The 240,515-nt window shown below is 44.0% G+C and overlaps 13 protein-coding genes across 25 annotated transcripts; 4 read left to right on the top strand and 9 right to left on the bottom strand.

Moving 5' to 3' along the window:
* Window positions 1-21,125: 21,125 nt before the first annotated feature.
* On the bottom strand, window positions 21,126-51,011 carry GIPC1 (GIPC PDZ domain containing family member 1). Of its 3 annotated transcripts, XM_082212252.1 has the most exons (8): window positions 50,598-50,800; window positions 48,827-48,931; window positions 42,376-42,711; window positions 41,906-42,091; window positions 37,803-37,983; window positions 24,087-24,199; window positions 23,421-23,502; window positions 21,126-23,175 (listed from the first exon to the last, which is right to left on the bottom strand). In XM_082212252.1, the coding sequence occupies exons 3-8, from the start codon at window positions 42,658-42,660 to the stop codon at window positions 23,024-23,026; spliced, it is 999 nt and encodes a 332-aa protein (XP_082068378.1). In that variant the 5' UTR covers window positions 42,661-42,711; window positions 48,827-48,931; window positions 50,598-50,800; the 3' UTR covers window positions 21,126-23,023. The 3 variants fall into 3 exon arrangements, with proteins under 3 accessions (XP_082068378.1, XP_082068380.1, XP_082068379.1); XM_082212254.1 differs by lacking the exons at window positions 48,827-48,931; window positions 50,598-50,800 and adding an exon at window positions 50,891-51,011; XM_082212253.1 differs by lacking the exon at window positions 48,827-48,931 and having other exon boundaries at window positions 50,598-50,799.
* A 5,896-nt stretch (window positions 51,012-56,907) lies between these two features.
* On the bottom strand, window positions 56,908-60,996 carry DNAJB1 (DnaJ heat shock protein family (Hsp40) member B1). Its single transcript, XM_082212247.1, has 3 exons — window positions 60,624-60,996; window positions 58,192-58,760; window positions 56,908-57,536 (listed from the first exon to the last, which is right to left on the bottom strand). Exons 1-3 carry the CDS (start codon window positions 60,832-60,834, stop codon window positions 57,306-57,308), a joined length of 1,011 nt encoding a protein of 336 aa, XP_082068373.1. The 5' UTR covers window positions 60,835-60,996; the 3' UTR covers window positions 56,908-57,305.
* Window positions 60,997-79,200: 18,204 nt separating this feature from the next.
* On the top strand, window positions 79,201-109,395 carry TECR (trans-2,3-enoyl-CoA reductase). 2 transcript variants are annotated; one of them, XM_082212245.1, is made up of 13 exons: window positions 79,201-79,337; window positions 94,584-94,634; window positions 100,997-101,048; window positions 101,641-101,685; window positions 102,116-102,219; window positions 102,309-102,424; window positions 103,070-103,175; window positions 103,448-103,520; window positions 103,930-103,973; window positions 105,122-105,179; window positions 106,722-106,810; window positions 107,242-107,287; window positions 107,748-109,395. In XM_082212245.1, the coding sequence occupies exons 1-13, from the start codon at window positions 79,323-79,325 to the stop codon at window positions 107,873-107,875; spliced, it is 927 nt and encodes a 308-aa protein (XP_082068371.1). In that variant the 5' UTR covers window positions 79,201-79,322; the 3' UTR covers window positions 107,876-109,395. The 2 variants fall into 2 exon arrangements, with proteins under 2 accessions (XP_082068371.1, XP_082068370.1); XM_082212244.1 differs by lacking the exon at window positions 79,201-79,337 and having other exon boundaries at window positions 94,458-94,634.
* Window positions 109,396-111,202: 1,807 nt separating this feature from the next.
* NDUFB7 (NADH:ubiquinone oxidoreductase subunit B7) lies at window positions 111,203-114,198 on the bottom strand. Its single transcript, XM_082212273.1, has 3 exons — window positions 114,018-114,198; window positions 112,017-112,185; window positions 111,203-111,401 (listed from the first exon to the last, which is right to left on the bottom strand). Exons 1-3 carry the CDS (start codon window positions 114,130-114,132, stop codon window positions 111,296-111,298), a joined length of 390 nt encoding a protein of 129 aa, XP_082068399.1. The 5' UTR covers window positions 114,133-114,198; the 3' UTR covers window positions 111,203-111,295.
* A 24-nt stretch (window positions 114,199-114,222) lies between these two features.
* LOC309526324 (asialoglycoprotein receptor 2-like) lies at window positions 114,223-123,884 on the bottom strand (the record flags this gene model as incomplete). Its single annotated transcript, XM_082212246.1, has 8 exons — window positions 123,623-123,884; window positions 123,369-123,461; window positions 122,484-122,618; window positions 121,094-121,315; window positions 120,567-120,718; window positions 118,623-118,729; window positions 117,556-117,623; window positions 114,223-114,359 (listed from the first exon to the last, which is right to left on the bottom strand). Exons 1-8 carry the CDS (start codon window positions 123,726-123,728, stop codon window positions 114,223-114,225), a joined length of 1,020 nt encoding a protein of 339 aa, XP_082068372.1. The 5' UTR covers window positions 123,729-123,884.
* Window positions 123,885-131,867: 7,983 nt separating this feature from the next.
* On the top strand, window positions 131,868-149,676 carry LOC309527636 (C-type lectin domain family 4 member G-like). Its single transcript, XM_082214451.1, has 9 exons — window positions 131,868-132,019; window positions 137,147-137,269; window positions 138,965-139,027; window positions 140,343-140,396; window positions 141,421-141,483; window positions 142,162-142,251; window positions 144,436-144,587; window positions 146,837-146,943; window positions 147,498-149,676. The coding sequence occupies exons 1-9, from the start codon at window positions 131,929-131,931 to the stop codon at window positions 147,634-147,636; spliced, it is 882 nt and encodes a 293-aa protein (XP_082070577.1). The 5' UTR covers window positions 131,868-131,928; the 3' UTR covers window positions 147,637-149,676.
* An 8,231-nt stretch (window positions 149,677-157,907) lies between these two features.
* LOC309526334 (low affinity immunoglobulin epsilon Fc receptor-like) lies at window positions 157,908-176,122 on the top strand. Of its 5 annotated transcripts, XR_014216726.1 has the most exons (6): window positions 157,908-158,024; window positions 163,180-163,302; window positions 164,642-164,787; window positions 165,190-165,321; window positions 167,356-167,465; window positions 168,431-169,104. XR_014216726.1 is itself a non-coding variant. In XM_082212261.1 (5 exons), the coding sequence occupies exons 1-5, from the start codon at window positions 157,928-157,930 to the stop codon at window positions 168,609-168,611; spliced, it is 657 nt and encodes a 218-aa protein (XP_082068387.1). In that variant the 5' UTR covers window positions 157,908-157,927; the 3' UTR covers window positions 168,612-169,104. The 5 variants fall into 5 exon arrangements, 4 of the variants coding, with proteins under 4 accessions (XP_082068387.1, XP_082068388.1, XP_082068390.1 ...); XM_082212261.1 differs by lacking the exon at window positions 165,190-165,321; XM_082212262.1 differs by lacking the exons at window positions 165,190-165,321; window positions 168,431-169,104 and adding an exon at window positions 168,156-168,405.
* Window positions 169,194-170,506, bottom strand: OR10X1 (olfactory receptor family 10 subfamily X member 1). The gene has a single exon (XM_082212255.1). The coding sequence runs from the start codon at window positions 170,492-170,494 to the stop codon at window positions 169,553-169,555; it is 942 nt and encodes a 313-aa protein (XP_082068381.1). The 5' UTR covers window positions 170,495-170,506; the 3' UTR covers window positions 169,194-169,552.
* Window positions 176,123-183,095: 6,973 nt separating the features above from the next.
* LOC309526331 (brevican core protein-like) lies at window positions 183,096-188,179 on the bottom strand. The gene is made up of 7 exons (XM_082212257.1): window positions 187,439-188,179; window positions 186,768-186,884; window positions 186,029-186,154; window positions 184,864-184,941; window positions 184,618-184,763; window positions 184,356-184,465; window positions 183,096-184,073 (listed from the first exon to the last, which is right to left on the bottom strand). The coding sequence occupies exons 1-7, from the start codon at window positions 187,554-187,556 to the stop codon at window positions 183,905-183,907; spliced, it is 864 nt and encodes a 287-aa protein (XP_082068383.1). The 5' UTR covers window positions 187,557-188,179; the 3' UTR covers window positions 183,096-183,904.
* A 944-nt stretch (window positions 188,180-189,123) lies between these two features.
* LOC309526333 (asialoglycoprotein receptor 2-like) lies at window positions 189,124-197,655 on the bottom strand. 2 transcript variants are annotated; one of them, XM_082212259.1, is made up of 6 exons: window positions 196,398-197,650; window positions 194,522-194,635; window positions 193,535-193,660; window positions 191,770-191,915; window positions 191,233-191,342; window positions 189,124-189,828 (listed from the first exon to the last, which is right to left on the bottom strand). In XM_082212259.1, exons 1-6 carry the CDS (start codon window positions 196,498-196,500, stop codon window positions 189,639-189,641), a joined length of 789 nt encoding a protein of 262 aa, XP_082068385.1. In that variant the 5' UTR covers window positions 196,501-197,650; the 3' UTR covers window positions 189,124-189,638. The 2 variants fall into 2 exon arrangements, with proteins under 2 accessions (XP_082068385.1, XP_082068386.1); XM_082212260.1 differs by lacking the exon at window positions 194,522-194,635 and having other exon boundaries at window positions 196,398-197,655.
* A 706-nt stretch (window positions 197,656-198,361) lies between these two features.
* On the bottom strand, window positions 198,362-201,049 carry TRAPPC5 (trafficking protein particle complex subunit 5). 3 transcript variants are annotated; one of them, XM_082212266.1, is made up of 2 exons: window positions 200,895-201,049; window positions 198,362-200,026 (listed from the first exon to the last, which is right to left on the bottom strand). In XM_082212266.1, the coding sequence occupies exon 2, from the start codon at window positions 200,020-200,022 to the stop codon at window positions 199,456-199,458; it is 567 nt and encodes a 188-aa protein (XP_082068392.1). In that variant the 5' UTR covers window positions 200,023-200,026; window positions 200,895-201,049; the 3' UTR covers window positions 198,362-199,455. The 3 variants fall into 3 exon arrangements, with proteins under 3 accessions (XP_082068392.1, XP_082068394.1, XP_082068393.1); XM_082212268.1 differs by having other exon boundaries at window positions 200,899-201,015; XM_082212267.1 differs by having other exon boundaries at window positions 200,888-200,960.
* A 2,866-nt stretch (window positions 201,050-203,915) lies between these two features.
* Window positions 203,916-221,897, top strand: LOC309526335 (early activation antigen CD69-like). Its single transcript, XM_082212265.1, has 6 exons — window positions 203,916-204,073; window positions 212,077-212,187; window positions 213,746-213,880; window positions 215,135-215,268; window positions 218,468-218,553; window positions 220,788-221,897. The coding sequence occupies exons 1-6, from the start codon at window positions 204,055-204,057 to the stop codon at window positions 220,906-220,908; spliced, it is 606 nt and encodes a 201-aa protein (XP_082068391.1). The 5' UTR covers window positions 203,916-204,054; the 3' UTR covers window positions 220,909-221,897.
* Window positions 221,898-229,563: 7,666 nt separating this feature from the next.
* Window positions 229,564-239,913, bottom strand: LOC309526321 (G-protein coupled receptor 54-like). 3 transcript variants are annotated; one of them, XM_082212238.1, is made up of 6 exons: window positions 239,310-239,913; window positions 238,359-238,754; window positions 233,621-233,745; window positions 232,661-232,796; window positions 231,565-231,803; window positions 229,564-230,208 (listed from the first exon to the last, which is right to left on the bottom strand). In XM_082212238.1, exons 2-6 carry the CDS (start codon window positions 238,660-238,662, stop codon window positions 229,972-229,974), a joined length of 1,041 nt encoding a protein of 346 aa, XP_082068364.1. In that variant the 5' UTR covers window positions 238,663-238,754; window positions 239,310-239,913; the 3' UTR covers window positions 229,564-229,971. The 3 variants fall into 3 exon arrangements, with proteins under 3 accessions (XP_082068364.1, XP_082068362.1, XP_082068363.1); XM_082212236.1 differs by having other exon boundaries at window positions 229,564-230,337; window positions 239,310-239,909; XM_082212237.1 differs by lacking the exon at window positions 239,310-239,913 and adding an exon at window positions 239,002-239,287 and having other exon boundaries at window positions 229,564-230,337.
* Between the last annotated feature and the right edge of the window lie 602 nt (window positions 239,914-240,515).

The following is a 240,515-nucleotide window of genomic DNA, read 5'->3' as shown; positions in this document are numbered from 1 at the left end:
GTGTCCTCCTTTACAAAGGACAGTCCACTATTTGAAGGACAGAGGGCAGTCCTCTGTGAAATAGTGTCCTCTATTTGAAGTGCTCTCCAGTCCAAGAACCCTAGGAAGGGGGGGGGCACCAGGGGACTTGAAATTGCCCATCAAGCCCCTCAGACAGCAGATTAATCAGGCACACGGGTCTTCCTCACAGCCTTCCCCACTATGGTCAGATATATTGTGTTATATTTTATTTATAGCAATTATTTCTAAATTTGCATCTATACAAATTTTAGGCAAATCGCCACCTCTTTTCTCTTGTTTTCTGGTGATTTCTAAATGGCCACCCCTCATGCAGCACCTGAAAGCGGGAATGAGTAGGGTTGCTACAGCAAGGCTTGATGAAGTTATAGGGTAGTCAATTACAACTTTTTTAAAAAAAAGAATGGGTATGTCAAGATTAATCAATACCTTAAAAACAGAGAGAAAGTGAAAACAGCAAAAGGCGGAAGGATGGGCAACTAATGGTGAAATGGAACTGGAGGCAGCAGGGAATCACAGCCACTCCCATTATAAGATATTGATCTTCATGGAAACTCGGACAAACGGTGGTTAGGAAAGATTGTTCCATCCATTACATTCCAGAGTAAAGTTCTGTTTGTAGCAGCAGCACTCCCTGTTACAATCTTTAACTATCTGTTTCTTTGCACATTGTTGACCTGTGGTGGAACATGCTTTCAGAGATTTGCTTACGTAGGTACTTCCTCCTCTCAAGGTTATTGGGTTGTTCCTTGAGTTTCTGAGTAGAGCTATATTTGATTGCACACAATCAGCCGCTGAAGGGTGCATATTAAAAAAGAGAGAGAGAGGAAGAAACTGAACTTTCTTTATGCTGTTGCAAAGTAGCCAATTGCCTTAAAGGAGAATATCCATAGCCTGGGAGGCTTGCGGCCTTCTTGGCATGACAGTTTAAGTCCAGCAGGCCCCTGGCAAGGCCCCTTAGCCAGCTTAGCCCTCCAAGGCCCACGGCAAGTGTACCTAGCTGCCTCCCACCTCAGCATGGGCCTGTCCATGGCCTTTCTTTAAGGAAAGGAGAACTTCTGGCCTTCCACATATTGCTGGACTGGCTATAACCCCCTTAATCCCTGATCATTGGCTAGGTCTGTCCCCCAAGACCAGCTCTCCAAATAATAGTCAGGGCAAATGCATAGCTCCATCCTGAGGCAGATGTGAATACACAGAGCTTTTTCGCACACAGGATTTTTGGACTGAGCTATACATAGTTACTGAGGATCCAGAGCTTTATCAAACATACCACTGTTGAGTTGTTTTTTGTTCTATCTGCATAACATATATAGTTTTATACCAGGAGTAGAACCTGTGGCCTTCCAGATATTGCTGGACCCCAACTGCCATCAGTTCCAGCTGAGAAGACCATCAGCTCCTTATTCTTAATTTATACATTAGTTCTGAAAACTAATACTACTGAACAGACGTCATGCTCAACAGTGCAATTCTTTGCTCAAACTTTCATTTCCCCATAAACAGCCCTTCCTTTGTTTCCTTCCCAACTCCACAGCTTAATCCTCGCAGCTTCATTTAGTACATACTAGAAATGTTGATGTTTCCCTGTGGATTTCAAGAATTAATACATAGTTAATGTCTTTTCTGGCTGTGTTAGCAGCTTGATAGACAGCAGGTGAATTATGTACTGTTTGGAAGAGTGAAAATCACAGAAGGGTTTGAGACACCCCAGACAGGCTTCCTTATCACATTTGTGAAAGCAATGCCTAGCATGAAAGAGAATGTAAACATGCCAAGACACTCTTGGTAAGTCATGTGGTTCCATGTAATCTTTCTTAAATGTCTTATAAAAGGCTGCACTGGCTGCAGTTTGTCTTCATTCAGTGCGCCACTGCCAGATCTACCTGATTCCCTGTGCTGCTCTGTCCTAAGTGGCTCATCTAAGATATTTTAAAGACAGTTTTGTCAGTTGCAGCAAGGGCAGGAGCTGTAGCTCAGCAACAGAGCCCATGTGTTGCATGTAGAAGACCTCTGGATCAAGCCCCAGCATTCCCTGTTAAACAGACAAGGAAAGAGCTCTGCCAAGATCCCGGCGAGCTAGCACTAGGAGTAATAGCAGGACTCTGTGTAAGGCAACAGCTTTATATATATATCCATGCTATAGCTAACCTTCTACATCAGGAATGAGGAGCTGCCCAGTGAATCATCACTGACTTCACCTGCTCGTCTTTCGTTTCCCGTTCTAATAACAATTTATACATTCTGGAACTTACTTTGTTGTTATTCCCCAGTAATTCTCAAATTGCGAGGTTTGATATGGAAAAACCGATCCTTTTAATCTTCCTTAAATACTTCATTAATTTGAAAATATTGTAACCACTCTGTTATTTGTTGACCTAAGTCTTCAAACCTCTTTAATATAAGTTCACGGTCCTTTTCTGTTAATAAATCCTTATACTGTATGTCACCCAGCCCCCTCTCATGTTCTTTTCCCTCACTGATATCGCTTCAAGTGGGGAAAGCCACCATGTTTTTGTCTAGCACCTAAATTTGGAACAAGGGGTTGCTAATATCTTCTATGGGGAACCTATTAAAAAAATAGTTGTGACTTGCTTGAGAACCTCAGTGTCAGGGCAAAGTCCTGGACACTGGTATTTGGCAAGTAAATGTGTTTATGGAACCATGAGATTGGAAGGAAAAAAAAATATGACCACCCCCATGTAATCCACAATTCTGTGTACCAGAAGCAGAGAGCAGGTACATTGCAGAAAGATGCGTGCCGACCTTATAGTTTCGGATGGGGGCGGGGGAGAGTTTTAAGCAACGCAGGAATCTGCCTTACACTTAATAAAACTATTTATCCATCTATGTCACTATTGGCCACTTTGACTGGTAACAGCTCTGCAGGGACTCCAGCAAAGGGACTCCACATCACATGCTGTCTGCTCCTTCTAGCTGAAGATGCTAGGGATTGAACCTGGAACTTTCTTCTTGAAAACCATGTGTTCTGCCACTGAGCTTTGGTCCCTCTACAGTTTTGGCTAAGTTCCAGGCCATTTTAATCATCAAAATTGCAATGTGGTGCATTGCATGGTGAAGAGGATCCCTGAGGTCTTATCAGGCTCAGTCACAGACCTCCGGTGTGAGTTTAGGTGAGTTTCTTTCAATGCATCTTTTTCTCTCTCAACCATTACAAGGAATAATGGAATAATCCACACCATGGGGCCAGTTTTAGGTCCTTGTCCTGCCAACAAATTTTGTCATTTTCTATAGGAACTCAGGGTAAAGTGTCCGAAGCAGGGATACTCAGATATGTAGAGAAAGGGAAATAATACAGACTCCAAGAACAAGAAGCCAGTGTGGATTTCTGGAAACAGAGTGATAATCCTGGGAGTTGTGCAGCCACAGGATGAACCTCCTGTTCATTGCCTTTTTGCCAGGAAGAAGAAAGGAACACATTCAGAATTGTTATAACTCCATCACAAGAAGACCAATCTGGTGCAGTAGGCCCTGTTTCTTTCATATGAGTGAAGTAGCTTGCTTGCAGCCTGAATGACAGGGAAAGGAAGCAGTGTACAGGGTTTTTCCTTTGGAATGGATCCAAGGTTCTTCCTTCCTTCCCTCCCTCAAACATAACAGATGCCAGACGTGTCTGCCTGGGCAACAGCCAACCCCTGAGGCATGGGATCTATCAACAGGGTGGTGAAGGTTTATGGATCTCAACACAAAAGGCTGGCAGCCACCACAGTGTCCAAGCACCTTGCTCTTGAGCAGCCACTCTCTTGTCTAGTCCAGAGCTCCACAAGACCAGAAAAAGGTGGTCTCTCTTCAACAAAAAGAAAGGCACAGTATTTATAAACAATGGTTGAATACCTGAGCCCAGTGCTATTTTTCTAGAAAAAGAGGTGCCGGAATTCAGCATGAACACCTCCCTCGGTCTCTTAGAATGGCAATGGCCTCACCTGAGAGTCACAGAACTGAGTTGGGCAAGTTCCGGCTGAAAAAAAGCCCAGGCTGGACCACACAAAATCCTCTGTCAGATATGGGACATTATTGGCAAGGGTTATGAGTCATCCTTATGCACTTATTATGCACATTATTGGCAAGGGTTATGAGTCATCCTTGAAGCAGTAAGACTGGTACAAAAAACGGTGTCTGTAAATGACTGATGAGGTTGTGGTATGAATCTTCAGTAGTAATACCTCATAGGTGCATTTCATGGTATTTTGGCCAGAAATGTGTAGATTTCTGAAGGACCAGCATGATGGCTAAAATCCTAACCCAACATACCTGGGAGTAAGCCCTGTTGAATTCAATAGGACTGGCTTCTGAGAATACATGATTATGGTTGCTATCTAACCCCAGATACCATTTGTTTAAAACAAATGTGCTCCTTCACATTACTACTCTTTGTCTGTCCTTTTGATATTGTCAAAATTATGAGGACAATTGGGCCAGTCTGTTCCAATGGTCATGTTCACCACATCACATGGTTCTCTTATGGATTGTATGAAATGTATGTCATGCTTTGGTTACTTACCACTCAGCAATACGTACCTAGCACCTCAGCTGGTTGTCAAAATAGGCTTGATTCTGATGAAGGGCAGAATAGAGGATACACTGGAATTTACCTAATGTTAATAATGCAATATCCAACAAAGTTGCTGCACAAGCACAAGGACATCTGCCTGCACAATGAGACTTCTTCTCCTCTTCCTGCATGCTCCCCCAACACCCCTCACATATGTTCTGGGGTTCCCCAACCCTCTGGAGCAGATTTAGGGGGGGACAAGGAGAGAGGAAAGGGAGACCTATCAAACAGATGGAGAGCCTTGCAATATCAGGATAACTGCTGGATAAAACTGAAAGTTTATTTGAACCACAGTGAAAACAAATTTGCAATAAACTGAAATGAATGGGTGCCAAACTCATGCCTAATCTCCTAAATGCATTAGCCTGCATGCGCCAATTCCACTTCAGATCTTTCCATGCTAAGAAGGAAGTTCTGAAGGGGAGTTCTAAGCACATCAGGATGTGTGTGTGCCTAGTTCCTTTTGCAATCAGGAACTCTTGATAAGACAGAGTTCCTGATAATAGAATCTGAAGCCAGCGTGTGTGGAGATGTTGGGGTGTGCCCCCTCCCCATTTTTACCTGCATGTATCCTGGCGTGCTCTGGTCCACGGGGTCATGAAGAGTCAGACATGACTCAATGCCTAAACAACAACATCCTGACAAATACCGGCATCAGGCTTTTCCCGCTCAGCTAATCCTCAGTTGTCACCTTCAAAAAACACACACCCCAACGGTCATTCCACACCTGCTTCAACTTCCACTAACCTTAACATTCTATACTCCAAGCGATCCTCGCCCCTCCAAATACAAGAGCTAAGCCTGGGGGCAAACGGAGGCCTGTTTTTAATTTAACGTGATATTCTTGGGGAAAACACAGACAGGATTTGTGCTAAAAATAAACCTAGGAAACGTGTACGATAAAGGGTTGATTTGAAGGAAATGCACCACAAACCTTGGAATCATGATTCCTTGGAAGTGTATGGAAACACCAGTAGGGAAGTCTGCTGGAAAAACTAGTAGGAAGAACTGTGGGTCACAAGAGCTGTGGTAAGGGAATGGGAAAATATGTTCATCTTTCACTTGGAGAGGCTTTGGCATGGAATACTGCCACCCTCGTGAACCCTCACAAGTCAGGCTTTGTACTGGCTTAAACAAAACTGGCTTTATTGCAGTAGTTGTATATATAGTACATCAAAGGAAAATAAACAGAAATGCATTCTCTCAACCTAAGGTTTATGCTGTGTGGTGTCCTCTGGAGATTAGAGAACCAGGCTATATTGCTTATGAACAGAGGCACTTGCTCTCAGTGAACCAAGAAACCAAGAGCTAGAGAAGCTGCCAGTACAGCTAGCTTGCCTGTTACAAGAATCGTTAGTGCAAGTGGTCTAGTCTGCTCACAAGATGCCAGTTTTCTAACCCTGGAGGAGGAGGTTTGGTCTTTCAAGACTCCTCTCTGACCACATTACACTATTTGCTTGAGTAGACTGATCGTACAGTGATGTCTGCTCCATTTCAAAAATCCTATAGCCTAGAAACTCAAATTCTGTAATTTGACTGTAAACACAACAAACTACGCAGGGTGAGGACCAATGTAATGTAAGACTATCCAGCTGCTTCCTTCCAGCTTCACAACAGAACTCATCATCTGCATGAATTATGGCAGAACTGCTGATCATTGATCCATTGCCTGCAGAATGCACACACCAGAAGTGAGATGTAATGTAGACATGGAATCTGGCAAACACCACAACAGCTACCGCTGCTGAAGAGGTTTGCTACTGTTCAGTTGCTTAAAAGCAGATTGCCTCTTTGGGGCAGATGTTTCAATGCAAGATCTGGTGTGGTATATGTTGTTTCTCCACGCCCAGGTACGTAGCACCTATAATAATATGGCTTTGCCGCTGTCCAATCTCTGCCTTACACAAGCGTTTAGTGAGATCCAAATGCAGCGAGAGTGAAATGGCTTATGTTCATTCCCCTGCTTATTATATTTCCACACCTGCATATTTAACATTTTCATCTTTACCCCTGATGGGCTTGAAAATGCTGGCCTGGCCCAGACCTGTGCTATTCTACAGCTGCACTCTAGTGCACGCTTACTTAAGAATCTCATTGAACACAGTGGGATTTCTAAAGTGTGGCTATATTCCAAGACTTTATTCTATTTTATTGTATTTTTACTTCTGAGATTGGTGAAGACTATGTGGTTCAGATACCCACAAAGGTTTTAATTACTAATTAGTCAAATAAATGTTCCTGTTTACCTCGTTCTCTCCAAATTACCTCCTTCTATCATAAAAGTTTGTGCATGAATATATCCCAAGATGTAATTTTATAGCATTTTTATTCCTGTGACTGATGAAGACCATGTAGTTAAAATGGTCACAAAGGTTTTTAATAACTAATACAAGCTTGCGATTCCCCCGCTCTGTCCAAATTACCTCCTTCTATCATATGCGCTTAAGCTTATATGAGCTCTAAATATTTTGGAAGCATTTTGGGCCATTGAAATTAAGCTCTCTGAATAATAGTATTACCAATATTGTCCAGGCGTTTTGTTTGTGAGCAATGTCCTAATGCACAGGTGCTCTTCAGATGTTGTAGACTACAACTCCCATCAGTCCCACCCAGCATGGCCAGTGATCAAAGATGAAGGGAGTTGTAGTCCACACCATTTGGAGGACACAATGTCGGCTACTCCTGAGATATTCATTTGGTCTTGCAACATCTAGAGATACCTCAGCACAAGCCATATAGTCAGAATCTTTTGCAACGCAAGGAAATGGTGGTTCACCAATAAGCAAAAGGTCAGCTATAGATGGGGCTTCTGTGTTATGCTGAGCAAGTTCAAAGATTTGAGAACTGAGCAGAATCAGGAGTATCAGCTGGCAAAAGACAGTAACTCGGTTTGTATATTTTGTTTATAGACACCCCACAAGCAATCTGTACCTGGAAGCAGAAGTAGGCAAAAGGTGGCCATGCGCCAGATTAGATTCTGGGGTACCACCCTTCTCTGACTCCCTCCCTGCTTTCTTTTTTGTTCACATTCAATTTCACACCATCAGGTAAATCCATATAAATGCAGCCTGTTGGATTGCCAGCATGTTTTCCTCTCTGGGTAGAGCTAGGAAGCAGGAAATCCAAACAAAACACACACACACACACACACACACACACACACACACACACACAGAACATAATCCACTAGGGAGCTCTCTTGTGCAAGCTTTGTTGAAATGAGCAGCATCTATGCTAGAACTTTTTGGTTAGCTCCCATTGATTTCAGTGGTTCTTTCAGTCTGAGAGGACGTCTGGGTTGCTGTCTCCTGCCATTAAGAGAGTCCCAAATTCACCATTTGGAGACCATTGCCTCACCTTAACCTCCCGGCATGCCACATCAGTTGCCTGGGTATGTTAATTCAGAAGTAAATCCCACTGTGTTCAGCACGGCTTGTTCCTAGATAAGTGTGAATAAAATTGTAGCTATAGAATTCAGGAAAAAGAGTTAATTGGAAAAAATGTACGCAGTACATAAAATGGATCTAGGCTGGCTGCAGCCATAATTTTGTGGGGAGTGATAAACTGTGGAAGAATACAGCACAAGAGAACGAGAGAGAGGGAGAGAGAGAGAGAGGGAGAGATTATCTGGGGGAGTTCCAGCTAAGGCATACTCAGAATTAATAGACTTTTTAAAAGTTACATTGGCTATCACCCTCTGTATTTGTTAACAATAATCTGTTTTTCTGTATATTTATTCAATATAGATTCCTACCTTATAATCATTTGGTCTTCTATTTATTGTTTGGGGAACCCCCATTTAGGCACAATCTAGCTCAGGCATAGGCAGACTCGGCCCTCCAGATGTTTTGGGACTACAACTCCCATCATCCCTGACTGCTGCTAGGGATGATGGGAGTTGTAGTCCAAAAACATCTGGAGGGCCAAGTTTGCCTATGCTTAATCTAGTTGAAGTTAAAGCACTTAAGTTCCATTGATTTAATCACATGCTTAAATCTCTTCTACTGGGCTCATTCAGATTTTAACATGCTTACTTTTGTTTGGATTTACATCCTTAATTTGTAGGGGGTGCCATAGTACTTCCTTGAAGTTGGTGTAGGTATGCATACATATGTATGTTTGACAAGGAAGCTTTGGAATCTAGCCAAGTATTTCAGCATGGAAAAATAGAAGTCCTAAGTCAAAATTCCAGAATAACGCTTGAAATTGCAGGCAGAACAAATTTTTCTGCAGACAAAAGAAAGGATCATGAATGGAAGGAGAAAAGAATTGCTAATCAGTGGAGATGTAGCAAACTAAAGAATGTGTAATAAGATGTCAATGACAGATAAGTCTGTATATGATATGATAGGATGAAAAAAATTGTGTATAATGGATGTTTAAAAAGTGCAAAAAGAAAAAGAAATTACTGTCAGAACTGCTAGTGAGAAGGGTGCATGATTGACCTGACAACCAAACCACTACAGAGGCAGCAAGCGTGAATTCTGAAGTTACAGAAGCACATCCAACGTGGTTTCAACTGTAAAGAGTGAATGCTTGTGCCAAACCATATTTGGCATATCAGGACCTGATGTCTGCTAATATGCAGGAGCAATGATCATCTCTACAAACAAAACCAGGCACTGAGAGACTTCATATGTATGTGGATGTGGCGTGTGCTTGTACGTGGGTGGGAGGACCGTGCAGGGCATATGTTCTAAGCTCTTCCAGCAAATAACACAAAGTGGATTCCTTTACTAGGAAAATATGCTTTGTACTGGCCCCGCAAGCCTTTTTTGGGTTGTTTTCAATCACGTTGCTCTTTCTGAAGAAACAGTGCCTCCCTCTTCCGGAGAGCTCCCTTCTCTGCCTGAGAATTAGCACAGAACCAGACGTTCACAGGGCAACGAGAAAACGGGCCTGTTCTGTTACTGACACACATAAGGAGCCTGCTAAATAGCTCACAACAGTTGCATGTTTGGTATGTACAGAGGCAGACACGCACGTGAATGTAGACATCTCTCTGGTTGCTGCTGCAAAAGTAGGCAACTCTTTCTCTGCCTGAGGTGTTGTGCCTTTAGCAGCTCCTATGAAAATAAAATACAATAAAACAATTAGCAGGTGTGGTTTCCCCTTCATTAGCATAGCATGTCAGAACAATCTACCTCTGTTGGCTTTCTGTATAGAAGTTAAAGGCGCAGAGCCTCTGTCAAAGGTGGGCAAGGTGGCAATTAGAACTACAAGACTGGATTACTGAAATATGCTTCAGGTGCTGCTACCTTTGAAGATGGTTCAGAAACTTCAGCTAGTGCAAAATGCAGCTAATGGGGCCAGGAGATCTGAACGCGTGACACCCCAGCTGCTCACTGAGAGACTCCATATGAATTGCCCTGGCTATCACCGTGCTGGCTCAAGACATTTTGCTGCCTGATGTTAAGGACAAGATGGCACCCCAGCCCTATTCCATGTACAGACCCTAACTGGACTGCCAATCTAATCTTCTTTCAGCATGGTGATAGGACGGCTTCTCCGCACTGCACCTAAGAGCAACAGGCCAGCATAATAGAGGGCAGGCTGCAGGGCACACACAGATCTGTCCTTCAGTACCTCATTGGTGCTCTTCACTGCCCCAGCGGTGGCTGTCCCACTGCCTGTGGCACAGCAGGCCCTGGGCTAGCAGTCTTTTTTTATTTGGGCCTCTTAGGCCCTAAATCTGGCTACCTAAAGGACTGCTTGCACCCATATGACCGTGCCCGTAATTTGAGATCTTCATCCGAGTTCCTGCTTGTGTGACCCAGGTGAGACAATACGTAACAGGGATTTTTTGCTGGTGGCTTCATAGCTGCAGAACTCTCTTCCGATAAGCATTTCCTTGGCTCCTGCAGTCCTTGCATTCAAGAAAGCCTTTAAAACTTACATTTTCGCTGTTGCCGTTCCTTAAGAGAGTTTAACATGGTGCTCTAATTCGCACATCTTTTCGTCGATATTCACTCACTGCTTCTTCACATTCGGATGTTCTAAATGTCTCCTCTCTCTTTTGAGTTGTGAGGGCTTGGCCCTGAAAAGTGACTAAGAAATAGCATGAATAAATAAATACTGATTTTTAAGACAGCTCTATTCAAGAACAGAGCAGCAATGAAGGGCAGTATACAAATTTAATAAATAATAATTTTTGTTGCTGTCTTTATACCTTTAACTTGATATGCAGAGATGAAGCTGTTACCTTTTACCTGTCAATTCATCTCCTTGCTGAGGAATACTCTGCCTACTAGGCACCAGCATGTTGTGCCGTTGTTTGAAGGCATAGATGCCAAGCTAGTAAATTGGCCATCTTCTGTGGCATTTACAGCACATTGCACTATAGCCTCTAATGATCCTGCTCTTGAAGATCCCAGATGCTTCTGGTGTGACATGGCTGGATTCAGTGCAATGTTGGCTGGATCCTGCAGAGCTTCTCCAGCATTTTTAAGGGCTGCCGCACACAATATACTGCTGGACCTCATAGCCAGAAAGGAAATACATTTGGGCCTGTTGCCAGTAATTCCTGATGTATGATAATCAACAGCCCAGCCACTGGTGTCCTTAGCAGCCTTTTATGGATCAGGCCCCAGGACAATGGCTGGAAATATAACTGGTGACTGCTTCTGCACATACCATGAATAAATGAATTTTTGTGCCCTGTACCATCACGAGGATATGGAAAATATGTTGAACAAGGCAGCAAAATGCAGAATGTATATATATACACACATATATGTGATCACTTTCCTAGTCATAAAATAAAAATCTCTCACACTACATGAACTCAACCAATATCTTATCTTAAAATGAATGTGGGAACCAGCTCTTAACTTTGGGTGACTACTGATGACTGAAAATAGCTGTTTGTACATGCAGAAATTCCACCAAGAAAATCTGACACAATTGTCACTGAAGATTAGGTTTTGCTTTGCTTACCTTTGTAGACATAGCCTCAGCGGCATTCACTGCCATTACCTGGAACTGAGCAGAGGCCCGTGGCTCCCTTGTGATAAGATGCCTAATGCTAATGCTGAGCTAAGAAGATAACGCTTTTTTCAGGAAACAATGTCACATCTGTTCTTACTATTGATTTAGAACAAACTGGAAAATCCAGATGATTTCCAGCTAATTCAGGGTTCCCTGGAATCATGGGGAGGACAGCAAAAAAAAAAGAGCAAGCAAACAGTCTGGCTTCCTCCTGCACCTACGAGAGAAGCTTCATTTGCAAAATCGAGTAGGTAGAGATACTCACAGCAACACCCCAGCTTCTAATTTCTGCAGATGAAGCTACTGTTGAGGCACATGAGTTGAGGATGGTAAAAAGCTCTATTAGCAAGATCATCCCTGACCGCTTTGGAGGAAAATTCTATGCTCAAAAACACTGCAATGTCTACTGCTGGAATTCACCAGGGAGAATCTTATTCCTAAATTTATATTAAGTTCAACCAAGACCATTTTAGGCCATGCTTCAGTATTTATTTATTTTTTATTTTAATGCAAATTATATCCCACTCTTCCTCCCAAAGGAATACTGGAGGATGATGTCGAAGCATCAGCGTTGAGCTAAGATTCAGCTGCCAGGCCAGTCAGTTTCTGTGGAAGGTGAGTGGAATTGCCCTCTTCTTGCTTGCCTGAGGCCATCAAATGCCTTAGGCTAGTCCTAACACCATGGCCCTCTCTGAACAAGAACAGCTGACAAATTGCCAAAGGTCAAGGTCTGTCAAAAGAGCCAAGTCCATTCCAGCACCCATAGTGCAGATTTTCTTCCTACTTGGGATGGAAAAGTTGTTCTTTTTCTCTCTGGGACAGTCACTGAAGCGGAGCTGGGAATGCACTAGGAATTCACCCTGGAGACAGACATCTCCCTGTGCACTTATGGGGTGAGCGGGGGTCAGCTGCTGTAATGGGAAGCTGTTATTTCTGGTGCTACCCCTTTGTGCCAGAAACTTAAGGATGTGCTCACATTACCATTTACTGCAGCTCCAGTGTACTCCGCTGCTGGTTTTTAAAGGTGGGTTCATATGCCATTAGCCACAATCTGTATGTATTCTGAAGCTTTTAGAGAAATACTCTTCCTTGATGCGTTCTATCTCAACCCAATTTCCATAGGCTTTGAAAATGGAAACCACAGTTCCATTGTGGTGTGAACAGTTCGGGCAGCTTTTGCACATGTGCAGACGATGGCGCAAGTGCAAACAGAAGCCTCACTGGATTGGAGTTTGGCATGGTGGGGGCATTGAATCATCTGGTGAAGACATCTACCCCCCCTGCTCTGGTGTGAGAAGTAAGAAAGTGACATGGAAATGCAGCCAGGGTGGTGGTGGTGGTGGAATAACCTCACAAGCTGCTGATGTGAGCATAGCCTTTCTCTCTTCGGTCTGTAGTCATTCCCCACCCCAGGCCCTGAACCAAGCTACAGGTGTTCCCATATATTGTTATCTGACTCTAGTACAAGGCAGTGTGGGAGGATGTTGCAATGTTCCTCATCGAGGCTATAGGAGAGGCTTTATAAATCAGACGAATGGTTCAACGAGCCCAGAGCTGTCAGTCTTGATGAGGAACAGGTCTCGGAATCATTGAACCAAGCCATTGGGTTGTCTCTGGAGCAGATCTTTTAAGAAAGGTATGAAGGGGTGGGCAGAGCACATCCTTATCTTTCAGCTTTTCCTCTCCCGGTAGAAAGAACAGGCTGCTCCAAATGCCCGATTTCTAAAATTTATTTATGCATTTTAAAGACTCCCATGCTGTTTTGCAGGACAACCACCTCACAAAGCAGTATACAAACCATCAGATTAGTCAAAACAGTCAATGCAACCATAATAAAGTTTTAAAAACCTGGCAGGTGACCTATACGCTGCATCATTCTCCTGCCGTTTCTGCTCTGCCTGGCCTCAGCTGATGGAAGGCAGCACCTCACTGCTCTGGCTGTTTCCCTCTCGTGGCTTCTCTGTAATGATGCTAAACAGATCTAGGCAGGGCCAGCATCAGCCCACAACAGAGGAACACGAGCTGGGCTGTTGCTTGGAGCAGAGAGGCACCGCTAGATCTTTAAAAGACAAAGGGCACAGACCAATGACAAAAAAAAATTGCATGCCATTTGCAGGTGCTAATTTATACGTGCAGACACAATTTCCGGCTGCTTTTCATAGGGAAAGTCACTTTACGATACAGAAGGGGAAACTCATGATCAACCATTCCCAAAAGCCTGGATGGAAAGGCGTGCTTTGGCGTGTCACCAAAAACATGTACAATGTAGGTGCCAGATGCACATGTTGACCTTAGGATTAGTACTTATTGTATAATTATTATTGGTATTATGCTTGTTGATTCATTCTTGTCTTAATGCTTTCTCTCTCTTGTGTTTGACTGTTTATTTACGCTGTAAAGATTTCAAAATTCCTCTAATGTTTCAATGGGCAGGGGAACTTATATGTTTGGGGGAAGGGGCAAAGATGGGTAGGTGGGCTTTATTGAAGGTGTAAGGCTGGGAGTGGTATATTTTTATGTAATGGGAAATTTCTAACAGACTGTTAATAATACAAAAAACATGGAGGAGGGGGGAAAGGGACAGGCAATCTGGGGCTCAGGCCCCCTAGATCCCCTCCAAGAAACCCCCTGATTGAGAAGATGCAAACACAAAGAATGTCTGCTTGCTTGCCGGCTATAGAACAGCCTCTGAGTCCATGAATTGCAAAGAAATAGAATGGGATGAAAAGGATGGGCTTGAATGGAATGGGATCCTTATTCCCTCCCAACACACCCTTTTCACCCACCCTATCTCATTGCAACACAAAGTATTGAGCTCATAGGTGAGTTCTTTCTCTTTTATAGCATCCAAAGAGACTGGGGAAATTGATTCTCACCATTCACCTCTCAGCGTATTCCAATGTAAACTTTATAAAATATTTTTCTTTGAGAGGCGGGCAGGCTGCCACATTCTGTACTGGCTGCAGCTTACAGATGGCAGCCCCAGGCAGAGTTTGGCACAGTAGAAAAGTTCTGTAGCTTTTGCTCTTTGCTAGCCTTTGCTACAATTTTTCTTTTACGTTTGATAAACCAAGTAGCTGCTACTAAATCTGCCCCACGCTCTATCCTGCTCTCAAGAGCAATAGATGCAGAGCACTTGTGTTTGTGCAATGGTGCTCCATCGCTCTGCTGAGGTGTGTGTGTGTGTGTGTGTGTGTGTGTGTCCTTCAAGGAGATCTAAGAAACTGGTGGGCAAGCCAAAGCCACACCAAGTGGGAAGAGAAGAAAATTCCAATAGAGTCTTGGCTTTGGGAAGGTCAAGAGGTACGTAAACAAAGTTTGTTATAATCATTCCAGATTTGCATTCCTGACTTGCTGTAATTTATCACAATGCACAAAGCTGGTGCAACACCACCATGCATCATTTTACTTCACTTCTTCAGCAAGGGAGAATGAGAAACTGTATATCCTAAGAAATTTAGAGTTTTGAAAGCCAACAATGTTACTTTGCCAGCAGACCAGAGGGAAAGATTTGGAGGAGGGTAGGATTTATTGGGTTGAATGTTCTTTTTGTTCCTAGTAGAAGTCATGCTATGGTTTTCCCAGTAGTGATGTATGGAAGTGAGAGTGGACCATAAAGAAGGCTGATTGCTGAATAATTGATGCTTTTGAATTATGGTGCTGGAGGAGACTCTTGAGAGTCCCATGGACTGCAAGAAGATCCATTCTGAAGGAAATCAGCCCTGAGTGCTCACTGGAAGGACAGATCCTGAAGCTGAGGCTCCAATACTTTGGCCACCTCATGAGAAGAGAAGACACCCTGGAAAAGACCCTGATGCTGGGAAAGATTGAGGGCACAAGGAGAAGGGGACGACAGAGGACAAGATGGTTGGACAGTGTTCTCGAAGCTACGAACATGAGTTTGACCAAACTGCGGGAGGCAGTGGAAGACAGGAGTGCCTGGCGTGCTCTGGTCCATGGGGTCACGAAGAGTCGGACACGACTAAATGACTAAACAACAACAAAGAAGTCATACTGTGGGGTTCCAGTAAACCATGTAGCCATCATATTGTATTTGGCCAGAGGCCATATCTCAGAGTACATAAAGCATGGCAAGAGAGGCAGGTGGTGTTCTGTGTGTGAGATCCTGACATGCAGCTATTTCTGGCTACACACGAAAGTGGCACAATTGCATCATTCTGCTACTTCTCAAGTAGAGAATCAGATAACATATATGTGGTAGATCCTGAAAAGGGGGGGGGGGGAGTGTTAAAAGCCAGTCTATGCCAGAGACACAGATAGTGGTCCAAGTAGGTCTTGATATATAATTGTTTCTTGCGTCATTGACACATAGTCTAGTTTTACTAGCCATGAACTGCACAACAAGCTTGACTACAGAGAGGAAATTCTAACAAAATAGGGCCTCTTTAAGAGTCATCTGTTTTATCTTGCTATGGCTGGAACTGATTGCATTCAGAAAAAAAAAATATTGCTAAAAGCAATTGAACTGCATACCTACTGTCTTTTACTTGGAGGCCACAACTGTGAAGGCCCTTCTCCAAGCCATCAATGTTTTACCCCAGGGAAAACTGTTGTGCTGACCTTCAGTTGGCAGACGCCAATCACCATCAGCCCTAGCCAACTTAGCCACTGATCTTCACACCCTAGAGCAGGGGTCACTAACCTTTTTGGACCAGTGGGCACATTTTAAATTTTGAGAGCGTGCTGTGGGCTCCAGTCACAAAATGGCTACCATGGGGGGCAAGGCATAACACAATGTGTTGTAACACAATTAGAGCGAGTACAATCATTGCTCCTCCTTCCCCTGGACAAGCTCATACTTACCATGGGAAGCCAGATATAGGATGCCAATGGGGAAAGCTTAACTCTCACACAATTGACACAAATATCTGACCCAGTCTTCGGTACCGCTTGCTTTGGGGCATGCGTATTTTCCATTCATTTCTTCTCTTAATGTGTGTACTGTGGCAATTTGTCGTTGCTTTTGGGTAGCTGGGGATCTGTTTATCTTTAAGATCGAGGTGTGTATGTACTGTGTGATTTTCTGATCACATATATGTAACTTGGCTGCCTGAAGCACCATCTATATATTCTGCCTCCTTTATTTCATATAATAAAACAACATTTCTTTATTCCTCTGGGGTGAACTTATCAGGCATAAGGTTAAGAGCTGAAACATATATTCATAAATAGTCACATGTATTGATTCTGGCAAAATATCCCAAACCTATTGGGAATGTGTGATGGGGTACGGGGGAGTGGTGGGGGTGGATATGCATGCGGATTCAGGCTTACACCACATAACAAAATATGCACATCGCTTGGTAGGAAAAAATGAATGGCGAACTATGGCATTTCCAAGAAAATAAAACAGAAGCAGGGAAAGTGTGATAAAAGGGAACGGAAAACAGTAGTTCTTTAGGACCCTAGCGATTCCTATAGCTGGTGTCCAAGCAACTCACTTCACTGATCAGCTAAAAACACTGATAAGCAGGAGCAACTAGGCTGGCTCATTTTGTGTAAATCGCTTAGAAGCGTACCTGCACATTTTGCTTCATAACTTTCTTTTAAGTGTCTTGCTGCTTTACTCTTGAGTAAGGAGCTTTGAGGCATGCATGGTGGCCCAACCTATAGGTCAGTGTTTATGGTGGTTATGAAAGTGCTAGTGCTGCTTTTTAGCAAATGGCACAACCCACACTTCAGGCCAGAACACCCCCCTTAAGCCTTGCACAGAACCCTGCTCATGACAAACTGGTCACCTGAACCATTAATCATATCCACAGATTACCATCTGGCACATCACTGCCCACATTTCTGAGGCGGATTGAGGCATGGTGTTGGTCTCTGTCCGCAGAAAGGATTCACGAAGCCACTTTGCTCTTTGTAAAGCTGGCTGCGAGTTCACAGCAGATGTATAGGCTGGTTCTCCAACCAGCACTGCTGAGCATCTTGGAGCTCTCGACGTGCTGGTGGCTGAAGGTCTACCAAGGTATTACGTTGATGTTGACCAGCTCCTCAGAACACTGGGTGCTTTGACATGGAGACAAGTTTTTCTAGTTCATTGCAGGTTATGCTTATAAGGCAAGAACACAAGTGGAGCAGGTGAGTTATACCAGCCCTTTGAGTGCATGACAGGCTGGCGTGCTGCCACAAGCACTGTGTTTTGGGATACCTCTTTGTGTATCACCTACTGCAACGGATGTCTTGCCTGTGCTGCAAGTTTTCCAACTTTGCCAACACCCAGCTTCCTGCTATTTTTATAATACCCTGACACAGAGAGATCAAGCAGGAGCCAGCTACTCTGAAGGATGAAGGCTCGGGGCCACTTTTCCACATTTGGCAAGTAGTTTGAACTATAATTTGGTTGCTGCCTATTTGAGGGATCTTCAGGCCCACAGACAACATCTCTCCACTTGAGTGCATACCTAGGACTTGTGTGTACAGTTGTACCTCTTGTTACATCAGTCTTCCGGGTTTTACCCTGCGCGCATGTGCAGAAGTGCTCTGCGCATCTCGTGCATGCGCAGAAGCGGCACTCTAGTTGCGGACTTTTCAGGGTGCAAACGGCACCCTGGAACGGATCGAGTACATAACTAGAGGTACCACGGTACTGGGCCCTACAGACAGCAGGAGCCAAGGGAGATGTTGAGAATGGGAACCTGTTTAGCAGAACAGGGGGTGATCATAGTTAGACAGACCATTAACCAGTTCTGGGTAAAGAGGGAGGCTGCTAGCCAAGAGCATCTGTAGACCAGCTTCCTAGCACTACTGGACTGGAAAAAGCTGACTCTTATGGCTGGGTGAAGTGTCAAATTAGTTCTCATAAATCTTTGAATACTATGTGCTCTATCTGGCTGCTCATCAAATTTATCCAAATAAAAGGGTTTTTGTTTGCTTGCTTGCTTACAGCAGGAATGTGACTCAATTGCCAGACAACACCTTCCAAGCTAGCGTGTTGACTGCAAGGAAATATTTTCACTCGAGTGCTCCAAGAGCAAACCTCGGAGGTTAAATGAAAGGAACTTCTTCACACAATGCAGAATTACGGTAATCTGTGGAATTCATTCCCCCACAAAGCACTGCTGGCTGCTATCTCTTGATTGCTTTACAAAGGCCATGGTAGCTCCCCCACTTGAGTGCAAAGAAAGCCAAGGCTCTAGGGATGGGGAATCTGTGACCCCCCAGAAGCTGTAGGACTCCAACTTCCATCAGCCCAGCATAGCCAATGGCCAAGGATTATGAGAGATGTACTGTAGTCTAACAACATCTGGAGGGCCACAGGTCGCCTATCCCTTTGGAGTACCTCATGCTGAAAACACACAAAGGAAGGCTGTTGCCTCTATGTCCTCCTGGAATTTCCAAAGAAATCATGCTGGGACCAGACCAGATGGAGCTTTGTTCTCATCTACAAATCTTTTTCTTATATTCTTGAAAGGAAGCATGTGTCTTTTCTCCCTTCCCTATTCAAGTCAAAGGCTAAGTAGTCCCTGCTGCACCATTCCAACAGGATTGCCAAGCTGGTCTTAAAAAACTCCTCTAACAGCTGCAATGTTATAGTGGTCCCTGAAGACTCTCACACCATTTAGCAAGGCATTTGCACCCAATTCTCTCCCCCCTCTCCCCTCCTGCAGCATGTACAAAATTACCTCCCCCAAAGATATACGGGGAATAGGATTTTGCACTACTTCTGAGTGCTCGGTCCAGAGAAGTGTGTTTTTAATGCCAAGAAATAAAGTTGCTAGGTTGGACATCTGAAATAAGACATCCAAAAAGCCAGAACGACACACAGAGCAGGATTCAGATAATGAGTTCCACTAATGGAAGCCCACATAAGGGTTCCCACTAGCAGAGCAAGGCTCCCCCCCAAAAAAAATGACTCAGGGTGTGTGTGCACATGCACCAGGGGAAGCCACAGAACAGTGTGTGGGTGTAAGAGAGAGCAGACTACAAGTGCTTCTGGGGTGAGGTGGAGTGGAATGAGGAGAGTAGTTTCTCCAGGGCATCATCATCCTACATGGAGAATCAGCTGTTTACAAGGGTGGAGTCTTGGTTTTCTCTGGGAGACATCCTATTATTTCTTACTGTGCTCTTTAAAACAACTTTAAGGGATGGAACAGGTCCAAGTCCAACTACCAAAAGGTAAATAAAACACAGACGGCAATATACGTCATGCAGGCTTCAAAACAAGCATCATTCCAATTGCTTTTGTGTGGCACATTCAGCTCAATGCAGGCACTCCCAGGGGTCAATTGCACTAAAATGTCGGCAGCAGGGCTGCAGCTAAGGAATGGATGGGCAAGTAACTTTGCTCTCAGTATTTTAGGAGCAAACTTGGACCCTTAACACCATCGCAGCTAGAGGGCTCCCAGACACCCTGTATGGAACCAGTTTCATGATGCATGAAAATGCAGACCAGCTACTACAATGGCTTGCTGAATCCCTGTTTAGACCTGTATGGCCCAGCTAATTGTCTTGTGCATCCTGACAGGGGATGAACAAGTTGGCCTTCTTCCCCTCATTGTTTGTGCCTTGCCTCCCATGGGGGGAAGCCATCCCATTTCCCAGCCCCCAATCAGCCGGCAGGATGGCGTGTTTGTTCCTGCTTGTAGCTTCTCAGAAACATAGCCACAATAGTCCTACCCGATGCTCCTTCCAGCAGCGGAGACAGAAAGCTCAAGGTCCACCTTGTTGACTAAGCATGGCCTGGTACAGTGGCTGCAGCAAGAAGACTGGAAGACAAGACTGCCATAAGCATCACTGCGGCCCCTCAAAGGGTGGACATCTGACACATCCCTGCTAATTTGATTCTAAGGTCGGGGGAGAATTGGTATGTACCTGGGAAGGGGGGAGCAACTCCTTCCAGTACCACATGACCAGAGCATTCAAGGGCCTACACAGCTTACTAGGAGCTGTAGAATCTCAGAGTGCCCATTAAAATGAAATGGCTGGCTGCACACAGTACAGCATCTGGTTCCACTTCACACGCAGGGCCATTTCCAACCCAGCCCTCACCAACCCGTTTAATATTTGGACTGCTCCAAGCAGGGAGATTTAGAAATATTTGAGTCAAGGAAACACAAATATCACAGGGCAGAAATCGAACGACTTCTTTGAGATTATTTGCTCTCACTCCAGAGGCAGACCCCTAGCACACGAGACACATTATTTTTATGTTGTTGCTCTGACAGGGCTCAAGCATAGAGACACCCCCCCCAGGGAAAAAGTTGCACCTGGCCATGAAGTTAGAGTACTGCAGTTGTTTTACTGGGTATTTCTCTGGGTAGTTTCCTTTTTCCCAATGTGCCATCTGCAACCTCACTTCTCCCTTAGCAGCAACCAGAGAACCGTCTTGCTTACACAGATCTGCAACACCACCCTAACTGGCTGGGTCCCAACTCCTGCATCCTACCATTTCCTCCGCAGAGGAAGTTTTAATTTTTGTCCGTGTCGGCCAAGAGATGGGATAAGCCGGAACTCCACTTGTGGGCACTGTGCACCTCCCCTCCCCACAACACGCCCCTTAAGCACACATGCAGGCAAAAAGCAATTTAGTAATGTCAATATATTTTTATCTTAAAGATGCTTTACACATAGAATACAAAAATATGCCCAAGGAGAATGTGGTGCCTGGTCTACCCACAAGGCTTCCGGTGCCAGGGCACAGGAAGGCAAGGCTTGGCAGAAACCTCACCCACTCTGAGCATGAGGTGTGGGTCCCGAGGGCAACTAGGCTCCACATCCTACTTGGGGTTAGTGTCTTAAAGAGATACAGTAGGTGGACTGGGGCTGTGAGGTGTAATTGAAGAGGGAGGGGGCCTTCATGGCTCCTAGGGTGACCAGACAGTGCCTGAACTACAGTATTGGGATACAGTACAGGGAAGAGGCCCAACATTTGGGTGTGTGTGTGCGTGTGTGTAGTGTCAGTGAGAGAATATCAATAATTTAACAGAGGCAGCTTTTCAGGCATTATTAACTGGGCCACCCTGGGAGGTAGGTCAGTATGACAAAGTTGGACAGATTAGTCAAAGACAGATCTCGACAAGGACATGCCCAAACCCAGACCGCAAGGAGAACCTGCTGCTGTTGCTGCTTGTGGTTTTGCTGCCCTCTGGGAACATCCCCAGTGCCAAGCAGCACCACCCTGAGCAGAGGAGTTCCCCAGAACCAGTCCAGTAAGGGAATATTCCCAGCAGTAACTGGGATGGGGGAATGCCACTGGTGCGACAGGCTCAGCAATGGCTCATCACCAATGAGACACTTGGGACGACAACCTTTGTACTATCCACACAGTGTGAGTGACTGGGGGCAAGAAGCTCAGCTGCAGGTGGAGGGTGGTGGTTAAAGAGGAGGTGGGCCTTGAAACCACGCTTCGCTCTGGGGAAGTGGTTGGAGGCAGGACAAGCCAGATCCATTCAGGGGGAGAGGGAGTGGCTGGCTATACAGCCTTGTGTCTCTGCTGCCAGCTGTTCTCAGCCATGCCCAACCAAAGGAAGCTTGAGACTGCCGCTCAAAATGGATTCAAGTTCAACAGCTGACGATGGGGCCGGGAAGCAGAGGCAGGCTTTGTTAGGCAGGGTAGGAGCAGCAGCCGAAACTCAGCTGGAAGGACTGCCTAGCCACATGGAAGGAAAGGATCTCTCTAGGAAACAAGATTGGGGTCGGGGACTTTATTTCCTCCACCAGTTTTTTTTTAACCTTGTAATCTGATGCTCTCTGATTTCTGAGTGCCTCTCTTGCATATACTACCCAGAGCCAAGCTACGAGGATCAAGCAAGAGAGAACAGCTATGAAATGAGGTCCACCTGCAGCAAGAGAAGCAGCTTCCCAGTGCATATTGTACCAAAATGGATTGGAGCTGGACCAGCAGAGGATGTTCATGCTGGAAAAGAGGGATGCGTGTGTGTACCCTCTTAGCCTACCCAGAGCAGATATGCACAGTGAGGAGCTTTTGCCGCACCTGCCCACCCACCCACCCAAATGGTTGTGTCAGGGCTGTCCAAATCCATCCGAGCTCAGCCCAGCCTCATCCGTCGCCCGCTGTGAGATTCCCCCCAGACTAACTGCCTATCAGGATGCCTGCATATCCTCGTTCAAGGATAGGCCTGGAAACCAGCAAGGAGCAGCTGCAGCTCCCTGAGAACAGCAAACTGTATAAGCAGAGTGGCAGAAGCCAAGAACTGGCAGCAAGGGACTCCTAGCAGACTGTGTTCAGGTCTGAGGGAGCCTCCTGCACAAAGAGGTGGTCAGCAGCAGTGATTGTGGCCCCCATTCACATTACACTCCAGTCATTAATGCAGGTGACTTATTGCTTGAGGGCCTCTCCAGCCCCTAGGGAAAGGAGGCAGGTGTGGCCCAGCATCGAAGGGAGGGCACAGTGGTGTGCCAGGCCCACCAGTGGCCTGCCTAGTAGTCCTGCCTGCAGGGTCCAGCAGAGGGCGCAGAGTCCTAGTAGCGCCCAACCTTGGCGTCGCCAATCGCTCCCCAGACGTCGAAGACAAACTCGTCAGGGAAGGCAAAGTCCCCCAGCTGCTCGTCCAGGGACTCAGCAAATTCGTCAGGATTCCGTTTGTCCTTTCCCAGCTCCACCATGGTAGCAGCTATGCGGGGGAAGGAAAGAAAGCCAGAGGTGAGCATCTCCTCCACACCCCAAACAGCTCACAAGCCAACACAACAACTGAGACAGAGGCACGGGGAGAGCTTTACATTGGCTCCCATTCCGGCATTGGAAAGGTGTGCCAATCAAGGGGAGATGCCAGCATCTACAGGGAGGCTCCAGTCTCTTAACTAGTTTGCTTTGGGTGGTTTATTTCCAGATTAAAAGAGGAAAGTAGCAGCAACTCACCTAGCTCTGTGTCACGGATGCCCATGTAACTCTCCAAAAGATCATCAACCTTCTCAATGGCCTTTTCCTCAAATGCAGATGGCTGTGAAGAGGAAGAACACAACGACTGAAGCAGCGACAATGTCTGTTTTCCTCTCTATTAACTTGAGGGGTGGCAGCTGCGGCTTGGCTACAGCTACTAGCTGACAGGGCCAATGGGTCTAATGCAGAAGAAAATGGCTGCAATGTGGCTGAAGAATTTTGGTAGAGATTGGAGAGTGGGAGACTCTAGCGCTGGTTATCCGGGGACCACGTGTGGCTCCATGTCTTCAGAAGACACATGAAGGCTGTGAGGAAGAGTACCAACCGAGGGCTGCGTGTATCAGCTGGACTATCCCTCTTGCCACCAATACCATCATAACATCCCTTTACTTCTCTGGTCTGCACAATAACTTGAAGGAGAAGCAGGAAGAAGGAGATGAGAGAAACAGGAGAGATGGCTGCTCCTTCTCCCCCGTCCTCTAAAACCATGCCACAAGGAAGAGCTATGGGGCAGGGGAAAATATGCTGCTGGGCATCCAGAGGGGGGTGAATTTGTGGACACCTGCTCTAAACCAGTCTTGGAAAAAAGTAGAGCAGAGCTGCCCATCCTTCTGCTCTACATTTCTGGGCTTGCTGAACACACACCTGTTCCTCCACAGTGGCTGGTCCTTTGGCCCGAAGCCGCAGGGTGCCCCTTCCTGTGCCAAGCTGAGCGCTCCCGCTGTGTTTGCCTCCTGCAGACCGCTGACTGATCATATCTGGAACAGAGCAAGAAAAAAGCCTGGTGAGCTTTTTTGCAGAGTCTGCACACTGGTGGTCCCAGCTTAGAAACAATCCCAACAGAATGTTTTCCACACACAGTGACTGCATGAAAAAGAAGCATGAAAAAGAAACACACAGTTTTCAGCATGTTACTACTGACCCACATTTTAAGGCGGTTTGCAGTCACATGCCAAAAGCACAGAGGTGAAGGTCCATGCATGTACGGGAAGTTCACAGAGAAGTGCTTCAAGCTCAAAGTCAAAAGGCAAAAATATTTTCCACGACTACCACACACTGTGAAGCGGTCATGAAGCCGTCGGCATATCTAGAGAAGATCATTTCGCTCAAGTCCAATTCCAAGCAAGTGACACCCAGCCAGTATCAGTGACTGTTTGTCAAAGTACAAGAATGATACAACTTTAAAAAGCAATAGTTGGGTGAGGGCAATAATTCAAAAGGAGAACTCTAGGAAGAAACACATTTTAGTATGCCAAGTGCACAGAGAGATAAGCGGGATGTCAGTGGAACTGGGGAGGATATGATGTGTGGGGCAGAGATTGAGAAAGAAAGGGCAGAGATTGAGAGAGACATTCAAGAAATGGTGTAGGCAAGAGCAATGGTGAGGACAATCTTTCCACAGTGGAAGCTAACATGGGAGTGATGGTAAGCAGACCACTGTGAAACAAGCTTAGGAAATGCCATTCTACGTAGCTGAAGACTATATATATATATATATATGCTTTCGTAGACTATATATATATATATATATCCCCCCCCAAAACACATCAGGCCCATTTCCTTCTCACATCCCAATGCTCAAATAAAACAAAAAAGACATCTTCTCAGCAGCAGCTCCCATGCCTGCAGATGTCATATTTCCATAGCCCTTGCCAGAACTGCACCTTCTGAGTCTACGTGCCTCTCAAGGCACTGTTAAGTTCGCCGAAGAATCAATTAAAGCCCCTAGGGAGAGGGAATTAGTCCTGTTAGATCCATGGCTTGCCAAGAGGTCAACGCCTCTGCAGCACCGAGTTCCCAGATAGAGGAAAGGGGAAAGCGGAAGTGGAGGGGGGTAAAGTCTAGCACTGCAGGACAGTCTGAATTAGACATTCTTTCTAAAGGCAAGAATAGAAAGAGTGATGTTGGAAGAAGCCAGCTGTGTCAACACCAAGGGGGAGATGCGGGGCAAGAACAGGAGCAGGGGGAGCAAACTTACAAGAACTCTACCCCAACAAGGTAAAGGTAAAGGTAAAGGTACCCCTGCCCGAACGGGCCAGTCTTGACAGACTCTGGGGTTTGTGCGCCCATCTCACATCTATTGGCCGGGGGCCAGCGCTGTCCGGAGACACTTCCGGGTCACGTGGCCAGCGTGACAACGCTGCTCTGGCGAGCCAGAGCCGCACACGGAACGCCGTTTACCTTCCCGCTGGTAAGCGGTACCTATTTATCTACTTGCCCCCGGGGGTGCTTTCGAACTGCTAGGTTGGCAGGCGCTGGGACCGAGCAGCGGGAGCACACCCCGCCGCGGGGATTCGAACCGCCGACCTTTCGATCGGCAAGCCCTAGGCGCTGAGGCTTTAGCCCACAGCGCCACCCGTGTCCCTACCCCAACAAGGTAAGCATAATCAAAAACAAGATAGTGATAACAGAGCTATGTTGGGCAGAGGAGATGCAGAGGGCCATTTCACATGTAACAGAAGAGCAGTTAATTCAGGGTTTGTACCAGTGTGTCAAGTGGACCTTTCCACGCTTTCAGGTTATTGTTGAACATACTGCCTATGGCAGGGGCAGGGGACCTATAGCTTTCCAGAGGTTGATGGATTACAACTCTCACCGATCCCTATCCCTGACCACTGCTCACACTGGCCATGGCTGATGGGGATTGCAGGGCAGCAGCAGGCAGAGGGGCATAAATTCTACAAGTTCCTACGAGGAGATCTGTGAGCTCCTAATCCAAAATACAGACTATACTCTTCACATTATACCTGGAAACATGGAAAGGAAAACCGCAAGGCGGTCACCTGTCTTTCTCTCACACACCCTCAGCTCCAGTCCCTCAGCAGCCTGCAGTGGGCACTGTGGAAGAATTCAGCACTGCCTGAACTGATCATTCCATTGGCACAAACATCACAGCTGGCAAGTGGAATGAGTCCCTCCTCTCCTCCCCCTACAGACAGTTCTGGGGGGTTCTCCTGACCTCCTTCTCAAGCCAACTGAAGAGGCTATGCAAGGAGAAGAGAGGGGAAAGCCCCTCTGCGCAAGCCGAAGTCCTAGCACAGGGCTTCTGCTGATGGGACCTGCTAGGTGGCTCCCACCCTGTGCATCCAACCGCAGTACAAACAGGATGGGCATTTCTTTCCCCGCCAGTATTTTACCTCTGCCAAGGTTTTGTACAAATTCTACAAGCTTGAGAAAGCAGTCTTTGCTCACTTCCTCTGAACAGTGCATGAGGGTGGTGAAACCATCAGCCACAATGTCCTAATCTCCTTGCCGTTTCCCGACTTCTGCAATTGCTTTGGGCCCCTGTTGCCATCACTGGTTTGTGGTGGTTCATCGAGTACCTGATAAGGTTTGGCTGACTGAGCAGTTCTTTACACAGCTGCAACTATCTGGCCTGTTGCTGATCTGGATGCTTTCTTCCCTGATCTGGATGCTTTCTTCCTTCATACCGCTTGTAAACTTATTCTCTAACCTCCAAGCAGACTGTAGCCGTAGGAGCCTTTTCCTTAAATCAGCAACATTATCCAAAGCACTCTCGCCACTTACAAGCAGTAACAGGAAGGCCACTGCATATAGCAGGCCCTTTCTGTATAGTTTACAGTAGAAATGCATAAGATAATATTTTATCTCAGACACTTTGCATTTTTGCCTACAGAACATTGTGTTGAACTACATGAACAGAGGATCTATGGCAGATGTGTTAATCTGATGACATTAACACAGGGCACTTTATGGAGGGACATGGAAAGTATTGGTTCTTTAATGGAGCACTTAATAGGATTAGCCAACTAAACTGGCTGGGGAAAATAGGGAATTTTGTCCAAGACATCTGGAGGGCACTAGATTGGGGAAGGCTTTCATGAAATGGAAGTACCACTCTTTTTCACAACCAATTAATGGAAGGGCGATGAATGGTGCAAAAGAATACAGAACCGCAGCGATACCCTCCCAAACCCAGCATATGATCTGAGTCTATCAGCAGGAATGTAGTGCTTAGAAATGGAAAACTTCTGCCAAGCTATTTCCCCCCTGTATATTCTGGGGTATACACTGGCCTAGTTGAATCAGCTCAAAAGTCCACGCAGATTTCCTGCCCAAAGGAACTAAAAATCACTTCATATTAGTTCAAATCGTTGCTTAAAATCTCTGTCATAACAGAAGTGTGCAATGACACGGGGGCAGCTTTGAGAAAGGAATTAAAACAAGTGCTGAGGCTTTCAAATTTGCTTTGTTCTCTGAAGTCAGATGCCCAACACAACTAATTGGTGGGAGGCAGCCTCCAGTCCAGTGTGTGGTCCTGGAAAAGTAACTGGCAGGTTAAAGCCCTGGCTGGGAATGGAAGAACACAATATTCTAGGAATGTCGCTGGGATGAGGCATTGGCTTCCTTTGTCATGACGATTAGTCTGCCAGCTTATAAGGCAGATGCGCGCACGAGAGTGGTCACGTGCTTCTGCATAAGCATAATCAAGAAGAAATGGCCAAGCTTTGGGCAGCAGGGTGTGAGTGTCTCCCATTAATTTAATGAGGACTACATTCATGTTCCAGGCTAGAGCGGGTCTTTCCAACTGGGGGACAGGCTTCAACAGTCACTTCTATAGAAAACTTTAGTTAATTGCCAGAGGAGAAAGAAATGCTTTTGTTATTGACGTGAGAAGCCACTGCAACATATACTTTCAATGCAGTAACTCAGACACTTAACAGGTAAGAAACAGAGATTCCAAAAGAGGCAGTGAGAGGCAGCTCTGGAGCAATAGCTTAGCACCTCTTCTACATGCTCCTAGCTCTTCATTTATAAAGGAACAACTTAGGTTTTCAATAGTTCACTATAATTGCCTGCATTCATAATGAGAGATTGTGCAGTCATTCTTCTATCAGCCAGACAGGTAGAGGAATTCCTGATTTGGATGAGAGGCCAGGCCAGCATTCTATGGCAGCCTTCCCTAAACAGGTGCTCTCCATGTTTTGGACTACAATTCCCATAATCCCTGACCACTGGCCAGGGCTCATGCCATGGGAGCTGCAGCTCAAAACATACAGATGGCAGCAGGTTGGTCCATCTAGCTCAGACGTTTCCACACCATGAGCAAGGAGCCTTTTTAAGGTCAAAGGCTGTATAGCCAGCCTTTGGGTGATCTTGTGGGGCTGCATTCCAAAGCCAAGTGTTGGCAGAGCCAAAGCCAAACCTACTTTTGATCAGTCATACTCAGTCATGTAGATCTCCCTCCTGAGCCATCTCCACTCCATGCTTCTCTCTCTTCCCTTGTATAGATAAAAAGATCCAATTTGTGTTCATGGGACTTTTTCTTCCTAATGGCCACACAAGGGGGCAAATGCCATAAATGGGCAAGGCAGAATGAGCCATTCTTACCAACTCCTCAAATATCACACCCCCCTATGTGGTCACAAAGACTTTGCTGGAAACATCTGCATTGCAGGCTGCTGGTTCTTCACCATGATCTAGGCTGACTGAGAGGAGGTTCTCCAAGGCTGCAAACAAGGGTCCTTCCCAGCCCTCATTGGAGATGCCCAAGCATGCAAATCTTGTGGTCTACCACCAAACTGAGATCCTTCTCTAAAACTAGAGGAAGATTGCGCAGGCCAGTATTCTTCTCTTCAAGAAAGTAACTCCTCCCTTTTTGCCACATACATCAGCACGCTTCGTGCTCGTGTCACACTGACGTGATTCATCCGGTGCTTCAATACACTGCTCCCAAGGACCTGCCAGGTTGTTCCACAACACACACATGTGCTCCTTCCTTGTTTATGTGCACACAGTTGTGGTGTTGTCTGTAATTATAACCAGAGTTTTCTCCAGGGGCAGTTAAAGACATGTAACGCCAGATGGCTGATACGTATTTTCCTGAGGTGCCTCATCTCCAGCGGCCTTGGCTCCTCATGGCCACCCTAAGGTGGCGACAGCACTGGCAAGACAGATTAACAGTGCTTTTCTGAAACTACACTTCTTGATTGTATTGACAGACATGTTCACTGGGAATAGGCTCTACAGATCAATTGGCAAACTGCAAGAAGAGGAACCCAATACTCTGCCCCTGCCATCAGTGAAGTCAGCCTTCTCCTATGCCTTATCACATAATCCCAATGTCAGAGCTGCAAGGAGGCATGGTACAAATTGTACAATCTAGGCAACCACTCTCTAGTTAACAAGGACAGAGGAGCCCCATGTCCAGCAAGCTGGGGTTTGCAGAGTTCAGTAATCCAGAGAAAAACAACTGCCTGCTCACGACATCCTGGCACCATCCCCAGCAGCAGCTGCCTGGCTCCTCCAAGCCTCCAGCACACCCACCCTCAGATCCCTCCAGCATTCCACTATCCTCCAAGTGCAAATTAGCACATTATGGGTTGCGGCTGTGCCAGGTTTAAGATCAGAAAAGGCTGTAATCTTGGCGGCAGACTGCCCTTAGACATTGGGCTGAGCTCGAACATATGGCACAATTAAAGAGCCACGCGACAGACAATAGCTGGCAAGGCTAACCTTGAACACCAACTTTGAGAACCGACATGCTGCCTGTAGGAAAGACCAGGATGCAGACCTACCAATGGGACCTCTCTATATCCTGCCTCCCTGCGTTTTATGATGCTAGGGCGGACTTGCACAGGAGCTGTGGTCTCCAAACTGCCCCACTGGCTTTCACATGGGGACAGACATGAGAATGAGTTTTTCTCTGCTGCAGCAGCTCTTGCTTTGCATTCCCTTCCTGAGGAGTACACTTGGCCGCAGAGAAGAGGTGCTCTCAGTTAAGAAGCAAAGGGCAAAGGATTTACACAGACTGCTCTCCTATCCATAATTTACAAGCAACAGTTTCTAACACATACACACACAAAATAGGGAAAAACAACATTCACTCAGGTCCAATTCCACTGCTTCATGCAGCCAGCATGAGGTTATACACAGACCCTACATGGGCCTCCTCAACTGCTGAGAGTCTGCTTACAGCTCCCTACGGCGGAGCTGGGAATGCATAGACAGAAGCAGTACACATAAAATGCTCGGTTGTTCTATCTGGTCTGGCAGGGACATGTGTTTGGCCAGAAGCTGGGTACTATCCCCAGATGTTCCTGGCCCTGTTCTTTGTAGGTTTCCTGCCTCTGCCCTTTCAGCTCCATTGTGGGGACATTCCAAGGAATGATACAACCCTAACTGGGCGACAAAGCCTCATAGTATTCTTGGCTGGCCCCTGCCTTTAGACTTGGCTAGGTGTCCAGACGTCAACAACTTTTTCATCACCTTCATTCTGAAGAGCAAGGAGAGCCAGTGAAATAGCTAATCTGAAAGGGGTGGGGTGGGGACATACACACAGCAATTCAGAGGAGCCCATCAATGTAGACTGTGCATTAACCAGCCAGCTAAAATACCAATGAAAAGGAACAGAAAAGCAGTAGGACCAAAGTGCACACACAGAAAGAGGGCATGGAGAGAAAGTATTGATTTTCCAAGACTAAGGCTGTTCACCCTGAACCCCAATTTTATTCGCCTGGGGACAATTCTAGCAGTGCCCCCTCCATCATATCTCTGTTATAGCAGGAGGACTGCAGTCATTGGCCTTTACCAAAAAGACCAACTAGAAAGATAAAGAGCAAGGGAAGTGCTGCTCCAGGAGATTCTTTCATTGCTCCAACATAAAGGGTCAATGTCTAAACAAATATGTGATGTGAGATTGATGAAAGTGTTCAAGGATGGAACCTGGCAGTTAGCAGGCAATAGCTCAAATCGGTTTACGGCATGAGTGGAAAGAACACTTGTGGATTTCTGGGAAAGAGACCTCTGCTTCAGGGTGGGCCCATGAGGACCGTATAGTCCCACATATTGGTAAAGAAATGAAAAATTCCACAATGCAGACCAAGCCATAACCAAGGGTCCAGTTAACACATTCGACTGCATCAAGAATTGGCACCTGGATAATTTTTTTAATGGCCATTTTATTTTTACATCAAAATGCTAGTCAGTGGCCTGTTTATTTCTCTTACAACATTAAATTCAAAACAAGTAGATCCCAGAAGTATTAGGGGGAAAGTTATAAAGATGTCAGGATATGAAATTTTGCTGGAGCTTATTCATACTATTAGGCCATCTTGACAGTAACTTTGCTGCCGATTTATTATCTGCAGCAAAAATACTTTGGTGTTATTATTGTAAAATATATATTTTCCGGACATGTGGCTGGTTGTCAAAGAGTTTATGCCCTAACTCATACAGTTATGTGAAGGCAGCCAACAAAATGAGTTCAAATGGTAACTGATATCTCTCTCCGAAGAAGTATAGGTAGCAATGCTGTACTGAAGAAAAATTCCAAAATCCTTATTAAGGCAATACCTTTATTAGGCCAAGCAAAGTATCACAAGATAGCAGTCAAATTTTCTAGTTCTCCATAAACTCTTCATCTAAACGGTCAACAAAGCAAGAAAGAAGAGGAAAATAAAATGTCCCTGTCCTAAGGCAGACTGAGACGAGGGGCTAACAGACATTCAAATGAAGCTCTTTTAGGGACTATGCAAGTATCGGCTTGCACCAAGACTTACTGGGAAGAACTGGTTTGTTCGCTATGGTTCCAAGTTGTTGGAACCAAGTTGCTGTCTCACTGGCAAATCCCAAAAGCAAAAGCCCTGTTTCTGGAACCAATGAATCATTCCACAGCTCAGCTCTCCTAACCTGTGAAATACCTGTGCAGGTTAAAAAGCAACATTGGTTGCTTGCAAAATGATCCAGTGTCTAGGCAATAAATGGATCCCCATTTTGGGATGACTTGGTGGTTCCAAAAATTAACAGGAAAAATTGTTCTCCTGGAAAAGTGCTAATTCTGTTTCTCTCTTTCTCTGTGTTTCTTCTCCTCACCAGCCAGCTTAGCAAAGAACATCATTCACATCCAAGTGTTGCATGATGGGGACGAGGGAATCAGTGCGACCATTCCTGAAGCACTAACAAATATTAATCCAGCAGAGGAGATGAAAGTGAAGAACAAACACACACACACAACAGCCACAGCCAAAGAAAGAATAACTTGGAAAGTGGAAAATCATCCTTCCCAGAACTGTCTGGTGAGTCACTCAAGGAGGAAGAAACTTGCAGTGGCAGAGGCAGACTGAAATGATGGATAAGCTGTGCTGCAAACACAGCAGGGGTTGCAATGCATTTAGAAACTGGAACTGCTCGTGACTTATTCTGGGTAACACGAAGAAGCATTAAGCATAGCGGATGCACCGCAGACACAGAACTCCAAGGTGCGGTTATTACCCAGCAATGTGATCTTAGGCTCTCTTTGCTAAGTAGAACACTACAGGCGCAGGGAGGTTACTTAGTACCAGGATTCAAAGACATCCTGTATGGCAACCAGCCTAATGCACAAGCCACAGAGGAATATAATGACAGCACAAGGCTCTGACCAAAAGGGAGCTGGATCCTACCCAGAACACAGTTGTTAAGAGCAGGAGTCTTTGCCATGCAGGAGATAAAATGAAAAACTGAGCTTTGTGTATTCAACATGGAGCTTCCTGCCCATCTTCTCTCAAGGGTCAGGGAAGTCCAGCCCCAAGTTTTGTTCCACATACCTCTCACTTCCTCAGTTCTCCTCTGGGTCACTTATGACTACCCTGCTTCTCCCACCCCATCATGGATAACCTTCCCATCTTATACTGACTAAGTGCAGGATCCCTCCTCTTAGAGACCTAGCAAGGCTTCTGGATAGAGAAGGGAAACCCACCCCACTCTGCGCTCACTTGAGCCAACACTGAGAAAAATTGCTGCTCCATTCAGATACCAGTTCTGCTCTCCCAAAGCTAGCTATTCCACCTTACTAAATGGCAAGGGCCACCCTCTCTGCTTGCCTAGGAAGAGGATGTGTAAAAAGAGTTTCTTCCACCCAGCAGAGATTTGGCTGGTGTCACCCTGACCTCTGCTGGCGAGAGAAGACTGCAGGACCACAATTTCAAACGAGGATTTTCTCCCAATAGCGAAGTTACTTGTGTGCAGTATATATTTTGTTAATGCATGTGAGAGATTTTAAAGTAAATGTATATCCAGGTTTTGCCAGCACATTCCAAATCCCAGAACTGCACATGTGAAAACTCCGTCAACCACAATGTAAATTATATGGTGCAGGTGCTTAACAAAGCTCCTGTGCCACATTTGTGCAAGCTTGTTAGAAAACTGCAGCTATCCATTATTAGGAAGCTGCTATGCTCTGGTGACCAACTGCTTGACTCTATGTGGGGCAGCCCCTGAAGATGATCTGGAGGCTGCAGCTCATGTATAACGTGGCTCTTGGGTTGGTAAGTGTGGTAGCCTGATGGGACCATGGGGCTGTGTGTGAACTACCAGGTCTAACATACTAGCATTCAAAGCCCTAAACTGCTTGGGACCCAAGTACCTTTAAAAAAGCACTCTCAATTACCAACTATATTGAGACTACAATCGACAGTGTCACCAGTGGGGATTGGCAGAGACTCGTAATGGGGCCTTCTCAGTGGTGGTTCCTCATTTGTGGAATGCCCTCCCTAGGAAGGTGCATCTGCTTCCTTCATTATTAACTTTCAGGAGGAATTTTAGAAACGTTCCTTTTTACGCAGGCATTTTATGACTAAAAGTGTCAACTCTGAAATTATGAGCTGCGAGAGTAGGTGATTGTTTTAAACTATTTTTTAGAAACTCTTAACTGTATTGTTTAAGAGTTTGGAGTTTGGATTTGACATCCCGCTTTATCACTACCCGAAGGAGTCTCAAAGTGGCTAACAATCTCCTTTCCCTTCCTCCCCCACAACAAACACTCTGTGAGGTGAGTGAGGCTGAGAGACTTCAAAGAATTGTGACTAGCCCAAGGTCACCCAGCAGCTGCATGTGGAGGAGCGAAGACCCGAACCCAGTTCACCAGATTACGAGTCTATTGCTCTTAACCACTACACCACACCACCACTACCGACACATTTGCCACCCTGGGTTCCTTTGGGAGGGAGGTGAAGATATAAGCCTAATAAATAATAATATAGTTGGAAGAGATATTTGAAAACAGTAGTTGCTCAAGATAAGTAAAGATGAAAGGAGGCAAGTAATATGAAGCCCAAACTTACTCATTTTCTGAAGAACTTTACTGAAAAGTATCCCATCTTTTGTTTTGTTAATACAAAATCAGTGCAATTTATGTCTCAGCTGTGGCCTGAACCTTCACCATGCTCATGAAACCAATGTGCAAATTAGGTCAATTACTAGCAACTGCCTGGGCATAAGGCCACAGCTAATTTGAATAAGAGTCCTTTCTACAAAAATAGTATGTCCAGTCTGCTGAAGACTGTGCAAGGCTGGTGCTGTAGCACCAGCGACATCTGTTGGCTGCGCTACAGCACAACTGTCAACCAGTGCCATAAACTTATTTTCTTATCATTATCCTATTTCACGATATGAAATTTGGCTGGCATGCATGTCTCTGGGATGGGAAAGCCAAAATATATAAAAGTTTCATGAACCATGTCATTGGGAGAAATTTGTATAGAGTCTGGGAGAAATGTAAAAATTTGTTGGAAAGAAAAACACCCTTATGGTTATCGCCAACCAAAGCAATTACAATTAAGACAATAAATATGGATAGACAGTGGGGGTCCTTTTGAGACTTGTTGGACTTTTCAGGGAGAGAACCCAGATTGAAACCAATGGAAGAAGTAAAGAGCCAGGTTACTGATTGGGTTACAGTACAGTATCATCAAATAAGAAAAATGGCTTTTTGGACGAAAGCTCACAATTTGAAAGAGAGTTATTGCTGAATAAGGAAAAACTACTGTCTAAAATGTATAAATTATTATTGGAATGGGAAACAAAAGATGAGGTGGTTAAAGCGTCAATGACCCATTGGGCAATGGATATAGGGTACAATATAAAACTAAACCTCTGGGAGAAACTTGGAAGAATGATTTGAAATTTACTGCATGCTACACACTGAAAGAGAACTATATGAAAATGATCCATAGATGGTATTTAACTCTGAATAGATTGGGTAAGATGTATAATGCAAAATCTGATTTGTGTTGGAAATGTAAAGAAGTAGAGGGAACCTTTTTCCATATGTGATGGGCATGCAAAAAAGTTAAAAATATATTGGGAAATTATATATAATGAGATGAAAAAAATGTTCAAAACAACTCCCCCCCCCCCGAAACAGAAGCATTTCTCTTAGGAATTGTTCAGACAGAGGTTTGCAAGAGTCAGGAAAAAATTATTTTACCGTATATATGTAACAACAGTGGCTCGGATTTTGCTAGCCCAAAAATGGAAAGTGAGGGAGGTCCTTAGCAAGGAGGACTAGCAACTTATGATGATAGAATATGGAGTTAGCAGGTTTAATAAGTAGAATAAGGGAGCAAGAAGAACAGGTATTTAAAGAGGAGTGGAAATTTTTTGTCAAAGTATATTGAAAACAATTGTGCACAGTTGAAAACACTGACAGTATTAAAGTAAATTCAACAGTATAATATCTACTGAAATAATGTAAGATAGGAAAATAGAATTAGAGGCATAGATCAAAATATGCAGGAATGGTGGATAAGTTAAATGACCCTTGAAAGGAGAGAGAGGTCAATGAATGTATGGTATAATAAAAGATGTTTAATTTGAAATGCAAAATTTGAAAATTTAATAAATATATTAAATAAATAAACTTATTTTCTGGGCTGTGTACACTCACAGCACTTGAAAAATAATACTGCATGCACACAATTTAAATTCTGTGGCAAGAAAAATGGGCTGTATAAATAATGCAATCTTGCACAATGCATTCTGGATTTGATAGTCATTTGGAGTGGCAGGGGATGGGAAGGGGAGGAAGAGAGAAGAGGAGGAGGAGGCAGGGCATCAAAGACCTCTCCAGCTACTCAAAATCTTATTCTGCCACCTATCTTGATTTAGATTTCAGCAGGTGTGATCCACACATTATTGAGAATAGTCACCCATCCATAAGAAATAGAAAATTGCTTTTATCCCTTTTTTCTTTTAAAAAGGTCCTCAGGAAGTTGAAGACAGACATAGAGTACACCTTCAAAAATAGCACACACTGCAAGAGGGCAAACTTCCCTTAATTCTAAGCTCAGGTGAATCTGCTCCCAACTGAAACAGAGCCCATCCTCTTCTCTAATTCTTTGACACAAACAAACTGAATTTTGAATAGAAGAAAGGTTCTGTGTTTCCCTCAGCTAGTTTCATACACATCATGGAAACTTCTCTGTGTGTCTGTATTGGGTGCAAAACTTACAATTTTGTCTTGCATGTCATGAGCAAAATGTAAACCATGTTTTGCTCAAAGTTCAGTTTAGAAGCTAACAGGAAACCAGCCTGCTGCAAGCAGAGAATTCAAACACACCCTTTGTCAACCTTCTCCTATTACACCAGGTGGTTGCCAAGTATTAAAACACTTCTTCCTTAGAGGAAGAGTCTATAAACCTGCCTATAAAAGGTGCACAGAAACCAGAGGTTCTTTTTGATGAATTTTCTACTCTTAAACGTGTGCATCGTAGAAACTTAGATCCTGTTTCCTACTCCAATGTGTGAGTTCCTGAAGAAAGTGTTTGGAATGTATGCCACTGAAGGAATCATTGATTGCCACAGGGAAAGCCAAAAGACAAGTCTGTGTCATTAGCCAAAGTGTACAAATGTTATTCATGCTGTGCTCTTGAAAACGAAGTCAGATATACCCTTACTTTTGACTGGGAATCCGATATGGAAATTGGCTTTAAAGCTCCAGTACAAAGGTAATCAAATTCTTTTAAACTTGATGCAATACCGAGGGCAAAGCCAGATATTAGCTTGCACCTTCATTTTCTATGCCTAATCTGCACCTGCCACCTTATTGTAAAGTAAGACATCAACAGGTTAGCTGAAGTACCCTTGACATTTTGCTTGAGCACTGCATGCATGGAAGATTACATGCAACAGTCTGTGGGATGGTGATGCCCATGGCTGGTGTACAGAGGGTTGGTCAAGAGGGAATGTTGTGGCCCTTGAGCAAAAAAGATGTCCCGCCCCAGGTTATTATAACTGAGAGGAAGTCTAAGAAATTGCTGTCCTCAAGCAAGGGAAGGCACAGATTTCCCTCCAGCAATTATGGAGTCCCTAGTTTTACCTCCCCTTTAACTTGTGGATTGGCTTGTAATGGAAACATGCCCCCGGGACTAACTGAATCTCCTATCAGTAACCAGAAGGGCAGAGTCTAAAAGAGGGCAAAAGCCACCTCAATTACCTCTAGTTTTGTGAAAATAAAGTTCAGCTACGGTTGCTTTGAGAAACAGCAGGCTGCCAACTCCCCATTTATTGAATGATGTATTTTTATCTCTCCCCCCCCCCCCCATACTTCCCAGCAATTCAGAGTGTGCAGAATACACTTACCAAAGGCCTTCCGAGGCTCAGTAAGCTTCAGTGTGAAAGTGCGGCCTTTGGGCAGGTCCTTGAGCATTTTGGCGACCTCATAATGCCGGCAGCCGATAAGACTCTGTCCATTGATAGACTCGATCATGTCCCCCACATTGATGACTTGGATCCGGTCAATAACACTCCCTTCCTTGATTCTCTGCCAACAACAGATGGGAACAGTCAAGATGCAAATACAGACCCAACCATTTCCTGACACTTCCCACCTCAAGAAGACATTGTGTCCAGAAATCAAGTAACAAACTATACGGCAATAGAGGCAGGCTCTAATTCTAAGCTGAATGAGGTTCACCCATCCATTCTAGCTTCACAATCATACCTTTATGATGGACAACTGTCAGCATTTCTACAGGGAAGGAAGCAAGTTGGTGAGAGAAAGAGTGAAGCTCATAATAAAGCAAGCCAATGGAAGAATCATTTTCATTGATGTTTTTTTAACACCTGGTTATGACCAGACAACTAGTGTGCCAAGACCAATTCCTTGGTGAGTATTTTGCCACATGTATCATGTGCCTTTTAAGCATGTGGGGAAATCTCCACTGTCAGGCCTCCGAGTGGAGAAGACCATGTACCTCTGAGGAGTAAGAAGCCCAACTTTGTGTTCAGCATGTTTTAACTCCCCTGTCTCACGACCTTTCAGCCTTGGGATCCACCACAGCCCTAAACTATGTACATACAATGCTCACCCTGCTTCATTCTGCTCCAGTGCTGAACCTGCAGCTATTTTTCCTGAGGATTGTGACTCATAATTACACTTATATATTTAATTGACTCATGGTGGATGCAAACAGTAGCCTAACCAGTCTGGCATCCTGTTTCCAGCAGAAGCAATTGTCAAATACCTTGGAAGGAGGTATAACCCCACCTCACCAAGCAAAGTTATACTTCTGGAAGCACTTTAGAAAAAGGAATAGTGCTTCTGGATCACCAAATATCCCACACATCTAGTCCAAGGAATAAGAGCCTTCTTCACACAAACCTGCAAGTAATAAGCACCCTGAGTCTCTCTCTTCCCTGATCCATGGTTCCTAGACAGACTGCCTGTATTGCACTGCAACAGGGTGGAAGCATTCCTTTCCTTGCAGGTTTTGCCTTGCAAGAGTGGAGAATGCCCAGAACTACAAACCTAGTGTGAGACGTTGCCTGTGCATGTTTGTACTGCATGTGGAAGTGTGCAGCAGAATCACTCTGGATTAAGCATGGAGAGAGGTTACACGTGATTTATGATACAAGGAACCTATCAGGAAGTGTAGCCTCCTGAAGAGAAGTAGAAAAGGGGGAGGAGACCAGAACAAGGGAGAGTGTTGCTAAGGAGAACAGACTTTGACTGCTTCTGAAACTGAAGCAGGCCAGTACTGGCCTGGAGAGGTTCTGAATACTGTTTCACAGGGTATTTAGGTAATGGTGAACAAATTTCTGTTTTAAAGCTGCTTAAAGAACTGCAACAGCAAACCTTCACATTAAAAACAAACACTGCAGTGTTGTGCTGTTTTTAAAAGGGCAGGGACTCCCTCAGATCATCCTGTGATAATACACAGTCACTTCCTCCAGGACTGAGAAGCTGATGAACCCTGGGTGGAGACAGCAACTGTTTATTAACTACATAGCAGGTACTGTGGCAGCTCTGCTCAATGCCACGTGAATATTTCCTTCTCTATCCAAAGATACCAAACTGCCACTAGTCTTGCAGCTCCTTTACACCTCCTTGAGAAAGCACAGGTTGTGATGCTCCCAGGAAGTTCCAACCGCTCCAAGAGAAAACACCCATTTCAAGCAGAGCCACAACTTATTTTCCGCAAGAAAGTTGGAACAAGGCCATGTGGCAGGTGGTCTAAACTTATCTACTCCAGGAGAGAATGAGTGTTGCAATCTCATGCTCTTGCACATGCTCAGAACTGTGAAACTAGAGCAGGCTCCAGTATTTTCCAGAACGTAACTAGCTAATCCCTAGTTTATGAACCAACCGTATGAAGGGAACATAAGCAAGGGTACAAAGAGGATTGAGGCTCTTGCATCAGAGGTATAGTTCTGTTCCAAGCGTCTAGGAACATATAACCTGAAAAGTGGAATCCAATATTCCTGCAGAATCTGAGGAGTCACACACACACACACACAAACAGCAACAACACCACATGCACTTTTAAAGAAGGAAGAACAGAATAACTATTCTACTGGTAGTTAGAAAATGGAGTGGGGTTGGGTTAGTGTAGTCAGGTGGACAAGCTTCTGTATTCTGTAGTACTGGGGAAAATTTGTTGAATATTTGAAAAATATAGGTATGCAAGTAAGTTCATTTGTAGGATTAACTTAAAACAAGCAGTTAAAAATATTATTGGAAAAAACCAGAAGATTATCATAAAAATGGAATAAAGTAGAAAATGCAGTGTAAAAAACTAAAATTAAGAAACCACAAAAGTGTGTGTGGGGGGGAGAGAGTCAAATATGTAATTGTATTGGATGTATATATTTGTAGTGTGTCTGTTTGTAAATTTTTGAAAACTGAATTATTATTATTATTTTTAAGGTAACAGTGAACTAAGGTTTGCAAACCAAACCAAACCAAACCAAACCAAACCAAACCAAACCAAACCAACTATAGTTTCACCTAGCTCATGGTATGTTGGCAGTAAGTGAACTACTGTTAAGCCACTGAGCAGGATTCACGCATAATGCTAATCCATGCTTTTATAAACCATAAGCATTATGTGCTAGCTTGTCCACTATGTAAATAAGTACATTAATTCAGATAGATTGAATATATTTCCACATAGCAGAATTTATGGTTTCTTATCTTATTACTCAAATAATTTTAGCACAGACTTTAAAGAAAGTAAGAACACAAATGCTGGACAAGAGCAAAGATTTAGCTAGTACAACTTCTTTTCCAACTATCATAGTAATAAACCTCTGTTAGCTCCATCAACTGATATTCAAGGATACACTGCCTCAGTAACTGGAGGTTCCATTTTGCTATTGTGGCTATTAGACTTGGGTTGTCCTATCTCATTTTAAAGCCATCCAAGTCAGTGGCCATCAGCCTATCTTGTGACAGCAAACTGAATGAATGATCTGTATCATTTTCTTCTCTCACTTAAATCTACTTACAATTAATTTAACTGGGTGCCCCAAAGCATCTATAAAATAAATTCTTATCTGCTTCCTCAAACTTTTATATAACTAAAAATCTCTGTATCATATCCTTCTTAGGTAAAGGTACCCCTGACTGTTAGGTCCAGTCACGAATGACTCTGGGGTTGCGCGCTCATCTTGCTCTATAGGCCAAGGGAGCCGGCGTTTGTCTGCAGACAGCTTCCGGGTCATGTGGCCAGCATGATTAAGCCGCTTCTGGCAAACCAGAGCAGCGCACGGAAACGCCGTTTACCTTCCCGCCGGAGCGGTACCTATTTATCTACTTGCACTTTGATGTGCTTTCGAACTACTAGGTGGGCAGGAGCTGGGACTGAACAATGGGAGCTTACCCCGTCGCGGGGATTCGAACCACTGACCTTCTGATTGGCAAGCCCTAGGCTCTGTGGTCATCTTTTTTTCCTTAAAAACCCCCACCCCAAATGCTTAGCATTTCTAGACTACTTGGTTTATCAGGATTTTTCTGTTCAGACCCTAGAAGATAACCTGGTTATCATGTTTCATGTAGAAAAGGCCAGCAGGTGTGTTAGGGAGCCTTGTGCATTATACAATCACTTGGTACAGTAAAATAATAGATTCTCAGCCAGAGTGGGAAGGAAAAAAAGGTAATTGTTAGGAATGGGTGGGTTGGACTCCCTAGCTCCTGTAAGACACATTAGCTCCCAGAAAGGTTCAGACCAGGGAAGATTCGTAGCTCACAGTATGAGGATTAGGGTAAGCACTGGGCTTAGTGGCCTCTTGGGTAGAAACCTCGGAAAGATAAAATAGCCTCCCTGAAGCTGATAGATTAGAAAGAACAATGGAAGCAACACAGTGGACCAAACCAAAAACCAAAAACCACACCCACAAAATGGAAGCCCCAGCAGCAAGAATTCAGTAGGAGAGCAGCACAAGCTGAGCCTACCCAAAGATACCTTGATAAAAGCATAGCCAGCTCCGTTGTCTGTGATGGTCAGGCCCAGGGCTTCCTCAGATTTGAACACCTCAACCTCCTTCCTCTGGCCCTTTGTGTGGGCGAAGATGAAATCCTCTAGGCCAATCTGGCCACCCAACAGTTTTTCCATGTCCACTTTGTGGGTATTTAAGGTGCAGAACATCACCTAGATAATGGGAAAGGAGGCATGAGCACTTGACGTTACAGGCATCCTAACTGCTTTTAGAGAAAGTGCACCAGTGGGGTCTGCTCCTTCAGTTCTAGAGGTAAGAGACCTGGAAGCTTTTGGCCACAGACTTGCAGCATACGCTCCCAGATATTTACTTAAACACAGCCTCATGCAATCCAAACTGTGGTTGACCCTGGCACCTGCCCCACCCAAGCTGAGTTAGCCATGCCATCCCCAACACTAAATGGGCATTCCCAGGAAAACATGATGATTGCACCTACCTCGGCTGGTGAGATTTTAAAGGCCTCTGCAATTTTACTATACAGTTCTTTGACATTGGTAAAGCCCTCGATCCGGCCAGTGGGGCTTCCGTGGGCCAGCTGGGTGTGGAACACAAGTCGAGGGCGGAGACTGGCAGGGGGTGGGGGGAGGCCAGGCTGAAGTGCCCCGCCAACCACACCAACACTGCCTACCCCCAGCCCGCCCAGGCCACTGCGAATGGGCTCGGCTTCCTCATTCTCCACCAGCGGTGGGGCCTTCTTCCGTCGGCCTAGTCCAAGCGGCATGAGGGAGATGTGGCCAGTCAGCAGCGAGGGTCAGTCGCCCAAGGTATGGACCTAGAAATGGAGGGGGCACAAGGTGAAAAGAAGGAAATGGAAAAGGACAGGCAAGCCTCTAGAAAGATGCATTAACTTGAATTCTAGGGAGCACTTTTCCAACAAGGAGGAAAGGAAGCTGGACCAGAAACAGGTATAGAACTTAATATCACTAGACAACAGCAGTTCTCTATTTGTGCCATCAGGTCAGGTAGACTCAGTTTATAAGTAAAGTAGTCTTGCAAATAAGACCACAACAAAATATTACTGGCTTGCCTGCTCACACATATCTGTAGTAACCCCTTGTGGTAGACTGAAAAGAGTGAAGAGCAAGGAAGGAAACAAAGCTTTCCCCCATTTATAAGCATTTCAATATTCCTGCGCAGCAGAGAGTTGGACTAGAAGACCCTTTGGCTCCAGTCCAACTCTATGATTCTATGATTTCTCAGTTTGGCAAATGGCTTTGGGATATGTGTTTCTTGGGGACGTTTTGCCTTGTTGTGGAAACTAGGGTTTTATCCAGGCAATCTATGTATGTACGCAGATCCCAACCACATCATGGCTTTTGCACAGAAGCGCCACAAGTTCCAACTCAAAGGCATGAGACGGCAAACAACTACCATGGGAGTTCTGTATCCCACTGGCCGTCGCTTGGAAAAAAAGGGAAGGCTGTAGCTCAGTGGCAGAGCATCTGCTCTGTATGTGGAAGGACCCTAGTTCTATCACTGCTGTCTAAAGGCAGGGATGGGAAAGACTCGCAGCTTGAAGAAATTATTCTTCAACATCAACTTTGTTAAACTGGTCATGTTGTTTGGATGCCTGATTATTGTCTTCCAAAGCAACTACTCTATTCCCAACATAACAATGGAAAGTGAAATACCGGTGAACAACAAAAGAAGTTTAAAGACACTCTCAAGGCAAATCTTTAAAAATGTAGTATAAGCACTGATAACTGAGAAACACTGGCCTTGCGTTCCAATTAGAGAACAGCCTTTACCAAAGGTGTCATGGACTTTGAAGAAGCACAATCTCTGGACAAAAAGGAGAAACAAGCTAAGAGGAAGGCATGTTTGGGAAATTCTCACCATGATAAACTCCTGCCTGGAAACCTATATCCCCACTGTGGAAGGACGTGTGGATCCAGAATTGACCTCCACAGTCACTAACAGACTCACTGTTAAGACCGTGTTCATGGAAGACAATCTTACTTGGCTATGAGTGATCGCCAAAGAAGAAGAATTACTAGCATACTCCTAACATGTACAATTAACTCAGTCACAATGCAAGTTTTCAAAAAAAAAAAATGTATTGGAAATTTTCCAGTGGTTTTTCCTATGCAAATTTGCGTAGGGAAATTTCAGTTTGCATCAGGAAATTTTCCCTAGAAAATGATCTAATTAGCATGTTTGCTTAACTTGTATTTAATAAATGAAGCTACAAACTCTGATATTGCCAATCTTACCTAATATTTACTTGCAACTGACATCCATTAGTTGTCACAAATGAACTTATGAAATGGAAAATTTTCCACAGAGAAGCGTATCACAGGAAAGTTCTCCATTTTGCAAGATTTTCTGCCCCACATCTCAGTAAGTCACAGCTCAAGCTTTCTAGATATGTATGCCTATTCTGTTTGTGGTTGTCTGACTACAGGAACTCTATTTGGTGAGTGGACACACAAACAGGAAACAAAATGGGGAATATAGGAGCATGGATCTAGACTTTAATCCCTTTGCCATGTTATATCTGACTTTATCTCCTGACTTTTGAGTTTCACCTGAAGCAAGAGGTTTCTAGTCTTGCTTGCTGAAAGGCTTATAAGATCCTGAAATGTTGTGAAACACAGAAAGCCTATTGTTGAATTCAAGTTGGGAGGCTGCATCACAGAGACAAGATTTTGCTGTCTGCTGAAGAGAGAACATTCCAGTTGTTCGAAGTTACCAGTGACAGGCTGCACTGAGGCTATATATGAATTGGGTTTTTTGTTTTAACATTGAAACTGTAATTTAAAGATGCCTTGGTCAACCACTGCATATGTCGCTTACTCCAGAAAATGCTCACAGAGATGATGCACATTTTCTATTAACCAGGGAAAGGGGTTAATGAGTAGAAAATAAATCCCATTTTAGATAGATGATGTCGATGTTGCATCACCTGGATTTTATCACTCCATGATTGTCCAGAGGTGAATACTGGCCAAACACCTTTTAGCTGTTTGTTTATGCGTACTTGTTTAACTGCCTCCATAAACCAAAAGAGGTTTTTATCTATGAAATGGAATTGGGACATATTAATTATCTGCCATGAACTACTAAGGTTGTAGAGATCGGGCTCTGGGCAGCAGTCTAGTTGCACAGCCATTTGCTGCTGTTAAACCCCGACTCCCAGCAAAACACACTTGCAGCATGCAAGAGGGGAAGAGCACATCCTCAGAATGAAAGAAAATGAAGTAAAAGCAAACAGTGGGAGATTAAGCATTCTAACATTCACCACTTTTAAAAGGCAAGACAATGTTCCCATGTTGAAGCAGTACAGTATGGAGAAGCTCACCACTAAAATGTGTTTTTTTTTTAATCGAATAACAAGGCCATACAACAGTACAGGCCAGGTTTATTTAGAGGCGGGGCAAGAAGAGGGGTGTTGTCTCTCATCTTTCTCACCACAGGCTATATCCAACAGGCACCTGAAATGCTCGCATGATATTCCACACAGCAACTACAATGGCTGTGACAAGAAGAGCCCTGATAGATCAGACCAAAGACTGATCAAGTCCAACATACCATTTTCAACAGTGGCCAGCTAGATGCCTCTGGGAAACCCACAAACAGGATATGATGGTATGAGGGCACTAGCCCTCTTCTATGCTTGATTCTCAGCAACTTGTACTCAGAGGTATATTGCCTCTGATCCTGGAGGGTAATATACAGCAACCATGATTAATAGTCAATGATAACTCTGCCCTCCATGAATCTGTCTGATAAGCGTGCTGTAGAGATGGGGGGAAATGCTTCCCCCCCCATCAGATTGATGAACTTCTATGATGTCTCCTCCCCTTATGCATCTTTCTTCTAAATTAAAAGAAGCAAGCATTATATTCTTTCTCTGTAGTGGAGTTGCTTCAGCCCCCTGACCCCTTTGGTTGCCCTTTCCCTAAAAGTGACAGGATTTGATAGGTGAGCATGCTTTGCTCTCTTTCGGCTATGAAATGGGCATTTCAGAGCTGGATTCAGTACAAGAAGCCACTGTCAAATCTCAGGTCTGGGTTCATGTTCAGTACTGCTCATCGCTCCATAACACACAGGTACACATTTGTGTGGGTTACAAAGGTTTATAATGAATAATACAAGTACCCGATCTTTCTGTAGGAAGTTAACAACTAGTTGATACAAGAACAACCAATAGGTAAACACTATCAGATTAAGATTTAAATACAGTAAACCAAAGATTAGAAATAACTGGGAAGAAAAAGTCAAACTGTCAAGACTTTGGTTTAGAAATGTCTGTGTATTAACAGGAGGCAAATTATTGCTCCAAATTAAAAACTGCATAATGAAGACAAATCACATAACAAAGATACCCTAAAATAGCCTTTGGGTCCAACAACATGACTCTCTCCTAAAGGAAAAGGCCCTTGAGTAATACAGCAGGACACAAGATCCTAACCTTTCTGCTAATTTATGTGCATCTCCAAACCAGGCCCTGGGAGCGTGCAAGTGTTGGGACTGGCACAGCAGGAGCAAGCCTCTGACGCCTCTGTTCTGGGATCAGGGTGGAGCAGGCCTTTGCAAGTTGATTCAGAGCAGAGAAACAGGCTACAGGGTGTTCCCTAGAGGGTGGGACAGCAAGGGAACGCAGCCAAACCTGTGAGTGCTCCACACTGAAGAACAGCTAAAGCAAACTACAGGGCAAGGCATTCCACATTCTAAGCACAGCCTTCAGCATTGTCAGAACACTTCTGCCAACAACACTTCCCCTTCAAACACTGCCAAAAGTAACTATTTTCAAAGCAATATTATGTCTCCTTTTATGCTGCAAGTTCCACTGTGGTCTGGCTTGTCCCATCATTTTCAGCTCCCAGAGATCATTACACTATTCTGCACTTGCATCTGTCTCCCTTCACTTCTCTCCCAAAGTCTACCAGAGAACAAGATCTTATCCCTGTTTCAATATTACATTCATATCCCGTCTTTCCTCCAAGGGGTTCACTGAGATAAACATGGTCCCCTGTGCTAGAAAAAGGGGTGCTGGAACTCACCATGAAAACCTCCCTCATTCTCTTAGAATGGCAATGGCATCCACCTGAGAGGTGCCAGCCCAGAACCCACCTGAGAGGTGCCAGAACTGAGTTTCTCTGAGTTCTCCCTGAAAAAAGCCCTGGTACTCCTCCCTCCCTCCCTCCCTCCCTCCCTCTTTTATTCTCAGCGCCCATTTGAGGTATGTCAGGCTGCAAGATGATGATTTGCCCAAGTTAACCCAGTAAGCTTCACAGTTCAACGTTGATTTGAACGTGGGCCTCCCCCGTCTTCCTGATTCACAATATTCTCATTTCAAGCAATTATGAAAAATATAATCACACACTCCAGAGCATAAATCCACCAAGACTATAGGCATTTACAGGTCATGGAATTAGCTCTAAACAAGACTCCTCATGGGTGCTGAATTTTAATTTGTCTAGACAGCAGACATACAGGAGACAAAGTGCTGACAAGGCCCCATCTTGGCAGAAATGCAGAAGGCAAAAGGCTGAAAGCCCTAAAGCTATAATCTTTACCTATAAAACAAATCATTTGAAATACTAACACATCTAAACTTAAACTAGTGTGAAGCATCCTAAGGATTTCAAAATTTGAAGCACAATGTATAGTTTTGGGGAGGGCCAGATAACGTCAGAGATCTGCTCCATAAATCCTACTCAGGTTTTGTTGACATTCCATACTGAACTAGAGATTTCTCTGCAGCTGACTAGGATAGGCGTTAAAATGCTAAGCCTTGAATAACTGGAGGCCTCAAATGGATTTTTGTGGTAATGCCTCTGTATTAAGATAGGAATTATTTCACCTAGGCCTAAACAATCAAGAGGAGGCTTGCCAAACTTCCTCTTAAACTCTCCAGTGAAGATGGCCGTGAATTCACTAGCTAACTTAGCCTCCTATCTCTGCTGCTTTTACAGCTAAGGATTTGCTTTCTACGTTTTTTACAAAGCCTTCGTTTCCTGCTGTTAGAAACACTACTGGTTGACTTCCACCTGTTAATTGTTCGTTTTAACATCAAAATCCATGTGCCTGCACACCCTATAGCTTAAACATATTTATTTCTATCATCACCTATCCCCCAGGTTCTCCAGTGTGTTTACTTAGCTGGGGCAACCCAGGCAGATAGGTGGGGTACAAATTTCATCATCATCATCATCATCATCATCATCATCATCGGTATCCCCTTGAGTCCAAGAGGATTTTCTCCCATGTTAGGATTGCAGCTGAAGTATTTCCCTTTGAAGTGCGCCTCATTACCAGCAGCCTCACTAGCTGTTATTACCATCACTACTATTTACGGTAACCTTTTTTATTGTCTGTGTGAGACACTGCACTGACCTCACGTATAAAAGCTGCTCCTGCCCAGATGGCTTACTATGGAAGACTGGGAGGACAAAGATGAAGGGAGATAACAGGAAGAGAGTAGCAAAGGGCAGGTGGGAGAGGGTTGTATTTACTATTACTCCTGCATGTTAACAGGATCAAAATGAAGGCACAGTAGTATTTCAAATGACTTGGACAGAATACTTTGTGCATCACAGAAAATCCTTTACTATTCTTGCAACAGGCCACATTCAATTTGTGATCCACAATTACCATTGAATCCTTATCAGCAGAGCTAGAGCCTAGCTAGCCTACTTTTTCTAATACTATAAGTACATTATACCAGACAGTTGCTACATCCCACAGCAGGAAAGCATGTGAGCGACAGTGTTACTTCACCAACATCAACACAGAGGTGGGTGGGGAGACCTTTCAGCAATTTTGTTTTACTCTTCTGATGAATACTGTATTTGGAAAGGAAAGATGGTCAGAATCATCAGGGTTCCTCCCTGCTTCTGCTCCCTGGGTTAGGCAAGAGAAGATAACAAATGGCACCTCACCCTACAGTGGGCGCAGTTTCCTGCTTCAGGAACCAGTGACCTCTTGGCAGTAAGTGAAGGAAGGTCCCTAACATCAGGTGGGGAAGAGAGTGTGAACTGGCAGACCTGAGGAAAAGGGTGGGCTACATTATACACATTTGCATGAAAAGGCCAATTCATATCTCACCAGTAACTGAAATATACTGTATACTGAATGCATTATACAAAGTCACCAACATCCTGTTATTGGTACATATTATGCACATTCACCCACATTTACTCCTTTTTCACCATTATTCTACCTGCAAAATTTAAGATTTCAAAGAATTTGGAGCATTTTGCAAAATGTAGAAAGCCAGAGGAGAATCAGTGATTAGGCTTAAATGGTCAGCAGGAGGGGAACAGAACATGGTGGCCACAGGAGGGAATAAATGTGTATGGTGCTGTATTGTTAGATTTTGCACAACTCTGGCGACAGGTTATGCCTGCCAAGCACCTACCCACCCCTTCCTTGTTAAAATGGTAAGGGACGGTAATGGAACACACTGTGTGCATCCCTTTTGACCTAGATAAGGAGTAGTAAGCTTCTGAATGCCTCTAAAGAGTGAAATAGAAGCACTTGCCAGTTTTGCCAGTTGTTGAATAGCACCTAGGTTACAGAGCACAAATCTTTTTTCTCCAACTTCCTCAAACGTTAACACCCTCAACAGATTACCTATAGCAACAAAAGGACAAAAGTCCAACACCTTATACCACTGAGCCAATCATTAAAAGCATAGAGGAACACCTTCTAAATTCAGCAAAAGAGCCTTCAGTTAGGGAAGATGCAAGCCCATAATGCAGGAGAATGGCATATAGTACACAATTTAGGAGAAAGATCTGACAAAACTGCATTCCCCCCCCCCCAGCTTCTCAAGTCTCCTGAGAAAGCAGGGGTGCTGACCTCACTGGAGAGATGTTAAATGGACAGGAAAGCCAGTTTCCTCTGCTACTAGGCATTTGGGTGTTGCTACCGAGTTTCCCTCAATTCCTACACTACAATAAAAGGAAAACAGAAAAGTCAGTTTCGGTAGTGAAACTCAATCCTCCCCCATCAATGATAACAGAGACACCGACCCACACACTCTCCTAAGCCCACTTGGCATCAGGAACGGCAGGAACCATGGAACTCGGCACACTTTGAAACAGGTGGGTCTTTATCAGGCACTTGTTAAACCACCTTATTTTATATTCTCTGAACGTAGCAGGATAGTTCAAAAACTCCTCACCTAACTTAATAGTACAGAGCGGACGTACACGGACGTTTATTTAATCGCTTACCCCCTTTTACTAATGGAAGGGGAGCAGAGGGTCAGGGAAGAGAAACTCTCAGCATGTGCAGAACCCCCCCCCCCGAAATTCCAAGTCACAACACGCCCAGGGGCTCCATTCAGAGAACCCAGGAGTCCGGGCTGCCGCTCCAGCTGACAACTCCCCACAAGAGCAGGCTGTCTCAGGGGCAACGGCACTACTTTCCCTACGTGTTTTGTATCCAGGCAACCCCGGCGGGGCTTTTTGCATCTGCAAAAGGGCAGGAAGCTCCCTCCCGCCGGGTGGGGGTTGGGGGAAGAGCGCTGGATGCCAGGACTCCTGGGTTCCCCCTCACCCCTGAATCTCGCTTTCTCTTAGGAGCTGCCCCCACTTCTCTCCCCCCCCCCAGCTCCCTTCCCTCGCAGCGCAGCCAACACTCCTCTCCCCGGAGCCCCTCTCCTTAGGCAAGACACGTCCATTCCCTTCTCCTCCTCCTCCTTACCAGCGTCCCTTTCCTCGCCGGGCCCGTCCCTCAGCCAAACTACAACCCCGCGCAGCCAGGCCTGTCCCTCAGCAGGAGGCGGGACTTAGAAACCGCGCCTACTAGCCAATTGGAGCGCGCTTCGCCTCCTTCCTTGGCTAATCACAGGTTGCCCTCCCAAAGCAAGGAGAACATTCCGGGTCCTTCGTATCAAGTTCCACACAACCGCCGCCGCCGCCACCCCCAGCTTCGAGATGCAATGGAAGGGGTGGGATGGGGTTGCAGAGCAGAAACGCAGAGCGGGTGGAACATACCATCCTCGAAGTGGGGGGGGGGGAGCAGAGGATAGTAACCATCCAGGAAGGGCTTTGGGGATAACTGCCCGCGGCCCTGAACCCGCCCAAGCGCCCTCTCCTCCCCCCCCCCGCACCCGGCTCGCGTCCGCGTTCTCATTGCCTTCTAGTGGCCAATTCTGTCACTACAGCGCACTTGGAACCAATGGGAAGGCGGGAAGCCGGGCGCGGCCTGAGCCGGAGGCGAATTAGCTGCCCCGGGTGGAGGGAGGGGGGACTTGTCTGTGCCTGGCGCTTAGCAGCCGAGCGCCGGGGTGGGAAGGTGCGCTATTCCGACCACGCCTTTTCTCTAGGTTAGGGGCGGACCGGAGTTCACTACTTCGGCCTCGCCCCGGAACCTGTTGTGAATTCGAGGGGATCGAAACACATAAAGCCGGAGAACTCTGCGCTTTTCCTTCACGCGAAACCAGCCCCGCTCCTCGTCCCGCAAAAGCCTCTCGCTCCACTTTAGGCCGTAGGAGAGGCGGTTCTTGGAGGGCAGCGGTGGCGTCCAAGGCTCCGGGGGGGGGGAGGGGGAGAGAAAGACCCACATGTCACAGCCCACTGGTGACCGAGGGAGGGCGTCTTGCCCACTTTCAGAAACGGGGTGTCAACATTCGCTCACCACGACGCACGTCACACCCACTTTTTCCTTCACTGCGTCGAAGAGAATCTCCCAATTCTCGGTGATTTCGAAATCTGGATTAAAAATGCCATTGGAATCAATTGGGCGTGACAGAATTATCATAGGTTGGGGCGGCCCATTGTGAACATAATGGTGCTTGCCTTTGAGTAAGTATCGCGAGCGCCAGTCCTACCATTAGGCAAAGTGAGGCAGCAGGGAAGCTCAGCAAAGCACTCACAAATGCATAGGTCATATAATAATACCCTGTGTCATATAATCAGTGGTTTTTTCCTGGGGGGACACGGGTACACATACCCCTAAACATTTTGTGAATCTAAGTTCGGCTTCATTGAGGGGCAGTATTTCAATATGAGTAGGAAAATGAGAGTACCCCTCTCATTTTTTTAAAGAAAAAAATACTGCCTATAATATACAGCTGTGGCTGTTCCAGGGCTAACCCACCCACAAGTCAAGATGAGGCAACTGCCTCGGGTGGCAGGATCCACAGGGGCAGCAGATCCCACCTCTCTGTGTATAGGAAGTACTGCTGGTCTCCTCCCACCTTCGTTCCTGATATATATCTTCACTCTCCCTATCTTCCCTAGCAGGGACACACCATTTTGTGGTTCATCTTAGGTGTCAAAATGCCCTGGGCTAGCCCTGGGCTCTACCATAATACTTTGAATTTGCAGGGTGGGGCTATCTTTGGTTGGATGAGAAGACAGTTGTCATAGTAGTGTTGATTATGTTTCGCCTACATACTGCTGGGGGGGGGGATGTTGATTTAATCTCAGTTCTGTGCATGTTCAGTGATGCTGTACACCTTGAAATTAAGGGAGGGATTTGCTGGTTTATTTCAGGTAGCAAAATGTTTTGGGCTAGCCCTGATTATCCTGCTCTTCCTCCAAAGATGGCAATAGTCCACTCCTGTAGACTCCTAACATTTGTACCAGATAGGTTTGCTGTGAACTACCCAGCCATTATTGTGTGACATATCCAGGTGTCGCCTGTCCTGTTTTGCCACCTTGCATATGCTTCATGCACTGCCCACCCTCACTGAAGCCTCGCTTTCTGGGGTTGTGCAGGTGCAACTTCCAGGTTCAAATAACATCTTTCTAAAACCCAGAAACCGCCACAGCCACTTCTCTGAGAGCAGGGGCATGCATCTGCAGAGGCACCCTTTGGGTTCTACCACCTGAGGCAGCAGTCTCTCTGCATGGACAGGCCCAGCCCTGGCCATACCACCGATTATTAGCAGCCTAGGCCAGGAATGGAGAAGTTATGGCCCTGCAGATAGTATTGGACTGCAGCTCCCATCGTCCCTCCCATTTGGCTGTGCTGTGCTGTTTGCGACCAATAGAGTGGGACGGCAACATCTGGAGAGCCACGCATGAGCTAGGCACTAAGAATTAACGTACCAGGGAAAGAAGCTCAACCCAAGCCTGTGCTCCACTTGTTCTGTACTGCTTTTCTTCAGATAGAAAAAAATGAGATTCCTGGCCTACCGTCTGAACTGGTAAGAGTTCACTTTCCCTCCATACTCTGCATGTGTAGCATCAAGCCCCTGTCACTCTTCTTGGCTGCTATCTGGTTGAGCTTCCTAAAATTAATCTCTTGGAACTTGTTTGGCTCAAGCTCATATGGCTCACACATGCAGCAGACTGTATCGCTTCAGCTGTCAGATCACTTTGGAATGTGCTTCCTGCTCCCATATAAAATATTCAGCAAGTTAAAAACTAGCACAGCTTGTTGCTCTCTGTTATGCTGCTTTTCAACTTATAGAGAACTGAGAATTCTTCACATAGCAAAGAATTTAGAAATGTGATCCAGCACATACTTATCTACCCGCCTCTTCCTGCTGCACACATATTCGACTAGGCTCCTTTGGGACTTTTGGGAACAGGGAGCTAAATACTGAGTTTAAGCAAATGAAGAGATTTCTTAGAATGCAGAACAAAACCTTAAAATTTAAGCAAAGTTTACGGTAAGAATTCTTATTTGGATGAGGCTGGTGCAATAGCACATACCAGTTGGCAGTCAATACTTTGGAAGGTTTGCTTTTAGGGCTTTAGTTCTTAGCTTTTACTCCCTGTAGCTTAAATCGGCACTAGAAAAAAATCTGCGTTGACAGAATATAGGAAGCACGGCCATAAACAGTAGTGTATTAGGGTAGCGTTGTTGCCAATATATCCATGGTATGGAGAGGAAGAAGGAAAAAAACATCAAAATGAAGGCGGCAGCAGATACCTTAAAATTGTATTGAAAAGCCTCTTCATCTTTTTGCTGAACTTCTTGCAGGAATCCTATTGGACTACATGCATATAGTACCAATACTGTGTCTTGACCAGAATGCAGATACACCTCCTTAGACCTCACATGTATTATTTTACAATAAAATTTCACTCACTTTTCTGCTTGTATTTACAATAAAGGAAGATCCAAGCTTAGGTGATCCATTTTCATCCATCATATTTTGCTTCTTGGGTCCTCATACCTCACTAATTTTGTCTGCCTAATATTTAAAAAGTTAACCTAGATTCAAAAACCCAGCTATCGCATAATCATGGAAACCAATACTTTAAAAATCTGAAGTCCCCCCCCCCCCTTGTACTTAATGGCATTACAACTGTGTAAGATGCCTGTCTTTGGACAGCGACATCATGACAAAAATCCTACAAACTACTTAAGTGTTGGAAATATCATGAACTGTATAGTTCATGATTGCACATATATGTTACACTCACTGCTCCTGCATTAGGATATATGCATAGGAAGCTATAGTGAACGCCTGCTTAACCATTGAAATAGACATGTACTCAATCATCCTGTGTAAAAAACACACAGGTTGCAAGCCATTTGTCACACATGGGTTCTTTTCAAATGGACACAGTTGAAGCAGCTCCAACGCAGAAGAGGTTGAGACAGGCCCTGCCTGATCAATCTCCTTAGCTTAAGGTAAAGGTAAAGGGACCCCTGACCATTAGGTCCAGTAATGACCGACTCTGGAGTTGCAGTGCTCATCTCGCTTTATTGGCCGAGGGAACCGGCGTACAGCTTCCGGGTCATGTGGCCAGCATGATTAAGCCGCTTTTGGAGAACCAGAGCAGCGCACAGAAACGCCGTTTACCTTCCCGCCGGAGCGGTACCTATTTATCTACTTGCACTTTGACGTGCTTTCGAACTGCTAGGTTGGCAGGAGCAGGGACCGAGCAACGGGCGCTCACCCCGTTGCGGGGATTCAAACTGTTGACCTTCTGATTGGCAAAGTCCTAGGCTCTGTGGTTTAACCCACAGCGCCACCCACGTCCCTATGCCACCTATGCCAAATTGAAGAATATATGTTTCACAAAGAGCTAAGTAACTATAGAATCTGTAGTGTAGCCTGAATTCGTTTGCTATCTGTAGCAAAGTTAGGGGTGCATCCCGTATAGCTTCCAAAAATGAAAATTGTGATTCTATGCAATCATTTGTCACATTTACATGAGTTACATGCAAGCTGTTGCTTGAACCGTATTAGAGTGAGCAATAAAACAATCATATAAAAATATTTGTTCCCACCTTTTCTGATGTGAATCAAAGGATGCTGTAGCCAATGTGGCAGTTCTAGAGCACTGCACTGATGATAGAATATTCAGAAGTGTTTCATGTGATGCAGCTAAATGACGTCAGGTTTTATCTTCCCTGGAGAAGCTAAACTGGCTCTCTTCCTGTTCTTTTGCCAGCAGCTGAAGATCTTGTTCCAACAGGCTTTTGGGAATTGACTGCTTTTTTAAAAAGGGCTGGTGCAGCACTGTTTTTAATTATTGGTATGTTTTAAACCAATTTTATGTATGTGTATAGTTTTATGTCTATTAATGTTTGTTTTTTAATTATTTGTTTATATGTTTTTAAGTGATTTTTATCTCTAAGCTGCCTTGAGCCCCAAACAGGGGAAAATGCAGGGTATAAATATAATAACAGCTCAGGCACCGAAGGAAAAAATCCCATCAATTGGAGAACACTCCCACACATAGCTCTGTAACTGGCTTCTTTCCTCCTAAAGGTGACCAATTTCAGTTCCCTGGAGACCCAAACTAAAATAATATGCCCAGTAATCTTAAATCTCTTAATCTTATACTCGCACGATGGAAATGCTACTGGTGCATGCCCATAAGATCCCAACCCGCCACCTGAAGATGGATTCTCTAGCTTTTTCCTGTAGAAACTTACATTTGCCTATTAAGAAACAAGGTGCTCACAAGCTATTTTTGGCACATACACATTATGTACAAGAGACAGATAATTTTAGTTTGAGATAATGTATATGACCCATTTGGAATTCACGTCTATCAGACACACAGTGGGTACTGTACAGAACTTCTGACGTAACAGTGAGATTTTTTAGTGAACATGTAAAGACCATATGGCAACACAGAGGCCCTTCGGTTTACAATTGCTATTCATTAGACTAGTAGTGATCACGCAGAGGAATGAAGAAGCAATCTTGCTGAGGAAATTAAACAGGTTGCATTTCTAGAAGAAATGGGTAGCTTTGCCTGCAATAATCAGTTATTTTCCTTCCATTTAATCCCTCTTTAGGATCAGATAGCACAGTGGAATGCCTGTTCAGAGATTTTAGTGACAAGGATCCAGCAGAAGCTGTGGATTTATGTTGTAGCTAAAGAGCATTTCTTCATTGCTTGGAATGCATTCCATTTTAATTTTAAGCCCATAACTGTAAACTATTTAATATTAATTTGGTATTTTTCAAACCTAGAACATTGAAGAAAGAAGCTCAGTATGACAAGTTTCTTATTTCATGACCATGAACCAATAAACACTCACATCTAGGTTTGTTTACACTAGTTATATTTTTTAAAAAAATGTTTACAGGAGGCTATACATGTTCCTTTACTAGAAACAACACCTTTAAGAAAAATGACTAATGCTTTACTCTTTTCAGTTTCAATAGTTATCACCTATTGAAATACTTATTTATTAAAGAATGTCTTCAACTGAACATTTTACATCTTTTCTGCCAGTCCAATCAATCAACCCGGATCAAGTCTGACATATTAACAGTGTATGGCAAGAAGTCAAAGATTTCACTGAAAAAACCTGTAAACTTCTTACATGCTTTCCAGAAGTTATAAGGCAGCATCCTGCTTGCTTAACAGGGGAGGCCATACTCCACCAATTTACCTTCTGGAAAAGGGCAATTTATGGCCAAGTTTCAGGATGCCTTCCCTTCCAGGAGCTTCAACACATGGCACCATTTTAGAATGGCTTAGTAAGGGCACCCTTAAGAGCAACAAGCAAGTTAGAAAACTGAACATTAAAGGTACCCCCCTGGGAATGAGATAGTGCAGAATGCAATAAGACACAGTACAGCAAAAACAAGAGATTGGAGGTGTTTACTTCTGAAGTCCAGTTTAGATTGTAATCTCCTCCTTCCAATGGGAGGACCTATGTGACATGCCCAAGTAGGGTTAGCCAACTAAGCGAAGGCATGAATTATGATTGGTTGTCGTCTTCCACGTTCAATTAAAAGATGTTCTGCCAATTCCTTCTCTTGGGTAGCTGAGCATTGCTGTAAATGTTTTGAGCAAAGACAACCTGGGCCAAAAGTCACTGAGAAGTGCTATGTTCATCTTGCAAGAATGGATTTCCCGGAAATCTTTTAGCAACATGAAGTTAACTTCCCTACCCACTGCCAAAAGCGACTCTGAAATCCTGATTCCAGTTCCAATTCCTCTGCTTTGGAGGTACAGCAGTCCCGTTCTGCCTGTCTTATTAGATTGGCAAGATTTGTTCTAGGACACTTTTTGAAGACTGTGGAATTCTGTCTGGGAATCTTATATCAAACTCAATAATAAGATCCCCTCGTTGGCTTGGATTCTTGGGGAATGGAAGACCTTCTCCAGGAATTCTTCGCTTCATTCCAGGTTTAATGATGTCCTTGAATACCATTGGTATGTTCCTACCATCTAGTGTTGGTGTGTTCACAGTGCAGCCACACAGAGCCTAAACACAAACACAAGCCAGAGAGGTTAATACCTTTTTCTGTAAATAGTTCCCTCTTGTAATTCCCATTGAACCCAAGCATTTTTAGTGGGCCTATGACAACTGATGAGTTCATGAAGACAGGAGGAAATGCTGACAACTCTTGAGCTAAACATTGAAGCTACATATACAGTCAGCATCCCATAACATTTCACTGTGCCTGAAATCATGCTGCTGTTACCGTAACATGATCTGCTTCCTCAGTGCGCTCCCCATGAGGCTCTGATGAAGTATACTCTTAGTTTGCCCACAATATAGCAACACTTACTATAATCATGTGTAGTGATGTGTAGGAAATAGATTGGAACATTCTCAATTATTACCCATTTCAAAATCTAGTAATTTAGAAACTTCAGATGGAGTTCAATGTTGTGCTATCATGAACAAACCATCTGTGCAAGAATTACAGCTTGCCTGATGGAATGACCCCCCCCCACTTCCTCCCCACAAAGCTCTGGAGTTCTCTGAATGCCCCCCAAAGCCAATTTCAGAGGCAAGCCCCACTGTACAAATAGAAATCCCTGCATAGGACTTCTGCTGACAGGGCATGTTTGGTGAATCCAACCCTTTGTTCCCCACTTCATTAATCAGCAACAAGTCAGGAATTTCCACTTACCTCACGGAGGCTGATTTTGGCTGGATATACAATATCAGACCCATCTCTTCTAAAAATGTTATGTGGCTTGTCTTTTAAAACAAATACAATATCAGCTGGAATGTTGTTTGGTGTCTGGTCTCCTTCTTTGGGGAATGTAATCTTTGTTCCTTCTTTCCAGCCACGTTTGACTTCAATCGTTAGAATCTTATCTTCATTGCGTGTGCTTTTCCCATCTGGACTGAGACGTTTATGAGAAATTTTCATTTTCTTGGTGCATCCAGAGTAAATCTCCTCCAAGGATACTCTCAACTCATGAGTGATGGGTGGGTCTTGTTTCTTGCGTATATGTTCAGCACCCCCACGAGAACGGGAAAAGCCAATGTTACCAAAGTTCTGAAAGCTTGTGAAGGGGTCATCAACATCCATGTCTTCATCGCCATTCCTCTGGACAAAAAAGGTATCAAAAGGATTCCTCCCACCAAAGAATTCTGCAAACATGGCATGAGGATCTCCATGAAAGGTGTATGTGAATGAAGTGCCATTGGGACCTCCTCCTCCACTGCTGCTGGGACCACCTCCCTTTAGTCCTGAAATACATACAAGGACACACAAATTAATCTCTTTACTGAACTATGCTCTGTCATGATTTATATTAGGACTCCTAATCTTCAAAACTTCTTCCTCAGTGCCTCTTTTACTGTGAAACGAAAATTTACTAAACTCTGAGAACACCACTGAGTTTAATCAAATACTTCTAAGGAAGTCCTGTATCAAAAGGCCAAGCACGTGCTAGCAAAGAAATGCCAAATAAAGATTTTATCAGAACTGTTGCAGCCTTCTTTCTCTCCATTTTCTCAAGTGGAGTGTGTTGGGAACCCCACCATTCAGGAGTAGCTAATGCCGTGTCCTCCACCATGTTATAACTCCCATCACCTCTCAACGTTGGTTATGCTGGTTGGGGCTGATGTGTACTGCTATCCAACAATATCTGGAAGGCTCTACATTGGCTAACCTTCACACTTTGTAGAGATTATCAATAACTGAATCCATGCTGCTACACAAACACAGCACCACTTAGAATGCATTTCACCTTAGCCTTTATAAACAAATAGGTCTTTAACATGACATTAATAAATATTATTGGGAACACACCTACAAATCAAAACTAACATTGTAAAGAACAGGTTAGCATGAAGAGTATGCTAGAATCTTCTAGCAAGTACTAGAAGACTTTTTGTAGCAAAGGCTCCACCTATCTTAGAAAGCCTGTCATGCAGCCCAATTTATCCTGTCAATACATGTTACCAACAATGTTACAGGAAACTGCTAAGCATTTTACTATGAATGCAGGCAATAGTTAGTTCCTTCTAAAAAATAATAATCAAACAATTCAAAAAAAGCATACTAAGTTGCTGGAAAGCATGTACTCGGAACAAGTTTATTATTGAAAATATGTCAGATCCTCAGAAAAGCAATAGAGATAAATCCTACATAAAGTTGTTTTTTCACTTTCTTCCCTGCCTAAATGATTTCCACTTTGTTTCAAAGTAGGTTTCTCAAACAGGAAGAACCTGAAAGGTAATGGTGGATTTTTAAGGAGTGACCTTAATACTATATGAACAATTCAAAGATGGCAACTCATCTGGCTAGTTTCCAGGACGACAGAGTAAAATAACTTGTTCTTTCTTCTCACCTACTTTTCCCTCCCTTCACCTATCCTGGAAAACCAGTCCTGGTAGATTAGTTGCTGAACAGTCATTCCAAAAGCCACTCTACAGGGAAATGCTTCCTAACAGCGCTAAATGGCAGAGTTGATCAGTTATAAAAGCAGAGATTTTTAGAAGATGTTATCGCTCAAGGGTGGGGCAGGAGGGAGAGAGGGGGAAAGTTACGACGGGGGGGACGGGACACTATTTGACTTTACTCTCCGGTATCAAAGCAACTTCTGCGGGAGGAAAAAACGCTTAGCTTACGTAAGTGCAAAAAAATAATATTCTAATGATCTCGTCCCATTCAAGGACGCTGGCTCGACTGCCCTGTGCTTTTTGTTTACAGTATAAACTATATACACCACACAGTTTCAGCTTCAACTTTCCATTTGCTCCAACACATGAAAAACTGTCAGTTTGGCGTTAATTCTGACTCCATGACGCCTCAAAAAGCGGGGCTTATTTTGCATCCCGTCCTTTACAAGCAGATCCCCTCCACCTCCTCGCCCATTCTCTTCCCGCATATAAAAGAATACGTAATAAGACAACAGCTAAGAGGCGGTATATACAATACATAAGACACTCAGGAACCCGTTCTAGAGCAAACGGCTGCGAGCCCACTGCGGGACTTCGGAGCCGTGTGAAGGTGCAGGGGGACCGATTTCGCGCCGGTCCCGAGAGCCCCGCTTCTACCCTTTCCTCCCAAGCATCCTCTCCCTCCACGGCCCCCCAAGCACGCACCTTCCTCGCCGAACTTGTCGAAGATCTCGCGCTTCTTGGGGTCGCTCAGCACGTCGTACGCCTCGGCGATCTCTTTGAAGCGCTCCTCGGCGCCCGGGTCCTTGTTCTTGTCCGGGTGGTAGCGCAGCGCCTGCTTGCGATACGCCTTCTTAATGTCGTCCTCAGTCGCCCCGCGGGTCAGGCCCAAGATCCGGTAATAGTCCTTCCCCATCGCCAGTCGCCGAGTGCCCTCGCTCTCACAGCCACTGGCTCAATTAGCTCTCACCTCGCTCGGCTTCCCAGGCTATAGCTCGGCGGCAGCCGCTTCCCCCTCCCTATTTATACGGCGGGCGGAGGAATCTTCCAGAGCTTGCCACAACGTTCTCCGCCCCAAACCCGCCCACCCCTTCTGCCCTCGCCAATCGCGGCCCACAGCCCCTTACGCTCCACCAATGGCAACGGGGTTTGCGTCACACATGGTGGGGAAAGTAACGGTTGCCGAGATCTCGCCCCCCCCTCCCCGGCCCTAATTGCGGAGGTAAAGAGCATTCTCTACAACACCAACGGCTCTCATTCTCCAGAGTTCTGGATGCCGCGGCGGCCGCCCGCCGGGCGCGGACGAATCCGGCGAAGCTGCGGGATGCGCGTTGCCCGCGTCGGGATGAGAAGCTACGGGCCGTCCAATGAAAACAATCCTGCCGAGGCCCCGCCCTCGCTGGTGCGCCATCACCTGCGAGCAGAAACTCCGCCCACAAGCCACGCCCCCGTTTTGTTGTTATCTAAAGCAGCCAATCCGCAGAGGGCCCTCATAGAACTAATTCAGCGAGAGGGAACCTGTGGCCCTTTACAGATTGTCGGACGCCAGGGTTCTGCGTCCCTCGGTCATTGTAGGGCCATTGGTCAGGAATGAGGGCGGCTGTAATCCAAACACACCTAGATGCTGAAGTGAAGGTCCCTTAGGACCTGTAGCCCTGCAGATCCCTTTCTTAAGGTGTCTGGGGGCAGCGATGTTCGTCTTCCCATTTCACAGATTTTTCTAGCATTTTTTAAAGGACTCCAAGGCAAGCAGCGTGTGTGGCTCCTTTTCAGTGGCGTCACGCCATCCACTGAGAAGAGTGGTTATCATCCATCACTTCCCCGTCCGTTAATGTGTGGAAGTTTGTAATCTGCTCACATAGTCCAGATTGGACACCACTGGTCATCTGTTGTATTCTATGAGAAGTGAATATTGCTTCCTTCTGCCCTGATGGGTATGTGCCCTACTCCCTCGTCTCTTCTGTTCCAGACAAACATTTTTTTGAATTATTGGTTTTATTTAGTCTGCATTAATACCAGATTATTACACTCCTCTTAAACCTTGATTCAATAGAGGGTATGTCCGTCTCTTCTGCCAGCGGGGTTGGTGAGGTACCTAAGGATAATGCTAAGAGCTTCTCTAAAAACCTGTTCCCACATAATTCCAGCAGAGCTGTATTACTCTTGCTCCAGAGTTCAGGGCAACTGCTTTCCTTTCAAATACTAAGGGCAGACTACACCAATTCATCCCATTCTGTAAAAATAGCATGTTGTAATAGTTTCAAAACGGGGTTTCGAATGAACGGATCCCCTGCTATTTGTGGAGCAGTCATCCATTGTCCACTTAGAATCCCCCCCCCCCCGCAACCCCACATTTTAAAATAGTGTTGTGGTGTTACTTATTGCAAAAAGGAGTTGAAATTGACTAGCACTGACCTCAAACCAGTTCAGTGAACAGACAACAGATCTAAATCATTAGTATGTATTAGAATTCGAACAGGAGGAAAAAGGCAGGAGATTGCACCTCTTGTATTATGTTGTTAATAAGCAATTAAATAAAAAGGGACAAAAATGTAACTTTGACTTGTTGGCATATGTAATGCTTTCTTTGCTGGAACTTTTGAAGTAGCCACAACAATCAATAGGCATACTAAGTTGAAGCTTATTTATGGAATCAAAAGCACTAGTTAGGTCTACAAAGACTGTGAACACATTACTGGATGGCCCATGAACAGTTTTATTTATTGTTAGATTATAAAGAACAAATCTTCAGTCTATGGTGCATTAGTCTTTAAAAAATTCCAGTTATAAGTTTTAGAATTGTGAGTGTTGACTTTTAAAAAGATTTCCTGTTCTGTTCTAAAAGATGTATAAGATCATTTTTCTCCTACCAGTGTGCATTCCATGGCACACTGATACCATTGGACTTGAAGACAGGGAAAGGCATGATAAATTTAAGAGGCAGATTATCAGTTTCTGCTCTGTGTTCTATGGTTCAGTAAATAAGTTTTGTTCATAAAACAGAGGAAGATGGTATGTAATCCACAATACTGCTCCCCTGTGTATTTACTTAGAAGTCAATCTCACTATATTCAGTGGGGCTTACTACCCAGTAAGTGCATAGGATTGCACCCTAGTCTTGAACTTGCCTGCTCCTGAAACCCTTTGAACTCTTTCAGGCCCACGCCCTGACTTCATTCTGAATTAAGGTAGTTACAACAAAGACCAGACAGTAGATCATTATGTTAGGCATGCAGTAATTTTAAAGTGTTGTGTTAGCAATTCCCTACAATGTGAAATTCAGGAGATAATTGCAGGTTAGTGGTTGTTAGATAAATGCAAATTGAAATAACTTCTAACTGGAGAGTAACAGCCCTCATAAGCCTGATAAGAAAGCATTAGCATATGTTACCTCTGGGATGTTCTGCTTTCAGATAAGCATTCTCTCTAGAAGAAGTGGATGATTAAAATTTTGGTACTGAAGAACTCAGAATTTTGGAGAAAACATTCTTTTATGTGTGAGTGTGAATCACAAAAGCAGTTCCTCTATTTTCTTAGGAGCTGCTTTTCAACTTTTTTAAAATTAGTGTTCATAACCATCTTCATAATCAGGCACAGAACAAAACCAGATGCATTTGCAAGCAGCACTTCATAACCTGCCTGAAGCATGGGAGGTTATGCAAGATATACAACTCATTTAGCACTCAATTTAATGATAAGAACATCTGTCAAAAGCAGGGTGGGGAACCTCCATGGGGTTTTTAAAAAGCAGAGTCTTCTCTTAAACCTCCTCTAAATACATCCTTGGTGGCATGACCACAAGACGTAGGAAGTGTTAAGTTCTACCTTTTCCCATCAAAGAGGTCCCAGAGTATGGTTGACATCATGCTTGTTTATCATCACTTTAGATTGTTCCCAGGCTTTCCTGTTGTCCTGCCTCCTGTACAATGTATATATGTAGCTAATGAATAAGATCATACAAATATTAATAATTTCATTATTTTTAAATATCAAAGTGCAGATTTTATCTGCTGTTCTGCCCTTCAGTATTTCAAAGTTGGCTGTAGGCTTACAGTCTAAAACCAACATAAAGGCTAACACCCTTACTACACTGATAACATTTATTACCTGCTAAGAATATGCTAATGCTTACAAATGCTGATAATGATTTAATAGTTTTTTTAAACTATTAAACTATTGTTTATAAAGGAATTATAAGGGGAGACAGGTTGTCACAAATCCAGTAGCCTTGGTAAAGTGCTGATAATCTTATTAAAGCTAGAATGATTAAACACAGAAGCCACTTCAGGTGTGTTTCAACAGTGTTAACATACAAGGAGACCTGTGAAAATGAACCAAAAAAACCCACCATTGCCATTCTGGATCTCCTCCTTGAGTGGGAGCACTAACCTCTAAAGTAAGGAGCCTCTTGTATTTGTAGAGACTCCCTAAAGATCTGAAGTTTGGGGGGGGGAGGAAGAAAATTGGAAGAAAAACACCACACACACAATTTCCCATTCCCTGGGCCTTCTCATCTCTAACCCCATGCATTGTAGAGCACAGGGCTTAGACATGATAGTTAAATCTGACCTCCGTGTTCAGAGGCAGTATATTACTAAATACTAATTGTTAGGAAGAAAGAACAAGGAAGTCCTGTGAGTTTCCATAAGGCACCTTGAGCGGACATTGTGGGTAATAGGATGCTGAACTCGATGGGCTCTTGGTCTGACCCAGCAGGGCTTATGGCTTTATTTGTTCCTGTAGTTACAGCACTCAGATAAAATTTTGTTGCTTTTATTGTCTGGAAAGGCACTAAATAAGAGTGTGTGTGTGTGTGTGTGTACTAACCCAAGGCCAAAGAGAGAGACTCCCCACTGGAGCAGATGACCGAGATTGATTTCACAACAAAATAGCATAAAACTGTAAGGGACTAATATGAACGCATTGTAACTGGGGCTGAGGGTTAGTCATGGTTAAATACTCTTACACATCCAACCTCAAAGCTCCTGCCTCCAGTCAATTGGAAAGAGGAGGAGAGACCTCATGATGTACAGTATTTCAGTTTCACTTCTCCCAAATTACAAACAGGCACCTGATCTTCAGCAATCCAGACCAGTCTCTGTTGCTCTCCCTTGCACAGCAAGACCCGTAAATCCTAAATACACTGTTGGCTCTTGGACGAAACGGGAAAGGAAATGTATACCTTCTACTGTTATTCACCCCATCATTATTGACGATTAACCTCTTAAACATTTTGATGGCACATGTGACATAACAGGAAAGTCCAAAAGAAGCACCAGGCATCTTTTCAACTGATTGCGTGCTACAGCAAACATGAGAAGGAATTGTCAAGGAGAAAAATAAATGATTTTGTTAAAAAAAACAGCCAGAAGCCACAACAAAAATACCCACCCAGACGCTGAACAGAATAGGATGAGCTAAAAGATAAATAAGCATGAATTGAATGACATTCACGATGCATACTGGGCACTTTGCCTGACAGATATAAAGGAGAAGAAAAACAAATTGGAAATTCTGTAGAGCATCAGAGCATCCCAGGTTCTAATACCATTATTATTAGAACTGAGATCCTTTCCAAAAGGGCGAGGTTTAAAATATAGAAAGTGCATCGGATGTCAAGAGATCATCTATTAGTGTGAATCACAGCATGCAGCCAAGGAGGGAGAAGAGATGGAGAACTGGTGTTCATGGAGACATCTCAAGAAATATGTGCTAACTCTAAACCCAGGTACCTGAACCTGGAAAAGATAAGATAATAAAGTGTATAAACAGTTTGACTATCATCATCACTTAAGATTTCTATGGCATTTTGTTAGATAAAATTTAGATATAAAATAACTTTGCAAATGATTTTTATGTCCATTCAGGAGGAATATGACTGCTCTGTTGGATCCAGAAGGTACACATTTGTGTGCTAAATGGAAACTGCCAGTGTTTAGGATTGCTTGGAGATAATAGTTGTGGTAGGTTGGCTTGGTTTACTGGCCATTATTTCGCATGGCAACCATAAAAGTGCCCTGTTTATGTCACCAACTCTGGCTGCTGCCAGTATAAGGGAAAACAGTTTCTAACTAAAAGGTCTTCAGCATGATAGAAGGCTGAAAAAAGGAACACAGAGCAACTCCTGCACATGACAGGTGTCTTTAGAGTAGCGCTAGGGACCACAACATAGCATCATTTTACTTTTAAGCAATTAAAGGTAAGGATTCACATGTTAAGTTGGATTATGGGAACTCTGGAGTCTATCCAGTCTTCCATTGGTTTGCTTCCCATTTTCTCTTGGATATCACTCATAATTGCTTAAAAAGCTTCTCCAACTAAGTGCAGTTGGAGCAAGGATTGATGTGCAATGGAATGTTCTCCCACTGTCCTCCCAAATCTGATTTGGGGTTTTCCAAACCTTTCAGAGAAGATTTGGGAAGGGCATGCAGCATGCATGGGGGAAGAGAGGCGAGCAGAGTGGGAAACATTTTGTTGCCCAAGCATAAATCATTGCGTTGATGCAATAAGTTAGTTAGAAACCACATGGTGTCCAAAACATAAAATGTGTAAGCTCACAGCTGAATATTGGAATTAGTTTGTTGCATAAAAATGAAGGAGTTATTTCTGTTTTACTTTGTTTTTATTGCATCCCTAAATATACCGCATACAAATGTTGAGTGCGGTGATCTCCTAAGCGGCAGGCACTTCCAGATGGTCACTACTTTGGGGTGGGATTTAGTCACATGCCTGCAAATTCAAGTTGCAAAATTGTAATTCACTATAAGTTCTTGCAATAATGAAAGTGATGAGGAAATGCAGTGGAAATTGTGGAGCAACACTTGCTTTGCCTTAACATTGCCCTGCCAACCCACAAACAAATCAGAATGAATGCTCAATAATCAGGTTGTCTGGGAACGCCTAGTGTTATCAAAACAGTGTATTATTTTTCTGAGCGCTGCAATGGCCAGCTTCTTTGTTTCCTTACATCCTAGTGAACCTCAGTGTTGAATTACACTCCATGGTTTCTTTCCCTGCATCATCTTTTTTAATAACATGGAACACGTCGGTGTGTGTGTGTGTGTTTGCGTTTGCAGAGTGGGGGTAGAAAAGCAGCAGGAGAGGGGTTTGAAATGAACAATTAAATACTGTAGTTTATCTCTCCATTTCATCTCTTCTGTTCATTCACTTGTGACATTTCTGACCCTGTGATCAGTGTAGCATTAGCCAATTCAAATTGTGCAACCTCTGTTCTGAGTGAAGGACTGAATCAGTTGTTGAGACTTTCATTAAAGTATTTGCATGATTCCCATTAACAATGAAAAATGAAAACTTGTGTTTATTACCTAGCCTTGGGTATAGATTTTACTTGAAAAGGGGTTCTGAGTAGGCATAGGCACAGAGAATTGAACTGATCTTTCTGCTCACAGAATACAAGCTTTTAAAATATCACTAGGCTAGAAAAAGGAGGCTATTTTTAAAAACCAGTGAAATCCGGCAACAAACTAGGCATTTTGTGATTACAGTGATTTCACTACAACAAATATAGTAATTTTGCTAGGACTCTGAGATTCTGCAACCTCTGAGTCCTCTGAGAAGTTAAGAGAGAAGCCAGGAGTTAAAGGAAATGGTCACAACAATAGTCACAACTCATAACAAGTGTGATGATAAATAATGACAGGGATCTAACCCATGTCCATCCTGTGACCTGTTCACGTTGTCCTAAGAAGCTAGTATTAAGAAGAGATAAGGGCTAAACTACATGGGATGTTTTCGTGTTGTTGACTTTAAAAAGATAAATGGGCTGGGGGTGGCAACTGAGCTGAATCAGGACCCTTCATCCCTGCTCTGCTCCCGATTGAAATGGCCCATCATACCTACTGAAAGCTACCATTGGCGTCAGTAGGTGCTTTATTTCCATGCAGTGTAGTGTACATGGAATGGAAATCCAGTTGGGACCATGGTGGAGAGGAGACTACAGTGGTACCTCGGGATGTGAAAGGGATCCGTTCCGGAGCCCCGTTCCCATCCTGAACAAAATGTAAGACGCGTCTGCGTGTCTGCGCGTGCACGGGTCGTGTTTCATTGCTTCCATGCATTCGTGTGATGTCATTTTGACCGTCTGCGCATGCGCGAGCGGCGAAACCCAGAAGTAATGCGTTCCGTTACTTCCGGGTCGCGCCGAGCGCAACCCGAAAATACTTATCCTGAAGTGTATTTATCCCGAGGTATGGTAGGAGGAAGAAGAAAAAGACTTGCCCAATTTTTAAATTTTTAAGTAGGGTTTGAGAATAAGCCAGGATCTGAAACCATCTTGATTCTGGCTTGTTCTCCAGTAGTTTAAATATACTACGGTTCCCTGAGTTCAAACGTACCAAGGAACTGTGATTAGTTTAAAATTTTCCACTTTCCACTTTCTTTACAGGGAAAAAGGAGAGACAGGAAAAAGGAGGGGCGGTGTATGGGTTCAAGGCTTGTGGAAACTCCTTAACTAGCAGAATACCATGATTTCCAGGTACAGTGGTACCTCGAGTTACAAACATCTCAGGTTACAAACTCCGCTAACCTCAACTTGAGTTGAGAACTTTGCCCCAGGATGAGAATGGAAATCGTGTGCCAGCGGCGCAGTGGCAGCAAGAGGCCTCATTAGCAAAAGCATGCCTCTAGTTAAGAACAGTTTCAAGTTAAGAACGGACCTCCAGAACGAATTAAGTTCATAACTAGAGGTACCACTGTATGTGTGAAGCAGCTCCTATTCTAAGTGTGACTGGTTTTATTTATGTCACAGAAGATCTGACACAGCAGTAGCTCAAACATCAGGCAAAGGACATTGTCCTGGTACTATGTATGGCTCAAATCCTAATTTCAAGGGAGTTACTTTTACTACTCAATTCCTTGTCGGAATCTTGCATTAGGAAACCTTGTGCCCAGGGATGATGGGGAACATTTGGCCATCAAGTTGTTGCTGGACTACAACTCCCAACATCCCTGACTATGCTTGCTGGGACTGATGCCAGCTGGAGTCCAACAACATTTTGAGGACCGCAGGTTCCCCAGACCAGCCCTTCAACAAAATTTACACCAGAAAGCTATTGATAGGACTTTAAGAATACAGTCAAACCTCGGTTGTCAAACATTATCTGTTCCAGCAGTCCGTTTGGCTTCCAAAACGTTTGACAACCAAGGCACGACTTCTGATTGGTTGCAGGAGCTTCCTGCACTCAAGCCATGTCAGATGTTCAGCTTCCAAAAAACATTAGAAAGCGTTTACTTCCAAGGTATGACTGTACTTCCACTTTATTTATATTTTGGGGGGGGGGGAATCTCCTACATTTTCTCATTGCAAAGTCTTTGATCAGATCCTCAAAACTAATTTACGTAACACATCAGCTTCCATACTTAGTAGAGACAAGGCATCAGATCTGCCTTGTTGCATAGTTGTTCTGTTGGGATTTTTTAATATACTTCAACTAAGAGAATGAACACTCAGCTGACCAATGTGTGACCATTAATGTTAAAAATCCAGCAATGGGAAATATCTGTGGTGCCCCCCTTCCCTTGACACACTAAGCACATGTTTATTTTGTTTAATGGTTAATCCAGCCCTGGTTGCTGGTGCTGGGATTGGTCCAACCAAAGGGCTATGGCACAACTAGGGGGCAAAAAAGGAAGTGAGGAGGAGCACTGGGCTAAGCTGTAGCTCCCAGCCCACAGTACAGTGGTAACTCAGGTTACAGATGCTTCAGGTTACAGACGCTTCAGGTTACAGACTCCGCTAACCCAGAAATAGTACCTCGGGTTAAGAACTTTGCTTCAGGATGAGAACAGAAATCGTGCGGTGGCAGTAGCAGCAGCGGGAGGCCCCATTAGCTAAAGTGGTACCTCAGGTTAAGAACAGTTTCAGGTTAAGAACGGACCTCCAGAACGAATTAAGTTCTTAACCCAAGGTACCACTGTATTGACATGCACTGCTAGCATGTGTTGATGTCTGGATTGTTCTAAGTATGATTTTGCTTCTGGCTTTGGATTTCAAATTCCATTTTTAGGAATGTGTTCAGTTAATGGGACAGGGTTTGGGGGTTCTCTTTAGTTTTAGGAGGGAAGGAGGTTAAGTGTGTCAATGCGAAATCTTTGTTGTGTCTGTGCTGGGGTCTTAATTCGAGTCATTGCACTGCTAAACTTGTGCTGAGCTCTTTCAATTGATTTCCCCCCATCTAACCTTCGGTGAGTCCCTTGGCCTCTTTGTGAATCAGGTTTCCTCATACGTGAGCTGATGACTGCGGGAGAGCTGAGAGGAAGGATTAAAAGCGGAGTGTTTAAATACTGAAAACCTATTAGAGTGAGTCAGTTGGGTGTGGTGCTGGGAGTGACGCAGAGGAAAGCACACAAGGATTGTCCAGCTCACTAGGTTAGTAATTTAATTTAAAAACCAAGGCTGCATTGCATGTACAAACTTGCAATGTGCAGACTTGTTAGCAATACCTATACGTTAGGGCGTGTCAATTTGGGGGGTGAAACTTTTTTTTTTTTTTGCAAATTTGTTCCCTGAGGGGTCTTTAAAAAGTGGGGTTTTTGGGTGTGTGTCAGGAATCCAAATCTGTCATTATTTACATCTGGCTTAGTAAGACTATGTTTGATGAAAATACACATAAACTGCTTTTGGAAAACCAAATAATTTTAATTTTACCTACTGAAAATGGCAGGTAATGCTAAATAATAATAATACTGTTATTAGAAAAAACTGCTTCTTTGTCTCTTATGGGGTATCCAAGAGCCTGTATAGAGTCCTTATGTAGGTCTACTATCAGTAGGAGAAAATAAAAGAGGCCACTGAGAATATTGAGAAGCAAAGCAGCTAGTAAGCATGATCTTTATTAAACTGTTGCAACAGAGCCCCCCGCTTACCCCACACAAGGAGGGAGGAGAGGAAACCAGAACAATGGTGTCCAAGCTCTTATACATACAGACATTTGAAATTGCCTCCCCTGTAGCTCAAGACCACCCCTCAAAACCTCATACATACATCACAGAAAGATTTAGTGTGTTGCTTCTCTCCTGTCTGCCAGGATACGTATTTTTCGCTCTATAGGACGCACCATAGGACACACCTTGTTTTAGAGGGGAAGAACTAGGGAAAAAAATTTTTCCCCTCTCTGCGCAGTGCCCCTTTAGCGAAGCGGCAGGAGAAACGGAGCCCCTTCCATTTCTCCTCCCGCTTAACTGAAGGGGTGCTGTGCAGCTCTCCGTCTCCGACATTGCCTTCGCCTTCAGTGAAGGCAACCCGAAGCCTCAGGAGTGCGGCGGGAGTGCTCCCACTGCGCTTTGGAGGCTTCACATTGCTATCGCTGAAGCCAAGGAGCCTGCATTCGCTCCATAACACACACACACATTTCCCTGTAATTTTTGGAGGGGGAAATGTGTGTCTTATAGAGCGAAAAATACGGTACCTGATAATGCCTTATCTCAGGCATGTCCAACTCCTAAGAGACTGTGATCTACTCCCAGTATAAAAAACTGGCAGTGATTTACCCGTTGTCATTGGAGGGAAGAGGAGCATGTGTGGGGTGGGTGGATTGCCCAGAGTTGTTGAGCTTTTTGGGGGGACGATTGCACAGTTTTTTTTAGCTTTTCCCCTGCAACTTTTTGTACACGATAAGGATCCCGTGATCTACCAGGATCAGCCACAGGGATCTACTGGTAGATAACGATCTACTGGTTGGACATCCCTGCCTTATCTGATTGCCTTTTCTGGGTAGCCTGGTCATTCCTTTGAAATGGTAACTACTTAGTTCATGAATCTCTTACTCATATTAATAGTATGCTCAGCTTAACAGATACTTGCCAGACTGTATTTACAGGGAGGCCTAGGCCCCTACAGTCCAAAGACAATTGGAAAGCTTTTCCCATTTCCTTCCTCCTTGCAGAGAAATATTTGAGGTCAATTTGGGAAAGTAAAAATGGCTTCAGGATTATTCTCCTGTACTATTTCAGCCATGTGGTTTATATACTTATTTATGTGTTTGCCTTGTACATTTATGAACATTTATTTTATATATATATTAGACCTTAGAATTCCTATAAAATTAATAATATTATTATTAACATATAGCTCTGAATACTGGGCAATCATTTTTCATTATTTCTATCAATTTTTCACACATTTTACTTACCAAGCAAAACTAAATTATATTAATTTAACCAAAATATAGTTTGAATTCCCAAGTCATCTTACAACTTTATAGCACCCCTCATTTTGGGAATTCGAAAGTTGAAAAATTCAAAAAGCCCTAGTGGCCCGTGTCAGCTAATATTTTGGCATTCATGTGCTGCAACTAGTCGCAGGTCTCCAACCTAAAGTACTGTACATATTTAATTTTATATCAGTAGAGCCCTGGATAGGCAGGGCTGTCGGTGAACAGCAGGTGGAGCACTTCAACTAGTAGTAGTAACACTGATTATTCAATTTGGAGGTCTTGTAGAATCTCTTATCACCACCAGCAACTAGGACTTCCTTATGCTAGAAGTACCGTAGAAGTGTCAATGGTGGAGTTATAGGCATTACAAAATTAGGGCCCCCTGTGGCTGAGAGCCCCCCCCCAAGTTATTAGTATACATTGTTAACTGAGAGCACACATTTGCAACCTGACTACAAACAATGAATGGCCAGCAACTTAGTACAGTGTGTTTAATATGTGCAGTTTCAACTTTGTGCAGTTGAAGGCTGGCCAGTTCAAATTACACAAATTAAATGGAGAACTCTTTTTGTGCAGGGTTTTCCTGGTGTGGAAATAGTATTTAAGCTATCAGACTTGTTTAACTAGACTCTACGAGGCTCTTGCAAGATTTCGGACAGCCCCACCCACTAACTGGTACTGTACTGCATTTACAGTACAGAGAAATCATCATTTTAGGGGGACGATATGAAGTTTATAGGGAACCTTCCAGTGTGTAATGAATAGAATGGCGGTTGTCTTCCGTATCATGGTCTGCAAGATAACAGAGCTTTAATGACACTGTCGGTGTGAAGACAGATTTAGGTACCTCAGCAGCACTGGAGCTGATGTACAATAATGCAGTGGCCAGAGCTGGGATGAGGAACCTTTGGTCCTCCAGATGTTGCTGGACTAGAATGCCCATCATTCCTCATGAATGGCCATTCTGGTTAGGACTTGTGAGAGCTGAAGTCCAACAACTACTGGAGTGCCAAAAGCAGAGCCGACTCAGCTATTAGGTAGTCTGAGGCAGCTGCCTCAGGCAGCTGAAGCCCCCAAGGCAGCAGCCTCCACTGCCAATGCAGAAGCGGCACCAGTATTGGCTGAAATTATATAAAAAATGGCTCAATATCTTGTGGCGCGTACAAGATCTCATGCAGTTTTGGTGATATCTCTCCTTACGTTAGTGCCAATGCAAGCACTGCTTCTCTGCCAGTGGTAGAAGTGGTTGCGGAGGCAGTAGGTATGATGGCAACAGTGACAGAGCAGGGAAGGTGGCCCAAAGTTATCCTTGCTTGGGACTGGGAGAGCTGAGTTCAAATTCGAGCACAACTAAAAAAACCCCTCATTGGATGATGATCCTGGGCCACTCAACATTTCCTAGCATAAGTTGCTCATAGGGTTTTTGTAAGGAAAAAGTGGAATAACGTCCCATGTATGCCTCCCTGACTTCATCAGAGAAGGCTGGGATGCAAATGTGATTAATACGAAATGGAAGTTCATAGGGTAGCTGGTGTCTATAATGGAATTCCTGCTGCTTTGACCTCAAACAGAAGCTATGATAGTCTTCACTGCCTTTTGTTAGCTGCCTTTTATTGCAGAGAATGCTGCAATTTAGTAACAGACAAGAAACGGCTGAGTAGCGAATTGTGTAAAAACACAGTGGATTCCATTGATGAGCAAATGTGCTGGCATGTTTAGAGCCAACTTTCTGGTGGGTGTGCCAGGAGGAGATCCTAGGCAATGACTCATTAATATATTTTTAGCCTCATTTTGTGGGAGAATGTGGTAAGAAGGTAACATCCTTGGCAAATAATTAAATGCGTGATTCATTAAAAAGATTAAAGGGGTCACAAAAAAAACTATAAGTCTGCACCAAGCCTCTCAAGCTATTAAATGTCTGAACAGTACTATAAGTTGTGTGAAAGAAGCCTCTGGCCTTGGATGTCAATGAACCTATTCTCCCTCTCAAATTATTGTGTGTGTGTGTGTGTGTTTAGTTCAGGCAGGAGTGAATCCAGTTCTTAGCTACATGACGAACAAAGAGAAAGTATAAGTAATGCAGTGTGTACAGTTAATCACATCCACCTGTATTTTGCCAGATGCAGACATTGGGCAACAGTGTTAAATTCCATGGGTGAACACCCTTCTGCAGGCAAACTGCTGATCAGGCACAAACCAGTTTAAGGTTAGTATAGTATTACAAAAGGTTGTACAACAGAAGTGTCTTCTAGTCACTCAACATGTTCAGACAAAAGTGACACCAGAACATATTTTGCACATAGCTCAAGGCCTTGAAACTGGCAAAGGGGGAAATATTTCACAGCAGGAAAAAGGAATGAAAATTCTCCCAGGTCCTCCTATGCCTCTAAACCTTAAGGTGAGGTGGAAGACTTATTTGTTGAGCCATGAATTTGCATAATTTGCTCCACAATTAAGGTGAAGTGGACTGATAATATAGCTGTATATACATGTGGGTTGAAAACTCAGCGGCTGTAATAAATGACCACTAACAGATTTACAGCACAATCCTTTGCATGTTTACTTGGAAGTACATGTGAGAATATGAAGCTATTTTATATGGAATCAGACCGTGGAGAACATTTAGCCCAGTACAGTGGTACCTCAGGTTAAGAACTTAATTTGTTCTGGAGGTCCGTTCTTAACCTGAAACTGTTCTTAAGCTGAGGTACCACTTTAGCTAATGGGGCCTCCTGCTGCTGTTGCGCCGCCGCCGTGCAATTTCTGTTCTCATCCTGAAGCAAAGTTCTTAACCTGAGGTACTATTTCTGGGTTAGCGGAGTCTGTAACCTGAAGCATCTGTAACCTGAAGCATATGTAACCCGAGGTACCATTGTATTACTTACGGTAATAAGAAGCAATTGTTCAAGGTCTGCAGCCGAGATTGTTTCCAACATGTCACATCCACACCATACATTTAAAGCACGAGGCTTCCTGCAAAGAATCCTTCGAACTGTAGTTTGTTAAAGATGCTAGTTTTGTGAGGTGAAAACCCATGGTTATTTGAGGGAAGTCATGTGCTTTAAATATATGGTGTGAAAATGACGCTGTTCCATCACACAACATTTTAACTGGGAATGGCTTGGAAAAAACCTGGGGCAGGAGTCAGCTAAGTTGTTGTGTGCATGGAATGATACCTACCTGTGCAACAGGACTTTTCTCTCCTCTCCTCCACCCAAATCCCACAAATTTGTTCCCAAATAAAGGTTTTTGGGGTGCAGGGGGGAAATCTCATCATATAAGCAGATGTTGTTCCATACATGCTTACCCCACTTAGTGCTGCATTGAATTCCACCCCGGGACCTTCTGCATGCCTACATCTTCTGAGGTATAATTCTCACTAATTTATAGAGCAAGATCACCACTTTTGCCCACTTCAGTTGACTTTTGCCCTCAAAGCTCAAAAAGCCTTAGGAGTCTACTTGAACACAGACAAGGCCACGGTCACAGAGAGCCATAATGCAGGTGGGCAGGGGAGAAGAACAAGCGCAGGAGTCTTTGCGACAGCTAGTCACTTGGTGAAAGGGGCAAAAGGGACTCTCTTGTTTTAAATCCGGCTTGCCTGTTCAACTACCGTATTTTTCGCTCTATAAGACTCACCAGACCACAAGACGCACCTAGTTTTTGGAGGAGGAAAACAAGAAAGGAAAAAAAATTCTGAATCTCAAAAGCCGGAACAGCAAGAGGCAACATTTGCAGCTATGTGTATACTTCTTCACTGCTATCCTCTGGCTATCTAGGACTGCAACCATTTCTTCCAGAATTTGTCTGCCTGGGTGAGGTAAAGTTTCCACTGTCTGAGGAATATAGTGATTTTAAAGTGTCAGGGGGATATACGGGGGATGAATCCAGCCTTTTAAAGCCATTTGAGGATCTATAGCTCTTCATATCCCCTCCCAAGGCTGGAAATCTAGGCATAAGCATCTCTGTTTGCTACACGTTAGCTGAATTATTAATCTGAAGGAGATTCTTTTAATCAGTGCTTTTACCCCTAAAAAAAATGTTTAGGGGTACTCGCATTTTGACTCAAGAAAATCATCATTTTATAGTTCAAATTGGGAAAAATAAACACAATATATGGACAAAAGTACAAAGATTCACAAAATGTTTAGGGTATGTGTACCCCTGCATCCCCCCAGAAAAAAACCCACTGCTTTTAATTTGAAATGCTGTCCTAGAAATAATGACTTTTTCAGGGCAGGGGAGATTACAAATAGAAAAGTGAAGCCTCAGACAGTGTTGGCCTTTTAAGTTATTTCCTCCAATTATTCATTTGCTTGCACTGTTTTCCAGAGGCTATATTAATAGAACCTGTGCTTGAAATAGCCTTGCAGTATGCACAGTACATATGAAGGGCATTTGCTAAGGAAAGAGGATTAAGCAAAGGAGCTAAAATAAATGGGAGGCTCTTCCTCAACCACACAGAGACTTGAGATCTGTAATAATTTCCTTCTTCTCTTGTGTTGTACTTCTGTTGGCTTGTCTCAGCAACTTTATGAGACTATTAGGCTTCCTTCCCATATTTGTCTTCCTTGCCACTATCGACCATGTTGTATTTATGATGAAACTGTACTAGATAACTGCATCCTGCATTGTGAAAACAGAGGGCTCTTCCAGATGACCTGTTTATTGAGCATTCATTCTGGTTTCTTTGCAGGGGAATTAGATGAAGTTGGCTATTTAATGAGCATTTATTTTGGTTTGTTTGTACGGAGGTTAAATGTGCTGTGCTGTCCATGATTTTTAACGACAATGAAAAGGTCTCTGGGTCTGGTTTTTATTGGGTTTCAGTCCACATGGGAATTATATATAATGAGACTGAGGTTCAGACTGACAAATATGCTTTGGGACACGTATAAATGGACAATGTATTACCTTTGTCTTTCCTAGAAGTGTTGGGTTAAGCAGGAGCATAATGCTTGAAGACATTGAAAAAGATGAGGCTGGTAGGAGGGTTTACTTTTTTCCTCTGGATCTTTAGTCAGCAAACATATGAGACAGATTAGTCTGTTTATGGTTTGACAGGGCACTGCATTCTTCAGAGTAATTTGTTTAACATTGAGAAGACCAACCTTGATTCCTGTGAAGTATGTGCAGTGGAGGAGACTGCTGATCATGTGTTATTATGTCGCGGCCTGTGGTACAGGGATGAGAAGGAATTTCTTCTCTGCAAGTTGAATGGGATGTTGTGTTTTGAGCTGTAGGGATTGTACTTTGCAATAGAACTCTTTGAGGTTCAGTGCTGGCAATATTGTGGAAGCTTTTATGGTTTACCAGGATTTGTGGTGGACTGTAATTAAGTAGTAATGTTATATCCACTAGGTGGCAGTAGCAGGGCCCTTCGTTTCTGGCCTTGCTATGCCATTAAACTAGAGGAAACTACATTCCGTCTGACTGTTGTGGGATTAAGTTTCGAACCTATTATTATTAGAGATTAGAGAAAGACTGCACCAGTAGACTTTTATTGTCAGTTTCGGCCCAGTGGTCTTCTCGCAATATACTGCCTATAATGTTAGCCTGCCAATAATTTGTAGGCCATAAAGCAGGCATAGGCAAACTCCGGGCCTCCAGATGTTTTGGAACTACAATTCCCATCATCCCTAGCTAACAGGACCAGTGGCCAGGGATGATGGGAATTGTAGTCTCAAAACATCTGGAGGGCCGGAGTTTGCCTATGTCTGCCATAAAGGCATGCCATCCAACATTTTGCCAATGAAAATAGGGACTGCCTAAGGAAAAGTGAGGGACGTGGGTGGCACTGTGGGTTAAACCACAGAGCCTAGAACTTGCTGATCAGAAGGTCGGCGGTTCAAATCCCCGTGACGGGGTGAGCTCCTGTTGCTCGGTCCCAGCTCCTGCCAACCTAGCAGTTCGAAAGCACGTCAAAGTGCAAGTAGATAAATAGGTACCACTACTGGCGAGAAGGTAAACGGCATTTCTGTGTGCTGCTCTGGTTCACCAGAAGCGGCTTAGTCATGCTGGCCACATGACCCGGAAGCTGTACGCCGGTTCACTCGGCCAATAAAGTGAGATGAGCGCCGCAACCCCAGAGTCGGTCATGACTGGACCTAATGGTCAGGGGTCCCTTTACCTTTAAGGAAAAGTAGGAAATTCTGGGATCGAATCAGAAACCGGGATGGCTTGGAGCTGCTGCATAAAGGTATTTCTAATGAACACTTGCTTTCCTCCAGAGGGAGCAACAGCCAGAATGCTGGTTTGCTTCTCCCTCTTCCTCTCCTGCTCCGGAGGTAGGATCTTAACCAATGTACAGTGTTACCTCGGGTTAAGAACTTAATTCATTCCGGAGGTCCATTCTTAACCTGAAACTGTTCTTAACCCAAGGTACCACTTTAGCTAATGGGGCCTCCTGCTGCCGCCACGCCACCGCATGATTTCTGTTCTCATCCTGAAGCAAAGTTCTTAACCCAAGGTACTATTTCTGGGTTAGCCGAGTCTGTAACCTGAAGCGTATGTAACCTGAAGCGTCTGTAAGCTGGAGCGTCTGTAACCCGACGTACCACGGTATTCAGGTAACCAGAAAGGAAATTAAGACAAAACATCAGGAATAACTTTCTGGCAGAAGAGCAGTTTGACAGTGGAACAGGCTCTCTTGGAAGCTGGTGGACTCTCCTTCCTTGGGATTTTTTTAAGCAGAGGTTGGATGGCCATCTCGCATGTATTATGCAGTTGAGAGTCTTGCATTGCAAGGACTGGACTTGATAACCCTCAGGATCCCTTCCAACTTTACAATTCTATGATCCTATGATCTCCGAGTTCCACTGAGTTCAGCAAGGCTTACTCCTATGCAAGGCTTTCCGCGGCTCAGCCTATCACCTACAGCAGTACAGTAGTCGCAAAAGGGTTATTGTATTTCTATGGCCTATTGTGATTGGCTCATGTCTCACCCACCGCCCCCTCGTCGAATTTTATGACAGCTTCAGTAGCCTGCCACTCTTATCACCCTGCCCGTTGATTGGCTCGGTTGCTGTCACGCGCCACGTGTTTCCATAGGGACGCTTGGGGCGGGTATGTAGGCGGGTGGGGCCGTCCTATTCCCCTGATTGGTTGGGCACTTGAGCCCGAATCCCTGTGATTCGCCGTCCTGATCCTCGTGCCGCGCCCCTTTCAATGATGTTAGGGTGTCACGTGAAGAGAAAGGGTGCCAGGCTGTGGCAGCACCGAGTGCGGAGCCATGAAGTACTATGAGGTGAGGGGGGCGAGCGGAGGCCGGGGAGAGCGGCCGGGAGGGGGAAGCGGTGGCACTCCGGTGGCCGCCCTCTTGCCCCGTGGGAAATTCTGCCCCTTGCGCTCTGACCTGAGGGGAGGTTGGTGGGTACGACGCACGCGTGGGACTGTGGCTCGCGGGGGGCGCATGCGCGGGGATTTGTGCCCAGGGGCGCGCGAGTGAAGGCACGCGTGTGCGTACAGCGAATGGGTCCACAGTAGGATGGGCGCGCGTTGGCTATAGGAGAGCAGGAAGGGGATAAGCTTTCTCATTGAATCGGCTCCAGGGTAGGGCAGTCCTTTGGTGGCACGTACTTTGCACCATTTCTATGCAGGGCGTGCAGCCTTAAGCCTCTCAAACTGCTGCCGTGCCTAAGGGGGAGTTCTGTGATACCTGCAAGTTGGCATAGGACGCCAGCCTCAGTTGCTCCAGTTAAAATATATAAAGTACTGCCATTATTATTTATTATTTAGATGGGCTTTTTCGTGGGTGTTTCCTTGCATAGCGTGCTCTGTTGCAGTACTTAATGCTTTCACACTTGACATAATGACTTCCTGTCTCATTTTTCTTGTTCTTAAATATGAAGTGGCTAAGTGCTGCTGTTCAGAGATATTCCAAGCCATTGTTTCTCTTTGGTGAGATGTGTTTCGATAACCATACTGCCATTTGAATTTTAGATAAGTGGTGGTTTTCTGCACATATACTCTTACCATCTCAGGTTTTCTGCACATATGCTCTTACCATAATAATAAAAAATCCTCAGCTCCGAGATGTTCCAGGAAGAAGCTCAATGAGTGGTCGGAGAGGAAGGATGTTTAAAATGCAATAACCATCATTAGAAATCTTCCCCCATTCTTGAAATTGCAACATATGCCTCTTAGTATAGTGATGTATAAATTTTGTTTAGATCATTTCAGATAAAGATGCTTGTTTCACATGATACTGCTACTTTATTATGCTGTTCTTTGGCACACAATGTATTTTTGATTGCTCAAGAGAACCTGGTTCAACCCCATCTTATTCTCATTGTGCAAGTCTGCCTTGATGTGATAATGTTCTGGCTTGTCTAGCAGTATTATGGGTTGCAAAACTTCTTCACCTTCACAAGATTTTATTTAAATGGGTCTGGTGTACTGATGCAAGCATGGACTACTGTATAATAACTGAAACTTAATAAAGTCTCTTGAAAATGTGAACAGTGTAACTTGGTTTGCTAAGTGAGTGAATGTGCAAAGCACTTTTCTATCCATCAGTATGAATGTGGATCCTCCTGGCTGGCTTTTTTTTTCTTTTTAGACAGGTGTCTATGTGGGATTTACCAATAAGTCTGGCTTCTTTGTACTGCCACTGTGTGATTTCTAATAATCCTCTAGAGAGTGGAATGTGTATGGTGCAGTTTATGAGTTACTGTAGTCCATTGAACATCTCAGTTCAGGATTGCTCAAGGGCTTTTATGTTTCATCCTGAAAGTGGGAAGTATGTGCACCTGCAAGGTGCCTGAATAACTTGCTGCTTTTATATGTTAGGACTTACCCACACTTCCTCTTGTCCCACTGCTTTCCCCCAGGGAAAACCACTCTTTAGTTCTCAACTGGAGCAAACAGTAATTCAGTTTTTTCTGGATTGGTGTTTGCTCCATTTTAGAGCTAAAGAGCAGATTTTCTCTGGGAAAGGAGCATGGGAAGGGCAGAGATGCTCAGACCTGTGCCTAGAAAGTACTGGTCAAGAGGAAAACTGCTCGAACCTATGCTTTCTAAGCACAGGACAAGTGGAAGTGTGAACGAGCCCTTTAATCAATAAGTCTCTAATTTTGTAAGATAAATTGGAATATTCAGAAAGCTGTTCAAACAGAACTGGCACCTGGTAGTTAGAAATAGGACTTTCTGAGACAAATTTTAAACTATGCTTGATGCATGAATTTGAGGTATCTTCCATGGTGCTGATTGTTGTCTCTTCTTGGAGATTGGCTGTTGAGCAAGTGAGACCATAGGTCTGTTTCCAGCCAGAAAATTACTGTAGTTGTCTGTTTCCCAACATCCTTATCAGAAACACCTGCAATTCATGCTTCAGGCACTGTGTGTGGGATGCATTGAAGTTCTGCCCTTTGATCCTACATGCATTTGCACAGTGGTGTAATGTATTGAGACACCAGAAAAAAGAGTAAACTAACTTAGTTGTACTAAGAGCAGGGTTATGTTTTTTCTTTACTGCACTTAGTACTAATGGCTGAAAAGTTCTGCAGGTTCTGTTAGGAGGCCAACTAACTGTCCAGCATATAAACATATAATAATCACTTTGTGTATCTTCACTGTTCAACAATGTAAGCCCTCCTTGGGCATGAAATGTCCAGCCTGGAGCTGGGTAGAAAAAAACTGGCTTTGATTACAGTTTTCTGTTATTCAGAGATACATCAGATCAGTTGTCTATGTACTTTAATTTTGTACAGCATTAGCTAATGGAGTTACGAGTGGAGTTGAGCCAGTTCATGGAGGTAGAGGAGGGGAATTGTCAGCAGGGCTTTCGACTTGGTATGAGGGTCCCTTGTTAATCTGACGTGACCTGGAAGACATTTAGGCCCATGTACTTCATTGTTTTTACTGCTAGCAATCTGGTAACTGTGTCCTAGTGGTTTTCAAATTGCATTCTGGGAAATTCTGAGTTTCCTTGGACTCTTATGAGGTTATCAGTGAAAAGATCCATAGACGAGATTACCTGATATAAAGTTAACCAACCACAACTATTCTTCCCATACATCATGTAAACATGAAATAATACTGTGTTCGTAGGTTGTGCTTGTTTTGTGGTAATGGCAACATCCAACCAGCTTAGTGACCAAATGAACCAAGTGTATGCCAAGCAGAACCCTAGAACACACCTCAGAGTCCTTTGTAGCATATTGGAGTTCCATGGCCAATACGTAAGGGGTCCCTTGGCAGACATATCTGTATAGAAAGGCTTCCCAGAAGGTAGAAGATTTGAAGAGAATTAAAGTCTTGTCTGCAGAATAAGTTTGAAGTGGAGCATTTGTCGTTTTGTGTTTATATTGTTCTGAGACCATGATAACATGTCTGAGTTCCTGCCTAGGAGACAGTGCTTTCAGATTTTTTTAAAAAATCCAAACATGATGTAGAGACTTACATGATTTCTTTTTTAACCGTTCTAAGCATTTGTAACTTGAAAGTAACTGAAGCTTGTAAGGCAAGAGAGCAAATGTTCTGCTGCAATCTGGAGAATGACCTGAGCAGCTAAGTCTGTCTCTTCGCCATGAGGTCAGAGAAGCCTTTGCACCTGTTCTGTAAATGGATATATGCCTAGCAGTGCAGCACTTACTAAGATTGGCTATATGTACTGCCTGCCCAACCAGCTCAGCAGTTTATCAGATATACTGTATGGTGAATGGTCTTGTCTGGGAAGTGAGCAGGAGAATGTTTAATCTCATTCTAATATATTGATGTGGAATAGAGGAACACCCCTCCCCAGGACAAACTTGGGATATGTTTTTTTTTTCTAAATAGACAAATGGGCTCAGCCCTCCTGTCTCTAGTTAACAGCATGAACAGATCTAGTTACATCATGCAGGGGAGATAAGTTCAAGCATTTGTCTCTACATTATGATTCTATTCCTGCTGTCAGTATCAAGTTGAGCCTTTCATAATTAAAATATAAATCTGATTCAACCTGCTTTATCGAAAGGGAAGGCTTGCCTAGGGTGTTACACACCGCATTGAATAAGATATTATGTATGTTGTACATGACACCCGTTTGTTATCTTTTAAGAAAGTGGGATGGGGAGAGGATTCAAGGTCTGTTTCAGGCTGGAATATGTAGGAAGCTGTATGCTTGTCTCCTTAGACTTTGGGTCTAGGCAGTGTACTTGTGTATGCCTGGTATTAAATACATTGTCCAATTAACAACCGCTTGCATTTTTTCTAAGCCATCTTAACTACCACTGCTTAGTCTTCAGTTACAGCTCCTTAATATTTATGCAAAACTTTTTAAAAGCTGTCAATTCAGAGGCTGGAATCTTGATAAAGGATCTTTGTTGCACATGCAAAATAAATTCCGCCTACAATATTAAGGTAAAGAAGACCAAGAGCTGTTTGCATTGGAGGCAGCTGGGGATCCCCATACACAAGGTCCAGCCAAGGGCCTAGCTCTTGCTTTTTGATTAGCACAGGTTGGGTGGGACATTATGAGATTTGCAGGTAAACAGAGCTGGATTATTAGGCTGATGAGTGGGGATTAAGTGTCTCAGCTAACTGGAGCTACACACATCATGTACACTGCATAGGTCAGGATGGGGAAGCTGCTACCCTCCAGATGTTGGCTCTAACTTCCTTCAGTTGCAGGCAACTTGGTCAATGGCCAGGAATAATCAGTTATAGTCCTACAGCATCTAGAAAGTCACAGGTTCCAAATCCCTGATACAGGATGTTTTAAGTTAGGCTGTGACTAGAATACAAATAGACCTGCTTCTCAATGATCTAGAATTCCTATGTTAACAATTACAGCATATAACTAATCTGTGCTCAGCGATGCTGGGTATGTACTCTGGCTTAAGTCCCTTGCTGGACTTAGTACAACATTCTTTACAAGATTTCCAGCAATCAGAAAGCTTTAAGTAGTTCACCAGAAATGCGTAAGCAGATCATGGTGTGTAACTCCTGCCCATCCCACTGGATTGCTGTTTCTGATCCATTAGCTACCTATCTTCCTTCCTTTCAAGATGGTACCTTCCAACTCTATGATTCTATGTTCTTTACCAAGGACAACCCATCTTTTGGATATGTCTGACCAGCTTTGAAAACTTGGGAGAGGAGTTTCTACAGGTAACCTGTGCAACTTTTCCTTCCTTGGAGGTGGAAGGATAAGTTCTCTGAGTGGGTTGGTGAAGTTAGGAGCATACTTCGTTTGCATTTGAAAGATAACAATCCTACATCTTGCAGCAACCTGCAGATTCTTAGGATAGTGTTGGCAGCAATAATGGCATATTAATTCTGCATTTCAGTGGGTAGGTTAGCTTTTCCTCAGATTTCTGAGAGTCGAGGCACACTCTTTTTCTGAACTGAAATGGGTGGAAAACGTAACTCCTGCATCTGAAAAGATTGGATAGAAATGGGGTCAGCCCAGAATAGTGACTTGTACAGAGTTGCCACAACTGACCTCCTTTGAAGGCAGGTAATTCTAACATACATCCGTGTATCGGGTATGATGACATAATTAGATCACTTCTGGTCCAGTCAGCACAGAACTGCCCTCTGAAAAAGTGGTCAGAGGCTCATGAGAGCTTTGAATGACTTAATTGATTTCATTAGTTGTTCTTTCATCTGCGATGCAACATATGGTTTGATAATGACTAGTGTAAAGATCAAACTTTTAATGTACCACACTGGTTGGAGGTAGTATTTGATCCTGCACAGATCAGGGCAGAGATGGGTTGTGCTTGTTCAGTGTTTAGCAGACAGCAGGAGTGGGGAACTTTCGGCCCTCCAGATGTTGGTGAACAACAACTCCCATCAGCCCCAGCAAGCATTGTCAATTGCCATGGGTGATGGGAGTTGTGGTTTATCAACATCTGGAGGGCCAAAGGTTCCTCACCCCTGTAATGCAGGAAGGCTGGGAGACTTACACGCCACTTCAAGCTAACAGTTTGAACTCTGTTTATTGGGGCAGAGCTCCCTCCCCACCATACCTACTGCTGCTGCCACCAGCCCTGCCCACTCTGCCACTGTCATGAGCCCTGCTGGGCAGCAATGATTTCAGGCAAGATTGTGCCAATTTTGGGTGAGAACTCACTAAAATGGATGCGATCCTGCCCCAAATCAGTGCTGCTGGCAGAAGTGGCAGGGCAAGTGTATTCTGCTTCTTTAAAATGTAGGCATAAAAGGTAAAGGTAAAGGTACTCCTGCCCGTATGGGCCAGTCGTGTCCGACTCTGGGGTTGCGCGCCCATCTCGCTTAAGAGGCCAGGGCTGTCCGGAGACACTTCCGGGTCACGTGGCCAGCGTGATGAAGCTGCTCTGGCGACCCTGCACCAGCGCAGCACACGGAAACGCCGTTTACCTTCCCGCTATAAAGCGGTACCTATTTATCTACTTGCACTTAAGGGTGCTTTCGAACTGCTAGGTGGGCAGGAGCTGGGACCGAAAGACAGGAGCTCACCCCGCCGTGGGGATTCGAATCACCGACCATGCGATCGGCAAGTCCTAGGTGCTGAGGTTTTACCCACAGCGCCACCTGCGTCCCTAAAATGTAGGCATAGGGAACGCTTAAGACTGAAGTGTTAAGTGACCGTTAATCAAAACTTTTGGATGCTTTTGGAAGTACCACCTGGAGGCTTCCGTGGCTCTGCCTCAACCATTTTAGTATGGTTTTGTTTTCTGAGCCTGAAAACAGCAGCTGTTAGATATTTGAGCAGGAGTGCCCTCCTCTTAGGTGTTTGTGCAAGAGGTTTTAAAAGTAATGAGCCTGGCTTTCCCTGAGTGAGATCAAGAGCTTATTGAAGCATTGTCATTTTGGAATATGAATATGATATTATTTTATTTATTTATTTATTTATTTATTTATTTATTTATTCGCAGCCCATCTGGCTGAGCTTCCCCAGCCACTCTGGGCGGCTCCCAATCAAGTGCCAAAAGCAATGCAGCATTAAACATTAAAAACTTTCCCAAACAGGGCTGCCTTCAGTTGTCTTTTGATTAATGATGATAGTTTTGATTAAGGTTCACTTTACACTTCAGTCTTAAGAGTTACCTATGCCTACATTTTAAAGAAGCAGAATACAATTCAGTATGCTATGTTCCAGGTACATTGAATGGGTGTGAATCTCTGGGTCCTCAAAGGTTACCCTATTTGTGTAGAAGCTGGTACAGTGGAACCTCGGGTTACAAACACTTCGGGTTACAGACTCCGCTAACCCGGAAGTAGTACCTCGGGTTAAGAACTTTGCCCCAGAATGAGAACAGAAATCGTGCAGCGGCAGCGGGAGGTCCCATTAGCTAAAGTGGTACCTCAGGTTAAGAACTGACCTCCAGAATGAATTAAGTTCATAACCAGGGAGCACTGTACTTTGGAAGTGGTTGGCTTGCACAAGCTGCCATTTGTGTGTATTTTGCAACCTGTTGAGTTTGTTTAGGCATGTTGCAATACACTCAGTTTAAAAGAAAATTCAGGCTTACAATGCCTGAAGCAGTAGGATTAAATCTGGGAGGTCAGAATTGCCTCTTAGCACACATGTGTGGTTAGCACACATTTATTTTCTTCAGCTTCTTCTCCACTCTTCATCTTTTGAGTATTTAATGCTGTTTTATTCAGTACCTCTGTTTGATGTGTTTTGAGTTTTTGGCTGAAATATTTTGTATATGACATGCTCTGCAATGGGTGTTCTTAGTGTGTGATGGTAACTTAACACTGTAAGCCCAAGCAAGGGTGGCTTTTTACATCCACTTGAGGTCATTCCTTAGTCTATTTTAGCTGTTCAGGTTTTATGTGTACACCAGAGGGTGCTCTCAGCTTAGTGTTTTGAGTAGATGTGTGTTAGTTTTGATTTCCTTCCAGGGTTCTCCCTTTTTTTTCTTCAGTTGCTTAGCCTGGTATTCAGCAGCAGCAGCAGCAGCTCCGCTGCAGATGGATGCATTTACATAAACTAAAGAGACAATAGTCCTTAGGCTGTGGTCACTGTGCATTTAAAATGTCTGTCCCACTCTAGTTAATGTAGTTGGGACCTTTGCCAAGTCGGTCAGTGCAACTTTGGTTTGCTTTTTGTTTCATCAGAAATGAAATTGTGCCAGTTTTCTGCATCTGATGACAAAGCTACAAAATGTCTGGTCTAAATGACAGCATTCAGGCCTATGTGGATGTAGAGGTCACACCCATATCATACATGAATAGCCCAGTTGGTAGAACATGAGACTCTAATCTTGGGGTTGTGGGTTTGAGCCCCATATTGGGTGAAAGATTCTTGAATTGTAGAAGGTTGGACGTCTCTGATTCTGCGATTTAAAGCATATTTAAAGCACGTGCCTTCTCCCCCAAAAATCCTGGGGACTGAAGTTTAAGTGGGCTGGGAATTGTAGCTCTGTGAGGAGTAAACTACAGTTCCCAGGATTATTTGGGGGAAGCCATGTGCTTTACATTTATGGAGCAGGTGTCAGCCTAGATGCTGTGTGAATGTCTGCTGCTTCAGTATAGGAGCTGCTGCTGCTTTTATTATCGTCCAAGTCTTTGTCCTTTTGAAATGCAGGCAGAAATCTAAAACTTCACCATGAAGGCACTAGTTGGGCTGTGGCAATGCAAGAGCAGGATGCTGGACTATAGATGGTCCTTTTGTTTGATCCAAGAGGGCTCTTTGTGTTCTTAGGCTCATTTCAACTTGCAGCTACTTCTGTATATTCAACTCCTACATCTGCTTCTGTAATAATTCTAAAGCCAGAATTGTGTTGCAAATACCACCACCAGTTAAAACTTTGATCCTCATATGAACCATACTTCTTACTTAGTCTTTTTAAAACTTTAATTATAACTCATTCTAACCAGTGTGTCAAGAGTGGCTATATTACTAGAAGCACAGAGGGTACTGATTTCAATTTTGCTTAACATATAAAGCAAGTACAGTGCTGTGTTTTACATTAAGTCTAAAGCATTCGTTTCTCCCCTCGGTCCAATTTTCTCTCCTATTTGACTTCTGTCCCAGGCCATCCTGCTGTGACTGATAACCTAAATGAATGGCAGGCACCATCTCACTGCATCTCAGTGATGCACCCATCTGAAAGCTGTTAAATATTTCCTAGGCCTTCTTGGCTGTTTGCCCTGCAGCTTACAAGTCTTGAAACTGGGAGGCCACCACTACCTTATTTCCACATCTTCCATTAGTACTTGTCTGTATTGTCACATGTTGACTGCATTGTTAAGGGAGTTCCATACTTCTCCAGACCCTCTTTTCCTTACGGCTCCATTAATAGCAGAATTGTAGCAGTTTGGAATGCTTTCATTGTAAACCTGCCAAGCTGTCAAGATACTTAAATAGATAACTTCATAGGGGTTATTTTTGTAACTGGGTGCATTATAGGAGTAACACAATACTGACATGCCACTCAGGTGTGAAATGTGCATGTGTTGTCTTTTCATGGTGATCAGGAATTTTATGGCTGTATTTCCAGGATAAACTATCTGGGAGATCTGTAATGAGCCTGAAATAGTATCTGCTATATTTTTGGAAAGAGGTTTGCTGGTTTGTTCTCTGTATATTCAGACACCTCTTGAGAGATTATTCTTGAACATGGCACAAGGGTTTCCGAGTTGGGGCGGCGGTCTTCATCAGTGTTTGGATGCCAGGTGCCATTTTGAATCAAGCTGGCAGACCAAAAGATGACTTTGCATTGATGTCACCCAGTTTTTGGCGTGACAGATCCAAACTCACAAATTGCACTATCAATTTAAAAATCACAATCTTTTTTGGTTCCTAAAAATACCTGGGCAGCTCCGGGCACCCCCTGCTAGCAACAAATAAAACAATGAAATATAACAACTATGGGCAGTAATTTTGTATTCTTTGAAACTGAAGTAGACCATGTGGCAAAACTGTATCAATCATTTACCTTGTCTGGCATAAATATAGTGGTACCTCGGTTTCTGAACAGCCCTGTTTACGAACTATTTGGTTTACAAACTCCGCAAAACCAGAAGTAGTGTCCTGGTTTGCGAACTTTAGTCTAAGAACAGAAGCTGAACGGTGGAAGGGCACCGGCAGCGGGAGGCCTCATTAGGGAAAGTGTGCCTCGGTTTAAGAACGGTTTTGGTTTAAGAATGGACTTCTGGAACAGATTAAGTTTGTAAACCAAGGTACCACTGTACACCCATTTCTTGTGCCTTAGGAGTCATTAGAAGGGACAGAAACAGCAAGCAAACATTATGACACATATTGGAGTTGTTAATATTTTCAATCAGTGGGGATTAAGGGATGCAATTACCACATTTTTGCACTGTCTTCAGTTACACTTGAGGGTGGGAAGGGGGAAACCCCTTAATTTCCCTGCTCTGATTCGCTTCATGCTCAACTTGGGCAGCTGTGAATGCACATGTACAAGTATGAGAGAGATTTCATAGTAAGTAAGCTATGAGTTGACTGCCAGTTGCTCTACTTCATATTGCACCACAGCAAAATCATTGTTGCTGTGTGTCCAATGAAATGCAGAGCTGGAGATAGCTGCTGACCTTTCTGGGGTGATTTCATTTGCCATGGTCTCTCTACGCCCCTTGCCAGTGAATGTGGCAAGTAGGCTATTTTGCCATACATGGGTTCAATCCATTCCAGAGAGGGAGGTAATAGACAATTACAGTAATGCGTTAAATAGCTTTCAAGTTCTCTGTTACCTTGGGCAAACAGTGCCGCTATATAGCCTCCAAAAGTCATCTTTTAAACCTCTCTCCGTCCTGAAACTTAAAAGTCTATTACATGGCTGTGACTATTCGGGCTCAGAGATTAAGTTTGGTGATCTGTTAATATCTTAACCAGTTAATTCCTGGTGATTTTTCAGGCAAATATAATATGCCTTTTTTCTTGTGAGAAGACCCCCCCCCCCAAAAAAATATACTTTTCCTCATGCCGAGCTAGAGAACTCTTCAGCCCCAAACAGCCTCTATGGACAGATTTCACATAAGCTTGACAAGTTTGCACATTCAACCCATCCATGGAAGGGATGCTTTAAAGATTATCTTATGTTTTCTGGGATACACACTGATATGAATTAAGTACTAGCCTCTGAGCCACACACTGGGGAAATGCCCTCCCCTACATATGTTACACACCTGTTCATACATTCATTTTGCTTTCCACTGCATTCTTAATCTCAAGCAATTTATAAAGAATGATCTGAGAGGAGATTTCAGCAAACTCCATCCTTGTTTGCAAAGGCTCTTGCATAAAGCAGTAGTCTGTGGCATAAGCCAACCTGCTTTATACTAGCTGTTCAGATATTGCTTTCCATTGGCCCCCCCCCCAGTCCTTAGTTACTTACCAGGGCTTATTCATGTTGGTGGGGTTCTTCTTCCTTCTTTCCTGGTTTGATGGCAATCTGTTTGCTTCCCCATCAGTGGTATCTGGGAGGTCTGCAGTCCTGCTGCATTTGAAGGCTGCAGTGTGTTTCTTTGAAACTTTTCACCATTTCTTTGACATGCTGATTCTTCTCTGGAACGCTGCTTCTACTGTGAATAGCCCATCACGACACCGTGCATTCTCCCTGTGCAACTGATTGTTGTTCACAACAGCTTAATATGGTCAGCGTGATCTGTGTGCTGCTTCCCCTGAGAGAAATTCTTTGTTCTAGAAGCTCTGAGGCATGAGAGTGACCATTCCAGGCTCTGAGGCACAGTTCTATTAATACCTCTGTTTGGAACTGGCCCTTACTATCTGTTGAAAGTGCTGAACAGACTCCAAATTCTTGTTGTCCCACTCGAGACAGCTTCTAACTTCACAGAGGCCACAAACTTCTAAACTGAGTAGGAGGCTGGAGGGGATGGCACTTTTGAATCTATCTGTGGAGAATGTAACCTATGGAAAAGTCTACTGTGTGTTAGGTTTGTAGCTTATCTAGTCCAGAATCTGGCCACCATCAATGGCCTGTTCTGGAAGTATAGAATACCACAAGGCACTATTGGTGTATTTTGGTCCCTGGTTATCACCACTTCTAGCTAGTGTTAGAAATTCCCCGGGCACCAGACACATTTTGCATCTGGTATGGTTTCAGTTGCAACCATGTGGAGATCTTTGGATGCCAGGTTGGCAACTGACATCTCCACCCATCTGGCCCCTCCAGCTCTCTTAAGCAGGTAAGCAGAATAGCTTATTTATTTCATATATATCCCACCTTTTTCTCCAAGGAGTACATGGCCCATCCCCTCCTCAGTTAATCCCTACAACGGCCCTGTGACGTAGGTGAAGAAGTTGTGACTGGTGCAAGGTCACCCAGTGAGCTTCATGACTGAGTGGAAATTTGAACCCTGATCTCCCAGGTCCTAGTCTGACACTCTAACTACTATACCACACTGTCTTCCAATAGTACTTCTGCTATGGGGTAGCTATATAAATTAAGTTGGTAAATAAATATGGGGGAAACAAAATTTCACTTAGGGAAGGATCTGAAATATTTTCCTTGAAGCATGAATTTGTTTTATTCTGGTTTTACTGTTTTGTAAACCACTTTGAGATTTTTTGCTTTAAAATATAAAGCAGTATTGAAATGAATTGGAAAATAGTAATAATAGCAACAAATCTCACCAGGGAAAAAATGGTGCCTAGACAACCATTGTGGCAACCGCAACTTAGGTTTAAGGTGCCATTTGGTAATTAGCTTATATCTGAGTTTCTATCACTGCTTCTAGTCTGATGGGAAGCAATATTTTCATAACTAATTTGCAAAGGGGCCTATCATGCCATTGGGTCACAAATGTGCTTGAACCCACACAATGATACATTGGACACCAGCACACATGGGCTTTTGTGTTCTCTGTGTCTCTTAATGCTATTGCTTTGATAGCACAAAGGCTGGATAGCACAAAGGCTTGACCCAGACATTGGGGGGGGGGAATGTGAAACTGCATCCTAAGGCTCAGGAGCATCATCATCAGCTTTCAAATGACCACCTTGTTGAGCAGTCCAGTTGTGCACTTTTAATATTTGTGAGTAAAATATGATCTCTGCAGCCTGGTAACCTTCCTAAATTTTGGCTGCAAGAGCAAAGTGGTGAAAACAATATGGGGTAGCCAATATGGTATGCTGCAGAAGTGGGGATCCAGCAACAACCCCCATCAACTCAGCCAGCATAGCCAGCGGTCAGGGATGTTGGGAGTTGTAGCTCTCCTCAAGATCTGGAGAGCATTATGTTGGCTATTCCTGCTATAAGAAAACAGTCTGTTTAATTCACACTTACAGATTACAAGCCAGTTGTGTTCCAGGCTCAATTTAAGGATAGACTGAAATATGTTTATGTGCAATCTGATATGGCAGTTGAAGGAAATCAAAGCCTCTTAATTAACTTCTGGTTATGAAATGTATTATGACAATTCTTCCCAGAATTTAAACTGGGAGAGGATTTGCACTTCTTCATATTCAATAGATACTCTCTGTTCTCCGATATTGTTATGAGATAACTGCATCCTCTTGGGCATTGTGTGCCTGACAAAGGAATCACAGAGGGCCTGCCTTGCTATCTGCTATTTGTCCAAGAAGATCTGAGCATCATGGATAGACCTATCCTTCATGAACCTATCCCTTTTTTTAAAGGCACCTAGATTGGTGTCACTCACATCCCGTGGCAGGAAATTTTATAACTTAACAATGCATGTTGTAAAATGATACTCTCTTTTGTCTGTGCCTATCAGATTTGTTGAGTGAGACTGAATGTTTGTAATTTGACAGGAAGAAAACCCTTTCTAGCCACAGCATTCATTCCATCACAGCCATACTTTGCTGCCCATTCTCTAAACTTAAAAAATGCTCAAAACAATTTAACCTTAGCAGAAAAGCTCAGAATAATGTTGTCGAAGAGGGAGCTGAAAAAGTTGAATAATGTTGTAAACATACATGCTTTCAGACCCAGGAACCACTTTTAACCCAAACATGCATTTGGGGACCAGTTTCTTGATATGTTTGCATGATGGTAGTGCTCTTGTTGCACCCACCTTGAATCAGACCACAATCCACTAGTAGGCCTTGACCCACCAGTTGAAAACAAATGCTTCAGAGTCTTTTGTGCAATTCTATCTTCTTCCTTGGAAGTTTTTAAGCAGAGCCTGGATGGCCATTTGTCATGTAAGATCTAGTTGAGATTCCTACATTGCAGGAAGTTGGAGTAGATGACCTTTGAAGTCCCTTTCAGCTCTACAATTCTATGATTCTAACAGGTGCATATGTAATAATTTGGGTAAACTTATTTAAAACAGACTCATATTGAATAAGGGTTTTTTGAGGGGGACTCAGGAAATGATGCCTATTTGTGTTGTATTTAGTTAGTTAGTTCAATTCATGAGTCTCCTAGTAAAAAAATATTCTAGGTAACAGGTTTATATGCAGTCTCTTTGAAAAAAGATCTCACAAGGTGGCTTACAGGTAGTTATGGCAATTAACACAATGAACAGTGAAAATCAGCTATAATGTCAAAACTGAAAACTAATGAGAACAACACAGTTTAAAACTGAAGCAACAAGTCAGCAAATACATAAATCAGTTGTAAAAAAAATATTTTGGATTAAAAATAAGTTTTTTAAGTCATGCTTCAAAGAATACAACCAAGTTGTCCTGTTAGCACAAGGACTTCCACCTGTGCAGTGGGACTTCCTTTCCTCTCCCTGTGTGCCCTCCCAATCTCTCTTGGGGATCCTTCCAGAGCAGATTTGGAGTTGGGAGAGGAAGACTCATTGTACAGGTGGATGTCCTTGCAGGAACAGGACGACTTCGTTGGCTACAACCCTTGGAATCCCAGTAGTCTCACCCTTTACAATACAGGGGGTCAGAATGCTTGTTATGCATTTATAAACACGAAACATCACAAATTCCCAAAGATGACAACTCCTGCTAATTATTCTGAGGGGCAGGGCTCATATATGTTTCTAAAGTCAACTTGGACATGGATCATCTCTTAATAATTATTAGTGCTATAGTGGACTCCCTGTATAAATGAGATGAACTGAGTGGTGCAGTCTTTTTGGGGGGAGAGAGAGAGAGAGATGTTTTCAAAAACTTCCTGGTATGAGTTGACTGGTCAAAAGGCTGCTTGTGAGGAGTTATATGCTGGACTCAGTTTTATATTTAGCTGGGAATGGTAGCAGTTCAACTCCCAACACTTATCGGCTTACGCCTTGGAACGCATCCTGCAGAACAGACTAGAAGGGAACCCCTTCTAGTGTGTGCTGAGCTGGATCTTACTTGAAGGGCTGAGTCTGGAACTTTAGTCTTGACTTTTTTAAAAAATAAAAAGAATACTGGGCAATTAGCTCCTCTTGAGAAACAAGTTTGTTTGCTGACCAGGAGAAGGTCCACATGTAGCTAGGAGAGAAACCTGTGGTGGTGATTCCAGCTCTTGATTGTCCACGCCCCTGAGGATTTCCTGCTGTGTAAAGAGGCATGGACGGGACTTTGGTTCATGTTGAGGGGTGTCCACCCCTTCAAAGAAGTTTCAATGAAATAGGAGCCAAGCCACATAAGAAATCTAAAAGGGGTGTTCTTTTTTTTGAGGTGGAGATTCTGGATGCCAAGACCCGGGAAAAGCTGTGCTTCCTGGACAAGGTAAGGTCTCTCTAATTGCTCTCACTGAACTTTATAACTTGATAAATAACTGGGGAAGGCACTGGGATCTCAGGGGGTAAAGCAGGAGTTGCCCCCTTGTTTAATACTAAAATCTACCAAAGACCTGTATTGCCAGCTAGAGTGTAAATATATATTAAGACAGGAAAACTAACTGGCTGTCCTGTCTTTTGGATGACTTCTGATAACTGTGAGAGAGGCAGTAGTTAGCATTGATTTAGATATTTCTCAGAATTAATCCATTAAAATGTTTCCTCTCAACTACATATGCATCCAAAACAGAGATAAATGACTGCTGGCATTTCTTTCATTTGTCCACATTTCCCAGTGCATTGAAAAGTAGATGTCCTCTCTTTACTGCTAGAAAGAATGACTAGAAGTCCCCATTTCTACATCCCAATTTTAATATTTAACTAGCAGCAGCTAGACTGGTGACTGGGAGTGGCCACTGATACCATATAACACCAGTCCTGAGATATCTGCATTGACTCCTAGTACGTTTCCAAGCACAATTCAAAGTGTTGGTGCTGACCTTTAAAGCCCTAAACAGCCTCGGTCCTGTATACCTGAAGGAGCGTCTCCACCCCCATCATTCTGCCCGGACGCTGAGGTCCAGCGCCGAGGGCCTTCTGGCGGTTCCCTCATTGCGAGAAGCAAAGCTACAGGGAACCGGGCAGAGGGCTTTTAAAAGACATCTGAAGGCAGCCCTGTTTAGGGACGTTTTTAATGTTTGATGCTGTATTGTGTTTTTAATATCCAGTTGGAAGCCACCCAGAGTGGCTGGAGAAACCCAGCCAGATGGGCAGGGTATAAATAAATTATGATGATGATGATGAATGTGACATTTATCATTATTATAAATATGTGGTACTTCTGCATGACTTGTGGTCCTGTGGGGCATCCTTCCTCACCTTGAGTCCCCAGATGTTGTTGGGCTACAGCCTCCACCAAGCATGGCCAAAAGTCAGGGATGATGGCAGCTGGAGCCCAGCCACTTCTGGGGAGCACAGTTGTGGATGCTTCTCATGGAGGCCTTCAGTGTGACACCCATGGGTGCCCACCCCACCCCCAAATGAATTTTGCTCTCCCTGCTCTGGGAGGCATGTGAGTTATGCTCTTCCCAGCTCACCCAAAAAATGTGTGGTGGGGCTGTGAAGAATGCAGTGTATGTGGGGATGGGGGATACTGGAAGAATTGTTCCTGCAAGCCATCCTTCCGTGTAAATTGCTTTCCCCCTTGCCTGCCAAACAGCTACCTGGCAGTCAGGCTAGAGGGGAGCATCATTGTTATAGGACATGAGTGAGAGGCCCAGCCACCACCAGATCACACCTCTCCTGGCTTGGGTCACACCCACTGGCAAGTGGCCAAGTTGCCCGTCCATCCTCACATGTGGCCTGCTAGGACAAACGGTTGCCCACATTTGCTGCAAAGTACAAGATTCTTACTCTTATTCATAAGAATACCACCCTGCCCATCTGGGTGAGCTGCCCCAGCCGATTTGAGCGACTTCCAATACATATAAAAACAATATATAACAAGCTGGCTCCCAGTTTTCTCTGCAGCCATGAGGTATAGCTAGAAAGGCTTGAGCTGGATGTGTTAAGGATCCTTTAAGCCTGATCTGTTGTCAGATGTTTCTGTAGGGGGGTCTTAAAGAGTATTGCTAGCTGGCTGTTACTAAATGAGCTGGAGTTTTTCAGGAGGCCAGCAAGTGTGACACACACCACTGTACAAATGTTCGCGCCTTTAAATCCTCACTGACAGCAGCTGCAGGGAGGTTGATATCCGCTGTAGCTGGGAGAGGAGGGCCTTAAGCCTTCTCTTCATATCAGGCTGTTTATTTAAATAACTTTCCATTCTTACTATTGACACTTGGTATGTCACTGACTTGAGTTGCTAATGTTGCAGGAAGAAAGAACTTTGCTAGCTTGAACAGCTTTTGTCACTGCAGCTAAATGCTCCAATCTCACATGGTGTCAAAACCACTGAATGAGTTGGGGAAGTTAATTTTTGAGATAACAGGATCAAATATGTAAGTGGGTGTGCACACCTGTGCCATGTGCTAAATAAGTTGGCTGGCTAGGATGAACAAAAGCCAATGAGATTTCTTTTATTAAAATATAACATCATAACGAAATTTGTTTTCAACCAGATTAGTTTTACAAACATGTTTTGGAAGCTGGCAGAATCAACTGTTCTTTAGCATGCATGTGCATACATTTGTCAATAAGGCAAGATCTCTCTCATATGTGGTTGCTACTCATAGATGCCTTCACTTTGCTGATGAAATCAGTTTATAGATTTGCCCTGCATAAACCACAGTAGAGAGACTACAATGAGACCCCACCCATGTTTCCCTCTGACTCTGCTCTCTGCTTCTTTTGACCCCACGCATGGTCAGCATGAGGCCCCTGGCAGCTCACCCATGAGGGAATGTAACCCCAGGCAGGAAACAGGTTGCCCACCCCTGGTTAATGTGGCACCTAGCAGCAGCCATGACTACCCCCCTAAGTATTGCCTCATTTACCAATGGGTTTCAAGATGCAGCAGTTTGGGCTGCTTCTTGCTTTGATTGCTGAATGACAGGACTCCAGTGTTGGGTCTCCAGAAATCTCTGCTGCAGAATGCCTGCACCCATCTATTTGGGCCACATAATGTACTGTAAGAATCGACAGCAGAGCGGTCTGTTATGGCCATAGAGGCCTATAAAATGACCACTGGTGTGCTAAGTGTCTGTCATGCAAGAAGGATCATATTTGTGATGTGGTTGCATTGCTGACTTGTAAATTTCATTAGAACTGGCTCCAATTAATCCCATCCAAGCTCTTGGGTTGGCTGGCTTGTAGTCAGCCACACTGGCTGTAGCCTCCTGTCCTGCCATTCTCCAAACCAGTCTAAACAGCTACTGCTGTTAACCTTACTAGTGCTTTAACAGGTCAGTTTTCATAGCCCCTAGGGCATTTGTTAAGTTCTTGCATAGTTGTGCTGGCTCTGAGAATCGGCCTTGTAAGGCAGAAGAGAACCATACCTCCCCACTGGGAGTTGGACTTCAGCTGCCTTAGACACCCTACACCAGCACCTGCTTGGATTGGCTATGATGGTGGACACGCCCTTCTGAAATGTCATCATCTCCTCCTTCACCTCTCTCAATTCCTTGCATACTAGGAGGCTTTCTGCACAAGGAAGGGAAGAGGAACACTGTGTTTGTTTTGAGCTGAGTGTGAGATTCCTCCTGGGACAGAGGGAAAGAACACAAGGAAATTGCAGGGGTCTCTATACTGCCAACTGTAAGCTTATATGCACTTTGTTGCACATGTGGACTGGAATTTTGGGCTTATTATAAACAAAAGATTGTAAAAGCCATTCCTCGTTCATGTGTTCGGTGAATTTCTGCAACATAATTCTTACTGTGACATCTGGAGCTTTTGAATTTGGAAATACTCTCAGGACTAGGGCACTCGCTGAATCCTTGTGTCCCCTTTTGTAAAGACACAATGGGGTCAGTTTAGGGAACTGTAAGGCGGGAAGAGGTTTCATTCCCTGGTTTGATGCAAGCTCCACTTCTTAGTTCTAAGCCTTTGTAGAAATTCTCAGTGTGATTACATCCCTCTAGCTGAAGCTGCCTCATATCAGAAATGATGTCACAGGTGCTAGCCAATAAGCTGCTATCAAAGCTGCGTAACAAAGCTAAAGAAAAGGGGGCCTGGGGATGGCCACTAGGGGCACATCGGAAGATGGCTGACAATAACATCTCTCCGACCCACGCGAGGTAATTAAGAGGTTGTGATGGGAGTAAACAGCCTCCCAGCCCCCCCCAAGGGTGTGGGGGGGGGGACTGCCCTTGCCTGCTGTGCCCTATACCACCCCCGAATTTTGTGGGGGTGGGGGCACTAGGCAGAAAGCCCTTGTGTGGATTTCGGCGCTCCTGGACGCTGTCTCTGATCCGCACCCCTAGCTGCAGGAACTTCAAAAGAAACAATTAGGAGGAAGCTAATGCACATATTTCAAGGAAGAAGGGGGAGTAAAGACTGCTAACTGAAGAGATCTCTGATAAACAAGACGGGTCGGAGGAACAAGAGTAAGTCATGAGAAGACACACTAACGCTTGGTATGTTCGGCAACGGGACTGGATGGGGGAGGGGGAAAAAACTTGCATGTTCTAAGAAGACCGTGGAAAGCATAAGAGCTTTGGAATGACGCAGCGAAAAAGATCGTCGCCATCTTGGCAAGTTCCGTCGAAAAAATTATGTCTGGGAGGAGGAAATGTCTGTTTTCATATTGTGGGTGATCCTCCTCAGTGGGACTAAAATGCGACAGACTTGTGAGATTAATGATGGAAAGAGTGCTGTTATTTATGAAAGTGATGATATATGGAAACCATCTGGATATGATGACTGGATGAACGGAAAAATTCACACAGGATTATAATTGGTGTTTACTTGCTTAAGGAGATTATCAGAAGAGATCATAAAGAAAAAAAGAAAAATATACGAACAAGATGAGATGTGGAAACAGCAAGATAAGACTGGATAGAATTATGAACATTATTTGGACAGATTTGTGGATATTAACGCAGCAGCAAGAAGATGATCGGAATCCCCCTTTGGAACTTGAAATATGGGTCACCCCAACAAAAATTTAAAATTCGGCTTTGTAATTCGGAATTTATGTGATGCGATTTGATTTGATTGGTCGGTTAATAAAAATTATTTAAAAAAGAAAAAAAGAAAAGGGGGCCTGAAAGTGGCTGGAAAAGGCTTATCCTCTGTGCTTCACAGAAGGATGCAAAACAAGTGACAACACAAAGAGAGAAACACGTACACTCTGTATACATTTTATTAGACAGGATTGGCTTAGTCTGCCGATTGGGGAGCCCCCTCCTATGTCTGTCTCTGTGGCCACTTCTGTTACAGTGCTATCTTCTACTGCTCTGCTCTCCTCTCTGTGGACCTTCTTCACAAGGCAAGTGGCAGACCACCTCACAAGTCTCCGTAGACAATTAATATTGTTGGGGCAAAAGCAAGAGGAGGCGGCTCCCTAAGAAGTGACAGCCAGCAGTGAGAACAACCTGCTACAAAGAGAGTTCAGACTGTCTGAGTCCCAGCTCATGCTGCTTACTTAGACGTAACCCAAGACCTGAGCGTCGCTTCCCAGGTTGTGTTGCTTTTTGAAGCTTCTGGAGGTGCTGATCCATGCTTGGCAACTGCTCTGGAATCCTCATACATTTCTCTTGCTTTAATTTGAAAGCTGAGTTGGGTGCTCTCAAGCTCACACATCAGCTGTCTGAGGGACAGTCCAATGGCTTCTTCTTGCAACATCTCCATTGCTGGAAGAGGTGTGTGTGTGTGTGTGTGTGTGCGTGCGTGCGTGCGCTCACACATGTGTGCACAGATGTAGGACAGAGACAGCTCACTTTTACTTCCATTGTCAAGGTGATGTAAGGCTTCCAGTGGCTAGAAATATCATGTGGGAAAGCAGATTTGCTGGCAAAGAGAATGCAGACCTAGTCTTTTATGGCCAGAAATGGCTGTGTAATGACCAGGTTGCTGCTGTTGCCGCTTCTGTGAAGTGAGGGACTGAGATTCTGTTGAAACAGTTTTTTGAATTAAGGGTCTGGTGCTGCATGCAACACTTCTTGATTGACTCAGGTGTCCCTGGGTGGAAAGCTTCTCTCTTTCCTAGTGTGAGGTTGAGGGTTCAAAATTGCCAGGATGCAAACACCTCAAAAAGTCTGGGTGCAATTTTTCATGCCTGGTTGACACTCGAGGATTACTGAAATGTACGTGCTTTGAAGCCTTGAAGTATATGTTAAGGATAGGCAATATGTTAAGGAGTTTAACAATAAAGCGTAGTGTGTTTTGAAAACGGAGGTTTGGTACCAATATTTTTGTTGAAAACAGCAAATTAAACATGTATTTACATTTCTGTTAAAAATGTGATATTAACAATATGTCACTTATGTGAATTGCGTAGTAGTTCATGCTTATCAAAATAATAACTTAAAAGTGTTGCTGACACACCCCTCCTGGCGACTAGACATATTTTTGGCATCCACAACTCAGGACCCAGGAGCCGCTTGGCTCCTAGCTTTTCTATCCCTTTTCCATCTGTCTAACACTGGTGAGGTTGTACCCTGGAATCAAACCAGTTTCCTCAAGCATGTAAAACATAAGCTGTTCCACCCACTTAAGATGCAAGTATAGGACTGCTCTGCCTGAGGCTGTCTTCTCCTGGCCTTGTTCCCTGGGTAGAAGGTGCTTAGATAGATGGGCTTTATTCACTCTTTAATCATATACGATGTTGTGCTCTGGTTCCCTGATTTCCTTCCTCTGCTTTCTTTTCAGGTTGAGCCCAATGCCACCGTAATAGAGATAAAGAACCTCTTCACTAAGTCCCGTATGTATGGCGCATGTATCCTTGTGTAACTCCTCCCTGAACACACATATCAAAGCAGACCTTTTATTGGTTTTGCCCCTTGTCATTTCCTCACTCCTGCAGTAGGACTGGCCCTTGGAGGGAGGGAGTGTTGAAAGTGCTGAGCTGCTTGCTTCATGAGTAAAGCTTGCCTCCTGACACCCTCGTCATGCCATTTCAATAATATATCCCCAAAACTACTATTGTCATGCGTTTTCCCTGTAATTGAAAACAACTTTTGGAGGTTCTGATTCTGAACTTCCATTTTTATCTCTGTGGACTTTGGAGAAAGGAAGCTCTTTGCTTTTACCCACGTTGGCTTGTTTCTTGATTTGTTGTATTTCCGATGGTGCTGTAAGGCAGCTAAGCAACAGCAGCATACAAAATACAACAAAGTAGCAGTAAAAAATAGACTATTTTATTTTACCTGCTGCGGAAAATGGAGGAACTTTCTCCAGTCAGGAATAAGTCTCCTTTCTGAAACCCTGGGGAGGCAGGGCCAGTCAGTGTACATACACAGCGCTGAGCCAGATGAAGCAATGTGCAGCTTTCTTTCCCCTTTTTCTCTTTGCAGATCCTCAGTGGTATCCAGCCCGGCAGTCTCTGCGACTGGATCCCAGTAAGTTGGTATATTACAAAGCCTTCTGATATTTTTCATACCTCAATTTTGCAGGCAGATTGTCTTAGCTAGGAAGTTATGGGGGAAGGAAGTGGGGCTGGTAGACTATACTGATAAGAGTTACCGAGTCTTTGACCAGAGGATGCAACAGACACAGGAATTTCTGGCCTTGGGAATTCTTATGAGTGGCATACATGAAAGGCTATATAATTCTGCAAGAAGCTGTCATTTCTTGGACATCCAGATTCATGGGTTTGGTGAGGACATAATTAAAGCATCCATCATCCCCCTCCTTGGTCATGGCTTCCCCTCTCTGAATATTAGGCAGCCAGAGCTTCTCAGACATGTGACCAATGAAGTAGCCACTTCAGTTTGGTATCCCAGCCAAGGTGCCCATGGCAGCTGTATTGTGATTCCTCCTTTCTTTCAGAGGGGAAGTCCCTAAAGGATGAAGACATCCTGCAGAACTTGCCAGTGGGCACCACAGCAACGCTGTATTTTCGAGACCTGGGAGCACAAATCAGCTGGGTGACCGTAAGTGCGCCCTTCCCCACAACAACCACACGGCCTTCCCATGCCCTTGGTTTTTCTCCCCTTCCCTCATCCTGCCTTCTTCATTTTAGGTCTTCCTCACGGAGTATGCTGGGCCCCTGCTCATTTACTTGCTCTTCTATTTCCGGGTGCCCTTCATCTACGGCCATAAGTATGACTTCACCTCCAGCAAGTATTCTGTTGTACAGTAAGTACCTACAGGCCAAGGTACAAAGTACCTACAGGCCATTTTTCTGTGTGTTTAGCTTGTATTGGAATACTACGCACTAGTTTTGCTGTGATCTGAGCCCACACCAGGTCAATGAGTAGAATATGTGTCCCATCCCCCCATCCGCCTCCCTCTCACCCTGTCTCAAGAACAGGATACACAAAGGAACTCTTAATCCTTAAAATCTGTCCTAGATTCTCTGCACTATTGTCAGCATTTCTGGAAACAGGGTTTGAGCTGGCAGGAAATAAAAGGATTATCTGTGGCTGTTGGGTGTAGATGGAGCATTCCAGTGTTCCACAGCTTCCTTAAGTATTGGTTCTTCTGGCAGGATTTTAGTTCAATTTTTTTTAGGTCAGTTGACCCAACTTTGCTAGTTTAAACCATTTGCTGCAGCAAATTTAAGGAAGACTTCCACAAAGGTCTCCAAGTAATCCTTCTGATCAAGGAAGCCCAGAATGTGGAAGCTCAAAGCAGAATTGCAGGAGGACTTCAGAGAACTGGTTATAACTGTGTTCACTGGTCTTGCTCTTGAAATGGGGCAGAAGGGTCTTTTGCATTTCTCTACTAGATTTCACTGCTACAGTAGCCTCTTATTCTGCCTGCTCTGTTTCTCCTTTCCAGCCTGGCCTGCATCTGCCACTCTTTCCACTACGTCAAGCGCCTCTTGGAGACCCTCTTTGTCCATAGGTTCTCCCATGGGACAATGCCCTTACGTAACATCTTTAAGGTGAGTGGTGCTGGGAATGAGGCTAAAGGAGGAGGATCAGGAAGGGGCAAGCAGTAAGACAGCTGTGGAGGGCAACCCTCAGAATTCCTTACTGTGGTTTCCAAGAAGTAAACGGTATTAGGCATTTTCCTAGGAATGAGAGGACGGGGTCTGGCTTCCTCCTCTGCTTGAACCTTTCCCAGGCCGTGAAGTTGGCATATTCAGCACATCTCCATTTTGCTACAACTTCACTGGATAACTGTTTCTTAATGTGTTTGTTTCTTTCTCTCCAGAACTGTACTTACTATTGGGGTTTTGCTGCCTGGATGGCATACTACATCAATCACCCGTTGTATACTCCACCAGGTGAGCCAAAAAGCGAAAAGGAAGCTGGGGAGGAGATTTTGGTGGTTAGTGCTGGACAAGGATCCCTAATGGTTTTTAAAGCAGATGGATATTAATGGGGTTTATCTTTCTTGCCTTGTAATTTAGCAGAAGAATGTCTGGGAGGAAGTCTCAGGCTGTGTTCACACAACTCACTGTCAGCTCTTGGCATGGGAGATAATGTCCTGCAGACTCAGTTAGGTGCTAATTGGCCAACTTGACATATTAATAGGTGTATGATCATGACTGTATGTGACTCTTGTGTCCAGGAAATGCAAAAAGACTAGGGTGGTCGAGGTTCAAATTCCCCCCTCAGCTGTTAAATTCACCAGATGACCTTGAGCCAGTCACACTCTCTGCCCTAACATTTTCTGTTTTGTCATCCCTTCAGCATATGGACATGAACAAGTGAAACTGGCACTTATCATTTTTCTGGTAAGAACTTAAGGATGGAGTGTAATAGCCCCATGTGGAATTGAAGTAGATAAATATGTATGTGTTAGAAAATGGGGCAGGAGCCATGGGGCATGAGGCTAGAGGTGAACTTGGGGTGAAAGCTCAGTCACGCAGAGGCAAACGTGTAAAGTAGAGGAGATAATTTCTACAGAAACACAGCCGTGAAACAGTCAGGGCTTCCTATTTACGTTGTGAGACCAGGCCCTATACAGAGTGGGGATTTTCAGTGCTGAATAAGTGCTGGATTTTTCACGAACTGAAATGGTTCCCCCCACGTAACAGAAAGCTGGTGTTGCACTGTGGAGTCATGGGGGTAAAAAGAGCTTTGAGGGGTGTGTGGTGAGATTGGATCAGTAACTAGGTCAGAACTCTGCTGTATGGGTGAGGACTAAGATTGCCAGTGGTGACTGGAAAAAATGAGGTCTTGATAACTAGTGCCTGGGCTGATGAAGATAAAGACTAGTTCCTCATTTTCCTATGGGTGCTATTGTGTTTAAAACCAAGCTGCCACCTTCTGGTTGTTGATGTTAACACCGTCTACTCACACGGCACTTGCCAGAGAATGAGAGGGCAGGTTGCTTCCCCATGGGGCTTACAATCTAAAAATATCCACGAGGGGGAACAAAAAGAGGAAGGGAATGGAAATGGCGCCAGGATAAATGGGGAAGAGTGACTTCAGTTGCACATGCTTTAACTTAGTTACCCTCCAGTTGCCCTCCAGTTGTTTTGAACTACATCCCTGGGGCTGATGGGAGGTGTAGACCAAAACACCTGGAAGGCATCAGGCTAGCAGAGGCTGCAGTAGGAAATGGGTCTAGGGGGTTGTGCATCTTAATCCCGACTTCCTTGATTTGAGCACTTGCTTACTGGTGCACATTTCTAGGGCTCAGCTCTGGAAAATATGAAACAGTGGTACAAAAAAAAAAGTGGCTGTGCGTTTATGGAGGAAGAGGATATCTATCCTGCACTGAGGGAGCAGGATCCCTTCAAGCCGATTCCTAAGATTTTTGCAAAAATGTGTCCTCACAGGCAGAAATGTCACTTGTGATGGGGGGGGGGCAGGGACCTGTGAGAGGTCAGTGCTTGGTCTCTTCACATGCCTATGTTGAAACTGTTTCCTCTTGTAGTTCTGCCAGCTGGGAAACTTCTCAATTCATATTGCTCTACGGAACCTGCGCCCTGCTGGTGAGTACAGGGGAGCCTTTTGGAGTGCCTCCCTAGCTAGTATAGGTGCATGGCAAGGACCTACTATGGGTCTCTCTTAAGGCTGTTTGGCTGAAGGGACACGTACCGTAAGGTACCGGCAGCCCAGAGCTGGTGAAACCCTGTGCAATTGCTCTTCAACAAAGGGAAAGTATTGCTGAGATTTGAACAGTCCTGAAAACACTATGAACAGCGAACTTAGGGCCTGTGTAAATGTGCATGATTCATTTGTCCAACATTGGTGGGTTTTGCAGAGACTACACTGTGTTTTGAATAACCTTTGAGAAAAAGAGTTGAGCAGAAGGACATTGAGTTAAAGAGGTTAGGATAGATGCAGATAGGGGTGGAAGAGAGACGAAAGAAAATACTACTTTGCACAGTGCATAAGCTATGGAATTGGCTCCCTTAAGAGGCAGTGGTGGCTGCTGACTTAGATGCCCTTAGAAGAGGATTAGACAAATTCATGGAGGATAAGGTTATCGGCGGCTATGAACCCTGTAGGAACAGGATGCTGGACTAGATAGGCCACTGACTTGATCCCGCAGGGCTTTCCTTATGTTCCTGTGAGGAACAACCAAGAGGAGCAAGGAGTTATGTTGGTTAGAACCTTGCTTCTGTGCCTTTTTTAAAGTACAGTGGTACCTCTGGTTAAGAACTTAATTCGTTCTAGAGGTCCGTTCGTAACCTGAAACCGTTCTTAACCTGAGGTACCACTTTAGCTAATGGGGCCTCCCGCTGCTGCCAGCACGTGATTTCTGTTCTCATCCTGAGGTAAAGTTCTTAACCCGAGGTACTACTTCTGTGTTAGCAGAGTCTGTAACCCGAGGTGTTTGTAACCCAAAGTACCACTGTCCTCTCCTCTCTTCCTCCTTTCAATCTCATGCATGCATACACTTGCACATGTGCTCTCTCACTTTTGCTGGGGTTGTGGAGGCCACATATGTCTTTATGTAGCATCAATACTTTTTGGTATTCTGGATTCTGTGTGTCTCACACATATACACATAGTCCAACTGGGTTTTTGCTGCAGAAGATCTTAGACCAGAAACACCTTGACAGATCTTGTTAGTGACTGTATTTTTGTAAGCTTATTCTGTGGGCTTCAGACAGAACACAATGTCTGAGAGAGAGGTGCCAAATGAGGTTTATTTACATGCCGCTTGCCATAGGCGGGCTGTGCCAAAGCAGCTCTCAATTGAGTTGTAGTAGCTTGGTGTTCCTGGCTCAACTCTCTGTCTGGTGAAATGCAGAGTTGGATAAGCAGGACCCCATGCAGTGGTGTCTGCAGATGCCTCAAGCTAGGATGGAGCTGAGGATGGTGGCGGCGGTGGCAGTTTTTCTTGGAGCCGCCTGTGAGAAGGAAGCAGAATAATGTTCTTGCTGTGCAAGTTGGTTCCACCAAAAAGCTCCCTGCTATACTAGAGACAAAGTGCATTTAAGTACAGAAAATATTACCATTTAAAAGGGTGTATGGGTATATTGCTATCTTTATGAAATGAATCAAACTCTTAATTCTCCCCCTAGGTTCTAAAGCCAGGAAGATCCCATTTCCTACCAAGAACCCTTTCACATGGCTTTTCTTGCTTGTCTCCTGCCCTAATTACACCTACGAGGTGAGAACAGGATAGAACTCCACAGCAGATTAGAGCGTCTTGAATCTGGAAGGTGCCTCATGTGTCTTGTTCTGAACATGTTTTCACATGTATGGGCCTTTTCTGAAGTGTCTCCCCATTTGTGGAATGCTCTCCCCAGTGAGGTTCGGCTAGTGCCTTCATTATGCACCTTTAGGCACCAGGCGGAAACATTCTTCATCCAGGCCTTTGGCTGATTAACATTCTATACCATTGCTTTTTTTCTGGGGGGAAAGGTGGGGGAACTGAACACAAAATTTGTTTATTGTGGGCCCAGTCACTGTGCCCCCCCCAAGCCAAAAGGCTACTGGGTTGTTGTTTTTTAATTTAGGTTGTTGTGAAGGGTCAGTTGCGCTGAAGGGTCTTACCCACCTTGTGTGCCACAATCCTGAGCTGGTGTTCTTCTCTTCCAGGTGGGATCCTGGATTGGCTTTGCCATTATGACTCAGTGCCTTCCAGGTAAGTCCTAGTCTGCTCTGAACAAAGACGTCAGGTCTTAAATAATGGTTTGCAGGGGATAACAGTAGGGTTATGAATCAGGGTTGGTTGGTTGCCTGCAAGCCTCCCTCCAGTTCTTGGTCAGGGATGTGGAAATGTTTTTGGACTCCCATCAGCCCCAGCAGTCTTGGATGATGCATGCTCTGACCCTCCAGATGTTGCAGGCCTGCATGGTCCCATAACTGTTCTAGATAATGTAGTCCAAGACAGGTATTGCTGTCTCAAAAATCCTAGATTGTTGTAGAGTGGCTTGAAAGTCCAGCTTGAACGTACCCATGGGGCATGTTTGTTGCCTGTAATTTCCCATCAGCTTGAGTAGTTACTTATGCCAATGTGTGTTTACAGGCGTTTGGGGCATGGAAATTATAGAGATCTGTATAGATGCCTAATGACATGCAACTCTCTCTTCCCTTGTCAATAGTGGCTCTGTTTTCCTTGGTTGGATTCATCCAAATGACCATCTGGGCAAAGGGGAAACACCGAAGTTACCTAAAGGAGTTCCGGGATTACCCACCACTGCGTTCCCCCATTGTCCCTTTCCTGCTTTGAGCTGGAAGCCTCTGCCGCCTTTTGTCTGGGCCGATAGTTCTGTTTTTGTTTTTTACCTTGTGAGCGAGTGTTATTGGAGTCTAAAATGAGATTTTCTCTTGCTGTCTACACTGTAATCTGAGGGAAGCTGTAGGGATTTCCTTCCTTTTGTAAGTTACTGTCCCTCCCTACAGAATCTTTGACCATATCCCATTCCAAAGCCTTTCTGAGGCTGGGAGCAGCCTTCCCTACCAAGCGCCCATTAAGTCAAAAGCTACAGCGAAGGGAACGATCCAATTTTAAAGAGAACGAAGCAGTGACTGAGCCCTAAGTCTGCAGGAGCAGGTGCCGAAAGCTAAATGTAGGCAGCTGGAGCCTAAACTGAATACTTTTTGCTCCACATAGTACTTTAGGAGAGGTCTCCTCAGCTCTATGGTTCATCAATACAATTTAGGAGTTAAGTCTCCTAGCTCAGCTTTGTGCATTCTCCTTGACTAAGTGAGCCCTCAAGTGCCAAATACTGGCATAGCATAAATCTTCTGTGCTCTTTCTGGGATGCTTCCCCATTCTAAAAGCTAGTAGTACCTTTCTGAAGGGCATGAGACCGATACAGGTGAAGCTGTCTTCATCTCCAGGCTCTTGGTCAAAAAATAAATGCCAGTTCCTGGAGGCTGATAAGTATGCTCTGAGCAGCCAAATTGTGTTCTTCTCTTCCAATGCAGAGGATGTTAATTCTAGACACACAGGGCAGGTAGCAAGGTGCTATGGGGAAGTGTTTGCAGAAACTGCTGCTATGAAGCAAAGGGGACAGATCAGGTGTGACTGGGGAGCAGCTGTAGCACTTTAGTACCATCTACACTGCAAGCCAGCACCTCCTTCCTCACCCAATATGCTAAGCATGAACTGTTTAGGATGGTAGGTTTCATCTTGAATAGCTGGCAGAGCCTTGAAATGAGGCTATGAAAAACAAGGCTGCTATATATTTTGTTCTCAGTCATGCTACAATTTTTTCCTGGACTTTAGGCCCACTCCTGTTTCTTTTGTGTAAGTGGTATCAGAGCTGCTTTTGGAACCTTCTGCAAGGGAAAACTATACCTACAGCTGCACTGAAGTTATTTGGGGAGGGGGAATACTTCAATAGCTTGTAGCTATTTGTAGTCCCTAAAGAAGGAAGGAAAGGCTTTTAATTTTACTTTGGGGGAAATTCAACATTACAGAAATTTTGACAGCCTCCCTGAGAGGAACTTACTTCTCCTTTCCTGGTTAGTCTTAATGTTACTAAGGTTGCAATTCTACGTACGCTTATTTGGAAGCGAGCCCCATTCAACTCAGTGGAACTTACTTCCAAATGAACATGCCTAGGATCAGGTTGAAAGTTTGCAATAGTCTTAGTTTATGCTGCATGTGAGCAGTGACATACTGGAAACCTGCTAGGCTCCATGGCAGCTGTTAAAATGAGCCACTGACTTGTTATGGTCTGTTTCATATGGAACTATCTTCCTTCTTGGATTTACACAAATAAAACTAATCCATCCCCTGGACTGTAGTAGGTTTTTCTTTGTAGGGTGCCATGGAATTAAACACAGAAGGAATGGAACCTTGCGTCACCCGCTGGAGGGTTGTGTGCAAGGCAGCCTAGCAAAAAGGAAGAACAGAGCTTCAAATCATATTGGATTATCCTGCCACCAAAGGAGACAAGTTGTTTAAAATCAGAAGCTAACCTTGAAATGGCAACTGCACTCCTACAGCTTGCTAAAATTCAATATAGGTCAAAGGGTTGGAATTATAAATTAACCAATGGAATTTCTAGAAAGCGTATTCACCACTTGGGCATCACATTTAGTAGTTAAATAGTCACAGTTGGCTTGCCGAGTCAGGAAAAAAAATTAGCAATGTGATTTTGGAAGCTCACAAGCATATGGAGCATCCCTTCTTTCTTGCCTCTAGCATCTGTTAACAGGTACCGTTTCAGCAACTGTGGCCAACCAGTGTTCCTGGATCTTCCATGAACATATCTAATCCTTTTTTTAAAAAAAGGTTTCTCAGGCCACACACTAAACAGTATACATTTTGATTTAGTATTACTTTACTAAACATTAAACACTATTTGAGATTAAGGTGAAAATATGCAAGTATTTTCTCAAATTAGGGCAAAGTGCATTTTGTCTAGTGACACAAGGACACTAGAAACAGGATTTTATGAGAGAAACAAGTTTGTACTCTTTAAATTCTGAGCTACTTGGAAAAGAGTTGTATTTTGAAAGCTTATTACAATTTAGAACTCCCGAAGTGTTGTTACAGCAGCAACAACAAAAAAGTTGAGAACTTGTTCACAGTTCTGTTTGCTAAGTCTACACTAAGATACCAGAGGGCAAATGCTTCCTGCTGTAGATTCCTGCACTAAGCAGGTGGCATTGGAAGTGTGGCTTTTGGGGCAGTCATCTTTCTCATTTCCCCAGCTAGGGTGAGGGTCATGAGCTGCAGTTATAAGATGCCTGTGGTCCTACAGAAGTTTGCTGGACAACAGGTAGGAATTACTGGAGTCTGGCAACATTTGGAGGATTACAGATTTCCCACCTGCACTTCAGCTGAGCCAGAGGAAACTCTATCCACATTTCAACCAGAACCTATTATAGCCTGAACCATAACTTGGTGACTTCCAGTTGCCCTGGACCTCAACTCCCAGCAGACAGCATGGCAAATGGCTGGGGATAGTTGTAGTTCAAAACATTTGGAGTGCAGCAGCAGCTGGCTGGGGAAAGTTTGATACAGTATCGGTGCCACAAAGTCTGACTTCTCTAGGTTGGCCTGGGACCTACCAGCTCCTCCCAGGTGTAGGTAAATTCACACCCTGCCCCACAGATACTGGCTCCCTTTAATCCCTGCCCACCTCCTGTCACACTGGATGAGCAGTAGCTCTTTATGACTGTATGTAGAACAAGACACCTAAAAGACGTTGTCGTCATTACTAGGCAAAAATGAACCAAGGTTTATGCAGTGGAGACCTACCCCCCACAACTGCATTCAGGAAAAGAGTGAGAAGTGAAAACGGCTGTGTGCACAGTCAAGACTGGCAGCTAAAACACGTAATGGTTGGTATTTTGTCTTTGTCTGTCTGTCTCTCTGCGCTTTAATACAATACTAGTTAATACTTCCAGCAACCCACAAAAGGGACATTACCACCCCTTTCTTTAAAATAGCAACTACAGAAGAGACTTGAGGGGCAGGGGTGGGGATTTTTGATATAAGAGAGGCTTCTTGAAGGCTAAGAAGTCTTCATTAGCTCTAAATGTTCAACTGCTATCCATTTCATCTCAGGAACTGCACAGTGATTGTTTTAGACAGAACCACAGGATAATGTCTTTATTGTTTTCAACATAACAGACCTAGTGGAGTCTGCAAGCCTCTTGTTGAAGGAGCCAGGAGGCACACCAAAGGCAGCTAGGATGCTGATGCTGCCGCCGCCACTTTTGCCTTTTGTTCAATGCGCTTCTTCCGAGCCAGCAAGCGCCTCTCCCGTTCAAATTCTTTCATGCGCATGACATAGCTACAGGAAAGCACACAAGTGCAGGTCAGGTTAGAGCAACCGATACTCCCCCCCCCTCCCAAACCCATCCTCGCATTCTGTGGTTTCCAGGCCAAAAGATACTAGCTGGCTTGAATCCCTCATAAAAGTTTTCTCCCTCCCCACTTGAACATTCTTCTATTCTGCAGAGACATCTGTAGCATGCATATGGATATCTACCTAATGCACCTTTCCCCAAGTTGTCATCTGCTGATATGGGATCAGTGAGATACCCTACATTCTATTTAGCTTTCCTATCAGGAGAGAATACTGTCAAAAATATTTGCCAGTTTAGAAGTCTCTTGAACCTGGAAAGACTTGTATAAAGACTGCTGAGATGCTTTGAGTGAACTCAAAAAGCCAAATCAAAGCTCACTCAGCATTAAGGAAGAATAGTTAACAGATCGGTATATAAGAGTTCACCCTACCCACACCACTGAAGGGGTTGTGACACAATAACTTCCCCTGCCCATATGCTACCTGTTAGTCTTGCTAAATTCTTATGGTGGACAGAGAAAAAGTGATACAGGAGTGTTAGCAACAAGCTAACTTGGAAGGCTGATTTACAGGAAGAAGGGAGGCATAGCTCTGACTTACTCCAGGTGCTCACAGTAATCCCAGTCATGACGCTCGTGTTTGCACGCAAAGATATTTGGAAATTTGTCACGTTTGCACTTCGCCCACTTAAGGAAGTAGTGTGCACAATAGTCTCGCATGTCAAGAGGAAGCTGAGCTTCATTCATCTGCTGCTCTGTTGCTATCATCACTGCATGGGAAAATGGAAGGGGATAAAATGAACAGAAGTGAGGTCAGGATCCAGGCAGGGTCAACCTGATCAACTGTCATCAACTCGTTTGAAACCTCTGTAGTGGCTTATGGCCTTTGGAAACCTGATCTGCAAATTCGATTAGCTATTAAAGTTGATAGACCATTCCAGTATAAATCCAAGTGCTACATCCTCACAGTAATCATAGCTAGTCAACACCAGTGAAAGAATTCAGAGTTCCTGCCCTGCCCTTAGAGCTGTGCCTTAAATCTTATTTAAGCATATTTTAAACAAATGCATGCCCTTTCTGTAGAGACAACACAGTCACCCTCAAATCAGACATCTCAAGGACCAGGCGCAGCTCGCACACTAGCTCTAACTGTACGAATGCACTCTGGCCACTGCAGAAACCTGAACATCCGTGCTCGGGGCTGAGCTCAGGCGAAGTCCAAATTGCAAAGCTGTGACTTCAGAAGTGTTACCACATCCAATAAAGGCTGAATCCCTATTGCCTGGTCTGCCTTCTAACCGACCACGAGCACCTCTGCCTTGTTGGGATTAACTTTCAATTTGTTCACTTTCATCCAATCCATTACTAATGACAGATGGTGGTTTTGAACCAAAGAAGCTTCCCTGGATTTAGCTGAAAAGGAGAAATAGAGCTGAGTGTCATCAGCATGCTGCAGACACCAAACCCCGAAACTCTATAGACAAACTCTTCCAGCAGTTTCATATAATTGTTAAATAGCATGGGAGACAGAACAGAACCCAAGGGGCACCACAGGCCTGCAGCTAATGCGTGGAACTGAGGTCCCCCAACACCAACTTCTGGGTTCACCCCTCCAGGAATGAACAGTCCTATCCCAGCAAAGCGGCCCAGAAGGGTATTGGATCTAGCACACACGTGGTACCTCTCACATTTCTCACGTCCACATCCTCAGGAGGCTGCACAAAATGAAAAGTATCCATTAACACTGAACAAGCAGGGGCCAAAGTTATACCCACCGGGCCTGCTATCAACTATAGCATCCTAAGTCAGAACAGATCTAAGCAATTTCGTAAGCAAAGCACTAAGCAAAGCTTTTTTTTATTTTTTATTCCAGCAGGCAAACATGCCCCCTTCATTTTCATCCTCGCAACCACCCTGGAGGTAGGCACTAGCCCGGGATCATCCGGCGAGCTTCACAGCCACCTCTGGATTATTACTATATTTTACAGTTGTGCAACACCTTTCAACCCAAAGCATTTTTACATAATGCCCTGTAATGGATGTCTCTGTGAAAGTGTTCTCATGCAAGAGTGAAAAAAGGAAGGATTTAAACCAGGCATAGGCAAACTCCGGCCCTCCAGATGTTTGCGACTACAATTCCCATCATCCTTAGCTAACAGGACCAGTGGCCAGGGATGACGGGAATTGTAGTCCCAAACATCTGGAGGGCCGGAGTTTGCCTATGCCTGATTTAAACCATGGCAACGCGACAAACAGCTGCCCTTAAATAACACTGCCTCAAACGTGGCTCTCCGGCGATGCTGGCAGATAAGCAGAGAGAGCCCAGCTCGGGAAAGGGTGTCTGTGTCCAGCGTCACTCCGGATCTTCTGTCGCCCGAGGCGGTCGCCTCCCCTTGGCTCCTGGGCCGGCCCTCGCACCCCCACCCACCCCGGGAGAGAGAACCTACCTCGCAGTGCGGTGGCGAGGCCTGCCTGGGGGGCCAGGCTGGGCTTGAGGGCTGCGCCAGGCGAAGGCTCCGGGAAGAGGCGGAGCCAAGCGCTGGGTGACCTTCGTCTTCCCCGTCTCCTTCCCTCCCTCCCCGCTCAGCTCAGCTCGGCTCACCGCGTTCTTTGCGCTCCTCGGGGAAGCCGAAGTGGGGGTCGAAGGTGGGCATCTTGACCGGGTCCGGCTCCACCTCCGCGTCCCATAAATACCGCCGAGCCAGATGAGCCCCCATCTTGGCCGCCTCCAACCCGCCTCCTGAGGTTGCTCTTGCTATTTCCCGCCCCGCCTTTCCACCATTCCGGAAGCGGAAGTAAACCCCCTTTTAAAAAAGGCTTCCGGTAACAAATGCATGCCTCTGTCGCAGAGCTACGAAACGTTTAGAGAGAAGCATCGTCTCTGATGATGCCATTTCCTGGTTCCGCGTGAGGCGCCATTTTAAAATATTCCTGGGCAGCTGACCTGAAAAATAAATGGAGAAAAACCACACTTTTAAAACGTGGCTGTTGCTGGACACCAGCATGCTGTCCAGTGAATGAATGATGTACCACCAAAGAGGGCGGTTTTATTTCTCTTCTAAATTTATTTCTTGCTAGCGTGTGGAACTTTTTTTAAAAAATGGTTTTCCAACATCCGCCTCGCTATTGCAAATCCCAATGCAGAAAACGCCGCACATTACCGCCATATTGCAGGAATTACAAGCTGTGGCTTGGAGATAGGAGCCTCCCAAGTGACTATTGCAAACTGAGGGTTATGCGAAAGTCTAGTTTATAATGGAGTCCAGTGGTTACACTTCTACTGTAGATTGGGAATTGGGCTGAAGCTAGAATTTCAAGGCATGTGGTGCTGAGGTTTTTTCTTTTTTAATCTTTGTGGCAGACATAGTATGCCCCTCCCCCGTGTAAAATGGCGATCCCAAATAAAAAAATAACTGGAGACTTATATATATATATATGTCTAGTTTTTTTCTAGCTCTACAACCATTACAGTGGGAAGAGTAGCCAAAACGCATGCCTCTGCTTTTAACATTTTCAGCTGGGAGTATATTGTGCTGCAAAATGTGGAACTTAACACCTTAGATTTAAAAAAGTAGTTTTGGAACTGTAGTCATTTTAACATGTATTATAATTAACTCAGTGCAACACAGCAAACACCTCAGCAATGCCATCCATTACTTTTGTCCTCACACTGCAGTAGGGCTGGGAAAGTAGTAAACAATCCTGGAAGTGTAGTTCACTGTTATATTCCCAATGCAGGTTGAAGGATTTTGCTGATAAGAGTACAGTAGCATATAGCAGCTCTCCAATGTAGTCCAATGTTAACATTGTAGGACAGAGATGAGATTGGAATCCAGTTTGGATTTGGGGGGGGGATCCCCAGTGCCTCTCAATTTGCAGCAAAAGTAATTTTACTTTTAACGGGGGGGGGGGAGGGGGCAGACCTCCTCCCAGCAGGTCAATCACTCCATTGCATACTGATGCTTTGTGCTCCATTGCCTTGCATGCAGGCTGGCTGCATTTTTAAATGTTCAAATTTTTTTTAAAATGCATGAAGTAAGGCCCAAGTTAGAGTAGGGGCTTATGCCTTGGATGCTAACTTTTCTTTAATCTCCCTCAGCCACAATCTCTGTATACAGGAGCCCTGCTTGTTTACTCTTAGATAGTGCTACACTAGGAGTTACAGTACTGGCACGCTCAGTGTACTGAGACATTTCCTGATTCTCACAGGGTCCCCTCCCCCAGCTGAAATTTGACTTGAATGAATAGATTGAATCAGTAGGCTGAAGGGCTGAAAATTGATTTGAAGGAATCTGTTAGAATAGGTTGTTGAGTGTGCTTGGGTGCCTTGTGTACCCATCAGTCCAAATAGGTTGGTGATCCCTGTAAACAGTTCTAAAAAAGACTCCAAAAACCCAGATTTTCCCCACTGTGATTTTTAATTTTGACATCAAACTCTGAACATAATGCTCAAAATAAGTGAGACACTCCTAGATATAGGTTATATACGACATCAAAGACTTTAAGAAAGAGTTGATACCTCGGATTAGCATCACATCTGCTTCAGACATTGTTATAATGCTGCCAGTTATGCACTAGATTAAAATGACCACTAACATGTTCTTTGGATGACCTATTCTAATGTGTGCTAGAACAAACTCCTGGGACTATCTCCAGGTAGGTGCTTACTTGAGTGATCAATTGGGAGGAGTGCTTCAGCGAGGCTTTGTGGGTGGTTTTGCTATTTTTAGGAATAAGAATTTTGAGTGGAAAGTATTCCACAAATTTGCAGATTAACACAAATTGGATGGGATTTGTGGGGTACAAATTGAAAGATAAGGTTAGAGCCCAATGGCCCAGGAATAAAGTGGGAAAGCACTCACTTAGAAACTGTACTGTTGAAAAGGTCCTGAGGATTATAAACAATGATAAGGAATTCTACATACAATACCACTTTAACTCCATGGCTTCCCCCAAAGAATCCTGGGAACTGTAGTTTGTTAAGGGTGAAGAGATTAATTAGGAGTTTCCAGCAAGTTTAACAAACTACAGCTCCCATACTTCTCTGGGGAGTGGTAAATGAGTGCTATGGTGTGGATGTGACCACAAGAACTGCAATTGCTATTATACATTTAGTAAGTCCATCCCTGGTGCTTTTACCCATATGCTAGCAAGGTAGCAGGTAGGACCCTAAAAAGAACAATAGGTACAATAGGTAGAACAGGGAAAGCTATCTTCTCAGGAAGGGATGTTATAAAGCAGATTGAACAGTTTGTTTGTGAAAGACATAACTGCAGACTAAGCCTGTGTTCACACTCCCGTTTATGGTGCACTCACTGCATTTCCAGTGCTAAGTTACCGGTATTTATCTGTGTTCATATAACATTATCCAAGTGCTTATGTTTCCTGTACTTTCTTACCAGAGGAGGGATTCACCTAAGGGTCTTGTCCTTGCCCTGTGCAAGGACTTCCATGTATGCAGTGGGGTTTCCCCTCCTCTCCTTTTGTGCCCCTCTGATATTGGCTCTGGGAGTTGGGCGAACCCTCAGAACAGCACTCCAAACAGTGTGAAGCTGGTTTAGGAAACAATGCTTCAAACTGTAACAAAGTACAAGATACATATGCATGTTGGATAACATCGTGTTAAAATGGATATAAAACCCAGCACTGGAAATGAAGTGAGTGCCGCAGTAAATGGGATGGCGAACACATCCTAATGTGTTGTTTCTTAAATCAGCTTCATCCCAGTTGGATGCTTTTAGTCACTCCTAATTCATCTGCAGCCAAGATGGGAACACCTTTGCATAGTGTTAAGACAACCCTGCTGTGGAACACCCTAACTGAGGGCTTGCAACCATTTTCATTTGATAGGTTAGCCAAGAGTTCCATGTATTTGGACAATGGTTGGAGGTGGCTGTTGCCCAAAGACATCTAGACAACACATGCCACACTAATGATGGTCCCAAACATCCACAAAGCTTTGGTCATTTAGGGAATATCCAGCTATATTCAAGAGATGTGAACTCCTTGAAGCTTGTGTCAAGGATCCCATATAGAAAGATCTCCTTCTTCATTTTTATTTTATTTTTAGCAGTTGCAACCTGTTGGCTTCTCACAGACAAAGTGGACTTTTAAATTACAGTCAATGTCATTCCAATTACCCTCCTTATAAAGGACAGCACAATTTTCCACACCATCATTATTGTTGGGCTCTCCTTGCCTCCAGAACCTGTAACAGAGAAGCACAGTTAGTACAGAATTGTGAAATCACTGCAGAAGAGACTTGCTGAATTATGTGGATGCCTTCTACATTTGTAAGGAACCAAAGTTGGGGACCGCCTGATCACAAATCACACCTCGTTGTGCTCTGGAGAGCAAATATACTATACAAAGCTGGTCAAAAAGGGAGGGATGACATGGGAGAGTGAAAAAACAGAAGGAGGGGTAATGCCTCAAAGTGGCAGTGAATGATAACCATGTACAGTGGTACCTCGGGTTAAGAACTCAATTCGTTCTGGAGGTCCGTTCTTAACCTGAAACTGCAGCTCTTTCAGACTTCCTTTCGTGCCATATTTCAGCTTCACACTTGAAAGCTCTGTGTCTGAGCAGGGGGGAGGGGTGTCAGTCTCTGGGACAACCCACGTTTTACCTCTGAATTGGGGCAAATGGCAAACTGATAAAAACCTGATTGCCGTTTGCTCCAATTCAGCGGTAAAATGTGGGTTTCCTCAGGGAAAGCGCCAGAACAAAGAACAAACAAGCAAGACTTTTGGACCCAGAGCTTTATAGCCCAGACCTGTGCCTAGAAATACAGCACAAAAGTCTGGATGAGCCCTGTATCTAGGAAAGCAGCTAGAATAGTTGATTCAGCTGCTTGAGCAGCTCCACTAGATCAAGTCAAGGGATTGAATCCTATGGAAAGTTTCTTTCCTCTCCATCCTTCTGCCTCCCAGAAAAGCTGCTCCAGAGTAATAAACAATGTGGGATGTTGCTCTGGCCAGGGTTATGCAATCCTCTCTTCCCACAACAGCCCCCTGAGCTGCATTCTACATTGTTATTCCCCTGCCCCACACCCCATGAACCCCTTTGAGAAGCTTTCAGGGGCGCAGGAGGCTGCAGGGTAAAAGAGGAATGGCTATGTGGCTCCTGGGAATTCCTGACACCGTTCTGCCCCCTGCCTTTTCCCTGTAAGGGGTCCAGAAAGAAGAGCTAGGTATCATCCACATACCTTTCTGTTGGTGCGGTTCCATCAACCCACTGCCACGCTCCCTCGTTCACTGCATCACTTATGCCAATCCAGACCGAGGTGAGCTTTATTTTTGTAACCACAAAATTCTAGGAAGAAAAACATGTAGCACCTTCACAAATGCTGTAGCACATGAAATCCATAGTCTGCCTAGCTGCAATATGTTGCTGTGATAAAAATGCATTCAGGAGATTGGCCTGAATGATTGCTCAAGAATTCCGCCACCCCAATCCTGTCACTCGGTCATGGGTTCGAGACCCTCGTTGGGCGAAAAGATTCCTGTATTGCAGGGGGTTGGACTTGATGATCCTAGTGGTCCATTTCAAGTCTAAATTTCTATGATTCTATGCCTATACTTGCATATTCCTGTTTGTTCTAAGGATTGTCACTGATGGCCCAAGCGTCTCCTCCTCATGACCAGTTTACTGAGCATTCATGATTTGCTTGCACACAGCTTACATGGAGATTAGGCTATGTCTAGACTTTATTCAGGGGGACGCGGGTGGTGCTGTGGGCTAAAGCCTCAGCGCCTAGGGCTTGCCGATCGAAAGGTCGGTGGTTCGAATCCCCGCGGCGGGGTGCGCTCCCGCTGCTCGGTCCCAGCGCCTGCCCACCTAGCAGTTCGAAAGCACCCCCGGGGGCAAGTAGATAAATAGGTACCGCTTACCAGCGGGAAGGTAAACGGCGTTCCGTGTGCGGCTCTGGCTCGCCAGAGCAGCGTTGTCACGCTGGCCACGTGACCCGGAAGTGTCTCCGGACAGCGCTGGCCCCCGGCCAATAGATGTGAGATGGGCGCACAAACCCCAGAGTCTGTCAAGACTGGCCCGTTCGGGCAGGGGTACCTTTACCTTTACCTAGACTTTATTCAGCATTTATTCTGGTTTCTAGGGCCTACACATTCTCTTTGAGAACTACAAAAGCCTGTTTTTTCTTGCACTAGGGTAGATTTGTTGCACTAGGGTGACAAAGGACTTTAATCAACCTTAATGGTGCACACCTAAATTTCTGGTGTATACTTGAATCTCTCCCACAAAATAGGGATCATCTGGAGGCACCCTGAATGGCTGGCCTTTTGCCTCCATTTCTGCTCCCTGCAGAGGATGATGCTATCAATTTGTGGGTGGGTAGGGGAGAGAAACATCTATGTGGCCTTAGGCTACTTGGAGGGAAGGTGGGACATAAACAGATAGCAGTAAACAGATAGTGTCAGGAGTGCATGCAGGAGCCAGGCCCTGTGACCAGTAGGGCTTCACAAGACTGGGGCCTTCCTAAGTTTGTTCTGGAGAAGCAAGTTGCGGCCGCACAGGTGAGGCCGCTTGGTAACTCACTGCACCTGGTCGCAAGAGCCAGGAAGGGATATAAGGTCAGCATTTCCCTTTGGCTCTTTGCCACAGCAACTTGTTTCCTGCCTTGCTGCGTTCGGTTTCTTGCTTCCTGATCCTTGGACCTCAGCTTCTTGACTCCTTGCTTCTCGGCCCTCGGACCCTTGACTTTGTGACTCCCTGCTTCCTGACCCTCAGACCCCTGGTTTCTGGACTCTCATTCCTGCTCGCACCCCGCCATCTTGCCTCCGGTCCTGACGTCTTCCGCCAGGACTTTGACCCATAGACTGGAACGTGACAGACAGAATAAGTGCAAGACCTGTAAAACCTGCCCACTCAGAACTTATATATGTATGACAATATGTTAGCTGATTTTAAAAATTAAAAATGAATTACCAGAGTGGTGATGTATTTGATTAGGTTTCCCTATCCTCTTCTCTACCCATATATTGCCTAGGTCCAGGAAAGCAACAGCTAGGAACTGGAAGCTGCTTGAATTCTTAGGAAAATCTGGTTTGGATAGAGTATAATTACAGGGCCAAGCAAAATAGTTTTATGAATGAACAGAGCAAATGCGCCTTACGACCAAAGGTGCTGCTCAGACCTGCTCACGCTTGCTGTTAATAATGACCAGGTGGGAACTGATAGTAATGCAGAATTTTCTGGCATCTTCCCATTGTTTTTCATCTTCTGAGTAGTAGTAGCAACTTCCTAGAAACTCATGCCAGGATAAAGGGTCAGTCCTCCTGCAGATTTCTGAAAGAGGGAAAAGTTTTATATGGAAACTATCAATAATAATAGTGGCAGTAAAGGGAAGATTGATTAACTGGAGTACAAGCTGAACTGCAGCAGAACAGAAACAGTTCTGATTGCAACAAAGATAGGATGTCTCTTTATACATCGCTATTTGGGATTAGAACCACTAAGATGGCAAGACACATCTCAGGGTTAGGAATTGTCATAATGTGGTCTAAAACATGGAGGTTGGGATGTTCCCCCCTCTACTCTCCCTGCATAGAGCCCCAGTTTGTCAAATAGATTTGACCAGAGGTTTCCGTGGATAAATTCTGTTCAGTGATGCTTTTTGCTTTTCTATATCAGTTGCTTACATCTTGTTCCTCTCACACATACCTCTATTTTCCAATGCCTTTATTTTTCCATCCAATTTAGATATTTGTTCCTCCACTCTATCAGTTGCTTCACTCCTCTTGTAATTACGTTCTTCTAAAGCTTTAAGTTCTTTCAGAAGAGCGGTCTTCAATTTGTCAGCTGTTAGAGGGATGATTGAAACATCACAGCTTTCCTGTGGGCAGCTGGTATTCAGCTTCCCAAGCTCAGAGAAGATGGCGGCATCTAGAAGGGCAAGAGATGGGCATCATTGCATGAGCCACCCTGGAGCCCCACCCCATTGTTGCTGTTTCCTCCAGAGGCAGGTCTGCAGTCAGACATTTTATGGGGAAGGAACCTAAGCATACAGGGAAGGGATCGTTACAGAACAACAGGAATGCAAAGCCAATATGTGTAAAGTTATTTAACATTACAGTGGTACCTCGGGTTACGAGCTTAATTCATTCCTGAGGTCCGTTCTTAACCTGAAACCGTTCTTAACCTGAGGTCCCACTTTAGCTAAGGGGGCCTCCCTCTGCTGCAATGCCGCCACCACCGCATAATTTCTGTTCTCATCCTGGGGCAAAGTTCTTAAACCAAGGTACTACTTCCAGGTTAGCGGAGTTTGTAACCCAAAGTGTTACAAATACCTGAGGTGTTTGTAACCTGAGGTACCACTGTATTAAATACCAATAAAATGAAATGTAATTTCATATTTTAGAGAGAGAAAAATATGGGTCAGTTATCCCAGTGCCTTTGCATTCACAGGCCAGTTTACGTCTTCCCAGTTCACTTCTTCCTGAACATTTAAGTAGCATACTGCATGCATGGCCTTCCTTATAACTTCTGTAATAAAAATACTAGATGCTTCTTTTCAAATGAAAGCTAAATATTCAAGGTGGGGAGCTAGAATATATGTGAAGAGCCCAGCCCTGCCCACGCAGCTCTCCCTATAGCCACAGCTTGTGACAGAATACAGGGGATTCAGTCAGGAATTCCCCATTTCCCTCTGTTGGTCACACTCTCTGATTTGGGAATGGGACTGCTGGGTTCTGTGAGGCAGAGAGCCCCTCCAATGGTACTGTGACTGGCCTTGCACTTACCAAGGCTCAGCCAAAGGGATTGACCTACCCCCCCCACAACTTTCCAGTGTAATTACTGAGATCTGAAACTTGCGAAGATGACAGTCTTGGGAGATGCCAACCAAACCACAGAGAGACATGAAGCTCATTTGTTTGTACGCAGCCCTTCCTTTCCTTCCTTGCTGCAGCACCACGGCACACCATATACGTGTACATATAAATCTTCTTTCCCTTTTGAGTCCCAGTCCCTCACTGCTTTTATCTCTTGAAGCTGGGGTGCTCCACAGTGTGTCTTGACACACATGAACACCCCTCCTGCTTCTTGCACTCACGCTGTACAAGGAGAATGATGCCGATCAGGAGACCCACAAGAGCCAGGAGCAGAACCAGGCAGTTTCTCCAACAGCTTTTCCATTGGGCTGGAGCTAAGGTCCATCGGGCTAGAGTTAAGGTGCATTGAGCTGTGGCTGGGTGGAGAGAGAGAAGGAGGGAGGGAGAGATTTGAAACAGCTCAGAATGGCAACTTCAGGAAAAAAGAGAAACCAATAGCAAGCAGGCTGCTGCTGCTGCTGCTGCCATGGTGAGGCATTGCCAGTGTAAGGGTGCCGCAAAGGCATTCAGGATAGCATGTTGGAACTGTGGAGAAGCTGGGGTAATTGTAAGGGTGATATAAGCTATGCTGTGGATACAAAAAAGGCATGGTCTGAGTGATTGTCTGCAATATGTTAACCAGTAGGGTTGCCATACGTCTGGAATTTCACAGACATATCTGGAATACTGCAACCGGAAGCAGTGTCCCAGTGGAAATCAGCAAAATGTCTAGGAAAATCCAGAAGTATGGCAACCCATGTCAGCAGTGTTGTCATATTTATTTGCAATTTTGCAAAAAAAGGAGTTAGTGTCCGAATTTTCACTTTTTGAAATATGGCAGCCCTATTAACCATGGCTTATAAACTATGGTTAGCTATAATTAACAAGTTACAGATAGGTAGCCGTGTTGGTCTGCCAGAAGAAGTGTGCATGCACACGAAAGCTCATACCAAGAACTAACTTAGTTGGTCTTTAAGGTGCTACTGGAAGGAATTTTTTTATAATTAACAAGGCCACTGTTACAAGGCGACAGTGTACGCATAGCTGCCATCCCAGTCTTCCCTTATGCATAATAGCCAACAGAGGGCAGCAACACTGAAGCAAGCAAGGGTCCCTTCTTCTCATACCTGGTGGTTCAGGCAGTGCCTTTGGCTCCTCCATTTCCTGAGGCACCGAGATGCTGTCATAGTCGCTCTCTTTGTCAAAGTCTTCATATTCGTCTAGACAGGGGGGTGGACAGAGTTAACTTTTGGAATTGTCCATTTGCTAAGCTTGAGACGCTTCTATCCCAGAAGGCATGGGTGGGTGGAAGGAGTGACTTCATAATACATAGCACCTCTCTTGCTCCCCTGCTGACCATATTTTAGCAAAAAAAAAATACCTTCTACATTTCCAGTTTTCCTTACGGGTTGTTGGGGTAGGGGACGGCAAGACCCATACAGCTGGAGATCTTCTCCTCTGCTTGATACTCCTGTGTCATCATACATGGTCTACACTGAAGAAATGAGATGCTCACTTGAAATACAAATCTTCCTCCTGCTCTCAGGTTTCATTTCATCTATTTTCTTTGGTTTCTCTTCCTTTTATAATGGTTTGTGGCAGATTCAATATCTTGGTATATAAGGGAACATCAGCTGTGTTTGGGTTACACCTGAGCAAAATTAGTGAGAGTTAATTTTCTATTTTTATTAGAAATAAAAATAGTCATATATAAATATTGAAACATAGAACATAGAACCTAAGATAAGCAATAGCAGTCCATTAACATTTATTTATTTTATTTATTGTAATTTTATTTATGATAATAAAAAACAACAGTGACTAAACAATACATAGTTCTCCATGAAGTGTAGGAAGAAGAAGAGTTTGGATTTGATATCCCGCCTTTCACTCCCTTTAAGGAGTCTCAAAGCAGCTAACATTCTCCTTTCCCTTCCTCCCCCACAACAAACACTCTGTGAGGTGAGTGGGGCTGAGAGACTTCAAAGAAGTGTGACTAGCCCAAGGTCACCCAGCAGCTGCATGTGGAGGAGCGGAGATACGAACCTGGTTCCCCAGATTACGTGACTCTTAACCACTACACCACACTGGCTCTCTAGGCCACATTCACACCACACATTTAAAGTACTTTTATGCCACTTTAAACAGTCATGGCTTCTTCCCCCAAAGAATTCTGGGAGTTGTTTGTTAAAGGTGCTAAGGGTTGTTAGTAAATCTCTATTTGCCTTCCAGAGCTACAGTTCCCAGAGTTCCCTGCAAAGAGGCAGTGATTGTTAAGCCACTGTGAGAACTGTAGCCCTAGGAGAGGAAGAGGGGTCTTAACAAACCAGAGCTCTCAAGAGTCTTTGGGGGAAGCCATGGCTGGTTTGACTTCACCCCTGAAGGTACACTTTTCCATTGCGCCCCGAGACAGACAGGTGCCAATCAACCAACTATGCTTTAAATGTATGATGTGAACGCCACTCAAGAGTCACATTTCATCCTGTGGCTTCCTGAACAGGAAGTTGCATAGCCAGCTTTTCAGTTCATCAAGTTCTTCCCAAATTATTTCTAAGTTCCTTGTGGTTTAAAAAAGTACAGGCCTTTATTAATAAACGTAAAAAAGGGAAACCACTCTTCTTCAAACATACCATGCCTAATTATCCCCCATGATATTCTTGCAGAAAAGCTGGTAAAATGTGGATTGGACAAGGTGGATTTGTAGCTGGTTGACTGAATGAATCCAAAAAGTGCTCATTAATGGTTCCTCGTCATCATTTATAAATGACTTGGATGAAAGAATTGAAGGGATGCTCATCAAATTTGCAGATGACATCAAACTGGGAGGACAAAATTGGGATTCAAGATGACTTTAACAGATTGGCAAACTGGTCCCTTACAAGATGAATTTCAACAGGGACAAATGTAAGGTTCTACACTTAGGCAGGAAGAACCAGCAGCACAAATATAAGATGTGGGACACCTGTGAAAAGGATCTAGGGGTCTTAGTAGACCACAAGCTCAACGTAAGTGATGCAGCAGTAAAACAAAAAGCTACGGTAATGCTGTTCCAGGCTGCATCAACAGAAGTATAGTGTCCAGATCAAGGGAAGTAAGAGTACTGCTTTATTTTGCTTTCTTCAGACCACACCTGGAATACTGTGTCCAGGTTTGCCTCTGCAGCTTTGACCTTCTCTCCTGCTCCCATTGTTGCCTAAAAATTTTGGCTCATCTTGATCAGAGTTTACAAAGCTGCTCATCTTCAGGGATGGGTGGGGTTGCGCACAGGCCTCGCGCTTCCTGCCCTAAGCAGTGTCTAGGCCCCCGTGTCACAGGGGAGTCCCGGCATGTGTCATGTCTGCAGCAGGCCAATCTGGCTGGCTGGGTGCGTGGCTTGTCGCATTTAAGCGGCTGCACAGCCGGGAGCTCCTTCTGGTACTTTGGACCTTGGTTGGGTGCCATTGAGGGGCCTGGTAGGACTTTTTCCACTTGGCAAACTGGCACCAGCCACTTGGTTTTCACCTACCTTGTAGCAAATCATCACAACTTTGTAAGATTTGGCGGTTAGGCACTGGAAAAGCTTGGTTTATGAGAGGGGAGGTTGTGGCTATCACCTGCCCCTCCCCTTTAAGGGTGTTCCGTTAAAGGAATCCTGGGGTCATGGTTCCTGTCCAAAGCCTGGGTTGTGGCTAGGGCCGTGGCATGACCTTTCCGGTGACCCCAGGGGAGCTCTGAGGTGATGTACATCAACAGGGTTCCCCCTACAGGTAGTTAACCCTTGTGAGACTTTCTGCATGGCAGGCAGGAGTCAGATATAGTCGTTTTGGGTCCAGTGCCTAAAGCCAATACCACTCACATTCTGTAACCAATAAAAGTTGTGGCCTTTTTTGCCCATTAACCTAAAATACTGGTGCCCACATGTTTTTATTCATCAAAGGAGGGGGTGCGAGGCCTTGATGTGCAACTAACTTCATAGCTTCCTTCTTTCCACTCCAAGAAAACTTTACCTCAGCTATCAGGATCTCAACTGCACCTTCCATAAGCACCTTCTAGGTTTGTTGTTTGGAAGGGATAATCTCTGAGACTAGTATATCTAGTGTGGTCCAGTACATGCTGTTCATTAAAAGCTCCTCACTTAGCTCAGTGTCAAGGGTTGTAACTTTCTCAAACTTCACTTTACAGAGTTTAATCTTTTGTGAGGGCCCTGAGGAGGCCTCTCCAGTTGTCACTGAGGCTTCAGCACAAAGATGCTGGAGGTGACCTAGATTTCCATACTTGCCCCCATTCACCTAGCATACTTACCCACACATCTAACATCATACATACTATCATATGCTTACTCCCATTTTTATACAATATCATTTACATATTCATCAGCACATCACAGGTGTGAGCGTGTTATCTTGCACATCAGATCTGATGTGCTTGCACTGATGGAACAATCAGAAGATTCCAGCATTGAATTACTCGCAATGTTTCCCATCCACATTAGTGGATTGGATTTGATGGGACTTCACAACCTCCATGCGGATGTCTCAGTACATCAGCAGTTCAACACATGTAATCAGGGATCCCTTTTCCCTGATCTTCACCTCAGAGTGGACTGGTAATACTCCATTGATAGGTGGATTCACTGTGAGTTCGTTCTCACAGATGAACCATTCCCTGATGAGGTTTGGGCTGGATATAGCTACTCCCCTCTGCAAGAGTAGGGAACCCTTGAGCTGGTCCGTCTTTGGAGACTGATGGAATCTGATGCTCTGGGAAATTTCTCTGCTGACACATAGTCACTGACATGATCGCCCCTGAGTGTCCTTGCTGTCATTACAAAGCATACAGATTGCTTTGGTATTCCAGTGCCCTGTGTGTGTTAAAGGTCTCACCTCATCTTTAAAAACAGTATCTTTAAAAACAATGACGAAAATAGGGTTGCCATAAGTCCAGAATCTCCCGGACATATAAAGAATCCAGCTGTCTCTAGCAGTGTCTGAGCAGAAACCGGGGAAAATGTCTGAGAAAATCCAGATGTATGGCAGCCCATGTCGGCAGTGCCGTTTTATTTATTTATTTAATAAATATACTGCCCTTATACCCAGAGGTCTCAGGCCGGTTCACAGAACAAAATCAAAATATAAAACCACAAGATATATAATAAAAAAATAAAAAATAACCCAATAACTTCCCCCAAAGCCACATTTTAAAAGGCCATAGGATGTCAATCAAGTCAACCAAAGGCCTGGTTAAAAGAACATTTTTGCCTGGAGCCTAAAAGTGTATAATGGCAAACTTTCCTGGGGCCATTTTTTCATAAAAATAGCTCAAAAATGGCATATTTTTTTGTGTGATTTTGCCCAAAGAAGCTTAACAACTTTTCTCTCTGGATTTTCACTGTTTGAAATATGGCAACCCGCAAAAAGAACCATCACAAAAAGGTGTGTGCATGTAGGGGAACTATCTCTCTGTTTAATTTGAGCACAAATGTTACTGCTCTGTTATTTTTAAAATGTGAGCTAAATTTGCATGTGCACCAGTGAAATGGAAGGCCTCTCCCAACTGTCTTAAAAACGTTGTCTATCTCCAGCCCAGGAAATGGAATGCTGACACGAACAGAAGAGCAAAAAGAGAAGTTGTGGTGTCGTGATTCAGGATATCACAGATGGAGTCCTGCTGTGTCATCTCCTCAGGGCTAACCAAAACTAATGCTGCTTTTCTTTTGCTTTAAATAAAATTTCCACCCTGCTCTTCCATATCAAAAATCCCAGAGCAGCTACTAATGAAGGAAGAATACAAACCATAAAATCAATAAAATGTACTTTGAAATAACAAGTATATGAAGAACAGAACAATGAAAACTGACACCACAGATTTAAATCTAAAACGCCTAGCGCAGACATCTTCAACCGGTTGACTGTGATCGACAGGTAGATTGCTTGGGTGCTCCAGGTTGATCACGGGATTACAAACAGTGATCGCCTGTGTGCTCCTGATCTTTTGCGCCCCACCCCGCCCCGCCCCCAGCACTATGTCCCATCGCCGCCACCTCAGTGAAAGCTTGTATTCCCTGCCTTGGCGGCATAGTTTTGAAAGGAGAGTTCTACCACAGAGCTTAAGGCACCATACAAGTTGCTTGCAGGCAGTTATGCATCCAGGAACTGACCAGACCCAGACCTTCTTGGCGGCTTTAGCAAAGTGGTGGTCTCATGTGTCTTCAGACTATTCCATGGGGCACTGGCTTCTTTGTGCAACTCCCTAGGGAAACCTTTGCAGACCTTTTACTGAAGAGATTCCTCTATCCTAGGACTACCTGTGTCATAAGAAGTTAGATGTGCTCAGAGGCAAGTCTCTAAAGAAACATTAGACAGATCATTAAGGCATTTGTCATAGAGAAGCAGTTGAGGGTGCTTATCCTTTCCTCATCAGCCATTGGCTGTTCCAATTCCAGTGGCTTTCATTTATGTGGTTTCCAACTGGAACTCACATTTTGAAGGCTAGAGGAGGAACAGCCACTGCTGAGGTGATCTGAAAGCAGCAGGAGGAAAAGATTTGAGCACCCTTGGTGCTTCTCCACTCTGAATTCCCTTCTTCCAAAGTTGTTTTTCTTTAAACGAAACAAACCAAGGAATGAACATGAACATACATTTGTGTGTAATGTGTAGGTGAGGCTTCAAAGTTGTTCAGATCCATGTTTTTCTGTCTAGAGGCAGGAAGCGAAGAAAGTATCAGACTCAAGTCTGTGTCAGACTTTTCTAAAGAATTAAAATGCCTTTTATTAAGAAATCTGAGAGGCGCATACATTTTTGGCAAACAGCCTTCCCACATTCGTTTCACAACCTCTTTTCCTCCAAATCCCTCTTTGACAACAGTGACTCACATGACACAGTGGATCTTTGAGAAAAAACGTGTCCTGAGAGCTTCACCTTCACCAAATTGGAAAGAATGTGAAGGACAGCAGGACAAGGTGTGAAAGCGTAAAGAAAAAAATATTTTCAGAATATATAGTCTTCTCTCCCCCCCGCAACTGAACAGCTTTTCAGCACATACAGTATGATAATGAAAGCATCCATTGAAATTGTACACTTTCACAATCATTGTGTTATGCTGCGCATTGTGTTATGCTGCGTAGTAACTAAAACAAAACCCAAATTTGGTGACAGATAAAACCTAAAGCTATGTATATCAAAGCTTAACAATGAAGGTGTCAGGTGGATCCAGTCTGGAGTGGGAATTCCATAAACAGAGCACTATCACACAAAAATAGTCTTTTTGCCATTTGTTACCTCTCTAGTGAAGCAAAATACGAAATGCCTCAATGGAAATAGTACCTAAGGAGGACACATAAAGCCCCTTGGTTGTTCAAGGCACATGAGGGCAAATGTTGCAGCTCCCACTGAAAAGCCATTTGGCAAGAGTGAGAAGGCCTCCCAGACACCCAAAGCACTGCTCCTCCATGCTGGGAACAATCGTGGGCCTATCAAGATCCCCCTTATATGAAGGAGATCTATGTAAGGTCAAATGGGTGAGTGGATGGGCGAATCTATCAATTTTGGTTTCTCAGTTTCTCATTTTTATAATTTTAAATTCAATCCACCATATTTCCATATTAGTTAGTGATTTACTTTTTTAAAGCCCTCATGAAAATCACCAGCATTTTAGCACAAATTTCACCTAATATACACAGTCTTGTGTGCAATTTAGTCTAATATACTTTTTTTGCAAAGCCATTTTCTATAATATAATGCACCATTGCCTGTTATTTTCACCAACACATGCATTTTTTATGCACACCTTAGTCTAGTGTATGTACATATATATATTAGTACACATTACTTGGCTGGAGATCTGCACTGCAAAATTCAGAGCAGTGTGAACTTTTTAAGTATTCCTGTGTTTTGGTTCACATATTGTTTTGAAAAGTGCAAATCAGGTTGGTTTGCATTTAAATGCAAACTGAATTGAATACCTCCCGTATACCTGGTAGCCAACAGGGGTATATCTGGCTGATTAGGTGCTGCGCTGCAAGATGCTGCTTCACTTGGAGGAGCCCAGCCTTCTCCAGTAACCTCCTACTGCAGAACAGGGGAACCTATGATTGGCTGTTCAGCACTGGGGTCCTCAGAATCCAAGGATGCTACATCCTTAGGCTGGGACATGTTAATCTGCCAAACCTACATTTCCACTTGCCCAGCCACTTCCCCCTGGGAAAACCCACTGCTAACTGTTATGAGCTTGTGGGTGCTAGACCACTATAATCTCTGGACCTAACATGTGTTAGCATTTAATTAAGGCTTGGGGTGCTAAATTGTGTGCTAGACACGTAATCCCTGGAATTAGCATGGTTCAAAGCTGCTTAAACCAGGCTAGTTTCCTATGTGAGACGATAGCCTGAGCGATGGGCCATTAAGAGTACAATGGATCAAAGAGACTTGGTATGATGATGTTTAAGGTCAGATGGAATCCAAGACTGCATGTGTGTCATGGACTGTCTGGATGCAGAGAAGGGGTGGGAGGTATCACCAGCTGGGGAGCTCCCAAAGGAACCCTGATGGGAAGGAAGCTCAGAGCCAGGGGATTGGTGGTGGGATGATGATAAGAGGTCAGAGGAAGAAGAGGAGGCAGACTGGGAGAAGAAGGTGTCAGAAACTGAAGAGGTAGCAGGGTTAGTGAGCAGGAAGAGGCTGTAGCAGAGAGCAGCCCAGAAGCCGAGGCAGAAGCTGAGCAGGATCAAGAGGCAGAGGGGGGGCAGGCTGCTGAAGAAACTCCCTAGTTTCTCTCTCCTGCTGCGACCAACTCCCCTCCCCCTGGTCTCCCAGACCACGCAGAGAAATAAAGAGGGAAGAGCAACAAGAGACAAGACAACAGAGTCTTAGGCTGATGGGGAAGGACTCGGGAGCGGAGCCTTAGAGAGCGGTGGGAAGGGGAGGACCCTCAGTCCTCACCACTGCTTCATTGGGACAAGACCTATTGGGAAGAGTTGCTGTGATCACTAGGCTATTTTGGTTTCTTTGTTTTATTGCTGGACCCATGACTCCAGCTCCTGACAATGTATTTCTGGGGCTGGCTTTGAGGTCCATTCCCTTTCTGCTCCAGAGTCCTCACCCGCATCCCCAAAGGCAAGAAAACCATGACACCAGGTGACTTCCTTATGACCTTCAGGTTATGGAGGTTGTAACTCCCACCAACCCTGACCATTGGTCTTGTTGGCTGGGAATGATGGGAGTTAAAGTCATGCAACATCAGGGAGCCAAAGGTTCCCCTCTTCTTGTAGATACTGCTGGAGCATTTTGGACTAGCAATAATCAGAACGGAGACGCCTACAATCGTCATCTGCGTGTGGTTTGTAGGTGTCTGAATCAGCATGCCAGTCCCCAACTATAGGATCACCATCCCTACGGAATACCAGTGGCTGGAGGATCTTTATAGACAGGCCTCTTTAGCTGCAGGAGTTGTTCAGGACAATATTGGGTTGGCATCACTTACAATGGATGAGCTTAACCATCATTTCTGAGGATGCCCTGTGAATCAGTGCCTTACAGTGCAGATCCTTACATGAAGATTTCCAAGAATTTCAATGCAGAAGTGACAGCCAAGAGAAGTAAAAAGAGGAAGGGTGGTTGCATACATGCATTTCCTTTCCTGAGAAAAGTCCACAAAATCTTAGATGGTATTAAAGTAGCCAACAGCAGAGATTGAGACAGAGACCAACAGGGGATGGCACAAGGTGGAATCTACAGGAGGTGCGAAGAACCCGAGAACCTGGAAATCAATGAGAAAATGGAAAGCTTCTCATCAAGAAAAGCAGGTGATTACCAGCTGCAGAATGGGCTCAGGAATCACCACCACTCTGATTAAAAACCTGACTTTTTGGGGAAAGGGATTGATTTGTTGGAGATAGAGAGGAAGTGACTGCCAGCCTCTATAGCAGTGGTGGTGAACCTATGGCACGCATGCCAGAGTGAGCACTCAGAGCCCTCTCTGTGGGCATGCGTGCCATTGCCCCAGCAGGGTCGTTGCTGGGGGCTGGCAAAGTGGGCAGCTGCTCCCCCCCCCGTTACTGCAGGTGGGAAATGCTCCCTAGAGTGTCCGCTGCCCGCAGCGGCGTTGGGGAGAGTTGCACACACCCACCCCGACACTGCTGTGAGCGGGAAACGCTCCCTAGAGTGTGTGCCACCCACAGTGGCATTGGGGGAGTTGCATGTCCGCCAACCGGCTCCCCCCCATGCCACAATTTAAAACAGATGGGCCGAGCAGGTAAGAGGCAGATAGTTATTTATGTTGTTAGCTTTTATGAAGATAATAAGCAGAAGGTGGATGCACACACGAAATAAAGCCACCAGGTACTACTAGTTCCCAAGCAAGTTCAGCCTCCAAAATCAGTATCAGTACCTCTAGCCAACCAGCTCCAAAAATTTAGAATTATAGTTTTCTCTTGCAGGACAAATTATTCAGATTTTATCTTGGTTGTGGTCAGTGCTTCTCTGCAAGAAGGACATTGCAAGAAATCTGTTTTGAGAGGGGCAGTAGTTACACCTTTACTGAAGAAGCCCCCTCTCAGCTTGGTGATTTTGGGAATTACAGACCAGTTTCAAATCCAACAGTTTTGGCTAAAATAGTTGAGTGAGCAATGATTCCATCTCCATGACTTAGGGTTGACTTGGGGCTCAACCGCTTGACCCACCACTTTCCCCAGGGGGGAACCCACTGTTTACCTCTGGATCAGAGCAAAGTCAAGTGGGTTTTCTGTGGAATGATGTTTATCCTGATTTAGAGCTGAATAACGGGTTGCAATGGCAAAACCTCCTGGACCTGTGCTTTTCCTTCTCTAGGTGACCAATGTGGTCTGACGTGTACCTTCTTTCAGCTGATATTATCCTTTAATATAGGCATAGCCGACATGGTAATATTTCTGGGTTAGCGGAGTCTGTAACCTGAAGCGTAAATAACCTGAAGCGTATGTAACCCGAGATACCACTGTATAAGCGTCCAAATAGCCACTTGCAAGCTGCCCATGCTGTGAGAGTGGGCATTCATGGTCTGAGAAATCCTCAGCTAAACAGGGGTGCATTCTTTGGGGTGGCAGCAAGTCTGTGGCCCCAGGCATGGATTTTTGAGGGGGCATGAAGCAGGCGCCCCCGGCAGGTGTCTCCAGCTCAGTCTGGCCCGCTGCTTCTCTCCTGACATTGGAGAAAGCAATGCTCATAGAGAGGAGCACCCAAAGTGCCATGTCGACTGGTTGGACTCCCTCCTGCGCAGGCAGGCAGGTGGTGCAGAATGGCCCTGCTTGGCTCCATGGAGGGGCGGGGTCACTCCGGTGGTGTCGGCAGCGAAGCTTTGGGTGCCACTGGGGTGCCACTTCCACGCTCTGCCCCCCGACGTGCCCACCCACCTCTGGTGCATGCACCCATTCCCTGGCATGCATGTAAATCCCTCTGGAGGGCATGCACCTGTCAAGGGCACCTGGAGCTTGCATTACGTAGCTGCAGCTAAAAAACCAGTTCTTCAAAGTGCTTTACAAACCTTGATTCTATCTTCTCCATGTTGGCCTCGTTCTCCTTGTGGTGGTAAACTTGTGCATCTTCAGACTGCAGAAGGGATTCATGTGGCTGAGTTCTCCTTGATATGAAACAAATAAAAAATACATAAGCCAGAGGCCAGGGAGTGAAGGTTTCTAGCCTAGGTTTCAGTCTTGCATGCTGGTTGTCTGTGTGTGTGTGTGTGGGGGGGTATTTATTTATTAGTATGGAAGAACATTAAATAATGTGAGCCACCATTTGTAGGATAGTTCAGACACCAGCTTAGTGCCCATGGGGATGGCTGGATTTGTAACGGTGCCTGCAACGGGTCAAGACTCTGAACTTTCTTTGTCTTTTAAATTAAGCCTCTAACCTTGCTAGAAGGAAGGACTGTACACATAGAGTACATTTCAGTCACAGGACCTTCGCCAAAGAATTCTGGTATCTGTAGTTTGTTAAGAGTGTTGGGAATTGTTGCTCTGTGTGGGTAAAATGGTTCCTAGGATTCTTTGAGGGAGGAGCCATGGACTTCAAATGGGCTTTAAATGTATGGCATATCATAGCCGCCAACATTTTGAAGCCAAAATCCAGGCCGCCATCTTCCCGTTTTTTATTGCGGGAGCATGGCGGCCATTTGGGTTGCTGTGATCTTGCGTGATTTCACACCACAGTTCTCCCCCCCCCCCCGGTGCTTTTTTTCAGGCACAGCACCTGAACTATAAAATGAACTATAAAATGGTGATTTTCTTGAGTCAAAATGAGAGTATCCCTAAATGTTTTTTTTAAAAAAGAAAAAAAGCACTGGAAGCATATAAAGCATAGAATTGTAGAGTTGGAAGGGACCACGAGGTTCATCTAGTCCAACCCCTTGCACTGCAGGAATCTTTTGCTCAACATGGGGCTCTAACCCACAAGACTGAGATTAGGAGCCTCATGCTCTACCAACTGAGCTATCTATGACCAGCAAAGGGTGTACCAGAGGCTGGCTGAGCATCTAGAGCAGCCTTTCTCAACCTGTGGGTCCCCATATATTGTTGAACTACAACGTCCATCACCCCTAGCTAGCAAGGCCAGAGCTCAGGGATGATGGGAGTTGTAGTCCAACAACATATGGGGACCTACAGGTTGAGAACTGCTGAATTCTAGAGGATGGTAGTTCGAGGGAGGCACCATGGCTCAGTGGACCATTTCTAGTACAGTGGTGCCTTGCAAGACGAAATTAATCTGTTCCACGAGTCTCTTCGTCTTGCGGTTTTTTCATCTTGCGAAGCACGGCTATTAGCGGCTTAGTGGCTATTAACGGCTTAGCGGCTATTAACGGCTTAGCGGCTTTAAGAAAAAGGAAACAAACTCGCAAGAACTCGCAAGACGTTTCGTCTTGCAAAGCAAGCCCATAGGGAAATTCGTCTTGCGGAACGACTCAAAAAACGGAAAACTCTTTCGTCTTGCGAGGTACCACTGTATCCTTCTTTTAAAGGATCTGTTTGCAGGTGATGGGGAAAACAACCTCTGCCAGGACCCAGGAATGCTCCTGGGTGCTAGATGATGCTGGACTAGACCTCAAGGCTGCTTCCTGTTTTCCTCTGCCCACAGCAGTATCTTGTGATTGCACCCGGATGGCAGTTCCTTGCGCAATGGCTCACAGAGGCAGAGGCCTGGCTATTGCATGAGCCAGTCGCTGGGTGCACAGCTGGCTTCCTGCTCTTCCCTTCCTTTTGCAGTTTTGCTCCTAGAGAGAGAGTTTCATGTTGTGGGGGGAAACAGCTGCTTCCTGATTTCAACAGCTTGGGGGAAAGGGCCAGAGGACAGACAGAAGGAAGCTCTTTGACTGGAATCAACAAGATTTAGGAGGGTGCTGAATGTGGTACACACTGGGAATTGAGGTTTGATGAAGGTGCTGAGAATGATCTATTTGACATCTATATCCTTGCCTCATCCTCAGTGGCGTAGCGTGGGGGGTGCAGAGGGGGCGGGCTGCACCGGGCACAACATCTGGGGGTTAGGGTTAGTGGGCGCAAATCCACGGGTTAGGGGGCGCAAATCTATGGGTTAGGGGGCGCAAATTACTTGCCTTGCCCCGGGTGCTGACAACCCACGCTACGCCACTGCTCATCCTACTCACCTCACCTTCAAACTGAAGATCTCCAGACTTTTTTTTTCTGGGGAGAGGGACTTTGAATGTGTATGTAGTGTATATTTAAAGCACATTCTTTCTCTCAAAGAATTCTGGGCACTGCCATTTCTTAAGGGTTGCTGGGATTTGTAACTCTGTTTGGGGGTAAACTACAGTACCCAGAATTCTTTGAGGGAAAGAATGTGCTACAGATATGCTTTGAAGGTATAGCTTCATTACAGGTATAATGTGCACACAGCCTGACAGTCTCATTTAAGATATTTATATGCTGCCCAATACTGTAGATTCTCTGAGTAGTCTACAGTATCCCAAAGAGCCTGACCCCAGCGTGAGGCAGCTTCCCTTGACCTTATATTCACAGCAGCATTTTGTGGTTGAAGCAAGATAGCTATTTGTGGCTCAGTGAAACCAGATGTGTATAACTGGTTTAGTACTAACTCGTGCTATTCAAAAACCAAGAACTCATCCTCCCCTCCCCCTGGTTAGGCAGGTAGAATTAGGCCTTGTGTGCACCTGCATCTTCTGCGGCTCAGAAATACTGTTTACAAGGAAGTTAGAAGGAGCTAGGCTGAAGAGCTGCAGAAGTACAAATGAAAGAACTGTAATCTGACAGTGAAATGTAACAATGGTACATTTCTGTTGCTCTTGTTTAATATTTGACCAGCAGCACTGTGGGCTGTAAATGTATTGCTCAAAGATTAGCGGCCATTGCCAATGTTTCCCCACCTCAGAAGTTTGAAAAAGATAATCAGTGTGAAATGGAACACAGCATAGCTAAATCTGTCGGACTGAGCAGTGCCTTTTTAGAAAAGTCAGAATGCCCGTCTTCCAGAAGTGAAGTACTTTACCAGAGAAGTTACTCCTGGAGAGAATTTGCTGTTTGAAAAGATGCATAAAGCATCTCCAAGGAAAGTATTAGGACTTGTGAGGGATGGTCAGGGACACCATTGAATTTCTCACAGGACTTCCAGAAAAATATAAGGGACTCTCATTCATCATTCAGCGTGTTGGGTCACCCAAAATGCAGTAAACTTTGGAGTCACATAAACAGCCTGTGACTGTGTGACTATTTAGGAGCATTTGCTATCACATTGTGTTTCCAATACCCTTTATCCTTGCCTGCATATTTTATCACTGCTTTCTCAGTCAGGTGGTGGTGCCATTTTGTCCCTTGCCTCAGGCAGCAAACTGCCTAGGGCCAGCCCTGCCTAGCTCCACCCTTATGAATTTTCACTTCCCACCACCACAAATAATTCACATGATGTGTTTTTGCTGTCCACAGGTGGTTTCCTGCTGCAACATTGCAGGTGTGGTTCAAACGAAACATCCATATCCGTCCTTTTCATTGTGACTGCTGCCTCGTTTCTGCTGTGGACCATAATCTCTGCTGTTTTGATTTCAAAAAGTATGAATTCTGCAGTCAATGACTGCTTTGTTTATGTGAAGTCTGAAAGACATGCCAGGCTGAGGGTTGGGGGGGGGGAGGAGGCAGGGAGAGCACAGAGTGGGATAAACTAGAATTTGCAACAGTGGCTCCCAAACTCTCCCCCTGGTCACAGGCCACTTGAAGATTGTCGGAGTTCTTGGTGGACCACTAGATGATTGTTCCACCTTTTGTGGCCATTGTAATACACAGTACTAGATGCTGTATGATTTTTAATTGTATTTTACTATATTACAGACTGAATTCCAGAGAATTTACATTGTAAGTGTTCTTCACAAACATGCCACAGACCACCTGAATTAAGCATATGGACCTCTGTTGGCCTGCGGGCCACAGTTAGAAAGCCCTTGCCCTGGAGCACTTTTAAAATCATTGAATTTATCTCCTGATTGTCAAAATATGTTTGGGTTACTATTTAGAACCACACACTCCCTTGAATTTTACTTTCAAAATATTCCCAAATCATGGAAACCAAGCCCCTAAATTATGGTGTTTCAGTAATGTTTGTTAAAGCGAGATGAGCACCGCAACCTCAGAGTCGTTCGCGACTGGACTTAACTGTCAGGGGTCCCTTTACCTTTAATGTTTGTTAGAACATTGTGGAAACATTGCAATTTTTAAAAAAATGCTTACTTTTTAAATCCTTGACTGAAAACTGTTGATCAGTTTGATGTAAGGGAAAGCTGCTTATGCACTGATATGCCCAAAACATCCTGAAGCATGCATAGGAGATATTGCTCTTCAGAGGTCCAGGAAGCAGGACTTTTGTAAGGCAAAGTGTTGCTTCATTGATGAACCTGATAACCTCCTAATGTACCGTATTTTTCGCTCTATAAGACGCACCAGACCACAAGACGCACCTTGTTTTTGGAGGAGGAAAACAAGAAAAAAAATATTCTGAATCTCAGAAGCCAGAACAGCAAGAGGGATCGCTGCGCAGTGAAAGCAGCGATCCCTCTTGCTGTTCTGGCTTCTGGGATAGCTGTGCAGCCTGCATTCGCTCCATAAGACGCACACACATTTCCCCTTACTTTTTAGGAGGGAAAAAGTGAGTCTTATAGAATGAACTCTCTCTTTTGTTTATGACAAGGATGAGGAGTTTCCTCCCCACCAAGCCCACTGACCTCTCCCCAGCACCATGAAAAAACCACACACCAGAAACAGAGATGACTTTAAACTGGTGCTAGAAGCCAGAAGTTTATTATGCTATCAAATACGCCCAATATTTGTATCATCAGGGCTGGCCCGGCCATAAGGCAGACTGAAGCAACCACCTCAGGCAGCGGAAACTTGCAAGGTGGCGCTGTGAGGGTGCCCTGCCAACACCTGCTGCCACCAGGGTAGTGTGGTGGCAGCTTCTGGGAAGATCTCGCCAGAAAACTGGCTTGTTCCTGAAGAAGACAATCAGTTGGAATCTGCTCAGTATACTCCACTCTACAATAAATGTCTGTTTACTAGCACTAGTTGGGAGCAATCTCTTTTTGAAAAAGAAAAGAAAAGTCCCCAAGCAGTGTGGTCTTTCCTATCTTCTCCAGGAAATAGCCACCTACCGTTTCCAAATGGTAATGCTGGCTGTGCCTAAGTGAAGATAAAGACTGCTCTTTCTATAAACTCCTTAGGTTCAATGACAGTGACCAGACCTTCGTATTGTTTCAGATTTGGAGATGTCCACGCAACTAGAACAGCTGCGTGCCAATCAGTCCATGGTGATAACAAACGGTAACCATTCAGTTTCGCTTTTTCAAATGGTTAATTGCTTCTGTCTCATTCCTACCCCTATATCTAGGAGTCAGCTTTTAAAAGGGGGGGGGCTATAATGACTTGTACGTACAGTTGGCTCTCTAGCCATCCAGATAAAACACGTTCAGGATGGAATGGCTGAAGGAGAGGAAATAGGTAAGGGAGTTCTAAAATTCAGGCTTGCATAGCATTCAGTCCTATTCAGACCCATGGAGACCAGAGGTTATAAGTGAGTCATGCCCATTAATTTCATAGGGTCTACTTTGAGTAGAATTCACATTGGATACAACCCACAATTATTACTTTAGTTCCTCTGTATTTGAAACCTAAGGTTTTACTTTCTGCAGTTATGGTTTTTCAGAACATCCCCCGTACCCCGCTTCATTCTTTAATTAATTCAGTCTATCAATAATGAAGTAGAACTTGACAAACTCCCAATACAAAATTGTATTGGGTGGGGGTAGGGAGAGATAGCAGTAAAAATGTTATCCATAATAAAAGGTTATGACCCTTTCTGTGAGGGGAGGACTATATTAATGTTCATTTGGGGGGCGGGCGGGCGCTGTCTTAAAAAGGAATTTCTAAGTGGAGCAACAAAACTTTTTCTAAGCTGAGCCCTTCTGGACATCTCAGTGGGCGCATTCATGCATGCAGGCTCATCACACCCAAACTGCAACATCAAGTGGCAACTTGCTTGTGTGAAACAAATACTCTAGGAAACATCAGAGGTGGAGTTTTAATGCAATTGCCCTTCACTTCAGACACAATGCCTCTGTCAATGGAGGCAGTTAGTATGTTCATCTGCAACCAGTCACTGAGCGATGCACATGCACCTGTGTGAATCAGCCGGAACGGGAGCAGTTTTAGTACTTCCAGTCCTTGCACTCCATCCAGAGCCTGCAGAGTGCTTCATACCTTATGGTCTTTGCTAGTTGACTTCATTGACAAAAGAGTGCATTGGCATAAGAGCATTGTACCATGGTCATGCAAGGTACTAGGAACTCATAATGCACAGAGGAGGCAAGTTAGTTAGGCCTTCTTGCGCTACTCTGCCCACCTTGAACTCAGGTAGTCTGGATCTCCTAAGAATGTATTGCTAGAGAAGCAGATCTCATTTACTCTCTGATCCTTTTGACAAATCGAAACTTCTCACCTCTTCAAAAAAACTGCATGTTCCTCCTATGTACCTCCTGATACCCCAGAAGAACTGTTCAACTCAGAAGCATGGCCAGGTTGCTCAACACATAGAAACTGAATGAGTGCCTCCTGAGTAACTGAATTCTGTCTTTTCTAGGCTCCAAGATGGAGAAACGGCTAGAGGAGATTCATTCTAGTCACTCTTCATCTGGTATGCATTGACTTGGCTGTCACCCCTGCTGGTGTTCCTATTTTCTCCCTCTCTTCTCAACAGTCTCTAGTTGCTACTGACTTTCCTTCCTCCAATCCTCACTAAGTACTGTTACGAATGTCAGGTGACCATCCTTCATTAGACTGATTGCTTGATAGTTAGAGATGATTGGTGAAATTTCCTGAAGGGCATGGTATAAATCCCTAACATAACTCATAAAAATATTTTTCTCAGCAGAAGCTAGTGCTACCTTAATATGTGTTTCTTAAGTTTGATAGATTTGCTATCTGGGAAATTCGCTTGTATGGTGGTATCTGAAATCAGGGTTCTGCAGGGATGTATGTTGGAGAGAGTTGCTGACCTTGCTGAGTTTGGGACAGACAGAGGCATTGATGCTGTTGCTTTGGGTGACCTGAAGAAGGGACAATGGTTGTGCTGCCTGCTTCAGCAGTTGATTTGCTTCCACTAGGCTCTTTTCATATATTTGTAATATCAGTTCTGCTTACAAAGATACAGTAAGGTAAAGGTACCCCTGCCCATACGGGCCAGTCTTGACAGACTCTAGAGTTGTGCGCTCATCTCACTTAAGAGGCCGAGAGCCAGCGCTGTCCGCAGACACTTCTGGGTCACGTGGCCAGCATGACGAAGCTGCTCTGGCGAGCCAGAGCCGCACACGGAAACACCGTTTACCTTCCCGCTAGTAAATGGTCCCTATTTATCTACTTGCACCCGAGGGTGCTTTCGAACTGCTAGGTTGGCAGGCGCTGGGACCGAGCAACGGCAGCACCCCGCCGCGGGGATTCGAACCACCGACCATGCGATCAGCAAAAGTCCTAGGCGCTGAGGTTTAACCCACAGCGCCACCCGCGTCCCGAAAAAGATACAGTAATTTCCCAATATTTTCTTATGTGATTGAACTCAATTCTATAGGACTTCTTTCTCAGGAAAGTGTAGAGAACTTAACAGTACCCTTTTGCCAAATGCAGAGATTGGAAAGTAGCTGTTATCTGTGGCTTTCTTTTAGAATCTGAGCTAAGTAAGGCCCTGAAGACACTGGAAGCTAAATATGAGGAGTCACAGAAGAATGGTAAGTATTCTTTGTTTCTGCCGGGAAAAGAAGGGAATGGGTGGAACTGTCTTCAGGCAGGGATATAAGAAAGCAACATTTTCGATTCCATTCTGTATTCCTTGCACACAGCACTGCTTCTGTTCCACTGCAGTTCATTTTCTGCCAAAAGCTATATTACTTGTCCCGATGTCCACTAGGCAACATTATGTACTTTTCATAATTTAAGTAATCATGTAAATTATGTAAGTGACATTACCATTGCATTATTCCCCACTATTACTTTTAGTGTAAAGCAAACACAAACCAAATGCAGGAGGCTGGGTGTAATCATTTACATATTGTCTGCAGACTGAAAGAAACAACAAGAGTGCCAGTTGTATTTGCTGGATTGGTTGCCATTCGGGACATGGGATGAATAAGTAGTAAATATTGGCAATTTCTGCTCTTATTTCGTTTATCATCAGAATTCTCTGACATCCCTACCCTTAGGGAATCTCAAAAGCAGGAGTTCTTACAGAGTTTGAATTTCTCCTACTTAAATTTATGGTGTTTTCCCTGTGTCAAGTCAGTAACCTGAGCTCTACTTGCCATACTTCTCAATGATCATTCTTTCTGAATGACTGTTTCTACAACTTTTCCTTTTCCAGACCAAATTCACCTCTCATTTAACTCCCCTTTCTAATCTTTTTCCCCTAGGGAATGAAAAGCTGCGTGAACTATCTAGAGACAGCAGCCATTCCTTGGCTGAAATTGATAAGATAGAGAATGCACTACTGAAGATTAATGGTAAGACACGAGACTTCTTCTGCCCCTGAGCTAATGTAAGTCAGGGAGGCAAGTGGGGCAGACTGCTGTGGGCTGGACAGAGCAACACTTCAGAAGATGCGGAGATGCCCAGTCTGCAGCCTAATAAAGGCAGTGGAGGTGAAGGAGCAACAGGTGGTCCCACGGTGGGCAAGTGAGAAGAGATGTGAGAAAAACTGAAACACAGCCAGAAGGGAGTCTAAAGCAGGGTGGAGCCAGAAAGAAACACTGATAGAAGGGGAAGAGGGGAAGAATCAAGGCAAAGACGTGAATGTGACTGCAGGCAACAGGAGGATAGAGGGAGAGGCTGTGTACACACCACACATGTAAACCACTTGACATCTCCCAAAGAATTCTGGGAACTGTCATATGATAAGGGTGTTGGGAATAGTAGCTCTGCGAGGTGTAAGCTACAGTTCTCAGGATTATTTGAGGGACATTATGTGCTTTGAATGTATGATGTGTACACAGCCAGAGGTAAGAAAGTGGGCATAGAGACTGAGAAAGAAAGCAAGAAGAGCAAGGAGGTCACTGAGACAGAGAAAAGCAGCGCAACAGAAGGGAATGTGCAAGATGGCCACAAAGGAAAAACTAGTGGCTTAGGGAGATAATAGATCCCTGGGAGCTGATGGAAGGACTTCCAATGTCTCATTTCTTCAGATACAGTGCTCACTCCTATGCTGTGGAAAACCAGGGACAGAAAGATCATATTGGCCTTGGGACCCATATGATGTGATGATACCGTACTTTTTGCTCTATAACATGCTCCCGACCATAACACGCACGTAGTTTTTAGAGGAGGAAAACAAGAAAAAAAATATTCTAAACGAAACAGTGGATGTATGATTTTTGTGGTTCATGCTGTGGCCACAGACATGTGATCTGACGGTGAGTTTGGGGTAGCCCAATGCAAAAATCCTGAGGATCCATGTGGATCCATGTTTGTAACCATGTTTTTGCACCACTGCGGCCCCAGGTAATGTGATTTTTTTGGTGCAAACTGTAGCCATGGACATGCTATGTGATCTGATGGTGAATTTGGGGTGACCCAGTGCAAAAATCCTGAGGATCCATGTGGATCTGTGCTTTGTAACCACGTTTTAAGTGGGGAGGGAAGGAAAAGCACTCAAGGGACAAGGAGCACGAGTGGGGTGGGTGGAGAAGGATGCTGCTAATAATGCAGAAGAGGGGTTTAAGGGGAGAAGGCTCCTCTCCTCTCCCACTTTGGTCCTTTAAAGCAAGCAGGCTCTGCTTCTCTCCCCCCTCCCCCCCCTCCGGCTTAGCGAGCTGAAAATCTTTCCTGCTATTTAGCGAGCTGAGTGGGGAGGAGAGAGGGACAGAGAGCCTGCTTGCTTTAAAGGAGCCAACCGGACAGGAGCTGCTTACACTTGTGTAAGCGGCTCCTCTCCTATCCCACTTTGCTCCTTTAAAGAAGCAGGCTCTCTGTCCCTCTCTCCTCCTCACTCAGTGGCTCTTCTCCTGCTTTGCTGTTTCAAAGCGAGCCACAGAGGAGAGAAGGAAGGGGAACCATGGATCCTCTGCTCACGACTGCAGCAGATCCCCCCCCCCGCCATCCGTAGGCATTCGCTCCATAACACGCACAGACATTTCCCCTTACTTTCTAGGAGGAAAAAAATGTGTGTTATGGAGCGAAAAGTACAGTAATTAGTGAGGGACAAAGTGACCCTGTTGTGATTCAGAATTGGGCATGACCCATCCTCTGATTGGTCGTAACACATATTAATGTGGTGGATACAAATTAACATGTCAGATTCTTTCAATGTGATTGTTGTTCCATAGTTTTGTATCCAAACTTAAATTGATAGGTTCCTTTGGCAAAGCATTACAGAGTTCTAGTAAAAGTATTCTGAGCATATGCAGACAAATTAATTTTTCTTTTCTTTGAGTAATTAAAGGAAGCATCATCTGAGCATGTTTTAACCACATGAGCTGCAAAGGTGCAGAAAAGAGAAAAGGACTGATAATAAATCTCAATTTTAATTACAAACAGTTCTACGATTTTGATGGATCAGAGTTAGGAACGATGTAGTATGGACTGTGTGATTACAATTTTTGGCAGCACTGCTAATAAGGAACATAAACATCCGTAGAAGGGTGTTCTGTTTGTGATCTGGTTGTTTTAATGTCTCTGCTATTACATTATAGTTTCAACCTGCCAAGTTTGTCCAAAGGGCTGGTTGTTCAACAAAGGATCATGCTACAGTTTTCAAGTAAAGCCTGGACCTTGGTCTCATGCCAGGAAGGCGTGTGAGGATGAACGTGCCCTTTTGGTTGTTATCAATGATGACGAAGAGCAGGTAATTCAAGGTTTTTGTGGAATTGTGACAGCCCCATCCTAGCCACCCTCTGGGTCCCTTGGCATCTGAGGAGGAGGAGGAGACCAGGCCACAACAGTGCCTGCTCTTTTGCTTGCACCCATCCTTTCCATGTTTGAGGTACTTGAGTACCTGTTTGCAAGGCTGCCCCTTACCAAATAGCCTCCAAAAGTTCCCTGGGGTCTCTCTGAAGCCTCTTTATCTAGAGGGAGGTTAAGGCATTTAGGTGTCAGGGTGTTTACATTAAGTTGAGACCACAATGTTTAAGGGGAAAAAGCACTTGCTCCAGCCACATCCACACTATACTGTACATATAAAGCAGCAGCATACAACTTTAAACAATCATGGCTTCCTGCAAAGAATCATGGGAGCTATAGTTTGCCAAGGGTGCTGCGAGTTAGGAGACCTCCTATTTGCCTCAGGAGGACTTCAGTTCCCAGAGTGGTATAACAATAAATCCTTCTACCCAGGAATTGCTGGGTATTGCAATTCTACGAGGGGAACAGGGGTCTTCTAACAACTTACTGCTTTAAATGTATGGTGCAGATGTGGACTAAGATGAAAGAAAAGTAAGGAGTTATAAGGAAAAGGTATAATAAGAAAATAATACAGAAACCCAAAGTATTCCCTTTGGGAGAAAAACAACCCACAACTGAGTAAACCTAATCCTCTCTCCCTGGTTTCCGCAAACCATAAAATGTGCCAGGCTCTCAGTAGAATCCCTACTCATGAATAGTTCTTTGTTCACTGAAGCCTCCACCTCAGGCTTCAAAACACCTGTTATTATGCCGAGATCACTTTGATTTAAATAACTTACTGATATAGACCTTTTAAATTTTCTGCCTGTGCATATGCCATGGCCGATGCCTCAGCAGCATTTGCTAGGACTTTATGTTAACCTTAGACTCCCCAAATAAGTTGCAACAAGAGATACAAGCTAGACTTACACTATATACAAGTAAACATACGCGTTCCCATCCAATATGCAGACACTTCAGGACAGTAAAGTCCAGCTGCTTCACATCAGTACACGAACAGCTGATTCCCATTTATCAAGCACAATCCACACATCTTCCATCCTTTTGTGGCAAGGAACATCTTGGCTCTTGAGCCAAGTGCATTTTGTTCCTGAGAGGTTGTGGTATTTCCCACTGAGAGTGTTGTGATTGCTGTGTAGAATGTGATAAATTAAGTGTCGGGGGACCTCTTGGATACTGTTTGTGATGTCAACGCTATTCTTCCTTAGGGGCTTACTTGAGTGTTACCTCTTATTGCATATGAGCAAATGGTCCATCATTATGGCAACTAGGGAGGATGTCAAGAGATGTGAGCCATATATTTAAGGCCCCCTGGAGCTGCAGTGCATCTCTGCACACAAAAGCATACTGCGCCCTGTGCAAGAAGTCTATCTGCTGGCCAGTGTTTGGGAAAGAGGGTGGGTTTTTCTTATACCATCTCCAAATGCTGTGCTTTTATTTTCCCCATATACGAAAATGGCAACTCGGGGATGCTGAGGGAGGCTAAACCTACCCACCTACTTCTGGTGAGCCCTATGCTTAGGGTGAGTGATAGATTTTGCCAATCTCAGCTATATCCCAGATGTCATTGAATAAATGTAAGTAAAGAGTAGGATGGAACACTCAGAACTGGCTTTTACATACACACAAGTAGGACTCACAACAAAATGTTGCGGTATATCCTTGCCTCTTCACAGGGGTGCTGCTCTTCAGACAGCCATCCAGCCGTGCCTTCCGCTGGGATACTGTAAGCTTTTAAAGGCTCAGGCAGGCCAACTCACTATCCCGCTCACAAACTTTGAATTTTTCTTTTGCAGCTGGCACCCAACTTGCTGTGATTCTGGTGCTTGAACGTCACTGGGCTTCTTGTTTTTGTTGTTGTTGTTTTGTGGGAGGATTTGCCCTCTTTTGGTGTTTCTTAAAACGTTTATGTTGCAGTGATTCATTAAGATTTCAAGGAGAGGTAGTTCCCAGCACTGTTAGTTACACAATATCTTTAAGCTTTTTAAATGAGGCATTGAACATGGGCCTTTGTACCTGTAAAGCTTGTGTTTGATACAGAGGCGTGTAGTCAGTCATGTTTCTGGCAGTGTGAGCTTGATGTTGCATCTCAGCCTTACATTTTGAGAGAACACTGTGTTACTAGTTGTGGTAGGATGTATATTCCATATTGTACATTTCAACTCCGAGAATTAAATGTGGTTTGTGTTTCAGAGTTTTCTCAGATTACACCTAAAAGAAAAATACTACTGGATTGGTCTCCAAGACATTGAAACAGAAAACAAATTTACCTGGGTGGATAGAAGTACTGCAACTTATACGTAAGTCTAGCATCAACTTCCATTTTTAAACCCAACCTGGGTGGAATCTACACACATATAAAAACCATTCTGAAAATGCTTTAAAAAAATTTTTCCATAAGGCTCACCATCTCCATTTAGTGTCACATTGTATATTGCACTTAAAATACACTTAAAACATTTTATTTGCAGCTGTATAGCTGAGTTCTAGCTACTTCTGTGCCTATGGGTGAAGGAGTTTGCTGACAGGCTGCTTTTGGAAGGTGGACACATTGACATCCCATTGAAAGAACTATTCCCTGTGTGGGTCTCCCTGCTGGGAGTCAGGGTCAGAAATTCAGCTAGCGAGGCTACACTGGTTTTCATTAAAAACTCGTCAAAGACTAACTGGGACCAGTAAGAGGCTAGCATAAAGTCTCCAAACACAAGATGACACATTTCTTCTCTTCTTTGATCCAAGGGGGCTTGGTCATTCACTGCTGGGCATCAGGGAGGGTTCGCTAAGGTCTAAGAATCTATCTCACTAGAACTGATTAACTCTGCCTTTTGTTTATTTGTTATATTTCCATATGCAGCAAGTGGGGTGCAGGGGAGCCGAACAATTATGGCCACGGGGAGGACTGTGTTGAGATGACACCTAGAGGCTGGTGGAATGATATTCCATGTGGCAACGACGTAGATGGCTGGATCTGTGAAAAGCCATGGAGCTGCTAGCTGTGTGGCCAGCAGGAAGAGAACTCGACATGAGCCAATCATCATGACTCCCTCGCTCTGCTCTTCATTCTCACAGACCTTCCAACAGTCACTTCTGGCTAGTGGGTGGGCGTAGCAATCGCCAGTACCGGTTCATTAAAACTGAGGTGATGAAATCCAGCCAGTATTACATCAGTGAGTCAGCAGAAAGCTAGGACTCGCCATACGATTTTTAGCTCTTGTCCATAACCCACTAGAACTCACTGTCTTCCCTGGGAATAAAAGCCGGGAAAATAGCTGGGGATAAAAGCCAGAGTCCTTGTCTTCCATCCTAGCCCCTCTTCCTTCTATAATAGCATGCTAGATTAACCTAGTTCTCACATTCACAAATTCAAAACCTAATGAAACATTCATTGAAAAGCCCAATAATTTAGCAAGTTCTCTCTCCCCCCCCCAGCATATGAAAAGGAGAGGATGATATCTGAGACAGGGCCTTCTTGGGAGTGGCATTTCCAGGCATGAGCCAGGGGGTGGGGGATGGGGGACAGCTGCCCCCTCTAGATCAAATAAAACAATAGAAATACTTAACTAACTGACCAATCACATTGGTTCTTCCCCACACTAACAAAAGTCCTGACCCCCTAACAAAAATCCTGGCTACGCCCATGCCTCCAGAGAGGTCTACTTGATCCCTACATTTTTATTATTTCATTGCTAGCAGATCTTTTTCTCTATTTTCCTAGGTTTTAAAATCTGAATTCCCTCATGAAGCTATTATGATGCTCTTCTAAGATTTCAGATCCTTTTGCTTTTTAAAAAAACCTCTATCTTCTGGGTTGTTGCCACACTAGCCCTTAATTTTAATTTTTACAATAAAATACAAGGTGTGGACATGAAAATTTATTTATGGTATTACAAGGCATCTGCGTCTTTAAACACTTTTAATTTGCACACTAGTCCCTTTTTATTGCCTTCTGTTAATGCCAACTACTAGGTTAACGAAGAATAGCTTGTTAACTGCCCCTTGAGTAATCTCTCTCTTCATGTCAGTTTCTGTTCCTGCAAGAGGAAAGATCCCTTTAATTATTGGATCTTTCTCTTGTTTTGTTCTTCGTTTGTTTGCTTTTCTCTTTAAAATAGTGAAATGGTACTACAATAAACTACTTTCATGTTTTTCTGACTTTAACCCATGGCTGCCACCAAGAAAAGAAAGCCAGTGTTTTAAAATTTAGGCTACCTTCTCCAGGCAATGTCCTCCATGGCTGCTGTTGCCATGAAGAGAAGGAAGCCTACATGTTAAAAACAAAAAACAAAGCAAAAAAATGAAACAGAACAAAACAAAAAAACAAGCTGCAGTTTTCCTTCTCAGCGAGGCATAAAAGGAGGTGAGGTTGTCAGATTGGTGGGGGTGACAAGCAGTGGAAGAAGGGCCATAGCTCCTCATCCATCCATCCATCCATCCATCCATCCATCCATCCATCCATCCATCCATCTCTATGTGTGCAAAACTTAGTATTTAAAGCTCCTCATTCCATGGGAACAGAAACTGACATTATAGTAAACAGGAGAGCCTATAGGAGCAAATAGAAGGCTATTTGTAATTCTCCCACCAGGATTGCTAGAAAATAATAAAATGCAATGGATTTGTAATAAATAATCCTCCAGTTGATGTTGCCACTAGCCTTTGCAAAATGGGTTTTAACTTATGTATAATAGTAGATGAGGATCTTTGTAATTCTCTATTCTTTCATTTGCTGTGGATTGTGGGAAAGCAAGGTTCAGGAGCACTCAAGTGCGCAAGTGTTCTTCGGCAGTTATGAAATCTCCTTTGATGCTTCACCAAACTCAAATCTGAGGCTTTCTTAGAGGAAACTAAGTTCCTTCTTTTTCAGCTGGCATTTGGTTTCTGTGGTTGGACCACAAAGAGGTCTAACGTTGCTCAACTGTTTGTACAAATGGTCCTGTATAAAATAAAATAAAAAAGTGACTAATGTGTTTACATGCTTTGAATCTCTAAGACAGAGGTTGCTATAAATTCAAATAAAAAATCAAAATAAAGAACTGTCATGGATAATGTTGCACAGGTGGGACAGGCAGCGGCCATTTTATGCATTTGATTGGCACATGGCAGGTCATTTTAGACCTGGGAAATGGGGAAATGGGGGGGGGAGAGAATGGGGTAGACCAGGGCAGGCCTATGTGCGGTGCCCAGGGACACAACCCTCGTGCAAATCGGGAGGGTGTGTGTGCCTGTATATCCTCAATTCAAATGCACATTTGAGGCCCTTCTTGGGCTTTAATTTCAGTGATGTTCAATGGGTGTCCAATGAGTGTTTTGCTGAACCGAAACTGCAGCATGAAGGGTCAAGGTGACAGCTGTTGGCAGATGGACATAGGAAATGACAAAGCCATGCTCAGCAAGGGGCAATTCTGTTTGGATATAGTTTGGGCAATCGGCTATGACTGTTATCCTAAATCGTGGTTTTTAAAATTTACAAGAGCCCCCATTTGTGCTGTTCCACAATACGCCCACATCTTATGATTGCCTCATTTCTGCTTCACCTGGCTTTACTCTCCTCTGAGAGGCAAACTGGAACTCCTGACCACTTTTCCGTGTGTGTGTGTGTGTGTGTGTGTAGGGTGAAGAAAGTTTGTTATCTCTCTGGCCCTCTACTGATTGCCCATTCATTGGAAAACTGTAGGTGCACTGTAGGTAACTCACCGTAGATTTGGGATCATGTGGAATTGGGACTAGGAGTGTTGGAGAATTCTAACAAAAATGAAAACAGGAACAGAAATTGCTGATGTTCACTTATGGATCCCATTCTGGAATGAAAGTCAATCCAGGGAATACAATTGGTATTTGCTGTTGTTGTTTTCAGTCTACAAATGATATGGAGTATGCTTTTTCCTCCGTTTCCATTGTGTTTCCTCTGCATTGAAATGAATGAGGTGGAATAATGTAATTTCACCACAGTGGACGGTGAAATGAATAACATAGTTTTGGGTGGAAGGTGAACTGCAGTGAAACGGAACCAGTGATGCATGTGATGAATTCAGGGCAGGATGGAAAACAGTGCCTGCTTACATCCCTAACTGGGCCTGGGGCAAAGAGTTAACAACCCCTCTCCCATCTCCACATATTTCCCTACATCTCATCTAGTTTGGTCACCATGTACATCCAGATATACTGGATGTTTGCGTGGTGAGTTCCCGCCTCCCCCCAATGGAAATAAACACACGTGACAACATTGAATTAGGTTAATGGGCTAAAATTGGCCACAACTTTATTGGTTACAGGTAAGAGCAGTATTGGCTTAGGCACTGGTCCTATCAGACTATCCAGCTTCAGCCTGTTTGCATGAAGACTGGGAAGGGTTAACACCAGCAGGGGGAGCGCTGCTGACGCACATCAACTAGGTACTCCCCCGGGGTCACGGCTCGGGGGCACGCTTTAGGCCCTGACCTCCATAGCCTTCGGAGGAGGCAATGCCCCGCAGAATCCTTTACCGGACTACCCTTCAGTAAACGAGGGAGGTGATGGCACTCCCTCCCTCCATCTGCATAACAATACCGCTACCAATGCCTAACCGCCAAAACCAAAGGAGTTGTGACGATTTGCTACGAGGTAGGTGAAAAACCAAATGGCTGGTGCCAATTTACCAAGTGGAAAAAATTCCTACCAGGCCCCTTAACAGCGACCAACCATTAAAAGAGGGAGATCCCGGGGCCGCGCTTGCCTTAAGTGAGGCAAACCACACACCCCGAGCCAGACGATTGGCTGGCTCGGGGGATGACGCGGCCCGAGGATTCCCCTGATTGCGCTGGGGCTGGAAACAGCCTCCGCGCACAAGATTGGGGGCATGAAGCCCGAAACCCCACCTCCTCCTTATGTCGGAAGTGGCTTTGTCCAAAAGGGGAATGGGAAGCCTTGAGTCGGATTGTGAAGAAATCAGGTTTGGCATTTGCTAAAGCAAACTAGCAAACAAAATTGACAAGGTGCTGCAGTTTGGCGGTTCTTGACTTGTGGCTTAACAAGCTGCACTGGAAGCTATTCAAAAAAGTTGGGCAGAAATAATAATGTGCAGTTAGGAAAGTTGCAAACAAGCCACCACAAGGGTATTTTGCCTCTTTGAGCATCATTTGCTTGTTACAGAACCCCTTGGGTGTGAATCCCTGGGGTGTCATTAAAAAAAACTAGATCCAAACAAACATTCCCAGCAGACAAAATCCCACAATTCCCTGTGTTGATGACACAATGAGCTCCCTTAACAGTGAGCAAAGTGTAAAGCAGAGACAAGGCAGTGGGACAGTATGCTGTATACACAGAAGGGCCTAAGAGAAACCTCAAAACAATGAGAAATCCCTACATGCCACAACTAGTCTCCATTCACTAAACTCAGTGCACAGCTTGCTTGGCAGAACTCTTTCTTCTTCTTCAGTAATAATACTACTGTACTGATAATAATTTATTTCTTATCTTCCCTCACCCTAAGGTCCCAGGGTGGGTCACAGCACTTAAAACAAAATGTTAAAAACAGTTAAAAACAAATCACAATCCAGGCCCCTTCTACTGATCTTAAGACCCAATAAAGGGTGTAGAGAAGGAGATGGCCTTTTAGACATTTGGGGGCTAAGCTGTTTAGCACTTTAAACTCTAAAGGCAAAAGCAACAGACGAAAAACTTATTTCAATGGGAGTTAAAATAGATGAAAATGTGAAAATAGCAGCTGAGTTATCAACCCAGGTCAACCATTTAGTACAAAAAAATTCAAATCTGATGAAAATAGTGCTAGACCTTAAAGGTAAAACACAGAACCTAGAGGAAGCTCAGAAAAAATTACAAAATGAAAATAGAGAGTTGAAAAGGGAATGCGGTAAGATAAGGAAAGAAACAGCAGATCTGAAAGCACAGCAGGATTCAACTTTGGACTCTATTGCGATGTTGCAAATGCAGAGAAGGGAGAATACCCTAAGATTCAGAGGACTAACAGAGGACGCAGAGGAAATAACTGAGAAAAATTCTCAAAAGAGCTAGCAGCTTGGTTAGACCTAGAAGAAGCAGAAGTAGCACAAAAAATAGAAAAAGCATTCAGAGTCAAATCTAATGTAGCAAAAGCAAACAACTGGCCGGCTGATTGTTTAGTCTCTTTTAACTCTATGGATTTCAGAAATAGAATTTTACAAGCTAGTAACAAGAAGAAATTCCAATCGGAAGGAAGGAAGGAAGGAAGGAAATGATATTATTGTCCACAAGATTATTCCAAATCGGTTGATAAAAAAGAGAGAAGCTTATAGACCTCTGGCCGAGGCACTAAAGGCAAAGGCAGTGGACTATAGGTGGGAGTACCCTGAAGGCATCTCCTTTTTCTTTAAAGGGAAACGTAGAAAGTGCTTGTCGGCATTAGATGCGGACAAGTTCTGGAGAAAGTACCGGAAAGACCTTGGAGGAAAAAGGCAATTGTTGGGAGAATCAGAGGAAACTGAACAAACAGTTGAGAGTTAGGAGACAGATCTAAGAAGGGAATTTATTAAATGTATACTGAGACCTTGAATGTGTAATTTTTTATTATTATTTTAACCCGTTCATAAGAAATAAAGTATGGATTATAAATTTATTACTTGGAACATAAATGGTTTAAATGAAAAATCAAAAAGGAACAAGGTGGAACATATTCTGGTTAAGCAAAAATATGATCTAATCAGTCTGCAAGAAACTCATGTAGTGGAAAAACATAAAAGAGTATTAATAAATAAGAGATTGGGGCTTGAGTTTATTGCATCAAGTAAAGAAAAAAAGAGAGGGGTGGTAATCTATGTAAAACCTCAGCTGGAGCCAAAACTGCTTTACAATGATGAAAAAGGCCGAACAGTGATTATAGAGGTTAAGATCAATAATGAAAAAGTGATAGTTATTGGAATTTATGCACCAAATGAAAGAAAATCCGAATTCTATCAATTCCTGGAAGAAATAGTCATAGAATATTTAGGGAGGAAATTATATTATTAGGAGATTTTAATGGAGTAGTCAAGCCAAACATGGACAGAACAATAAAGAAGAAAGAAAAGAGGCAGAAAAAACTCCCAACTACATTTTCCCAATTAATAGAACTCCTGAATTTGTTCGACGCTTGGAGGTTTAAGAATCCAACAGAGAAAGAATTTACACATTATTCAGAACCACATAAATCGGCGGGACGAATCGGCGTGATCTGGACAACAAAGGATTTATTAAATAATATTACAAAAGCAGAAATCCATCCAAGGACAATTTTAGATCACAGCGCGGTCTGGGTTAACTTTAAAGGAAAAGAAGAAAAGGTTAAAAGGTGGCAACTTAATGAGAGTATGCTAAACGATGAAAAAAATTGTACAGAAGGCCAAGCAAATCTTAGAAGAATATTTTAAGTTTAATTTAAATCAAGGAGTAGATCTAGAGATGGTTTGGGACGCAGGTAAAGCCATCATAAGAGGCTTCTTTATACAATAAAACACATTCCAAAGGAAAATAAAGGAGAAGAAGAAAATGGAGATCTGGGAGGAAATTAGAAAAAAGGAAAGGATCCTTTTCCAAAAACCAGATGATGAACTAATTAAGCAAAGTATAAAAACTTTACAGATGCAATTCTCCATGATAATAAATGAAGAGATAGAATGGAAGATAAAATGGTTGAGACATAGAAATTTTGAATTTGCAAATAAACCTGGCAAACTTCTGGCCTGGCAATTAAAGAAGAAAAAGGAAGATAGAATTATCAATAAAATTAAAATTGAAGACAAATGGATTCAAGAACCAAAGGAAATTAGTAAAAACGTTGCTAGTTTTTTCAGAAAACTATATAAAGAAGGTCCAGAGACTCTAGAAAAAAATAATTGATTATTTGGGCAAAAATAAACTACCAATAATACCTAAGGAAAAAACTGAAATCTTGAACTCACCAATAACAACTATGAAGGTGCAACAAGCTATACAGAGATCAAAATTAGGAAAGACACCGGGCCTAGATGGTCTTCCAGCTAATTACGATAAAAAGTTAGAACAAGCTTTATTTCTTCCCACGAAAGACCTAATGAATAATATTCTGACAAATGGAAAGCTTCCGAAAACCTGGAAGGACAGCTTTATTACTCTTATCCATAAACAGGGAACAGATGCTTCAAACATGGCCAGTTACAGACCCATTGCACTGCTAAATAACAATTACAAGATATTCGCAGACATTCTTGCAAATAGATTAAAAATGGTGCTGAAAGAGATAATTCATAAAGATCAAACCGGATTTCTTCCTGGATGATTTATGCAATCCAATATTAGATGTGTGATTAATGTATTAGAATATTTGGATATTAAAATTGATAAACCAGCAGCTATTATGTTGGTGGACGCTGAAAAAGCTTTTGATAACGTGTCCTGGAAGTTTATGAAAAAATTAATGGAAGAAATCGGACTGGGAGAAAATATTTGTAAAGGAATAAATGCCATCTATTCGGAACAATATGCAAAATTGATCATCAACGGAAGAATTACTGAGGAGTGCAAAATAAACAAGGGAACCAGACAGGGCTGTCCACTGTCTCCACTGATATTTATCTTGGTGATGGAGGTCTTGAACAATCAGATAAGAAAGGATCAGCTTGTTAAAGGCATCACTCTGGGAAACAAAACATATAAAATTAAAGCTTTCATGGACGATTTACTTGTTATGACTGAAAACCCTAAAGAAAGTCTGAAAAGAGTGCTGGAACTGATTAAAGAATTTGGAGAAGTGGCAGGCTTTAAGCTGAATATAACAAAACCAAAAATGCTTGTTAAAAATGTAACCACAGAAGAAAAGGACGACTTAGAAAAAATATTGGGCCTGAAAATCTCTTCAAAAGCGAAATACTTGGGTATTTGGATCACCCCCAAGAACATAAACTTATTTCAGGATAATTACACCAAAACTTGGTTAGAGATTAGAAAAAACTTGGTAACCTGGAGTAAACTAAAATTAACATTTCTGGGTAAGATTTCCATTATAAAGATGAATGTGCTTCGAAAATTAATCTTTTTATTTCAAATGATTCCAATACTGGGTGAAGCAGGTTGACTCAAGATATGGCAAAGAGAAATATCCAAATTCCTGTGGGAAGGGAAGAAACCTAGGATTAAACACCTGATCTTAATAGACATAAAAGAGAGAGGAGGCTTTTCCCTACCCGACCTAAAACTTTACTACGAGGCAGCCTGTTTCACCTGGCTAAAAGATTGGTGCACGTTGCAGGATCCGGACCACCAACCTGGAAGGTTTTGACAACCGTTGGGGATGGCACGCCTATCTAATATATGGAAAAGTGAAAATTCATAAAAATTTTACCAACCATATAATAAGAAAGTCACTCTTTGCTGTATGGGAAAAATATAAAGACCTGATGGAGCCTAAAGTCCCGTGGTGGACTTCTCCAGTAGAAGCTATAGGAGTAAAACGGAAAAATACTCAGGAAAGCTGGCCAACATATAAAATACTTCTAAAAAATGAAGATAACCAAATAAAATTAAAAAAACTTTGAGGAAATAAGAGAACACATTTCAGACTGGTTCCAATACCATCAGTTATTTGAAAAATTTAAATCTGACAAACAAAAGGGGTTCTCAACAGAAATTTCCCGATTCGAATCTGATCTTGTAAATTCTAAAAGAAAAACTCTTTCCAAAACTTACCGACTCCTCCTTGACTGGACAGTCAAGGAGGAGGAGGTAACAGTGGCAATGGTGAGGTGGTCCCAGAATTTTGGCCATTCAATAACCATGGCCCAATGGGAAAATTTATGGAAGATCAATTGGAAATTAACAAACTGTTACACGATTAGAGAGAACTTTCAAAAAATACAACATCGATGGTATCTAACACCATGGAAACTTTCAAAAATGTATAAAAATGTGTCAAGTAATTGTTGGAGATGCGGAGACTCAGGAACATTCTACCATATTTGGTGGATATGTAGGAAAATACAGGTATTCTGGGAGAGTATACATGCAGAACTGCAAAAAATGCTAAAGATCTCTTTCAATAAAAAACCAGAGGCCTACCTCCTGGGAATAACAGATTTGGATATTCCACAAAAGAGGAAGGGTATCTTTTTATATGCGACGGCAGCAGCAAGAGTTTTGATCGCAGCAAAATGGAAAAGTAATGAAATCCCCTCTATACAAGATTGGACCCAAAAGCTGACAGAATATGCCGAATTAGATGGTTTATCAGAAAAAATAAAGAATATCAGGAATTTGTTTCTAAATGGGAGGTTTTCAAAGAATATCTGAAAAATAAATATAGTAGTTTAAATTATGTTGCAGCATTCGAGGAACTTCAGTAATAGTTGGTAGGTAGATAGAAGAAATTAGATTTATTGAGAATAAGTTTAATTATGAAAAAAATGTGTATTGGCAATAAGTAATATGAATTTGAAATATGGAATAGACAGGAAGTTGGGTTTTTAGTGTTAAGACCAATAGATGTTTTATTGTTTGTCAAGAAAATTGTGTGTCTATGGTTATTTTTGTAATTTGTGTGTAATTTGGTATTTGTGTTTTTGTGTGTGTTTTTTTCTTGTTGTATAAATAAATATTAAAAAAACAACAACTCTAACGTGAGTTTGTGTTAAGGAAGAGAAAGTGTGTAATAGCAGGAAAACCCAATCTGTTTAAAGCATCCTGGATTATTGTTTATAGAAGGTTTAATCAACCTTGTCTTAGTTTCCAAGTTTAAGCTGCAAAGGATGGTACTCTGCTGATCTCACTTACGTAAGCAAGGAAGGATAATAACTAAACAATATGTCCCCTCATAGGGCCTACTGCCTCCTACAGAGATGATGCTTGTCATGTACTTTGCCACTGCATAGCTGTCTTTTTTTCTTATTAAAGGAATATGTGTACCCATCTTTTGAGGGGGCAGCTCGCTCAGGACTGTTAATGGCAAAAGAAGGCTTTAGCTCTTTGTCTCTGCAACAATTCCATTCACAAATGTACACATACACAGTTAGACTGTACACAACTAAGCAGTTCAGCCATCCTTAGCTAGGGAAGGGCTATCCCTTGCCCCTTTCCTGAGGTGGTGATTTGACTGCGAGAATGGCACTTTCCCAGTGGCTTATCTAGTTAACAATAATATATATCCCCCCCTCCCTTGAGCAGTGAGGCATTAGTCAGGCATCAGGGTGCCTGGCTTTCCTGTGGTTTATTACATAGAGGAAGCTGATAGTGATAGAAAGAAAGCAGAAGTATCCGGTTGCCGATTACTTTGGAAACCATTACAGAAGAAGATTTGAGGCCACCATGGATGACGGCTATGAGAATGAAGAGTATCAGAATGACATTGTTTCAGAGAAACTGTCCCATGCTTCGGAAATGTCCTCGAAACATGGAGGAACAGGTAAACATTGACATTGGCTTCCTTTCCCCTAATTTCAGTTCCGTGGCTTCCTCATTTCTCCTGAGCTGATCATGTGCTCAAAGGAACAGACTCTACATTCCCAAAGCATAAGCTTTAGCAACACCATAGCCTCAAAATATTTGTGTAGGTCCCCTGACAGTTCCCAGCATGTACAATTGTCAAGTTGAGTAATGTAAGGGTGGCTACTGCTTCCTTCCTTCTGGGCTCTGCCTCACCTTTAGGTGGCCTCGCCAAGTAGCTCTGTCCAAGGCTGCATGGAGGAACAGATCTTGATACCAAGGTGCTAGCCAGCTCAAGAACAGCCTCTACAAAATTAAAGGGAGGGAGATCTAGTAACATCTCTCAAGAAAAATGGGTCTGTGTTTGGAAGAATGCCTCTATAGGTGCATTAACTAAAAATAAAAACTTGATAAAATATGTGAGGTGTGACGGAGGGAGAGCGACCATTGTATATGACAATAACAACCAGGGCTATGACTACATTGTAGACGAGGACATGCTGATGAGAAAACTACCAGAGAAAGAACTGGAAATAGAGCAAGGTGAGAAATATAGATTATAATTATATAGATTATAGTAAGATGATCTGCCTCTTACATGTTAAAAAAAATGTAAACATGTCTAATGGAGTGTGCAATACTGAAAACAACAGTTTTTAAGTTGACTTATGCTCCTCAGAAATGTGGTTAGTATTAAATTATTGATAAAGGCAATTCCCTCCCTGCTTGTTCTTGTGTTCCTAAACAGGAGAGGGCAGATTTCAGCCCTAAGACATACCAATTGAAGACAGGAGTAAAACCTATGTTGGGGACAGACATATACTTAGACCACTTCCAGACTATTTTGCAGGTGGGAATTCAATTGAATTCCAGATGATCTGGAAACGACCTTAGACAGGATGAGTACATGCTCAGCCCAGGTATTTGTTTTCAAGGTGGTATAACTGAGCGCATATTCCTATCCCACAAAAGTCCACTCTCTGTCCTCCTCAGTTACCTGCCTAATTTGAAGGTTGTGTCTTCGTGTGTGTGTGTGTGTGTGTGTGTTTGCTTTTGTTAAACAATTGGGAATCAGAAGCCCTTTGCCAATCTAATGCAAATAACAAACAGAGCCAACAGTAGACCCCAGTCTACCTTCTACCCATCCCTCAAGATCAAAATGTTAATGACAGAAAAACATAGAATATGGGCTGCCCTTTCAAGGAGCATCACATATGTTGCCCTTGGAAATTATGGCCCAGGAGCATTAGAGTTGCATGACCACCATTCATATTTGAATGTGCACAATGCAGATCTGGAAATGGTAGGATCTGCACTATTATCTGTCTCAGGGTTTGACGGCATGGCACACACAGTGTCTTCTACAGGGCTTGTGAAATTTCTCAGTGAATATCCCCTCAAAAATCCACGATTCATAAGATACTGTTTGCACTGGCTTGGCCTCTCCTACACTGAACACACTCCCTTAAAACATGCCCACATTTCATTGGGTGATAGGATGGACACCCTCTCTCCCTTCTATTCTGAGCCGAAGTGCAAATAACTTTTCTCTGTGAGCAAGGATGGTGGTGGCTGGTGTAGGTGCCTTTCTTCCATTGATGGGCCTGCACCATTTTTGTGTTTCTTTCTCTTTTTCTGCTCTTTTTTTAAGACATGGAACCATTTTGTATACTGCCCCACCCTATGGTGGCCGTTTTGTGTTGTTCCACCTTCCTTACCCACAATCCAGGAAATGACTATGACCTTCCTTACCCACAGCACATTCTCAAAATTCCAAATGTGTCCACTGGCCCCCAGAAGCTGGCAAACTCTGGTCTATATGGAATATAGTAGTGGGTATCAGTAAGCTTGCATGCCCCCAGTCTGTAGAGGGCAGGGATGACACTAACAGACAGTCAGGGAAAATCCACTTTGTGGTTTCCCATTAACCACCTAAGCTCCACTCCTTCCTTCTGCTCTCTCTCTCTCTGTTTCAGAGAAACAGACCAGACAAGAAAGGAGGAGGAGTGGCGTTATATGTCAGGGATGTGTATACCTGTGAAGAGATCCAAGATTTAGATCCTCAAAGCCAAAGTGAGAGCATTTGGGTCAAAATTAAGGGAGAGAAGAATAACAGAGACCTCATTGTGGGAGTTTACTATAGATCCCCAAGCCAAACGGAGGACATAGATGATGCCTTCCTGGAACAGATGGCCAAGCATGCAAAAGGAAGGGAGATAGTAGTAATGGGGGACTTCAATTACCCGGATATTTGTTGGACGTCAAACTCAGCCAAGAGCATAAGGTCAAACAGATTCCTCACTGGCCTTGCAGACAACTTCATTGTCCAGAAAGTGGGAGAAGCAACAAGAGGAACAGCCATTTTAGATCTGGTCCTAACCAATGTTGATGACCTGGTTAGTGGGGTAGAAGTGGAAGGATCATTAGGCGCGAGTGATCATGCTCTTCTGAAGTTTACTATACAGCGGAAAGGAGCAGCCAAGCATACTAGGACTCAATTTCTTGACTTTAAGAAAGCCGACTTCATAAAACTTAGGGAAGTGCTGGGTGAGATCCCATGGACAACAATACTAAAAGGAAAGGGAGTTCATGATGGCTGGGAGTTTGTTAAGAGGGAGATACTAAAAGCACAACGTCAGGCAATACCAATGAGACGGAAACATGGAAGGTGCCTAAAGAAGCCAGGGTGGCTATCTAAAGAACTTTTAACTGAATTAAGATTAAAAAAGGATGTGTACAAAAAATGGAAAAGGGGGGAAACCACCAAAGAGGAATTCAAACAAATAGCCAGCACGTGTAGACACAAAGTCAGAAAAGCTAAAGCACAGAATGAACTCAGGCTTGCTAGAGAGGTTAAAAGCAACAAAAAAGGCTTTTATGGGTATGTTCGTAGCAAAAGGAAGAACAAAGAAACAATGGGGTCACTCAGAGGAGAAGATGGTGAAATGCAAACAGGGGACACAGAAAGGGCTGAACTCCTCAATGCCTTCTTTGCCTCAGTCTTCTCCGATAAAGAAAACAATGCCCGACCTGAAGAATTTGGAGCAAATGATTCAGCAAAGGAAACACAGCCCAGAATAACTAAGGAGATAGTACAAGAATATTTGGCTAGTTTAGATGTATTCAAGTCTCCAGGGCCAGATGAACTGCATCCAAGAGTATTAAAAGAACTGGCAGATGTGATCTCAGAACCACTGGCAGTCATCTTTGAGAATTCCTGGAGAACAGGCAAAGTCCCGGCAGACTGGAGGAGGGCAAATGTTGTCCCTATTTTCAAAAAGGGGAAAAGAGAGGACCCAAATAATTACCGCCCAGTCAGTCTGACATCAATAGCAGGGAAGATTCTGGAGCAGATCATTAAGCAAACAGTCTGTGAGCACCTAGAAAGGAATGCTGTGATCACCAATAGTCAGCATGGATTTCTGAAAAATAAGTCATGTCAGACTAACCTGATCTCGTTTTTTGACAGAATTACAAGCCTGGTAGATGAAGGGAACGCAGTGGATGTAGCCTACCTTGATTTCAGCAAGGCATTTGACAAGGTGCCCCATGATATTCTTGTAAAGAAGCTGGTAAAATGCGGTCTTGACTATGCTACCACTCAGTGGATTTGTAACTGGCTGACTGACCGAACCCAAAGGGTGTTCATCAATGGTTCCTCTTCATCCTGGAGAAGAGTGACTAGTGGGGTGCCACAGGGTTCTGTCTTGGGCCCGGTCTTATTCAACATCTTTATCAATGACTTGGATGATGGACTCAAGGGCATCCTGATCAAATTTGCAGATGACACCAAACTGGGAGGGGTGGCTAACACCCCAGTGGACAGGATCACACTTCAAAACGACCTTGACAGATTAGAGAACTGGGCAAAAATAAACAAGATGAATTTTAACAGGGAGAAATGTAAAGTATTGCACTTGGGCAAAAAAAATGAGAGGCACAAATACAAGATGGGTGACACCTGGCTTGAGAGCAGTACATGTGAAAAGGATCTAGGAGTCTTGGTTGACCACAAACTTGACATGAGCCAACAGTGTGACGCGGCAGCTAAAAAAGCCAATGCAATTCTGGGCTGCATCAATAGGAGTATAGCATCTAGATCAAGGGAAGTAATAGTGCCACTGTATTCTGCTCTGGTCAGACCACACCTGGAGTACTGTGTCCAGTTCTGGGCACCACAATTCAAGAAGGACACTGACAAACTGGAACGTGTCCAGAGGAGGGCAACCAAAATGGTCAAAGGCCTGGAAACGATGCCTTATGAGGAACGGTTAAGGGAGCTGGGCATGTTTAGCCTGGAGAAGAGGAGGTTAAGGGGTGATATGATAGCCATGTTCAAATATATAAAAGGATGTCACATAGAGGAGGGAGAAAGGTTGTTTTCTGCTGCTCCGGAGAAGCGGACACGGAGCAATGGATCCAAACTACAAGAAAGAAGATTCCACCTAAACATTAGGAAGAACTTCCTGACAGTAAGAGCTGTTCGACAGTGGAATTTGCTGCCAAGGAGTGTGGTGGAGTCTCCTACTTTGGAGGTCTTTAAGCAGAGGCTTGACAACCATATGTCAGGAGTGCTCTGATGGTGTTTCCTGCTTGGCAGGGGGTTGGACTCGATGGCCCTTGTGGTCTCTTCCAACTCTGATTCTATGATTCTATGATTCTATGATTCTATGATTCTATGATTCCTTCCTCCTGCACAAGGCAGCCATGAAACCTCCTCTCACAATGTAAACTTAGAATCCAAAGCCATCCTTCTGACAATGAATAACTGTAGGTACAGAACCTTTTGTTCTTTACCAAGGGGACATATTTTATTTTAACTTTTAAAGCAATGCTGTTGATATGTGAATGAGATAGATGTTGGTTTGTGGGTTAGCTTCAGCTTCCAAGCCTTTCTTTTTTTAAAAAAACCACACACCTCTGTTAAATACATTTGCACAATAAGCCAACCAACATTATTTTAGAAACTGATCATATGGGAATGATTGGAAAGGAGCTGCATGTGTTCCTATTGATAACCCTATTGATAATCTCCCAGATACTGTACAGATGCCTTTCCCTTGCCTAGTAGCCTGGCAATTGAAACAAGCTGTTCCTGCAGTAACTTTTGCGAATGTCTTCTCATTTCTTTCTAGCTCTGTTTGTATCCAGTTTTGGCAAATGGGACCGCCACAGGATAACCTTTTTCGTAATCTACCTTCTGACAATCTTTTCCCTGATAATGGCAAATGCTGCCTTTGTGATTGCATTTCTCAGATGTAAGTCCAGGTTTGAAGCTAATTGCTAGCTTGAGTCTGCATCCTCCATAGCAGGCCATGGGCAATGACTGCTCCAGGGCTGGATCTGCTGGGTTTATGTTTGTGGGTTCACTAAGTCTTACAGCAGTTGCAGAAAAGAATGTGACATGGTCTGGCCTTCCTTTCAATATTAAAACTCCTGTCCCTTAGGGTTTCATAGATTTTCAGACCTCTGCAGACTTGTGGCAAGGCGTGACTTAGCTGCTGAAATTGTACCCAGGCATTCACTGTACTGTATAGGAGCCCTAATACTGAAGGCCTGTGGTTGGTTACAGTGATCTCTTAAACTTGGTGGTGCCTTTCCAAGAGGACTGAGCTCTGCTCACCAGTTCTGTTCTTGAAGAAGAGCCATGGAGGAAACTAGCTCCCATCCTGCTATGTCAAAAACTGGCAAGGACTGGCAAGCACACGTGCATATGTTGAGCCTGGATTCTGATGCTTTAGAGTTGGAAAAAGATCAGAAAAGGGCAACCAAAATAATCAAGAGGATGGAGTGACTCCCCTCTGTGGAAAGGCTGCAGCACTTGGGACTTTTTAGCTTAGAGAAAAGGCAAGCGAGTGGTCACATGATAGACATTCATAGTATTATGCATGGCATGGACGAAGTGTGTAGAGAAAAATTGTTCTCCCTTTCTTATAACCCTAGAACTCCTGGATATCCAATGAAGTGGAATCGTGGAGGTTTCAGGACAGAGAGAAGAAAAAAGTACTTCATGTAGCACATAGTTTAACCATGGCATTCGCGCCCAGTGGAGGCAATGGTGGCCCCCAACTTGGATGGCTTTAAAAGAGGATTGGACAAATTCATGGAGGACAAAGCTATCAATGGCTGCTTAGCATGGTGGCTCTTATCTGCCTCTACAGTTGCTCAAAACCGCAGGACAGCAGGGAGGCTACTCTTGTGCTCCAATCCTGTTTGTGGCTTTTCTAAAGGCATCTGGTTGGCCACTGTGAGAATAGAGCACTAGATTAGATGGGCCATTGGTCCAGCAGGCTCTTCTTATGTTCTAATGTTATGTAATGCTCAAGCTACTGTATGAATCAATTAGCATCAGTCAGAATGCTAAAGAGTTTTTTTGCCAGTCCAGTAATAGTCTAGAGGCCACACTACCAATGGGGAAGACGCTGGTGGAGGCATTGTGTACTACAATATGGATAAACAGAAAAGACCTACAGGCCACATGTGTGCATTTGCTAAGTGTCCATCTGAAGTGGTATATGGTGCCAGTCACAAAAACATCCTGTAAACAAAGAGGCATTCATTCTGTGCTGCATTATTTCACAAATCTGTGTATTGCAGGCTTTCCAATATGTGCATTCAATTGGCATGAATTCCAGGACAAATGCTACTACTACTCCAGAAAACAAGTCTTTTGGGAAAAGGCCAGGAGCACCTGCCAAGACCTGAGTGCAGATCTGGTGGTTATAGATAGTGAAAAAGAACAGGTGAGTTTTCCCTGTGATGGACATCTTGCACAAGAAGCTCCTCTTCTGCTACCAGGAATGTTATGATTGCAACCTACCTTGTCTCTTTTATATTGCTAAAAAAGTTGGGTGCGACCCCCGAGTGGTAACAAGATTCCAGGGAGTTCCTGGCACCCACCCAGGGTCTGAGTTCCTTTGGAGTATTGAGAAATGGCAGAGACTTTAAGAAATATAGTTTATTCACCTACTTACACCTTCAGTCTGCATGTTGGGAGTCCCAATCTTACAACATGGTGATCTCAAGCAGGACTTGTTTCCCAGAGCCAGTGCAACACAGGAGTCAAAGACATCTCTCCCAGCCAGTCTTCAGCCAGCCTGCCCAAGATGGAACTCACTCTTTTTTCTTCCCCTTCTCCTTCCCAGCTCACCTTGCTCTGAAGACTCTCCTTTCCTGACACCTTAAGCACACACCCCATCACCATGGCAACCTCTGTGTGCCCAAGCCCAAGAATCCGTTTTGAGCCATCAACAACTTTTGTCATGTTTAATGCCCAGGTGAAGAGCTGCCTTGGAAAGGAAGCTTAGCCTGTTTCCCCCCACTGGCTTGCAATCTTCCCTTCAGTACTCTAAATAATCAAATTCCTACCATTTATTAATTTCTAGGGTTTAGAAGAGGTCCCCCTCCACAAATCTATAACAATTTGTTTTTCATTATGATCGAACAAAAGCTTATTGCAGTAAAGAAAGTTCAATAAGAAAGCAGTGTCACACCCCTAAGACACTCTTCACATGGGCCAAACTTGTACTTTGGTTCTTTTATACCAAATGTAAACAAACGAAACAAAAATGCCTCCTATTGAGGTGTCTTTGGTCCTCCTGGCAGAGGCTCTTTGAGGTCTCTCAAGCTGAGGTCTCTCCCAGATGTGCTTCTGGAGATTCTGCAGTACAAGTAAGCTGCTCCTTGCATACTTCCTAATGACCACTCCCCACATTAAATGGGGGTGCCTTTTGCATGGTTGCGCACAGCCCCCTGGATCCCACTGTGACTCCTGGTAGTTCGGGCTGGCTTCATCCTCCCCAGGCTGGATACCTGGAGGTCTCTGCCTACCTCAGCCAATTGCCCAGTGCCGCCTGGGGAGGCATTGCCAGGGGATTGGCCAGGTAAGGGGAGGGACCGTCCTGCCCACACAACAGAAGGTGACTCTTACCTGCGAAGCGGCAAAAATCTAAAGCAGGACCTCCAAAATTGTACTGCTTGTTTCCACCTGCCCCCCAAAGGCCTTTGTTTCTTGTATATTCCAGTGGCAAAAGAAAAATGATCACAAAACCAACCAGTAAATGGTAGCACAACAGAACATTTAAAGCTGTCGGCTTAAATCCACAGTCATAAAAAGACATAACGTAAAAGGCAACCCTGGGAGCACTGGAGGGAATGAGGTCTTTAGTAATGTTTCTACCTGTAACTGCTTTTAGATGTTTTCAATTGTAATTGTTTTTAGAATGCTTTGTTTGCCTGTTTAGTTTTTGAAATGTTGTTGTGTTTGCCACCCTGGGCTGCTTCAGGAGGAAGGCGGGATGTGGATTCAATAAATATATAAAAGAAGTAAATAAAGATGTTCTTCTAATGTCAGCTTTCTATGTTCTAAATTGTTGCAAGAAGATTCAGTTTTTTCCATGTATTGGACAAGGTTTTTTGACTCTAAAATCATGTAAAAAATCTGGGGTTGTCCAATACATGGATAGTGGCATGTTGGGCGGGGGGGGGGAGAGAAGTGGCACATTGCTGGCTGGAGTGTGGCTTCCCCCAATGCTGGAGCGAGTGGGGAGCAATCTGGGGGGGGGTGTTTCCTGCCCACAGCTGTGTTGGGGGGGAGAAGCTGTGCACCGCCAGCCAGCTCTTTGGCAGGAGAGCAACTTCCCCTGATGCCACTGCGTGCAGGAAATGATCTAGGCAGTGTTGCCTGCCCGCAGCTGTGTGGGGTGAGAGGCTCAACAACTTTGGGCCATCTCCCCTAATTTTCTTAAAACTGAGTCCCCCCAAATGGGGGTGGGAAGTATTATACATGGGGGCGTCTTATAGATGGAAAAATACAGTAACCGTTTTGCAAGAGTTAAAATTCCCTGTCCCAAAGTTGGGGATTGGAGACAAGAAATCTCTGGCTGTGTGAGCACATTCCTGTTTGCTTTGTATTCAGTTTGGGAAGCAGTGAGCACGTGACATTAGAAAAAATTCATATCTATCTTGTTGTTTCTTATGAAGCACCACGTGTCAATGTATCCACACATACACCCCCCCATCCAAACCATCTTCAATTTCAGTCGCGAAAAAGAACAACCTAACTACGTTTTAAGTTGTCAATGTGAGGCCTGAAAGGACAAGAAAAACAAGAAGGCAGATGTTTGCCCACCCCTCAGCATGCTAAGTGTGTGCTCTACTTCTTAGCTATGTGAACATGATTTACTCATATTTGTGCATATGATTTACTCACATTTGTACAAATAAACGTGGGGTGCGGTCCCCAGTCCCACTGCTGGAAACAATGAGGAGCGGGTGAGGAGAAAATCCATTAATTCTCTATCTTTTTCTAGGATTTCCTTGTTTATAACATGAAAAAGAAGACCTCACAGTGGATTGGCTTAAGATACATGACAACAGAAATGGCGTGGAAGTGGGTGGATGGCACAAATGCCTCTTACACGTGAGCGCCGCTTTTCAGTCGATTTATCTCAGATCTCTCATGATGTTTCAAAAGCACAGCTGGCTAACCATGTTAAATGGGCAGTTTTGAGCTGAAAACTGTGATGTGCATTACTGTTTCTATCTGTGTTGGGGTAGCAGCACATCCGGGTTTTTAGTAAGTGGCCAAAAGAAAGCATTCAGTCAGAATTCACATCAGTCCCTCTGTTTCTCGCCTCCTCCTCCAACCCCTGGGACCGTGTCACACGATGCCTTGTTATGGAATTCAGTATCTCATCACAAGACTTCAGAAAGTGAGGACTCATCCTCCTTGACCCCAAAAAGCTCAGCTCCCCTGGTCTCCCAGCCACATGCTACAACATTGTTGGGGTGTGGAGGTGAGCTTGGACTCCAACTTTGGTAATGTCACTGGTTATAGTAGTGGCAGCAAAGTTTGCAAGGGATTGCTTGTGCTCTGTCCAGAGCCGAGTGAGACCAGCTGGCTTGCCTTAGTTTGCGGCAGAAATTATAAAAAAGCGCTGCTGCCTGGATTGTGCTGTTGCACTGGGTAAGGAAGCAGCCTCTTTCCTATCTCAGCAAACATTTCTGGTAAATTATTATTAGTATTATTAATGAGTTTGTATTGAACTGCATTAACTCTTCATTGAACGGTTTGTTTTCTACTTGACTGATATGCCACTATGTTTTTTAGCTCTGGTTCTATGGATGGAAATACAGTCTCGTCTACTTCGTTGTTCAGCTTTGTTGTTGGGAGAGCAGCATGCAAATACTAAATCAAAATCAGCACCTGAAAGAAAAGCATCAGAAATGACACCGAAGGGGCAAAGGGCATTTCTCGGTGGGTGGGGAAGGAGATGAGCATGTGAAGAGTAACCACACGTGACTAGAAAGAAGGAGGCGAGTGAGAACTGACAGTTTGGCAAGTTCATCACCAGGCAAATGTTTGCTTTTCTTTTTCTTTTTCAGACGATGGGGGTCTTCTGAACCGACTAGCAAAGCTGGCCGTAATCCAAAAGACTGTGTTGTCATGAAGAAAGGAGAGAACCATAAGTGGCGTAATGGCTCGTGCAACTCCACCAATCTGTTTATTTGTGAAAAGAGCATGCAGCTTGCCTGTGTCTGGCAGGCTTTTCATAGTTCTCACTGAACAATCTTCTGTTTGGTATTGGTGTACAACCTCAGTCAGTTACAGAATGCTATGCACAAATGCTATAGATCAGTTTATTGCTCTGGATCTGGTGTGGGTGTGTGCCCACTCATGAGAATCCTTCCAGAAGGGTACTCCAAATCACACAGCCATCTATTATTGCAGCAGCAACAGGCCACACAACAGAGACACAAATGTGGAGCCCACACAGCCATGATCTCCTACATCCTACATAGGTGTGACTTTGCCCCAAAGGAAAAATGAGTCACATCAGAAAGGGCCATACTCTGAAACTAGCAGACTTCCAGGACACCCCAACACTGTCCTCAAGGTGGCTATTCATGAACCAAAGGAGGGGAACTTCATCATGAACTTGCTGAATGAACACTTATCAGGAAATTCAAGTGTATTTCATCTGGTCTATATTAAGATCATGGGGTTTGAATCCTCTGCAGGTTTTCATTAGCCAATAAATAGCAGGATGTTGTCCTCAGCGCTTCTTTATGACTTGTTATTGTAAATATTTTCCAATAATTTCAGCTCTTTTGCGAATACATTGCTTTTGTTTTCTTCTTATATGACAATTTATAACTTAAGAACAAAGTGTTAGCGATAGAGAACAATGGACAGACTCAGACCACAGGCCCATCATACAAACTTTTATAAAATTTTCATATGATGATTTATATGGATAGATTCCTCTGGGAAATTTAAGATGGTGTGTGAGTGGGATCTCACCAGTACTCCACTTTGTAAGGCCACCAGCCACCCAATAAGCAAAGGATTAGGCAGGACACCCAGGGTCAAATATGAAAGACCCAGGACTCATACCCTTTGGGCTATCCTCTAACATGAAGACATTTGCTACACAACCTAGTGATACACTGAAACAACCACAAATGCAATTTGGTTTGAATGGAATTTGTTTGCATTTATTGTATTCATATCTTTTGAGAAAGTACCTTTTTAGTGATTACCTTCCTTACCGCAACCTTGATCTCTTTGTTTCTCAAAGTAAAGATAATGGGACTGAGAAATGGAGTTATTATGGTGTAGGGTATGGAAATCAGTGTGTCATCCTCTAATGTGTCAGCTGAGCTCGATTTGAAATAAATGATGGAGGCAAATGTATAGTGCACACTTACCACAATGACGTGGGCGGCACAGGTGGAGAAAGCTTTCTGGCGGCCCTCCGTGGAGGGGATGCGCAGGATGGTGGAGAGAATTAAGATGTAGGTCAACATGATGAACAGAAGGCTGCCAGCCAAACCCAGCATGCCAATAGTAGAGATAGACACTTCAGTTGTATTGTCGGCAGTGCAGGCTAACCTAATCACTGCCCTCATGTGACAAAAGAAGTGCCGGATGGCATTGGGGCCACAAAAGGGCAGTCTAAGGATCTGAGCAGCCTCACTTAGAGATATGAGGAATCCCGCAATCCAGGAAATGACTATGAACCAAAGAATTACCCGCATATTCATAAGGACAGGATAGCGCAATGGGTGGCATATTGCTAGGTACCGATCATAGCCCATACATGTAAGAATGAGACAGTTTGTTGCACCCAGTCCAAGGAAAAGAAACATTTGTGCAGCACACCCTGCAAAAGAGATTGTTCTGATTTTTGCTATCAAATCAACCAGCATTTTGGGGACAATGACTAAACTGTAACAGGTTTCAGAGCAAGACAAAGCAAAGAGGAAGATGTACATGGGAATATGGAGGCTCCGATCAGAATAAACAACGGACATTATCAGCAGATTTCCTATCAGGGTTAGGATGTACATGAGCAGGAACAGGATGAAAAATGCAATCTGTAGCTCTGGAGGCACAGAGAACCCAAGCAGGATAAATTCTGTCACTTGTGTGTGATTCTTCTTCATTGTGTGAAGCACCTTAGAAAGAAGAAGATCACAGTTACCAAACACAAGGCTCAGTCTTATGGACAATGAGCAGCATGGATCTTTCACATTGTTACTAGTTATTAAAAGATCACTATGAGCGTACTGGGATGCAGGTGGCGCTGTGGGTTAAACCACAGAGCCTAGGACTTGCCGATCAGAAGGTCAGTGGTTTGAATCCCTGCGATGGAGTGAGCTCCCGTTGCACAGTCCCTGCTCCTGCCAACCTAGCAGTTCGAAAGCACGTCAAAGTGCAAGTAGATAAATAGGTACCGCTCCGGCAGGAAGGTAAACGGTGTTTCCGTGCGCTGCTCTGGTTCACCAGAAATGGCTTAGTCATGCTGGCCACATGACCCGGAAGCTGTACACCGGCTCCCTCTGCCAATAAAGCGAGATGAGCGCCGCAACCCCAGAGTCGGTCACGACTGGACCAAATGGTCAGGGGTCCCTTTGCCTTTACCTATGAGTGCACCTAGATTGCGTCAGAATCCCTTCTTAACCATCTGATATATTATAGTTTAATAATTACAAAGTTTAATAAACCAATTATAACCTCTTTGCCTTTTTTACCAGCAAAATATGTACCACAGGGCTCAACCTTCAAAAGTTCTGACTTCATCCATTTTACAATTGGTTCATCTGTCTTATGATTGTCTACACCTGTCAACTGCCCTGAGACCCCCAGATATAGGGCGGTATATAAATTCAATTAATAATAATAAAAAAACAATAACCGACTGGCTCAAAGAAAAGGATTCAAAGGCAGATCTACCTAGCATCTTGTCTGACTCCAAGGATTTAAATGATGCTTCTTTCTGCAAGCTTAATTTCTTTGCCAGGATCAAAACATTTTTAGTTTTCTCTGCCTATTTGCACAAAACTGGCTCTCCATAAAAATACATGGAAAAACTAGCTGCAATTGCACTTTGGATTTTATTCTGAAGCAATTAGTTTAGTGGCTAAGTGTTCAAATGCATTTTTTATTCATGGAGCGCCTATCATTTACGGGTCCACACTTTTACTATATAAAGGATGGTATTTAACTAAGTTCTATTCAGAACACCTAACTTAGGTTGTTTCTTAATTTCAATGGGTAATACTTACTTGAATATCACTCAAAGTGGGCAGAAGCTTACTTAGTTGAATAACACCCAACCTGGACAGAGGGTTGGTGAAATCTAACTGCAGTAGTCTAAGGTTTGTTGAGGAGAGTGACACTGCCCCTTACCTCTCCTGCACCATACCTCTATTAAGTTCATCGCCTGAGGCATTCTTCTCCATTCCCAGATCACTTCCACTAACTGCAGTGGTTGAAATTTATATACTTTCCAACTGCACACCGCTGTGTGGATCAAGAAGGCAAAAAATGATATATATTTTTAAGGACATTGCCATATACCTGAGCTGGTCAACAGCTAGTTTCCCAGGTAATTCAGCACCATTAGAGGTCATGCAATAATGCTTTGGCACTCCAGAATGTGAGAGAAGATCAGTAGTGATGGAAACAAGTGAAAAGTTCAAGGATGCTTGGTTGCCATCTCTGTTGATCTCATTGAAGAACCCTAAAGAATGTTGGAGTTCCCTGAAACATTGTTTGAAAACTAAGCCAATGGCTTAAATGAGTTCTCAAACAAAGCACACTTTCTGATTGTCAGAATGATCCCAATAACAGGAGGCTTACCTTCCGTTTCTGATCTGGAGCTGCAAAAAGAAAAAGAGAAGGAGGAAACTACAACTGGCCTCAGGGAAAAAAAGAGAGTAAACTCAAGTAAGGACCAAAACGTCTTGCCACAATTTCCACTGAAATCTGTGGTCCTGTTGCAAAGGAATGGGTGGAGAGCATGTCATCCCCTAACTATGCAATAAGTTTAACATTCCATTCCAAAAAGTAAAAGAGAAAGGTAGCTTAACCCTGTTCGCAGGTTGTGGGGATTCACTGTCAAGATCCCAGAGACATTTGTGGAGCGAGGCCTGTGGGGAAATTACACTAATTTGGCTCAGGAGATGTTTAATAAAGGAAAGCATATCAGATATTTCATCATTTGTTATTTACTCCAGAAAAACAAAATTAAGTTCAAGTTTCAGAAACTCAACGGGCCAATGTTTTTTAGTTTAAAAAAATACTAATTAGTCATATTTCTAATTAGTCATATTTCTTCATCTACACGCACAGCTATTTCTTACATGCATAGCTGAGATATGAAAAAGCACTCTATGTTTTTGGATCCTGTCTGTCCATTGAGCCATGCTTGGTTCACTTCTTGAATCCTTCTTAAGGACTAACCTTTCAAGAATAAAAATGGTCCAGAACTGCTGCTGACTCAAGCCCACTTTGCGAAATGCAGCAAGAGTCTTGGGCTGTTTTTGTGCAAGAGACTAATATGGATACACTCTTTAAATATCTATAAAATTTAGTTGAGATTCTTTTGTAGACCACATAAACGGTTGTCTGAGGTGTTGTTGTTGTTTTTACAGAATCATAGAATTGTACAGTTGGAAGAGACCTTGAGGGTCATCCAAATTCCTGCAGTGCAAAAGTCTCGACTAGAACATCTATGACAGATGGCCATCCAACCTCTGCTTAAAAACCTCCAAGGAATATTTTCATTCCACTTCCAAAGGAGTCCATTCCATTGTTGAACAGCTCTTATGTTCAGAACATCCTTCTTGGTGTTTAGTCAGAATCTCCTTTCTTGTAACTTGAATCCCTTGGTTTGGGTCCTACCCTCCGGAGCAGGAGAAAACAGAAGAAGAAGAAGAAGAAGAAGAAGAAGAAGAAGAAGAAGAAGAAGAAGAAGAAGAATAGTAGTAGTAGTAGTAGTAGTAGTAGTAGTTTGGATTTGATATCCCGCCTTTCACTCCCTTTAAGGAGTCTCAAAGCGGCTAACAATCTCCTTTCCCTTCCTCCCCCACAACAAATGCTCTGTGAGGTGAGTGGGGCTGAGAGACTTCAAAGAAGAGTGACTAGCCCAAGGTCACCCAGCAGCTGCATGTGGAGGAGCGGAGACGCGAACCCGGTTCCCCAGATTACGAGACTACCGCTCTTAACCACTACACCACACTGGCTCACTTCAAGCTTGCTTCATCTTCTATATGACAGCTCTTTAGATACTTTTGTTTTTAAACTAAAAATAATAATGATTTTTATTTAATTTTAACAATTCAGCCCCTTAACAATGTAGAACATTTATATACCCTTAATCTGGAAAATAAAAAAAGAAACTTTTCTGATTGAGAAAGCCTAATATTATACCTATTAAGCACCAAATGTTGACACAAAAAAAGAAAAAAACATAGAAAATCTATAAATAGAAAATAAGACAATATTTATTGATGATAAGAGGTCAGCTTTATTTGAGTGGCAGTCATTTAGTAAAAAACTTAGAGATTCAAGTGAGTCTGGGGCAGGGATGATTATTAATGAACCAAGTGTTTCTTTTATTAGATAATGGAGAAAAGGATGTGCTTGTGTGAATGTGAATGTGGGGGGAAAGGGGGTAGAAATGGAATCCCAAGGCCTGTAGGATCACTCTAGCCATATAGAGCTATACACTGCTTTTTGAGGGATTATTATCTAGAAGACTTGCAAACGTAATAAAACTAAGCCAAACCATCGTGAAGCTATCCTTTTGTTTCCGTTTCCTCAACAACTGTAATTTATTGCTTAGTTTTTTCAGTAGGGTGACGTCCCATTTTTGAGGTGGCAAGGGCCCCATCAATGTTGATGGGCATAGCCATTCAAATAGTGTGTGTGTTGTGAATGATTATGTGGGGCGGGGCTTACCTGAGCCCCCCAATATTTTGTTCATGTTGGCACCCCGATGTAGTGATTAACAAGTTATTGATTGATGTTATAAAGCATTGACTTCTGCTGAGTCATATTACTACCCTTGTCTTAGCCCTCAATAATGTATCTTTCACTGTTCAGGAAAAAACCTCCCTCTGCTAGCAAAAGAACAGAGTTCAGTACACTATAGTAGAAAGTTACGTTGATGGCAGCTAGCCCAAGGAATCAGGATAAATCATGTTGTTGCATTCTTCTCTTTTGAGGCACTTTTTTAAATCAGTGTTTGTGACCTTTCCAAGCCCTTTCCCACACGCTCCATGCGTTTGATGGTCCTGTGAATTAGGAGGCCAGCACAATAGTAAACCCGATGTCAGCAACCTTTTCGGGCAAATGGAAATGCTACACACAAAATGGCTCCCGTGTGGAGTGGCATCACACCAAATGGCCGTCACATCCAAAAGAGCAGGAGCTCACTATTTACTCTCCATCCAGTGCTCCTGCTACTGGTTTGGGAAGCAGTGAGCACATGATGGTAGAAAAAAATCATATCTATCCAGGTGTTTCTTATGAAGCACCATGTGTCAATGTATCCACACCCCCCATCCAAACCATCTTCAGTTTCAATTGTGAAAAAGAACAACCTAGCTATGTTTTATGTTGTCAATGTGAGGCCTGAAAGGACAAGAAAAACAGGAAGGCAGAAGTTCGTCCACCCCTCAGCATGCCAAGTGTGTGCTCTGCTTCTTAGCTATGTGAACATGTGCATATGATTTACTCACATTTGTACAGAGACATGTGGGGTGCAGTCCTCAAGTCCACTGCTGGGAACACTGAGGAGCGGGTGAGGGGAAAATCCATCAATTCTCTATCTTTTTCTAGGATTTCCTTGTTTATAACATGAAAAAGAAGACCTCACAGTGGATTGGCTTAAGATACATGACAACAGAAATGGCATGGAAGTGGGTGGATGGCACAAATGCCTCTTACACGTGAGTGTTGCTTTTCAGTCAATTTATCTCAGATCTCTCATGATGTTTCAAAAGCACAGCTGGCTAACCACGTTAAATGGGCAGTTTTGAGCTGAAAACTGCCATGTGCATTACTGTTTCTATCTGTGTTGGGGTAGCAGCACATCCGGGTTTTTAGTAAGTGGCCAAAAGAAAGCATTCAGTCAGAATTCACTTCACTCCCTCTGTTTCTCGCCTCCCCCTCCAACCCCCGGGACCATGTCACACGATGCCTTGTTATGGAATTCAGTAGCTCATCACAAGACTTCAGAAAGAGGACTCATCCTCCTTGACCCCATTACTTTGATTAAAGGCCAGAATCTGAGAGTTCCTGTGGCCTTGCAGTAAGGCCCTCTCCTAACATGGGTCCCATCTGCACTATACATTTAAGATAGCATCATGGCACTTTTAACTGTCATGGCTTCCCTCTAAAGGCTCATGAGCATTGCAGGTTGTTAAGGGTGCTGAGAGCTACACAGAGCTCCAGTTCTTAGAGTGGTTTAACATTCTGTCCCTCTTCCCAGGGAACCATAACTTTGAGAGGGTAGTGAGAAGCCTCCTAACAACCCTCAGAACTGCTGCTGTCCCCCACAGAGGCGCCAACTTGTGTCAAATATTGAGGGAGCTGGGTGAAGACGCAGGCTGGGTGACATTTCAGGAGGAGCAAGGGGATGGAGCTGAATGCAATGGCTGGCGGCTTCTCCTCTCTTTCCCTCAGCAGCCTTCCAGGGCAGCAGCAGCAGGAGCTAGTCACTCAAGCTGCACTCGGCTCCATGCTCGGCCACCTCTACCCCCTGATTGTAGGGAACATGGGGTGTGTGAATACTAGTGTTCATGGATTTCTGCATCCATGGGAAAACGTGATCTGATTCGTAATCCCTACGATCGCGTTCAAACTTCCTTAGTTTCTCAATTTTTATATTGTCCGAATAATTCTTAAGTTCTACTTGTAATTGTTTGAATTTAGATTCAAACGTCTCCAAATCAAATTGTTTATGTAGTTCCTCAGTGATTTCAACAGCTTCTTTATCTAAACGTTCGGTCTCTTTAATTGCAAATTCTGTGATTAAGGTCATCAGGTCAAAAGAACATCTATTAAGAATAGACATCCATTTAATTTTAAATTCTTCGTTATTGAAAAATAAAGTTAGAGCTTTTTGAATGCGTAATCCTCTGGGTATCCTCTGAACTTTAGTATAATCGGCCATGAGTCTAGCGTGTAGGTTATATCTTGTTTGTCTTTTTAAAATATTTAGATAAGTGTTCCAATCATTATTAGGTTTGGTAGGGATTACGAATCAGATCACGTTTTCCCATGGATGCAGAAATCCATGAACACTAGTATTCAACCTAGATCAATAACCGAATTTTCATCCAGCAGTGCTGAATCTTCCGAACAGGGCGATTCACAGGAACGAATTCCACATCAAAAGATAAGACAATCCAGACAATTAAGACAATATGATTTAAGTCCACATACCATTGATCATTCTAAACAACAGGGTTTTCCCAAGCGCCGCAATCAACAAGGACATCTTTAGTTGTAAATTTATCCAAATGCACTCTAACCCATGAAGAAGAGAGAATTTTAAATCTTGGATTGGGATTTGTTCCCACACCTAAATACAATGCGTTCCAGACAAGGGTGGACATCTTCAAACTTGTATGTCTTGTTAAATTAAGGTGCCATTTTGGTAATTCTCAGACTACACCATCGCCATTCCGTGTTCATTCATCATTTAACCCACACGTAGATAATGCCCGCTAATGTCCGGGTTAGCGCGAACAGCTAATGGCGGATTCCCTCCGAGCTCCGGAGGGAATCGGCTTCGCTGGAGACGGGTCTTGCCGCGACAGCGACGCGGAGACCCTTAAAAACCGCAGGCGCGGATGCCTGCGGACCTGCTGACTCGGTGGGCACCTTAAACGCCCCCTCTGACCCACGAAGAGCCTTTTTAAAGGGAGTAAACTCAAGTAAGGACCAAAATGTCTTGCCACAATTTCCACTGAAATCTGTGGTCCTGTTGCAAAGGAATGAGTGGAGAGCATGTCATCCCCTAACCATGCAAAATGTTTAACATGCCATTCCAAAAAGAGAGAAAGAAAGAAAGAAAGAAAGAGAGGGAATTTAACCTTGTTCATAGGTTGTGGGGATTCAGCGTCAAGATCCCAGAGATACTCAGGGAGCGAGGCCTGTAGGGAAATTACACTAATTTGGCTCAGGAGATGTTTACGAAAGGAAAGCTTATCAGATATTTCATCATTTGTTATTTACTCCAGAAAAACAAAATCAAATTCAAGTTTCAGAAACTCAAAGGGCCAATGTTTTTGAGTTTCAAAAACCACACAATTCTGATCAATGTATGTGGCCTTTCCAAGCCCTTTCCTGCACACCCCATGCTTTTGATGGTCCTGTGAATTAGGAGGCCAACACAATGATAAATCAAATGTCAGCGACCTTTGGGGGCAAATGGAAATGCAGTGGGTGCTACACACAAAATGGCTCCCATGCGGAGTGGCATCACACAAATTGGCTGCCCCATTCAGAAGAGCAGAAAGAGACAGGGCTGCAAAATGGTGCAGGCATACATCAACTGCCTTACCGGTGGGGGAGAAAGACACCTTCATCAGCCACTGCTGCACTCGCTCCCATAGAAAGCCCGTGAACCTCTTTTCTTTTCACAATAGTTAGGACGGTAAGTGCCCATCATGGCATCCAATGAAACATGGAAACATTTAAGAGGGCATGCACATCGTACGAGAGGCTGAAAACAGTAACCGAGCAAGAAGACCAAATAGTCTCTAAGGCATTGTAGATTTGAGTGGATATTTAATGAAACCTTTTGTGAGTGCCATAGGATGTACTGGTGGCCACTTTCAGGCCTAGGATTAGGTTACTTTTGTAGGGATAATGAAGAACTATTCTAGGTTTCACACCTTCTCTAACTTCCATGAACTGCCTCATGCCTCAGGTACTCACAGGAGATTTATCTAGCTAGTAGTTACTGAAAGTGGTGGAAGAGAATAGGAAGCACTCAAGAGTTCTTACCCAGATGCTGATCCTCAGACAGAACCTTGCATCATGCAATAGCTGCACCAAAGGGTGAGCACCAGATACTCAGGTGAGTACCACAAGCACTCAATTAGCAAACATAGTATATCCGATAATAATTACTGGATGGAATGAGCACCTTTAAATGGCAGGGGAATTACCCATTAGATAACAATGGGTCTCAAAGTGAACCATTAACAGTGGGATCAGGCATCAAACAGGGATGTGTTATCACCCCAACTCTATTATCTTAATCAACATTGTTGAAGGGAAACCCCCCACCAGAGTAGAAATCATATATTGAACAGATGGAAAGCTCTTTAATCTGAGTAGGCTGAAAGCAAAGAGTAAGGTTATCATACCTTCTGTCATGGAGCTTCAGTATGCTGATGGCAAAGTAGTGTGTGCACACTCAGAGGATGACCTCCAAACTGTATTTTTTGCTCTATAACACGCACCCGACTATAACATGCACGTAGTTTTTAGAGGAGGAAAACAAGAAAAAAAATATTCTAAACGAAACAGTGGATGTATGATTTTTGTGGTTCATGCTGTGGCCACAGACATGTGATCTGACAGTGAGTTTGGAGTAGCCCAATGCAAAAATCCAATCTCTGTAACCATGTTTTAAGTGGGGAGGGAAGGAAAAGCACTCAAGGGACAAGGAGCATGTGTGGGGTGTGTGGAGAAGGATGCTGCTAATAATGCAGAAGAGGGGTATAAGGGGAGAAGGCTCCTCTCCTCTCCCACTTTGCTCCTTTAAAGCAAGCAGGCTCTGCTTTTCTCCCTCCTCCCCGCTCATCCCTGGCTTAGCGAGCTGAAAAACTTTGCTGCTATGTAGCGAGCTGAGTGGGGAGGAGAGAGGGACAGAGAGCCTGCTTGCTTTAAAGGAACCAACCGGACAGGAGCTGCTTACACTCGTGTAAGCGGCTCCTCTCCTCTCCCGCTTTGCTCCTTTAAAGAAGCAGGCTCTCTGTCCCTCTCTCCTCCCCACTCAGCGGCTCTTCTCCCACTTTGCTGTTTCAAAGCGAGCCACAGAGGAGGGAAGGAAGGGGAACCATGGATCCTCTGCTCATGACTGCAGCAGATCCCTCCCGCCACCCGTAGGCATTCCCTCCATAACATGCACAGACATTTCCCCTTACTTTCTAGGAGGAAAAAAGTGAGTGTTATGGTGCAAAAAATACGGTATCCTAAATATATTCACAGAATCTTATGGAATGCTTGGATGTTACCAAAGTGCTGCACCAACAAGCACAAAACAACCCCTCTGCAGCACCACAAATCCAACTTAATGGTGTAATGTTGGAAAATGTCAATCACTTTTCCTTCCTGGGCAGTTATCTTTCCACAAGGGCTGACACTGATGCTGAAATCCAGCATCGCCTGAGCTCTGCAAGCGCAGCTTTCTCTCAATTGAAGTGCATAGTGTTTGCGGACCATGACATTCACAGGGAAACCAAATTGCTTGTTTACAAAGCTATGATACTACCAACTTTACTGTACGCTTGTGAAACATGGACCACTTATAAACATCATCTTCAAATTGTAAATGATTCCATCAATGGTGTCTCCAAAACATTTTACACATTACTTGGGAAGACAGGTGAACTAATGCCAGTGTACTGGAAGAAGCAAAGATCACCAGTGTCAAAGCAATGATTCTTCAACATCAACTTTGTTGGACGGGTCATGTTGTTTGGATGCCTACTCTATTCCCAACTTAAGAATGGAAAGCGAAATACCGGTGGACGATGAAAGAGGTTTAAAGACGCTCTCAAGGCAAAAAAAAAAAAAAAGGTGTATAATCACTGATAACTGGGAAACACTGGCCTGCGAGTGCGCCAATTAGGAACAACCTTTACCAAAGGTGTCATGGATTCTGAAGAAGCACAATCTCTGGATGAAAGGGAGAAACAAGCTAAGAGGAAGGCATGTTTGGGAAACCCTCACCGTGATCAACTCCCGCCTGGAAACCTATGTCCCCACTGTGGAAGGACATGTGGATGCAGAATTGGCCTCCGAAGTCACTTATGGACTCACTGTTAAGACCATGTTCATGGAAGACATCTTATTCAGCTATGAGTGATCACCAAAGGAGAAGACGACCCATTAGAAATGTCTCCAGAAACTTAACTTCCTAGGTCATCAGCAGATGTTGATTTGGCACTCAGTTAATAGCATTATTATGCACTCAATCTTCCCTAACTGAATTTATGAACTTTTCCCCATGATTTGGGAGAGAACCATGTGGATGATTGCTCTGTCCAATGGTTACATGGTTAACAAGTCAAGGATTGGCTTTCAGAACATTAGCCCTGTTGTGAATGTAGCCACAGATCAATACAGAAACTCCACAGCCATGATATGTAGTGGGAAAGGACTATATGCCAGGATACGGCCCCAAATGTCATCACGTAAAATTGCAGTGCAAAACACCTGCAATTTTCTGAGTAAATGGAGTTGCAATGAATTTTTTTCTAGAGACAACATGGAAATGAACACTAAACTTGCATTAAGTTCCACTAAATTTCCTGAAGTGGCTTTTATGTTGTGTCACGTAAAATGCAAAAATTAATAGGTAATGAAGTGTTGTGAACACAGAATGAAGTACCATGGCCTGATTGCAAACTAATACATAGTCATCTGCTCCAGCATGTAGTTAATGGAGGACAATTCTACCAACAGTTGCAAGCCATGACAGCTACCAGTAAATGGAAACTAAATGCTGAGAGATAGTTTATCTATTATAGATGCTGGAGACGGATAAAATAGGCTTCAGTTCAAAACAGGATGCTAGACTAGATGGCCTGATACTGTCAGGCACGCCCAAACGTCTGAAAAATACATACACATTAACTGTAGAAGGACATTTTACTAGTGCTTTTTTCTAAAAAAAAATGTTTAGGGGTACTCTCATTTTCCTGCTCATATTGAAATACTGCTCTTAATGAGGTCAAACTTAGATTCACAATATGTTTAGGGGTAATTAGTATTATTAGTATTAGTATTACTACTAGTATTACTACTACTAGTAGTAGTAGTAATACTAATACCGGAATTGGGACTTAGGAGACATGGGAATGTAAGCACATTTGCAGGTCTTAAATCAGTCTTTTAATTGTGTTACCGGAAAAATCCGAGGGCTCCCTTGGACAAAAAGTAAAGACACCAACCAGAGTAAATTGGAGCAAATCAGCAGCCTGTAGGCTTGGCCTTTATTGAACTGTTGCAACAGGGTGCTCCCCTCACTTGCAGGAGAGAGGAAAGACACAGAAAAATGCTGTGTAAGGCCTTATAAAAACTTTTGAAATTCCCATCCTGTAGGTCAAGCCCACCCCCAGAAACATCATGCCTACATCACAGAAAGGAGGGGTTGAGGGAGGGGTGGTGGTGGTAACCTGAGTGTCCTGTCACCTGGCTGGTTCCCTTCTCCCCCTCCCCGTGAGTCATTTTCAGAAGACAAAAGGTAGTTTTAGTTTCCTGCCCCCTGAGGGGGAATCCAATCACTGTTCTTTTGTTATAGTCCATGTTGAATCCACTCGTGTATGCAGTCCGTTGTGTTATTGATGGTCTTCTGTCTGAGACCATCAGGGTTGGCATAGCAACTGGGCAGGGCTCCTGTGGATGTGCTGGTATGCGCAAGGGATTATGGTGGCCTGTATCAAACCTTCCCCATTTTGTAGTCTTTCCTTCATGGAGTAAAATAAAAGTGGAACAGTGCAAATCCGATGTATGGTTGATTTTCTATGAATTTATAACAGAAGCGTAGTGTATGTAGTGTGTGAGTGTGAGTGTGTGTGAAGTTTGTAGAAACTGAATGATTGGGGGGGTTTCCTGCTACAGTTGCTTGCTTAAAATGTTTTTAATACAGATGTTTTACACAACAGCAGATTTGTATTGAATGAATATGGACAGGAACTGAAAGCTACAATATGTAAACATAAATTCAGAGCAGCGGCGTAGCGTGGGTTATCAGCACCCGGGACAAGGCAAGTAATTTGCGCCCCCTAACCCGGGGCAAGGCAATTAATTTGCGCCCCCTAACCCGGGGCAAGGCAAGTACAGTAATTTACTCTCCCAAGCAGCAGCAGCGAGGCTTCTCTTTCCCCCGCGCTCTCCTGGAGCTGCCTCTTTTCTTTCCTTTTTTCCCTTTCTCCAAGGCTTTTCGCTTTCTCTCCTTAATTGATTCCTCCTCCACACCGCAGCGTTTCCTGGCTGCTTCCCCCCCTTCCCCTCTCTCTCCTCCTCGCTCAGCTTGCCTTGCCCTGCCCTGCCCTGCCTGAGGGCGCCCTGAGGAGACTCTGCTCTCCTTTTTGACCAGGCGAGGTGGAAAAGTCTCTTCCCGCCCCCTCGCCAGACTCCCTGCTCGGCTCGGCTCACTACCCAGGCGGCCAGTGGAGAGAGAGCCGCAATTACCATAAAGCTCCTCTCCCTCCGCTTCGCCAAGCTGTCAAAGCCCGGCAGCAGCGGCAACGGCAGCAGCAGGTGCAGCCAGACCCCCGCCAGCCTGCCAGCCCGCCCGCCCGCCCGGCTTCCTCTCCTTTTTTTGCCCGCGGCAGAAGGCTTCGCTCTCCCCCTTCCGCGACCTCCTCGCCAAGCCGAGCGAGCGCGGACTCCCTAACCCGTGGATTTTAGTAGGGGCAGAGAGCTGCTAGTGCGAGCGCGCGCCCCGCCCATGTTGCGCCCGGTGTGGCCGGCCCCCCTGGCACCCCCCATGCTACGCCACTGATTCAGAGTGAAGGGAAATGGAGCTGATTCTTCCCTCCGCTAGCTGCCTCCACAGGAGCCGACAACATTATTTAAGCTACCTGAAACTGGATAGAATCTTTTCCATTTCAAAGCTCAAGGAGGGGGGGAAGCCTTTTTGAACCTTCTCCGAGGTTTTTAATATTTGCAAAATGCTTAGGTGACATCATGGCTTATTCAGAAAGCCACCCTCTGCTGAAAGCGGCGAGCATAGGATAGGAGGGAGGGAGGGAGGAGAGCAGGCAAGAAGATTTCCTAGACTGGCTTTTCTTTACCAGTGACAGATCCAACGGGGGTCTTTTGCAGGAATCTGCATTCATCACAGAAGGATGTCTGTTTTGCCTATTGTGGAATATGCTGGTAGGATTTGGCTCTCGCACCCTTTCTGGGTATTCCTTTAATGATAATAAAATGTAAAGAAATACCTGTGCACGGGCCCAGTTTGACCAGGCATAACCATTAAATTGGACAGCCGTGTTTAGGGGAGGTATACTTCGGAATACAGATCTTGGAGACAGATAGCAGGGAGAGCCTTGCTGGTGGCATCAAACTGGTCACTGCTGGCTCCAAAAACCAGGGCAGAGGCATGGAGAGGGAGATGCTGAGGGAAACCCATGTGCTTCGTTCCTCCCCATGACACCACGTACATTCAGCCAGGCTTATTTCCTGACTGGCTTTTGACTCACAGTCTAGAGGACCAGAAAGACATTGTTCTAACCCTGAAAGTTCTTGCAACCTTTAAAAAAACACTCCTATGAATCAATACTGCTTGTACACGCACACAAATTAGCCAAGTTTCAATGAGGTAAGAATGGGGACTGCAGGGCACAGGCAATGTGCCTGCTTTTTTCACAAATGAAGCCCAAGCGTCTTAGGCACTCGGTGTTCTTCCATTTTAATTCATACTTGGGGTCCAAAATCACACAGCATCGGGAACTGATTGGTTCTGTCCTTCCATCCCAGTTTCTGAAAATGAGAAACACAAATTTGTCTGAATTGCATGCCATCAGGGGAATCCAGTATATGGGGCAGGATCATGAACTTGGGAGCAGAGGTGGTAAGCAGATGCTGGCCTCAACTTTTTTGTGTGGGATAACTAGTCTCAGTTATAGTTGCTAGTGCACTATAAGCACTAGGGAGCAGATCTAACTGTAGCTAATGCACATAGTAAACAGGGGTGGACAAGGAGTCATTGCAAATCAGTGCTATGATATGGTAGAGAATTTTCAACTCAATAATGCTACTCACATGTAGGAATGATTTTTGAAGTCTTGCCACATCCACTTTCTTTCAGCCTCTATGTAAGTCAGTCCAATCCAAGTGTTCTCGCTTATCGGCAGTTCATCTTTCAGAAAGTCCTCATAGAAAATGAAAATAACATGAATTTGCAGTTCTCTAGCCATATAATATTTGCAAAATTGCACATATTAGGCAAGTGTTCACAGAAATGAATATATTAGTGAAAGTAACACACTCAATTATATTTTATTTATTCCTTAGATAGAATTACCTGTTCATTTTCACTGTCAATCACTATTAGATCTGCACCTAGGGCTTGGCAGAAACTTCTAGCTGTATTCTGTTGCATTTTTTCTGTGGAATAGTAGTAGCATTTTTCCTGAAACTTATACCAGTCATCTGCACACTTTGGAAAGCCTGCAATATATGGAAATGTTGATTAATGCTACCCAGCATGAATATATCTTAGATGTTTTGTTGGTCAAAGGATGTTATTGTGCCTGGAGTCATACACTACCATAATTGCCAATAAACACACATTTCAAAACCAGTCCCTTTGCCTTATCCAGATGGTGTGTGTGTGAAATATCATCACCTAAGGGCGAACCATAAAAATCTGGGTTCAGTTAACGGAGAAAGATGTGATCTGTGATTTGACTTTGGCTGTGTGTGCTGGGGAGATATGTGAAAAAACATGTAATTCCAAGAGGATCTCTTTTACCAGTTCGTGTGTGTATGTGTGTGTGTGTGCGCGTGTGTGTGTGAGAGAGAGAAACTTCTCATCTCTCTTGCTCCAGCATTCCATCCCCTCCTCTCTGTGTGTCCCTCTTGATCTCTGTCTTTGTTCTCACCCTGCCTCCTCACAGGGACTCCATTTTCCTCCCCCTAGTCTCTCAAACTGCTCCTCCTTTCCCTCATATTCTCTCTTGTCAGTTTTCTTTCTTTTCAGCTGCTGATTTGAGCCTTGAAAAGCAATGTTATTAGTTTGTGGTTGCCAGACCTCTTTATTCACTGGATCCAGCAAATGTTAGAATTTAATCAAGTCAGGCTAACTGCCTGGGTGAGGGGCCATTCAGATAACAAAAGAAAGGTGATGGGCCATTAAGAGAATAAAGGAAAGAGGGCTCTGTGTCCAATGGCAAATGGGAGGGCTCCTCCTTCAGCTCTCAGATAGATAGAAGGGCAAAGCCTGAGTTTGAGGGCAGAGTTTGCTGCGATGTGAACCAGAAGCTGGAGAAAAAGCTGCAGGCTGGAAAGGCAGAGAGTGGGCCATAGTTGATTTCTGCTTCAATCCAAGGCTGCAACTATGGGAGAAGCAAGAACTTTTTGGGGTGTTGATACTGTGAACCCCTCCATCATAGGCTCAGGTTGCATATATGGGTAAATATATCATAAAGACACCACAGTCTCTGCTGTGCCTCATTTCCAGAAGGAAACATCTGAAACCCCTGGAACCCAGGCACTTCTCGGAGATTGGAGTGGTGTGCAACAATACATATAAGCTGAAAGAGGAATACATACAGCTGAATACATAGAGCTGAAAGAGGAAGTGGGACAGAGTGTCGCTCTCTCTACTTCCTCCTTCAGCACTATGTACTTCTGGGGGTGGGGTGGGGTGGGGCAGGTGGAACTACACAGAAGTAATATCCAGAAGATTTTACCTTCTTCAGATCTGAACTTACATCTAAGACATGCCATTATGAGAGTAGCTGTTGTTATGATCAAGGAGCAGAGCAACAGAACTGAGAAGATCATGAAGGGTTTCCTGCCAAAGGGTCCCCACTTGCCGTCCTCAGATGTAAACAGTGCTGCAAATAAAGAAGAATAAACCTGGAAGCTCAAGGAGGACCACAGGATTTCAGGAGCAGGACTATTGAGAATAAAGAAGGCTTCCCTCAGAGAATCATGGCCTCTTTGATTTGTTAAGGGTTCTCTTCAGAGAGCTACAATTCCCAGGATTCACAGGGAAGAGGGATTGGCTAGTCTCCCTTCCATCCAGGTTTCCCTCTTCCCCCCTGCCAAAATACAGCAAGTGTTCCATGCCTACTGAGCATGCTCATTCTGGGTTTCAAAATTTTTTTTGTCCTTCTGGAAAACCTTGAGGTTTCCCCAAAGCTTCTGATACCTCCCTCTTGTGTGTGGACGGTGTCATTTTAGCTACATGAGGGTCCTCTGAATTTTGGAAACGGAAGGAATGAGAACAACAACAATGTTCATGTGGTCCTCCAATACATCAGAGCCCAAAGCGCAACAGGGAAGTAGATGAACAGTGTAACTGGTGTCTGAATTGGGCAACAAAGGCTTTTTAATGTCTAATGAGGAAGGGGGATATTATTTGTGCTCCTCTTCAGACTGCAGTACAATAGAGAGACTAAAAACATTTATTTGTGCCATTTGTGGAAGTATGTTAACTCTTTTCACCTGGTTCTCTTTCCTCTCCCTTCTCTGGTAGCCTTCTCAGCCGGACGCCAGAAAACCTGATGTACTCATATTCCTGTGCAGCATTCTCATATCCCTGCTGGTCCAAAACCACTGATTCTAGAGACAGAAAAGGTGTTGTTTTTTTAAAGAGATTACCTACTTGGCTCTCCGTTGTGACTTTCCAGATTTCATGGTCTTGCTACCCACTGGAAGTGGGCACGTCCAGCTTTGTCACTCATTGTGGAATAATATATCATTCAAAGAGCCAAAACTGGGGCAAAAGAAGCTTATTAGCAAATGTAAATATTAAGAATGCTTGTGCTGATAGCACGTAAGAGGCTAACATGTTAATGTGACCATGCTGCAACTGCTGCAGCAACTGTGACTGTTTATTGCAATCTTACTAAACAGCCTCCCAAGACTGGATAACTGTGGCAGCATGATATAGTCCTAATGAGTATAGAGTATAGAGGAGAATTACTAGAGTATAGAGGAGTAATGAGTATAGAGGAGAATTGCAGTTAGGAATGATAACCTTGTTAGATCACTCACATAGGGAATTGTGTGTTTTATATGTGATGTGGACACAACAGCAGCAGAACTAGAACAGCTTTTTGAGAATTTCCCGTTCTCCTCCCTTCCTGCTTCCTTCCACTGCCATCCTGATTTACCTGCACTTCCAGGTTCTGACTCTGAGGAAACTTCAGCATTCTGAGAAAATTTGTCTGAAAGAATGTCATTCTGGTAATCTTCATTCCAATAGTCTTCATTCTGATAGCCGTCATCCATGATGGGTTTGATTCTTCTCCTCAAATGCTTCTCAGAGCAGCTAAGCTCAGTAACCGGATGCTTGTGCTTGCTGTCTATCACTATCAGCTTCCTTTCTGTCTAACAAACCACAGAAATGTCAGGCGCTTGCCCCACTCCTAATGCTCAGGAAGGGGAGTGCAACTGTCATGGCTGAATGTAGCAAAGCAGGATGGGATGGTCCTAGCTAATTATGGCTGAACTGTGAAAGAGACTGAAGCTGATTCGTTACAAAAGGTTCAGACAACTATGAGTGGGCTCTTAATGAAAGAGCAAGTGATCAGGCTTCATGTTATTTGAGAAAAGAAAGGGACCGCAAAACAAAGGTTCAAATTATCATAAGAAATGTCTGGAGGTGTCTGAAAGAAGGTTGATCACCCAGGTATCTGCCAAAATTTTCATTTGCCCTAACACTAGCAAGACGCACACTCCATCTGTGCACAGCATTTTTCCAGAAAAGTAATTTCATCTGTATTCTTTTCCTTGCTGTTGTTATTTTTAAGTATTTGTTTTTTATCTTATTGATTTACATTGAGAAATTATCCACAGTGTCCCACAGGGCTCCATTTTGTCACCCATTTGTTCAACAATGGGCTGGGGGTATGTGTGTGCGGGGGTGGGGTGGGTGGTCCTATAAACTGAAATCAAATCCAGACAAGACAGGGGTCCATTTTATTTATCAGATCTCTCTTCTGCTAGGTGTCAGGGTGGTTTGCAAAATTAATACATGCAGTTATAAAACAATTGCAACCACGAAACAGGAAACAGGAAAAAACAGCTTCATATATAAAACAATGAAAAACAATTGCATACATACAAGTAGTTTAAATAGTTTTAATACAGATGAAAACTTGGATAAAGCTTGTTGGAAGAGGAAGATAAATGTGTGTGCCAAGTTGTTGAGTCTAGGAAGTGAGCTTCCTTGTGTATTGGGATGGGCACTCCTCTAGAAAGGGTAAGTTTGTAATTTTGGGGTGCTCTCTGGGACAGTGGTATGCAACAGAGCCTTCTCTGTGGTGACCTCTTGACTATTGGAATCCCTACCTTTTAGATGTGTGCATGGCACCATCTTCTTATATTTAAATGGCATACTAAGATGTGATGTTGGAAATAGAAGTTTGGGGAAGAGATTCTTCCTCTCTCCCCGCAGAGATAGGCCGATTGCTACAAAGCACATTAAAACTCAGTTAGATTCTGCATCTGCCTTCATCTACCTTTAAACCAATGGTCCCTACAAAAATACGTAGGCTAGAATAAATCACAGACACCTTGTTTTGTAAATAAAGATTTTACTTACAAAGTTTCAGTAGTTACAGTAAACAAGTCTCTGTCCATCAGAAGTAAAAATAAAGAAGAAAAATGGTTCCAAACAATTTAAAAGGAAAAGAATGTGGATTCATTACAAAAGGATCATGCGGTCTTTGTGTTAACAAAGACATGCAGGCTGTGTAAATCTCCTAGCTAGGAAAATTTACTTGCATGTATATTTTGTTGAGCTGGGAGCCATGCATTGCTACCAGCTTTTTCCAAGAAAGAGAGTATATAGCATGTGCATTAGGTAATACAAGACAGACATGTTGAATTGTGGTGTATTGTCAAACCAAAGAAATGACAGCTGATATTCTGACCAAGCCACTACCAAGAGACAGTTCTGAAAACCTTCAAGTCAAGATGGGACTCTGAGTGGGTCGTTAATTGTGCATGCAATTGCTACATTTGCTTGAGAGGCAGTTTGTGGGATAACCAGCCTCAAAGAAACAGCATGCCTGAGTCTAATTAGTATTTGAATTGGTTTCTAGAATTCTAACAAGACACACCTTTTAACCCAAGCTTTGGGGAATACTTGGTTGGTTGTCTCACCTTGCAGTTGTTGATTTTTAATACAATGGAAACAATTCATGAAATACTGTTATGAATAGAGCACGTGTTTTCACAGCAGTGACACATCTGTTTGACTGTGTATGTCCTTGCTACAAGTTGCTTTTGCTTTTCTTCTGTATTTGCTTTGTACAATTATCTTTTTTTAAAAATTGTTTCTATGGAATAAAAATAAAGCAAATCATTTCAGTGGGGTGAAAGTGGAGACCGGAGAACGCAGGTCACCTCCTTGTCCCTCTCACAGACAGATAGATGGAGCTTATCACAGGGAATGTTGTTCCACTTGCCCTTTGAGGCTTCATCTGAAGTAAGAACACAATGGGTCTTATAATTATATTTGTCGGTAAGTTGAATGTTATCTGGCGTCTCCCAGTTTCTGAAAAAGATAAAACAGTGTGAGTCACATACCAGCAGGGTGATGAGAGGGGACAGAGCTTGAATTTGGGAAAGAAACAGCTGCTGGCCTCAAATTTTCTGCAGATTCTGAGCAGCAGGATCAACTGCAGGTGACTGCAATCCTAGGAGCACTTTGCCCGGGAGGAAATCTCCCTTAAACACAGTGGTAAAGGTAAAGGTAAAGGGACCCCTGACCATTAGGTCCAGTCGTGACCGACTCTAGGGTTGCAGCGCTCATCTCACTTTATTGGCCGAGGGAGCCAGCGTACAGCTAGCATGACTAGCATGACTAAGCCGCTTCTGGCGAACCAGAGCAGCGCACGGAAACGCCGTTTACCTTCCCACCGGAGCGGTACCTATTTATCTACTTGCACTTTTGATGTGCTTTCGAACTGCTAGGTTGGCAGGAGCAGGGACTGAGCAATGGGAGCTCACCCCGTTGCGGGGATTCAAACCGCCGACCTTCTGATTGGCAAGTCCTAGGCTCTGTGGTTTAACCCACAGCGCCACCCGCGTCCAAACACAGTGGTACTGACTTCTAAATAAAGATGCCTAAGATTGTGGTGCATGTGAAGAAGAGAACATCACATTGACCAAAGAGGATGATGCTGCTTTCACACAGCCAGTCCCAGATCAAACATCAAACATACTTGTCATTTATATTGAAGTACTGTTTACTTCAATGGCTCTGGTGGCAGCAGGATCTATATTCTTCCTTCTCAATCCAAGTTTCCTGCTATGCCCTTCATGCTTTTATCTACCACCTATAAAATCTAATAAATACAAATAGCTGCTGTTTAGATTAAAGACCAGGGGTGAGGAATAGGATATAACTAGGGGGTTGAATCCTTATCTCCTCCACCCACAGGCCAAGTGTGACAGGTGGGTAGGGCTGGACGCCTGTCAATCACCTGGCATCACAATGACATCATATGATCCATTGTTGGACACTAAAACCCTGACAATCAGCTGATCAAAGCACCACATACAGCACAGTCCCATTTTTATCGCTCCACACCTGATGGAAGAAGGAGAATTAACATGGGAGGCTTTTAGCCAAGCTGGCACTCCATGTAACATCCACCTCCATACGGACCATATATACACTGGTCACATCAACACCCTACATTTAATTCTTTGCCATGGGTGCTGACAGCTGTTAGGAGACACTTAATACACCACAACTCCCAGGATTCTCTGGGTGAATCCATGACTGATAAAGTATAAGAGTGCTTTAAGGGTTTGGTTTGGTGTGAATATGTTGTTTCCTGTCCGTATTATGGGAAACACTTCCAAATTTTTACTGCTGAAATTCTTAAAGCTTTCTGAGCCTCAGTCTCAATGTGTAAAGATAAAGGATGATGCATTGAAGAATTCTACTCACTCAAAGGTCAACTCTGTACCATCCACCCATTGCCACCCTGGTACACCCTCTGCATAACGCAAGCCAATCCACAGATTCTTCGTGGAATCCATTTTATAAATTAGAAAGTCCTAGACAAAATGAAAACAGAATCAAATTACTCCTTACCTGCTGCCCAATATTTTTGCCAAGCACTTTTGCATGTTCTTTTCAGTAATATATTCATTTACATACACTGTTTATCCAAGTATATAGTTTTGTACACATTACAAGGATTGCATTGCAAAATTCAGAGAAATGCAAATCTTAAAGGATGACAGCACTTTGGTTCACATATTGTTTCGGAAAGTGTGAACTCAATCCAATTTCTCTCCTGTCTATACTTAAGTCTCAACTTCAGATCAGGGCATAGGACTGGCTTTTATGGGAAAGCAGTTCTCTGTCATCTGTTGTTTGCCTGCTTGCAGTAATTTCTACCTAGGAAGGAGAGGGTGCCCTATGCAACAGTCTCTGAATCTCCACATCTTAGATGAGAGAGTCAGGACAGGAGAGACTCACCTGTTCCATTTTGTTGTCAATTATCATCAGATCTGCACCCAGCCATCGGCAGAAGCTTCTGACCTCACCCCAATTTCCTGTTTTTATGGGAAAGTAATAGCATTTCTCCTGAAATGCTACCCATTCATCTGGACACACTGAAAAGCCTGCAAGATAAGGAGCCGTAAACAATATATCCCACAGCAAGTGCATCCAAAATGTTCCACTGGTCATTCATCCGATATTTCTATGACTGGTGTCACATACTACATGAACATTCAGCAAATGATACAATATCTAGGAGTTTTTAATCATATGATAGTTAATCACATGATAGTGTGACAGCAGAGATATGGGGACCGGCTCCCTTTTGGAAATCCAAAAGGGGTATTTAGGTTTCCCATTCAACCCACATACCCCACTGACCTTAAGATGGTGTGCCGCTTTCCTCACAACTTTTACCATAATGAGGAAGAAGTCAAGAAAGACATCAGTGCAAGTATTTCAGCTTACCAGGTAGAAAAATCTCCCCTCTCCTCCCCCTGCACACTGTTCTGGGGTTCTTACAACCCTCCAGATAGGATTTCTGATTTTCTCATATATTGTGAAGTGAGTTGCAGTAAGTATCAGCTAATCAGCAATGATTTTAAACTGATGCATTTCAACAGTGTGATTCAGCTGCAAAAAAAGGGGGGGGGGAGGCTAAGGCAATCTTCAGCCTCATTAACAGGCCTATAGTTTCCAAGTCATGCGAATTCATAATCCCACTTTATTCTACACTAGTCAGACCTCATCTGGATAACCATGTCCAAGAAGGTTATAGAGACAATAAAATGGGTTCGGTGAGGACCACTGGCTAATGAAGATACAGTGGTACCTCGGGTTAAGAACTTAATTTGTTCTGGAGGTCCGTTCTTAACCTGAAACTGTTCTTAACCTGAGGTATCACTTTAGCTAATGGGGCCTCCCACTGCTGCCACGCCACCGGAGCACGATTTCTGTTCTCATCCTGAAGCAAAGTTCTTAACCTGAGGTACTATTTCTGGGTTAGCGGAGTCTGTAACCTGAAGCGTCTGTAACACGAGGTATTTCTGTATTTAGGGATGTGGAAAATAAATAAATAAATGAAGAAAGGAAGGTGTAAACTAAGAACTGGGTGTATTCATCCTGGTTTGATTTGGTTAATTTGGGGGATTGGTGGGGAAAATGTGGCACTCTTCCAATATCTGAAGGGCTGTCACACAGAAGCTCATTTTCTGTTGCCTCAGCAAGCGGGACCAGATCTAGTGAGCTGAAGTTACAGGAGGAAAGGTTTTGGCTGAACAACAGGAAAACATTCTGGATGGTAAGAGTAGTTTGGCAGTGGAACCAGCTTCCAGGGGCGGTGGTGGGCTCTCCCCCATTGTAGGTCTTCAGTTAGAGGCTGGAGAGTCATCTGCTATGGATGTTCTTACTCTGGATGTCCTGAGTCGAGTAGAAGGAGGTAGCCTGAGGCCTTCATTCACTCTATGATTCTATGTCTATTTTGTCCTCAGATTTCTGTAGCTGAATGCAGGTTGTCAATGTATACTTTTAAGAAAGGAATCGTGTGTGTGTTGGAGTTTTTAGACATTTAAAACGTAACATGGCTGTATGCAATTGGCATTTCTTAAATAAAATGAATTGAGAGGTGTTAGATATTTAAAAGATGGGTGCATGTGTGCCATGCTTTAAATGTGCATCATGCTTTAAGCTTCACAGAAGTAATAACCCAAAAAAGTTTAGCCTTCTCCAGATATGGACTTACATCTAACAGATGTCATAACGAAAGCAGCTTTCACCATGATAAGGGAGCAGAGCAGCAGAAGTGAGAAGATGCTAACGGGTTTCCTGACGAAAGGTCCCCGCTTGTCATCCTCAAATGTATACAGTGCTGCAAATAAAGAAGAGTAAGCCACCTAGAAGCTATAGGAGCATCAGAAAATTTCAGGAACTAGAAATCTTGCAGGCAAGCAAGAGGCATTAGCACAGTTCAAGGACAAATTCCAGCCAGGAAAAGCAATCAAGGATGCTAAAAAGCAGGGACTGTGGCCTGGGGAGGAAGCATGACTCCATGAGTGTCCTGAGGGCCGGGCCACATTTGACCCCCAGGCTTTAGGTTCACCACCCATTTTAAGGGATTACAGTTTGAATGGAAAAAGTCTGATTCTGTCAGGCTGCTGCCAGCAACTCCCATGGCCAGTTTACCCAAGAACATATAAAGAAGGCAAGGAATGTTCTTGCCATCCGCTTTTTATTCAGTATTTACAGAGAGAGGCTTTAGAACCCAGCCTCTTGGATAATGGCGTTGTCCCAAGTGAATCTCCACACACACACCCCATCTCTCCCACTTCCTTATTCGTCATCCTCATCACCTCTACAGGTGCTGACAAGTGCCTTTGAGCTCTGGCTCTCCTACTTTCAAGGCTCCACGGGTTCTGTCTGGAATGCTTTCTAAAGACACTGAGTCCATCTGCTGTCACCCTCTTGGTACTTCCTCCTCCTCCTCCTCTCCCATTCTTTCTCAACTTTCCCCCTCATCTGCCTCTGAGCTATGACCTCCCTCAAATCCCTGTTGTAATTCTAAACAGTCCTCCCCTTCTCTGGAAGAGTCAGGCTAGGGAGGCAGTCTCCACCATTCCTCCTCTGCCCAGTCCCTGACAGTTTCATATATTGCACAAGCATATTCCCAGAGTTTTCCAAGCACATTAGAAAAGTTTGTAATATCATTTGTCAAGTTCATTGAACCTTTCACCTGGCTCTGCTTTCACTCTGTTGTCTGGTAGCCTTCTCATCTGTATGCCAGAAAACCCGATGTACTCATATTCTGGCTCAGCATTCTCATATCCCTGGTCCAAAATCATTGAGTCTACAGAGAGGAAAGAGCACTTTTAAGAGACTGTCTGCTTTGTGACTTTCTGGATGAAAGGGTCTTGCTGCACCCTGAATGGGTGCACATCCAGACCTCTCTTTCTACAGTGCACAGGTAAGAAACTGTAACACAAACCAATGAGAATATAGCCCTTTTGGTGGCTTCTGTGGGTTAAACCACAGAGCCTAGGACTTGCTGATCAGAAGGTTGGCGGTTCAAATCCCCACAATGGGTGAGCTCCTGTTGCTCGGTCCCTGCTCCTGCCAACCTAGCAGTTCGTAAGCACGTCAAAGTGCAAGTAGATAAACAGGTACTGCTACGGCAGGAAGGTAAAGGGCGTTTCTGTGCGCTGCTCTGGTTCGCCAGAAGCGGCTTAGTCATGCTGACCACATGATGCAAGAAAAAGATTTTGGGTACCTATAATGACAGGGTCCCCTGGCCAGAACCCCCTTGATATGATGTTATATCTCCTTGCAGACACAGATAAGTATGTGACCTGGCGGGTAGCACTTTTTGCAACTGCTGCTAGGAAAATTAGAGCAAATTATATAGCCAAGGTAGCTATTAACTGTAAAGGAGATGAATTTATTTGATTCCATCTATCTACCTCAGGCTATGCTCTATCTTTGTCACCAAACTCTGAGTATAAATTGCACACTGTATTAATTGATACTGTTTTTAACATTAGTGACCATGTGATGATTTTAGCTTATGAATTTTATTGTTTAATGTTTTTATTTGTACATTGGGGTACTTTTATAGCTTTGTTTAGAGTATGTAATGTTTTAATAATACAAATGTTTTAAGTCAGTATAATTTCTTTTAATTGTCAAATAATTCTGTGTACATTGCGGCAGCCTTTGGCTATGTGCAATAAAACTGACTGAGACTGAGACTGGACCTAATGGTCAGGGGTCCCTTTTCCTTTACCTTTTTTCCTACATTTATAACATTTATGTATTGCATTTTATTAAGAGCGTATTAGTATAGGCAATACTAGGGCTACCTTCTGGAGCCTCCTGGTTTGAGTGAAATGTCTTTGGGGGATAGTGAGACATAAGCCTTGGAGAACGTGAATCAACTAGTAATATGGTTGCTTTAATCAAGTTTCTTTCCCCACCCCCATCACTAGTCCTGACCAATGTTTCAGGTCAGCGTCTTCACTTTGGCAAATATTTCTCCCCAAATTCAGTTTAATGTATTGATTTACTTTTTGGAGGTACCAAGAGATTCCAGATATACTAAACTGCTCCTTTTCCAGTCAATTTGATGGCTGCTGACTAGTAGTCTCCCTATAGACATTGCTTCTAACTTTTGCCCACTGTGGGACAGGGGTCCCACCATCCAGCCCTCACTCTTGAAAATTGAGCCCTTTGGAACACATATCTAAAAATTGAGGGGGAAAGTTTCGATATATAAGAGATGACACTTTTTAGCAGATATACATTTTAAGAAAGTTTATACAGCAAGCCAAACGTTAGCAAAAAGCAGCTGACATTAACTAAACTGTAGTGAAAAATGTGACTGTTTCATACAATGTTTCCACAAAAACCTCCGAGTTCTGCAGCAAGAAATTTTATTGCTCTTAGAGAACTGTGGCTACATGGCATAGTGCATAGAGTTGCAAATTTCACTTCGGAATAAGACACCTTCCCTAGGCAAGGGCACCTCCTTTATTTTGCTTCTGTTGTGTGAACATAACACCTTATTACAGAACCAGAGCAACCCTTTGAGAATTTCTTCTCACTCTCCCCGTTACCTGCTTTTGTAGGTTCAAACTCCGAGTGCACTTCCTCAGTGTGGGATATTTTCTCTGACACATTGTCATTGTAGTATTCTTCATTCTGATAGCCGTCATCCATGGGAGGTTAAGGCTGCTCCAAGTCAGAGTTCTTGGGGCAGATGCAACACAGCCACTTGTGCTTCCTTTCTGTCACTATCAGCTTCTATCTAGCAAGCCACAAATGAGTCAGGCCCCTAAATGCCCACCCCTAGCACCACCTCGCTGCTTGGGGTAGGGGAAAGTCTTCTTGTTTACTTGGTAAAAGCCAAGGGAAAGCACAATTTGTTGTTCTGTTTTCCCCCCCTTGTGCACCTCCCTTGCAACCATGCTGTGGACACTTTAAAGCATTGCAGTTCTGCAACTATGTAGCACTTAAAATGTAACATGCCTTACTTTGGTTCAGAATGTGTCCCTGCTGTCAGTCACTTCTCTGCTGGGAGAAAAGTTGTGTGGTCTCCTAAAGCTGTATGGATGTGCGTTGCACTTAAGTTCCTGTTTCCACAAGCCAAACACCTCCTCAGAAGTGGCTCTTATTAGATGGAAGCAGTTTACAATTTAGTTGTTACAATCACCATCAAGTCATTTGTATCCTGAGTTGCACCTCCTACCTACTCAGCATCTGATTACAGGAAAAGCTCAATTTGTTCCAAGATAAGTTTCCAGCTTTTGGTGGTGCATAAAAGCCATCCTATGCACCCTTATCAGTAGATCAAAAGACCATGAGCAAAAACTCTGTTAACACTGGTAGAAGTCTGCAATCCTATGTAGGCTTTAGTAAGAATGCATAAAAGTGGTTATTCGTTACGTTCCATGACTTGTAATCTTATTTAGTAATTTTCTAATGAACTGCATGGGGAGAGGAAGGAACTAGTACTACTGTACATCTGAGAGTGATCAAGCAGCATATACAAGAATCCACTCTTGGAATTGTAAGTACAGAATAATAGAATCATTGAATCAACTGTAACTTCTCCCACTTTAAAGAAGCATGAATTTGACAGTTTTTATCCAAAATGAGTTATGATGCAAGATACCACTTCTGGGGTGCTTCTGGAGGTAGCTGTATCACTGGAGGCTCAGGCAGCCTCCATGGCTAGAGGTGCCTTTTACCAACTGTGGCTGGTTCAACAGCTGCAACCATTCCTAGACTGGGAAAGTGTGGTCACATTTCCTCAAGGCAATGGACTATGTGGGGCTTCCCTAGTCACTTGATCCAGAAGCTGCAGTTAGTGCAAAAATGCTACAGCCCAGTTGCTGCCAGGGGTGAGACTTTGTCAGCATATAACAGCTGTGCTCAGGGATCTGCCCTGGTTGCTGATTTGCCACCAGGCCAGGTTCAATGTGTTACTATTAGTATATAAAGTCTTTAATAACTTGGGCCTAGTTTACCTGCAAGATCACCTTACCCCATATATGTCCACTTGACCACTTCGAACTGAGGAACTGGCACTGTTACAGGTGCCACATAATATCCATTCTGCATTTGTAAAAATGGTATTTTAGTGTGGCAGCACCTATTCCTTGGAACTCCCTTCCTATTGATATCAGGCAGGCACTTTCACAGCGCTCTTTTTAGCACCTGCTAAAACATTGTTTAGCGCAGTCTACCCAAATATCTAGAATGCTGTTGTGCTTTTTGGTTTATTGCTGGTTTTAGTTTTTTGAATGTTTTAAATTGTTTTAATTGTTATTACCAATAAATTTTATTGTTTTATTCTTTTTGTAAACGACTTTGAAGTTTTTTCCACTATCCAAAAATAAATTTTATGACAAAAAACTAATAAATTCACTTACATCTTTATAATAATAATAAAAATAAGCCCAACAATTCAATGCTATTTGGAAGAATGCGAACACTATTACAGTCACACAAAATGGACTGTGCACATAACAGGAACAACGCACTAAATGAAGTTGAGAGAGAGACAGACAAAAACATCCTTAATGGAATTTATTAACCAGGTAAACAATTCTTCAAAACCATTAGCATCTTCATTGTATGGAATGATTTGAAACTGACTGGTTTAGATGAGATTTCTGCAATAAAATATCTTTCAACAGTATATTCTTGGTATTTTAGTTAATTTATTTTACCATTTTTTAAAAAAGGAAAAGAGAGAGAAATCTTAGTTTGGGGGTAACATCACTTTCCTCACTTCTCAGGGCAAACAGGAAACACTGTGAAGGACCAGTTATGCTGAGGGAAAGCCCTGTAAGAACAGCTCTTGGAATAACTATCAAAGGAGTCTTTACAACTCTTAGATATTTTCTTCAGGTGTGGAGACAAGTATTCAAAGAAGAAACATGGGCAGTGAACAGTGTATTTTACAGAAGCAGGTAAAGCTCTCACCGGTTCTGGTGTGTTTTACCCCTGCCCTTGAGCTTTTTGCTTAAAGTGCTTCATTTGAAAGTCTGAGCCACTCTTAAGCAAACTGGTAATGTAATTTGTGGGTTTCACTTGATTTGCTAAGGCAGCTGCAGCTCATTCCTAGAGGCAAGACAGCAAGCAGACTGCAAAGTTAAATAATAACTGATAGGCACTAGGTAAGAAGCAGCAACAGAATGAGTAGAGACAATTTAGCTCATTCCAAAGCTGGCAGCCTAGCAATAACCTTTCATCCGTGCTTTTCTAGTGGTAATGTCAGAGGGGTAACAACAAAACAAATACAACAGCATGAGAGGAATCTTTACATCAAATTACATAGCTCATATGCAAACCAAGACTGTTATCTCTTGGCTAGGAACGTGAACTGCATTCCCTCTTCAAGCCTTCACCAAGAGTCAAGCAACAGAATTAAGGGTAGATTTCTGGAAGCAGAAGTGGTCCTGTGTAATCAGTACAAATGCTGTAGAAACATTTACCATCAGTATATGGGACACAGTCACTTGTTCCGATGCCACTTGGTTCTCCCTTACCATGCACAAAGCATGGTCAGGGTAGTTATTTTAGGATACTGTCAAAGTGTGTGTATATATGCATATGCATATACATACACACAGACACAAACAATCCAGATTAAATCAAATGAAGCAGTCAGCGGCCATCCAGGGCTTTATCACGTGCTATTACTGACTCATCAAATTTGATCATGAGGGTGGTTCCCTTGTGCCAGTGGGCTGTCACCTTGGCAGGGAAGCCGCTGCAAGTGAGCATAGCCTCCACGATGCCAGCTGTGAAGGAAGCACAGTTGAGTGTGCTGTTCTCCTTGGGAACAGAAATGTAAGTATTGATAAGAGGCTCCTTCTCAATGATGTAGTAAGTCTTGTCATCGTCATTGGCTTGCTCCAGCTTGTCAGCCTCCTTCCCAAAGAGCGCCTTCCATACGGTAACTTTGATGAACAGGAGAATGTTGATGACCTTGGTTTCTCTCTTACCATTTTTCTCCCGCATCACCAACACATCCAGGATACGAGCACCCACCTGCTGACCTAGCTCAGAAAGTTTGTTCTGAAGCTCAGAAACAGAGTAGACCCTGTTCTGACAGTACTGCACAATCTCAGAAAACAATAATGAAAAGGCACTGAGGCTAACATCAGTCTTGGGTCGGGTGAGTGACCGTTCAAGGATAGCAGACTTTCCACGGGTAAAACGTGCGTCCATGATGCTATTAAGAAAGAAAATTAAAAGGGTAATAAGCACCTTTCTAGAATTCGCACAACTGCATTTCAAATGGGCCACTACTTTATATAGCAACTTCTAAATGATATTTATTTTGCACGGGAGGACAGACATATAAGCTAGTACAAGGAAGTGGATAGGATGCTGCATCTGAGTTTTGCCAGCCTAAGTTTAAATCCCTACTAGGTGACTTTGGGCTAGCCATCACCTCCCAGACTAACACAATTCACAGATTTTTGTGAAGGTAAAATGTGATAATTCCTATAAACGTATAACATTCAGATGCTTGGGAAAAGCATTCAGTAAAACCACAATATAACAAGATATGCATATCTGAGAAAAAAAGACAACCAAAATAATGATGCTTGATCACCTTCTCTACAAAAAAGGGCCAAGTAGTTCATAGCTAGTAGTTCGTAGTTAAGCCTAGCAGCCCCTGAAATGGTGACAGTGACTTACAAAGATAACGAACTTGAAACTCCAGGATCCTTTAGTCTATGCCACAAATGGAAACTTATTATTGCAAGCCTCTTTTTATCCTATGTGAATTGAAGTTCTGTGAAAGGATTACCAATTTAGCACTCCTGCTAATTGCAGTTCCCGGGGCTTGGGAAAAGACATGTCCGATAAGCCATATATCAAACCTGTTTACATTTATAGGCCAGATACGAGACACAACCCCACTTTGCACCACGAAAGAGCTGCACCTAGGACGCCACCAGACCTTCCCCCTCCCACTGTTCCTGGAAACCAGGAGGAATCACGGAGATTAAGAGGGGAAGGCAATAACAATAATGCTTCCTCTGCCTCCCCGCCAACTTTTACTGAGCCCAAATGCTCTTCATACCTCTTACCTACTGTGTGAAATTATCACTCTTTCGCAGCGATGTTCACCTTCCGCCTGTACGGCAATCTTTACGGCCGCTGCAAAAGGGGAGGGGAGAAACGAATGCGTTTAACGGAAGTGGCGAAGACTCGGAAGCGTCACCATGGCAACGAAACGGGGGCCTAGGCGGTCTTGCGACCATCGTTCCGTGAGAATGAGCTAAAACGGAGCGTTTCCTCGGAGCGCGAGTTGAACCTAAGGGAGTATTATAAGGCTGGTAATAACAACCTGCGTGTCTTTACCAAACTGCGGAAGAAAACAGGGCTTGGTAGAAGTTCAGCGGCAGAGGTTGTGGCTTGGAAGGTTGAGCGATCACCGTGGCAACCTGTCATGTACTCTATGGTTATCACACGATGAACGCCCGGCTGGATTTCCGGTCTCGTCTCTATGGCAAAAGGCAGTTATACGCATGCGCCCCTCGTTTCCCTGTTTAAAGGGAAGAGTACTGGTGAGGTTGTGGTTAAGGCAGCTTTTCTCGCTGGTTAGAAAAAATGTAGAGCGGCATGGTGTGTGCTTTGTGCCCCTCTAGTGGCCAGCTGGCATTGCAGTGATTTCAGCGCGGGGTGCGGGAATAACAAAAATATAGAGAGAGTAGAGAGTCTTGTGGCATTTTAAAGAGAAACAAACGTATTCTGGCATAAGCATTCGTTCTTACTATGCCGTAGCACATTGGTTACAGTCTTTAAGGTGACTCAAAACTCTTAGGTTTTGCTGCATCAAACACACAGCTGACCCCTCTGGAAATGGTTGCAGTGGTTTTTAAGTGATTGAAACACACAGTTACTTTGCATTCAGTAAGTGGAAGGAGCATCCATACTTTCTTTTAGGGTTGGCCATGTCTGGAACTTACAAAGTCTGAGGTAGGTGTTGAGTTTGTTGGCATCTGAGCCAGTCCCCCCTCCCAATTGTAGGCAGCTTTTCTGTCCATCTAACTCCCAAAAGCTGTTTTTGTTGGAAGCGCACCGTAGCTGCAACATTCCAAGATGTATTTCAAATTCAGATTCATCAGTGGACTGAAGTATATTGGGAAACACTTCATGTACCTGGAGAAGGATAGAGCATTGTTTCATTTGTGAAGGTATTCCCACCTCTGCTCCTCAAGAAAGAGAAAATCTTCACTAATTATTAGCAGAATATTAGACTGGGGCATTAATAATAATAATAATAATAATAATAATAATAATAATAATAATTTATTATTTGTACTCCGCCCATCTGGCTGGGTTTCCCCAGCCACTCTGGGCGGCTTCCATAGAAACAAAAAATACAGTAAAATATCACAGATTAAAAGCTTCCCTGAACAGGGCTGCCTTAAGATGTCTAAAGTTTTTTCTTTATTTTTAAAGATTCTGTGCTTCTTGATCATCATCTTTCTCTGGTGTCTGGTATTTATACACTATTCAAGGTGTTGGCTCTAACATATAAAGCTCTAAATGGCCTAGGTCCTACATACTTCTTGAGGCTTCGTCATATGATTATTCCTGCCCAGTAGTTAAGGGTCATCAGATGGTCCTGCTGTGAAGCCAAGTTACTCACTCCTCACAAGAGGGTTACAGTGTAGGGCTTTCATAGCAGCATATTCTGTGTGGCAGCTGAAGTGCTGAATTGGTGCCTGAAATCAGTAATAGCCTGCTTTGGATGAGGACCAATAATCTGAAGCACAATTCTGACAAGATGGAGGTTTTGAGGATTCCTGTTTAATTTTCTCAGGGAGAAGGTGCTTAGCCTGTTCTGGATGGGACAGTACTCTTCGTACAGGACCAGCTTTGCCATTTTTGGATGCTCTTATATTCAACTTTAATCAAGCCTCCCAAACCCCTGGATCCAGCAAGGGTTAAAGCCAGACAGGCCATTAAGAAAACAAAGGGAAGATGATGAGCCATTAAGAAAGCAATGGAGAGGGGGTTCTGTCCCAGATGGTAAATGGATGGGACCCTCCTCTATTGCTGAGAAAATTAGAAGAACAAAAGTCAGAGTTAAGAGTGGGCTATGATGTGACCTAGGGGGGGAAATGTTGCAGGTTGCAAAAGGCAGCAAGCTAGAGGATCAGAGCACAATGGTTGATTTCTGTTTGAATGAAGGCTGTGGCTATGGGAGAAACAAAACCACCTTGGGGTGTTCATGCTGTGACCCCTTCCATCATAGGCTCAGGTTGTATATATGTGTAAATAAACCCTATATGATGAAAACACCACTGTCTCTGTTGTGCCTCATTTCCAAAACGAAACATGGACCTGGTGCCTGGAACTCTTGGAATCCCACACTGCCTGGAGATTTTGGTGGTGAGCAACGGTATATTAAATAAATAATGTTTAATTCTCTCACTCTATTACTACTACTACTTTTATTTTAATAACTTGCATTCCAGTCCATCAAAGATCGACCCAAGATGGCTCATAAAATTTAACAACAACTAAAACATTAAAACCACAGAATATAACATTTGGTGTCTTTGAGTTTACATCCTGGTGTCTCTTGTTCCAACAGGGCCAGAACTTTGTAATAAGGTTTGTCACAGAGTTCCATGTTACTTAGAGCGGAAGCAGAATTGTCTGTACAAGGTCAGGGAGGCTATTTTGTCTTAATTGCTTGGAAACTTGTAAGTGGTATATAAATTGATGACTGGTGATAATTCATGTCCCATAGCCTTTTTCTTCCTTTCCTCTTCTTTGCCCCTTAGTGACTCAGCTTGCTTCGAAACTGATCTGCTTTGTGCTATGACTAGCCCAAGATGGCTCGCCATTATTGTATTTCATTTATTAATAATCACATTCTAAACCACTGCCTCAAGGCGATTTACATATAAGGTAATGAAAAACAAGTTAAAAGCAGTTAAGGCTGCTCGCCCTCCCCTCCCAGCATTACACACTAAGCAGGGTTAAGGAACTGAGGGGGCTGGTAGAAGAGACGTGATGTGTAGACCTTTTATGGCTTGTGGTCTCTGAGCTAAAGGAAGCTTCTGAGAATTTTGCAAGACATAAACATTTAGGTCCACTTGTTGTACAAGTCAGTGACGCCTGCCTTTGGGGAAGTAGCCACATCTCACTTTTGAGGGAACAGCAAACAGTGCTAAGTGCCCAAACAGTTCTGGAGCGCTGGAGCTGCACTACACCACGAGAAAAGAACAAATGGCACGTCGGAGGCCAGGTAGGAACTGGACAGCAAAAAAAGAACCGTGCAGGGTTTGTGTGTGTGCACGTAGGCCTGTCTTCTCTACCTTGACCAGCGTTTGCTTTGATGGATTAGTCTACTTACTCTACTGAAAGAAGTGACGTTTGAAAAGGGAGACCAATACCAATTTAGAGGGTAATTATTAGGCCAACTATGTGGGCAGAACAGAGGCTTCATCAGGTTCAGCAAAAGCACAGTGTGAATGGGATGGAGCAGTGTGTGCTTGCTGTGCGAAATCAAGTAAAGAAGCAGCCTGACTATCCGTGAGGATACTGGTCTCACCAGCATTCCTGGTTGACCTGCTCCCAACATTATGTGTTTCTGGTAGAGAAGCAGTGACTCATCCTGGCTTATTGACTTAATATTTGCCTCCAGTGTTTCTTGACTTCTAGCCCACTGTCTTTACTAAACAAAGAGCCCTTGTGATATAGCGGTTAAAGTGTTGAACTAGGACCTGGAAGACTAGGGTTCAAATCCCAAATCAGCCAGAAAGTTTACTGAGTGACCTTGGGCCAGTCGCCATTTCTTAGCCTGACCTACTGCATAGGATGTTTGTGAGAATAAAATGGGGGTGGGGAGAAGTGTGTCTGCCTCCTTAAGCTCATTGGAGGGAAGGTAGAATATAAATGTGATGATGATACAAAGGACCACACTGTTTTTGAACACACCTCTGCAACCTGGCATGCATTCTCTTCCATGACCCACCCACCCACTTCTGGCTGCCTCTTTGAGATTATGATTTGGACATTCTCTCTTGAGTTTCATTCTACTCTCTTTATCTCTGACTCTGGATGGAAAGGGAGGCTTTGGGTTAAACCTCTTCCGGATAATGTCTGTATGTCTGTCTCTCCCCGCTTCCCCTCCCCCCACCCACTGCAATCTACCAGGTGTGACTGTGAAATAACACAGGATATCTAGAAACTGCCCTGTACATTGCATGTAGAGTGGGATATGAATGTTATACATAAAAAATAAAGTTTACCTCCACATAATATGAAATGGGTATCTGCAGTTAGTTTATTTAGATGTTTCTTTCACTGTATGGTCTCAGGGTGGTGTACAGTGTATTAAAACTCACCAATACATATTTCTAAAACATATTGAGTCTAAAGCAATAACCAGTATCAAAGGTTACCTATATCTCTACCTGGATTTTATTTATATTATGGGTTGTATCCAGCTTCTCATTCCACATGAGGACTTCAGTTTCACTCTCTTCCCCTTGCTTGGCCCCCAGTTCCCACACTCAGCCTTGGAAAACAAATTTGGTTCAGTGCAGGAGGCACGTGAGAAGAGGAGAAGGAGGAGAAGTGCCATTGCACTTACGGAAGTTGTTCTGCATGCACAGTGATTTAGCTGGCTGCAACTGTAGCATTCTTTGATAAGACATGCCAGACAGGAAGAGATGTAATAAGGAAGCGCTAGCACTGCTGTGAGAGCAGCTTAAAAATGGAATTTATATATATTTAAGGTAGATGTGTGCTTGTATCAAACCTGTCCATTTTACCCAGCCTTCCAAAACAAAAGCCATAGTAACACATAAGGCAGTGGCCAACTAGATTACATGATTAGTTTGTTACCCTAGAATCAATGGGATGTATGGAGCACCATCTCCCCAGTTTGTTCCCTGCCCTCCCTTGCAACATATGCTTAATGAGATCATGGTGATATGGGCAGGAAAGCCATGTGAAGTATATTGCGTCTGGCTGGGACTCAACTTTGCAAAGGTTCTACTCATAGAAGGCAAGAGATAGAAAGCAGTTCCTATAAAGAATGGCCAAATAATAAAAAGAAATTTTGGCTCAGCTTACAACCAGAGGCATACATTTCCTGTTCACCTTTTCTTTCGCCTTTCTACAAGCTATGCATACTTGCCAGATGTATTTTCAGGGAGCTTAGGAATTTTATAGGCAGACTCTGTAGTTTTTATCTGATGTGTTTCTTTCCTGCTCATATGCTAGTATTACAATATGTATTTTATTTGTTTTACTATCAGGTGTTTTTTGTCACTATCCCCCGCCCTGAGATCATGTGAAGAAGGGTTTCCTCTTGTGGATTCTAACCTCACATACATAGGATCACAGGTTTGGAAGGGATCCATGAGTATCGTTCAGACTGACTCCCCTCAAACCTATAACAATATAAAATAATGCCCTATTTGCTTTGATGGTTATAACTACAGTGGTACCTTGGGTTACAGACGCTTCAGGTTACAGATGCTTCAGGTTACAGACTCCGCTAACCCAGAAATAGTGCTTCAGGTTAAGAACTTTGCTTTGGGATAAGAACAGGAATCGTGCTCTGGCGGCGCGGCAGCAGCAGGAGGCCCCATTAGCTAAAGTGGTGCTTCAGGTTAAGAACAGCTTCAGGTTAAGAATGGACCTCCAGAATGAATTAAGTTCTTAACCCGAGGTACCACTGTACAAGAAGCCTGTGTTTAGTGTTTTGGCTGGTGAACTCAAAGGCACACTAGCTAATTGTCAGTCTGCAGGAAGAACCTTGCTCTACCGTGTACTGTATTTCTCTCCTCCAATGCACCCTTTTTCTGTCACACATCTTTTCCCTTGTCCATCCCTTTCCATAGCACTTTCTGTCTCACTCCTGCGCACATGCTGTGAGTGGGGCAGTGGGTGGCTTACAGCTTGCAATGGATGAATCTGTCAATTTCTGTTTCTCAGTTTCTGTTTCTTCAATTTCTTGAATCTTGAATTCACTTCTCCGCTCTTCTGCATCAGTTTAAGGTTTGTTTGTTTTTTAACAAAAAAATTAACATCATGAACATTCATTTGTATCATAATTCGTTTTGGAGAAAGATCGTAAATTTGATGCTTCTTAAAAGTGGGAGAATTTACGGTTACATTCATTTGCATTCTGGTGTGAATTTCTCCTAATGGACACATTCATGCATGCAATTTTGCCAAATATACACATGCAAACAGCACTCCTTGAGAACATAACACAGGAAGAGCCCTTGGCCAAAGGCCCATCTAGTCAAGCATCATCTTCCCCACTGTGGCCAACCAAATAATAATAATAGTAATAGTAATAATAGTAATAATAATAATAATAATAATAATAATAATAATAATAATAATAATAATAATAATATAATATGCCTTCCATCCAGAGGCATAGTTGGGGGGGGGGCTAGCCAGATTGTTTTGCCCCAGGTGAAGCTTTCAGAGGGGTGCCATTAAGGCTCCTAGCCTGTGTGTGTGTGTGTGTGTGTGTGTGTGTGTGTGTGTGTGCGTGTGTGTGTGTGTGTGTGTGTGTGTATACATATGTGTGTTTGGTGCGTGTGCCAAACTGGGTCTTTGACCCTAGTGAAATAAAGCCTGGGTTCGCCCCTGTGCCCATCTGCCTGGATTGCCCAGCCACTCTAGGCAACTCCCAACAGAAAACATTAAAACCACAATACGACATCAACACTTAAACCTTTGGCCCCCAGCCGTGGTGGAGCTTCAAGCTCGGGGGGGGGGGAGAGCAGGCAGGGGTGCGGCTGGCGCTCATCCCAGGGGGCGTGGTGCACCACCCGCAGGGGCATGGCACCCAGCGCTGGATGAGGGGGCAGCCGCGATGGCACCCCAGCCGGATCGTACCACCAGGATCTTGCGCTCCCCCCCGCACCCCTGTTCCTTCACCAGTGGCCCCCAGACCACTGGGCCCCAGACCTTCTGGGCCCCAGAAGGTTCCCCAACCCTGATATAGAGGGTGCCTTCCTGAACACCCTCATACATCTGCGGAGCCCAGAAGCAGAACATGAATGCAGAAGCAGCCTCCCACTTGTGCTCCTGAGCAGCTGGTATTCAGAGGCATGCTGCCTGTGGTACTGGAGTTAATATACAGCCACCATAACTAGTAACCATTAATAACCTTATCTTTCATTAATTTCCCTAATCCTCCTTTAAAGCAAACCAAGCCCTTCATATATCTTATGGTATTGAATTCAAGGGGAATAATTCAATGTTGGACAAAGCCAATAGTTTCAACATTTGGGCTTTCCAGGAGGAATGATCTTCATTCTTCTCCTCGCACGCACTGTTCAGGGGGGGGGGTGTTTCTCCTGGCACCCCTCAGTGACCCAGTTTTGAGGCATGTGGATGGGAGCAGGGCGGGGAAAGCACCATTTAACAAGTAGAAGTTCTTGCATTGCTTCCACGAATGAGACTCTTTGTTGAATCCTGTTCCATGGTTTTAACTACCTTATTTTTTGCTCTATAAGACTCACTTTTTCCCTCCTAAAAAGTAAGGGGAAATGTGTGTGCGTCTTATGGAGCAAATGCAGGCTGCACAGCTATCCCAGAAGCCTGAACAGCAAGAGGGATCTCTGCTTTCGCTGTGCAGCAATCCCTCTTGCTGTTCTGGCTTCTGGGATTCAGAATATTTTTTTTCTTGTTTTCCTCCTCCAAAAACTATGTGCGTCTTATGGTCTGGTGAGTCTTATAGAGCGAAAAATACGGTATATGCTGTGTGAAGAAGTACTTCCTTTTATATCTTCCAATGTTTAGCTTCACTGGATAGCCCCAGGCTCTAGCATTAAAAAATACTAAGATACTCTCTTCACTTTCTTCACACCATGAAGCACATGTCTTTATACACGTCTATCACTTTCCACATCTTCTAAACTGAAAAACCCAAAATGATGTAACTTTTCTTCATAGGGAAGTTGTTCCACCCTCTCCGTTGGTTGGGCTTTTCTGAAACATTTTCAGTCCCCAATATCCTTTTTGATGTGTTGTGACCAGAACTGTACTGTATATCGTATTCCTAGTGCAGTCACATCATAGATTTGTATAAGGGCTTTATGATATTGACAGTTAATCTGTTTCCTAATGAGCCCAACACAGAATTTACTATTTTCATAACTGCTGCATGCTGGGGTTCAACATTTTCATTTAACCATCCACCAAGGCCTCGAAATTCCTGGCCAGTCACCCCCACTTCAGACTAGATTAGTATATAAGTGAAGTTATAATTTTTTGCTCCAATGTGCAAAAGTTAGTTGTTTTCTGCTTTAAGAAATAAAAACAAGATAATTACTAATTCCCATTGAAGTGTCTGTGTCAACTTTGCACACCTGTATCAGTGAGCAACCTAGCACAGAGATGTGGATTTAACGTTGTTGGTTAGCCATGTAGTAAACAGTTGCATTATATGAGAAGATGAGGGCTGGGGAAAGAAGCGGAATATTTTTTTTTTTAATTATTACCTACTCTACCCCAGCTCATAGAACATTCTCCAAAGGATCAATCAAGTGGGATAGTGACTGTTCTCATATTAATCATTCTCATACCTATTAGAATACCTCAAGCAAAGCAATCCAATGGTGGCCACACATGGTGGAAGCCATGTATCTCTCACTGGAACTATGCTACATTTCTGTGGTGATGCATACAATCATAGGATGTGGTGGTTTTTTGGAGGGGGGTTAACCTGTGTTTGTGTTGAAACATCACTGAAAGGTTGAGTGGTCCCATTGGCTCTTACAAAATTTGCTCCATACAGCTGGGGCTACAAAGCTATCTGAATGGGGCCTTTTACCAGATTTGGATCTGGCCTCTGTGATACTGATCTCATAGACACCAAGGGGATCCATTTCCCATGTGCTTCATTTATTTTAGGCATTTGTATCCTGCTCTTGAGAAGCTTTCTAGAGAGGCTTACATAAAATCAAAACAAAACACTCCCTGCTTGCGGTCTTAAAAACACAGACACACAAGGGAAAAGCGACAAGGAGAGAAGAGAAAAAGCAAAACTCAGGCACCAATTTCTAGGCAGTTGTTCCTATATTGACTATTATTTTGTTCCATGTGGCTTTGTACATGGCCTTACCCATATGGAGAAGAAATACTTGCTAGGTGGTACACAGCCACTTCTGCAGTTGTGGCAGTAGTTTTTCCAGCCACTCACAGCTACAACTCTCACTATCCTGGTTTGCTACCTGGACCTAAGCCATGGTTTGGCTTAGCATGATGTCTAAACTTGGATTCCTGGGTTCCCTCACTTCAGTCAAGCTACAGGCTGTAGTCAAGGTTTGTTTTCTGCTTATCACTCATAGGTTTGTCTCAGTGGCAGATTTAGGTTTGATGAAGCCCTAAGTTACTGAAGATATTGGGGCCCTTTATATGTCCAGCTGTCCTTTGTCAACCACAAATTGTCACTGTTTTTTGTGTTGAATATATGCTACATGGTAATTTATGGACCTAATAGTTCCATACACAACACAAACACTGTTGCTGTATGTAGGTTTTATTTTATTTGTTTTTTTCATCTTATATTTTGGAAACGTACATCCAGGTTTTTTCCTTTAAATTTTTTTGGGGGCCCCAAGAATGGAGCCCTAAGCTATAGCTTGTTTAGCTTATACATAAATCCGGCACTAGTTTATCTGTGGGAGACAAGCAACATGCCCAAGTTTGCATGTAACACCAAACCAAACCATAGAATCATAGAATCATAGAGTTGGAAGAGACCACAAGGGGCAACGAGTCCAACCCCCTGCCAAGCAGGAAACACCATCAGAGCACTCCTGACATATAGTTGTCAAGCCTCTGCTTAAAGACCTCCAAAGTAGGAGACTCCACCACACTCCTTGGCAGCAAATTCCACTGTCGAACAGCTCTTACTGTCAGGAAGTTCTTCCTAATGTTTAGGTGGAATCTTCTTTCTTGTAGTTTGGATCCATTGCTCCGTGTCCGCTTCTCTGGAGCAGCAGAAAACAACCTTTCTCCCTCCTCTATGTGACATCCTTTTATATATTTGAACATGGTTATCATATCACCCCTTAACCACCTCTTCTCCAGGCTAAACATGCCCAACTCCCTTAGCCGTTCCTCATAAGGCATCGTTTCCAGGCCTTTGACCATTTTGGTTGCCCTCCTCTGGACACATTCCAGTTTGTCAGTGTCCTTCTTGAATTGTGGTGCCCAGAACTGGACACAGTACTCCAGGTGAGGTCTGACCAGAGCAGAATACAGTGGCACTATTACTTCCCTTGATCTAGATGCAGCCCAGAATTGCATTGGCTTTTTTAGCTGCCGCGTCACACTGTTGGCTCATGTCAAGTTTGTGGTCAACCAAGGCTCCTAGATCCTTTTCACATGTACTGCTCTCAAGCCAGGTGTCCCCCATCTTGTATTTGTGCCTCTCATTTTTTTTGCCCAAGTGCAATACTTTACATTTCTCCCTGTTAAAATTCATCTTGTTTGTTTTTGCCCAGTTCTCTAATCTGTCAAGGTCGTTTTGAAGTGTGATCCTGTCCTCTGGGGTGTTAGCCACCCCTCCCAGTTTGGTGTCATCTGCAAATTTGATCAGGATGCCCTTGAGTCCATCATCCTAGTCGTTGATAAAGATGTTGAATAAGACCGGGCCCAAGACAGAACCCTGTGGCACCCCACTAGTCACTCTTCTCCAGGATGAAGAGGAACCATTGATGAGCACCCTTTGGGTTCGGTCAGTCAGCCAGTTACAAATCCACTGAGTGGTACCATGGGTAAGCCCTGAGTAATGGAGCAGCTGCTGGACTGGAGGAGGAGTGAAATAGCTGCAGTTTTTGCTGTGAATACTAGCATGCTGTCTTGATCACGTACAGCCATAAGAACTGGGTCACTGTGTGCTTTCTAAGCCACATTACATATTTTTCTACATGGCTATTTTGCATAAACCAGTGGTGTCCAAACGTTTTTCAAAGAGGGCCAGATTTGATGAAGTGAAGGGCCATGGCTGCCAGGTTGTTGACCTTTTTTTAGGATTGAAGTTGTAGTTGTTGAGCTTCTTTTAGGGTTGGAGTTGTTGAGTTTCTTTTAGGACTGGAGGTTTTTTTAGGATTTTACCCCAGGAAATAAACTGCCACAGGGACCGGATTAGGCCCCCGAAACAGACTTTGGACATGCCTGGCATAAACAGAATACAGTAAATGATGGTTTTCAAAGGGTGTGTGGATTTTAATACCACCCCTTAGCTACTGTTTCTTTCTCTAGATTCCATAGAAAGTTTGACCCCATCTGAAAGGGATTATGAGAATGTTGTACCTCCCCATTTGCTGAGATGGCAACAACCAACCCCACAGCAAACACAGAAAGCAGATACAGGTAAGTGATTCTTAACAGCACAATAATGTCCATGGCCTCAATCTGGTTTGGGGATTGGGAAGAAGCCAATGCATGTGCTGTGGAAATGCCTGTGAGGCCTCACCCTATCACCCCATCCAAAGGGCCCACTAGAACCTGTTTAAATAATTGCTCACCTAGATCATTTCCAGGTAAATAAATAAACTATCCTATTGGGGGAGTTAAAGCCATATATTGGGGGAGTCAAAGCTATTCGTGTAGTTAAAGCCATGGTTTTCCCAGTACTGATGTATGGAAGTGAGAGCTGGACCATAAAGAAGGCTGATTGCCGAAGAATTGATGCTTTTGAATTATGGTGCTGGAGGAGACTCTTGAGAGTCCCATGGACTGCAAGAAGATCAAACGCATCCATTCTTAAGGAAATCAGCCCTGGGCGCTCACTGGAAGGACAGACCGTGAAGCTGAGGCTCCAATACTTTGGCCACCTCATAAGAAGAGAAGACTCCCTGGAAAAGACCCTGATGTTGGGAAAGATGGAGGGCACAAGAAGAAGGGGACAACAGAGGACGAGATGGTTGGACAGTGTTCTCGAAGCTACAAACATGAGTCTGACCAAACTGCGGGAGGCAGTGGAAGACAGGAGTGCCTGGCATGCTCTGGTCCATGGGGTCACAAAGAGTCAAACACGACTAAACAACAAATTAGGAGAGTAGGTTGACACAGATCATGAGCTGAGTGACCACACCATTTTGACATCTTTCCAAGGCCTTCATTATTTTTAACCAATAGGATGTTTCGTTAAATGACTCACTGATGCTGATAGGTCAGCTTCGTGCAGAAAGGTAGAATGGATGTGTCCTTGAGCGATACACCTCCCTTAAACTAAGGCTGTGTGCACCCTGTACCTTTATAGCACATTCAAAACATCATTTTCATATAAGCAGCTTTTTTTTTCCTAGACAGAATGGTGCCGGAACGTACCTCCCTCAGATGACCCACCCCAGAAGCTCCCCTCCTCCTGCTTTGATCAAACACCATCTATTACAGATCATATATCAGGATGCCTGGTGCTTATCTGCCTGCTGTACACACTAGGCTCATCTGTCCTTTCAGAAGGATTGAGCCTAGAAGACAAGGAAATTGGTGGTCTGAGGCACCACTTAACAGGCCCATGGAGAGTTTGTCTGAGGCACAGGGCAGGATTCTTGATAGAATAAAACTATAAACAAAAAAGCAGCCAGTCCCTGCCCACCCCACCTTCAGCTGGCTTAGGCCTCTGAGGCCCAGGGCCAGTATACCCACCTGTGTCCCTCCCTCTGCAGGGGCCTGTCAATATACATTAGGGGGGTTCACCCCAAGTATCACCCTCCACCACCCCACCTCATCTTTGAACTACAGATCCCACCATCTCCCATCCACAGCAGGTGTAGTGGGGGGAGGAAGTGGGCTGCACTTAAGCATGTCATCTCATATACACATGCCTTTTACATATGTACAGGTCACATCTGGCCCCTTACTCTGTGATACCAGCTATTTCTCTGTGTGTGCTATAATAGTCACTCTTATTGGTTATCTGCAGGTGTGCCCACACCCACCAGATTTACTGATCATACGGACTGCTGTTGTCGGAGAGCTTCTATCGTCACCCTCTACATCTTGGTGTTTGTTTCCCTGTTAATAGCGTCAGCTGCCTTTGTGCTGGCCTTTCTGAAATGTAAGTTCAACAGAGGACCCGGAAGGGCACATCATCCTATGCCGCTGGTCATTTTAGTCCAAACATTCTCAAACTTTATACTGTGAGAGGAACTGTTAATGTGCCACAGGAAACATACTAAAAAAATAGGATTCCTGCTAGCCTAAAGTACCCACTCCCAGAGGAGGAAGCCCACTGTGTTTCCTCATTATGTACAGTTCTTGCCTTCTTTCATTCAGCCCCACCAGAATGGGGCGAGTCATGTTACCACACCTTTCTGCATTGTCTGATCAGTCACTGCTAATGCAGCAGGCCCAGAGCCACTCAGATGGAAATGCAGCAGTTGGGCTTCTTGCGTGGGTAAAGGAAGTTCTCACTCTTAGCAGGCTCATGTATGAACCCTTCTTGGATGTGAGAATGAAATGTACCTTCAGCTTCTCTCCAGAAAAAAGTGCACTTATCAGAAGTTCATGAGGCATTGTACTAATTGATGTTAGGGCAAAAGGTGTGTTGTGAGGAGGAGTGGAGAAAATGTGGCACCCTCTTGGTTCGGCACCCAGTGTGGACAAACCGGTTGAGTACCCTTAAATCCGCCTCTGTCTGTGGCCTTCCTGATGCTGTTGGCCTCCAACCTTTGTCAGCCCCAGCCAGCATGGCAAGTGGTTAGGGTGATAGAAGTTGTACTCTACTAGCATCTAGAGGGCCACAGGTTCACCATCTCTGATACACAGAATCAAAGCCTTTTGCTGTGGGCAGCTGATGTGGTCACTTCCTGATGCAATTTTCATGGGACTATTGTGTATGCGAGAAGTTGTCAAGCACCAGTTGATTAAATATTCAAATACAGATTTGGCTCTTTTAGAGGATAGCTAGCTGCCTTGGGTTTCTGAGGATAGTTCAGCTATGTTGCTGTAGCACCGGCATGTACACTGGAAGAACAGTAGCCAAGTTGTTAGAGGGAAGATGGTGTTAGGAGCTCTACAGCCCAAAGGAATAGAGGAAAAACAGGGCTGAATTATAGGTTAAATCCACAGCCTGTTGTGACGATCCATGGGCAATGGATCAAAACCTTATGTACTCTCTGCTGGGCTGGGTAGAATACATTTGTAATATATAAATGTGCAAATATCCACAGCAACAGTATAGAATGGGGAGCCCAGTTTTGGATGGATGTATATGACTAGCAAGCTATGCTAAGATCTGGAGCTTTCATGATTAGTACATAGAATCGTTTCAGTACCATGGTTTCTTATCCCAGGGCTCTGTGTGTTTCAGTTAGTCCTCAGTGTCCAGGGGACTTTCAGAAGTATCAAACAAAGTGCCTTTACATCTCCACTCTTAAACATACCTGGGCAGAGGCACGGAGGGACTGCAGTAGGCGAAGTGCGCCCCTGGCAACGGCTGAAGCGGTGAGCATTGGTGAATTTCCTGGAACTAACCTTGCACAGAGAATTAATTAGATTTCAGTGATGCAGGACACACACACACACACACACACACACACACACACACACACACACTGTTCGTCCCATTCTTGATCCTCATAGTTTTCTGTGATGGTCCATCTGCTACTCAGTTTCTTTACTTAACTCTGTTCCTAGGTACAGTAGTGGCATACAATTGCAGCCTCTTATGTACCATGTGTGACCTTTCCCCTTCCCAGAATTTTACTCAGATTCTCGCTTCACAATTTTCTCCTGCCATTTGTTTCCTGAACACTGCCAAATGTGCTGAAGGCGCCTCATTGGCCACTGTGGGATGTTGAACCCAACAAAGAAGAAATATGTCCCAACCCACCCACCCACAACAAATGAGATCTAAATATCAAAATTATACAAAATAGAATAGTATGAACTAGTTATATAAAGCAACTTTATATCACAAATAAGAACAAATTCAAGCTGAGTGCTAATCCACACTTCTGCTTGGAGTATGACTTCCCTTGATCTGGACAGTATAGTTCTGTTGATGTAGCCTAGAATAGCATTAGCTGTTTGTTGTTGTTGTTGTTGTTGTTGTTGTTGTTGTTGTTGTTGCTGCTGGCTCATGTTAAGCTGTTGTCTACTAAGACCTCTGGATACTTTTCATATGTACTACAGTGGTACATCGGGTTACAAATGCTTTGGGTTACAAACACTTCGGGTTACAAACTCTGCTAACCTGGAAGTAGTACCTTGGGTTGAGAACTTTGCCCCAGGATGAGAACAGAAATCACACACCGGTGGCACAGCAGCAGCGGGAGGCCCCATTAGCGAAAGCGCGCCTCAGGTTAAGAATGGTTTTGGGTTAAGGACGGACCTCCGGAACGAATTAACTTTATAACCCAAGGTACTGCTGTACTGGCAAGCCAGGTGTCCCCCATCTTATATTTGTGCAGCTGGTTCTTCCTGTCTAAGTGTAGAACTTTGCATTTGAGCCTATTGAATTTAATTATGTTAGTTTGGGCCCATCTTGAACCCTGATTCTGCCTTCTGTGGCCTTGGCTCCTCTTCCCAGTTTGGTGTCACCTGCAAATTGGATGAGCATCCCCTTAATCCCTTCATCTAAGTTGTTTATAAAGACGTTGAAAACCATGGGCCCGGCACAGAACCCCATGGCAACCCACTTGTCCCTTTTTTCCAGGATGACGAGGAACCATTAGTGAGCACTCAGTCAGCCAATCTCATTTAGTTTGTTAAATTAGAGGTGCAGTTGCTATAGTCCAGAGCTATCTCAGAGGTCCTAATTTGGAGGGTAACTTGCAGTTCCTTTTTAGTGCTGCTCAGTGGCGTAGCGTGGGGGGTGCCGGGGGTGCCGGCCGCACCGGGCGCAACATCTGGGGGGGGGCACTCACACTTGCAGCTCTCTGCCCCTACCTGGCTCACTCACTCTCTCTCACTGCAGTGCTGGATGTGCAAATCCGATCTGAGCCGCTGGGTCGCCGCCCACTGTGGAGGGGGTGGGTGCCAGGCGTGCGGTGCGGAGAGAGAGTGAGGGACTATCTGGGGGAGGGACAGTGCAGCGGCCGCCCAGCGCAGCACTGAGCGCAGGAGAGAACCACACCAGACCAGCCCAGGCAGCAGCAAGAAGAAGCTGGCAGCAGCGGCAGGTTAGGGGTTAGGGAGCGCAAATTACTTGCCTTGTCCGGGTGCTGACAACCCACGCTACGCCGCTGGTGCTGCTTATACTCTTCTGGAGTGAGGGGGAGGGCAAAGAACAGACTCTGATCTGACCTTTCCTGCTTTCCGAAGACAGTTCAGAAACTTCAGCAAGTGCAGAATTCAGCAGCTAGGTTGCTCACCAGTGCAAGATGGTTTGAGCATATTACTCCGATCCTGGTCTGACTGCACTGGCTACCAGTTAGTTTCCGGGCCCAATTCAAAGTGCTGGTTTTGACCTATAAAGCCTTAGAATCATAGAATCATAGAATCATAGAATCATAGAGTTGGAAGAGACCACAAGGGCCATCGAGTCCAACCCCCTGCCAAGCAGGAAACACCATCAGAGCACTCCTGACATATGGTTGTCAAGCCTCTGCTTAAAGACCTCCAAAGTAGGAGACTCCACCACACTCCTTGGCAGCAAATTCCACTGTCGAACAGCTCTTACTGTCAGGAAGTTCTTCCTAATGTTTAGGTGGAATCTTCTTTCTTGTAGTTTGGATCCATTGCTCCGTGTCCGCTTCTCTGGAGCAGCAGAAAACAACCTTTCTCCCTCCTCTATGTGACATCCTTTTATATATTTGAACATGGCTATCATATCACCCCTTAACCTCCTCTTCTCCAGGCTAAACATGCCCAGCTCCCTTAGCCGTTCCTCATAAGGCATCGTTTCCAGGCCTTTGACCATTTTGGTTGCCCTCCTCTGGACACGTTCCAGTTTGTCAGTGTCCTTCTTGAATTGTGGTGCCCAGAACTGGACACAGTACTCCAGGTGAGGTCTGACCAGAGCAGAATACAGTGGCACTATTACTTCCCTTGATCTAGATGCTATACTCCTATTGATGCAGCCCAGAATTGCATTGGCTTTTTTAGCTGCCGCATCACACTGTTGGCTCATGTCAAGTTTGTGGTCAACCAAGACTCCTAGATCCTTTTCACATGTACTGCTCTCAAGCCAGGTGTCACCCATGTTGTATTTGTGCCTCTCATTTTTTATTGCACTTGGGCAATAAAATGACTCAGGACCACAACACCTCAAGGACCGTCTCTTCCCATATGAAACTACCTGGACCCTGAGATCATCTTCTGAGGCCCTTCTTCATGTGCCTCCACCTTGAGAGGTCAGGAGGGTGGCAGCATGAGAACAGGCCTTCTCTGCAGTGGCTCCCCATCTGTGGAATGCTCTCCCCAGGAACGTTCGCCTGGCACCTTCATTATATACCTTTAGGTGCCAGGCAAAAATGTTTCTTTTTAACTATGCCTTTGGTTGATCTGATTGACATCCTATGCGCTTTTAAAATGTGGCTCTCTTGTGGGGGATGTGTTATTGGGTTGTTGTTTTTATTGTGGTTATATATATATTGTGGTTTTTATGTTTATCTTTTCTGTGAACCACCCTGGAACCTCCGGATATAGGGTGGTATATAAATTCAATAAAATCATCATCATCATCATCATCTCTCCTTAGATCAAGGAGGTTAATCTGAACCTTGGAAATAATTCTGAATACTGGGTTGACAACCCTGAAGGAGAACAGAATAAAGTGACTAGCAGGTAAGTAAGCTTCATTTACTGCTGTTGGCCTCCTCTCCAAATTCCTATCTGCTCACAAGAATTTTATGACCACACGAAGCTGCAAATGTGTGCTGCACTTTTCAAAAGAGAACATTATGAAATCAGCTGACAAGGGTCACATCATGGGCTGTAGGTATCCATTAAGCTCCAGAAGAGAGAGAGAGAGACAGAACGAAGACCAGTGTGGGCTAGGTAGAGCAATTATATGAATGCCAATGTATACAACCTTTAGTTTGTGTGATGAATTCACCACAGGTTTATTTTCCCCAGAGATCCTGGGAATGGTGCATCATGTACAGCACAAGATTCCATCTCAGGGCCCATCCTGCTTCTTGTCCTGTGCCTAGAAAACATGGCTCTGAGTGATTTTCTGCTGGTCCCATGCTTTCTAGGCATAAATCCAGTGGTTTTGCCTTTGCCCCGCCACTTTCCCCCAGAAAACCTGCTCTTTAGCTCTAATTCAGAGCAAGCAGAAGTATGGATGAGCCTTCAGTATATCTCAGTTTTCTTGAGAAACCCTACTAGTGTGGGTTAAGCCCTGGATATGGCAAGTTGTAATTTTGACTAACCAAAGCACTCAGAAAGCTGGTCCGTCATATCAGAATTCTCCAGAGGAGTCTATATATGGAGAAATTATCACATTAAAAATACTGAGAACCAAGCCTTTAGGTGGGCACCAAATGTTATTCGAGAGATGACAAACCTACCAGTGTTTCCCTAAGTAAATTGTCACACTAGGTACTGTAATTGTTTCCACCTCCTGATGTTTCTGTAGGAACTTACAGCACAGACCTGTAAAGGTTAAGGGGTTCAGTGTCAATCGAAACCCCCAAACTGATAGGCTGTCACCACTCCTGTTAACAGTCCACCCCCAACTCAGACCTGGGAGATGCCAGACTCCTGCAAGATTCCAGGAAATAAGAACTAAAACGCTACTCTCTGCTGTGTGTAGCCTCCAGCAGAACAAAACACTTACATGTTAGCCCAGTTTGACCAAAGAGATCTAAGGCACCGGTTTAGATCAAGGCAAGTTTCCAAACAACCACATAAAAGTATAGCATATATTGAAGATTTCTAAAATAGCAGAATGAGAACTCTGTTAACCAATTAGAATGAGAGATTTTACAGTTGGTAGGAAGTGCTGATCAGTTAGGAAGGGGATTGGCCAACCAAAGGAAGCCAATTCTCCTTGATATCGCATCATTGAGGCTTATCATATCCACCAAGGGAAATTTTATCATTAACATTTGCCAACAATCCAGTGAGGTGTGACAAGGTGTGTGAATGGAGCCAACCTCCTTCTGATGTTTCATGTCAGATGGAGAGCAGTGGTGGTCCATCTTCTGTGCGTGTGATGCTTTCGACATGAGTTGTTCTCTCCTAGGCAATGGAGTACAGGGTTTCTAGAGGTAGATGTAGATTCTCCTAAAGTGATTGAGAGGGGGAGAGACTGGATTTTTTGGTTACCTGTGCAGTGAATCAGCATATTCAACACCTACGGTAATAAATCCTTCATCTGGACCTTCCTTTAAGGTCACTTCCACCCTATTTTCACTGGAATTGACCTCCTTTGTTCACTGGTTTTTTATGTGTAAATTGCATTTGTAATGACAGCCCATGTGAGCTCCTCTGCTGTCTTCCCAATTTATTCAGACCTGATAAGGGCCTCTTTTTGTTGTAAAATACAATTGCAGCACCAGTCTGTCTAGTGTGGACTGGCAAAGTACTATGGAGAGTACTTTTGAGTTATTGTACCTTTTTAATTAGTCACATCCTCCTAATTAGTTGATTCCTTTTCAGTCACTATGGCCATGACTTTCATGAATTGTCCTTCATAAATCATTTCCTGTTCCCTGCAAATTACAGGAGTGGAGGAGTTTATTGTCGTTAATTGGTTGTATTTATGTTAGACACTTTGAGTGTTTCATTTTGGAATTGGAGAGCTCAGATGGAAATGCTGCAATAAAATGAATTAGTAATATATAGTGGAACTTTGCCCAATGAAAACAGTATTATCTAAAGTGTCATGTAGGTCCACCGTTTTAATTCTGCTTCCAACTGATTGCAGAAAGGCAATGAATGCCTCACCAGTGCTAAAGGGTCCTGATCAGTTGAAAGCAATATATGTGTCCTTGTGTGTTCCTTAACTGACACTTGTAGAATTGGGTCATTCTTTCCCAGTAAAAATGAAGCATGTTATTCTTTCTTTATAGAACTCGGAAGACAGAAAATGAAAATTGTACATTTGTCTCCTGGAAAAACAATACGATTGCTCCTTCACAAACTTCTTGCACCCATCCTTTGCATTACATTTGTGAAAAATATCAAGCATAAGAAACAATATATTTCCATGTTACTTTGTAAGCTTTATATTGTCATTTGTGAAAAATTACGGCATGTAGCTGTAATGTGCTCGTCTATGTATGTGCTCTGTTCATAGTTTCAATGTACGGCGGACTTTGCACTTCTATGGCCAGTTGCACAGGAATATGTCTCACATGGCTGTTATAGTGCTATGGAAGTATATCTCCAGAGCAGAAACAAAACAGCCAATTTTGAGGTGGGCAAACAGCTGAGAATGGTCTTTTTTTAATTTGGTATGGCACTAAAGAGCAGGTGTGTCTGCTTGCGGCGACCAGCTCTTGGTCTTCTTGTGTGTGTTTGTGCAGAGACTTTGCATCTTGTCTTCCACCACATCACTGTTGGGGGCAGAAATGGATCATGCTCTGAAAACTGAAAAAAGAAAGAAAAGGAAGTAAACAGGAAATGGGAAGGGCGAGAGAGAGCATTAAATATGGCTTTAAATAGCACAAGCATGTTACGAGAACAAGGGAGCAGCAAACTGAAAAACACTTCCAAAAGTGGATTTCAGCCAGAAAAAAAGGATGTTAGAAATGTGCCTCAGTAATGAGGGAAATCAGAAACAATTACCTCGCTGCTCATCTGGCAATGTGAACTAATATTGAAAATACGAAAGAAGAAAGAGGAAAAAGAGGAAAAACGTTCAGTGCTGGCTTTGATTCAGCCTTTCTAAAGTTCAGGATATGACTGGATGATTATGCAAACGTGTAAAAATAAGGGAAGGCAAAGAATGAGAATGAAAATACAGAAGAAGAAGCTCAAATTATACTTACCTGATTTCAAGGAATTGAGCTGAGCCTAAAGTAATACACTGTTGTGTATGGAACTTGCTTGAGAAATGCCGAGTTAAAGATAGACAAATCTCACAGTTTTGGTTTCTCCTCATTTCAACTTTTTCCAATCTTAATTCACCCTTATTTCTGCATCAGTTTGTAAATATTTTTAAAGTTCATGAAAAATTATTTGCATTTTCCTGTGCTTTCCTCCTGATGTGTTTTGGATGCAGTTGTGCCCAGCGTATGCATTTTTGCCAGCATATTCCCTAATATGCTATTATCACTAACACATATTTTTAATGTCTGCATTCTTTTACATACTGTTGTTATTGTTGTTAGAGAACTGCATCACAAAAGTGCAAATTTCAAAGGGTAGCTGTGTCTTGTGCTTGTGTACTGGGTCTAGAAGTCTGGATTGGGTAGATTTACTTCAGCATGCAAAGTTTGATCTTCGCCCTTCAAACTAGGTCAAATTACAAATGCAAACACTTCTTGACTGGCATAAACTGAGAAGTATTTCAAATGAATAAGGTAGTAGCAATAACGATTGGATTCTGAGTACACTGGTGCCTTGGTTCTCGAACCCAATCTGTTCTGGAAGTCCGTTCGCAAACCAAGGCATGGCTTCTGATTGGCTGATTGGCCCTGGAAACAATGCCGACAGCCGAAATGGACGTTCGGCTTCCAAAAAACGTTCGCAAACCGCAACACTTACTTCCAGGTTTGCGGCGTTTGTGAGCCGATATGTTTGGGATCCAAGCCGTTTGAGAATCAAGGTACCACTGTATTTCACAATTCACTGAATATCATATTTGCAGATGTTATTTGGAATCAAATTTTGTAGATCTGTGGGTAAACCACACACAAACACACAGCAGTCCCTGTGAGTGAGCACATTTATGTGTCCCGAAAGAGAGAGGGTCAGACAGCTGAGACTTTGTAGATGGAGTTCAGCTGTGGCGATGGAAGCTGCCAAAGTTTCTCTGGGGATCTGCCTGCTGATGGCGTGTCTATTTGCTTCCAAAAGGCTCTGCTTATATATCACTTCTAGCTGCAGGCAGGTGTTGCATACCAACAAAACTGTAGCCGAAACAAGGCCACTGGGGAACAAGCTGGAGGTATCAGCATACTCATGGAAACCCTAAGTTTTCAAAGTAGGGGAAAAAAACCTAAGAAAGTGGAACACCACCGCCTTTCATAAAAAAACCTCACCAATGAAGACTGGGCATGCCCACTGGCCATATGAAGAAGGGAATGGAGTATGATGGGAAGGGGCATGGATCTGTGGGTCACCGAACAGGAGCATTTTGCACAGCAGAACTTTTTCTCAAATGTTCAAGGAATGGTACGTCTTCAATGCTACCTCATCCAGAGGGAATTAAACCCTGTAGGACTGTCCTTGATGTCTTGCCACTTAGGGAAGTGGTGCCATGCACTCATGACAATTTTTTTGAGGTACTTGGAAAAAACCGTTCAGTGTGGGTGGTAAATGTTTCTAAGGAAATCAGTTCATATTGCATAATTGCCTACCAAGTTTTAAGGAAGTGAGAGGAGAGGTGGTTAAAAGTTACAACAGATACCCTAGTTGGATCCATTGTCCTTCTTTGTTTTCCTTCAGTAGAGTTTCTCCTGTTCTTCCAGCTAGCTAACCATCCCAAATCTGTTTGCCAAAGCCCACGACCTCCCCTCTGCTTGTCTCAGGTGGCATTGCTCTGGACTGCTTAGCTCCCCGAAGAATGGATTATTATCAGTAGTTTCATGAACAGGAACACCACCAGTTGAATTGCTGTCTTAACAAAATGTCCCTTGCCTTCACTTGTTCTAAAATAATAGGACTAAAGGTAGGGGCTGAGTTCAGCAAAGGTGCTTTCTATTTCCAACCCGTTTTAGTCACTCACACCCTACGCTCAAGCACCATTTGGCATACTGGAGTCCTTGACCTAATTTCCCTGTCATCAGAAGGCATGGGCATTGTTCCTGAACCTCATCCACCTTTTGTTGCCTTGGAAACCATGAGAGCTAGCAGTCATATTTGCTAATGGAAGGTCATCTGCCTTCTGAGTTGGCCTGGTAGACAGTTTTACTAAAGGCATACTGTGAAAGTCCGCCATTTCAAGGTTCTGTATCGGGTAGAAGAAGAGACTTCAGGAGAAGGGCCAAGATTAACACCAATGTTTAGTCTAATCCTAGCCTATATTCAATATTAAATTGGGGTGGGGAGACCCCATTGACCATGAAACATTAGCTGAAGATTCAACTATTCATGCCTACTTCTAATAGACCCATGGCCTTTAAAAAGATGTGATTGAGTCTGGCTCTGGAGCAGTTCTAAGCTTAAATGTTCCTTAATACCAATTTCATTCTATATCTTTTAAGTTTATGAGGCTGCTGTGAGACAGCCTCTATTTAAAGGGCCTATGAAGGGAGAAGCAGAAGAGCAGAAGGGCCCATGACTTTGTCCATCGATGGTTATTACCAGTGCTTTTTTTTCAAGAAAATAGGTGCTATTTTCAAGAAAATAGGTTCTCACCATGAAGTTGTTACAGTAAGTTGCTGCTCGACAACCCTGAACAGATGCTGGTTTGACAACAGCTTCGTTCACCGCAGGCAGAGGAGTGAAAAACTAGGGCAAGCTGTCTCCCGAGCTAATTTTTGGGTCATAGAATCATAGAATCATAGAGTTGGAAGAGACCACAAGGGCCATCGAGTCCAACCCCCTGCCAAGCAGGAAACACCATCAGGGCACTCCTGACATATGGTTGTCAAGCCTCTGCTTAAAGACCTCCAAAGAAGGAGACTGCACCACACTCCTTGGCAGCAAATTCCACTGTCGAACAGCTCTTACTGTCAGTTCTCTAATCTGTCAAGGTCATTTTGAAGTGTGATCCTGTCCTCTGGGGTGTTAGCCACCCCTCCCAGTTTGGTGTCATCTGCAAATTTGATCAGGATGCCCTTGAGTCCATCATCCAAGTCGTTGATAAAGATGTTGAATAAGACCGGGCCCAAGACAGAACCCTGTGGCACCCCACTAGTCACTCTTCTCCAGGATAATGAGCACCCTTTGGGTTCGGTCAGTCAGCCAGTTACAAATCCACTGAGTGGTAGCATAGTCAAGACCGCATTTTACAAGCTTCTTTACAAGAATATCATGGGGCACCAGAACCAGGGTCATCCTGGTTCTGGTGCAGGTCAAATAAATGTGCCCCTGCCAGTGCCAGAGCCAGTGTGGTGTAGTGGTTAAGAGTGGTGGACTCGTAATCTGGTGAACCGGGTTCGTGTCTCCGCTCCTCCACATGCAGCTGCTGGGTGACCTTGGGCTAGTCACACTTCTCTGAAATCTCTCAGCCTCACTCAACTCACAGAGTGTTTGTTGTGGGGGAGGAAGGGAAGTACGTAAAGGCAAGAAGCAGGCAGGGGAGAGCTGTCCCTCAATGGCACCCAACTGAGAGGTGCCGGAACTGTGTTCCAGCACACTCTGGCTGAAAAAATGCACTGGTTTTTACCTAGGCAGCAGACTGAGCAGGCACATAGGTAACCTGGGTGAGAAGCCTTGTCTTTCTTTCTTTCTTTCTTCCTTCCTTCCTTCCTTCCTTCCTTCCTTCCTTCCTTCCTTCCTTCCTTCCTTCTTTTTAATTGGATTAGTCCAACACAAAAAGGAGAGAAGCAAGATAAAGAAAAACAGTATACAACAAAAGGTGAGTAAGCACAAACCTTTCAGTTGTGTACAGAGATTGTGCAAAGCAATGGGTCAGTACATCTGGCTGTTAACCAGAGGTTTGGTGGGTAGGATTGCCGCATTACAGGGGGCTGGACAAGATGACCCTCAGGGTGCCTTCCAAATCTACAATTCTATAATTCACAATGTAGGGATTCTTGTCATTTGGAAACATTTAATTTAGGCTTGAAAGACAAATACCCAGAAGAACTAGCAGGTGAGCAATAGGTTCTATTGCTATAAGAGAGAGAGAGAGAGAGAGAGAGAGAGAGAGAGAGAGAGAGAGAGAGTGTCAGGGAAGACCTTCATCTTGGTACTGGGCATTAGCATCACATTCTCCCATACCCTTCTGGAGAGGCAAGCCATTGCCATAACTGCATTGACAATACACAAGTCCAGCTTAGTGTCAATGGAGAGGTTGCTGGTTATGGTGGAACCCACGTAGACAAAATTGTCTGTTAGTATAATGCCCAATCAAATGATGTCAAGAGTCATTAATGTTTCCATTTACAGGCAAGCAAAAATCATAAAAATCGACCAAAGAGCTGCAAAATTCTCTGGTTTTTTGTTGTCGTCGTCCCCCCCCCCCCGACTCTTAGATGGTGCCTGAGTTTTTCGAAGACTGCAATGTGCAGAGCTTCCCTAAGCCAATTATTCACTGTGATGTTTGAGGGATCCTTATACCCCTGGGCCACTATGAGCTGAGCAGCCATTAACAGATAGATAATAAAGAGTTTCAGCACGACAGAGAAGTTACTGCCTTTGAATATAGGTAGGAGGCACAAAGCCAGGTCTGCCTGTACCACATTACCAATAGTAGTGCTAGTTTCTGCTATTACATTGGACCAGAAAGTGTGAACTGATGGGCAGGGGCACCAAAGGTGCCAATATGTCCCTATGGCTCCACAATTACACCAACATAACTTGTTACCTGGTTTCTAAAAATGATCCCCATCCATGCAGGCATGAGAAAACAACTGTGAATTATTTTCATTGAATTTTCTGTAATGGTGGTTGAAACTGAAGACAATTGTTTTGAGGGCCAGATCTTACTCCACCTTAACCATATTAATTTCCTCTCCCAGGTCTTGTCCCCCAATGGAGTTCACACTGGAGAGCCAGTGTGGTGTAGTGGTTAAGAGTGGTAGACTCGTAATCTGGTGAACCGGGTTCACGTCTCCGTTCCTCCACATGCAGCTGCTGGGTGACCTTGGGCTAGTCACACTTCTCTGAAGTCTCTCAGCCCCACTCACCTCACAGAGTGTTTGTTGTGGGGGAGGAAGGGAAAGGAGAATGTTAGCCACTTTGAGACTCCTTTGGGTAGTGATAAAGTGGGATATCAAATCCAAACTCCTCCTCCTCTTCTTCTTCTTCTTCTTCTTCTTCGTCTTCGTCTTCTTCTTCTTCTTCTTCTTCTTCTTCTTACCACACAATGAAGGATATAAAAAGTTTAAGGTTTTGCATGACTTTCAGGGACTGTCCCCTTTATTTGAGTGGCTGGCAGGGTTAAAATGTGTTCAAAATGCATTTAAAATGGAGATGAAATCTGGATAATATGCACTGTATTTCTGTTTAAACTGTAGTCATTATTTCCAAATTTGCATCTCTACACATCCTCTTCTACGTGCAAATTTAGAAATAATGACTATAATTTAAACAGAAATACAATATACCTCTACTATAGTTAGGAAGTCTACAAAACTGGGCTCTCATTATTATTCTTTTCCAGTTAATGCACTTCCTTGATGATATGAAAGTGGCCTCCGTAGTTATTGCCTGTATAATTCTATTCTTTTTACTGTATTATTCTGCTTTTACGTTTCGGTTCCGTTATTCCTCTTTTAATGTGTTAGAAGAAGAAGAAGAAGAAGAAGAAGAAAATGCCTTGAAAATGAAGGTTCAGACATAGGCTCTAAATATTTTATAAACATGCAAATAAACCACTTACTGGCTATAGGAAATCAGGTACCGGCACCTTTAGTTGTTTTGGAATACCTTCTCTGTGGGTTGCAAAGATGTTAGGCACATTAGCCAAGCAAAGTGAGGAGCTTTGCAAGCTACAGAGAATATGCTCCAGGACAACCACAGGCACATGTTTCCAATCTCCTGTTCATGTAATCCCTATGGTTCCTTGTTTCTGACTGGGCTACTGACATAACCCCACTTCTACGCATGTTTTCTTATAAGTCAGTCCTACTGAATCTAATGCACACTCTAAGTAAGTGTGCATAGGATCTTATACTTAACCACTGTGATAACTAACAGTAACAGCTAGTGCCCATTAGAACTGGCAGGACAGAAGGCAGAGAGAGTAATAGTAGGTGGAGCCAGGGCCAATGACCAGTGTAGCGAACCAGTTCTAGTTCTTCCCTCTTCCTCCTCCTTCCTGCTGATTTATACAAGGGGCAACAGGAAGTTGATGAACAGAAACAGATGCACATATATGCACTCACGGAACCCCACATGGATTCTTGCTAGTCTGCAAAAACCATTTCCTTCTCCATAGAACCTGCAGCACAGTAAGGAGGTCGACTAGCGTTGCCATATTTCAAAAAGTAAAAACCAGGACCACCCAAAACGGTTGAGCTTCTTTAAAGGAAAACCCTCATGGCAGCCCTAAGGTTGACTACTTACATCTTAACAAAGTGTTGACAATGGCTACATAAAAGCAGTTTTTCTTTGGGCACCAGTGTGCTTAGTTTGGACCTTTTTAAAATGTGCATTCCAGATTAATTGGGTATTAACAGCACAATCCCAGGCATTTTTACTGAGAAGTCTCACTGAGTTCCCATCATAGCTGTCAACCATCCCTTATTTGGCGGGAAACTCCCTTATCCCAGTGCCGTGTCCCACTGCTGTCCCTTATTGATGATGTCCCTTAAATTTCCCGGGTTTCAAAGGAAGCAGCTCCTCTCCCTCCCTCCCTGCCAGCCAGGGAGGCTCCAACTGTGTTGCCTGGCTGCCTGGTCCGCCCCCCTCCGGCCTCCTCTCACCAGCCCCGGCCCCCGGGAGCCCCTTCCCGCTGGGACTGGCGGGAGCCTCGGGCCCTTCCGCCACCACCCTCCTCGCGGCCACCAAACTGAGCGTCTCTGCCTGGGGCCTCCCCTCTGCCCCCCGCTGCTCCCACTAGGCCGTACTGTGGCTGCACCACCGAAGGACCCAGATGAGATGGGCAGCCTGGCGCGGCCTATGAATTGCTGAGGAGCCTTGAGAGGAGAGTGAGGGCAACTATAGAGAAAGCAGTTCAGAGAGAGGAGGAGGAGGCGTGGGCAGGTGTTCCAAGGGCTACAAGGGAAGGACCGCAAGCGCTTCTCCCATAGATTTGTAGTGGCAGACTAGCATAGATGGTCTGATCTGTGGGTTTACTTCGGGTGCTATCCCCCCCTTCCTCCCACCCCACCTGATGGAACTGAGAGCTACAGATGGAGCACGAGAGAAAAGATACAGAACTGCAGCAGCATCTTTGTAGCTTGGACATCGTTTTGCGTGAGAAGTGGCTGCTGCTTGTAGTTATTTAATTGCAGTGTTTCATCAGCTGGTGTCTTGAGCAGCAACCTCTGGAAATGAAGGGCTAAAAACCAGCACTGCTCTCCAAAATTATCTGGTCCCTATTAACTTTGTATTTCAGCTGGTTGACTAAAACCCCTTATTTTGGCTGCTGATCCCTTATATTCGAGGCTGCTGGTCCCTTATTTTCAAATCTGTAAGTTGACAGCTATGGAAGTTCCCATATAAGCAACAGGACTGCAGACTGAAACATCAACCAGTAGGTGGCCCTTGAGAACACAGAACAATGTGCAGAATGAACCCACCAGGAGGAGCAATAGCTGTTGATAATGTAATTTTCCAGAACTTCGGGTGAAATTATTGTGGCTACTGCTCACACAACACCTTCTAATGAGAATGACAAGAAGGAACATTTTGTGCTTTTTGACCTCTGGATTATCCCATCTTCATGGCAGGAGAAAGGTGAAACATCTTAAAAGGAGGTTGCTACTATCTAATGTCTGTCTGCAGTGGTATGGACAATGGAACCTATGCTGCTGGCCCTGTGGCAGTGTGGTGTAGTGGTTACAGTGCTGGATGAGTAGAACCTGGGAAACACAAGTTGTAAATGTATTTAAGCCTCGGAGGAAATGCAGTTTGAAAAAGCTTTATTTTTACATTTGAAGGTCCAGAATAAATCCAAGATGGAGTGCCAAACACAAAACCATGTTTTGAAGAAGGCAGAGTACACTCATGTTATCCACTCCACAAACACAAAAAGAGAGGCTTGCTTCTGCTAATCTTGTGGCATAGCACTTCAGTTCAGATTCCTGCATCATTTAAGTTAAAACTAAAATCCACAACCAGACCTTCCCCCAAGGCATTATTACTGTGTATCGATGTTCTGGTTATTGTATTGAAATAACCACAAATTTCTCTCTGTGAGACCCTTGATGGCTTACAGGTCATCTTGCTCTACGTCTTTGTCCTTCTCGGCATCCTTTGGCAGTGCAGACCAGGCAGAATCGTTCATGACAGAAGCCAGGTCAGGCGAAAGGGTTAAGTTCCCTCCATGACAAATTTCACTTCCGCATTGCGGCAGCCTGAGTGCACGCCATTGTCCCCAACCCGCTGCCGGAACAGGAAGGGGAAAGCCTTCTTGAAGGACTTGCGGAAGCTGTCTCCCATGAAAGCATAGACAATGGGGTTGAGAGACGAGTTGGCATATGACATGCAATTGGCCCACGTCTTGATCTTGTAGGTCTCATAGTTGGCCTGGAAGTGGCGGTAGAAACCCTGGAAGAGCAGGTAAAGCTGGATAGGACCCCAGCAAATGGTGAACAGCAGCACAATCACCACCACCATCTTGGAAATCTTGGCCCTCATGGCAGCTGAGCGCTCAGACATGTGTTGCACCTGCTGGGACTGAACAGAAAAGGCACAGGTGGTCCACCCAGTGTAAGAGAATAGGAAGAGCCCTGGTGGATCACACCAAAGGCCCATCTAAACCCAGCGCCCTGTTCTCAGATGCCTATTGGGAGCCTGAAAACAGGACATGCGGGTAACAGCACTCTGCCCACACAGCATTAGGAGAGAGGGAGATCCACTTTCTCTATGCCATGCATGATTTTATAAATTTCTATCATGCCCCCACCCCAATCATTTTTTTAAACTGAAAAGCCCCCAATGTTGTAATCTTTCCTCATAAGGGAGCTGCTCCAACCCCTTGATCATTTTAGTTGCCCTTTTTGGAAACTTGCTACACGATAAGAGAATAGGGGAGGAATTTGACGTCCTGCTCTTCTACTGGTTCCATCAGTGAAAGCCTTTAGCAGGTGGAATGACCCCCCTCTCTCCTCCCCACACGCCTTGTTCCAAGGGTTCTCCCGACCCCCCTAATCACCACCCACCAAACAGGAGGCCTGGAGGGGAGGCGGGAAAGCCCCATTATCCACCCATCTGGCTGGGTTTTCCCAGCCACTCTGGGAGGCCTTGAACAAAATATTTAAAATACAATAAAAATTAAAAATATAATAAAAATCAGTCCTTGTGCAGGACTTATGTTGACAGGCAGGGCCAGATTAAGACCTTTAGAGGCCCTAAGCACTTAAATGATTTTGGTGCCCCCATATATATCTAATTCAAAATATAAACATGTGAGCCTTGGTGGACCAAGTGGCAGTTTACCAGATTTTAATTTTGTTATATATTTTGTTGTATATCATTAATCTCTATTATTATTATTATTATTATTATTATTATTATTATTATTATTATTATTATTATTGCACAGATATATATGTAATTTTTTCATTTATTGTGGAGGCCATTTTTTCCCCAGCTGCACCATATGGCCCATGGTAAATTCAGCAATGGAATTTTTTTGTCGTGCCCCCCCCCTTTCCCTTGATGCCCTAAGCACATGTGTCTTTTGCGTAATGGTTAATCCAGCCCCGTTGACAGGGCTTGTTAGTTGACTCCTCCCCTAGGTGTTTAGTACTTTGCCTGTCTTTCAGCAGTTTGGCATAGATTTCATAGGTCTCCTTTAGAATAGCGAAATTGAAAATTTGCCTGTGACGGGTATAGGGTGAGAGAGTTGTGAAAGCCCAACAAGAAACAGGGTGACCATTCCATTTCTGTCCACCGACTTACCTGGTAATCATGGTCCATGGGTTCCACCACAGGGCGTCCAAGGCGCTTGATCATAATAGAGTAGCAAAGGCAGATAGTGAGGAGGGGCAACATATAGACAGCCAAGAAAGTGTATAGAATGAAGATTTGCTCCTGGCTCTTGCTGGTGAATGCCTCAATACAGTAGGTGCGTAAGCCATACCAGTAGCCGACCTCAGTGCGATGGTACACAGCCATGGGCAATGAGAGAATGAAGGAACCTAGGGGGTCAAAGACACAGATGTCAAGCTCCTATGCAGCGATGCTCCATCTTGTAACCTGCAGAGATCAAAGCAAAACCTACAGAGATCAAAATAACATCAACGAGCAACAATAAACAAACCAGGCCTTATTCGGATACCATGTGATTAAGGCAGATCTTGTTCTTCAGTAAATAGGAGTGGGCCTGTGAAGAAAAGGTGAGACCAGGATTTTGACAGCAACTGAAGTGAACGTTAGAGCCAGCGAAGACACTGGAACCACCAATTCTGCTTATAGCCTGCTTATTTCTTAATGTACTGCAGGGTGTTAATTAACTTCCCAATGTCATTGTGTTTCTGTTACCAGTACTGATTTATAAATGGTTACTGCACTCATCTTACACACATGTGTGCTTTAAAGAAATTGTGACAATCTGTATTTTTTGCACCCCATTACTCTCTCACCTCACTGTGTATGATTATTCTCTATAAAAGGTAAAAAAAGAGATACGGTAAAGGACCCCTGGACGGTTAAGTATACCCACATGTAAAAATACCTGCTAACAGAGGGTTGCATGTGATGCAGCTGATGAAGTGGACTATAGCCCATGAAATTAGCTATTTTGGTCAATAAAGAAGTTGGTATTAGCATGTAAGCAAGTACCAACTTCTTCTTTATTGACCAAAGTAAATGCATACACCAAAGAGTCAATAAAGAAGCTGGTACTTGCTTAGATGCTGAGTGACAAGCCTGATGCCAGGAATACCAAACTGGATGGGTTAGGAATTAAGTTTACCTGGCTCCTCCGTATCAAGCAAGCGCCAGCCCCTTTCTTCCCCATAAATTTGTGTTCATAGACTTTGCTGCCCTCACTCACCAATCCAGATCGCAAAGCTGACTGCCATGGCTACCTGGGGGGTCCGATAACGGAGTGATTTCAGTGGGTACAGTGTGGCATAGCAGCGGTCCATACTCATCGCCATTAGAGTGATGCACGTAGCCTGCACAGTCACCTGGTGAAAAGAGAAACAACTGGCAAGGGAGAACATATGAGACTCCAGCACACCTCCACCCCCTTCATGGGAAAGGCACTGTTCCCAAACAGCTGCACACATATGTATGATATACAGTGCACAGACACTCGCTGTGCTGGTCCCGAGAGTTAACCGTGCGGTGAGGTCCGAGTCCAGCCCGAATTCAAGGGTGTGGTATGGAGGCTGTCTGTCAAAGCTGTAGCTGGGTCCAAGGCAGGGAGTCGGGTGAGGTCAGGAACTCTGGCAGAAGAGCAGGACAGGGTGCAGGCAGGAACAGGCTACCAACAATGTTGCTCCCACAACCTGGGACTGGGATTGGCTGGCTTTTATCTACCCCGAGGCATAGGGTGGCCCCGGTCCACAGGTGACTCGCCTCTCCTGGCCTGCCTGGAGGCGAGCACTCCTCCTGCGGGAACTTAGTTCCCTCTGCCTCTCTGCCCTGAGTTTCTGCAGCTCAGGAGAGGCTGGAGGGTTACCGGACCCAGAGGCAACCTCAGCTTCCCCTGACGGGGCTGAGAGTAGAGCACCTGCAGGCAATGGGTCCTCCATCACCTCAGGGGCCAGAGCAGACTCAGCTGGTGCCTGCACCTGAGGATCTAGCACAGGTGAGGACCCTTCAGGCTCAAGCCCCAGCCCGGGCTCAGCTGGTTCTGGAGGTGGGGACTCCTGTGCAGGCTGGGATTCCTCAGGTTCAGCCTCCGAGTCCGAATCCCAGGCCATCACACTTGCCCTCACTGCAACACACGTAATATTGTAAATCCACTAAAATATCACACATAGATTCTTCCACCATTTAAGCTCACCTGCTGCAAATAGTTGACGAATTTGCACATGAAGTCCCCAAACACCCAGCTGGGGAGGGGATAGAGTGTGGCGGTGAAGGGAACGCAGCACACTAAGAAAATTATGTCAGTGGTAGCCAGGTTTGCTGCAAAAGATACAGAGTCAACATCAGCATGGGACTTAGGCATAAAAGGCTCAATAAAGACAGTGGCGTAGCGTGGGTTGTCAGCACCCGGGGCAAGGCAAGTAATTTGCGCCCCATAACCCGTGGATTTTAGCACTCGAGTCTCTTCCACTAGAGGTGCAAGTGCGAGCGGCCCCCCCCCCCAGATGTTGCGCCCGGTGCGGCCAGCCCCCCCTGCACCCCCCACGCTACACCACTAAATAAAGATCACACATGCGTGTGCTTGAATCGGTATTGGTTGCAGTGGGAAGTTCCTGTTACTGCCTCCCTCCATCTTACTGCCTCTGTTATTAATAATCCAATCAAATGGGTAACATATAAACAATAAAAAGTTTCTTAGTAAGATCATCACCATCACATACAGGAGCAATTTATAAAAGATTTCTGTTTCCTGAGGCATGCAATGGCTTAAAGATACTGCTCCTGGAAACCTTAAAATGGTATGGAAGATGGAGCAAGCTAGTTTTCTACTGCTCTTGAGGGTAGGACTTGAGGCAATGGCTTCAAGTTACAAGAAAGGAGATTCCGACTAAACATTCGGAAAAACTATCTGGCAGTAAAAGCTGTTAGGCAGTGGAACAGACTCCCACGAGAGGTGGTGGACTCTCCTTCCTTGGAGGTTTTTAAGCAGAGGTTGGGTGGCCATCTGCCATGGATGCTTTAGCTGAGATTCCTGCATTGCAGAGGGTTAGACTAGATGACCAATGGGTCCCTTCCAGCTCTATGAAAGTTTCTATCATTTGCTGTGGAGGCATGTGGTTGTTTTGAAATGTTTTTACAATTCACAATTCCTTTGCTTTGTGGCTTACTGCTCCAGGCTCTTTTAGGAAGAATTGTGGCACTTAAAAATGAAACAAACAAACAAACAAACAAATAAATAATATTCTGCATCATGTTGCTCACTGGATGCTCACTGCATCCAGAATTTTGGAATAGTGACATTTCTGATGGAGCCCCTTGAACGCTCCAGAATAAAGGAACATTGAGACAAGGGCTGTTGTTGCTAGTTAGTCCTGTGGTATCTTTGCACAGTTCCTGTATAAAACTGCTTCCAGAACTGCAAGTGCAGGTGGTGATGGTGTTTTATTTCAATAACACTTCAAAATTGAGCAATTGCACCAATGTATCCCTACACATACCAGGATATTTGAGGATATTTGGTGAGCCAACATGACAGTGATGTGGGATTGAGGATTGGGGTGATCATTCTGTGATATTTTGGCAGCAGCAGACAGAGCTGTACTGCAATTTTTAAATAAAAGTTTTAATAAAATTAACTAATTTAAAAAAAATACTGGGATATTTAATGCACAAAAAATAGGGCTGAGGACTTCCAGCTGACCTGTTTATTGAGCATTCACACTGATTTGTTTGCAGAGAGATTAGACAATGCTGGCTCCTGGGCAATTAGATGACCTTGCATCAAAGCAAGTGTTATCCCATAACTTTCCCATCACTTTCCTTATTGCAAATAAATCCAGTCTTTTGGGGAAGCAGATTTGTCGCAAAAGACCACTCAATCAAGTAGAACTGGGCAACCTGAAATTGCTAGTACTGTATGTGTCTGAATCCCACCTGAAAAAGTGATAGTGTGAAAGTGCCCTGAGAGCAGGTTGCAGCTAGTTAGATGCAGCTTTTGGTAAAAGAATGTTAGAAAATAGTTGCATTCATGAAAATGGAGAATGGGTCCAGGGTATACCAGTAATAGGGTACCAATCTAGGTAGGGAGGAGGACCAATAACAGACCCCAGTAATGATAGAGAATGGGACTGGAAAATAGCTCAGAAGAGGAATAGTATACAACTTCTGTCTAGAGCAGTCACAAAACTATTTTTGATGAGATACAAGCCTTCACACTAATAATGGAAAGCCTAACAATGATTATGAGATGGAAAACAAACTAAACTAGACCATGCAAAATACTGGCAGTCTTCACACACTAAGGAAAATCAGAGGGCAGGGTGGTGGATGGTGGTAATCAGACAAAGAAACACTTTCTGTGCTAAGGACTGCGAGTGGAGATTTCTCATCTAGACTCACCAAGCTATGCTTTGGATGCAGACACTGACCAGCTTCACACATTATATTGGCTGAATCCCTTGGCTAGCTCAAGGAAATTGAAAATGTTAAACCATGGGGAGCTTCCCTTTATACTGTCCTTGTTGAACAGCTGTAGTATGGCTCATCAGCCAGCAAATTTGCATCTCTGTTTAGCTTTTCGAAATATTTTGAAGATGTTTTATCACTTCTCATCTGCTGCCTTAGGGAGGAAGGGTAGGATATAAATGTATAAACAAACTACTTAAATTAAACTAAAGCTCCAACCAGTGAGTTGTAGATGTTTCTCGGGCAGTTTAAACATTTAAGGAAACTGAGCACAAAAGAGAGGGAAACCTCTTGCTCCCACAATCATAATGTGCATGTTGTACAGTGGTACCTCGGGTTAATTCATTCTGGAGGTCCGTTCTTAACCTGAAACTCTTCTTGACCTGAAGCACCACTTTAGCTAATGGAGCCTCCTGCTACCGCTACGCCACCGCTGCACAATTTCTGTTCTCATCCTGAAGCAAAGTTCTTAACCCAAGGTACTATTTCTGGGTTAGCAGAGTCTGTAACCTGAAGCGTCTGTAACCTGAAGCGTCTGCAACCTGAGGTACCACTGTACTGTGTTCCTGTTGCTGTTGTGTACTGAATTTGCATCTAGCACTGAGATACCTGTGTGTTCTGCCCCCTCCCCTGGTATCTGTTTAATGGGTAAAATCCTTGCTTTTTAAAAGGACAAGCTTATATATCTGGATGGCGAACCTCCAGCCCTCAAACCTAATTAAGCCTGTTACTGGTCCCATGATGCTGTTTTCCTCAGACTATGCCTGCCTGCTCCAAATCTGGAATTGTATGTGGGGGAAGGTAAGGACGCGGTTCAAAAGAAACATTCAGGCGCTTAAAGTGAGCTCCCGTTGGTTCCTTTGCATGTTTTCTCAGAACAGAGTCCCACTATATTCAACGCTGAACTCAGTGGGACTTACTTCAAAGTAGACACTATAACTGTGGCACGCAATCTAAATATGTTGATAGTACATGGAGAGCTATGAAATTGTGAGAGTTGTTATATCAGGGCACCAAATTTGTATAGTAAATAATGGAAAAAACACATTAAGTAATATACCAATTTGCAGTATTTTCTTTTGGTAAATCAACATACATCTAGAAGATAAGTTACATCCGCGATTATTTTAAAGTTAGAGCAAGTGTACTGAAGATACCTGATGAGCATAGAGGAGAGTAAGATTCTCTTCCCCTGATCGTAGATAATCACTGGAAGACATCAGAACAAGTTAGATACCAGGAACTGTGCAAGCAGGAGGCTACAGGTCACTATGGACCATAAATGTATTCTTAGAAGCTCTTAGATACTACACTTGGGCTGCACAACTGCACATAAGGCAATCTGAAACTGTCACAATTGCAGCCACCAAGCGGACAATTCCAAGCAGTTACTACGATGCTGATTGAGACCAATGTCCACTTCCTTTAATTCTATTGTACTAAAGGTTGGGAGGAGGGAAGAGAAAGGAGATCATTCTCGAGTGCAACCTAACCGTGCTATTTATTTCACATGGGTCTGGGTGGCAGCGAAAACCTGCAGGAGAATTGAGGATCAGGTCTGTGTTAGTCCTGCTGCTGCAGCCTTCCTCCCCGAGCTCCTTTTGTGCAGTCCTGCATCTCAGCCCTTTGCCTCCTTCTCCTCTCTGGCAGTATTATGAATTCTCTCTCGGGCAGCTTGAGTTGCCTTCTTTGGCTGCCCCGTATTTTACAATGTCCCAACTCAAGACTGTTAATCTGCGACTAATGTGTTTTTTCTGAGATTTTCAAACTGATGATGTATATTTTAAAGCCAAAAATAAACTATTTTAAAAGAAGCTCTTAGAATTATAAGGTTGGAAGGGACCCTAAGGATCATTCAGTCCACCCCCCTGCAATGCAGGAATATGCAGTTGCCCCGTATGGGGATTGAAATTGAACCTGCAACCTTGGCGTTGTCAGCACCATGTTCTCACCAACTAAGATATCCAGGTGGAAGAGAATCAGTTTAAAATGAAAATAAAAATTGGGATGGATGGGTATTTTAACCATCTGCCTGCGGAATCAGTAAAATGCAATTAAGACTGAATTGTCTTAGCAGTGGGAGGCTGACCAATAATAGGTAATACTGTATTTACCACACCGGGTGGAGAAGGCATGTCAGGCAAATTCACTATGAGGTTAGTTTTCAACAGCCTTTCCTGTTCTGTTTATGTTATGGAAGAACTGGCGGTAACATTGGGAAAGGGCTGTGCATACTGGGGATATGAAATATTCCATTAGCAATCCTGGTTAGGACGGATGGGCACTCTCTGGCATAACAGAAGCCTAAAGTCATGTCTGGGCACTGTGACATGTGGCAGGCTGAAGAAGATCAGAGAGTTGGAAGAAGTTTTACACTCCTTCTTTCCCCCCAAGACACCCGTCAGCAGTCAAGGTGGTCGTGGGGCAAGCCTAGAGCACAGGAAAACAATCAGGCAGGGTTCACTCACCAATGTAGAAGTTGGTGGCTGTGCGCATCTGGCGGTGCTTGCTGATGACATAGATGACCAGTGAGTTCCCCACCAGACCAAGCAGCATGATGAGGGCGTAGAAGACAGGCACAAGCCAGGCGTCGGTCAGAAACGGGGGTGAGGTGTCCTCCTCTCCACTGCTGTTGAAGATCCACAGCTGCATCCCAACTGGGAGGGCACCATCTGTGCTGGGCCCAACACTGCTAAGCTCCATCAACCAGGGCATGGTGGGTTCTGCTGTCCCGCTGGACCAGGCCTCGGAAGGCGAAAGCTCAGCCTCCATTCCTGGAGCGAAGGGGAGGACCCACAAGAACCCTACCTACCTGGGCAGCCTTCCTTCCTAAGCAATGTGGGTGGGAAGTCTTACTAATTTATCTGAAAGGAGAGAGAGAGAGAGATAGATGATGTAGCAGGGACTAAAGCAACTACTGATGTCCCAAGGGTGATCAATTTCTTCTTAGCCACAGGAGAGAGGGGGGTGTGACTTGCAAAGTCCTGGCAGGAATAGCGTTGGCTGCCAAATGCAGGGAAAGGAGACATCCCCCGTTAAACTTCAAAGCTTCAGCAGGTCTTTGGGTGGAAGGAAAAAAACAATTAAGAAGCTTCCTAAGGTTTCTCATACCTTTCAGGCTCAGGGGCAGTAGCAAGGTGATGCAGCAACTATTAGCGGTGGGGTTGGCAAAAGAGCATCTTTTGCGCTGGTGGGTTCTCTCTGAGTTGATCCCATTATTCCTGAAATCCTTCTCCTGTGCCAGAACAGAGACCTCCGCACACCCCTTCACCCTCATCTGCACCACAGCGTGCTGGCAACTCTCTCTCCTTCTCTCCGTCTGCCCTTTCCACTACGCTGGGGGGTCCTGAGCTCCTTTCTGTACTAACTCCTTCTTTACCACCCGCCTCCTTTGGCGCAGCATCCTTCCCGGGACTTACCCTGACCGACGCTGGGCTCTGCACCCAAGGAGAGGCACCGCAAGCAAGCTGAACTTGCCGATGAGGGGAGGAAGAGGCGGCTCTGATTGGCTCCCAGGGATGCAGTCCACAAGTGCGCGGGGGAGGCTTGAAGATGCCCAGTCCGGGACGAAGGGAGCGGCAGGAAAGTGCACAGCAGAAAGGATCCACGCGTTGCGTGCAAGTGTTTGGCAGAAATGAAGAAGACCATCCTCTGTCTCACACGGCGGCTCGGCTGCAACCCCTCCCGCAGAGCGGGAAAGCAGAGGCGAAAAGAGAGCGGGGAGATCAAACGTGGACTCTTAGAAATGTGAGTCTGGCGGACGGGAGGACTCCAGAGGTCTCCCTGAAAGTTACTCGGTGAGAACACAGAGGCCACTATTTTCCTGAGATGACTTTGGGTGTTTTCCGTGGTCCTCTCTGATTTAAATCGAGGAAGGAATCACAAGCCTTACTTCTTTCTGCAGAGGTACTGAACTGAACCAACAACTTGCAACGGGTTGACCCTGAGGGTCCCCTCCAACTCCACAATTCTATGAATCCATGACACAAAAAACTTTCCCGGTTTTCCTGCATATTTGGATTCTTTGACAGTGTGAATGGGACTGTGAGTTATTGGGTGGGTGGGTGGGTGGGTGAGTGGGGGGCTGGTTTTCCTTTTCAGCATTTCTGAAAACTTTCAGTTAGGGTTAAGCACACTATCCTGCACAATTAAAAAATGAACAAAATCTTTATTTTATTTGCAAAAAACCCCCATAAGTACCTAAAGTTCAAGAAAACCCATTTAAAGAAAAATAAATCCTTGCTGAGTTCCCTGCTCCCTTTTAAATAAATGGATTGCATTTCAGAAGGACTCAGGTTCAAATCTGGGCACCTCCAAGTGAAAGCACTTCAGCAGTAGGTGATGGGGGGGAAACTTCTTCTGCAGATCCTAGATTTCTGCTGACCAGCCTTCCCTAGCTTGCGGCCCTTCCAATGTTGTGGGACTCAAAGTCCCATCAGTTCCAGACAGCATGGCCAGCGGACAGGGATTATGGGAGTTGCAGTCCAAAATGTCTAGAGGACACCAGGTTGGGGAAGGTAGGTGTAGCTAGTCAGTACTGAGCTACATGGACAAATGTTGGCTCCTTGCCTAGTAATTGTTTGAAATGGTAGCTTGTGAGTTGGAATCTCTCATTTGCTTAAACA

This window comes from Podarcis vaucheri (assembly GCF_965113315.1).
Source record: "Podarcis vaucheri genome assembly, chromosome: 2".
NCBI lineage: Eukaryota > Metazoa > Chordata > Lepidosauria > Squamata > Lacertidae > Podarcis > Podarcis vaucheri.
Note: the sequence above shows the minus strand (reverse complement) of the source record. Positions and strands in the feature narration are given on the sequence as shown.

Bases quoted from the DNA above. Each gene is read 5' to 3' on its own strand.
- GIPC1 (XM_082212254.1), bottom strand. From the start codon at position 42,660: ATGCCGCTTGGACTAGGCCGACGGAAGAAGGCCCCACCGCTGGTGGAG. The intron at 42,092-42,375 runs GTAGGTGCAATC...CCCATTATCTAG, and splicing joins TTAAAATCTCACCAGCCGAG to GTGATGTTCTGCACCTTAAA. The intron at 37,984-41,905 runs GTATCTTTGGGT...TGTTGTTGGCAG, and splicing joins CTGGCTATGCTTTTATCAAG to AGAATCAAGGAAGGGAGTGT.
- DNAJB1 (XM_082212247.1), bottom strand. From the start codon at position 60,834: ATGGGGAAGGACTATTACCGGATCTTGGGCCTGACCCGCGGGGCGACT. The intron at 58,761-60,623 runs GTGCGTGCTTGG...TATGTATTTCAG, and splicing joins CGACAAGTTCGGCGAGGAAG to GACTAAAGGGAGGTGGTCCC. The intron at 57,537-58,191 runs GTAAGTGGAAAT...GTTTGTGTTTAG, and splicing joins CCAAAATCAGCCTCCGTGAG to GCTCTGTGTGGCTGCACTGT.
- TECR (XM_082212244.1), top strand. From the start codon at position 94,473: ATGGACGGGACTTTGGTTCATGTTGAGGGGTGTCCACCCCTTCAAAGA. The intron at 101,686-102,115 runs GTAAGTTGGTAT...CCTTTCTTTCAG, and splicing joins GTCTCTGCGACTGGATCCCA to AGGGGAAGTCCCTAAAGGAT. The intron at 103,974-105,121 runs GTAAGAACTTAA...TTCCTCTTGTAG, and splicing joins TGGCACTTATCATTTTTCTG to TTCTGCCAGCTGGGAAACTT.
- NDUFB7 (XM_082212273.1), bottom strand. From the start codon at position 114,132: ATGGGGGCTCATCTGGCTCGGCGGTATTTATGGGACGCGGAGGTGGAG. The intron at 112,186-114,017 runs GTGAGCCGAGCT...TTTCCCATGCAG, and splicing joins CGAGGAGCGCAAAGAACGCG to TGATGATAGCAACAGAGCAG. The intron at 111,402-112,016 runs GTAAGTCAGAGC...GCTTTCCTGTAG, and splicing joins GATTACTGTGAGCACCTGGA to CTATGTCATGCGCATGAAAG.
- LOC309527636 (XM_082214451.1), top strand. From the start codon at position 131,929: ATGGCACAAGGTGGAATCTACAGGAGGTGCGAAGAACCCGAGAACCTG. The intron at 132,020-137,146 runs GTGATTACCAGC...TGCTGTCCACAG, and splicing joins CTTCTCATCAAGAAAAGCAG to GTGGTTTCCTGCTGCAACAT. The intron at 140,397-141,420 runs GTATGCATTGAC...GCTTTCTTTTAG, and splicing joins TTCTAGTCACTCTTCATCTG to AATCTGAGCTAAGTAAGGCC.
- LOC309526334 (XM_082212261.1), top strand. From the start codon at position 157,928: ATGGATGACGGCTATGAGAATGAAGAGTATCAGAATGACATTGTTTCA. The intron at 163,303-164,641 runs GTAAGTCCAGGT...TGTGTATTGCAG, and splicing joins TGTGATTGCATTTCTCAGAT to GCTTTCCAATATGTGCATTC. The intron at 167,466-168,430 runs GTGAGCGCCGCT...TTTCTTTTTCAG, and splicing joins GGCACAAATGCCTCTTACAC to ACGATGGGGGTCTTCTGAAC.
- OR10X1 (XM_082212255.1), bottom strand. From the start codon at position 170,494: ATGAAGAAGAATCACACACAAGTGACAGAATTTATCCTGCTTGGGTTC.
- LOC309526331 (XM_082212257.1), bottom strand. From the start codon at position 187,556: ATGGATGACGGCTATCAGAATGAAGACTATTGGAATGAAGATTACCAG. The intron at 184,942-186,028 runs GTAAGTTCAGAT...GTTCGCCCTTAG, and splicing joins CATAATGGCATGTCTTAGAT to GTGATGATATTTCACACACA. The intron at 184,466-184,617 runs GTAATTCTATCT...ATTTTCTATGAG, and splicing joins TTGACAGTGAAAATGAACAG to GACTTTCTGAAAGATGAACT.
- LOC309526333 (XM_082212259.1), bottom strand. From the start codon at position 196,500: ATGGATGACGGCTATCAGAATGAAGAATACTACAATGACAATGTGTCA. The intron at 194,636-196,397 runs GTAACGGGGAGA...TCCTCTCTGTAG, and splicing joins GTTTGAACCTACAAAAGCAG to ACTCAATGATTTTGGACCAG. The intron at 193,661-194,521 runs GTGAAAGGTTCA...CTTTATTTGCAG, and splicing joins CAGAGTGAAAGCAGAGCCAG to CACTGTATACATTTGAGGAT.
- TRAPPC5 (XM_082212266.1), bottom strand. From the start codon at position 200,022: ATGGACGCACGTTTTACCCGTGGAAAGTCTGCTATCCTTGAACGGTCA.
- LOC309526335 (XM_082212265.1), top strand. The intron at 213,881-215,134 runs GTAAGTTCAACA...TGTGTGTTTCAG, and splicing joins TGTGCTGGCCTTTCTGAAAT to TTAGTCCTCAGTGTCCAGGG. The intron at 215,269-218,467 runs GTGAGCATTGGT...ATCTCTCCTTAG, and splicing joins CCCTGGCAACGGCTGAAGCG to ATCAAGGAGGTTAATCTGAA.
- LOC309526321 (XM_082212236.1), bottom strand. From the start codon at position 238,662: ATGGAGGCTGAGCTTTCGCCTTCCGAGGCCTGGTCCAGCGGGACAGCA. The intron at 231,804-232,660 runs GTGAGTGAGGGC...TTGACCCCCTAG, and splicing joins CAGCTTTGCGATCTGGATTG to GTTCCTTCATTCTCTCATTG. The intron at 230,338-231,564 runs GTAAGTCGGTGG...TTTTCTGTTCAG, and splicing joins CCATGGACCATGATTACCAG to TCCCAGCAGGTGCAACACAT.